The 288,358-nt window shown below is 44.3% G+C and overlaps 2 protein-coding genes across 3 annotated transcripts in view; both read left to right on the forward strand.

Annotated features, from left to right (window-relative positions):
- The first annotated feature begins 29,654 nt into the window (after nt 1–29,654).
- Nucleotides 29,655–215,442, forward strand: PRKAR2B (protein kinase cAMP-dependent type II regulatory subunit beta). Of its 2 annotated transcripts, XM_077472423.1 has the most exons (12): nt 29,655–30,336; nt 30,636–30,902; nt 117,390–117,425; nt 162,889–162,941; nt 170,487–170,570; nt 181,850–181,956; nt 184,134–184,287; nt 194,621–194,722; nt 195,814–195,888; nt 197,102–197,167; nt 206,996–207,134; nt 210,002–215,442. In XM_077472423.1, the coding sequence occupies exons 2-12, from the start codon at nt 30,638–30,640 to the stop codon at nt 210,133–210,135; spliced, it is 1,215 nt and encodes a 404-aa protein (XP_077328549.1). In that variant the 5' UTR covers nt 29,655–30,336; nt 30,636–30,637; the 3' UTR covers nt 210,136–215,442. The 2 variants fall into 2 exon arrangements, with proteins under 2 accessions (XP_077328549.1, XP_077328550.1); XM_077472424.1 differs by lacking the exons at nt 29,655–30,336; nt 30,636–30,902 and adding an exon at nt 80,276–80,397.
- A 60,884-nt stretch (nt 215,443–276,326) lies between these two features.
- The window catches only part of HBP1 (HMG-box transcription factor 1), a 57,158-nt gene continuing 45,126 nt past the window's right edge, over nt 276,327–288,358 (forward strand). The window contains exon 1 of the mRNA XM_077472434.1: nt 276,327–276,478. Within this exon, the coding sequence (XP_077328560.1) occupies nt 276,464–276,478 (15 nt within the window). The 5' untranslated portion in view covers nt 276,327–276,463. The remainder of the gene's footprint in view (nt 276,479–288,358) is intronic.

Consider the following 288,358-nt stretch of genomic DNA (forward strand, 5'->3'; position numbering starts at 1 on the left):
TTCGAGTCCCATAGACTTCAATGGGGTTCTAACGTTCGTACCGAACGCGGGGGTCGTTCGCAAGTTCTGGTGCGAACCGAACCGGGGGGTGTTCGGCTCATTCCTACTCCATAGCACTACCGTACTGACGGCGGTCACTCACTGGAGTCCCACGGTTATTTAATGTGGATTTCCATCACCTTTCCATATTTGATTTAATACCAGGTTACAATTTAGTCAATCCACTTCAACTCCAGTAGCTTCTGTGACACTAATACCACGATCAGAAAGTAGATCTACTAGTGACACTGCTGACACGGGGTGAAAGGGTTAACTGGTTGGTGATCAAGGGGTTAAACCTTTATTAGGGGGTTAATGGGGGGTACCCTAAAGCTACCTGGGCCTACTACTAACTGCCTTAATGTTGATTAGTGGTCACAAGTGACACGAATGCAGTGATCAGGGAAAAACCTGAAAACTGCAATTGGTAACAGTGACAGGGAGTGAAGGGATTACCGGGGGGGGGGGGGGCGATTGGGGATGGAAAGTGTGTATACGTGTACTGTGTCAGTGTAGTGTATGTGCAACTCACTTTTAGATGCCCTCTCTCCGCACTCTGGAACCGAAAAGGATTCCAGGAGGGGAGATGACATTACTTCCTCTGCCTGTGTCTACAATGCACAGGCATGGGAAGCATTTCATTCGCCAGAACCGATCAGCAGGTCCAGGCCATAAATCATAGCCTGGACCTGAAGACTGTTCAGTTCTGCAACTAATCCAATCACCGCGGGGACTGCGGGGGCGTGCGCGTGCCCCCTGCCTGCGGACGCGAGTGACATATGGGTGCTTCACTTTGCACAGCAGGGAGATTCTGCTGATGTATATTGGTGTGAGCCGGCTGGCAAATGGTTAAAAAGTTCTACAGGTAACCAGTTTTGAGTTACAGAGGAGCTCTAGTGCTAGAATTATTGCTCTTACTCTAACGATCGCGGCAATACCTCACATGTGTGGTTTGAAAACCATTTTCATATGTGGGGCGTGACTGACATATGCATTCGCTTCTGCGCCCGAGCTTGGCGGGACAGGGCGTTTTAATCAATTGCCTACTGGGCACTTAAACCCCCCTCCTGCCCAGACCAATTTTCAGCTTTCGGTGCTCTCACACTTTGAATGACAATTACTCAGTCATGTAACACTGTACCCAAATGAATTTTTGTCCTTTTTTTCATACAAACAGAGCTTTCGCTTGGTGGTATTTGATCACCTCTGGGTTGTTGTTTTTTTGCGCTATAAATGAAAAAAGACCGAAAATTTTGAAAAATAACACATTTTCTTTGTTTCTGTAATAATATTTTGCAAATTATAAATTTTAGCCACAATTTATACTGCTACATATCTTTGGTAAAAATAACCCAAATTAGTGGATATTATTTGGTCTTTGTGAAAGTTAGAGAATCTACAAGCTGTGGTGCAAATCATAAAAAATTGATCACATCTGATGTACTGGTGGTCTCATTTCTTGAAACCTGAACAAGCCAGGAAAGTACAAATCCCCCCCCCAAATGACCCCTTTTTGGAAATTAGACATTTCAAGGTATTTAGTAAGAGGCATCGTGATGTTTTTGGTGTTGTAATTTTTTCCCACAATTCTATGCAAAATTAAGATTTTTTTTTATTTTTTATTTTTTTTCCAACAAAATTTTTTATTGTAATAGGTTATTTCTCTCATATGGCAGGTGTATACCACAAATAACGCCCCAAAATACATTCTGCTACTCCTTCTGAGTATTACGATACGACGTGTGTGGGACTTTTTCACAGCCTGGCCACTTAGAGAGGCCCAACATGCAGGGAGCATAAATTACACATCTAACTTGTTGACTACCTATTACACTTTTGAAGGCCCTGAAGCACCAGGACAATGACACGTGACACTGACATGGCACTGATGGCAAATGGCACTAATGCCACATGATACTGATGTGACACTGATGACAGATGGCACTAATACGTGGCACTGATGATAGATGGCACTAATATGTGGCACTGATGACACCTGACACATGGCACTGATACGTGGCACTGATGACACGTGACACTTACAGGTGGCACTGATATGTGGCACTGATGACACGTGACAATGACAGGTGGCATTGGGGACAGGTGGCACATGGCACTGGGGACAGATGACACTGATAGGTGGCACTGGGGACAGGTGGCATTGATAGATGGCACTGGGGACACATGGCACTGACAGGTGGCACTGGGGACAGATGGCACTGATAGGTGGCACAGGGGACAAGTGGGCATGTGTGTGTGTGTGTTTCATTGTGTGTGTGTTTTACTGTGTGTGTTCTCACTGATGCTGCAGCTGCAGCCGTTCATCTCTCCCTCCTCACACGCTGTCTCTGTGTGAGGAGGGAGAGCCGGCGATGAGAGATGATCTCATATGTTTACATATGAGATCACCTCTCATTGGACAGGCCGATTGAGTGCTAAATGGCTGCTGTGATTGGCCATTTAGCACGATCTGTGATTGGCTGTGTCCAAGGGACACGGCCAATGCAGTACTTCCCCGATGCGTGCCCATGGCGGCTCTCAGAGGGGAAGTAAACAGGAGGACGTCCAGGGACGCCCTCCCAGCAGCTAGTGTCCGCGCTGTAGTCGTCTTTTGTCTATAGCGCGGGCGCAAAGTGGTTAAAAAAACATTTTCTTATTTATTTTACTTTTTATTTTGATATTTTACACTGTTCTTTTATAAAAAAAAAACTTTTATTTCTGTTACAAAGAATGTGAAATCCCTTGTAATAGTAAAATAGCATGACAGGACCTATGAGAACTGGCGTCAAAAACACCTCAGATCTCATTTACACAAAGATGCAAAAAACACAAAAATTCCCCCTTTAAGACCATTGGGTGGAAGTGACGTTTGACGTTGCTTCCGCCATCCAATGTTGTGGAGGCGAGCGGGGGCTATCTTTCCCTCACTCTGCATCCAGCCTCTGAGGGAAGAGGACCTGGTCATTTCCAACGCTACCGATGGCTCCGGTAAGTGCAAGAGATGACTGGTGCTCCAAATTTTTGGGAGGGCACAAATAAATGAAAAAATTCTGAAAAAAAATCAGTTGCAGCCTCACTGTGCCCATCAAACGCAGCCACTGTGCCATTAAATGCCACCACTGTACCCCATCAAATGCTGCCACTGTGCCCATCAAATGCTGCCACTGTGCCCATCAAATGCTGCCACTGTGCCCATCAAATGCTGCCACTGTGCCCATCAAATAGTGCCACTGTGCCCTTAAAAAGTTGCCACTGTAACCCCCTGCCTGCTCCCTGTCTACCCGGCACTTACCCTGTCTCTGTGGCTGGTCAGGCAGCGGGTAACGACGGCGAGTGGTGGGACCTTTCAGCGGGTCAGACAGCAACTTCTGTGTCCTCCATGCATCTCCTCCCCTTCTCCTGATAGGTGTCCGATCACAGCACCTGTCCTTTTAGCCAATCAGGTGAAGAGTAGCAGGCCTGCACACCTGATTGGCGGAGAGGCTGTTCAGTGTTAGGAAAGCGAATATTCATTTGCTTTTCTAACACACCTAGGTGAACTGCGAGCGCAATGCTTTGCGCTTGAAGTTCACCTTTTTTGAAGTCTATTAGAGCCTATGGCTCTAATCATGTGCTTCAAAAATACACCCCCCGTCGCTGGAATTCAGGTGCCCGGTGTCTGAAAAGTGGCCAGACACCTGAATAAGGGGTGGCAGCGGCCATGGATAGATTCATGATGTGATGCATGAATCTATCCATTTTACATAGAGGGGGGTGGCTGGAGAGAGGGGGCAGCGCCCATGCGCCCTTGATGGACGCACCGCCACCTCTTCTCTTCTAGTGGTTTACTCCACTTTTTTTTCTTAGGCCGCGTACACAAGGGCGGATTGTCTGGCCAACTAAGTCCGCTGAAACGTGTTTCAGCGGACAATCCTCTCGTGTGTACGCGGCCTTAGTTGTTCATATGCAAACTTTTTATTTTTGTTAATTTCCCTTTTTTGTTTTGTAGCATTGTACTAAACATACACATTGTAAATGCGGTTATTTTATTTGCAAATAACTACCATTGTTTTGTTCCAAGCATATAATTTACCGATTGTAATAAATGGGACAAATCGCACTGACAAATGCAGTTTTAAATGTACAACTAGTCAAAGATGGAAAAAGCATTCTATTTTTTACTTCTGTTAGAACTGAAAATAAAATATGTTTTTAAAGACAAAATTCCTCTATGCCCCATACACACTATCAGATTTTCTGCTGATTTTTTCCTTCAGGTTTACCAAAACCAAGACTTTTTTTCAGCTGGAACTTGATGGAACTCAGTTCCACCACCTCTGGCTCAGGCTCTCTGCTTCCTGTTCACCTCTTTTGCTTGTAAACCCAGAAGTCTGGCTTCTCTGTTTACAAGTGATAGTTTGTCTCCCAATGGCTCCCACTGAGTGCAAGATGGGGGCAAGGGAGATGCAGGTGCCCAGGGTACAGTGCAGAGGCCGACACCCCCACTGGATGATCCTGCCCCTTTACGACCCTCTCACTGTCAGTGGAATTTGACTACACACACACCCTCCAAACTGCATCACATTGTGGGTGTGGTCAAATTCCACTAACAGTGGTAGAGTTTTAAAGGGGCAGGATCATCCGGGGCGGGGGGGGGGGTGAGAGAGGGTTTTTGGGGGGGGTGTTTGAGTTTCTGTACCTACTTTTTGTGAAGAAAAATCCCTGAACCCATGTAGTGCAAGGGTCTGCCTGATTGCATACAAATTATAACGCCTAAGGTTTGACCTCATATTATATGTTTTGGTAAATCTGAAGGAATATCTGAGCAGAAAAACTGATAGTGTGTATGGGGCTTTACAGCGGAGCTGCCCTGCATGCCACATTTGAAGTGCTGAACAATATTTTATGAATGTACTGATGCTACTGTGCCATTAGGACTCATCCCTTTTTTATCAATGTATTATCATGGCAGATGGAAAGTGCCACTCAGCCACCTCAGATATATGGGGCATATACTTACTGGGCTGTGGTATCCTCTCGTCCTGTGTCTCCTCAAGAGTGCAGGCAGCAGCGGTGGCGGTGTCGTCCATTCCTCCAGCATGTGCCTCCTCTGAAAGTCTCCTCTTCCTAAGCGCTGGGCATCTAATAGGACCACTCGGTGCTTTGGCCAATCGGGAAACAGGCCTCACTGACCTGCCTCCTGGTTGTCACGGGTGTCACGCCTATAGCCGCACTTTCTGCAGACAGAATATTTTCATTGGGGGGGCTCGTTGGGTAGGGTTACTCGGGAGGACATAAGGAAAATGCCTCTTCAAATTTTTTTTTTCTAAAATGTTTTATTTTTTAATGATTTTTTTCAAAAAAAATAAAAAAAAATGTTTTTCCAAAAATTTAAAAAAAAAAAAAAATTTTAATTTTTTTTTATTATTTTTTTATTGATTATTTTTTACATTTTTTTTTTCAAAAATGTTTTTTTTTTTCTAAAATTCTTTTTTTTTATTATTCTTTTTTTCATTGGATGGTCATAATGTTTTGGCTGATCATGGGGTGGTCACAGTGATCTTCTCTCCTCGGCACAAAAATGAAAAAGATCAACACGAGGAGAGATTACATCACTACCGTTGCTCCTGTTTACATTACAGAATCTGAGGAAGCATTCTATTTGTATGATGATGTATGTCAGCAGAATGGCACGGGCAGGCATATTGGTGTACCTGTATGTCCATGCCTGCCCGCGGGTGGGGGGACCGATCGGGTACCCCCCCTCCCCGGTTCCTGCGGCGGTCAAAATACGTTTCAGGAGCAATCGGAGATGAGGGGGAGGTCAGTCATTCATGGGCAACCCCTCGCGATCGCTCCTGACAAATAGAATGCTTCCTCAGATCCTGTAATGTAAACAGGAGCAACGGTAGTGATGTAATCTCTCCTCATGTTGATCTTTTTCATTTTTGAGAGAAGATCACTGTGACCACCCCATGCTCAGCCAAAACATTATAACCACCCCATGAAAAAAAGAATAAAAAAAAAAAAACATTTTTGAAAAAAAAAAATGTAAAAAAAATCAATAAAAAAAATAATAAAAAAAATAAAAAAAATGTTAAAATTTTTTTTTTTTTTTTAATAATTTTTTTTAAAATTTTTTTTGAAAAAAATCATTAAAAAATAAAACATTTTTGAAAAAAAAACATTTTGAAAAGGCTTTTTACTTATGTCCTCCCGAGTAACCCTACCCAACGAGCCCCCCCAATGAAAATATTCTGTCTGCAGAAAGTGTGGCTATAGGCGTGACACCCGTTATTATTGTCCCCGCTGTCCTGACATTCCTGGTCTTTGCATTGGTGAATGTTTTAAACGCTAACAATCTTTCAAATTGAGAAATATTATGTAAGTTTACATTTAAATTGAGAAGAGGAGTGTAAAAAAATTAGATTTGGAGATATCTGAATATTTCTGATTGTGGAAGCTTATATAATTCACATAGATCTGTAAAAGATTTTATTGATGTAGTTGAAGTTAGATTATATAGACAAGTAATACCTGCCTTTTTTTTCACATTTGTGCGTGTCGGGAACGCATGCAAAATCACTTTCCTGACACCACAGAAACATGCTGCCCTTTTGCTTCCATTATTCCAGATGAAAAACAAGGTTTCCAGTTGGTTTTGACTTGGAATAAAGAATATGTATAGCTGTTTACTACAGTCGTTATTAGAAAGAATACACAATGCATATTCTTGCAAAATTAAATGAATGTTGCATTGTAAACATTTTGCTTATAGGGCTATTTTTCAAGCACTGTAAAATAATCTGTAAGTAGCTGCACCAGTGAGCAGGTTACGTGGGGTGGGGGGGGGGGGTCATCTAAGGATACGTTTCTAATGGTTTGTTCATATGATTAGGAGTATCTCAGTGCTGGGGAACTAATAGAGAGTTTTACATAACAGAAAGAATAGATAAAGATCTGTACATGTAAGCATGTGTAATCCAATCAGCTACTCGGTCATTCATCTGATTTTATTTTTACTCTTTTCCAGTGTTATATCCTATTATTGTAAACTTCAGTGCTGTAAAAACAGATATAAAATACTAAGGGATTATTGCAAAGCGTCTCTACATAAACAGTTTTTCTTTCAAGATATCCAGATGTGCGTATGTTCTAAGCCAGGGGTATGCAATTAGCGGACCTCCAGCTGTTGCAGAACTACAACTTCCATGAGGCATAGCAAGACTCTGAGAGCCACAAGCATGACACCCAGAGGCAGAGGCATGATGGGAATTGTAGTTTTGCAACAGCTGGAGGTCGACTAATTGCATATCCCTGTTCTAAGCCATTCGGATGCTTTTTTCTTATGTCTGTTTTTGTTTTTTCCTCTTCCTTGTCTTAATTGTACCCTAGCTTTTGAAAAAGGAGACATTTGAAAAATGGTACATATGTATATGATCTGTACATACAGTATATACGCAGACTCCACTAGCTTGGCTCCCACACTGGCCTGGACAAAATAGGCATTACAGCAGTACAAATGGGCAAATGACACCACCAGAAAGACTGCATGGTGCATCCTTCTACCAAGGGCAAAGCCTTCCTAAAATCTTTTTTGGTAATCATACATTAGTGGAAACTGGGTCAGTAAACCAGGTACATACTGTAGGGTGATGGACACTGGCAAACAAGGAGAGCTTAGTATAACCCCTCCCACTCCCATCATGCCCAGTATTTTACTAGTGTCCTAGGTTTCTTTGTTTTTCTGAATTTTATCAAAATTCTTTTTATCGTAGCAAGATTTTTTAGTTGTATAGAGCAAGTGGGGCTCATTTTGCAGCTCTCTGGCTCAGATAATCCTTGGCATAGCCTTGGAGTCCGTACCTAGATTCTGCTATAAGGAAGAAGCAGGCAAGCTTGTAATGTGTCCTAAGGGCACTCTGCAGAGGCACTCTCCTGGACACCTTTGGTGTAACAAGTAGGTTAGCTACAGCATGTTTTACAGGTCCAGGGATGTGGTGCACCTGTCTACTGGCACCCTGACCCTGAAAACTCCTTAGGGAGTATACCCACCAGGAGGGAAAGAGCTATCTGGATGGGGCATGTCTCATGATTCCTGCCTAACTGCCTCCAGCATGCTTTGCTTGGAGGGGATTGAATGGTGTCCTAGTACCACCACTCGGTAAGCCAGGGCTTTGCGTTTTATTTGTGGGAGCCTGGTGTATGTGTTACTGTTCCAGGAAGTCCCTTAAGGGGTCAAAGCCAGAGGTTTGTGGATACGCCTTGTGTGGAATCCCTCATTTTGCATACTTACATGGCAAGTCATAGGTGCAAAGGCAGAGGTCCTGCAGGCCTTGGCAGGTTATGATCCACTAATAGTACCAGGGGGACTTGCAGTGTACCTTCAAAAAAAATCAGACAGTGACAGCCCAGACCTCTGTGCCCTGCCTGACTCACAACACTCCACATTGTCCGCAAGAAAATTGAAACATTGTTTAGGGAATTCATTTGGAAGAAGGGAAAGGCTCGAATAGGCCTACAGACACTGCAATTACCAATAAAAGAGGGAGGAGCTGCAGTTCCACACCCCCGTAATCATTTCCTAGCTGCCCAACTACAGTATCTGAGGGGATGTAATATACTTGGCGTTGGGAATACAAATAACCAAATGATGCTGCAGGGAGCCCCCCATAGTAATTTGGTTGAAGCCTTGGAGGCAGACTCTCTCTTACCTGGCTCTCTTACATTAAAATTAATGTCCAAGGTATGGCAGGCAGCTAAAACAATAATGGGATACAATGGATTAACAGAGTACACCCCGATATGGGAGAATAAATATCTCCCAGACTTGATTCCTATGGGTAAAATAAAAGAGAGGGAAGTTTGTGGTATCAGAAAACTAGCAAAGGGAATATTTTGAAGTCATTTGCAGAGTTGAGGGGTGAGTACGGTATTCCAAATCACTCATTCTATAGGTACCTGCAAGTAAGGCACGCTTTGAATGCTCAGTTTAACCACTTGCAGACCGGACCATTTTGCTGGTCAAAGACCAGACCACTTTTTGCGATTCGGCACTGTGTCGCTTTAACTGACAATTGCGCGGTCGTGCGACGTGGCTCCCAAACAAAATTGACGTCCTTTTTTTCCCACAAATAGAGCTTTCTTTTGGTGGTATTTGATCACCCCTGCGGTTTTTATTTTTTGCGCTATAAACAAAAATAGAGCGACAATTTTGAAAAACACGCATTATTTTTTACTTTTTGTTATAATAAATATCCCCCAAAAATATATAAAAAAACATTTTTTTCCCTAAGTTTAGGCCGATACGTATTCTTCTACATATTTTTGGTAAAAAAAATCGCAATAAGCGATTATTGATTGGTTTGCGCAAAAGTTATAGCGTTTACAAAATAGGGATAGTTTTATAGCATTTTTATTAATAATTTTTTATTATTTTTTTTTTTACTAGTAATGGCGGCGATCAGCGATTTTTATTGTGACTGCGACATTGTGGGGGACCCATCGGACATTTTTGACACATTTTTGGGACCATTGTCATTTATTCAGTAATCACTGCTATATAAATGCAGTGATTCCTGTGTAAATGACACTGGCAGTGAAAGGGTTAACCAGTGGGTGGTAGTGTAGGGGTTAAGTGTTCCTAGGGGTGTGTTACTAACTGTGGGGGGGTTGGGCTTTCATTTAGTGAACACTGATCTCTGCTCCAATCACATGGAGCAGAGATCAGCGTCACTAGTTGCTAGGCAGAATGGAAAAATGCTGTTTACACAGCATTTGCTCCATTCGGCCGCTCCGTGAGATGATCGCGGGGATGCCCGCGGCGATCGAGTCTGCGGGTCCCGCGACCGGACTCACGGGGGTCCCGACCAGCGCGGGAGCGCGCCGCCGGCGGCGCGCTCCCGATGGCAGGGCGGCATTGAATATTGGACGTACCTGTACGCCAATATGCCTGCCCGTGCCATTCTGTCGACGTACATCGTCATGCGCTGGTCGGGAAGTGGTTAAAGTGGGGTGCACCTAAAAAATAAAAAATTAAAAGTCAGCAGCTACAAATACTGCAGGTGCTGACTTTTAATAATCGGACACTTACCTGTCACAAGGTCCAGCGATGCGGAGGAACGAAGCCCCCCCTCGTTCCCCGCTCTGCTCGTGGCGCCGTCATTCGTACTGTGGGTGGTGCAGGGTTCCATGATACACGTGATAGGTCCCAAATGACTGTGCGGCACGAGGGGAAGTGATGTCACCAGCCCCGGCAAGGAAGAAGACAGACTACGAGGGACCCCCTAGCAACAGGTATTTAGAGTTGAGTAAAACATTTTTTCCAATTATTTATTTATTTATTTTTTTAAGAATTTTAAACACTTTTTTATTTTTTGGTGGCAACACCACTTTAAAACACAATCAGTGGAATGGTATAGAGTCCCTCTTATACAAAAGATAGTTAACTCAGGATCTGACAAGGGTTTGATATCTGATATATATGAACAAATATGTGTAAAAGAATTCACAGGGAAAAACTGGCAAAAATTAAAAATAGATGGGAGGGAGACCTAGGGGAAAAAATAACAGAAGAACAGTGGAGAAAGATATTGGAAATAAGCCCTCAGGTGTCAGTCTCCCCTTCTCAGAGAACATCACAATTGTATTTATTACACGGAGTTTATTATACTCCAAATAAGCTTTTTAGGTATGGTTACAGAGTGGATGACAAATGCCCTAGGTGTCAAGGAGTTGGCGATCTGATCCACCTGGTGTGGAGGTGCCCAAAACTCTTTAGGTGCTGGAAGGAGATAATTCAGCATATTAACAGTACCCTTTAGACTAAACTGGAGATGGATGCCACATTATGCTTGCTGGGGAGAGCGGAGGAAAATAGTATATCTGCAACTACTAAAATGACAGTAATAAGATGTTTATTCCAAGCACAAAAGATAATTGCCCAAAACTGGCAATCTGCAAGGCCCCCTACATGTGAAGATTGGGTTAAGGCGATGGATGTTAATGTCTGGAGGGAAAAAGTGACATTTACAAGACGAAAGAATTTGGAGAAGTTCTTAAAAATGTGGAACCCCTGGTTAAATAAAATAGGATGTCCACCATAATGGGAATAGAGATTACACTCAGAGAAGGGAGAGAGGGATGAGAAGAGAGAGGGGTAGAGACGATGGCGGAGGGGGGGTAAGTGGGAGAGTAGAAAGAATTAAAACCCACATATTGTATCTAAAATAAAAGTAAAAGAAATAATGTGCACAGCGAGGATTGTTTAAAATGCACCGGTGAGAAGGGGAAGGGGGAGAGGGGAGTAGGATGGGTTGGGTATAAATGGTTTATAGGCACTAAACAGAGGGGATGGAATGGGGTTAAGGGGCCCACACAGATTTATTGTTTTTATCTTTCTTTTCTTTTGTATTTTGTCTTTTTTGATGAAGTGTGGTACACTGTGCCCCCTTCTGGACTCGCCTCTTTTACAGGGGGATGTGCAATTGAGAACGGTGTATAATAATGTATCGACAGTTACCCAGTCTGGTAAGGTCACCAGGCGAGTCTGATATGGCTGGAAAAATGGATCTTGAGATATAAGAGCCCTTTAAGAAACGGCCTATTTATATGTATTTGTGTGTAAAAGTATAAAAAAATAAAAGAGTTAAAAAAAACTCTGCCCACGGTAATAGGTCTGACCAGTTGTTATGATGGTCAGAAATATAGCAACATAGGAATTGCTCCAAGGACTGATTGGCTCATTCTGCAGCCCCATTAGACTGCGGGTGATGCGCAGAGGAGAAAGCAAGCTGAATTCCTAACTGTGTACAAAAGGCTCGCCAGAACCGGGACACAACTGACTACCTCTGTTTGAGACAATCACCTCGGGTAGCCCATGTAAGCGAAAGTTCTCCGGAGCAAAAATGGAAGCCAGTTCCTTAGAAGTGGGCAACTTCTTAAAGAGGGATTCCACCTACAAAAAAAATATTAAAAGCCAGCAGCTATAAATACTACAGCTGCTGACTTTTAATAAATGGACACTCACCTGTCCTGGGTTCCAGCGATGCTGGCAGCCGAGGCCGATCGATCGATCGGCTCTCGGCTGCTGCCGCCAAAATTCTAGGTGGCGAGTCGCGCAGCGCAATAGGAATTGTCCGCGCTGTCTCTGGGACCCGTATGTGTCCCAGCAGACAGCGCGGCAGGACAGGAAGAGGCATAGACTCCCACGGAAGTCTATGCCCGGAAGTGGGTGTAAATACCTATCTTTGACAGGTATCTCCACCCCCTCCCCCCTGAAAGGTGCCAATTGTGACACCGGAGGGGGGGAGGGTTCCGATCAGCGGAAGTTCCACTTTAGGGTGGAACCCCACTTTAAGTGGAATACAATGACACATCTTTGAGAACCGGTCAACCACCATAAGGATAGCTGTGGAGATATAGGAGCTGGCAATTAGATGCCAGCTGAGTGGCCAGCTCAGAGAAGGAAGGGCCGAGCCCAGCTCAGAGAATGACTTCCTCCTGAGGGAACAGTCAGACTTTGTTTGTCAATGCTTCATTGATTTATCACATATGAATTTACACAAATATCTATCTCTATGAATGAATATTGTTTATATTAGATTAATTAATGAGATTAATATCACTTTTGCTATGACCACCTCAGTAGGTGTTGGATATAAATAATATATAGAAATATAGTCACACTAGCACATTATTTATTATAGGCTAAATATACAACCTTTACCTTCCTTGTATAAGTGATCACGCGGAACAGGTATAAGTTACCCATCTGCATATTCACCTAGGAAGAGTGACTCACTTGTGGAGTCGCCCTTAAGCCCCATACACACTATCAGACTGTCTGATGATTTTTTCCTTCAGATTTACCAAAACCATGTAGTGCAAGGGCCTGCCTGATTGTATACTCATTGAAACTCCTAAGGTTTGACCTCATATTATAAGGTTTTGGTAAATCTGAATGAAAAAATCATCAGACAGTCTGATAGTGTGTATGGGGCTTTAAGGTGTCGGGTAATTCTTTCCTATAGTAATAAATCACGTATTTTTTGTACACTCACTTGGAAGAGGGAGTCTTCAGGTGACAGGCAGCGCCCTTTCCCCATACGCACATATACACTTTTCATATCGGAGCTTTTAACCAAAGCACCTTTGGGGAGGCAGCAGCCTTTCTTGAACCTAAGCACGGAATATAACAATTTAAATATGATTTTTTATGTGACACTTCTGTCAACAGGGAAAATAATAACAGTAGTTCATCAATCACATATTTCCACAATCCCCCCTGAAAAACTCTGCTTGTAAAATGAGTGTTATCAAAGCTTATAGGGGCTTATTATTCACAGTTCACATCTCCATGTCACCCAATTACATCAAACAAAGCTTAAATTAGTGGCATTGCCTGCATTGCATATTGTAAGTCATGCAGATCCATATTTTAATTCTTATGCGTTATATTTACTGTACATAAACAGGTAGAAAGTACTAAAAGAAAATCCATTAAAATAATGACACAGTGCACATTAAAATCTTATCGGGTGAGATTAAAGGATTTCAGCATGCATAATCCCGGTTCACTGATTCGTGGATGGATCATCATTCAAATTGTAATAAAATTAGTTAACCACTGAACTCCTATAAATAGTGAAAAATTGTTTCATATAGGGCATAAGTGGAATAAGACTTAAGTGATACTTTTATGTACACTCTCATTATATTTACATATGCTCGAGCTCATGGAGCCTCGTTTGTCTGATTTTTTTTATACAATATTATCACTCATTCCTCATTTAAGAGAGAAAAAAAGTCACAGCCTCTGGTATTTTTAGAAATATTTTTTAAGGAAAAGTATCAAGCCTTATATAATGCTTTCCTTGCAATTTTGACATTCGATTCACAAAGATTTTTCACTGTAAGAAAAAGACAATTTGAAATATTAAAAGAATAAATAAATGCCTATTGCATAAGCCTCCTTACCCCCCTTTATACATGTTGTACTGACCTTAGATGAAGCATTATCCTGGTTTACAGTTCTGTGGCATTAGCAAAAAACGTGTTACCTGTCTTAAATAGTTTTCTTACAACAGTGTTATAATACATGATTAATCAAGCCTACTAATGATGTTGGGTCCAGTGGAATACTTTATTAAACAATCACCTTGTGAAAATGTAGGTAATTGTTTCATTGTTTAAGAGAAAATTTCCAAATTGGGCCCAAAGTGTCAATATTTTGTGTGGCCACCATTATTTTCCAGCATTGCCTTAACCCTCTCGGGCATGGAGGTCGCCAGAGCTTCAAAGGTTGCTTTCTCTTCCACTCCAAGACAATATCACGAAGCTGGTGGGAGCTGCCTCATTTTATAGGCCAGCAGAAACTGTAATCTGGCCATGTATGCCATTTCCCCCTTATTGTTGGATGGAGACGTTGGTGAGGATACTTTCCCGATGACATCATAAAGGGCCTGCTAAGAATATAGAAAAACTCTTTACTTCTCTAAGTTAGAATCAAAAGCAGTATAGAAGTGGTTACTCCGTAAATAAACATTAAGTAAATAAGTATTAGAAACAATTAAAGTCATAAATATTATGGGTGGCACAAAACGTTGCTTCCTTTCAAAACTTCTCATTGAGGACTCATGCACATGTATGTCTGGAGACTTCAAAGTCCTCTAGCATAAAAAGGTTGGCAGCTAGAAGGTTGTAATGGTGTATAATGAAAACCTGTGGCTTTGTTTAACTAAAAGGCAGATTTTATCTACCCACTGGCTTGTATTTAATTTTGGGACAATTTTTAGGCATTTTGCCAAGGCACCCCTGGAGAAACCTCAAGGCACCCCAGAGTCCCTGGGCACCCTGGTTGAAAAAAGGCTGCCCTAAACAACAAATGTGCAAGAGGTCTAACGGGTAGATTTTACTAAAGCTGGCCATACATTATACACTTTTCTAATTTACATGCAAAAAATAGAAAAAAGTTGAAACTTTACAAGTGCTGAAACTTCCTCTCATAATAATTATTCATACTAAATCATACATTTAAAAAGTAAATTGTATTGTACATTCCATTAAAAATGTGTCTAATATTGGTGAAGTAGACCCCTTTAAAACATGAAAATACATCACAACTCATTGTAATACCAGAACCCTTCCCCCCCGAAGATAGTAAATACTCCCCAAGAAATTGTGTAACTGACACTCATATGAAAGATGAGATCACACTATTATGCAAAGAACATTACATATATTGCATAACATAACCTGACCTGTTTAGCCTTGTCGGCTTCTTCAGGGGCTTGGAGGGGGTGATAAAATGGAGTTGAGAGAGTGCACATTAACCTTAGAAGGGCCAAAAGGGAATTTCAAATTACTCCCAGAGCAGCCAATATTAGCACCCAGTGGTGTATGCCCGGATGGACACACAAACCAGAAAGAGCCCCGCCAGGTCTATAACTCGGTCTATAACATAGGAATTGACATCTCAGGCTATTGACTCCAGATATAAGAATAGAGCGCACTAAATTACTTGTTCAGAGTATAGAGGTTCTAGTGACAGAGATGACATACAAAATGTCTTAGTCTTATAATACCAAAAAAGATAGGCTTCACTGATGTTCTATTGCGGAGATCACAGAGTCCAAGCTAAACAAATGGCTGCTGCTCACCAAAAATGACCCACTTTTTGCATTTACTTTGGTGAGCAGCAACCATTTGTTCTGCTTGGACTCTGTGATATCTGCAATAGAACAGTAGTGGAGCTGCTTATTTGGTATTATTAGCTGATTGGCTACCATGCACTGCTCTCTCCAGCTTAAGTAAATCAACCCTAATATATTTTACCTTGCTGCTGTTACTCCCTCTGCAAAGATTTCTGTACTAGTGTAGTGTACCAAGATCCGTAATTAGCCAAATGAGGTAGTGTACCAAGATTCGTAATTAGCCAAATGATGAATCACTGAGTAGAAACTGACGTTGGCAAAGAGATATGCATACAATACACAACAGACAATGAGGAGATTGTATTAGCAGGGCTGCCTAGGGGCAGCTTCCCTTAATGGCCACTAGGTGGCAGCACAGTCTATGAGATACTTAGTAGAGATACAATGGCAACAAAACCTCTCTCACAGGAAGATGGGAAGTTTCTGGTAGTCCAGGTGAACAGCTGAAGGGATAACCAGGGTAGTGTCAGGAGGAGTCTCTGCTTTGGATACATAGCATAACATGTGCTTGCATAGGACCACCCCACTTTAGACTCAGTAGTCTGGACACAGCTGGCACAGTGCTCTATATAGTGACTGGGGTGTGGAATGAAGTTGCATGCTTTTGTATTAAAACTAGGCGGCCTGCATGACTAGATTTATGTAAGGGGATCAGTTACCTGGTGACAGCTCATGTGTCCGGTTGCTGCTGTCTCGTCAGGCCTGGTCTTTGGGGCAGGAGAAAGAGCAAAATTACACCCCCTGGGTGTGTCTAGGAGCCCCCCGAGAATTGTGTGAATCAGAGTTAAGGGCCGGTTTACACCAGGAATCACACAGGAACATGCTCCGCATGTAAGCAGTAAATGCTGGTTCAGTGAGTTAGCGGCTGGCCCAGGTGTAGGAGGGTGTAGCGCAGTGCAGGGGCAAGAACACACAGTTCGGGTGCAATGTAAAGAACTTGTTTTGAAGTAAAGTAAGACAGTTCACTACAAACCCAGTGGGAAGACAGCCCAACCGGGAACACTCACAAATTCAAACAGCGTGTAGAGATGCAGGTTTCAGCTGAAGTTAAAGCACCTGTTAGGAGGGGCAGAATGCGGCCTGGCTGCCTTGTACCCAAGCGGGAAGGAGTCTAGAGAAGTGCAAACCCTTCTCTTTTCCTCCCCATCTGGAACTCCTTCCTGCCACTAGTACTGTCCCTGACAGACAGGGTACCTGTACCTACACTACACAATTGTAAATGCATGCCAAAACATGGGGAGCAAGAACTTAAGAAGACTCTGATGACCCATGATGTCCACCAAGGGTCAGCTGGATGCAGCGCAGCCACAGCCAACCAGAGTGCTGTCTCCAGGAACGAAGAAACCATAGAGAAAACGAGTTTCCCCTGACTTTCTCTTCAGGCTGTGATACCACTCCGGTTGGGGGAAAGGGGTAAGTTATGCGTGCTCATTTCCTTAACTTTTTGGTCTCGGCCAGCCCATTCTTGTATAAAAATCGAGAAGGCTGAGGTCCAGGAGTCTTGGTCAGTTCTGTTCTCAATCTCAGCTTGAGGTACTGGGACTGCTGCGCCTTGCAACCAACTGAAGGCATCAAGGCTTTTCAGAGGGCATCCAAGTCATGAAGAATACCAGCATGAACTATGACCTCATGGAGGTATGACTGGGCAGCCAATCAGTATTAGTTAGGGTTAGGGATTCTATGAAAATGCAACTGTTCATTTTGGACTGTATTATGTACATATACTGTAAAGTTGCATCAACTGTTCTATGCCTGGTCTGAAGTTATTTAAAAGGTTGCATGTTGGTTCTGGCATATCTAAAGAACCAGGGTCACAAAAGGGTATGAAGCAACACCACCACAAAAGTTCAAGACACAAGCAGCCAGTCATTAAGTGTGGTACCTGGTAAAAGTGACAGGTCCTCCATTAGTGAGGGGATTGATGTCTGCCCTCCCCCAGCAGTTGGTATCCAGTAGCAACTGAACTCACTTTACAGAGATCCATGCCCTAGTCACAGGGAAGTGAAGGCGTTAATGACAGCATGCATTGGGTCTGCACTAGGTGCTCAGCAGAACCCCATTTTGTTACTGATAGTGAGGTAAGAGGTGTACGCTGGACTGGTGGAGTGGGTGCAGGCTCAGCATGTCCCTCCTAATGCAAACAAGTTACAGTGTGTGGTGACATGGGACGAGACACTTCATAGAGGAACTCTGTATGCTTTATTACTGCATGCATCTCTAAGTCTGGGAACTGCCTTAAAGTGATTGTAAAGGAAACATTTTTATAAAAAAAAAAATAACAAACATGTTATACTTACCTGCTCTGTAGAGTGCTGTGGAGGCACATGTGCGTGCTTGCTCCTGAGTCAGCTTTCTGCGTTCTTGGACACAGAGAGCACGGCTCAGCCCCTCCCCCCTTGCTCCCACTTCACTGGTTGTGAATGACAGCAGCGAGAGCCAATGGCTCCTGCTGCTGCTGCATCTCAGTCAATCCGGAAGGAGAGAGTCAGGAGAGCTTTGCATCTCATGCATATTGCTGGATTGAGATTGGGTTTAGGTAAGTATTAGGGCAGCTGAGGGGGGAGCTGTACACTGAAGGTTTTTTACCTTCATACATAGGATGATATGCATAGGTAAATAACATTCAGCCTTTACAACCACTTTAATGTTTGATGTCACACATGACCGCAATCTTCGTCTGGTCCCAGGCATTGGTGAGCACGCTCCACGGGAAAGGTACCCCTGCATGCAGGGCAAAGGTCACCCTGTGATTCACATGCAGTTCAGCGCAGTGTGAATTGAACCCATTCATTTTAAATAGGCTGCATCGCATCGCATCGCAAAAGCAGGGCATGCACTACTTAAAGAAGCGCAGAGCAACCAGATTGCATTGGTACTTCTGTCAAATGCAATTTGATGCAGGGAAATGCACTACATTTGCAATCTGATTTGGGGTGTCATTAACTTTACATTAACACCTGCTGCTGGTTACAACTGCAGTGCATTTTGAACGCGGTGCTGGAAACGTGCACGGAACGCAGGTTTCCCGCACTATTTTCCGGCGTGTACAGGGCTCTAAAGAAGCCCATGTCTGCCTCTGAACATGGTAAGTACGAGGCACTCAGAGGGTACACAGCTGCACCCAAAATGAATTTTTGCATTATACGGTAAAGCTAATCTGAATGCTGAAAGAAACACGTTGCTTAATCTATGTTCTGAACTATTGAATGTCCGATGATTTTTTTTTTTTAGATGAAGGATTCCTTTTAGGTATATGAAGTGATTATCTAACTGCAAATGTAATCTTTTCCAACAAAGGAATATTGTATTATATTTACACTCATCACTGCCTAATGACTTGTCCACAGGCAGAACAATTTATAATGCATTCCAATTGCTAAGTGGCCTTCAGGATTCATAATTGCATCATAAGCAGCTTGGGAAAAACATGAACATTATTTTCTATGTTAGAAAATTAAAGAATATATTTCTTCTAGCAAACAATGGAAAATATAAGAAAGCAACCATTTTTTTTAACATCCAAAATTATTATTGATTTCATCCATTAAGGACCAGTTCACACTTCCCTGCATACTAAACTGGAACGGAACGGTTTAGTTTGGGGGCAGCTGTCAGTTTCCTCTGCGGTGGGCCACGGTGCGCAGTGAGGGAGTGGTGTAATTCATGTTTTATCTCATCACCAAGTTCCCGTTTTTCCCCTCAACTTTATTTGTTAAAACTTCAACTTCATTCATAAAATGTGGTACCATTCAATGCACTGCAATAAAATGCAGCATGCCGGGCTGCCTTGCAGTATGAACAGGGTACAATGAAAACAGTTGTTTTCTATGTGCCCTAGCAGTGACTGGTGTTCTTCCCTAAGTAGGCCCTAAGTAAAGTTAGCTAAATGTTTATGTATAATATATCTGAGAATCAAATACACTTTTTGTGGGATAAAGCTTTAAAGTGATTGTAAATGCTAAAAGAAAGTATAAAAAAGGATGGGCTTTTGTGGTTCCCATAGGTATATTAAAGTATCTCACATAAATGCATGTTTTTATAAAGATATAAAAAGATTTTTATTAGTACATAAAATATATTAATAGGGCAACTATAAGCCCACATATTTAAAAGCACATATACTTGTCAAAAAATCATCAGACAAGATATCACATGGAGTCTCCCAACATGTTTCGCGGCACAGGGCGCTTCTTCAGGGCTTCATTATCTGTGTCTCAGTCAAAATATCTATAAAAATATATTGGATGTATTCGAGCTAGGGGAAGACTGTAATCAAACACTTTGCCTCAGGCTCAGGCAGGAACCAATCATCACATATAATATCTGCGTAAGGAAAGAAAAGCAAAGCACATATTCAAACACTAGGGAGTGAGGCTCAGAACGAAGTCCAAAATCTATATAAACCATCAATATTCAAAGAGAAAGCCACCTAATTTGGATGGCGTTCAACCAAGCGTCATCAGATCTGTTATACATGAAAGGTCAATGCAAATGCCATAAGTACCAGATATCTGCAGGGGATGTCTGGGTGAGCCCATTACTCCAGCTTGCAAACGCTATTTTTACATTTTATTTTGTATAACAAACAGGCTTATACTTACCTGCTGCCAAGAGAGGCCCTGATTCTTCTCTTCTCAGGTCCCCCACCGGCACTCCTGACTCCTCCTCTTCTCGGTGTGCCACCATAGGAAGCCACCTCCTATGGTGGCACACCTGCGGGCTCGATTTCGAGCCACGCTGCCTGTGTCTATAGACAGAGACAGTGTGGCTGGGCCCTACCCCCTGCTCCCCCAACCAAGCCTGCAAGAGCGGGGAGAAGGAAGAAAAGCTGCTGAAGACATGGACAGTGCTGGATCGAGTGAGGGCTCAGGTAACTATAAGACCCCTTTCACACTGAAGTGCTTTTCAGGTGTTTTAGCGCTAAAAATAGCACCTGAAAAGCACCTCTCATGTCTCCCAAGTGTGAAAGCCCGAGTGCTTTCACACTGGGGCGGTGTGCTTGCAGGACGTTCCGAAAAGTCCTGCAAGCAGCATCTTTGGGGCGGTTTTGGATCCCTGTATACACCGCTCTCAAAATGCCCTGCCCATTGAAATGAATGGGCAGCACTGACGAAGCGCCTGCAAAACGCTTCGACAGCGCCACAACCCAGGCGCTTTTAACTCTTTCTTTGGCCGCTAGTGGGGGTTTAAAGCGCCCCGCTGGTGGCCAAAAAGTGACACTTAAACAACGGTAAAGCGAAGTTAAAACTAGCGGCGCTTTACCGGTAACACGTGTGTGTATGCGTGTGAACATTTTACAAAGCTGCACAGTAATATAACGATATCTACTGGGACCCAGTGTCAGATGGTGTTTTTTCGTTGGGGGGGGTGGCGGCACCTCAAACCCCACCCCGCCCACTGTCATTTACCCCGGCGGTGAGGATCGGTGGGCACATTGGGGATCGGCAGGCACACAGCATTGAGGATCGGCAGGCACACATCGGTGGGCACATCGGGCAGGGGATCAGGCTGCAGCAGGCATCTGGCAGCATCTCCGGTGTCCTCTTCCGTCCTGAGATCATGGTGGTTTCCGCCGTGCGTCTCCTCCCCTCCTCCTGGGCATCCAATACGATCACCTGACCTTTCAGCCAATCGGGAAATGGGTATCAGAACTGCGCTTCCTGATTGGCGGAGAGGCGATTCAATGTTAGAAAAGCAAATGAATATTCGCTTTTGTAACACACCTGGGTGAGCTTCCGAGCGCAATGCTCTGCGCTCTGAGTCCACCCTATTTTGAAGCCTATTAGAGCCCATGGCTCTAATCAGGTGCTTCAAAAAAAAAAAAAACCCTGCATCTGTAATTATACACATCCACTACTTAATGGCCCTGTCATCTATTTTAATGAAATAGTTTCTGTGTTTTCTACCTTGTAATATCCTCTGTGAGATCTCAAACCTCTCAGTTTCTTCTTGCTTCTTTTTGTTTAACCCCTTGGAGCTGGTTTTTCATCAGATTAGGTGACCCGTTAGAATGTGTAACGGCTGTGACGTTCTGTCTGATCTTGCTATACTCCGCACTCCTCCACAGTAAAGATACACTGAGAAGGGGGAAAGCAGACATCTTGTTACACCCACTGGAGTTTTGCATTTTACACTTATTTTTAACAGTAAAGCTAGTTTATATAGTGAAATACAGCACTTAGAATGTTTAGAGGTTTAATTTTAAAAGCAGCAACCTTCTGTCAGATTAGCAAACCAATGAGATGCGCAGGCTTGCCGCTGCTTTTGAAATTCAACATCTAACCAGTCAGATGGAGTTCGAAGTACTGCATTTCACTATATAAACTCACTTTACTGTTAAAAATAAGTGTAAAATGCGAAACCCCAGTGGGTGTAACAAGATGCCCGCTTTCCCCCTTCTCAGTGTATTCTTACTGTGGAAGAGTGCGGGGTGTAGCAAGATGGCGGTGAGGAAAAGTCATTGTTACACATTCTGATGACACACCGACACTTCCTGGCCCTTTAAGGGTGTTTAGGATCCCTATAGGCGGGGTTTATGATCATATGACCGCCATGATTGTCACATAATGTGGGAAAGCTCCTGTTTGCAAGCATCTTTATGTTAGCCACCCACCTGTAACGGTGTCGGGAGCACGCAGGGCAGTGCACTCTCAGCACAACAGTTATTGCACTTATGCACACAAATATGTGGCCGCTCAGCGCCAAGGCCTACCCGCTGAGGCTGGCGCCAAGAGGTTAAAATGAGCAGTGCACATTGGTTGTGGTCATGCACTGCTCTGTGCACATTACACATCCTATAGTCCTTCTCTGGAAGGAGCAAGAAAAGATGGCTGTGCCCTTACTTAAGCCCCATATACACTATCAGATTTTCTGCTGATTTTTGTCTTCAGATTTACCAAAACCATGTAGTACAAAGGCCTGCCTGATTGCACACAAATTGAAACTCCTAAGGTTTGACCTCATATTATATGGTTTTGGTAAATCTGAAGGAAAAACTCAGCAGAAAATCTGATAGTGTGTATGGGGCTTTACAGTGGGACCATGAAGATGGAGGAGGTCCCCCCCACCCAGATCACAGTAGCAAAATAAATAAATAAATAGATGGATTTGGAATCTGAGAGCAACAGAAAGTCCTTTTCTGAATACATACTTGAATGAAATATATATATTTTTTAAATCAGAGTTTGTAATTCCCACAAAAACAGATGTGATATGACTGTGCCTCTCAGATCACCTCACAGCTCCAACACCTCAGGTGTTCCTGTCTCCTAGCTGCTCAACTGGGATGAAATGAGGGGACACAAATCCCAGGACAGAGTCTACTATCATTCCAGAATCACTGGGCAGAACCAGCTCTCCACACAAATGGAATCCTTCCTGTTCAGAACGCTGACAAATTAACTCATTACAGTAAGTATAATTCTATGTTTTCAAGGCCCCTTTCACACTGGGGCGTTTTTCAGGCGTTTTTTCGGGCGCTTTAGCGTTAAAAAAGTGCATGTAAAGTGCTTGAAAGAAGCCTCATCTGCAATCCCAATGTGAAAGCTCAAGTGCTTTAAGATCCCTTTCACACTGCCAGCGCCTGGTAAAGCGCCGCTTAAACTAGCGGCGCTTTACCAGCATTTTTCGAGCGCCAGCGGGGTGTTTATAACCCCCGCTAATGGCCAAATAAAGGGTTAAAAGCTGCCACAAAGCGCCGCTACCAATGCGCTTTGCAGGCGCTTTCCATTGATTTCAATGGGAAGAGGCGCTTTAGGAGCGGTGTATTTAAATTTCTGCAAAGAAGCTGCTTGTAGGACTTTTTTTTTTATGCTCCCTGCCAGTGCAGCGCCTCAGTGTGAAAGCACTCAGGCTTTCACATTGGGATTGCAGATGAGGCTTCTTTCATGCGCTTTACAGGCTCTTTTTTAAAAGTGCCTGAAAAACGCCCCAGTGTGAAAGGGGTCTAAGAGCTATTTCACACTGCTGCACTGTGGTTTAGCTTCAGCGTAGGCTTACCCACAGTTTCCCATAGACTTTCTATTAAAAAGGACCTCCACCCTCAAGTGGAAGTTCTGCTCATCGGAACACACCCCCCCCCCCCCCGGTGCCACAATTGTCACCTTTCAGGGGGGAGGGGGGTGCAGATACCTGTATAATCCAGGTATCTGCACCCACTTCCGGGAATAGCTAGCCGCAGATGCCCCCAAACACACACAGTTCCCAGGACGCAATGGGGACCAGTGGAGATGCGCAGCGTGGTTCACGCATGCGCAGTAGGGAACCGGGCAGTGAAGCCGCAACGCTTCACTTCCTGATTCCCTGACAGAGGATGGCGAGAGATGAGCGACTGCTCGTCATCTGCTGCCGACATCGCTGGACCCTGGAACAGGTAAGTGTCCATTCAGTGCTGGGACAAGATCATCCAGCGCCCAGGGCAAAGCCGCCAAACTGCACCCCCTTTCCCTTAGGTTTAGGGTCAGGGTGCCCCCTACCCCTGCAATTAACCATTGTGCCAGGGGCAGCCGACCCTCCTGCCCACACCTTGTCCCGGCCCTGTGTCCATTTATTAAAAGTCAGCAGCTGCAGTATTTGTAGCTGCTGACTTTTAATATTTTTTTTTTCAGGTGGCATGCCTCTTTTAGACCCCATTCACACCTGAGCGTTTTGTAGCTTGACGCCTGAAGCTATAAAACGCTGGAGGGGAAAAAATCCATTATTCTCAATGGAGATGGTTCACATCTCCACTCCAAGTCGCCTGAAGCCCTACGCCTGAAGCTCAAACAAGTTCCGGACCCTTTTTTTTTTTCGCGCGAATCGGGCTGATTTGGGCGTTTTTCTTCTTTTAACATTGGTGACCTTTTGCCCTGCACAAATTCGCGTCAAACCGCGGTAAAAAACGCCGCAAAAAACACTACGCTCAGGTGTGAAATAAGTCTAAAGGCCCATACACACGATCAGACTTTTTGACAACAAACATGCAAATTAGCTTTTTCCCGCATCGCATGCCTCCCGCCGGCAGTTCACACTGCCCTATGCGGACTGCTGGGAGTGTCAGTGAAATGTTAATGACACCCCCAGATCAGTTCGCATATCGCAGTGTGATCTGCAAAACTCGGACAGGAATCTGCTACGGACCAAAAAAAGGGTCCCGTGCGAGTTTGCGGCGGGTGCGACATGAATTCAGCCATACTATCTGTATGGCTGAACTCGCATCGCACAGAGATCGGATGTGATTTGCACTGCAGTGCGGTGCGAATCACATCCGGTTCTCGCTGCCGCAGCGGTGTGAACCCAGCCTAAGTCCCACGTTTTTTGAAAGTGCACCAAAAGTTCTGCATGCTGCATACTTTTAGAAAACACACCAAAAATGCAGACATCATAGAAAGCCTATGGGAAACCGCAGGTTAGGCTGGCCATACAGTATACAATTTTCTTCTATAGATTTACCAAAACCATATAATATGAGGTCAAACCTAAACATTATCAATTTGTGTGCAATCAGGCAGGCCCCTGTACTACACAGTTGAAGGTAAATCTAAAGGAAATTGAATAAGAAAATTGTATGGTGTATGGCCAGCTTTAGACGTACGTAATCCAGCAGCGTGAAACCGCTCTTTGCAGCTATAACAGGTTCAACTCTTCTGGGAAGGCTGTCCACAAGGTTTAGGAGTGTGTCTATGGGAATGTTTGACCATTCTTCCAGAAGTGCATTTGTGCGGTCAGGCACTGATGTTGGACGAGAAGGCCTGGCTCACAGTCTCCACTCAAATTCATCCCAAAGGTTTTCTATCGGGTTGAGGTCAGGACTCTGTACAGGCCAATCAAGTTCCTCTACCCTAAACTCGCTCATCCATGTCTCTGTGGACCTTTCTTTGTGCACTGGTCCAAATCATTTGGTGGAGAGGGGATTATGGTGTGTGGTTTTTCAGGGGTTGTGCTTCCAGTGAAGGGAACTATTAAGGCATCAGCACACCAAGACATTTTGGACAATTTCATGCTCCCAACTTGGTGGGAACAGTTTGGGGATGACCCCTTCCTGTTCCAATATGACTGCACACCAGTGTACAAAGCAAGGTCCATAAAGACATGGATGAGCGAGTTTGGGGTGGAGGAACTTGACTGACCTGCACAGAGTACTGAACTCAACCCCATAGAACACCTTTGGGATGAATTAGAGTGGAGACTGCGAGCCAGGCCTTCTAGTCTAACATCAGTGCCAGATCTCACAAATGCGCTTCTGGAAGAATGCTCAAACATTCCCATAGACACACTGCCATACCTTGTGGACAGCCTTCCCAGAAGACTTAAAGCTGGTATAGCTGCAAAGGGTGGACCAACTCAATATTGAATCCTACGGACCAGGGTCTCTAACTGGCTTGAAAAAGGTTGGGCCCAGGGTGCAGTGAACCTACCCACTTGTGACAATAGCAAATTAATATTCGCTATTGTCTTCTGGCTTCTCTTCCCGGCCAATCAGGACAGGAGGCAGATTGGGTTGGCCGAGAGGAGAAGCCGAAGAAGCCATGGAGGGGTGAGTGTGGGGGGAGACCGTCACCATGGAGAGGTGAGTGTGGGCAGACCGGGGAGATTGTTTGCCCCCTGCCCCCCGCCCCCCCCCCCCCCCCAAAAAGTTTAGCACCAGCCACCACTGCTATAGACGAAGACTGGGATGCTAATAAAGTTCATGTGTAAAGGCAGGCGTCCCGATACTTTTGGTAACATTTTGTATGTGAACGAAGCCTTCTACATCCTTAAAAATATCCTAATTTTCTTTAGACATCTTTCATGCTGAGCCGTGTTAGCGCTAAAGCGTAGCTCGTTTTTGTGGTGCTTTAGCGCTGTTTAAAGGGATTGTAAACACTGTCATACTTACCTCCACTGTGCAGCTTGTTTTGCACAGACACATAGTGGCCCCGAACATCCTCTTTTGGGTTTCCCTGGCGGCCCTCGCGGCTCCTCCCCACATCAGACAACCCCTCGAAGAATCGCTCAAGGAGGTTACCTTATGGGCGCGCTCCAGAGTCCAGCACATGCCAGACTCAGCCTCGCCCCCTCCCCCCGTGCTATTGGATTTGATTGATAGCAGTGGAAGCCAATGGCTGCGCTGCTATCAATCTATCCAATCAAGAGCCGGGACCCAGTGGAGAGAGGGAGAGTGTGTCCCCACCAAACAGATGAAGGGGCTCAGGTAAGTAAAACAGGGGGCTGGGGGGCCAGTCACTGCCAGGTGTTTTTTCACCATAGAATGCATTAAAGAGGGATTCCACCTACAAAAAAAATATTAGAGAGGAAGTAAACCCTGATGGGTTTACTTCCTCTTTCATTCCCTGCAAAGGCAAAGCATAATGGACTACTATGCATCGCATAGTAGCCCATTATGTGTCACTTACCTGACACAGGAGCCAGCGAAGTCACCGCTGTCCCCTGTAGTCCGGCGCATCCATCTTCTCGGTGGGTCTCGCAGCTCCGCCGCTGTCATTCGGCGAAGCCGCGATGACGTCACTCCCGCGCATGCGCACGGGAGCCGAGAAGCGCGGCATCTTCGTTATCGAGAATGCCACACTCAGTGCGCTCAGTGCGTCTGCGAACCGCTGTCTGACAGCGGTGCCCGTCTTCTGGCAAATATCTCCTAAACCGTATAGGTTTGGGAGATATTTCTTGGACCTACAGGTAAGCCTTAATCTAGGCTTACCTGTAGGTCAAAGTGGTTTGTAAGGGTTTACAACCACTTTAAAAGCCAGCAGCTATAATTACTACAGCTGCTGACTTTTAATAAATAGACACTCACCTGTCCCAGGATCCAGTGATGTCACCAGCAGAGACCGATCGATTGGGTCTCGGCTGCTGCCGCCGCCATTCTAGGTGAGGGAATCAGGAAGTGAAGTGTTGCGGCTTCACTTCCCGGTTCCCTACTGTGCATGCGCGAGTTGCGCAGCGCACTAGGAATGGTCTGCGCTGTCTCTGGGACCCGTGTGTGTCCCAGCAGACAGCGTGGCAGGACAGGAAACGGTATAGACTCCCGTGGGAGTCTATGCCCGGAAGTGGGTGCAAATACCTGTCTTAGACAGGTATCTGTACCCCCCTCCCCCCTGAAAGGTGCCAAATGTGACACCGGAGGGGGGGAGGGTTCCACTTTAGGGTGGAACCCCGCTTTAAGGTGAAAAAACACAAGGGTTTACAACCCCTTTAAGTGGAGCTACTAGCAAATGTATGTAGGCATAGGACACGCCCCCTGACACACACCCTTAACCACTTAAGGACCGTCTCACGCCAATGTACGTCGGCAGAATGGCGGCGCACTCGCGACCCGGTCCTGAGCTCTGTGACCGTGGCCGCGGGACCCACGGACCCGATCTCCGCCAGTGTCCCGCGATCGGGTCACAGAGCTGAAGAACGAGGAGAGGTAAGTGTAAACAAACCTCTCCCCGTGCTTCCTAGTGAGCCTGTCACTGATTGTCTGTTCCCTCTTATTGGGAAAGACGATCAGTGATGTCACATGCCAAGCCACACCTCCTACAGTAAAAAAAAACACACACACTCACACTTAACTCCTACACTTCCCCCTAGTGGTTAACCCCTTCACTGCCAGTGACATTTTTACAGTAATCAGTGCATTTTTAATTGCACTGATCGCTGTATTAATGCCAATGGTCCCAAAAATGTGTCAAAATTGTCCGGCGTGTCCACAGTCGCAATAAAAATCGCTGATCGCCGCCATTACTAGTAAAAAAATATTATTAATAAAAATGCCATAAAACTATCCCCTATTTTGTAGACGCTATAACTTTTGCGCAAACCAATCAATAAGCGCTTATTGTGATTTTTTTTACCAAAAATATGTAGAAGAATACGTATCGGCCTAAACTGAGGAAAAAAAATGTTTTTCATTTATTGTTTGGGGATATTTATTATGGCAAAAAGTAAAAAATATTGAATTTTTTTCAAAATTCTCGCTCTATTTTTGTTTATAGCGCAAAAAAGAAAAACCGCAGAGGTGATCAAATACCACCAAAAGAAAGCTCTATTTGTGGGAAAAAAAGGGCGCCAATTTTGGAGAATTAACAAAAAAAAGGTCAATTAAATCCACAAGTGCTTTTTTTAACCACTACTATTCATTTAGACCCCTTTCACACTGGGGTGCTTTGCAGGCGCTACAGCGCTAAAAATAGCACCTGCAAAGCACCCTGAAAGAGCTGCGCCTGTGTCTCCGATGTGAAAGCCCCGAGGGCCTTCACACTGGAGCGGTGCGCTGGCAGGATGTCCAAAAAAAGTACTGCTAGCCGCATCTTTGGAGCGGTGAAGGAATGGTGTATATGTATGTAAAATCAATGGGGCAGCGCGGCTATACCACCGGCATAGCGCTGCTGCAGCAGTGCTTTGTGATGATTTTAACCCTTTCTCGGTCACTAGTGGGGGGGTAAATGCCCTGCTATCGGCCAAATAGTGCTGCAAAATTGGCGTTAATGCGCCGCTAAATATAGCGGCATTTTACCACCGACGCACCCACCTCCCTAGTGTAAAAGGGGCCTTATACTGGCTTTTAAAATGTACAAAGCAGCCATTTATAAATCAGATGGAAGGTTTAACACTGGGAAACACTATTTGAAAGATAAAAAGTGTATTTTATATACAACTATATAGATCAGACCAACATGAGGAGGAATGAGGGACTAAATCAGGGACAGTCCCTCGAAATCAGGGACAGTTAGGAGGTTGGGAGTATCAGTTTTCACACCTTGTATATATATATATATATATATATATATATATATATATATATATATATATATATATATATATTAGGTATAGTACACTGCTATAGATGTTTGCACTATTCTCCAATGTGTTGTCCTTTGTGGAGACGTGCTCTCTCAGAGCTCCTGAGCATGCGCACAGGTACCCGCTCTGTCCAGCAGCGCGCACATGACATCTCTGCCCCCCTCTAGCGGCGGGCCAGGAAAGGAGGGCACCTCTGTAGGGATGCTGGGGCTGCACCCAGTAATGCCCCCCTCCCTTTGCATTGGCAGCAGTGTGGCAGGCAGCTGTGTAGACGCAATGACACATAGATAGGTGGTTGTCATGGTTTCCAGGGGTCACATGTGCGCTGGCAGCTCAGTCTTTGTGTCCCTAGCGCTGTGCCATGCAGATCCGGGATTAGAGGTGGTTGGTGGGGGCCCGGGGGGGGGGGGATGTATTTCGGTTTAGTAGTTGTAGCCCCCCACCGATTTCCTGTTGGGGAGTAGAGAAGCTGCGGCGTGGGAAGGTATTGTACATGACTGATGTAATTAAAGGGAGAGCTGATCTGGTGAGGAGTCCTGGATTAGTGTCTCCTCCTCCTCCTCCTTCTTCTTCTCCTGCCAGGCACTGGTGTGTGTCTCCTCTCTGGGAAGAAGGACCATTAAATCCTCAGGATTGTCTTCCCTCCTGCAGAGAAGCCGTCTGGATCCACTAACCTGGCATGCACCATGGACTGAGCAGCACTGCAGCTTCCTGTCTATTGTCCCTCACCCACCTGCATGTCAACCATACACACTTGTACCTACCTGTATGTGTCTCCTAATGAGCCCTTCTCCAGTATTGGTGTCTATTGAAGGACTATAATGAGCCCACCTTAGTAGTGAAGGTATTTTATTGATGCCATTGTCCCCTGTGTTGCAGTGGTTGTCTCCTCTCCTCCGCACCCCCTATGTGTCTGTTCCTTTCTCCAACCCTTACCTGGACAATCTGGATGTGGTTGCCCACACAGGAGCCTTGTCTACACATTGCAGATTGCTATAAATAAACACATACCTCCACCTACCTACTTTCATTTCTTTAGATCTTTATAAGTAAACAGCCCCCCCCCCCTTTTTATTTTTTATTTTATTTTTTTATTTTTTTTGTACTTGTTGCCTAAATCCCTAATTTGACCATTGGCCCCAGGAATGAGTATAGAAATCCCAGAGGGGCTGACGGAGCTGCTGCAGAGCTTTACAGTGGAGGTGCTGAGGAAGCAGCCTGAAGACTTGTTGGAATTCGCCCTGCAGTATTTCACCCAGCTGAAAGAGGCACAGAGCCAGGGGGCCACCCTAAGTCATGGCATGGACTTACCTTTCAGACACTCCAAAGGGGTCAACTTCGCCGATGAGCCCATGCAAACCGACAGCGAGAATGGCGATGAAGAAGACGACGATGAAGAGGAATTTGTAGGTTAGTGTCGTTTTTTAGAGGATTACCCCCTTTTTTTTTTTTTCTTCCTCGGTTTGAGATGACATTTTCATCAGGGCTTCATTGTGCTTCTCTAGTCTTTGTAACTGGGAATCTGCTGCTTGCATCCTCTTCTCTATAGACAATACAGACTATAATGAATAATCATTCCTGTTATATGTATATTGCCTTATACTCTATAGCTCATCAGAAGATTGAACTTGCTTTGTTCTGTTTGATGGTGGCACATACAATTGTGGAGGGTTGTAGACTGTGATGTAATCTACATGGAGGGTATGGAATATATATGTATACAATGGAATCATGTAACAATAAGTGTCATAAAACATAATAACCTTACGGCACTCCATTCCTGAAAACATATGATGGGGAAATCTATAGGAAATCTTTCCGGTGAAGGTATTTAGTGAGAGCTGATTTTCTATAATACGTGTCTGAGTGCCCTTCCCATGCATCATACACCTTACATAAAACACGATTGATGACAGGCAGCGGATTACTGACAATGGGCAGCCTTTCCGTATTGCACTGCAGTGTATGCATGTAGCATAGGAGGCTATGGAAAGATCTCAAAGTAGGTATTTTGGTAAATGGAAGGTTTATGTTTGATCAGCAGAAAGATCTCCCTCCGTATTCATTTACGCTATATTTGTATGTGTCTCGTTGTTCGTCTTTCCATATATATATATAAAATTACACCAGGTTGTTTCCTCTGTTTTATTTTTGTTGGATTATTGGCTTGTTATGAAATATGACATTTTATTAATGAACTGTAGGGGGGACAGCAGAGCTTCTGTTTTTTTTTTTTTTTCATATATTTGTAAAACTGTCTGGAGCGTTTCCCTCTCTCAGGTTGTGCGGAAGCCATCAGCCAATCACAGGCAGCGGCATCTCTCCGAATGAATGGAGGCCTGAGTGCAGCAGATGGGCAGGTCTTATCTGGATAGAAATCAAATCCAGTACACAATTATAAATATACATATAATAGCAGAAACATGTTTATTGGGGGATTTCCAGTAATGGTCTTATGAAAGGGACAGATGATGTTTATTTTATAGTACTATTTATTCATGTATTTAGAAAATATACATATGAAGATAACCCTATAGCACACAAGATGTAGGTGTTTTTGTTTTTTTTCTTTCTTTTATTACATAACTATGGGGCATATATACAATGCAGGTTTGTGATTAGGATGCCCTTACTGCAGGGCTGGTATTTTCAAGTGACCTTATGGCCTAGAGATCCCTGTCTACAGGCCAAACATTTGAATGAATTACCCAATAAAGGCAGTATTTTCTTGTTTCATTTTTAGTTTAGTTGGAACTTTACCCCCAAACTCAAACATACGTGGCGCATCTAGTACTGCATGTCCATCCATAAATGTCACCAGTGCCTTCCAGGGACATCTTGCCTGATCTCACGCATGCATCGTATTAAATCTGGGGCTTCTTTTTATAGTTCAGTAACAAGCCGCCCCAGATCACGTATAGTGCATGTGCCAGATTTTGTGCAGTACATGTGCCATACAATATCTGGGGTGGCGTGTTATTGAATGATGATAAACCACAGCAGATCTTGTACAATGGCATGTGCAAAATCATGTGGTATCATCAGTGGACATGATAAGGAAGAAGAAGCTGCCCACCAATGATGGCCTTTTTGAAAATAGTGGTGCAGGATACAAAGTGAAGGAAGAGTGGTGCATTATCAAAGAGAAGAAAGGGTACCACTCACCAACCCTGAGCATTAGTATGTAGATGAATGTGGCCTCAGCCAGCGTTCCTCCAGCCATTTCACCCTGATATGATTCGCCCTGCTCACCTCTTGGTCAAGCCCCGGTGAGCAGGGCGAAACATGTGAGGGGGCGTGGCTGGAGCAACACTGGTTGAGGCCACACTCATCTACATACTAATGGTCTGGGTTGGTGAGTGGCACCCTTTCTTCTCTATAATAATGCTCTCACACCTCTGAGTGGTGCTCTGACGCCAGCTATCTTCACTGCAACCAACATGGAGATCTTTGTCTCAGCTTAGAGCCGCACTGCAAGCTTCATTTGGAGCATTATCAAAGAGAAGAAAGGGTGCCACTTACCAACCCTGAGCATTAGTATGTAGATGAATGTGGCCTCAGCCAGCGTTCCTCCAGCCATTTCACCCTGATATGTTTCGCCCTGCTCACCTCTTGGTCAAGCCCCGGTGAGCAGGGCAAAACGTGAGGGGGTGTGGCTGGAGCAATGCTGGTTGAGGCCACACTCATCTACATACTAATGCTCTGGGTTGGTGAGTGGCACCCTTTCTTCTCTATAATAATATTCTTACACCTCTGAATGGTGCTCTGACGCCAGCTATCTTCACTTCAACCAACAGGAAGATCTTTGTCTCAGCTTAGAGCCGCACTGAAAGCTTCATTTGGATCACTAAGAGAGGTGTATTGGTGTGTGGCAACTCATAAAAGGTGGAGGCGATCAATTATTCTTAAATGTGTTTATTTAAAGTGGAACTAAGGGCCGATTCACACCAGGAAGTGAGCACATTTCTGTGCGATTTGAGTACAGTGCATTTTCAGACTATTAAAAATGTGAAGAGAGCCAGCAACACTGTAATCCTTTCAAGAGTACGTTATTGGTTACATCAGAATGACAATCAAATAGTAACACTGACGCGTTTCGGCAAAGAGCCTTAGTCATAGCTTTTTCAGACTATTTATTTGAATGGGCTGAAATTGCACTGCACTGCTCCAGAAGTAGTGCATGCACTACTTTGAAAACCACACTGCAACTGGATTGCAGGATATTTCTGTACCATGTAATCTGGTGCAAGCAAACGCACAGCATTTGCGACCTGCATGTGGGGTATTGTTAGAATTGCATTGACACCCACTGCAAATCCCAAGTGCAGTGTGTTTTGAATGGGGGGCGGAAAACACAAACAGAACGCAGGTTTCCCATGCTGTGTTCTGGTGTGAACAGGCCCTAAATGCAGAACAAAATTGCAAGCAGCCATAAGAGACATGCTTCTTCTGCAATTAAATAAACTCACCTACATGTTTGTAGCCCTCTGCAGATTGTACACTGAGCATGGTGCCAGTGTGCCAGGATGGATGAATCCTATGCATGCGCAGGAGTGACATCATCCTGTGCTGGCCAATCAAGATGCTAGAAAAACTGTACCCGAAAAAGGGTTTTGGACCACTGGAGCAGAGATAAGTATCTCAGCCTTTAGTTCCAATTTAAAGTGGTTGTAAACCCTTACAACCAACTTTGACCTACAGGTAAGCCTAGATTGAGGCCGCGTACACACGGGCGGACTGTTCGCCCAACTTTGTCCGCTGAACAGTGTTTGGGCGGACAGTCCGCTCGTGTGTGGGCTTTCAGCGGACAGTTTCAGCGGACAGTTTGACGAACAAGGTTTTTCGGAAATTCCGTAAAACTGTCCGCTGAAACCTTGTTTCAGCGAACAGTCCGCTCGTGTGTAGGCTTGTTCGTCAAACAAAGTTGCGCGCATGCTCAGAAAGGATTTTCACGCCGAAAGTTATAATGCAGTGTATAGGACGTCGTATTTTTCGTCCCGTCGTACGTGCCGTTCACGTCATCGCGCACGGTTTCAGCAAACTGTTCGTTCGTCGTGTGTGGCCATGTCCGTCCATGCTAATTTTGAGCGGACTGTTTGCCGAAACTGTTGGACGGACAAAGTTGGGCGAACAGTCCGCGCGTGTGTACGCGGCCTAAGGCTTACCTGTAGGTCCAAGAAATATCTCCTAAACCTACACGGTTTAGGAGATATTTGCCGAAAGACATGCACCGCTGTCTACGGCGCATGCACGGTCAGCGGCAAAATGCCGCGAGTGGCGGCTCCCGTGCTCATGCGCGGGAGTGACGTCATCGCGGCTTCGCCGAATGACAGCGGCGGAGCAGCGAGACCCACCGAGAAGATGGATGCGCCGGACTACAGGGGACAGCGGTGACATCGCTGGCTCCTGTGTCAGGTAAGTGATACATAATGGACTACTATGCGATGCATAGTAGTCCATTATGCTTTACCTTTGCACGGAATGAAAGAGGAAGTAAACCCATCAGGGTTTACTTCCTCTTTAAATACAGTATGTAGAGTGCAGTAACAGTGATTTTCTCACATGGGGAGGAGGGGAGGGGCATTTTAACAAATAAGGCAGAAGAAAGGCAGAAATAACTGTCCTCTGGTATGGCTACACTGAACTACTCAAATTTTTGGTGTTGATTATGGCAGGAGCAGGCCTCTGTTTTGTGGCACCCAAGCCAGCTTTATAGTTGGGATACATATGGCATGCTGCATTAGGCACTGGAACAAAAATTCAGAGAGAGACAATTAAAAGCTCAACTCCAGGCAGATGTAAAAGACATAAATCAATGCAGCTCCGTATTCATAAATAAATCATATAGTGCATTTGTTTTCAACCATTGTACATTCTTGAATTTGACTTGGTATCAGTCTCTTGCAATCTCTTAAACAGCAGTGCTCAGACTGAAAGAGAGAGGAGTAGGACTAGAGTCAATCTGGTGTTCTATACAAAGGTACTGAATAGACATGCTGATAGGAGAAAGGTGCATAATAAGCAGAGAGATGACCTCATCATTCTTCTGCTAATCATTTTTATGTCCATTTAGAAGGCTAGGGTTGGAGATTGGACACTACTGTACTTCTTAAAGTGGACCTTCAGTAATATTTTCAAATTTCCTTCTATTAAATCTCCTGCCCTTGTTTTAACTTTGGATAGTAACACATTTTTTTTTCTGCCAGTAAATACCTTATACAGCCCACTTCCTGTTTAGTCTGGTCATTAGCCTAGGCTAATGACATCCTGCACAGCGCTCTCTCTCTCTCTCTCTCTCTCTCTCTCTCTCTCTCTCTCTCTCTCTCTCTCTCTCTCTCTCTCTCTCTCTCTCTCTCCCTCTTGTGGGAGTTTTCCAGGAACGGAGGGGGGATGAATCATAAGAGGGCCAATAAAAGCTGCAGGGCTGCAGAGCTGGAGGTGTGCCTCTGTGTAAATCCAGGAAGTGAACAGGCAGCAGCTTCAGCTGCCCACAGTAAATGGAGATTTCTGCAGCATATTTGGCAAGTACAGAATCACCGTATATATAAAATAATATGCAAAGTAATTGGCGAGAAGCTTCAAATGGGAAAGATGTTTTTATTATAAATTATGTGAGCAGACTGCAGTTCCTCTTTAAATATAAGCTCTGCCATCCGCCTGATGGTGCCGTATGAGGGAGTTGTGTAAATCTCAGCAATAGATGGAAGTATATATAAGTCCTTTGTCTGGCAGAACAGCTCCCATTTGTGTATTTCATCCTTGTATTTAACTGGTTGCTTGTAAATAGAAAATTTGATTGTAACCTCAGTGCCAGTTCACACAGGGGCGACCTGTAAGGGGACATAGCCGCCTGACAAGTCGCGATCTATGCATTGCAATGGAACTTAAAGCGGAGGTCCACCCTAAAGTGGACCTTCCACTCATTGGAATCCTCCCCCCCTCCGGCGCCACAATTGGCACCTTTCAGGGGGGAGGGGGTGCAGGTACCTGTACAGTATAGGTATTTGCACCCACTTCCGGGATAGCTCTCTGCGGAAAGGGGCGTAGATTACGCCCCTTTCTGAAAGTCCCCCGCTGCCTGCTGGGAAACACACAGATCCCAGAGGCAGCGGGTCCATCCTTATTGCGCAGCGCGACTCGCGCATGCGCAGTAGGGAACCGGGAAATGAAGCCGAAAGGCTCCACTTCCTGATTCCTATACCCAAGATGGCGGCGGCAGCACCTGAGAGACGATCGAGAGATCGGCTTCGGGTGCCGACATCGCGGGCGCGCTGGACAGGTAAGTGTCACTATTTTAAAAGTCAGCAGCTGCAGTATTTGTAGCTGCTGGCTTTTAAAATAAAATAAAAACGCGGACTCCCGCTTTAAGTCGCTCCGACTTAGAAAAAGGTTCCTGTACTACTTTGGGGCAACTTCAGAGCGGCTTGCATTGACTTCTATACAGACGTCCTTTTGCAAGCCGTGCTGAAGTCGCGCTGTACAGGGCGGCTTCAGAGTCAGACAACTTTAAAGCCACTGCTGTGTGAACCGGCACTTAGACATACACCAACCAAAAATGAGGCGGTACATAATTTTTGAAAGTGGAACTCCAGGTACAGGAATCCATATCAGTTCTTTAAAAAAAAGTTACTTCTTGTCAGGTGTGGTAAATGTACAGATTGGTCTTGTTAAGAGCCGGTTCACACAGCGGGCGATGCGAGGCGACACGACTCGCCTCGCCTCGCTCTCGCAAGTCGCCCCCGTTCTGTACAATGGAACCGTTCTGAGAGGAGAGACTCGAGTCGCTCCGACTCAGAAAAAAGGTTCCTGTACTACTTTTGGGCGACCTCGGGGCGACTTGCATTGACTTCTATACAGAAGTCATCTGCAAGTTGCCGCTGAGGTCGCGGCAGGTCGCGGCGAGGCAAGTCGGAGTCGCCTCGCCTCGCCTGCAGTGTGAACCGGCCCTTACTGTATAATTAATTTCCTTGTCAGAAACTACATCCAGCTCTTTATTTCTAGATGCCTCACATATTCTGCTCATACACAGAAGAATTATTATCATTTGTCCACCTCTCCTCTTCCCTTGACTGTTCACAAAATGCCTTGTATTCTGTCAACCATTCACACAGGACAAGGTGTTCTGTTATGTAAGGTAAAAGTATTTGCAGTTGTTTGAAAAGAGAATCAGATTAGGGATATGAAATCCTAATAATACAGCAATCAGCACAAGGGATATTACTTAGATTGGTGTTATTTGTCCTTTCTGCTGCTGTCTCCTCCTTTAGTAGAAATCCTCCTCCTCTGACCCCCCCGCCCCCCACCTCAATAATCTTCCATTGCGGGCTGCAGAGACACCTTCAAGGTGTATGTGGCAAGACATGCATTCTCATTTCACCTTTAAAAGCTCAATGTAGTACTATAGGCAAAACTTTTTTCTAATTTTGGATAGAGCAAGGGAGGCAGTGTTGCCAAACATCAGTATTTTTACTGGCAACCTGTAAAAAGTGGGAACTTTTCTCCTGCCATTAAATGCCAGTGACAGGAAAAGGTTGCCAGTTAAAAATATGGCTGTGATGCCCATCCGAGTGCCTGCTACGGAATGTTCAGGTGGCACCAGCAAGGGACTCGTCTGGTGGGGCCTAAGCGTGTCGTGTGATGTCATGGTGCAAGGGAGCTAAGCAGAACTGTGTGGGCAGGGCCGTCTTTAACGCAGGGAAAATGGGGCAAGTGCTCTGGGCTCTGTCACTGTTGGGGGCCCGAAGCAGCTGCTGCCCCCTTATCCCACACTGGGCATACTTGCCGCCTGTGCCACCATGCTCTTGTCCCTGGCTGCATTACGGAAAGCAGAGCCGCGGCCTGTACAGCTTACACCCATTTCACTTGTTGCTTACGATTTGTGCTGTCTACTGTCTGCACATCTCCGCCCCTGCACCTCCTTCTACTTCACTCATCAGCAGTTTCCTTGCTGCTCTCCAGCAAGGCTAAGGACCATCCCAGAGGTGGAGCCTCCAGACTTCTGCTATTGAGTGGGTGGGATGAGCTGAGCTCCAAGATCGTGCCCGCCTGGAGAAGGGTGGTGTGACAGTAGCTGTGAGCAGAGAGTGCCGAGCGAGTGTGCCTGAAGGTAAAATCACCTAACGGCGCACAAAGAATTACCAAATTTTCTTAGTTTGCTGCAACCAATTTTTGGATGGTAAGGCACTGTAAGGTACTTTGATGCCAATGCAGGGGTGACCAACACGGGTAATAGGTTGGCTCTGCATTGACACTAACATAATATATTTTGAATATTGTTTGGATAAGTTTCAGCCCACATTGGGTATTTTTCTGGTGGTAGGGTTTTTTTTTTGTTATTTATAAAAAATCTTTTTCACAGGCAAGTAGGTGTTATAGTCTAGCACTTGAGTCTGGCATTTTAGATCAAATAAAAAGTAGAGTTAGCGCAACCCATGCTATATATATAAAATCACCTAACGGTTCATTGTGGCTTAGCTTGCAGGCACTTCTATGTTAAGTCTGCTGAGCTACTGCAGTATAACATAGAAGTCCTGGCTGAAAAATGGGAAGATTAATATTTCATGTAGCCTTAACTAAAGCATTGTCACTGCTCCCAGGTTTTCACTGTCCTGACCCCGCCCCCAGTGTGCGCCCTTCCAACCCCCCCCCCCGCCCCGGTGTGTGCCCTCCCTACCCCCCTCGGTGTGGGCCCTCCCGACCCCCTAGTGTGTGCCCTCACCACCCGCAGAGTGTTTGCCTTCCCAAACCCCTGATGCCACCCTCCCTGACCCCCCGGTTTGTGCCTTTCTGACCCCCCCGGTTTGTGCCTTTCTGACCCCCCCGGTGTGCAGCCTTCCTGACCCCCCCGGTGTGTGCCTTCCTGCAACCCCTGGTGTGTGTCCTTCCTACCCCCTGGTGTGTGCCCTCCCAACCCCCTGCTGTGTGCTTTCCTGATCTCCCCTGTGTGTGCCTTCCCAACCCCCCCGGTGTTTGCCCTCACTACCCCCCCAGTGTGTGCCCCTTGACCTTACCAGGGGGTCGGGAGGGCGCACACCAGGATGTGCCCTCCCAAACCCCCTAGTGTGTGCCCTCCTGATCCATGTACTGTGCCCTTCCGACCCCCCTGGTATGTGCCCTTCCTACCACCATGGTGTGTGCCCTCCTGATTTGTGTCCTGCCCCCGTACTTCCATCCCTGTAATGTGCACTCCTGACCCACCCTGGTGTGTGCCCTTCCAATCCCCATTTTTTGCCTTTCTAACCCCCTGGTGTGTGCCCTCCTGCCCCCCCCCCCCCATACTTTGCCCTCGCTCCCTGCACTGAGCCCTGTGCTCTTCTGACTCCTTTTACTGTACCATGCTGAGCCTCCTGTACTGTGCTCTCTCGATCCCCTGTTCTTTGCCCTACTGATCCCTGTACGCTGTCCTACACTCTAATAACCTCTGTACACTACCCTACAGACATGTTTATGGTGTGTCAGTATGATACTGACTCTGTATCTGGGGACATGTTTCTGGTGTCAGTATGGTACTGACTCTGTATCTGCGGACATATTTCTGATGTGTCAGTAACTGAGTTGGTGTTTATGGGCGTATTACTGGTGTGTAAGTTTGGTACCTATTTCATGTCTGCTGACATGTTTTTGGTGTGTAAATATGGTAAGTATTGTTATTCAACAGGCATGTGTTGTAAAAAAAAGATGATAAAAATTGATAAAAGGCTGTAACCCGCAGCAACCAATCAGTGAGTGGTAAGGATGTGAAGTAACTTCTAGCAACTAATCAGTGAGCGGTAATCATGTGGTATAACCTCTAGACACCAGTGAGTGCCAATGATAATTAGTAACTTAGCACCCAATCAGTGATTGGTAATCATGTGCAGTAACCTCTAGCAACCTATCAGTGAGCTGTAAGGATGTGCAGTAACCTTTAGCAATCAATCAGTGAGCAGTAGGGATGTGTAGGAACCTCTAGCAACCACTCAGTGAGTGTGAACCAGTTCTTTATGTTTACATTATTAAAGTTTTTGAGATAAGTCTATGTGCGTGTTTGTTTTTTGGGATGTTGGGGTGGAAAGCCAAATTGCATGGGGGGGGGGGGGGGCAAGAAAATGTTTGCCCAGGGTCTAATCAATATTAAAGATGGCCCTGTATGTGGGTCTGTGGGACAGGAGCAAGGCAAGCCTGGGGTTGGACTGTCATTGGAGTATCACCTGGCGTAGATAGGGACTGTCACTGTGACTCAGGAGGGGACATGCTGTGTCAGTGAGGTGTCATCAATCTGTACTGCTGTACACTGCTGTCAGGTTCTCTGTCGCCATCTGTGTCCCAGATCACTTCACTTCCTGTCCCATAGCCAAACAGGAAGTGAGAGAAAATACCAGAAAATTAAGGGAATCCTTTGGGGAACCCCAGGTCAGCAGAACTGATGTCCCCATTGGAAGATTTTATTACTTTTCTCAGGGCAACACAAAAATTGGGATTGTTTTTTTTAACTTTAATTTTCAATGATAATGGTAAACAGGACAAATAAGGTGGGTTAATCTCCCTAACGGGAGCACAGACAGCAATACAAACTGGCAGGGGTTCTAATCCTTCTCCACTATCCAAAACTAAAGAAAATGTTTTGCCTTTAGTTATACTTTAAGTTTACTAAAAAGCAAAATCAGCAAAAGGGATATTACTTAGAATCGATGATATGTGTCCCTTGTGCTGCTGTCTCCTCATTTAGTAGAAATCCTCCTCTGAATCCACTACTCTACACTGCCTTAATCTTTTAAGGCAGCAGGGGTTAGTGGACCCAACAGAACTGTGACAGGCACTCAGGAACAGTGCATGACTATGCTCATTCCTACCACCTTGCTCCTCAATTCATAGAAGCCATACAACAACTTCTGTGACTAAAACAGGATCTATGAATGTAGGAAGGGCAGACGATTGAAAGGTCCTCCCCTCCTTTCATAAATAAAGTTTCATTCATAGAAGCTGTAGTGTGGTTTCTGTGAATAGAGGCGCTGGGTGGAAGGGATGGGAATAGTTGGGCACTCTTCATGAGTGCCTGTCACAGCTCCATCAGCTCCATTAACCCCTGCTGCATCGAAAGATTATGGCAGTGGGAGAAGGGGAATGAGGAAACAGCAGCACAAGGGACACATAGCATTGATTGTAAGTAATATACATTTTCATAATTTTTTTTTGTAAACTTAAAGCAGAATTCCACCCAAAAGTGAAAAATACACTTTAAGGACCTCTTACCTCCTTACATGCCACATTTTTTTGGGGGAGGGGAGAGCGGGTACCTATTTTTGACAGGTACCCAGCTCCCACTCCTGCTCGGGCCACCTAGGAGACTCTAGCGGAAGTTCTCCATTCCCCCTCCCTCCCTGCAATCTTCTAGGACACGCACGGCTCCCAGAAGATTGACTGGCCATTAAAGAGACGCAGGCCGACTGGTGGGCCGCAAGCTGTCACACGCCAGGTGCCCACACTTGTGATGCCGCTGCCGGGGAGAGACGAGGGAGAGAAGCGAGGGTTTAGGTGGCCACATCACTGGACCATGGGCCAGGGGAGCGTGTGTTTATTAAAAGTCAGCAGCTACACTTTTTGTAGCTGCTGACTTTTAATAAACACAAAAACGGGTGGAACTCCACTTTAAGCTTTTAATGGTAACATAGGGAAATGAGACTGCATGTCTTGCCAAGTACACCTTGAAGGCAGACCAATAATCCTGTAGTCATGGCTTATAAAATAGAAGCGTCCACTGTGTTTGGGCCTCAGTTGCATTTTACTTTTGCTGGAAGCCAGTACATATTTAATGTTTTTTGTAATTGTGCAATCCCACTGAAATCTGTGGAAATTCTGTATCAACATTGATTCCCTTAAAAGGATCCCGTCAGAAAAAATATAGAGAATCATCCACTGATGACTTGTTCTTAAGAATGCATACTCCAGGTCTTAGTGAATCAGCAACCTAGAATAAACATGTCCTTTTTGTGTCTGTCTCCATTTGAGAGATTAAAATCCACTTTTAGTCACTGTACATCTTGTCATCTAGGAAATCTTTCTGGCAGCAACAAAATCATCAATAACAATACAGGTTCTGATTCTTCTGTACTCTTTTTAAAAACAAAGAACCTTGTTGTGCCAATGTTTCGTCACATATGGCGACCCATAACATTTGGCTACCTGCTGGACTGCGCATGTGCGAAGTCGCCCATATGCATTCCAACACTGTGGCGATCTGCGCTTGTGCAGAATTTTGTGGCCACACCTCTGAGTCCAGGTTCAAGCCCCACCATCCAAGTGGACATAGAGTTAGATTATAATTATGCTGAGCGAAGCGAGGCTGTGCCTGAAGTGTGGCAAACAAAGCGAGCCCACGAGGGGCCCTGTGGCAAAGTGATCTTACAACAGTGTTGGAACGCATATGGCAGTGTCGCGCATGCGCACTCCAGCAGGTAGCAAAATGTGATGGGTAGCTGAATGTGATGTGACACCCCCCCTCCTATTACAAAACATTGCAATCAATAAATAAGGGAAAACCCTGTAGGGAAGAAAGTTAGTTAATATACTTTACTCTTGGATTTCACCCACTGTTCCTAGGTGAGGATGGCATCACACTCCTCTTGGCAAGATCCCAGGGAATGCTAAGTAACCCCCTACTCCTGCACTGTGCCAACCACAATGGTGGATACAGTAGTGCCCCATCATGTGCCCTCTTATTGTCAACTGGTTGTTGGATTACTTTTTTTTTTCTAATAATGCCGAATTTTCAGAGATAGATTTGATTTATAGTTGCATATTTGTACATATAAAAAAAATTAAAGTGAATCTGTACTCATTTTAAATAAAAATTGTGCCTAAGATTGGACACCGCAAAGTGTCTGCTATGACCTTTACTTGCCACAAAAGCCTTTTTCTCCTCCCTTACCTTTTTTGACTTTGAGTCTTAAATGAGGTAGTATCAGATACCTAAAGCTTGACCTTAGTGGAAGTATTTACCAAATGACAAACAAGAACCATGGTTTAAGTACAACAGTTTCAGACACCCTAAAACAAGGGTATTCTATTATCACCATACATTTTGGGTAAAAATAGGGTTGAGACAAAAAACTAAAACGAAGAGAACAAAAGGGAAGGGGTTGCCTGGTCCGACCCGGCTCCCCCCAGACTCCGTGTTGCTTCATTTGGAATAAGGGACTGTAGTTATCTAATCCAGGGGTTCCATATTCAGTCTCAGCCTGGGTTTCATAAGAAATTCTTTGACATTCGCTTCATTGGAATCAGTTATTGGGGTATAAACTTGTATAACTGTAATAGTAAATGGCTGTATCCTAAATTTATTTGATATTAGATGATCATTCTTGCCCCATCAGCACAGACACCACTGACAGGGGAATGCCTCTTGTGGGAACCATTGTATTCTCCTGTAGAGGGAGCGGGCGGGGGAAGACAGTGATTATCACTATCGGCTATTGTAGCCGCTTGTGATAATCGGAAGGGAATCCGGCAGGCTGGTTGTACCTAAGTTGATCGATCAACTTGGTACATTCAGCCTGCCCTTTATCAACTTGGTACATTCAGCCTGCCCCTTAACAGTTCGGATATCGGCCGGATCTTGCTGAACTGGTCGAGATTTGAAAATTTGTATGGCCGGCATAACACTATCCATACTACATGCCAGATAAAAACAAAACCACCAGCAGTGTGACAAAAATTTTTGCAATTGATGATCGATGAGTATTGAATATAAGTCTCAAGTCTTTGGTAAGAACTGGAGCAAAGTCTTCTTCAGCTGTCTCTAATTACACCATGCATAAGGAAATGCGCTGGATCTGAGCAAAAGACAAGACAAAAACAGGGAAGTGCACATTTTGCACAGTTTAATGATCAAATCAGTAAAATCAACAATGGTTTACTCACATATTTTATGAACTAAAAGCACCTTAAATGCAGCCCCATCTTGCTGAAGCTGTAGAACCACTCACATTGTAGGCAGTTCTGTTCAGTGGTTACCGGTTACTCATCATGAATTCTGAATCTCTCACTGCAGGCTGACAGGCTGAAAAAAGCTTCAAACTAGACTTGGCTGCTCATCAGATCCTGCTGTTACTGGGCCCACACAGGTCTCTCCTACTGCCGGGTGGATGTGGCTATTATATCAAATTACAGTCTTGTTAATGTCTTTGCGAATTAAAGCCAGCCATAAACTGAGCGATTTTCAGTCAATGTGAATAGGGGAATCCCTCCTGTGGAGCCATTGTGTTCTCTTGACAGACGCAGTGATTATTGCTAGCAGCTTTAATAGCCGTAATCAATAATTGCATATAAAATCTGACAGGCTGGTTGTACCCAAGTTTATCGATCGATCAACTTGGGTACGTCCAGCCTGCTCATATTTGGTTCGAATTTCATTCAGTTCCTGCTGAACAGGCCATGATTCGAACTGGCCATAGATGGTGTGACTGTTCTTTCCTGCAACCATAGTGAGTGTTGAGGGAAGAATCCCACAGAGCTAATGTATTCTCCCAGCTGGGGGAGCCGTCCTGGCTGGGAGAACATGCAGTGATTATTGCTAGCGGCTATAGGGGTATCCCTCCTGTGGAGCCATTGTGTTTTCCTAGCACACGAAGTGATTATTGTTAGCAGCTTTAACAGCCGCTAGCAATAACTGCATGAAAAATCTGACAGGCTGGTTGTATCTAAGTTGATTGAGCGATCAACTTAGGTACAATCAGCCTGCCCATACATGGTTCCAATCTCAGCCGATCCCTACTGAACTGGCAGAGATTGGAACCGTCTATGGCTGACTTAAACCTTGCCATTTATTCTTTGCATTTCATGACCAGAATTGTATGGTCTTCTGACTGAAGTGTCCTAGGCCGGTCCATTTGAGCTTTCTAATCCATTAGACACTAATGTTTAACGTAAACAATAAATTTTTCTAGTTTAGTCTAATTCATGTTCCCCATATTCTAAATTGCACTGATGAATACATGTTACATCTGCAAACTTTCTTTACTTGTATGGCAACATCAGTGGCTGAATGATCAAAAGGTTTTGGTTTAGTCACGTCATTCATACCATCTTCCTTAGTAGTATGTTGAGAGTCCATCTTCTGGAACTATATCAACATTCCTTCTATTGTAGCTGTACATGCGATTGTATTGGTAAAGTACAGAAGTGGTTTACCTTTGTCTTCATCTTTGCAGTTTGAGTTGATGTGTTTGCTGTTGTCACCTCTGTGATCATCTGCAATTTTGTATTGTCCTGTATTACTGCTGCCCAATATAGGTGGTAGGTTTTATTCTGACATCTCTGTTAAACATTTGTGCCATGGTTAACCCTAGCGGCAATGGAAGGTCCAGACAGCATAGCTTTTAGCTTACCTGATGCAAGCAAACCACCTCATCTTGACAAGGCACTAGGGATGAGCCGAACACCCCCCAGTTCAGTTCGCATCAGAACTTTCGAACGGACCGCAAATTCGTATGAACTTTAGAACCCCATTGAAGTCTATGGAACTCGAACGTTCAAAATAAAAAGTGCTAATTTTAATGGCTAATATGCAAGATACTGTCCTAAAAAGGGTTTGGGGACCTGGCTCCTGCCCCAGGGGACATGGGTCAATGGCTAAAATGTTTTTAAAAATGGCCGTTTTGGCGGGTGACGATTAAAGTGAAAAAAAAGTGAAATATTCCTTTAAATATCGTGCCTGGGGGGTGTCTATAGTACACCTGTGAAGTGCCACGTGTTTCCCGTGTTTAGAATAGTCCCTGCACAAAATGACATTTAACGGAAAAAAAGTCATTTAAAACTGCTTGCGTTTTTAATGTAATATCTGGTTCCGACAATATGGATGAAAATCATTGAGAAAAATGGCATGGGTAGCCCCCCCCTGCCCATTACCAGCCCCTTTGGGTCTTGTACGGATATTAAGGGGAACCCCGTACCCATATTAAAAAAAGGAAAGACGTGGGGCCCCCAGGCCCTATATACTCAGAACAGCAGTATACAGGCGGTGCAAACAAGACAGGGACTGTGTAGGTTTGTTACTGTGTAGGTTTGTTGTGTTAAAGCGGGGTTCCACCCTAAAGTGGAACTTCCGCTGATCGGAACCCTCCCCCCCTCCGGTGTCACAATTGGCACCTTACAGGGGGGAGGAGGGTGGAGATACCTGTCAAAGACAGGTATTTACACCCACTTCCGGGTATAGACTCCCGTGGGAGTCTATGTCATTTCCTGCCCTGCGGCGCTGTCTGCTGGGACACACACGGGTCTCAGTGACAGCGCGGAGAATTCCTATTGCGCTGCGCGACTCGCGCATGCGCAGTAGGGAACCGGGAAGTGAAGCCGATTCGCTTCACTTCCTGATTCCCTCACCTAGAATGGTGACGGCAGCAGCCGAGAGCCAAGCGATCGATCGGCCTCGGCTGCCGGCATCGCTGGAACCCGGGACAGGTGAGTGTCCATTTATTAAAAGTCAGCAGCTGTAGTATTTATAGCTGCTGGCTTTTAATATTTTTTTTTTAGGTGGAATCCCTCTTTAAGTAGAATATGTTTGTAATTTTGAACTGGTACATTTTTAAAGTGTAGCTCCAGTCAAAAAATCTATTTTTAAGCTTTTTGGAAAACATATAATTAGTTTTGCCGTTCAAATTTTTCATCTCACTTCCTGTTGTCTCCTTCCGTTTGCAAGTAGGAGACGTTGGATGTTTGAAAGTAGGGGCCGTCCCTATATGCTCTGTAGAAATGGAGGAACAAGGTGTTGGTGTTGCCACAACATTTTAAGCCCTCCACGTGACTCTTGGTGGGCGCTGGAGCGCCCTGCTGTGAACGATTATATCAACAATTGTAATTACATGCCATTGTTGAACAGTGGTAGAAAAATTGGGCCTTTGGTGGTTGTGGTGCTGGTGCCACAACACTATAAGTCCTCACAGTTACTCTCGGTGGGCACAGGAACGGGCCCTGCTGTGAAATATTATATCAAGAATTGTAATTACATACCCCTGTTAAACAGGGGCTGAAAAATTGGGCCTTAGGCACTGGTGCTGGTGCCACGACACTGCAACCTCTCCCATATACTCTAGTTGTAGTGCAGGAATGAGCCCTGCTGCAAAGCATTGCATCAAAAATTTTAATTAAATGCCCCTGTTAAACGGGCTGAAAAATTGGGCTGGTGGCACTGGTGCTATGAAACTGCAACCTCTCCCATATACTCTAGTTGTAGTGCAGGAATGAGCCCTGCTGCAAAGCATTGCATCAAAAATTGTAATTAAACGCCCCTGTTAAACAGGGGCTGAAAAATTGGGCTGGTGGCACTGGTGCTGGTGCCACAACACTGAAACCTCTCCCATATACTCTAGTTGTAGTGCAGAAATGAGCCCTGCTGCAAAGCATTGCATCAAAAATTGTAATTAAACACCACTGTTAAACAGGGGCTGAAAAATTGGGCTGGTGGCATCACCCAGAACCAAAAATGTTCTTCCAACATATCAGCGGAGGAGGAAGAGGATAGACAATCAACATAAGAGAACAGTCACTCAGCATCAGTATAGGCAGTCTTGAAGGGATGTGATATTTAAAAAAAAAATTATTCGGTTACATCAGCTTCACGTGCTTGGTAGCTGTGGGTGATCCAAGACTGATTCATCTTTATGAAGGTCAGTCGATCAACCGAGTCAGTGGACAGGCGCACCCTGTGATCGGTAACAAAGCCACCAGCAGCACTGAAGGTGCGTTCCGAAAGAACGCTGGATGCAGGACAGGCCAGTAGCTCAATTGCGTACTGTGCAAGCTCTGGCCAGTAATCCATCCTCAAGACCCAGTAAGCCAGAGGATTTTCGGTGGGAAAGGTGTCCAAGTCTGACCTTGCCCCTAGGTATTCCTGCACCATGTAAATCAGATGCTGGCGATGGTTGCTGGAACCGATCATACCTTGGGGCTGCGCGCTAAAAAATTGTGTGAACGCATCGGTCAGACGGCCACCTTCTCCACCGCTCCTTCTGACCGATGCCTCAGCAACACGTTGTCCAGGACCAGGAGTTTGTAACCTCCCAGTCTCTGGGAACGCATTGCACAGACCTTTCTGCAAGGCCTCCCGGAGATGTCTCATCCTCTGCTCCCTTTGCGATGACAAGATAAGGTCGGCAACCTTACCCTTGTACCGTGGATTAACGAGAGTGCCAGCCAGTAATGATCCCTCTCCTTGATCCGAAGAATACGAGGATCCTTCCGCAGGCTTTGCAGGATCAGGGAGGCCATGCAGCATAGGTTAGCTGAGGCATTTGGTCTGGAGTCCTCTGGGTCACTAAGGACAACATGATCCGCAGCTACCTCCTCCCAACCACGTACAAGTCCAGGGGTTTCTTGGGACTGTAAATCATCCCTACAAGGCTGCTGCTGCTGATGCTGAGTGCCAGCCTCCACCTCCATGCTGACACAATCATCCTCCTCCTCCTCGTCCTCTTCCTGTGTGATGGGTGGGACAGCAGGAACACTGTCTGGATAAAGGGGGCCTTGAGAGGCAAGGAAGTCCTCCTCTTCCTGCCTCTGTTCTGCCTCAAGTGCCCTGTCCATTATTCCACGCAGCGTATGCTCCAACAGGTGGACAAGAGGTACAGTGTCACTGATGCATGCACTGTCACTGCTTACCATCCTTGTGGCCTCCTCAAACGGTGATGGGACAGTGCATGCATCCCTGATCATGCCCCACTGGCATGGTGAGAAAAAACCGAGCTCCTCTGACCCTATCCTGATGCCGTAGTCGCACAGGTACTCATTGATGGCCCTCTGCTGCGTGTGCAGCCGCTGCAGCATGGACAACGTTGAGTTCCACCTGGTGGGCATGTCACATATAAGGCAGTTCTTGGGCAGGTTCAACTCCTTTTGGAGCTCAGCCAGCCGAGCACAGGCATTAAATGATCAGCAGAAATGCACACAGACTTTCCTAGCCTGCTTCAGGACATCTTGTAAGCCCGGGTACCTGCCCAAGAACCGCTGCACCACCAGGTTAAGGACGTGGGCCACACAGGGCACATGGGTCAGTTGTCCCTGTCGGAGGGCGGAGAGGAGGTTGGTGCCATTGTCGCAGACCACCATTCCTGGCTTAAGCTGGCGTGGCGTCAACCACCTCTCGGCCTGCCCCTGCAGAGCTGACAAAATATCTGCCCCAGTGTGGCTCCTGTCCCCCAAACAAACCAGAGCAAGCACGGCATGGCATAATTTTGCCTGCGTACTTGAGTAGCCCCTTGAACGCCTACGGAGCACCGCTGGTTCTGAGGACAGAGCACTGGAAGTGGCCATGGAGGAAGAAGAAGAGGAGGGGGTGGAGGAGAGAGGTGTGTCACAACCAGTAGTAGCATTTTGGAGGCGTGGTGGCGGAACAACCTCCAACACTACTGCACCTTGTCCTGCATCCTTCCCAGCTGCCAGAAGAGTGACCCAATGGGCCGTGAAAGACAGGTAACGTCCCTGTCCATGCCTGCTGGACCATGAGTCAGCGGTAATATGCACCTTGCCTTCCACATGCCGGTAGAGAGCCGGAATCGCCTTCCGTGAGAAAAAGTGGCGTTTGGGGACCTGCCACTGAGGAACCGCACATTGTACAAACTCACGGAAGGGGGCAGAGTCTACCAACTGAAAAGGCAGCAGTTGAAATGCTAGCAATTTAGCCAAGCTAGCATTCAACCGCTGGGCATGTGGATGGCTGGGAGTGAACTTCTTTCAACGGTCCAGCAGCTGGGGCAGGGAAATTTGCCTGCTATAATCGGACGTGGGTGTACTACTAGCAGAGTGCCTGGAAGCACTTGGCTGTGACACACCTAATTCTACACCTTCATTCCTCTCAGAGCAGGTTTCAGAGAGGACTGAAGGTCTAGTGGGGTTGGAGATCCCAGCTGATGAGGAGCAAGGAGAGGTCCGCTTTGTTCTTTGGTGTGGGTCTTTGAGGTATGCTTGCCAACGAGCTGCATGGCAGGTCAACATATGTCTGGTAAAGCATGTGGTGCCCAAGCGGCTGATGTTTTGGCCACGCGAGATACGCTTGAGACATATGTTGCAAATAGCAGCGGTGCGATCTGATGCACCCGTCTCAAAAAATGCCCACACCAAAGAACTTTTAGAATAACGCGCAGAGGCAGTGCCCTGCACAGGCGGAGCTCTGCGGTGTGATTCAGTCAGTGTGCTGCCCCTAAGTTGGCCCCCGGAGGGCATCCTGCCTCGTTGGACATGTGCCTCCTCCTCCTCCTCTCTCCTACCAGGCACCCACGTGGAGTCAGTGCCCTCATCATCCCCTCCCTCTTCATCGCTGGAGCAAACCTGGCAGTATGCTGCAGCTTGTGGAACATGACTGCCAGATTGCTGTCCTTCTTGAGCATCCCCTCTCTCTGCGCTCACGCTACTGCCTTCTTCTAGCTGAGTATCATCATCAGAGCCTACAAAACACTGGGCATCCTCCTGGAGCATGTACCCAACACTGTGCTCAAAGAGTTCAGGGGACTCCTCAGGAGGACGTGGTGGGTCTAGGGAAGGAGTCACTGATAATGACATTGAGACGAGGGAAGACGATGCGTTGGCAGCTGCTTTGCTAGTACCCTGAGCCTGGGTGAGAGAGGATGAGGAGGATGAAGAGGGCTTGGTCATCCACTCTACCAAGTCTGTGGCATGATGCAGCTCAACACGTCCAGCTGCCGAAAAGAAGGACAAGCGTGTCCCATGGCCACGTGCTGATGATGACAATGCACCGCTTCCACGACCAGCACTGTTGTCTCTAGACACAGAGCCTGCTTGCCCTCTTTTATCGGCTTGCGCCTGTCTGCCTCTCCTTGTTGGCCTTCCAGACATGGTAATGGCCTGAAGGGAGATGGGAAAACCAGCAATTGGGTAGTGTATATTGTGCTGGAGGCACACACCACCCACTAACTCCTGCAGATGCCTTTATTATAGAACAGGAATTAAAGGGTAGATACTGGTGTATACTGTGCTGTGCTGGAGGCACACAACACCAACTAACTCCCGCAGATGGCAGATGGCTCAATTAGAGAAGAGCTATATAGGTGGATAATGGTGTATACTGTGGTCAGGGCACGCAGACAACACCCACAATCTCCTACAGCTGACTGCAAGCTCTATTACAGAAGAGCAATATAGCTAGCTATGTAGGTGGATATAATGGTGTATAGTGCGGTCAGAACACGCAGACAACACCCACAGTCTCCTACAACTGACTGCAAGCTCTATTACAGAAGAGCAATATAGCTAGCTATATAGGTGGATAATGGTGTATACTATGGTCAGGGCACGCAGACAACACCCACAATCTCCTACAGCTGACTGCAAGCTCTATTACAGAAGAGCAATATAGCTAGCTATGTAGGTGGATAATGGTGTATAGTGCGGTCAGGACACGCAGGCAACACCCACAGTCTCCTACAACTGACTGCAAGCTCTATTACAGAAGAGCAATATAGCTAGCTATATAGGTGGATATAATGGTGTATAGTGCGGTCAGGGCACGCAGACAACATGCACAATCTCCTACAACTGACTGCAAGCTCTATTACAGAAGAGCAATATAGCTAGCTATATAGGTGGATATAATAGTGTATAGTGCGGTCAGGGCACGCAGACAATACGCACAATCTCCTACAACTGACTGCAAGCTCTATTACAGAAGAGCAATATAGCTAGCTATATAGGTGAATATAATGGTGTATACTGCACTCAGGGCACGCAGACAACACCCACAAACTCCTGCAGATTGCTAAAAGCTTAATTACAGAAGAGCAAGAATGCAAAATCGGCCGCTAACTAACAGTGTATACTGTGTTGAAGGTACACAGAGAACACCCACTAACTCCTACAGACGCCAACACTACACAAGGCCGCCGCGCTGGCGGCCTTATATAGTGTGGGGCGTGTACTACACAGCCTGAGCTATGATTGGCCACAGACATCCTGCCTGTGGCCAATCATGGCTCTCCTCGCTGCCGGCGCTGTGATTAGCCAAGCATGTGGGGTCACAGTGCATGCTTGGCCAATCATGAGCCAGCAATGCACTGCGATGGCGCAGTGCATTGTGGGCCGTGAGCGCCACATGAATGTGGCGCAAACGGCCCATAAAGTTCGGTATTCGCCGAACGTGCGAACAGCCGATGTTCGAGTTGAGCGTATGTTTGACTCGAACATCAAGCTCATCCCTACAAGGCACCTTACAATGAGAAGGAATATTTACATACCAAAATTAAATACTTCTACTCCATACTCTGTCTAGAACAGAGTTCCACTAGGTACACTTTGCTTATAAAATGGGTACATAGTATAAGGGTCAGGATTGATTTTTTTTGGAAATAGGTTGCAGTTTTGAGTCAAGATTCATACTGGGTAAAATAGCCAAAACCAGTTTGTTCTGCACGCCTGTATCCCATTTTCAGACGACAGTGGGACCTGGTCCAGTCTTTGAAAGGATGGTACCACCAAATGGTCAGATTCCACCCAAAAGCCTGGACTGCCAGGTGGCTCATTCTCTCAGCGAGACGCTGAAAGAAGCGGATCCCACACCCTCCACAGCTAAGGGCTCCAGTGGAAGGACAGAGCACAGCACCGGTGACAGCTCTCTGCAGCCTGAAGACCGAATGCTGAGCAGTCAGTGGTGCTTGATTTGTCACTTCTTGGTCTTAGAGGCGACAGGGGACAGCTGCAGCTGTGATCGGTGCTGCAGCCATCTAGGTAAGTATGATTGTCTGTTTTTTTACATTCCAATACTTCTGCCACATTGTCACATGGGAATGTAGGCTGCACCTCTCCCCTCCCAAATACCTCAACGATAACACTTAATTAATTAAAGACACTCGACAACTTTGTTTGGCATATAATTGGCCATGGCAAGTTTATTGGTGTAATAATAAATTAATTAACATAATTTTTATAATTTTTATTAATTCATAAAAAATTCTCAACTTGCACATAATAAATACAAAACAACTCAGTCTTACAGGACTCAAGCAATACAAAATATCTTATAAACACAAGTCCCCAAACGTAGGGCTTGTATTAACAAGACCAACCTACCCCACAACCATGGCCAATTGAATGCTATTTTGTAAACTGACGTTAAAAATGTCTAAAGCTATGTCATATAGGTGAACTCCATCTGCCATATACAAACCCGCAAATCCTCCCTCCAGATCCCTATGTCTATAGGAAAAACCTGATAAGTGGCATACATTTTTCCAGATGTCTATTTAACCAACAAATTGGGCATCCTGCAGCCATAACAGCCTGAAACTATTTTGGAAAAAAATTATTGAGGTATTCGGGGAAACTAGTTTAAATAGATGAAGGTCACGCTTCATTGAGAAAAGCAGATCAAGTGTTTTCACTTTACCCATGTCATTACCCCCAAGGTGAACGATTAGCACATTCGGAACCAGCCACATTTCCAATAACCTGGAGAGATAAAAGCATAAATTAAACCATTGAAGGCCACAAATTCCTTTGTATAAAACTCGAAATTACTCATAATCCATTGATAGATTGAGTGTATAGCACCGCTTCCTGGCTCTTTTGTTAGCCCAAAAAATAAGAGTGACCCAGGATCCAAATGCATCTTCTACCACCTATAAAATTAAAGAGAGAGATCAGGTCTGACATACAATTGAAATCAGTGAGAATCCCACCTGCCCAGTTTTTTAATAATGACATCTTCCAGACCCATCCAACTTTGGTCGCTGCACCAAGGGAATGGGAGGTAAAATTAAGTAGATGTAGACCTAACTTCCTCAAGCATTTTTTTAGGAAACTGCTAAATTGGTATCTAGTGAGGGCGGAGTCATCTATATGAACAAAAAAGGTGCCCTCACTAAAAGGCCTTATCAACATGTAATTGTTTACGATCCGTAATGGAAAAATCTCCACATCTCCACAAATATAAAGGGAGATCCACACTCCTTTACCTGCTGAATCGGTTTTAGAACTAGGTATAAATATATTTATTCCTGATCTATAAACCTAACCAGGGTATTTTAATAGACCTGAACTTATTTTTTGGTAACAATTCTGAAATTCTCATTGCTCCGAAAAATGCTAACACAAATGCAATTTTAAATAAAATAGCCTCAAATTCAGAGAAACATATGGAATTGGTAACTCTACATATTTCTTTGCGCAATGGGATAGAAATGGGCCTCCTAGTATCCAAAAACAAATGATTCTTCATATAAACTTTAAGGGCCTGTTGAATTGAGAAGAATGAACAAGGAGGAAAGCCTAGAAACTTAAAGAAAAACGATACACCTGCTAATATTTTTGCAATGTGGCTATAAGTTCATTCTAACGGCATTAGGGTGCATAAAAATACTTGGATATCTTTTTCTGAAGGAAAATCAAACTGCCGACTAAATTCCTGATTCTGAGAATTTAATCCACCTGAACCATGCAGCTGAAAATTTAGACCATGTACTATCAGCCTCCGGATGCTTGATTGAATTCATCAGAATCTCTAAATTAGGTTCCATAGATGGTCTGGACATACTTGACCTTCCTCGTCTGCGTTGGGCAGTAGCTGACAGAATTTGCATATCTGTAACTGAGATAAGGCATCTGCCATTTCATTCTCCTTGCCTGGCACATGCTTTGCTTTAAGCCATATGTTAAAGTGTAAACATCGAAAAACTGGGTATCTAAGTAATTTTATAGCAAACATATATTTTGTTGATAAACAATTAACTGCATAAATGACTTCCTTATTGTCAGAGTTAAATAATATTCTTTTATCTTAAAATTTCTCACCCCATATCTCTAATGCTACTACTAATGGGAATATTTCCAATAGAACTATGCTCTTAGCCCTTGTACACACGGTCGGAGATTCCGACGGAATGTGTCCTATCGGACCGTTTTGTCGGATATTCCGACTGTGTGTGGTCTGCATCGGACTGTTTCCTTCAGAATATCCGATGGACCAAGTTTTCCAACTTGCCGGTAAAATTTTCCGACAAAATGCTCCTGTCGGACATACTCCGATCATGTGTAGCCTACTCCGACAGACAAAGTGCCACGCATGCTCAGATCAAATTCCTAGACCAAAGCTATTGGCTACTACCCTGAACGTAGTCCCATCGTAAGGAAATAACGCCATCACGTTATGTACAATCGGATTTTCCGACAATTTAGTCCAACCGTGTGTATGCAACATCACTGCCGGACTTCTTCTGGAATTAATCCATCGGAATTACTCCGACGGATTTGGTTGTCGGAATCTCCGACTGTGTGTACAAGGGCTTAGTGGCTTTAAGTTGTATCCATCTATCTGGCCATACACTGCAGCACCAGTGTGTATTCCTTATCTCAGAAAAACCACAAGACTCAGCTGCGTCTGTATAAAACTCCAGGTCAGATGAAAATACAAATTCCTCCTGAAAAAATGAATGGCCATTGTAAATGTCAAAGAATTTTATCCAAACCATAAGATCTTCCTCAATCTCTAATGATAATCTGATGTGGCAAAATGGACATTTCAGTCCAGACATCGATAAATATAGGCAACGGGAAAATATCCTGCCCACTGGCATGACTCTGGTCGCAAATGCCAAGAGTCCTATTAATGACTGAAGTTCTTTTAATAATATTTTTTTATGTCTTAGAAACCAGGACATCATGTCTTTGTTTTTTGTTTTTTTTTATTTTATCCAAGTTCTAATAACTCTGTATCTTTTTTCATCCCTAAAAATTTCATAGCTGTGGACGGGAACATGTTTCTTTTTCTGTGTCTAGTGGAACCCCAAATTTTTTTGTGATATCCCAATGAGCAAAACTGATGAACAAAAAATCATCAAGGTAATGCAAAATACCATTGTGACCTGATTCAAAAGAGACCACCCATTGCAGAAATGAAGAAAATTTCTCCAAGTACGCACATGAGACTGAACACCCCATAGGAAGACACATGTCGTAATAAAATTGATTCTCAAAAAACATACCTATTAAATTATATGAAGCTGGGTTAATTGACTGTAGTCTGAATACTGATTTAATATCTGCTTTAGCAGCTTTCCCAAATTTCCTAATATGATAGATGGCATCCTCAAAAGTGCAATAAGAGACAGATGATAGACATTCATCAATCTCATCATTTAATGATGAACCATTATAGAATGACAGATGATGGCTCAAACAGAATGAGATTGGCTCCTTTTTGGGAACAATCCCCAAGGGGGATATTCTGAAATTCAGAAATGGCGGGGTACTAAATGGCCCAGCTATTCTCCCTGCCCTAATTTCTCCATGCAATTTTTTCCCTGACAATACTTGCTTTCCCAGACTAGCCTCCCTCTGCTCTTTGGAGGGGAAGAGGATAATGTTCTTCTCCTCCTTTTTTTTCCCTAAGGCTGGTTCTTCTGTTTACCTCAGAAGTAGCCGTCTCTTTCAGTGGCGCCATACTGACTACTTCTACCCCCAGAGACCCCCTCAGTCGGCAGGCCACGCTGGTTCTGCTGGCGGGTCTGAGTGCTGCAAGTCACTGGCCTGCCTCTGCTTGGACGGCTGCTAGGTACCTCTTATGGCTTCCGAACGTCCTCTTCTTGTACTTGCCCTTGCTGTTCCGTTTCTCCCATTTCTTTTTTTTTTTTAACTACCTATGTAGGAAGGGGGGAGGCCACATGCCCATGCTGATGGGCTCAAATCATTAAGCCATTTCAATCCATTCTTTCGTAATGCATCAGGAAGCCATTCTAAAAGAATGTCAACACAATGTACAGCACAAGATGCTGTGCATTACAGTACTTTGCTGTAAAACACACATTTTGCAGTGTCAATTCTTAGGGGGTACATTGTTTTTTTATTTTAGATGTACCGTTTCATTTAGAGAATGTATCTGGAAATTCAGTTTTCAAATTCTTTTAGTTGTAACATTCTTATGTGGTCATGAAACTACAAGAAAGAGCAGTGTAGGAGTTAAAGAGATTAAGAGATGCTTCGGGAGAAATACTGAAATTTAAAACTAAAAATAGAATCTCCTTTTCTGCTTTGTGCTTTGCACCCATTTTTCTTTTGTCAATATGTAGGCCACAGGTTCTGTTTAAGCTACACATATGAACATTATTAATATAGGGAGTAATCAGTACAAACCATAATCACTGTAAAAAGTCAGCCTCTGACTGCCGAGATCACAGGAATACATTTTAATTTTTGACTCTGTGTGACCACACTTTCTTAGTGTAACCACTGCCACCCTGTGTTTGATAGACTGCACAGATAGCAACTCCAGACTTCTCTGTTTGCACATATCGATGCGTTTCAGTGTGTCGCATTTAGGACAGCCCATTCATTTCCGTAGGCTGCCCCATAAATTAGAAACGGGCAAAAAAAGTGCATGCACCATTTTATAAATCCAGCTGAACATTTTATAAATCTGCTGAACTTATACAGGACCCCCTCATCGCCTCTCCCAGTCCAGCTGACCTGGAGCACGGCAATCACCCGCGCTGACACTCTAGGTTGCCGTCTCACCGGTCCGGGGCTTAGAAATCCCCTCGGCTTAATCTCCAAAACGTACCTAGTTAGGAGGTAGGTTTAGGAGCATTCTAACTGTGCCCTGTACCTCTGAATGGGCAGCCAAAGGATAAAAACTGACTAATCAAGCACAGATTCTTCTGTGATTTGTGTGGTCAGTTTAAAAACAGGAAGAAAGGTGATTTAGAAGGATCAACCAGGTACTTTATATGAAAGAAGTACATGAGAATTATGGAGACTATGATTTATAAAATTCACATAGTGAATTCACATGTGAACACACATAGAAAAATAAATATTCAGAGTAACATATAGTTTAATTCTAAAATATTCTCAATGATTGCAGCAAAGACTGTCGAGTTTTGTTTAAGCAGAGTTCTGTCTCAGTAGATTTCTAACAGTTTAGTAACACCTGCTGATCTTTTACATTAGAGGATTGGCAGCCTCCCAACATCTGCTTTCTTTAGGAAAAGCTAAGATTTCAATAACAGCGTAAGCTTTGAAAATGTAGGCCTCCTGCACACTGCAGCTCAAAGAAGTTGCTTCTACAGGCATTTGAGTTTTTTTTTTTCTCTGCCTGTAAACCCCCCCCCCCATGTTTAGCTATGTGTCTATACCAGTGATGGCGAACCTTGGCACCCCAGATGTTTTGTAACTACACTGCAGAGTGCATGAGCATCATGGGAAATGTAGTTCCAAAACATCTGGGGTGCCAAGGTTCAATATTACTGGTCTATACACATTATAGGTGTTTTCAGGAGTTTTCTGGCAGGGGACAAACATCACTTGGGTGTTCAGGAGAGGAGCTTTTGAGCATAAAAGCACTCAAAAAGCTTCTTAACACGCTTTAACACTCAATAATGCAAGACACGTTCTTATGTTAATGCATTCTAATGGCCAGGATTCTGCCAATATAATGTATCAAAGTGGGAATGCACATTAACACCCATGCATTAAAGCGGAGGTCCACCCTAAAGTGGACCTTCCGCTCATTGGAATCCTCCCCCCCTCCGGCGCCACAATTGGCACCTTTCAGGGGGGAGGGGGGTGCAGGTACCTGTACAGTACAGGTATCTGCACCAACTTCCTGGATAGCTCTCTGCGGAAAGGGGCGTAGATTACGCCCCTTTCCGAAAGTCCCCCGCTGCCTGCTGGGAAACACACAGATCCCAGAGGCAGCGGGTCCATCCTCATTGCGCAGCGCGACTCACGCATGCACAGTAGGGAACCGGGAAATGAAGACGAAAGGCTCCACTTCCTGATTCCCATACCCAAGATGGCGGCGGCAGCACCCGGGAGACGATCGAGAGATCGGCTTCGGGTGCCGACATCGCGGGCGCGCTGGACAGGTAAGTGTCACTATTTTAAAAGTCAGCAGCTGCAGTATTTGTAGCTGCTGGCTTTTAAAAAAAAAAAATGCGCACTCCCGGCGGACTCCCGCTTAAAGTGTCTTTTTACCAGTTTTTGCTGCTGCTAAACTCCTGTAGGAGAAAAAATATGTCAGTAGAATACAGTGTACATGAGGCCTACATCTCTTCACAATACTTATAGTTACAGAGGTTGGTAAATGAGGGCTTGTTTCAGAATATGTTGCTAGCTTTTTGTGCATGATCTGAGCACAGATTTACTAACATTTAAACTCTGTCTGCACTGGGCTCAGTCCTAGATAACCAGAATCATTAGTTGTATTATAGCAATTCCTATTATCAACAGAACATGTGGTCTACATGGGAGATTCATGCCCTTTTTCTTAAGCAAACAAGTCCGATTTTACTTTAACCACTTCAATACAGGGCACTTTCGCCCCCTTCCTTCCCAGCCCAATTTTCAGCTTTCAGCGCTCTAGCGCTTTCAGTGACAATTGCGCGGTCATGCTACACTGTACCCAAATGAAATTTTTATCATTTTGTTCGCACAAATAGAGCTTTATTTTGGTGGTATTTATTCACGACTCCGTTTTTTATTTTTTGCGATATAAGCGCAAAAAAGCGGAAATTTGGAAAAAAAAAACTATTTTCTTTTTTCTACTTCAATAAAAATCCAATAAAATCAAATTTTGTCATAAATTTAAGCCAAAATGTATTCTGCTACATGTTTTTGGTAAAAAAAAATCCGTTAAGTGTATAATAATTGGTTTGTGTGATCACGGACATATGTACGCAAATGATCATGTACATATGTGTGCAGGTGATCACGTACATATGTGTGCAGATAATCATTGGGACATGTGATTTTAGTGGGACATATGTGGGGGACATGTTTTTATTATTAGGGACATGTGTTTTTATTATTTGGGGACATGTATGTTTTGGGGACATGTGTGGGGACATTGTGTTTATACTGTGTGATGTGTTTACTGTGTGGTGTGTTTACTGTGTACACTAGACTGGTGATCAGTGAGTAAAAAGCTGTAAAAAGCAGCTCATACTCACTGATCAGCAGCCGGCTGCAGCGATCTGCTCTCCTCTCCACAGCGATGACTTCTGTGTGAGGAGAGGAGGAGCCGATTGCCTAGCAACCGGCTGTTTGTTTACATCACATGACGGCCGTGATTGGACACGGCCGTCATGTGATCAGGAGGGCCAATCACAGAGCCCTCCTGCCGATCTGAGATGCGCCGTGTCCGGGTGACACGGGCGCATCGGGATCGTGCCGCTGCGCGGGCGCGCGCGCGCGCGATCCCGCTACTCCTGAATGACGTTCCTGAACGTCATATCAGGAGTAGGCGGCTCCCACCCGGCCGTATATGTGCATTGGCCGGGTGGGAAGTGGTTAACCACTTTCAGACCGGACCAATTTGCTGGTCAAAGACCAGACCACTTTTTGCGATTCGGCACTGCGTCGCTTTAACTGACAATTGCGCGGTCGTGCGACGTGGCTCCCAAACAAAATTGATGTCCTTTTTTTCCCACAAATAGAGCTTTCTTTTGGTGGTATTTAATCACCCCTGCGGTTTTTATTTTTTGCGCTATAAACAAAAATAGAGCGACAATTTTGAATAAAAAGCATTATTTTTTACTTTTTGTTATAATAAATATCCCCCAAAAATATATAAAAAAACATTTTTTCCCTCAGTTTAGGCCAATACGTATTCTTCTACATATTTTTGGTAAAAAAAATCGCAATAAGCGATTATTGATTGGTTTGCGCAAAAGTTATAGCGTTTACAAAATAGGGATAGTTTTATAGCATTTTTATTAATTATTTTTTATTATTTTTTTTTACTAGTAATGGCGGCGATCAGCGATTTTTATTGTGACTGCGACATTGTGGGGGACCCATCGGACATTTTTGACACATTTTTGGGACCATTGTCATTTATACAGTAATCACTGCTATATAAATGCAGTGATTCCTGTGTAAATGACACTGGCAGTGAAGGGGTTAACCAGTGGGTGGCAGTGTAGGGGTTAAGTGTTCCTAGGGGTGTGTTACTAACTGTGGGGGGGTTGGGCTTTCATTTAGTGAACACTGATCTCTGCTCCAATCACATGGAGCAGAGATCAGCGTCACTAGTTGCTAGGCAGAATGGAGAAATGTTTACTCGGCATTTCCTCCATTCGGCTGCTCCGTGAGACGATCGCGGGGATGCCCGCGGTGATCGAGTCCGCGGGTCCCGCGACCGGACTCACGGGGGTCCCGACCAGCGCGGGAGCGCGCCGCCGCCGGCGCGCTCCCGATGGCAGGGCGGCATTAAATATTGGACGTACCTGTACGCCAATATGCCTGCCCGTGCCATTCTGTCGACGTACATCGTCGTGCGCTGGTCGGGAAGTGGTTAAGTTGCTGTGGGCTATTGAAGCCATAGCTATACATCTGTCTGTTTGTGTTGAGCAATTAAGATGTTTTTTCTTAGATTTTCAAAATGCCCCAGAATGCAAAGACCATAATATTGCCAGTAGCTCCTGAGTAACTCAGTAGCATCTGAGCAGGCAGAATTCCTGCCTCAAGTTTGAAAATAAATTCAGAATCAGATACTCTACAGATCCCATATGTGATCCCATATGTGCTGAACTGTAATATACTTTAGCATTAACCGCTTAACCACTTAAGGACCGCCTCACGCCAATATACGTCGGCAGAATGGCACGGCTGGGCACAAGCATGTACCTGTACGTGGCTCTTTAAGTGCCCACACCAGCGGCGTGCTCCCGACCCGGTCCTGAGCTCCGTGATCATGGCCACGGGACCCGTTCGCCGCTGGTGTCCCGCGATCGGGTCACAGAGCTGAAGAACGAGGAGAGGTCTGTGCTTCCTAGTGTGGCTGTCACTGATCGTCTGTTCCCTTTTATAGGGAAAGACGACCAGTGACATCACGTGCCAGGGCACGCCCCCTACAATAAAAAAAACACATAACATCACACATAACCCCTACACTGCCCCCTAGTGGTTAACTCATTCACTGCCAGTGTCATTTACACAGGAATCAGTGCATTTAAATAACACTGATTGCTGTATAAATGACAATGGTCCCAAAAATGTCCGATGTGTCCGCCATAATGTTGCAGTCACAATAAAAATCGCTGATTGCCGCCATTATTAGTAAAAAAAAAAATTTTTTATAAAAATGCTATAAAACTATCCCCTATTTTGTAAACACTATAACTTTTGCGCAAACCAATCAATAGTCGCTAATTGCAATTTTTTTTACCAAAAATATGTAGAAGAATACGTGTCAGCCTAAACTGAGGAAAAAAACATTTTTTTATATATTTTTGGGGGATATTTATTATAGCAAAAAATAAAAAATATTGAATTTTTTTCGAAATACCACTAAAAGAAAGCTCTATTTGTGGGAAAAAAAGGACGCCAATTTTGTTTGGGAGCCACGTCCCACGACCGCGCAATTGTCAGTTAATAGGACACAGTGCCGAATCGCAAATAGGGGCCTGGTCCTTTGGCTGCAAATGGTCTGGGGCTTAAGTGGTTAAGGACCACCTCCTGCACATTTACGTCGGCAGATTGGCACGGCTGGGCACATCAACGTACAGGTACGTTGCTCTTTAAGTGCCCAGCCGTGAGTCCTGAGCTCCATGACCGTGGCCGCGGGACCCGCGGACCCGATCGTCGCTGGTGTCCCGCGATCGGGTCATAGAGCTGAAGAACGAGGAGAGGTCTGTGTAAACAAACCTCTCCCCATGCTTCCTAGTGTGGCTGTCACTGATCGTGTTCCCTGTTATAGGGAAAGACTATCAGTGACATCACATGCCAAGCCATGCCCCCCAACAGTAAAAAAACACTTAACCCCTCCCCGCCCCGTAGTAGTTAACCCTTTCACTGCCAGTGTCATTTACACAGGAATCAGTGCATTTAAATAGCACTGATTGCTGTATATATGACAATGGTCCCAAAAATGTGTAAAAAATGTCCGATGTGTCCGCCATAATGTAGCAGTCACAATAAAAATCGCTGATCGCCGCCATTACTAGTAAAAAATAATTTTTAATAGAAATGCTATAAAACTATCCCCTATTTTGTAAACGCTATAACTTTTGTGCAAACCAATCAATAATCGCTAATTGCGATTTTTTTTACCAAAAATATGTAGAAGAATACATATCGGTCTAAACTGAGGAAAAATATTTTTTTTAATATATTTTTGGGGATATTTATTATAGCAAAAAGTAAAAAAGAATGCGCTTTTTTCAAAATTGTCGCTCTTTTTTTGTTTATAGCGCAAAAAATTAAAACCACAGAGGTGATCAAATACCACCAAAGGAAAGCTCTATTTGTGGGGAAAAAAAGGACATCAATTTTGTTTGGGAGCCAATGTCGCACGACCTTGCAATTGCCAGTTAAAGCGACGCAGGGCCGAATCGCAAAAAGTGCTCTGGTCTTAAGCCAGCAAAATGGTCCGGTCTGAAAGTGGTTAAACATGATGTTCTGAGAGATAGTTTATTACACTGTATGACGAAAATATTGTGCCACTGACAAAGAGATTTCACTTTTACTGGTAGTCACGCACTGTAACTTAGACAAAAAGTAAGGGGCACTGTAATAAAAATCTACCAGAGATTCTAACCTTTCCACTTTAAAAGTACCCTGTTTGAATAGAGACCATATTTCTATCTTGATAAGTTCCATTTAAATACTTTTAGAACAGCTACCGCCTGCTTTTGCTTCCTGGTTTCTCCTGTGTTATATTAGAAATTGCCTGTATTGTCTGTAGGTTAAGTAGTACTTGCAGTATTAAATTGATTCTAATTGAAAATTTGAAATTTGAAACAACAAAAAAAATAAACGTAATTTTAACCTGCACAGAGGAGCCCTGATCCTTCTCTTCTGGGATCCACGACTAGCCCCCCCCACCCCCGAGTGACCCCATAGCAAGCCACTTGTTATGGGTGACACTTGTGCAGGCTCGCTCCTGAGCCACAGAGCGTGCCTCTATTGACACATAGAAGACGGCTTGGCCTCGCCTCTCACTCTCTCTCACTGGCTGTGATTGGCAACGCTGGATTGAAATCAGGCTCAGCTATGTATGGGGGGGGGGGGGGGGGTCCCCGCACGCGTGACACCATCTGAACCAAATAAGTTTTTCTTGGTATCATCAGACCACAGGACATGGTTCCAGTAATTCATGTCCTTAGTCTGCTTGTTTTCAGCAAACTGTTTGCGGGCTTTCTTGTGCATGATCTTTAGAAGAAGCTTCCTTCTGGGATGACAGCCATGCAGACCAATTTGATGCAGTGTGCAGCGTATGCTCTAAGCACTGACAGGCTGACCCCCACCCCTTTGACCTCTGCAGCAATAGTGGCAGCAGTCATACATCTATTTCGCAAAGGCAACCTCTGGATATGATGCTGGGCATGTGCACTTAACTTCTTTGGTCAACCATGGCGAGGCCTGTTCTGAGTGGAACCTGTTCTGTTAAACTGCTGTATGGTCTTGGCCACCATGCTGCAGCTCAGTTTCAGGGTCTTGGCAATCTTCTTATCACCTAGGACATCTTTATGTAGAGCGACAATTCTTTTTTTTAGATCCTCAGAGTTCTTTGCCATGAGGTGCCATGTTGAACTTCCAGTGACCGGTATGAGAGAATGATAACGATAACACACCTGCTCCCCATTCGTACCTGAGACCTTGTAACACTAACGAGTCACATGACACTGAGGAGGGAAAATGGCTAACTGGGCCCAATTTGGTCATTTTCACCTTAGGGGTGTACTCACTTTTGTTGCCAGCGGTTTAGACATTAGGTGTATAGGTGAATACTATTGAAAAAGACACAGAACAGCTTCACCATTCAAAATTATCTTAACCACTTTCAGACCGGACCATTTTGCTGGTAAATGACCAGAGGTCTTTTTACACTTTGGCACTGCGCTGCTTTAACTGGTAATTGCGCGGTCATGCAATGTTGTACCCAAACAAAATTTGCGTCCTTTTCTTCCCACAAATAGAGCTTTCTTTTGATGGTATTTGATTGCCTCTGCGATTTTTATTTTTTGCGATATAAACGTAAAAAGACCGCAAATTTTGAAAAAAAATGATATTTTCTACTTTTTGTTATTAGAAAAATCCAATAAACTCAATTTTAGTCATACATTTAGGCCAAAATGTATTCAGCCACATGTCTTTGGTAAAAAAAAAGTCAATAATTGTATATTTATTGGTTTGCGCAAAAGTTGTCACATCTACAAACTAAGGTACGTTTTCTGGAATTTACACAGCTTTTAGTTTACGACTGCCTATCTCATTTCTTGAGGTGCTAAAATGGCAGGGCAGTACAAAACCCCCCCAAATGACCCCATTTTGGAAAGTAGACCCCCTAAGGAAATTGATAAGAGGCATGTTGAGCCCATTGAATATTTTATTTTTTTGCCTCAAGCGATTGAATAATGACAAAAAAAAAATTTTTTTTTTTTTTTTACACAAAGTTGTCACTAAATGATATATTGCTCACACATGCTATGGGCGTATGTGAAATGACACCCCAAAATAAATTCTGCTGCTTCTCCTGAGTACGGGGATACCACATATGTGGGACTTTTTGGGAGCCTAGCCGCGTACGGGGCCCAGAAAACCAAGCACCGCCTTCAGGCTTTCTAAGGGCGTAAATTTTTGAGTTCACTTCTCACTACCTATTACAGTTTTGAAGGCCATAAAATGCCAAGATGGCACAAAACCCCCACAAATGACCCCATTTTAGAAAGTAGACACCCCAAGCTATTTGCTGAGAGGCATGTTGAGTTCATGGAATATTTTATATTTTGCCACAAGTTGCGGGAAAATTACAAACTTTTTTTTTTTTTTTTTTTTTTTAACAAAGTTGTCACTAAATGATATATTGCTCATGCATGCCATGGGCATATGTGAAATGACACCCCAAAATAAATTCTGCTGCTTCTCCTGAGTACGGGGATACCACATATGTGGGACTTTTTGGGAGCCTAGCCGCGTACGGGGCCCCGAAAACCAAGCACTGCCTTCAGGCTTTCTAAGGGCGTAAATTTTTGAGTTCACTTCTCACTACCTATTACAGTTTTGAAGGCCATAAAATGCCAAGATGGCACAAAACCCCCACAAATGACCCCATTTTAGAAAGTAGACACCCCAAGCTATTTGCTGAGAGGCATGTTGAGTCCATGGAATATTTTATATTTTGCCACAAGTTGCGGGAAAATTACAAACTTTTTTTTTTTTTTTCCACAAAGTTGTCACTAAATGATATATTGCTCACGCATGCCATGGGCATATGTGAAATGACACCCCAAAATAAATTCTGCTGCTTCTCCTGAGTACGGGGATACCACATATGTGGGACTTTTTGGGAGCCTAGCCGCGTACGGGGCCCCGAAAACCAAGCACCGCCTTCAGGCTTTCTAAGGGCGTTACAGTTTTGAAGGCCATAAAATGCCAAGATGGCACAAACCCCCCCCAAATGACCCCATTTTGGAAAGTAGACACCCCTAAATTTAGGGGTACACTAGTGAGACTAGGTAATAAATGGCGGGTGCCCTGAAACTATAAAAAAAAATAACTAACCAACCAGCGTCACCTGTAACAGTTATATGGTGATCACTGGTGAAAGGGTTAACTAGGGGGCAATCAGGGGGCTTTATGCGGTAGTATATGGGGGTCCCTGGCGCTATAAAAAGCTACAGCGAACCTAAATACCTACCTGCCTAACTAGCGTCACCTGTGACACTAATACAGCGATCAGAAAAACGATCGCTTATTAGGCTGGGTTCACACTGGAGCGATGCGGGAACACCACGAATGCGCGGCGGGTTCCCGCATCGCATGCCTCCCGGCGGCAGTTCACACTGCCCTATGCGAACTGCTGGGAGTGTCAGTGAAATGTTACTGACACCCCCAGATCAGTTCGCATATCGCAGTGCGATCTGCAAACTCGGATCGCATGGTGTGAACACCCATGCGATCCGATTCTGCTGCGGGCCAAAAAAAGGGTCCCGTGCGAATTTGCGGCGGGTGCGGCGAATGGCTGAACTCGAATCGCACAGAGATCGGATGTGATTTGCACTGCAGTGCGGTGCGAATCACATCCGTTCTCATAAACCGCTGCAATGTGAACCCAGCCTTAGTGACACTGGCGACGGGGGGTGATCACGGGGTTAAACCTTTATTGGGGGGGTTAGGGGGGTACCTTAGAACTAAAGGGGGCTAACCCTAACTGCCCTAACAGTTATTAGTCACAAATGACACCCGCCGGGTGATCAGGGGGTTAAACCTTTATTAGGTAATAAATGGCGGGTGCCCTGAAACTATAAAAAAATAACTAACCAACCAGCGTCACCTGTAACAGTTATATGGTGATCACTGGTGAAAGGGTTAACTAGGGGGCAATCAGGGGGCTTTATGCAGTAGTATATGGGGGTCCCTGGCGCTATAAAAAGCTGCGGCGAACCTAAATACCTACCTGCCTAACTAGCGTCACCTGTGACACTAATACGGCGATCAGAAAAATGATCGCTTATTAGGCTGGGTTCACACTGGAGCGATGCGGAAACGCCGCGAATCCACGGCGGGTTCCCGCATCGCATGCCTCCCGGCGGCAGTTCACACTGCCCTATGCGAACTGCTGGGAGTGTCAGTGAAATGTTACTGACACCCCCAGATCAGTTCGCATATCGCAGTGCGATCTGCAAACTCGGATCGCATGGTGTGAACACCCATGCGATCCGATTCTGCTGCGGGCCAAAAAAAGGGTCCCGTGCGAATTTGCGGCGGGTGCAGCGGGTGTGGCGGGTGCGGCGAATGGCTGAACTCGAATCGCACAGAGATCGGATGTGATTTGCACTGCAGTGCGGTGCGAATCACATTCGTTCTCATAAACCGCTGCAATGTGAACCCAGCCTTAGTGACACTGGCGACGGGGGGTGATCACGGGGTTAAACCTTTATTGGGGGGGTTAGGGGGGTACATTAGAACTAAAGGGGGCTAACCCTAACTTCCCTAACAGTTATTACAGTCACAAATGACACCAATGCAAAAAAAAAAAAAAAAAAAAAAAAAAATGACATTGGTGTCACTGTGACTGGGGGGCAGGGGTAATTGGGGGGGTGATCGGGGGGTAAAGGGGGGGTGTGAGTGTGCCTGGCATGTTCTACTGTGTGTGTAGAGTGTTGGTGCAACTCACCGATCCGCTCTCCTCCGTGTCGGAACGAAAAATACCGACACGGAGGAGAGAATACATCACTTCCTCTCCTGTGTTTACATTACAGGAGAGGAAGTGATGTCACCGGGGATTTCTATTCGTCGGGAGTGATCGCGAGGGGGTGGCCATGAATGAATGGCCGCCCCCTCGTCCCGGATCGCTCCCGGACGAAAACCGACCGCCGCAGGCACCGGGCGGGGGCCCGATCGGGCCCCCGACCCGCGGGAGGCAAGGGACGTACATGTATGTCCTTATGCCTGCCCGTGCCATTCTGCCGACGTACATCGGCGTGCGGCGGTCGGCAACTGGTTAAGCATTAAAGAATATAAAATTCTTGAGCAATGGTGCGCTTGGTCTATGTAGTGTACATAAAGTGAAATGTGAATAAATACATTTCCAACAATTGGTAATACAAAAAAAGTCAATATAAAAAATACAGTCAATATAAAAATGAGTATTAATAAAGTGCTCCTTCATAGAATATAATGGTTGATTTTGTGATTCGTGCCACCACTTCCATCACTGGGTGCAATGCCTGCTCACTTTAGGTCAAATAAAGATCTTAATATTATGTTCTAGGATGATCCAACCTGGAATAGCATCAATACAGCATCAATACATTCACAGCACCCTTCAATATAAAACTGTCTGTTTTCTGGAGTGTCTCGGGAAGAGAAGGAAAAAAACTTTCATTGTGCAACAATGTAAATGAATCAGGGCCGTGGATACAGGGCATACAACAATTTCCCACTCGCATGATCTATCGTCTTGTATATTACATAAAATATTAAATATGTAAGGCAAATCAGGGAGACACTGATCTTCTCCTTACCACTACAACCATGTAACTGAGACACTGGGTGTGATGTCACTGACTCCTGACACGTTGCGTCACCAATCATGTGACTTCTTCAAATTGTTATGGCTGTGTTGAGTTATTTTGAGGGGACAGCAAATGTACACTCTTATACAAGCTGTACACTCACTACTTTACATTGTAGAAGTGTCATTTATTTAGTGTCATCACATGAAAAGATATAAAAATATATTTACAAAAAAGTGAGGGGTGTACTCACTTTTGTGAGATACTGTATGCACACATAATTTATATGGTCACAAAATAGTAGCAAAGTACAGCGGGATGTATCATTGTGTCTTGTAGGATATCTGTAAAAATAAAAAAAGGAAAAGACTAAATTTACAGAAACAAAAATCATCTGTGTTTAGATCTGACTGTATAGTATACAGCCAATGAATGTACTCTTAGTACAAGATCAAATCAGGACTCAATAGCATGAAAGAAAATGTGTTTTTTTTGTCAGGTATGAAATGTTGCATTTTAAAGTGGTTCTAAGCCTGGGTTCACACAGTGAACCCCAGTGCCTGTTCCCGCATCACATCTCCCCTGAAGGCACTTCACACTGCCCTATTCAAACTGTTGCGGGTTTCAGTACAATGTTAATGACAACCCCAGATCAGTTCACAGATCGCAGTGTGAACTGGGAATTTGGACAGAAACCGGATTGCATGGGTGTGATCCAGCTCCAGTGTGGGAAAAAAAAGGTTCCTGCGCCTTTTTTGTGAGAATGTGAGTTCAGCCATACAACTGTATGTGATCGGCACAGCAATGCAGTGCGAATCACATGCAATGTCTGTGTTCGCATATGTGTGAACCTAGGCTAAAGCCTAAACATTTTTTACCCTAACGCATTCCCTGCATTAAAGTGATTGTAAAACGGAAAATTGATGTCAAAATACTTACCGTAATTTTCCTTTCCTGATGGACTCCATGGCCGGCAACGTGTGGGTTTAGTCCCGCCTCCATTACCCTATAGGACGATACTCCCATAAATCTTTGCTCCCTGCCAGATGCTGTGCTCGGTAACTATCCTACTCCAGCCATTTGGGAGGGAACTCCTGCTGCCATGGAGTCCATCAGGAAAGGAAAATTACGGTAAGTATTTTAACATATATTTTCCGTTTTCCTGACAGACTCCATGGCAGCCAATGTGTGGGAAATAACTCGCCAAAACACACCTGGGTGGGAAAAATGCTGAATAAACAAAACTTTAACACCAAAGTCAACTGAAGATAGTTCCGCCGGCTCAACACAATAATGAGTCATAAAGGTGTGAAGACCATGAAGCCGCCCTGCAGATAACGCCAGGAGCCACATGGCGAGAGGCCGCCCACGAGGTAGAAAGACTTCTGGTTGAATGCGCCATTACCGCCTGAGGAGGAGCCAAGCCCTTTTCTCTGTATGCCCACTGGATTGCTTGAACTATCCATGCCGCAATTGATCTGACTGACGCCCTGGTGCCCTTGTTCTTCCAACAGAACAAACAGGAAATCCGACTGACGAAATGGAGCTGTAGCTTCCAGGTATAGCTTTAATGAGCGACCAACATCAAGCGGATGAACATCCGAGGAACCCGAGGACCTGAATGTGGGAAGAGAGATCTCCTGATTCTCGTGAAAACCCGAGGTGACCTTAGGGTTTGACCTCAACATTGGAACTAGGATCACCCTGTCCGGTAAGAATGTTAGAAAAGGCTCTTTGACTCCTAGAACCTGGATCTTTGATACCCTCTTTGCCGAGGTGACCGCCACCAGAAAGGCAGTTTTCGGTTTTCAAAATGGGAAAAAAAGTCCAAAACTAGTGGTAGGTCCCATTTAGGGAACCTGGGTTTCCTCTGGGCTCTCAGTCTCACTGCGCCTTTGAAGAACTGTTGGATAAGGGCATGCTTGGCTCACGACATCCCTGTGAATGCGGAGATAGCAGAAACTTGAACATGAAGGGAACTAACAGACAAGGGTAGGTCCAGGCCTAATTGCAGAAAACCCAAAACATCTTGAACTGCGGGTGATGCATAGGAATTAGTTCTGAAGGACATATAGGCTACAAACTTAGCCCAGATCCGTTCATATACTTTATTAGTGCTTTGTCTCCTTGCACTTAAGAGAGTGGGCATGGCCTCCTTAGGACACCCTAGTGCTTCCAACCTTCCCCTCTCAAGAACCAGGCCCTCAACTGTAGGTGAGCCGGACATGGATGGAGAATCGAACCTTGGGAGAGCAGATCCCGTCTGGATGGGAGAGGAACCGGATCCCGGAAACTGAGGAAAGATAGGAGAGGAAACCAAGGCCTGTTGGGCCAATGCGGAATTATTGCTATTACCTCTACTACTTCCCATCTGAGTCTCCTCAGAAATTAAAAGACAATCGGGATTGGAGGGAAGGCGTATGCCTTGTGGAACCACCACTGCTCTGTTAGGGTATCTATCCTGTAGGCTTGCGGATCCTTGAGCCTCGAATAGAACTTTGTTAGCTTCCTGTTGTAACGGGAGGCGAAGAGATCCACTTCTGGAGAAATCCCCAAGGTTAGAACCCACTGAAAGACATCTTCGTGAAGAGCCCACTCGTTGTTGTCCAAGTGGACTCGTGAGAGAAAGTCCGCTTGGACGTTGAGGACTCCAGGCACATAGACTGCCGTTAAGTTGGCCAGATTCTTCTGGGCCCAACACATGATTGGATCTACTTTCCGCAGCAGAGACCGACTTCTGGTGCCCCCTTGTTTCCTTATGTAGGCTACCGCAGTCGTATTGTCCAGCCTGAGGACTACGGATGTTCCCATTATCAGATGCGGGAAGGCCAACAATGCTAGGAAGGCTACACGTAATTCTAGAACATTTGACACTATTCCCCGAGAGGGAAAGTCCCAAATGCCCTGGGCCACCTCCGTCAGACAATGCGCCCCCCAACCCTTGTTGCTGGCATCTGACATCACTGTGATCCATTTGATTGGAAGAAGGGAGTGGCAATTCAGCAGGTTCTCTCGACAAAGCCACCAGAGGAGGGAACCTCTCATGGCCTGAGTAATATCAATGGACGGGACTTTTTCTCCCGACCATTGGCGAAGGAAGCCCATCTAAAAGGGGCGCATCCTCCATTGTGCCCACTTCACCATCGGTATGGTGGACACCATGGTGCCTATGATCTTTAGGCAATGAAGAGCACTAAGATGAGAAGAGAGAGCCAGTCGAACCCTGTTCCGCACTACTGCAACCTTCTCCTCGGGCAGAGAGATGGTACCTCTTGCCGTGTCGAAAAGAGCTCCCAGGAACACGAGAGACTGTGCAGGAACTAACTGGCTTTTCTCCAAATTCAGGAGCCACCCGAATTCCTTGAGGGTTGCGATGACCTGATCCAAGAGACAATCTCTGTTCTGAGCCAGAAGAAGCAGATCGTCCAGGTAATGATGAATCCGGATTTTCCTGATTCTTAATAATGCTACGACTGCTAGCAGGACCTTCGAGAATGTACAAGGAGATGTTGACAGACCGAAGGGAAAGCATGTAAACTGCAAGTGAAGCTGGTCTATGGAGAAATGAAGAAATTGTTGGAACTCTGTTGCCACCGGGATGTGGAAATAGGAGTCTTTGAGATCTATTGAGACAAGCCAGTCCCCTGGCTGCACTGACTGTTGGATCGTGGACAGAGTTTCAATCTTGAACTTCTCCTTTCTTATGAAGCGATTTAGATGCGTTAAGTCTATTACAGGTCTCCATGCACCGTTCTTCTTCTGGACCAAGAAAAGAGGGGAATACATTCCCATGCCCCGTTGGTTGCTTGGAGCTGGAATATCGCCTTGATCCAACAAAGATTTTATGTAGGCTAAGAGAATTTGCCTTTTTTCTTCTGACATTGGAATGGATGTGGGGACACATTTAAGTTTGGGGACACTGCTGAACGTCCAAGTGTGCTCAAAAGAGACCGTCCTGACGGTCCAAAAATCCTGGATCGAGGCCACCCAGACGTGCCGAAAGTGGAACAAACGAGCTCCTACCCGGACCGTCTGGGCGGGCCCGATCTCAAAAGGACTTGGTAGGCTCCTTTTCCCCCATCGAACTGACCTTTGCAGATTTTTTTAAGAGATGTCTGTCTGGACCTCCAAGATCTGGAGAATTCCTGTCCAGGCCTGTAACTGCGTGCCTCCTTGGCACGGTCTTGACCCTGCTTTCTTGGAAACTATCTCCTTTGACTCTGCAGACGCCTGTCCTGGGGGAGAAACCCAGACTTACCCCCAGTGGCCCGAGTTATGGCACTATCCAGCTTATTGCCGAAAAGGGAAGAACCATCAAAGGGAATACGGCACCAGACCTGCTTAGAAGCGGGATCAGCTAGCCAAGGACGAAGCCACAGGGCACGCTTGGCTGTTACAGAGGAAAGCATAACTCGAGCCACCAGCCGGATAATATCAATTGAGGCCTTCCCCAAGAAAGCCAAAGCCGGCCTCAGTTCCTGAATGGGAGAACCCTTGGCAAGGTCTTCCGAGACGTTTCTAAGTGTCTCATCAACACTATCAGACCAAACTTCCATTGCTCTAGATAGAGCCGCTAAGGCCAGAGCTGGTTTACAGGCCATGCCAGCCGTAAGATAGATCCTCTTCAGGTCAGAATCAATTCTCCTATCCAGAGCGTCCTTGAAAGACTGTATCCTCTAGAGGAAGGGTCACGTATCTGACCAGTCTCATTACTGCTGCGTCCACCAGAGGGGAAGACTCCAAATGTTTAACTTCTTCCTCCTTAAAAGGCTAAAGCCTCTGAATTTTGTATAGAAGAGAATTATTTTTCTCTGCTTTGCTCCACTCATCCGAGATCCCTTCCCCCAACTCTGAGAGAAAGGGAAAGCTAATACGCTCCTTCTTTAGTTGTTTAAAAAATTTTCTTTGCTTTGCCGGAGCCACTACCGACTCTTCCCAGTTCAGCATTTCCTTGATGGCTTTGACCAAAGGAGGGAGCAAGGAAAAGTCAAAACCAGAACCAGTCTCTTCTTCCTCTGATTCACTATCGGAGAGGGCAGCAGACGGATGGCTAGGCAAAGTGGAATCCCACGTGTCCTGGGCCTGAACATCCCGCCCTGGAGACCTTGAAGACTCTATGGGAGACAAATGGGGGGCTTCAAATTTCTTTAAACTGTCCTTGACTAACTTCTCAACCAGAGACTTCAGTTGCTGGTCAGAGTCACTCCTTTCGCCCGTCACCTTGACATAGCAGGCATCACAAAGGGACTTGTCAGCAGGAACATGCGTCCTACACCCCCAACATAATCCTTCAGCTGCATGACTGGAGCAAGCCGGGGAAGGGCGGGATGGTTCGCGGCTATGGTGACTAGTTCTCACAGGAAAACCATGACGTCTGGATCTGGAAGAGGAACGCCGGCGGTGGGACTTAGACGAATCACTTCCTCAGTGAGAACTCCGGCGTTGGGTAGACCTAGAAGGGCTGAAAAGGAAAAAACCAACTGTGTTAGCGGAACATACACTAATGTTCCACTGCCCCCCCCCCCCCCTGGCAGGTAAGCCCAGGAACAAAATACCTGCTACGAGAGGGCTGGCCACTAGCAGGCGGCAAGGAATCCAAAATTCTGGAAGGGTCCATCAGGGCTGGAATAAAACAGCCCCAGTTAAACACAGAGAACAGCTAGGAAAAAAACAGATAGTATGTCCTTTTCCCCCCACAGACACATACCTATTGCTGAAGTAATCAGGACTCAGGAATGGCACTGCAGGCTTTACAAGCATCCCAGAAGCTCTGCAAGCTGTTCTCTGTTTTGTTTTTAAAACTGTCGCCTAAATGACGTCATCAATTACGCCATAAAAATGCTAGTGCGCATGCGTGAAGCCCGCAACGCGCTTGCGCGAACCAAGCCTCGTCCTCGTGCCGGTCCCGCGCATGCGCAGAACCACCGAGCGGCGAATGAGGAAGTAGCTGGGTGGCTGGAACGCAAGGAAACCAGCCGCCCAGCTTGCCAGACACACCGCACGAACGGTGCATGGGGAAAACACAGGGAAACAACAACAGGCACAGAACAACAGAGAACGGCTGCCATGGAAAGAGAAATAAAGCTCACCACTCCTGTACACGGACATCAGCCGAGGTAGGTCCCCAAACACATGCCGGGCTTCTGGGGGGGGGGGGGGGTGGTAGTCACCTGCTAGTAGCTAGGCTCACGACTCGAACGCAGTTTAACCTGTCAGTGACCAGGAATACACCTCTTCAGCGCCTCTTCCATATGCCCCTTTCCATACTCCGCTAGTAGCTAGAGCTTATTGGAAATATGCGACTCCAAGTCGCTCGGCCGGTCCGCATCGCAGGAAAATATGCAAGTCTTCAGGGTACAGAAAGACACATGCTAGGTCCTTTGGAGGAGGACAAAAAAAGAACACAGCCTCTGGCAGGGAGCAAAGATTTATGGGAGTATCGTCCTATAGGGTAATGGAGGCGACTAAACCCACACGTTGGCTGCCATGGAGTCTGTCAGGAAAGGAAAATTTGTTATTAACAAATAACAAACATGTCATACTTACCTGCTCTGTGCAGTGACTTTGCCTTGATTCTCCTCTTCTTGGGGGGGGCCCTGTGAGCGCTCTGGGCCCCTCCTCCTTGACGAATGCTGCCATAGCAAGCCGCTGTGGGGGCACTCATATGTGTTCACACCCAAGCCAGCTCTCTGCATCTGTAAGACATAGAGAGCACAACTTAGCCCCACCCCCTGCTCCCACCTCACCAGCTGTGATTGACAGCAGCGGGAGCCAATTTCATTCCCGCTGTCAGTGTGAACCTAGACATAGGAAAGGAAGCCGTACTGATTTTTTTGTGAATATTACAGCTAATTTTCTAGATCTATGTTGTCTGACCTGAAAAAAAAGATCTGTTGTCTTTGTGAGATCATTGGTTGGTTGGCGGTATATTGTTTTTTATATTTGATGTGAAGTATATGTTTTTTGTTTTGGCACCTCAAAAGTCCCATGTTTCTCATTTTGCTTGGTCGTATTCCTATATACTGTGTATGGCATGTGGTGGCCTTTGGCCTTCCTAACTCCCATTATCTTTATGTATTGTTGCAGACATTGTAGGGAGACACAACTTTAGTCCCTGCATGCAAGGAGTGCGCTGCTAGAGAATGGAGCCACCCTGAACCAGGAAACCTTGGACAGCGGTCATGGCACCAGCTTAACTGGAACATAGGCAAGGATTCAAAGATAAACAAGCTTCATACTCAGTAAGTCAGGGATGCCCAACCTTTTTAAGAGTGAGGGCCACTTAAGCAACTTGGTAACCAGTCACGGGCTACAATGAGTGGAGCGGGCGAATGACAGGTCACGGCTACTCTATAGGCCCTCCGATCTGATCCACCCAGATGGAAGGGGGCAAACTCCCTTCTATTTTTTTTATCACATTTTTAGGACCGGATTGGAGGCAGGCGGGAGTAAACAGACAAAAGTATGTTTACATCTGCCGCTCTGTAGAGGTGAATTGAGGGTCCGATTGGGTAGGGTTGATCATGTGAAAAGAGCCTAAACTGCATTTACACTGATGATTACCCACACAGCGGATGCAGGGTAGTGCTGTGGGTTAACTGAACTTTGCCATAGACTCTGCCTGTGGCAAAAGCCAGCGCTGTACAGGAAGCATCGGCTTATGGGCTCTGCTCTGCAGCTGTTTTCCTCCTCTACCACCAGCTTCATTCACAACACTGATGCTGTGGCATGACGGATCGGCAACCTGTGATCTGGGCTTGCTAACCCGCCATTCCAGAGCAGGAGGTCGCGGGCCACATCAAAGGGCTCCGTGGGCCACTGGTTGGCCACCCCTGTAGTAAGTGATTACGTCAGATGTTGAAAGTGCTTAAAAAAACAGGGTTTAATATCACTTTAAGACATCCACATGACAATTTCTTTTATACATAGACATCTTTGTATCAAAAAGCCCTTTCAATTGTTACTGCAAAGCCTTTAAGTTGGCATCAATAACAAAAATAAGGCTTCCCTTACCACTTTCATTAGTGATCATTGAGATACAAAATGCCCTGTTACATCGGTGGTCAGTGGGCAGATTGCTCTGTTACATTGAATATCCCTTACATTGTTGGGTCAGGGAAGTATGCCCCCTTACAGACTAAAATATAATTGGTGTCAAAGGTTACTTATCTGAGAGAAAAGAGAAGCTTAGTTGATCTGCTGCTGCTGGCTCAATCAAATGATGTTGATTGAAAAACTTTGCAGGAACCATGAGGCGGAAGGTGGATTTACCAATGTTCACTGCTCAGGAAAACTTTAAAGGAGAAGTATGGAATTAAAAAAAAAACAACACATATTAACCTCCATGCTACAGCATTGGTGTGATGCTGTTCCACATCATCTCTGAGAACTGATCGATCACATGAATGCTGATTTCTCAGCTCTCGGTTTGCTCAAAGCGAAGAGCAAAAACTGTCAGTCACCGCTCTCCTCTCTGCTCTTCCAGTGCTCACTGCAGTGCTGGACAGGGGAGGAGGCAGGCGCAGCTGGCTGGATCCTAACAATATTGGAGTGGTTCTGCCACATCAGCTGATAGAGGCCATTAGCCCACTATTAGCTTACTCTGTGTCACATATGACCCACTTGAGAAATATGGTCTAAAAAGCTTTGCCCCTTCTCTTTTAAGGAACGTTGAAAAAGATGGTCCGAGACATAGCTCCCACCTTTCTGTGTTGATGATGTACTCCTAGTACTGCTTCTCAACACAACTGAAGCATGTTGGGAGTGAGAGGGGTTATACCTGGCCATTGACTTTTTGTTTGCCAGTGTCCAAATCTCCTGTAGGCAGCTATATAGCAAAATGTTTTTTGAATAACAGAATCTATAGTCCTTAACCACTTCAGCTCAAGAAGGTTATACCCCCTTCATGATCAGGCCATTTTTTGCTGTTTTGCACTCTACTTTTAGGCCTGGTTCACACATATGAGAATTGGATGCGGGTTACATTGTATCCAATTTGAAGAACATTTGAAAATATGTTCTTTTCAATGGGTCTGGTTCACATATGTGCATTGCATCAACACTCTGCATTGCACAAAAATTGTGTGCGTTTTCTGGGCAGTATGGTGCGAATTGCAGGCACATAATCTTCAATGGGAATGCATCTGTGTTCCGTTCTGAACACAAATTCTCTCTTCCTCCTCCTACATCTCCACCCTCTCCCTGGTCAGCTGATCTGCAGGTAGAACAGAGAGGAACCGCTGAATGAATCATTTTTATCTTTGCAGGGAAACCAGAGCTGCATTTCGCACCGCACATGTGTGAACCCAGCCTTACTGGTAATTGCATGGTCATGCAGCTCTGTACCCAAATTTAATTTAGGTACCCTTTTCACACAAATGGAGCTTTCTTTTGGTGGTATTTGATTGCCACTGGGTTTTTCCTATTTTTTGAGATATTAACAAAAAAAAATAAAAAAATTGAAAAACTTTTTACAATATTTTTTCCTTTCTTCTATAAAACATATAATTTATTCATAAATTTTGACCAAAATGTATTCTACTACATGTCCCTGGTAAAAAAAATCCCAATAAGTGTATAATGATTGGTTTGCGTAAAAGTTATAGCAACTACAAACTATGGCATATATATTGTATTTTTTTTTTATGCTACGAATGGTGGTGATCAGCAATTTATAAAGGGACTGTGATAGTGCAGCAAGGCAATCTGACACTGGGAGGGGGGAACTGACTAACTGCTACTAACATCACCAGTTACACTAACACAGCGATCAGCTGCTAATTCTATACACTGCCACTGCACTAATGACACTGGCTGGGAAGGGGATAACATCTGGGGTGATCAAGGGGTTAAATGTGTGCCTAACAAATTTTAATGTGTGCTGATTTTTACTAAATGTCTTTGTTTCTTAACCCTGCTTGTACAGAGCCCTGTGTAGATTGTCAACACAGGGCTCTGGGCTGTGATTGGTCAAAGCCGATCAGCAGGTCTCGGCCATGAACCATTGGCTGGGACCTGCTGACAGATTCCTGCTGTGTACAATCCTAAACTCGAAAGCAGGAAGTAAAGTAATTATCTTATTGCTATGTTATCTTCCCGCAACCCAATGCACATAAAAAAAAAAATCTGATTGGGTGTGGCATTGCTAGTATAGCGAGTCAAATGGGCTTTACTGAATTGCACACAGCTGTTATCCTGACAAGCCTCCTGCACTGGGGAGCTGAAGGGGGAATGTGCAATGAGAATAATAGAAGGGGAAGGTAACTGGAGGCAATATTCAGATGTCATCCAGTTAGTAAGAAAGAGATGGGTAAGTGACTCTGGTCATTTTATCCTTTTTTTCCCCACTATCCCGGAGATCAGAGGCAGTTGCAAGTTGCAAATGTTTGGTTTGAGTCAATAAAAAGTCCATTATTTGCATACCTGCAGTCCGACATCTTTCTTGTTATTTGATATACAAACAATCCAACTACTGGAAAATGTTAATGAAGGCTAATGGGTCTGATTTTAAAAGACACAATGCTTACAGGATGCAGAGTGTCCAGGCAACACAAACGATCTATAAGCCTATGGTTATTGATGTGTAACTTGAGTTCTCCTTGACTAAAAATACACTTTGGAACAGAGAAACGCAGAGCAAGCCGCACAAATGACGGTTTCTGCTTTACAGTAAGACAGGCAGATTCTGCAGGCTTCAATTTGCATCCGACTTGTCATTCCACGGGGTATATAATTAATGAAAATCCTTGGCCTAGGATTGGCTGTGGAGTACGAGTCTGGTGGCTCTAGACACAGTTCTGTTTGGTTACGTCACACTCCAGGCTGGGCAAAACCTGACGCTGACATTGAAGAGGAAAAAAAAAAAGAGTGATGATCATGCCGGGGGAATCAATGCTTTTGTCCCTTTGCATTGTTGAAAATGACTGCTAAATCTGGAATTAACAATGTGAAAAAGGGAACGCCGTGTAGCAATGGTGAGTACTGTCATGCCATCTGAAACAGGTCAGAAGTCTGGTGTTACCCCAAACAATATATTATATAGTCATATACCAGTTTTCACTTTGTGCACAGTTTAGGTGATTTAGCTAGTAACACAGAATCATACACGTTATTGCTACATAAGCATTTCTTATGTTATTCATTTGCTTCAGTGCTTCACAAATTTTAGCAGAGCTGCAGGATTATTAGAGATGTCGTTTATTTCCTTATTTCTAATTATTAATGGAAAGCATGGCTGTTACTGAGCCTTGTTCTGCACCTCTTTTAGTCTGCGGACAAAGGTTATGATTACTTTATAACTGATGTGCACTTTTCTGCAAAAATAAGGTCATATTCGTAGGGTAGCATTTTATACTTTGTTTACTTCACTAAGTGATTTGCTAAAGGATTTATTTTCATTCTCGCCTGTGATTACTTCAGATAAGGCAGGTACAGGGCGACGAGTTTATTTGGGGTGAGCACAGACTAGGATGAAAATGACTACTTTAGTAAATCAGCATCAGTGCGTTATGCTTGTGTTTAATAAATAAGACAAAAACATTATAGAACAATATACAGAATTAAGTGAGATTGAATAGGTCTGTTTTATTCCATTTACTGCTGTATTGTTAAATTATTAAAAGCGTTAATAGTTCTTTAAGTATTAGTTACTATTATAGTTCAAAGGAGTGGATGCTACATTTAGGTTGCTGTTTCTTCTATTACTGCGGTCTTTTTGGTACTGTGGGCATTTCCTTAAAATAGATATAATTAGATGTGTTCAAAGAAAGGACTTCTAAGAAGTATCCCTTCTATGTTTTTTCTAGGACACCCATATTGGTGCCTTTACCTGGAAACCATTTACAGTTATTTAGTGTATCTTGTTAGTACAGATTGTGTTCCAATTGTACAGACAACATTCTACTCACATGGATACTACATATTACACATAATCAGACATATGGACACACAGTGCGCAAAGTTTTAAATGATATCTTCCATCCAACATAGATTATAGTTTTTATACTGTGTGCTTTAGCATAGCAAATATATTTTCTTTTACATTGTTTTGCGTTATAATTCACAATTTTACCTAGTCTTCAAAGCCTCACCTTTAACCACTTTCAGACCGGACCAATTTGCTGGTCAAAGACCAGACCACTTTTTTGCGATTCGGCACTGCGTCGCTTTAACTGACAATTGCGCGGTCGTGCGACGTGGCTCCCAAACAAAATTGACGTCCTTTTTTTCCCACAAATAGAGCTTTCTTCTGGTGGTATTTGATCACCCCTGCGGTTTTTATTTTTTGCGCTATAAACAAAAATAGAGCGACAATTTTGAAAAAAACGCATTATTTTTTACTTTTTGTTATAATAAATATCCCCCAAAAATATATAAAAAAATTTTTTTTCCCTCAGTTTAGGCCGATACGTATTCTTCTACATATTTTTGGTAAAAAAAATCGCAATAAGCGATTATTGATTGGTTTGCGCAAAAGTTATAGCGTTTACAAAATAGGGATAGTTTTATAGCATTTTTATTAATAATTTTTTATTATTTTTTTTTTTTACTAGTAATGGCGGCGATCAGCGATTTTTATTGTGACTGCGACATTATGGCAGACACATCGGACATTTTTGACACATTTTTGGGACCATTGTCATTTATACAGTAATCACTGCTATATAAATGCAGTGATTCCTGTGTAAATGACACTGGCAGTGAAGGGGTTACCCAGTGGGTGGCAGTGTAGGGGTTAAGTGTTCCTAGGGGAGTGTTACTAACTGTGGGGCGGTTGGGCTTTCATTTAGTGTACACTGATCTCTGCTCCAATCACATGGAGCAGAGATCAGCGTCACTAGTTGCTAGGCAGAATAGACAAATGTTGTTTACACAGCATTTGCTCTATTCGGCCGCTCCGTGAGACGAACCCGGTGGATGCCCGCGGCGATCGAGTCCGCGGGTCCCGCGACCGGACTCACGGGGGTCCCGACCAGCGCGGGAGCGCGCCGCCGGCGGCGTGCTCCCGATGGCAGGGGGGCATCGAATATTGGACGTACCTGTACGCCAATATGCCTGCCCGTGCCATTCTGTCGACGTACATCGTCGTGCGCTGGTCGGGAAGTGGTTAAGCTGGCCATACACCTATAGATTATCTGCAGATTTTCTAGGGTTAGATGGAAAAAGTGCAACAGATCTCTCCATGTATACTAAACTGTGTGGATGGAGGAATCTCCCACTTTTTCCAACTAACCATAGACAATCTGCAGATAATCTATAGGTATATGGCCAACTTTAGGCAGAGTTAGATTTCTGAATAGCCAACATAGGCAGGGTTGTCGGAGGTGGCACACTGCCATCTATACATCATGGGGTTTATTTACTAAAGGCAAATCCACTTTGCACTGCAAGTGCACTTGGAAGTAAAGTCACTGTAGATCCAAGGGGGATATGCAATAAAAAAAACTGCATTTTAGCTTGCACATGATTGGATGATAAAATCAGCAGAGCGACTGCACTTCCAAGTGCACTTTCAGTGCAAAGTAGATTTATCTTTCATAAATAACCCCCCATGTCTGTCTGTAACATAGTGCCATGGAGGTTATTTACTAAAGGCAAATCCATTTTGCACAACAAGTGCAAAGTGCACTTGGAAGTGCAATCGCTGTAGATCTGAGGAGAACATGCAAGGAAATTAAAATCAGCATTTTAACTTGCACATGATTGGATGATAAAATCAGCAGAGCTTCCCCTCATTTCAGATCTACCCCTCAGATTTACAGCGACTACACTTCCAAGTGCACTTTCAGTGCAATTTCAAGTGCACTTTGCACTTGTAGTTTGCACTTGTAGTACAAAGTGGATTTGTCTTTCATAAATAACCCCCCATGTGTGATTATAGTGATAGTAGCCATGTTAGGCAATTGTTTTTGTCCGATGTATGAGAAAAGTTTCCAGAATACTACCCAAGTTGCCAGTTTGATCCTCCTGGGTCCCTGTACAGTGTATGCTTGTTTGTTGCTGGAATAATGTGTTGTGTGACAGTTCCTCCATTCTGATACCTTTCATTTGGAAATAAACTGATAGCGGTAGGGTGGAAGTTTATCTAGTCATTGTAACTAGGTGTACTGATATGACCCCCCAGTTGACTGGCAAAAAGGGGGAACATTATTTTAGGTACATATATAGCACCATCAACTAATGCAGTGCTTTACATATGTATTATACATTTGCATTGTCCCTGCCCTCAAGGAGATTACAATCGAAGGTCCCTAACTCACATTCATACATACACATGCTAAAGTCAGTTTAGACAGGAGCCAATTAACCTACCAGCGTGTCTTTGGAGTGTAGGAGGAAGCCAAAGTACCCGGAGGAAACCAATACAGACACAGCAGGGAGAACATACAAACTCCATACAGGTAGTACACAAACCGATGACCCCAGTGCTGCCAGAACATAGCCCAAAACAGTGAACTAATAGAAGGAAAAAATCCACCCCTGTTCCTAAGGCACCAGATATGGATGGTAAGAAGAATCATCCAGGTTTTCATTGATACCAGAAGCAAAACGATTACGAGACATTATACTCACCCCCAATATACACATTTGTGGTCTTCTCACACTGCAAATTCTGAAGTGTCTACATGCCTTACAGACAAGTATTACTGTCTAAATTATAGGGAAATATTTTTTGTTTATTATTAGAAGTTATTAAGGCGAATAGTCTAAAACATATGTTGTTTAATAGGCTAAATTCAGAAACAATAATGGTGACTCATTGAGCTGTAGTGTAGCATAAGGCTCTAATTTTGCACAGGTTTAGTAAATGGGACAATATACTGAACAACTCTATGATGCAGTATTGTGGGTAGTGCAATATGTCAATATGTAACTCTTTACTGGAATTGATCTTTTGCATAAAGCAGATAAAGCAGCCAGATTGCTGTATTTGCCTAATTGCCTAATGTCTTTGGCCCCTAGAAAGCAGACTACTAGCAGTCATGCATCCCTTAAACGCTTCAGTTTATTAGCTGCCCTAAGAAATTTCATAACGTTTGGGATACATGGATTGCATCTACTACTACTGCTGCCTAATATCTCCCCTTGAGGATTAACCTACCCCATTACTTACCTACTATATCTAAACGTGTCACAGTTTTGGTAAAAAAGTTCTTAGTCCTGATTGCCGGGATGAGTGTTCCGTTGCCCATACTCTGCTATTCAGTCCTCCTTTAGGTGCTCCCCATGTTCTCCTGTGATGGGCCTGGATTCCCCTATGCTATTAATTCCTTCCTATGGATCTTACAGTTTCTGAGCATTTTTTGCACCCTATAGACAATCGTGTTGTGTTTTAGGTTTTGTGTTGGTTTGTTCTACACTGCTTATACAAGGTGAGCCGGGGTATGCCCCTAAAGGCTCGTACACAAGATGAGAATATGGGATGAATGATGGTCTTTTATTTTATTTTTTTGTATGCTAGTCTCATATTAAAAATTAAGAGGTTACTTGCTAAAATTCTCGTATGGCAGAATACAGCTTCAGAAGTGATGTATTGTATTGTAAGCGCAAATCGTTTATGAGCATGCGTAGTCTTGCTCTTCTGATTTTTTTCGGATAAAAACTGCACTGTTTAAATGAAAAATCATGCGATCTGGTGTGGTACGAGAAACATTGTCGTGTTTGCCCCTTTGGATAATTTCGGATGAATTGTAGTGATCGGCTCTTGAAATCTGGGGTTTTTCATCCAATTTTCTGATCGTGTGTACTAGGCTTTAGACTCTGTTTTGTAACTCGAATGCCCTGTACACACGATAGTATTTTCAGACAACAAATGTTGGATGTGAGCTTGTTGTCAGAAAGTCAGACTGTGTGTATGCTCCATAGAACATTTGTTGTTGTAATTTTCCCCAACAAATGTTTGAGAGCAGGTTCTCAAATTTTCCGACAACAAAACTTGTCGGAAATTCCAATCGTGTGTACATAATTCTGACGCACAAAAGTCCACGCATGCTCGGAATCAAGCATAAGAGCCGCACTGGCTATTGAATTGAATTTTTCTCGGCTCGTCATACGTGTTATACGTCATTGAGTACTTGACATTCTGAATTTCCGACAACATTTGTGTGACCGTGTGTATGCAAGACAAATTTGAGCCAACATCCTTCGGAAAAAAATACACGGTTTTGTTGTCAGAAAATCCTATCGTGTGTACAGGGCATTACAGGTAAAACTTCATAAAGAGAATTTTCAAAAAAAAAAACTCTTCAATTGATAGGATATGTGGATATAGGATTTATTCCATAGCGTAAGCTCTGAAAAGTAGTACAGAATGAGACTGGCCTTCTGATGACAAACATAACAAATATAACATCTGATCTTGACTTGTGATGATTCAATTATATACTACCGTATATACTCGAGTATAAGCCGAGATTTTCAGCCTCTTTTTTGAGGCTGAAAGTGCCCCCCTCGGCTTATACTCGAGTCATCGCTGTCTGCCTGCTCGATCAGCGTGTCGAGCAGACAGACAGCGGCCATTCTATAATTCAAAAGCCGCGCCTCCGGCTCCGCCTTCGCCTGTGATAGGCGGAACACTGAATTTCCCAGCAGCCTGTGTTCCGCCTATCACGGACATCGTCTCATCCTCGTACTACGGACGAGGATGAAAGGATGTCCGTGATAGGCGGAACACAGACTGCTGGGAAATTGTGTTCCGCCTATCACAGACAGGGAGGCGCGGCATTTGAACAGGGGAATGGGCGCCGACGAAGAGCGGTGATCCTGGGACGGGACCGGACGGAGGCTCGGCTCGGGACGGGACGGGACCGGACGGAGTCTCGGGACGGGACGGGACCGGACGGAGGCTCGGGACGGGACGGGACCGGACGGAGGCTCGGCTCGGGACGGGACGGGACCGGACGGACGCTCGGGACACAGGTAGGCTGGACACACAAGGCCACACACACACACACACACACACACACACACACACACATGGATGGACACACACACAGGGATGGATGGATGGACACACACACAGGGATGGATGGATGGATGGATGGACACACACACAGGGATGGATGGATGGATGGATGGATGGACACACACACAGGGATGGATGGATGGATGGATGGATGGACACACACACACACAGGGATGGATGGATGGATGGACACACACACACACAGGGATGGATGGACACACACACACACAGGGATGGATGGATGGACACACACACAGGGATGGACAGGCATATCTCACCCTCGGCTTATACACGAGTCAATAGGTTTCCCAGTTTTTTGGGGGTAAATTGGGGGCCTCGGCTTATACTCGGGTCGGCCTATACTCGAGTATATACGGTATATACAGTGAGTAAAATAACTATTAATATAATAAATAGCCTTGCACTATCTTCAAACAAAGTGCCAAGTGCCTAATAGAAAAAGATGTATGAAATTATCCAAATAATTGCATATATTCAATTACCCCAAAAAACCAAGGATTATGATAAACTTTCTATAATATAACCACACCAGCAAGGTGTCACGTGTTAAAACCAAAGTGCTAAAAAAAAGTGCATATTATAACCTTTTAAGTAAAGAAAAAAAAACACAAATGTCTCCTAGGATTACTCCAATCCTCGTGTGATCAACTAATGTTGAATAGTGCCAAAGTGCAAAAAAATAAATAAATATTATATATATATATACATATAGATATATATATATATATATATATATATATATATACACATATACACACACATATATATATATATATATATATATATATATATATATATATATACACACACACACATTAATTAAATAAAAAAATATAAATATATCTGCACCTAAAAAACTACCATGAATTAATTCTCCAAAATATAATACAAACTACAAAAGATAATAAATGATAACCCAAAAATGCGATATTAAAAAAATCACCAAGAGAATATTAAATGAATACTTAAATTAAAGATGGAAATTCAATTAATACTTAAATTAAAAATGGAACTGATGAAATTCCTTCAACAAGTGTACTAGATAGGTGTTCAATAAAAAATGAATGAATTAAATAATTGTGATAAATACTAATCATCCGGAAAGAAAAAGTTTCACATGAACATAAAGATGTTATATGCAAAAGTAAATCGGCTGTACTTATCCAAGGAGGTAGAATTTGAGGGAAGTAAATCCCATAGAAATCTTCAAAGTGATGATAAGGATATCCCGGGAGGATCTCCGCACTTAACCGGGAGGATCTCCGCACTTAACCAACCTCAAAATAGATAAGTCACCTAAGCGGGGGGGATATCTTACTGCTTCCTCCACTCCAGATAGGTTGTTCAGTTTAGAAAGGAAAGAAAACAAACATAGCGCAATATTGCTACAGAGTAAGGCACGGAATCAGCATAAAGAGCCACTCACATTTAGGGTAATGAGCGAGCGCATTGAATAGTCAGATCAACAGCCTGAGTCTGCAACCGCTGTGCTGCCAGACTCACTCGTGCGCTGTCACAGTCTCCTCTCCCTCACGCGTAGCATCACCGTCACGTGACTTTCTCAAAGGGAATGCGTGAGGGAGAGGAGACTGACAGCGCACGAGTGAGTCTGGCAGCACAGCGGTTGCAGACTCAGGCTGTTGATCTGACTATTCAATGCGCTCGCTCATTACCCTAAATGTGAGTGGCTGTTTATGCTAATTCCGTGCCTTACTCTGTAGCAATATTGCGCCATGTTTGTTTTCTTTCCCTTCTAAACAGAAGCCCGTGAAATACTGAGAGAATACAATGGTCAGATGAGACCATAAGTGAACTCTTTGGATGCCATAATTCACATCATGTTTGGAGGTCAAATGGCACGGCACATCACCCCAAAAACACCCCAATACCAACAGTGAAGTTTGGAGGTGGGAACATCATGGTGTGGGTGGGTCTGTTTTTCAGCACACGGTACTGGCAAACTTCATATCATTGAAGGAAGGATGAATGGAAAAATGTACCAGGACATTCTTAATAAAAACCTGCTGCCATCTACCAGGATGAAGAAGATGAAACTAAGGTGGACATTTCAGAAAGACAATGATCCCAAATGCAAAGCCAAGGAAACTCTCAATTGGTTTCAATGAAAGAAAATAAAGCTGCTAGAATGGTCCAGCCAATCACCTGACTTGAATCCAATAGAAAATCTGTGGAAAGAACTAAAGATCAGAGTTCATAGAAGAGGCCCACGGAACCTTCAAGATTTGAAGACTGTTTGTTTGGAAGAATGGGCTAAATCATACCTGAGCAATGCATGTGACTAGTTTCTCCATACAGGAGGCATCTTGAAGCTGTCATTACCAACAAAAGATTTTGTACGAAGTATTATATACATTTCAGTTAGCGTGTTCAATACTTGTTCCCCATGTCATTCCATTTTATTACACATAACTTAATTTCTGAACTTATTTGTTTTGGTTTCTTTGTATACATGGATCACATGGGTTATTACTGACATGTGGTGAAAATTTCATTTCAATAGCACCTATAGAAATATATTTGCCTAGAAGAATGGTGACATGCTCAATACATATTTTACCCACTGTATGTGTGTGTGTATACAGTACCTTGAAAAAGTATTCATACCCCTTGAAATTTTCCACATTTTGTCATGTTACAACCAAAAACATAAATGTATTTTATTGGGAATTTATGTGACAGACCAACACAAAGTGGCACAAAATTGTGAAGTGAAAGGAAAACTATAAATGGTTTTCAAATTTATTTTACAAATAAATATGTGAAAAGTGTGGCATGCATTTGTAATCAGCCCCCCGAGACAATACTTTGTAGAACCACCTTTTGCTGCAATTACAGCTGCAAGTCTTTCTGGGGATGTCTCTACCAGCTTTGCACATCTAGAGAGTGAAATTTTTGCCCATTATGCTTTTCAAAATAGCTCAAGCTCTGTCAGAATGGATGGAGAGCGTCTGTGAACAGAAATTTTCAAGTCTTGCCACAGATTCCCAATTGGATTTAGGTCTGGACTTTGAGTGGGCCATTCTAACACATGAATATGCTTTGATCTAATCCATTCCATTGTAGCTCTGGCTGTATGTTTAGGATCATTGTCCTGCTAGAAGGTGAACCTCCGCCCCAGTCTTAAGTCTTTTGCAGACTCTAATGCCGCGTACACACGACCGGTTTTTCCAGAATAAACTCTGACGGTCTTTCCGACCGAGTTCCGCTGAAACAGACTTGCCTACACACTATCACACCAAAGTTCTTTCGTTTAGAACTCAATGACGTACGACAGGACTAGAAAAAGGAAATTCAATAGCCAGTAGCCAATAGCTGCCCTTGCGTCGTTTTTGGTCTGTCGGAATAGCATATAGACAAACGGTTTTCCCAATAGGAATTGATTCCATCGGAAAGATTTAAAACATGTTCTATTTCTAGGTCCATCAGAATTTTTGAAAAAAAAAGTCAGATGAAGTCCACACACATTTCGACTATCCAATGAAATGATTCCATCTGAACTTTTTCTGCCAGTACGTCCGGTCGTGTGTACGCAACATAACAAGTTTTCTTCTGAGATTGCACTGTGTTTGGCTCCATCTATCTTCCCATCGACTCTGACCAACTTCCCTGTCCCTGCTGAAGAAAAGCATCCCCACAACATGATGCTGCCACCACCATGTTTCACAATGTGGATGGTGTTCAGGGTGATGTGCAGTGTTTGTTTTCTGCCAAACATATCGTTTTGCTTTTAGGCCAAAAAGTAAAATTTTGGTATCATCTGACCAGAGCACCTTCTTCCACATGTTTGCTGTGTCCCCAACATGGCTTCCCGCAAACAGAACTTCTTATGGCTTTCTTTCAACAATAGCTCTCTGCTTGCAACTCTTCCATAAAGGCCAGATTTGTGGAGTGCACAACTAAAAGTTCACCTGTGGACACATTCTCCCACCTGGGCTGTGGATTTCTGCAGCTCCTCCACAGTTACCATGGGCCTCTTGGCTGCTTCTCTGATAAATGCTCTCCTTGCTCGGCCTGTTAGTTTAGGTGGACGGCCATGTATTGGTAGGTTTGCAGTTGTGCCATACGCTTTCACTTTTTGGATGATGGATTGAACAGTGCTCCATGAGATGTTCAAAGCTTGGGACATTTTTTTTTATAACCTACCCCTGCTTTAAATCCATCCACAAATGTAATGTGTTTGGTGTGTTCCTTGGCCTTCATGATGCTCTTTGTTCACTAAGGTTCTCTAGCAAACCTCTGAGGGCTTCACAGAACAGATGCATTTTTACTGAGAATAAATTACATACAGAAGGACTCTATTTACTAATTAGGTGACTTCTGAAGGCAATTGACAGGAGGCTGAATACAAATGCATGCCACACTTTTCAGATATTTATCATTTTTCTTCCACTTCACTATTATGTGCCACTTTGTGTTGAACTATCACATAAAATCCCAATGAAATATATTTACCTATGTGGTTGTAACATGAGAAAATGTGGCACATTTCAATGGGTATGAATACTTTTTCACGGCAGTGTGTGTGTGTGTGTATATATATATATATATATATATATATATATATATATATATATATATATATATAAAATAAAACATAAAATAACATTTCCTTAAAACCATTTGGCTTGCTTCACACATTTGCATTGCAGTGCCACATGGTACCATAGCATGCATGCAGTAGTGTTTTTTTTGTGCCACCTATTCTGATTGGCATCCCAGCATACTAAGGCAACAGACCCACATTGCAGTTCACTGCAATGCATGATATTGCTCTACAGTAGGGCTGCAGCTAACGATTATTTTCATAATCGATTAGTTGGCCGATTATTGTTTCGATTAATAACCTTTAAAAAAAAAAAAGTGGGTCAAATTGACGTTCATTTTCAACCACAGTGACGGGAAAATTTGGATATAATAGAAAACTTCTTAATCAAAGGAATTTTCCAACAGTGTATGTGGTTTTCGTTCAGAAATTACATTCATTTTAAAGACAAGTGAAAATTTCAAACAAAATTCTTTCATTCAGCGAATGTACAAAGATTATTCGTCTGAATATTTTCATCTGAAAATTGATCCGTGTGGCCAGCATAAGGCTCGGTACACACCTATGCAGTTTGCTTTTGATCTGTTTCTGCAGTGCTTTTTGCTGTATGTTTTTGATTTTTGCGCAAGTGATTTTACTACAATTAGCATTTTTGCTATTTTTTTTGGGCAGACTGAAAAACACAAATTGCTGCAAAAATGCATTACATGCTTTTCTGCAGCTTCTCCATTGAAGTATATTGAACCAATAAAGCACCATTTTGTGTTAAAAGTCCCTGACCCTTTCAGATGTGAACGTGTCCCATAGGAAACCATGTAAATTAATTGTAGTGCATTTCTGCAAAAAGCACCAATAAACACACAGATGTGAACCAGGTCTAAGACGTTTAGTAACATAATGGGGTTAAAAAAAAAAAAAGAGCCCTTTATAGTAGAAAAAAGCAGATTTTTTACTGTAGAACGGTGAAAGTAATATTTACAGTAGCGATTATTTGCTCTTTTTTTACTATAAAGGGCTGATTTTTTATTTTTTTTTAACCTCATTATGTTACTGGCCCGATTAATCGATTATGAAAATAGTAATCGATTCATTTCATAATCGATTAGTTGTCGATTAATCGATTAGTTGTTTCAGCCCTACTCTACAGTGCATTGTAGTTCACTGAGAGAAGGAAGTCAGGTGCATTTTTTCTGCACTTGGATGTGTTGGCAGCCCATTCAAAACAGGGCTGTCTTAAAAAGTGGTTGTAAACCCTCAGATATACCCAGTGAAGTGACTGGTCTCAGGTGATACACAGATAAAACAAATCCTACTACATAAGTTGTACCTGTTTACCTGGAGTCGTCTCTCCTCTACATCAAAGTGCTGAATTTATAAAGCTTGTCCGAGAGTTCGGAAAAAAGGGGTGGAGAGATAAAATTACACCCCGCAGAACTCAGTGAGGAGAGCTGATTGGAAGGAAGGGACCCCCCCCCCCCCTTTCCTTCACACACACCACAGGAACAGAGCTGAGGCTGTCAATCTGCTGGAGCTCCTTTCCCGTCACCTTTTTTCTCTTGGTGTCAAGAAAATGTGTCAGAAGTGATTCATGCAGATAGCAGAGGAATGCAGCAGCAGACACAAATGACACTTATGCCTGGTAAACACAGTGAAATTATCGGACGATTGATCGTCCGTTTTTTTTGTTTGTTTTTTTTTTTTTTTTATGCTAAGCTCATCGAAAATGAAGAGTTTAGGAAAGTTACAAAAATTCTCGTACAACAGAATAAAAATTCGTAAGGCTCGGTTCACACAGGGGCGACTTGTCCAGGCGACTTTGCCGCCTGACAAGTCGCCCCCGTTCTGTACTACGGAACCGTTCTAATAGGAGCAACTCGAGTCACTCCGACTTAGAAAAAAGGTTCCTGTACTACTTTGGCGGCGACTTCGGGCGACTTGCATTGACTTCTATACAGAAGTCGTTTTGCAAGTCGCCGCTGAGGTCGCGGCAGGTCGCGGCGCTGCAAGTCGTGCCGCGTCCTGTGTGAACCGAGCCTAAGTGATGTGTTGTAGTATATTTGTATTGTATTTTCGGGCGACAGTTGTACTGAATAAACAAAAATCATACGATCTGGAATCATATGAGAAAAAATTGTGCTTGTTTGATCGGATTATATCGGATGAGCTGTCATGATCTGCTCTCGAAATCAGCTTTCCGTAGATCACTTAGAAATCGGTATTTTTCGTACGATTTTCTGATTGTGTATACGGGCCTTTAGTGCTATTAATTAAGACAAGTACACACTATAGAGGGATATGCTTTGTTCATATTTCATGTCTGAGGTTTACTACCACTTTAATGCAATGTACGTTAATGCATGGCATAATAGGCATTAACATTTATGTGCTAATGCAGCCCATCACAAATCTGTAAGGGGACCCATATGGTTTTAACTTTTCCAATTGCATTCGAATATTGGCAGCTAGCAGTGGATCGGTGAAAATGGCCACCGCAGATGTTTTCATTTCTAACACTTATGATACATGACACATTTTTGCATTTGCGCATACTAAAATCATTGTGAAAAAAAGATCGGCATGTTAGTGTACACTTAGGGTAATGAATTCTGAATGAATTATTTAGTTTCATCTTACATAGCTCCCATGTTATCTTGCCTCTTTCAGGATTTAGACACATATTATTTATGATGTCCATGTTTGCTAAATTAGTACCATTGACAACATTACCAGTAACACACATCATTTGCAATCAAAGGGAGTGCTGGCAAAATGCTATGCAGAGCCAACACAAGGTGATTTGCACAAAACTCCACGTAGTTGTACTTCAAAGACAGATTATCACACCGAGAGTCTTTATCTTGCTTGCTGGGTGAGCCTTTTTTAAATGGCACTAATTATTTTTATTTAACACAAGTCTACCTGCCTAATTTCACTAACAGTTAAAATAGTGTTAAATGTCAGCAAAAATAGACATTAGGACTGTAGCAAAGCACTCTTTGTGTATGAATTTCTTTCTCTGAAAATGTAAAAGTTATCTGTAAAATGGAAATGCTGGAATAAATGTCAGGAAGCAGGATAAAGCCAGAGATACATTTTTAATTCCGGATATAAACCCCTCTTGAGTTTTGGCAGACAGATCAAATTATGTGAATAGAAGCTTTTTCTTACTGATTGATAGTTTATTTATAAGAATATCATCATAGAATATCAATAATATCATGAATGTCATCATTCTTATTTTAAATGGAAACTAAGATATATATAGTTACTCGCCACCAGTTGCCCCTCTAACCCCTACCTTGCCCCGCCCCTAATCATACTTTCATAAATTATCTCATGAAATGACACTTAAATGTTTCATGCAGAAGTTACGTTACAAAAATAAATATTTTTGTAAAAGCAACATTATCAGTTCCCCTCAGCACAACCTCACCAGTGCCCATCAATGCAGGCTCACCTGTGCCCATCATTGCAGCGTGACCTGTGCCCATCATTGCAGCCTCACCGTGCCCACCATTGCAGCCTCACCATGCCCATCATTGCAGTGTGACCTGTGCCCATCATTGCAGCGTGACCTGTGCCCATCATTGCAGCCTCACCATGCCCACCATTGCAGCCTCACCATGCCCAACATTGCAGCCTCATTGTGTCCCCATTGCAGCCTCACTGTGCCAATATTGCAGCCTCACTGTGCCAATATTGCAGCCTCACTGTACCAATATTGCAGCCTCACTGTGCCCAACATTGCAGCCTCACTGTGCCCAACATTGCAGCCTCACTGTGCTCAACATTGCAGCCTTGCCAAAGCGGAGGAAGAGAGAGGGTGGCCAGATCATGACTGGAGGAAGAGGAGAGCCACGGGATTACAGAGTGCGAATAGCACGCTGTTACAGCATAAATGAAATTGCCTCTGCTCTGCTCGCCATCACACACAGCCCCGCCTCCTGAGCCCACGCCTATGATAGACAGAACACATCCCAGCATTGGACCCGCATTCTGTCTATCACAGGCGCGGGGGTTAGGAGGAGCTGGGGCTGTGTGTGACGGCGAGCGGAGGCAATTTCAATGTAATCTGTAACAGCAGGATATATCGCTCGGTGACCCTGTGGCTCTCCTCTTCCTCCATGCTCTCTTCCACCTGGGCGATCACTGGGAGAACGGCTCCTGATCAACCCCCCCGCCATTCCCCCCCCCCCTCCAGGCAGCCCAGCTCGCAAGCCCTAATTTTCCACTTGCAAAATGCGAGTAGGCGACTGGAAAATTTGAGGTGTGTGTGTGTGTGTGTATATGTATATATGTATATATGTGTGTGTGTATATATATATATATATATATATATATATATATATATATATATATAAAAAATATAATATAAACGAAATCTCTCTAAAACTGAGCTATTAATATTACCCCCTGCACATGCCCCCCCTCCAGGACTTTTCCATCAAAATCAACAATGCAATCATCAGGCCCTCCCCTGAGGCCAGGGTACTAGGTGTAATCCTAGACTCTGACTTGTCATTTCAGCCCCAAGTCCAATCGTTGGCAAAAGTTTGTAGAATTCACCTCTGTAACATCTCAAAAATTTGCCCCTTTTTAACAAATGAAACCACCAAGCTCCTCATTTACTCCCTCGTTATCTCTCACCTTGACTATTGCAACTTCCTTCTCATTGGCCTGCCTCTCCATAGGCTATCCCCTCTTCAGTCTATCATGAATGCTGTTGCCAGACTTATCCACCTTACCAACCGCTCAGTGTCTGCCAACCCTCTCCTCCAATCCCTACACTGGCTCCCAATCACCCAGCGAATTAAATTCAAAATACTAACCAAAACATACAAAGCCATTCACAACTCTGCCCCAAGCCACATCACCAATCTTGTCTCCAAATATTATCCAAATTGTCCCCTCCGCTCTTCCCAAGACCTCCTGCTCGCATGCTCGTCTCCAGGATTTCTCCAGAGCCTCTCCCATCCTCTGGAACTCACTACCTCCACTGGTCCGGCTATCCCCTACTCTTGCTACCTTCAGATGATCCCTGAAAACTCATCTCTTCAGGGAAGCCTATCATGTCTCCAACTAATCTCCTACCACTTCCATCAGCTCATTCCCCACAGCTTAACCTTTTGTAACACCTGCCCCACCCTATTAGATTGTAAACTCTTCTGAGCAGGGCCCTCTTAATCCTCTTGTATGTTATTGTATTGTAACTGTATTGTCTCCTTTTATATTGTAAATTGTTGGCGCTATATAAATCCTGAATGATAATAATAATAATTAATATTTAATATATATATATAGTTGTGCTCAAAAGTATGCATACCCTGACAAAAATTTTGAAATTCTGGCCTTGATATTGAAAATATGACTGACCAGAACAAAAAACTGTCTTCTCTTTAACCACTTCCCGACCAGCGCACGACGATGTACGTCGACAGAATGGCACGGGCAGGCATATTGGCGTATATGTACGTCCAATCTTCAATGCCGCCCTGCCATCGGGAGCGCGCCGCCGGCGGCGCGCTCCCGCACTGGTCGGGACCCCCGTGAGTCTGGTCGTGGGACCCGCGGACTCGATCGCCGCGGGCATCCCTGCGATCGTCTCACGGGACAGCTGAATGGAGGAAATGCCGTGTAAACAGCATTTCTCCATTCTGCCTAGCAACTAGTGACGCTGATCTCTGCTCCATTTGATTGGAGCAGAGATCAGTGTTCACTAAATGAAAGCCCAACCCCCCCACAGTTAGTAACACACCCCTAGGAACACTTAACCCCTACACTGCCACTCACTGGTTAACCCTTTCACTGCCAGTGTCATTTACACAGGAATCACTGCATTTATATAGCAGTGATTACTGTATAAATGACAATCGCCCCAAAAATGTGTCAAAAATGTCCGATGGGTCCCCCACAATGTCGCAGTCACAATAAAAATCGCTGATCGCCGCCATTACTAGTAAAAAAAAAAATAATAAAAAAATATTAATAAAAATGCTATAAAACTATCCCTATTTTGTAAACGCTATAACTTTTGGGAAAACCAATCAATAATCGCTTATTTGATTTTTTTTACCAAAAATATGTAGAAGAATACGTATGGGCCTAAACTGAGGGGAAAAAATGTTTTTTTTAGATATTTTTGGGGGATATTTATTATAACAAAAAGTAAAAAATAATGCTCTATTTTTGTTTATAGCGCAAAAAATAAAAACCGCAGGGGTGATCAAATACCACCAAAAGAAAGCTCTATTTGTGGAAAAAAAGGGACGTCAATTTTGTTTGGGAGCCACGTCGCACGACCGAGCAATTGTCAGTTAAAGCGACGCAGTGCCGAATCGCAAAAAGTGGTCTGGTCTTTGACCAGCAAAATGGTCCGGTCTGAAAGTGGTTAAGGATAGTGATTATACGAAGCCATTTATTATCACATAGTTGTTTGGCTCCTTTTTAAATCATAATGATATGAGAAATTACCCAAATGGCTCTGATGAAAAGTTTACATGCCCCGGAATGTTTTGCCTTGGTACAGACACACAAGGTGACACAGACGTGTTAGAATATCGATTAAAGGTTAATTTCCCACATCTGTGGCTTTTTAAATTGAAATTAGTGTCTGTGTATAAATAGACAGCGAGTTTGTTAGTTCTCAAGTGGATGCACTGAGCAAGCTAGATGGGGAGCAGAAAAGAACTGTCAAAAGCCCTGCGTAACAAGGTAGTGAAACTTTATAAAGAGGAAAAGGCTATAAAAAAATATTCAAAGCCTTGAATATGCCAGCCAATACTGTTTAATCACTTATTAAGAATTAGAAAATGTAGGGTAGATCAAGAAAGATTGCAGCCACAACTGCCAGAGGAATTGTTCAGAATACAAATAGAAAATGACAGGTAACCTCAGGAGAAATACAGGCTGCTGTGTGGTTGTTTTAAGGAGCACAATATGACAATACTTGAACAAAAATTAGCTATGTTTTTAGAAAGAAGCCGTTACTGCTTCCATGTAACAAAAAAGCACAATATGCCCGACAATACCTTGACATGCCTCACAGCTTCTGGCACACTGTAATCTGGAGTGACGAAACCAAAATAGAGCTTTATGGTCAAAACCATAAGTGCTATGTTTGGAGAGGGATCAAAAAGGTCTATAGTGACAAGAATACCATCCCCACTGTGAAGCATGATGGTGGCTCACTGATGTTTTGGGGGGGTGTGAGCTCTAAAGGCACATTGAATCTTGTCAAAATTGATAGGAAGATGAATGCAGCATGTTATCAGAAAATACTGGCAGACAATTTACATTCTTCTGCATGAAAGCTAGGCATGGGAAACTCCTGGACTCTCCAGTGGTTACAGCAGAAAAAGTTGAAGCTTCTGAAGTGGCCATCACAGTCTCCTGACCTTAATACCAACGAGGCACTCTGGGGAGATCTCAAACATATTGTTCATACAAGAGGACTAAAGACTTTGAATGACCTGAAGGTTTTTTGCCAAGACGAATGGGCAGCTATGCCACCTGCAAGAATTTGGGAATTCGGGGCCTCAGAGACATCTATTACAAAAGACTGCATGCTGTCATTGATGATAATACACAGTATTAAGAACTAAGGGCAATACACAGTATTAAGAACTATAAGAACTAAGGGTATGCAGACATTTGAACAGGGGTCATTTCATTTGTTTACTTGCCATGTTTTGTTTTATTATTGCGCTATTCTATTATGTCCTACAGTTTTGCTTGCTCACTCTTTAAAAATGTTACTGTATATTACTAATTCTTCAAGGGCAAACTTGAGCACAACTGTGTATGTATAAATATATATATTATATATATTATATTCTTGTAACGCAACTCATTATTATCTTTATTACCGGTACATACTTTTTTACATTAGTTCCCTTGTGCATTACTGACTTTAATTCACCTATCTACTCCCTACTTGACCTGAATAGTGTTAACTCTTTCAATATCTCCAGGAGTCCAAAAAAGCTAGTTAGAAGCTTCCCATTACCTTCTACCCAAACACTTCACAACCCTCTATATTATCTCCAACCATTGTTGCACAATAATATCATAGTAATCTAATACTCCCCAGTAATGATATTCTTTCTCTATTCCTCTCTCCAAACATCTAGGTTCACCTCTAAACTAAAATATATGGAGAAATAGGTGAAGTTGTGGGGAGAGGTTCACCAGCTCTCACCCAGTCCTTAAATTATCTTCTGCTCCAGCAAATATACGTTTCACGTTTAGGGCTGAAACAACTTACTGACATAATCGAAAATAGTTGTCAACTATTTTAACCACTACAATACAGGGCACTTTCGCCCCCTTCCTTCCCAGCCCAATTTTCAGCTTTCAGCGCTCTAGCGCTTTCAGTGACAATTGCGCGGTCATGCTACACTGTACCCAAATGAAATTGTTATCATTTTGTTCGCACAAATAGAGCTTTATTTTGGTGTTATTTATTCACGACTCCGTTTTTTTTTTTTGCGATATAAGCGCAAAAATAGCGGAAATTTGGAAAAAAAACAATATTTTCTTTTTTCTATTTGAAAAGAAATCCAATAAAATCAAATTTTGTCATAAATTTAAGCCAAAATGTATTCTGCTACATGTTTTTGGTAAAAAAAATTCCATTAAGTGTATAATAATTGGTTTGTGTGATCACGGACATATGTACGCAAATGATCATGTACATATGTGTGCAGGTGATCACGTACATATGTGTGCAGATAATCATTGGGACATGTGATTTTAGTGGGACATATGTGGGGGACATGTTTTTATTATTAGGGACATGTGTTTTTATTATTTGGGGACATGTATGTTTTGGGGACATGTGTGTTTTGGGGACATGTGTGGGGACTGTGTTTGTACTGTGTGGTGTGTTGTGTGTTTACACTACACTGATGATCAGTGAGTAAAAAGCTGTAAAAAGCAGCCCATACTCACTGATCATCAGCCGGCTGCAGCGTTCTGCTCTCCTCTCCTCAGCGGTGACTTCCGTGTGAGGAGAGGAGAGCCGATTGCCTAGCAACCGGCTGTTTGTTTACATCACATGACGGCCGTGATTGGACACGGCCGTCATGTGATCAGGAGGGCCAATCACAGAGCCCTCCTGCCGATCTGAGATGTGCCGTGTCCGGGTGACACGAGCACATCGGGATCGCGCCGCTGCGCGGGCGCGCGTGCGCGCGATCCCGCTACTCCTGAATGACGTTCCTGAACGTCCTATCAGGAGTAGACGGCTCCCACCCGGCCGTATATATGCATTGGCCGGGTGGGAAGTGGTTAATAATCGATTAGTTGGTCAGCCGATTAGTTGGCCTACATACGGAACACATTATTTGTTTACATATCAGATAAAACAGTGCAGCACACATACAGCTCAGTACACCGTTCATACATGTCAGTAAGTGGCTGAGAATTTGTGAATGTGTGAGGAGCAATCCCTCATGGGACATGTAGTCCTGGGCAGGAGAAGGGAGGGATTTAAAGTGATTCTAAAGGCAGAAGTTTTTTTTACCTTGCTACAGGGGCACTCTATACTATACTTTGTGGCTTGCTATATAGGCATTCTGAAGGCAGGAGGCACCAGATGCACTGGTGGGGGTCCCCAGAAGAGGAGAGTCACGGCTGCTCTGAGCAAAAACATTACGCAGAGCAGCTTTGTTGTTTAAAGAGGAGCTCCATCAGTTTTTGTGTTTAATAAATGTAAGCGGCTACAAAAAAGTGTAGTTGTTGACTTTCAATAAACAGGCACTCATCTGTCCCACGGTCCAGCGATGTGGCTGCCCAATCCCTCGGTTCTCTCCCTCTCCTCTCCCTGGCTCTGGCATTACAACTGTGGGCACCTGGGTGTGACAGCTCCACAGCCGGGTACGCATTGCACATGCGATCTGAGCTGAAGCGGGAGTGAGTATCTGTCAAAACTAGGTACCTGTCCCCCCCCCCAAATAAAAACGACATGCCAAATGTGGCATAGGAGGGGGGAGGAACACTTTAAGCAGAACTTCCCCTTTTGGGTGGAGCTTTTGTTTTAAGGGCTCTGTGCAGGGAAGATCAGCATCTGAACCCACAGAACTGGAGGCTGATAGACTGGAGGGTAATGTAAGGCATTACAATAACATTTAAAGTAAACATTTACCAGTCTAGTGCATTATATTTAAAATGATTATATCCATGAAAAAAACTTGCAGCCTTTACAACTACTTTACTATAAAATATTTGCATCCCCCCCCCCCCCACACACACACACACACACACACACACACTCTTCTGTAGCTTCATGTCTGTCTCTGTATGTCACTATAAATTAACCCCCTATAGTCATGATTTTTTACTGTTTTTGTACTATAAAGGGCTCTTTTTTTTTTTAACCCCTTCATGACAGGTAATAAAAAAGCATGCTTTTTTAAATGTCTGCCCAGCATGTGTGACAACAAGGGCAGGTAGCTTGTATCAAGCTACTTGCCTATGGCAAGGGAGTTTGTCATTCAAAATATTATATTACAGTTCTGTCTGAAAATCAGCAATACAGTGTTTTAGGTCATTGTTTAACATTTTTCTGTTTGTTATTGTGGATTAGATATTTTGTTCCTCTACCATATAGCTCGTTATTTATATCTACCACTCAATATTCAAGAATAATCTGTATTTCTTTTAAATTTGCATATTAACTAAATTATACACCAAACTTTTCTTTGAGGTTTCTATCCGATTAATCAAAACAATAATTGGCCGACTAATCGAATATGAAAATATACATTAGTCGCAGCCTGATTCACGTTCCATGCAGGTCTGGGGGTTGCCATGGCCTGTCTTAGATAAGATGCCTGACTGACTGCTAAAACTGGAGCAGACAGAATCTGGAGCAACTGTGCGTAGTAACCAATCCTATCTTATTCAGTTTACACCATTCTATGTCATGTGACTGCTGTGAATAACTTCCATATCGGCCTAATGATCAGGAGCCTACCTCCTGGCTCTCAGAAGCTGCGACCCAGAATTGCCAGTGACAATTCAGTCAATGTGCTGGGAGTACACATTGTGCGCTCTCTCAGGTGGCTGGGCATTAAAGCCCACTTTTCTGTCCACCCCATATATGCGTTATGTGATCAGCAAGAATTTAAACTTTACAAAAGAAAGATAGAAGCTGATTGGTTACTATGCAAAGTCTTAGATAATTCCCCTCAATGTGCTTTCAATTTCACATAAAATCAGAGAAAACAATGCCTTATTTTTGTGATACCTAAAAGAGAAGTACGTTTTTTTTGTTTGTTTTTTACCCTTTTATACTTACCTAGGTGGATTCAGCATGGAACCGATGCTGCATCTGTCCCCGGCATCTCTACACTGAGAACCGAGCCATCCAGCATCGCCGACGGCTCGGAGATTCCCGAGAGGAGGGCTGCTGACTGTCAATCAGCAGTTCTCCTCTCTGCTCCTCAACCCTCACTGGAGCGCTGAGCTGTGGAGGGGTGGGGAGCGGCTGTCTCAGTCTCTCAGAGGCTCGCCGAGAGCCTGAGACAGGCATCAGTCCAGGCATCTGGCGAATCCAGACTTTATTGTCATGATGATGCGGTGTGTAGACTGATTCCAGTGATGTCAGCAGAGAGCGGACTTCAGTCCACTCTTTGCTGAAAACAGGTCACAGTCGTGCAAAATTAATTGCACTCCTGTGACCCATAGGAGAAGCCCAGCCAAACAAGCTTAGTGTCATGTTTATGCAGTGATCTTCCTGTTTGCTTACCTCCCCTCATGTGTTCAGACTAAGAGGCCAGCCACTTCCACCTGGTGGTTTTTATAACCTCTCCTCTAAGCATGGCTCCACCCCAGGCCTTATCAGGGAACCTTTATTAACCTGTGCACTGCAAGCCAAGAGGGCTGATCAACCTTTGTGTGTTAGCTTCCTGTTACCTGCCGTGTGCTCTTCTGTTGTTCCGTTACCGACTTTGGCGTGTCCTTAACTATCCCTGTTTGCCTGTGATCCTGACCTTTTGGCGTGTCCCTGACTTTTCCCGTCTGCTTGTGGCCCTGACCTTGGCTTTGTCCCTCACTATCCCTATCCTCCTGTTGCCTACTGTGGGTGTGAGCTGGGGGACCCGGGGGATCGCGACCTGGAGCCAGTTGCAGTCAAGTCCATCCTCACCACTAGAGGCGCTGGTGAACACCTGCTGGCTCTTAGACTCCGTTCCCCAGGGAATCTTACGCTCTAACCCCAGTGGGATCTGTCCCCCGTCTGCAGCAGTCAGCCGTAGGGTCCACAACCTTGCGGTGCACTCCTGATCCCTACGGTGTGCATCTGTCACCTCGCCTCAAGGTGACCTGACACTTAGGCTGGACTTTCCTAATGTATCCCCTGTACCTTTCTGATATCTAATAAAATTTTTGTAAGCACATTTTTTACTTCTGTTTTAAAATGTACTGAATGACCATAGATTTATGTTACGTAGATTGCATGTTGTATCATGATGACTCATTAGTGTTAATGCCAACATCCAGGCTACATAATCTGGAAGGGCTTGGAAAGATGAAGGTGTTAAAGTAGGAGGATATGACTGATGTAATACACTTGATCATGCAGTTGTGCAGTAATCTCACTATATGTGGTTTCAGGAAGCCAGTAAGAGGTTACCTGGGATCTGATGGGATATGTGAGCTACACAGAGAAAGATGCCACTGCTTAAGTGAACACAATCTACTAGTGAACATACAACATACAAAATATAACACATACACGGAATGCGTCAGGGCTGTCCTCTATCACCTCTAATATTTCTCCTCTCCTTGGAACCCTTCCTGTGTACAGTAAAGTTAGACCTTGGAATCTTGGGCTACCGGAAAGCCTCTGGGGTGAATAAGGTGTCCGCTTTTGCGGACGATCTGATCTTCTTTTTGACTGACCCACTGGTGTCTCTGCCAAAGCTGTTACATTTGTTACAGACATATGGCAAACTGTCCAACTTTCAAATCAACCCGTCAAAGTTCTCTGCTCTTCCCATCTTGCTAGATCAGGCCAAGGTTGATAGTCTCCGTGCCTCCTTCCCTTTCTGTTGGGTGCCCGATGTTATCCGTTATTTGGGAGTTAACATTACCTCAGACCCGGCTGCCCTTTATTAAGCTAATTTTGATCCACTGCTTACACGAGTGAGAGCTGATCTATTACACTGGCACACGCTTACCCTGACATGGTTCGGTCGCTGTAATGCCCTTAAGATGACCTTACTACCTCATATCCTATATTTACTGCAGGCACTCCCTACCCTTCTGCCTCCCTCTTTTTTCAAGCGCAAAACCTCCCTATTTTGTGAGTTTGTTTGGTCCCATCGAAAACCATGCACCCAGCTCCAGCTCTTCCATCTTCCTAAAAATCAGGGTGGAGTGGGACTGCCTGATGTGAGGGCTTACTACAGGGCAACTCATCTCACAAGGTTGGTCGACTGGTACTGTAATGCAGAGGCTAAGCACTGTTGGCTATGGAATTGGAGGATTCAGGCAGTATGGCAAAAAGTTGGCCGTGGATCGCCTCGCCACTCCCAAGATCACTCAGTGACCACCCCATGTTGGGAAGCACCCTGCAAATATCTAGGGCAGCATTCCATAGGACCTCGATCTCTCCTCTGCCCTCCCCTATGATCCCTATCCTGGGCAATCCGGAGTTTGAGCCTGGTCTCTGGAACCCCCAATTTCTTTGGTTGATGTCTGGCAGCCGTGCTCATCTTTTTTTGATTTCTTGGGGGCAGATGGCAAACTTTCCCCAGCCACACTTGTCTGCGCAGCCGACCCTCCCTTAGACTTCTGGAGTGGTCTCCAGTTTCGACATTTTCTCCGTCAATGCTCTCACACTCCAGGTATCTCTTGGCAGCTCACCAAGCTGGAATGTCTGTGTCATAAGGGGGAACCAATTCGTCATGGCCTCTCTATCATTTACGCTGCCTTTACTCGGTCGGCGCCTGACTTCTCTCCTACATTCCTCTCACGCTGGGAGTCTGACCTTGATATACAATTTTCCTACTCGCAAAAGGAAAAAATCCTTCATTTTACACAGAAATCCTCCATAGCCACTAAGGTGCAAGAAACCAGCTATAAGATGCTGATGAGATGATATAGGGTACCTACGACCTTACACTGTATTTTCCCACAAGTACCTGACACATTCTAGAGATGCAATGCTGAGACAGGTACTATGTTGCACATCTTTTGGGACTGCCTAAAATTAAACCATTCTGGCAAGAGGTGGCCTGTACTCAAACATCTGACCAATGTTGGCCTAGCTGACAATCCCACGGCATACTTGCTGCACCTCACGCAACGGCCCATTTAGTTTTCACTGACACGTATCTGCAGGAGGGCTTGCAACACAGGTGATTATCTCTCTGGTTTTTGCAAGGCTCGGGGTGAGAGAATGGACACAGCCAAACAGTAGGTTTCAGCCAAAATCATTGGCTGAAATCTACTGCCAAACTTGTGCGGTGTCTAAACACAGCATGTTTGTGCGGTGTCTAAACACAGCATGGGTCAGCAGGGGGTGCACACACGCGCCAAAGCAAGCCAGCAATGTACATGTAGGTTGCTGTGCCTGCACCTGTCAACTGCTCGCAGTATATTTACTGTGAGTGGTTGGCAGAAGGTTAATCAACACATAGGGGGTATGTCCAGGTGCGGATCAGAGTGATCTCAAGAGATTTCAGCTGCACCAAACAGTAAGTCTCTTTTATTGGTTGAACTAGATGTACTTGTGTCTTTTTTTTTTTTTCAACCAGACTAACTGTGTAACTATGTGTTCAGCATTTTCTGCTGTAATAACGTTCATTCGTTTTTGTAATCATTAGTAGGGTCAAATCAATGTTCGTTTTCGACGGAAAAAACTGAAGGAGCAGGATGGATTTTTTTTCCTCGAATGTATGAGTTTTTAATAGTGTATACCGTTTTTGTTTGGTAGAGTCAATTCATTTGAAAGTTGAATGTTAAAGCGGAGGTCCACCCTAAAGTAGAGCTTCCGCTCATTGGAACCCTCCCCCCCTCCGGCACCACAATTGGCACCTTTCAGGGGGGAGGGGGGTGCAGGTACCTATACAGTACAGGTATCTGCATCCACTTCCGGCGTAGATTCTGCAGAAGCTACGCCCCTTTCCGCAGAATCTACGCCCCTTTCCGAAGGTCCCCCGCTGCCTGCTGGGAAACACACGGATCCCAGAGACAGCGGCGACCATCCTTATTGCGCAGTGCGACTCGCGCATGCGCAGTAGGGAACCGGGAAATGAAGCCGCAAGGCTCCACTTCCTGATTCCATACCTAAGATGGCGGCGGCAGCACCCGAGAGACGATCGAGAGATCGGCTTCGGGTGCCGACATCGCGGGCGCGCTGGGCGGGTAAGTTTCATTATTTTAAAAGTCAGCAGCTGCAGTATTTGTAGCTGCTGGCTTTAAAAAAAAAAAAAAAAACGGCGGACTCCCACTTTAAAGACTAAGTTCACCTTTAATTAAAAAATTATAAATGTACATATTTTTGCAGGTAAAAATTAGCATTTATAATTTTTTTTTAAAATAGGAGCCTACAAGTTATTACCCCCACGATCTGCTGATTGTGTGTGCAATGTCAGGCTCCTGCACACACTGCCTACTCTGTGCCCATACCTCTGTGCTGGTTGTCATTTTCGGAGCTGTAGACAGTGTGAATAAATACAGGTGTGCTGATCAGTGCACTCACAGTTCATTTAAATGATAAGTCTGGTGCAGTGGTAGATGGGTCTTGTAGTTTATTCATTCACAGATCTCTGTGAATGAATGATGTGGCTGTATGGGCACAATGGTGCCCTTATCAAATTGTGACATTGGGTGCAGGGAGAACCCCCACTTTCACACTGAGGGGAGGGGGGCAGACTAGAACATGTTACATGCTACACCCTAAATATGGGTATAATATGTAACATGTTCTAAATGCTGAACTTAGCCTTTTAACCACTTTCAGACCGGACCATTTTGCTGGTAAATGACCAGAGGTCTTTTTACACTTTGGCACTGCGCTGCTTTAACTGGTAATTGCGCGGTCATGCAATGTTGTACCCAAACAAAATTTGCGTCCTTTTCTTCCCACAAATAGAGCTTTCTTTTGATGGTATTTGATTGCCTCTGCGATTTTTATTTTTTGCGATATAAACGTAAAAAGACCGCAAATTTTGAAAAAAAATGATATTTTCTACTTTTTGTTATTAGAAAAATCCAATAAACTCAATTTTAGTCATACATTTAGGACAAAATGTATTCAGCCACATGTCTTTGGTAAAAAAAAAGTCAATAATTGTATATTTATTGGTTTGCGCAAAAGTTGTCACATCTACAAACTAAGGTACGTTTTCTGGAATTTACGCAGCTTTTAGTTTACGACTGCCTATCTCATTTCTTGAGGTGCTAAAATGACAGGGCAGTACAAAACCCCCCCAAATGACCCCATTTTGGAAAGTAGACCCCCTAAGGAAATTGATAAGAGGCATGTTGAGCCCATTGAATATTTTATTTTTTTGCCTCAAGCGATTGAATAATGACAAAAAAAAAATTTTTTTTTTTTTTTTACACAAAGTTGTCACTAAATGATATATTGCTCACACATGCTATGGGCGTATGTGAAATGACACCCCAAAATAAATTCTGCTGCTTCTCCTGAGTACGGGGATACCACATATGTGGGACTTTTTGGGAGCCTAGCCGCGTACAGGGCCCTGAAAACCAAGCACCGCCTTCAGGCTTTCTAAGGGCGTCAATTTTTGATTTCACGCCTCACTACCTATTACAGTTTTGAAGGCCATAAAATGCCAAGATGGCACAAAACCCCCACAAATGACCCCATTTTAGAAAGTAGACACCCCAAGCTATTTGCTGAGAGGCATGTTGAGTCCATGGAATATTTTATATTTTGCCACAAGTTGCGGGAAAATTACAAACTTTTTTTTTTTTTTTTTTTTTTCACAAAGTTGTCACTAAATGATATATTGCTCATGCATGCCATGGGCATATGTGAAATGACACCCCAAAATAAATTCTGCTGCTTCTCCTGAGTACGGGGATACCACATATGTGGGACTTTTTGGGAGCCTAGCCGCGTACGGGGCCCCGAAAACCAAGCACCGCCTTCAGGCTTTCTAAGGGCGTAATTTTTTGAGTTCACTTCTCACTACCTATTACAGTTTTGAAGGCCATAAAATGCCAAGATGGCACAAAACCCCCACAAATGACCCCATTTTAGAAAGTAGACACCCCAAGCTATTTGCTGAGAGGCATGTTGAGTCCATGGAATATTTTATATTTTGCCACAAGTTGCGGGAAAATTACAAACTTTTTTTTTTTTCACAAAGTTGTCACTAAATGATATATTGCTCACGCATGCCATGGGCATATGTGAAATGACACCCCAAAATAAATTCTGCTGCTTCTCCTGAGTACGGGGATACCACATATGTGGGACTTTTTGGGAGCCTAGCCGCGTACGGGGCCCCAAAAACCAAGCACCGCCTTCAGGCTTTCTAAGGGCGTTACAGTTTTGAAGGCCATAAAATGCCAAGATGGCACAAACCCCCCCCCCCCCAAATGACCCCATTTTAGAAAGTAGACACCCCTAAATTTAGGGGTACACTAGTGAGACTAGGTAATAAATGGCGGGTGCCCTGAAACTATAAAAAAATAACTAACCAACCAGCGTCACCTGTAACAGTTATATGGTGATCACTGGTGAAAGGGTTAACTAGGGGGCAATCAGGGGGCTTTATGCGGTAGTATATGGGGGTCCCTGGCGCTATAAAAAGCTGCGGCGAACCTAAATACCTACCTGCCTAACTAGCGTCACCTGTGACACTAATACAGCGATCAGAAAAACGATCGCTTATTAGGCTGGGTTCACACTGGAGCGATGCGGGAACGCCACGAATGCGCGGCGGGTTCCCGCATCGCATGCCTCCCGGCGGCAGTTCACACTGCCCTATGCGAACTGCTGGGAGTGTCAGTGAAATGTTAATGACACCCCCAGATCAGTTCGCATATCGCAGTGCGATCTGCAAACTTGGATCGCATGGTGTGAACACCCATGCGATCCGATTCTGCTGCGGACCAAAAAAAGGGTCCCGTGCGAGTTTGCGGCGGGTGCGACACGAATTCAGCCATACTATCTGTATAGCTGAACTCGAATCGCACAGAGATCGGATGTGATTTGCACTGCAGTGCGGTGCGAATCACATCCGTTCTCATAAACCGCTGCAATGTGAACCCAGCCTTAGTGACACTGGCGACGGGGGGTGATCACGGGGTTAAACCTTTATTGGGGGGGTTAGGGGGGTACCTTAGAACTAAAGGGGGCTAACCCTAACTGCCCTAACAGTTATTAGTCACAAATGACACCTGCCGGGTGATCAGGGGGTTAAACCTTTATTAGGTAATAAATGGCGGGTGCCCTGAAACTATAAAAAAATAACTAACCAACCAGCGTCACCTGTAACAGTTATATGGTGATCACTGGTGAAAGGGTTAACTAGGGGGCAATCAGGGGGCTTTATGCGGTAGTATATGGGGGTCCCTAGCGCTATAAAAAGCTGCGGCGAACCTAAATACCTACCTGCCTAACTAGCGTCACCTGTGACACTAATACGGCGATCAGAAAAATGATCGCTTATTAGGCTGGGTTCACACTGGAGCGATGCGGAAACGCCGCGAATCCGCGGCGGGTTCCCGCATCGCATGCCTCCCGGCGGCAGTTCACACTGCCCTATGCGAACTGCTGGGAGTGTCAGTGAAATGTTACTGACACCCCCAGATCAGTTCGCATATCGCAGTGCGATCTGCAAACTCGGATCGCATGGTGTGAACACCCATGCGATCCGATTCTGCTGCGGGCCAAAAAAAGGGTCCCGTGCGAATTTGCGGCGGGTGCGGCGGGTGTGGCGGGTGCGGCGGGTGCGGCGAATGGCTGAACTCGAATCGCACAGAGATCGGATGTGATTTGCACTGCAGTGCGGTGCGAATCACATTCGTTCTCATAAACCGCTGCAATGTGAACCCAGCCTTAGTGACACTGGCGACGGGGGGTGATCACGGGGTTAAACCTTTATTGGGGGGGTTAGGGGGGTACATTAGAACTAAAGGGGGCTAACCCTAACTGCCCTAACAGTTATTACAGTCACAAATGACACCAATGCAAAAAAAAAAAAAAAAAAAAAAAAAATGACATTGGTGTCACTGTGACTGGGGGGCAGGGGTAATTGGGGGGGTGATCGGGGGGTAAAGGGGGGGTGTGAGTGTGCCTGGCATGTTCTACTGTGTGTGGGATGTGTTGGTGCAACTCACTGATCCGCTCTCCTCCGTGTCGGAACGAAAAATACCGACACGGAGGAGAGAATACATCACTTCCTCTCCTGTGTTTACATTACAGGAGAGGAAGTGATGTCACCGGGGATTTCCATTCGTCGGGAGCGATCGCGAGGGGGTGGCCATGAATGAATGGCCGTCCCCTCGTCCGGGATCGCTCCCGAACGAAAACCGACCGCCGCAGGCACCGGGCGGGGGCCCGATCGGGCCCCCGACCCGCGGGAGGCAAAGGACGTACATATATGTGCTTATGCCTGCCCGTGCCATTCTGATGACGTACATCGGCGTGAGGCGGTCGGCAAGTGGTTAAAGCCAACTGAAATGAAATTTGAATTATTTGATTATTACATTTGTTAAATTAAATTATTAATTTAAATTATTAAATTTAAATTATTAATAATTACTACATTTATTATTAAATTTGATTATTTTTTTAAGAATTTTCTTTTAAAATGTTACTAGCATATACCCAGCTTATATTAACATCCTACTGAGTAAGATGGTTATCCCTGGCAAATTACAGTAGGGTGATTGGTTTGAAAAAAAATGTTGGTTTACCAACTATAATGTAATGTACCAACTATAATGTAACCATGGGTTTTATACAGGAAACTGTAAATAGTATCTTAAATGTCTGCCTTCTTATATATTTATGATGCACACAAAAATTAAGTTGAAGGAAAATTTTAGGCTTTTTTAGCAAACAAATGTTTGAATCCTCCTCCACGCTCAGCCACAATTAAAAGTTAAAAAAATCGAAATAAATGTGAATATACCAAAATAAATAAATCCATTTTTTTTTTTAAGGGTAAGAAATAAATTCCCCTAAAAAAAAATATAAACAAAGAATCAATCAGAATCCTCAATGCAGTGTGTCACCTTCGTAATCTAAAGATCTGTATATGTTGATGTCATTAAATACTGACATATTACAACTATCAAAAATTCTCCATGAACAATACTCCAAATTATCAGTCAAATATCAACCAAACATTATATGTAAATAAATAAAGTCCAGTGAAATTAGTCCATCCAGTGTCCAAACGAATAATAAAGTGAATATATTCTTAAAAAAACATGATATCCACCAAGTAATGTTCACAATTACTAATTAATGAATTAGCATGTCAGAGTGAGAGGAATAATTCTGGGGCCACCATTTATGATTAAATTTGAGTTCATAAGCTCCACATGATTTTCAAGCATCATCTGTGTACATTTAATGGCATCATAGCTTTATGCTGTCTTAGGCCGCGTACACACGGGCGGACTGTCTGACGGACTTGGTCCGCTGAAATGTGTTTCAGCGGACAATCCGCTTGTGTGTGGGCTTCAGCGGACAGTCTGGCGGACTAAGTCTTTCGGAATTTCCGTAATATTGTCCGTCCAAACTTGGTTTCAGCGGACAGTCCACTCGTGAGTAGGCTAGTTCGACGGACTAAGTATGGCGCATGCTCAGAAAGGATTTACACGGCCGAAGGTTGCATTGCAGTGTATTGGACGTCGTATTTCTAGTCCCGTCGTACATGCTGTACGCGTCATCACGCAAGCTTTCAGCGGACTGTCTGTTCATCGTGTGTGGTCAAGTCCGTTCATTCAAAAGTAGGACGGACTGTCTGTCGGATTGTCTGACGGACTTAGTTGGACGGATAGTCCGCCCGTGTGTACGCGGCCTTACATGTACACATAATTTTGAGGCTTAATATATATGATAGTTTTTCCTCATCTATTATATCTTACAAAAATAGACATTATGCTGTGCTAAAATTAATATTAGTGTATTTTACTGAAAATAAAGATTTAATAAACTTTTGTGCAAATATTGTGCAACATATAAAAATTTGCAAGTACCAAGCTTATCGTCTACTGGTTCACAAAGGAAGGATAAAGAATGCCAGGCTGGACTAAGAGCCCTTTCACACCGAGCCACTGGGGGCGTCAGTGGTAAAGCAGCGCTATTTTTAGCGCCGCTTTACCGTTGTTTTTGCAGCGCTATTTGGCCTCTAGCGGGGAGGTTTTAACAGCCCGCTAGCGGGCGAAAAGGTATTAAATCCGCCCACAAAAGGCCGCTGGTATTGCAGCGCTGCCCCATTGATTTCAATGGGAAGTAGCGGGGGAGCAGCGGTGGAGGAGCGGTGAGTTCACCGCTCCTTCATCATTCCAAAGAAGCTGCTGGCAGGACTTTTTGTGAAGCCCTGCCAGTGCACCACTCCAGTGTGAAAGCCCTCAGGCTTTCACACTGAAGTGAAAGGACCCACTTTTTTCAGGCCCTATACAGGCGCTATTTTTAGCAGGGTGTACGGGGCCTACCAGATGTGTGTGCTGACATGCAGCCCTCAGAGAAAGTAATACTGGCCATACACTATACGAAAAATCAGCTGAAATTCGGTCATTTCGGCAGTTTGTATGTTTTTGGCCAGTTGATGGGCACAAAATTGATAATCGTTGGGACGTTTTTGAAAAACAAAGGACCAAGTTTGGAAATTTTCTGCCGAACGAACGATAAATTGAAAGGTTAATGTGTTTCCCGTCCAAACTGTCTGCACTAGGTATATGTAAAAAAACAAACAAAAAAAAGATTGATTTATGTCCAATGAATGATTTATCGGTCATTACATGATGGCACTATAGTTTGCGCTCACAGCCGAATGTTCGTTTTTCAAAAATGGGTTTGGCCAATTTTTCCTATAGTGCATGGCCAGCATAAGGCTGCTTTCACACTGCAGGGCTTGTAAATGTGCTATTTGTTTTACAAAAACGTATAGTGCGTTTTAAATGCATTGTGTTAAAATTTAATGCAAAATATCTGAGGTGAATAGCAGGTTGTTAAGGACTCCATCGAGTTCTGGCTCCTTAACAACCAGCTGTTCATTGGTTGTTAAAGATCCTGGCAGATGCCAGCTTTTCACTGGTTGTTAAGCAGCTGACACCTACTGGCGTCCTTAACAACCAGTGATAACTACATTTATGCCTCCTCCCAGTACCTCCTTGGTGGTCAGTATGCTCCAGCTCCCCTTGTGTAGGATTGATGCTACCATGGGAGAAGCCGTAAAGACCGAACGGGACAGCCAGGAGCATCAGCTCTGATAATGTGAGGGCAGGAGAAGGAGGCTTCTGAATCGACTTCTTCACAGGAGCTGGATAATGGTGACCACCATGGGTGTGAGGGGGGGATGTGGGGGCATTGTTTGTATATATATCCACAGATTGTTAAGGGAGCTGGCATGTGCCAACTCCTTAACAATCAGATATTCCCTGGTTGTTAGGGATGTCGGCGGGTGCCTGCTTCTTAGCAACAGAATCTTTGTGCCACGTGACCCCAAAAATGCACCAAAAAATACACCCCGTGTGCGTTGTTGGTGCATTTGTGGTGTGATTGCCATTGACTTAAATGGAAGGTGCATCTTTGGTGCGCTTTTGAAAAGATGCAGCATGCAGGACTGTGAAAAGTCACATAGGATTTAAAGCAAAATAATTGTGATGCTCTTTTGTCACTCTGGAAATGTGCCTTCTGTATTTCCAACGTGACAAAGGACTTTTAAGTACTTTCAAAGTCAAAGAGTAGCATATTACTGTATGTGAAAAATGAAAAAGTGGCCCGAAAGAGAGGATTTAACCCCCTGCCACAAATTCTCACCGTTCCTTTGGACCCATTGTTGTAAATGTATTTATTTGACATAAATTATACACATGCCTCAAAATAAATGTTGTATAAAAGTTCTACCTCAAAATGAATGAGCATTACAAGGTCTCCTTAGATATGCACTTCTGGACATTATATGCTTTTGGTGAGCAGCTGCTGCAGCCTCTGGTGTATAACTGATATCTATATAGGAGAGAACCACAAGCAATGAGACATATTTAAATTCAGATATCATAGTCCATCCATGCTTATTCATCTAATTAAAATATTAGCACAGGCAGCTGTGTTTAACTGAAATCTTCTGGGATAATTAACAGACAGTAATACATTCAAATTCCTGGTCCTCTGAAATTTGTATTTGTAAAGAATGGATAAATGAGGACAGATGCTCTTTCCTATGAGTACATAGTGAAAGCATCAATAAGCATATAATATACAACTCCCCTTTACTACTGAGACCATTTATTTTAGCATTCATTTATATTTAAGGGGAGCAGTTTTGCACACAGACATTGCTGTTTTGCACTATTCTTATCTTGGCAGTCTGGTGATCCTAGAGCAGTGATGGCGAACCTTGGCACCCCAGATGTTTTGCAACTACATTTCCCATGATGCTCAACTACACTGCAGAGTGCATGAGCAGCATGGGAAATGTAGTTCCAAAACAGCTGGGGTGCCAAGGTTCGCCATCACTGTCCTAGAAGATGCCTGCTTATAATAATGGTACACACAGCACCCAGCAGATCTTACACATACGTGGAAACATTACTAAGAAGGTTATCATAACCACCAATCATACTGAACCTTAATTGGAAGTTTAAAAATGATATTTAATTCAGGAAGCAGAGAGAGAGAGAGAGAGAGAGAGAGAGGTATTTGAACAGTACAGACTACAGTAAGTACACTCAGGATTCTAGGCAAATGGCATTATACAAAATTCAGATTACAGTTAACAAGGTTAACTTTCAGATTTTAGCGCAGCGGTGGTGCTTACCTAACCAATTCGCCTCTGAAGCAACTTTTTCATTTTTTCCACACACATTAAAATCTTTGGCTAGAAAATATTATATATTTTCTGAAAGCAGAGGCCCAGTAGAAAAAAAAGAAAGTAGTTGCGATTGTTATTGTTGAACAATATCTGCACTATCAAATCTACAATATATTTTCAGTAAAAAAATACACTAAAATACATTTTAGTGCACACAAACACAATATAATCTCCAATTTTTATTAGTATTTTATATTCTACATTTGAGCCAGCAGGTGAGACTTTAGGCTCTTTTTCATGTTTGCATGCAGGGCTTTCTCGCTGCTGGAGTGGGTTTACGACAACCAGTAATCCACTGTTTATTGTGTGAATTTTGCTTCCTTACATTTTTTTATAATTACACCTCATAGTGTCTCTTTCTCTCGTTTGACCATTCTTCCAGAAGTGCATTTGTGAGGTCAGGCACTGATGTGGGGAGCGAGAAGGCCTGGATTGCAGTCTCCACTCTTAGCCCTTGTACACACGGTCGGACATTCTGATCCCAAAATCCGTCTGATTTTTTCAGACGAATTTTGTCCGAAACTGGTGTTGCATACACACGGTCGGACAAAGTTGTCAGAAAATCCAATCGTTAGGAACATGATGACGTTCATTTGTTATGATGGGACTACGTTCAGGCTAGTAGCCAATAGCTTTGGTCTCGTAATTTGAACTGAGCATGCGTGGCACTTTGTCTGATCGGAATTCTCTACAAATGGTTGGACAAAGTGCGATCGGATCATGTTGTCGGAAAATTTATATCCAGCTCTCAAACTTTGTTGGTCAGACATTCCGACGGAAAAAGTCAGATGGAGCCCACATACGGTCGGATTATCCAACAACACGGTCCGATCGTACATTTTCCGTCGGAATGTCCGACCGCGTGTACAGGGGCTAATTCATCCCAAAGGTGTTCTATAGGGTTGAGCTCAGGGCTCTGTGCAGGCCAGTCAAGTTCCTCCACCCCAAACTCGCTCATCCATGTCTTTATGGAGCTTGCTTTGGGCACTGGTCCTCAGTCATGTTGGAACAGGAAGGGGCCATCCCCAAACTGTTCCCACAAAGTTGGGAGCATGAAATTGTCCAAAATGCCTGAAAAACAACCCCACGCCATAACCCCCCCTCCACCAAATGATTTGGACCATTGCACAAAGCAAGGTCCATAAAGACATGGATGAGCGAGTTTGGGGTGGAGGAACTTGACTGGCCTGCATGGAGTCCTGATCTCAACCCGATAGAACACCTTTGGAATGAATTAGAGTGGAGACTGTGAGCCAGGCCTTCTCATTCACATCAGTGCCTGACCTCACAAATGCTCTTCTGGAAGAATGGTCAAACATTCCCATAGACACACTCCTAAACCTTGTGGGCAGCCTTCCCAGAAGAGGTGAAGCTGTTATAACTGCAAAGAGTGGGCCAAGTCAGTATTGAACCCTACGGACTAAGACTGGGATGCCATTAAAGTTCGTGTGTGTAAAGGCAGGTGTTCCAATACTTTTGGTAATATAGTGTGTGTGTATATATATATATATATATATATATATATCCCCTTATTTTAGTTGTTTATCTTCATCTGCAATGTATTGTGAACATTTTTTCTGAACATACTTTTGTCACCGGGACCAGCTAATCTGTTAAGATTTTTATGAGTGACATCTGGGTACATTTCCATTTTCATTTGTAAAGAATCTGATGTCAAGCCATATGCTACAAATTGACAGTTTGCATGTTAGATTTCTCTATGCTATGAACACTGTGGGATGTTAAAGCACCAGATTTCCTTGCAGTCCATTAAACTCTACATTCATTTCTACATTTCTGAAAGTAACTGAAACAAGACACAAGGCAGAATATGTGTTGTATTTGGCATATGAAAGTGCTTTATTTATTTTTACTTAGTAAAAAAAAAAAAAGTAAAAGTGCAGTAACCTGTAGGAATAAGTCAATAACAAGTAACCCATTTGCAGCAAGTTGAGCCAAATGCACATGCACACTTAGCAGCCTCTATGTGCTGAGCTGCGCATGCCGCATACAGCTGTAATACAAGGCAGTGGCTGTGTATGGGCATGGTCGGGTAAATGCTGCTGACTTCCATAGGGGAGAAGCAGCGTATGCACTTGCACGGGTGAACACCGATGCAGAAACCATCAACGTTTACCTGAACTTGGCTGCACACAGGAGCTGCTAAGAGTCCATGTGAATAAGGCATTGTCAATGATTAATCTCTCTTTAAGAAACGGGATTATTACATGTGGGTATATAAGGAAGCCCAGAATTTATACTAAATAGTCACATACAGTAATTTCTTAGGAAGTTTTTTATACTTTTTATTTATGTAATATGTCATTTTCTCTTTTCATTACAATTATTAACCACATCTTTTTTTACATCTTTCAGCTCCAGTAATAAGCAGATTCTCAAGACGCGCATCTGGTAAGGTCTGATTACATTTTAAATACTATTGTATGTATTCTTTTGTCACTAGGTATTTTTTATTATTTTTATACAAAGTAATGCTATTTAGTCCTGCATGTACAGTATGTAATTTGCCAGTAGTAGAAGCTCTTGGTGAGCTGGCAATACTTTAAAGTATATGTGAACCCTTACCTTGTACAACAACCCGTTCAGTTTTAAATTGAAATGAAAGGCAAAACGTGTATGTATGTGTAAATATATAAAAAAAATTTAAGTTATCACTTAATCTCTGTTCTCAGTTTCATAAGGGGCTTGGAGAGGTGGAGGGAAAAAAACAGCAATGCACTGATCTTTCCAGTGAAGACCTGTGCAGGGGGGCTTGTCAGCACATGTCTTGGCCATTGAAAAACAGGTAGGCTGTGCTGGGGCGGATGTGCTCCCATGTCTTGCATAGTCAGTTTTAAATAGGAAAACAGTAGAACTGGCAGGAACACAAGCACACGGTACAACATGCACACATAACGAACATGAAATGTTGGTAACATACTTTTTAAGCTAAACTGAAGAAAATACCCTGGAAGTGGGGCTTCCCCTGCACTGCAAGGGTTAAATGTTCATATTTTCAATAGAACCAGTAAAAAGCACATTTACTTATTTTATTCCTTGTTTCCATAGGCTCCCTATTCCATGTAGCACCCTCCAAGTTAGGGTATAGGCTCTCACGCAAATTTAGTTAACCTCCCTGTAACAAGTGGAGCAGTGATTGATTATTGTTAAACAGACATCTACAAGATGAATGGATAAATCAATTCACCCGTAGAAACAACAGCGCATAATACTCTATAGAAAAAAAGAAATTATATGTTATTTGTTCTAGTGCAAACTATTGTTCTACGGAAAACATGTATATCTTCCCAAATATAGTCATACAAAATAGATATTGTCCATGATAACTGTCCATATATCCAGATTATACTGAGTAATCAAGATGGTTTCAGGGAAAGAGGAACTGAAACAGAATATCTATTTCAGTCCATAAACAAAAATAAAAAGCAAAACTGAAACAAAGTGTCCTGGTACAGATCATAGGGAGTATACGATGCAATCCTTCCTTAACGTGATTAAACTTCCAACAGTGAAATGTAGTGTTCCCAAATTTGCTGGGGTGCAATCTCAAGCATGAGGTGACCCCCCTTAGTTATATTCTTACCAGATGTGCCTGGTTACACGGGCTCTCAGATATTACTCCTCATCGGCTGGATCTCATCCGCTTCATAAGTGCCGGGTAATACAAGATCAGATGTGCCTGGTTACACGGGCTCTCGGTTATTACTCCTCATCGGCTGGATCTCATCTGCTTCATGAATGCCGGGTAATTCAAGATCAGTCAGATCTCCCTATACAGCTTCTTCAGCAATCCCTTAAAGAGACGCACCCCCCCTCTCCCGAGACTTTAATAATTTCAGCTGTTGGAAACAGCGCAAACTAGCGGAACTCATGTGCTGCTAACAACTCCGCTAGTTTGCGCTGTTTCCAACAGCTGAAATGATTAAAGTCTCGGGAGAGGGGGGGTGCGTCTCTTTAAGGGATTGCTGAAGAAGCTGTATAGGGAGATCTGACTGATCTTGAATTACCCGGCATTCATGAAGCAGATGAGATCCAGCCGATGAGGAGTAATAACCGAGAGCCCGTGTAACCAGGCACATCTGATCTTGTATTACCCGGCACTTATGAAGCGGATGAGATCCAGCCGATGAGGAGTAATATCTGAGAGCCCGTGTAACCAGGCACATCTGGTAAGAATATAACTAAGGGGGGTCACCTCATGCTTGAGATTGCACCCCAGCAAATTTGGGAACACTACATTTCACTGTTGGAAGTTTAATCACGTTAAGGAAGGATTGCATTGTATACTCCCTATGATCTGTACCAGGACACTTTGTTTCAGTTTTGCTTTTTATTTTTGTTTATGGACTGAAATAGATATTCTGTTTCAGTTCCTCTTTCCCTGAAACCATCTTGATTACTCAGTATAATCTGGATATATGGACAGTTATCATGGACAATATCTATTTTGTATGACTATATTTGGGAAGATATACATGTTTTCCGTAGAACAATAGTTTGCACTAGAACAAATAACATATAATTTCTTTTTTTCTATAGAGTATTATGCGCTGTTGTTTCTACGGGTGAATTGATTTATCCATTCATCTTGTAGATGTCTGTTTAACGTTTTCTAGTGGTTTTATTTGATTTAATGCCTTTTAAAACAGCTGCTTAAATTCCACAGCTCCCAGGTAGAAAGCATATCATTTGATGCTGAGCGCCTTTTATTTGCGTGGCTAACGGGCGGAGGTTATCCTAAGCAAAGGTGCATATTTGTTCAGTGATTGATTATTGTAGCCTGCTCAGTGCTTCACATGCTGCTGGTCTGGATATCAGAAGGAGGCAACTGATGGTCCTGTGGCATTGTGAGTACTGACCTCCTAGTGACTGTGTGCAAATCTCTGTCCCCCAGGAGGGCAACTGTCAAGAGACTGGAGCACTGGACATTTTTTTTTGTGATATGCACATGGACTCAAGCCGGCCCTAGACAGATCAAAATTTTACCGGTTCAGCAGGAACCGCCTGATTTCGATCCATGTATTGGCAGGCTGGTTGTACTGAAGTCGAGCCATCGATCAACTTCAGTACAACCAGCCTGTAAATTTATTTTCATGCGATCACTAGTGCCGACTATAGCCGCAAACAGTGATCATTGTATTCTGATGGAGGGGAAACCTCCTGCTGTCAGAATGCAATAGCTTGTGGGAGGGATTCAGGGTTGATGGGGGAATTGAGCAATTTTCTTTCCTTCATCCTGTGGTTGAAAGAAAAAAAATGGGTAATGTATGGCCAGCCTTATGCATTTATTATTATTATTATTATCATACAGGATTTATATAGCGCCAACAGTTTATGCAGTGCTTTACAATATAAAAGGGAGACAATACAGTTATAATACAATAAAATACAAGAGGATTAAGAGGGCCCTGCTCATAAGAGCTTACAATCTAATACTTAGATAATGGAATTAAGTACAATTGATTTGCACTATTAATTTCACTAACTAGAGCACTGTGTTAATAGTATTTTTATATGATTACCTATTGATCATCAATTTTGTCTTAAATGAGGCCCTGGCCTCGTTCCAAAGACAGCCCCACAAAGCTCAGTGAACAAATAATTCCCCATATCTAGATGATATTGACATTTTCCCACATACAAAAAGTCCAAACAGTTTTAGATTCCATCTGAAAGGCCTCATTAACATCCAATTACAAAAAATGCACAATAGGCATGAGAAAAAAAAACAGTAATTGGGCTACAGCACGGGGGGGGGGGGGGGATTATATAGCTGCTTATGGACAAGACTGAAGCAATTAAAAGTTGACCCAGGCAATTTAGCATAAACAGGTTGGAGCCTTTCTAGGGATTGTAAGATACTATCAGTGGTTTGTGCCTAAATTTGCTACAATAGTAGCGCCACACTGATCTTCCCAAAGGGCCCAAGTCCACCTTTGTGAAATGGAATGAAGAAGCAGAGAAAGCTTTCCAAGTGATTAAAGCAGTATTGTGTAAGGGATCAGTGTTAACCACCCCCAACTCCAGTTGAGATGTTTCACAAATGGATGCCTCTGATGTTGGCCTGGGAGCATAATACATTAGCTAGAAACTTAACCCTGCAGAGAGGAACTGTTCAGTAGCAGAAGGGGAGTGTCTGGCCATAACGTGGGCACTAGAGTCATTGAGATTACTTTTTGGGTTGACAGTGCAGATTGCTAACAAACCATTCTTCACTATAGTGAATAGCTCAAAAAAAGGAAGAAAACAAGGACCTCATACTGGGTTTTGGCTGTGCACAAAATAGGCCATGGACCTAAGAAGGGAATTCTGGTGAACTGCCATGCATAATATATGACCACCAGCGGTAGATATGTGAGGCACTTGCTGGTGGGAATGTGGACAGTGTGTCACAATTATTATTATCTTTTTAACCTCCCTGGTGGTACGATTATTTCAGATTTTAGGTGCTGAAAGCAGTACCATTATTTTGCATGGAAATTTGACGTTTTATATTGTAGGCCTGTAATTCTTAGGAAAAACTCACTTAAATCTGTCCAAACCAGTCTAGTAGGCATCCCGGGTATGATAAAGTTTTAAAAATGAAATCATAAATTATAATATAATAAATAACTATAAATAATTATACCAAATAATAATATAACAATAATAAAAAATATTCAATAATGTAATCAAATTAAAAACACTGAAATGTACTCAGTTGCAGAATTGTCACTGTCATTACTTTTCAGTATTTGATGACGGATCTCCCCACAAATCACTATCGCTCAATTCCGTGAGTGATTCTAATTTATTGTCGTTGTTTTCTAGCTGGTCTAAAACCATTTTTGATGTAAAGATACAGTTTTGGTTGCTATGGACAATCTCCAGTTTCCTGGCATAAAGAACAGTTTTTATATTCTAAAACTGCATGCAGGACACTGGACAGAACACTAGCCACTTAAGGACCGCCTCCTGCGCATATACGTCGGCAGAATGGCATGGCTGGGCACAAGCATGTACCGGTACGTTGCTTTTTAAGTGCCCAGCCGTGGGTCGGGAGCGCGCCACCGGCTGCTTGCTCCCGACCCGGTCCTGAGCTCCGTGACCGTGAGCTCTGGATTGTAAACAATCCTATGTGACACTAATAGACAGTGACAAGTACTCTTTATGGAGAGATCTGGGGTCTATAAGACCGCAAATCCCTCCTTTGCACCTAAAAGCATTCAAAACGCAAAGTTTGTCTGTTTTGAATACTGACTCTTTTTAAATTTGGCGCCTTTATGTGTTCTGTAAACCGGAAGTGATGTCATGACATCGCTTCCGGGTTACTAGATCCAAGACCCGATCAAAGCCGATTTCGGCTTTGTTCAGGTCTCCAGCCAGGTGGCGGACATGCTGGCTGGTTGGTCGAGCCTCTCGGATGGGAAAATCCAGATGAACCGCTGGAGGCGGTGACATCCCCTTCCGCTGCTTAGGGGCATCGGTTGTTATCCCAAGAAAGCCAACCACTGGAAAGGGTTAAAATGTCCGTGGGCCAGGTGCATGTGAATTCATCACGTGCACTGATGGGCTGGATATTTAGTGGTGGCAGGCTGGGTGCTACCCACGGGCCGTAGGTTGCTGACCCCTGTTAGCAGGCATAACATTTGATTTTGCATCATTCACACAAAATTTACACACAGTTTCAATGAATGAACAGCTATGCCGTTTAAAAAAAATGCACCTCTTCCTCCTGTTTATATATAATCATTAGCCAGTGCCATGGCAAACACTACTGCAGGACACCTGAACATTGTCCCTTGTCCTAAATAATGTTTGGAGTAGCGCTTGCTGTTAATTGTGCATAGACACCAAGGGGCATATTTATAAAGGAGTGAGGCTGATATTGACCAAACATTCATTGCACGTGATTCAATCACTGTAACTTAAAACACATGCGTCGGGGAGATAAACTCAAAATATATGTTTGGTGAATGTCAAATTCATTGATTTATAAATTTACCCTCAAGTGTGTTTATTAACAGTATACTTACAGTTAGGGAAAAAAAGTATTTTATCCCCTGCTGATTTTGTACGTTTGCCCACTGACAAAGAAATGATCAGTTTATAATTTTAGTGGTAGGTTTGTTTTAACAGTGAGAGACAGAATACCAACAAAAACGTCCATAAAAACTCATTTAAAAAAGTTATACATTGAATTGCATTTTAATGAGTGAATAAGTATTTGATCTCCTATCAATCAGCAAGATTTTTGGCTCCCAGCTGTCTTCTATACAGGTAACAAACTGAAATTAGGAGCACTCCCTTATAGGGGAGTGCTCCTAATCTCAACTTGTTACCTATATAAAAGACACCTGTCCACAGAAGCAATCAATCAGATTCCAATCTCTCAATGGCCAAGACCAAAGAGCTGTCCAAGGATGTCAGGACAAGATTATAAACCTACACAAGGCTGGAATGAGCTACAAGATAATCGCCAAGCAGCTTGATGAGAGGGTGACAACAATTGGTGCTATTATTCACAATTGGAAGAAACACAAAATTACTGTCAATCTCCCTCGGTCTGGGGCTCCATGCAAGATCTCACCTCGTGAAGTTTCAATGATCATGAGAACGGTGAAGGATCAGCCCAGATCTACACGGGAGAATCTTGTCAATTATCTCAAGGCAGCTGGGACCATAGTCACCAAGAAAACAAATAGTAACACACTACGCCATGAAGGACTGAAAGCCTGCAGCACCCCCAAGGTCCCCCTGCTTAAGAAAGCACATGTGCAGGCCCATCTGAAGTTTGCTAATAAACATCTGAATGATTCAGAGGAGAACTGGGTGAAAGTGTTGTGGTCAGATGAGATCAAAATCAAGCTCTTTGGCATCAACTCAACTCGCTGTGTTTGGAGGAAGAGGAATGCTGCCTATGACCCCAAGAATACCACCCCCAGCATCAAACATGGAGCTGGAAACATTATGCTTTGGGGGTGTTTTTCTGCTAAGGGGACAGGACAACTTGACCGCATCAAAGGGACGATGGATGGGGCCATGTACTGTCAAATCTTGGGTGAGAACCTCCTTCCCTCAGCCAGGGCATTGAAAATGGGTTGTGGATGGGAATTCCAGCATGACAATGAACCAAAACACACTGCCAAGGCAACAAAGCAGTGGCTCAAGAAGAAGCAAATTAATGTCCTGAAGTGGCCTAGCCAGTCTCCAGACCTTAATCCAATAGAAAATATGTGGAGGGAGCTGAAGGTTTGAGTTACCAGTACTGGGTGGCCAATACAAGAAACACCTGACCTCTGCGATTGCCAGCAAGGGTTTTGCCACCAAGTACTAAGTCATGTTTTGCGAAGGGGTCATATATTTATTTCACTCATTAAAATGCAAATCAATTTATAACTTTTTTGAAATGCGTTTTTCTGGATATTTTTGTTGTTGTTCTGTCTCTTGCTGTTAAAATAAACTTACCGTTAAAATTATAGACTCATCATTTCTTTGTCAGTTGGCAAACGTACAAAATCAGCAGGGGATCAAATACTTTTTCCCCTCACTGTATGTATTTTATGCGCCCATTCACAGCAAAATTAATATACTGAGCACAGGTAAACACATATGCGTTGGCATGCAGGCTTGCATTTTAACATGCACTTTTCTTCTCATTTTCTGCAACATGCAATGGTAGATGTTCATTTTGCCAGGTGGGGAAGGGGTGACAAAATGCGCTGTTTCAGCACATCACACTGTTTACATTTTTTTAAACTTTATTGAGGGTGTACAAGTGTACACTCCTTTTAAGTCTTTGCACATCACTGTGTGCTTTGACCTGCAGTGCTGTCCGATGGGCTGTGGAAAATTGCAGCATTGTCTTGTGTTTTTCAGCACTGTACATCACTGCAGTGGGGACCTAGAGGTGACCTGAATTGTGCTGTGCAGAGAAACACACCACAAGTAGTGTGAACACCCCCTTGCTTATCAGAAATGTAAGCTATACCAAAGATTCAGAAACATTTTCACAAGCATTGCAAGCAAAGCTTTTACTTTATTTTCCTCTATCATCTATAGATTGTATAGGTAATATAAATATTACATACATAATATTATAAAGAAATAAGCATTGCTCCACAGACTCGGCTTACATAAAAGGCGAGTGAGGCAGGCTCAAAAACAGGAAGGCCCAATAAAAGGCTTTCTCAGGCATCTGCATCCTGTTCACATTTTGCAGCCATTAGAAGCTGTAATTCTGCACATTTAGTCATCATGTACAGGTGCTCATTTTATATATTCACTGATACCACAGGTAAGGTATTTCTTTTTTACTATCTGCTATTCATACTCCCCATAAATCTGTTCTTATGGATATTCGCAAACATTTTCATTGAGGTCCTGGACTAAATTCCAATCAGGTCCCAATCTGTACAAAGGGACTGTCTCTGAGACAAATAGGGACACTCACTGGACAGAGGTGGTAGGACCAATGGTTACCATACACATTACAATCTGAATATACAACCTTTGTACAATAAACTTTAGATTTACCCAAACCAATTATTATAAGGACCTACCTAAACTCATACCTACCAACTTTTTGAGATGGGAATGGGGGATACCTATCAGCAAAAGTATGCAGGCATAGGACACACACCCTTGCCATGGCCCTTAAAGGAGAATTATACAAAAACACAAGATTGATTAAACCCACAAGTGATTTTTACCCCTACTATTCCTTTATTATATTGGCTTTTGGAATGGAAGGGGGGGCACAATTAGGAGTCCACCGACTTGAGACTGTGGCCACCCACCTATTATTGTGATAGGAAACGTTAGTTAGTAGCTATTGTGCAGGTTAGATAGGTTACTGTCTCTTTAGGAAATAGGTTTTAAGATTCCAGGATCCAATGGGAATCTTTATGGAGAACCAGGATAGGTTATTTAAGGACTGCTGCTGTGAAGCTTATTCCTTTTCCCCCAGGACCAGAGCAGCAGCACAAGAGCTCCCTCCCTCCCTCCTCAGTCGCAGGCACTTTTTATGTGGTTGGGACACCCTGCATTTCTAAGGGGGACGTTTTTGTATATGGTACAATGTTGATACCTTGCTGCTCAAGTTCTAATAACTGGGCAGTTAATAAGGTTTGTTTTCATTAAAGTGATGCTGAAATTTTATTATTTAAGATAAAATTGTATTATATTGAAATATGTCAACCAATAAAGGTGCCATATTCAATCTTGTTTGTTTATTTAATTGGTGGTGTCTGGGGACAAGGTTAATTGGAGGTGAGTGTGGCCTTCAGTCTCATTTACAAATGCAGAAATTTAGAAATCAGATGAAAGGTTTAGCACTGCAAAACACTATTTGAAAGATAAAATGTGCATTTTTATAGATCAGACCAAAATGAGGGACAAATGAGGAGGAATCGGGACAGAGGGACTTTGCTCCAAATCAGGGACAGTGCCTTGAAATCGGGGACAGTTGGAAGGCATGCTAAACTGTTCAATCGATTTCTTTCCTAGCAGACAGGCTCTTGCACTAGATAGTTGTTGGTGGATCTAAAGTTTGTACAATCATATTGTAATGTGCGTAGTTACAAAATGATGCTCAATCAGGCAGGGCCACAGAAGAGGCTGTTCTGGCTATTAGCAGCATCTATTTTAGTGTACATGTTCACTTTAAGATGATCAGTTAGTAAACAGAATTTCACTCTTGACCTTCTGCAAAGAAAAATACAAATATTTTGAATGGTTATTTCAGTTTTGCATTTCAAAACAGCCAATTCCCTTCCAATAGAGCATGTTTTACTAATCAAGCCATCTGCACATTGCTTTTGTTCCAAGCAAGTACGTTTGTGTGCATGCGTCCTCCCTAAATAAGACAGTTCTATACAGCCATGTAAGTGATATGCATGTTGTGCTAAAATATGGAAGAATGCAGTCATCTTCCTGGAATATATCGCTGTAAAATAATACAGGAGCAGACGGAAGGTGCAGGCTCGTTTTTCACATATGCCTTAATCTGAGCTCAGAAATTTGAAAACATTAAAGGCTGAAAAGAGGCCCTGTAATGTATTCTATTTAGACATAAGTGAGCACACATACAGTGTTTTTTGCCATCTATTCTATGTGAAGCGCATTCTACAAGTGAGGCACTATGGATATTACTCTTATTTTCCAGTGTATATTCTGTTATTGCATCATTCATTTTTGGCACGATAGTTGTGGAGGATTAACTTAATTTAAACACTTTATCCATACAGCTTCAAATTACTTAAAGTGCATGTCCTGCAGTGTTCCCCCAATTTGTTTTACCCCCAGTGAACTGTTTTGCGCATTTCAAATAAATAAAACAAACAAAAAAAAGAAAGTGCTGTTCATGTAGTGGAGGTGGGGGAGGAGGGGTGGATTGGAGAGAAGTTCCCTCAGAGGGTGAAGATCTGCTTTAAAGGGTTGGTTCACTTTTACCAAAACACTGCCTATGCAAGTAAGGCTCGGTTCACACAGGGGAGACTTGTCCAGGCGACTTCGCCGCCTGACAAGTCGCGCTCCGTTCTGTACTACGGAACCGTTCTAATAGGATCGACTCAAGTCGCTCCGACTTAGAAAAAAGGTTCCTGTACTACTTTTGCGGCGACTTCGGGCGACTTGCATTGACTTCTATACAGAAGTCGTTTTGCAAGTCGCCACTGATCGTGTGCAGGTCGCGGCGCTGCAAGTCGTGCCGCCCGCTGTGTGAACCGAGCCTAAGAGGCATCTGTAAACAAAAACAAACTGTGCAGCTCTGACTAGCTGAACAATGCCCTTGGTATAGGTTTAGGACATTTTCGTACCTCATGAAGCCTGACTGGAATACTCCCAGGACATTGCTAGGACATTAACATACCTCCCAACTTTTTGAGATGGGAATGAGGGACACCTATTTGTAAAATGATATAGGCATAGGATACACCTCCTAAAGGAGAATTATACAGAAAAAAAATGATTAGTTGAAGCCACAAGTGCTTTTTTTTTACCACTGGTTTGTCCCTGTCAAGACTGACAAGAACCAAAAGACCACATGAGTGTCACAGCGTACAATGTGAAGAGCAGATTGGAAAATCGGCAGATTGTCTGCATCGTGGGATCCCTGGACAGGTAAGTGCCCTAATATTAAAAGTCAGCAGCTACAGTATTTGCAGCTGCTGACTTAAAATTTTTGCAGGGGGTGGGAGGGGGCTGGAGCCTGTCAGCGGAGTGGCCTCTTCAAATTGAGCAGTGCCTAAAAATGGAGAGCAACTCAGCTGGGCAGAGCAGAATTAGACAGTGTATTACTGGTAGAAATAAGTTGGTCCACACTATCCCAGAAACACATTACTATTATAGGTACCTCATCCCCTAATAATTCTGCAAATATTGTATCCAAAGGTAGGAAAAAAGGGGAGCAGGGGATTTTTATACGGTACACTTTATAAAGAGACAGAGATTTCTTATAAAAGAATTCATAGCTTTAATATTTAGAAATATATTAAAAATATTTTGTAAAGACAAAAATAGCAAAAATAGCAAATACACTCATTATACAAAACAGTACATGACATAAAGCATAGGGGATCCTGAAAATGTTAGTTGCTGAGACTGATCGTATTTCCTCCCGACATGTTTCGCGTTTTTGCTTCTTCAGGGGAGTATGCAACTAACATGAACATAAACACAAAGAAAGGGTTTACAGTACAGAATGTACATCTATGCCGTACAATTAGATACATATAAAATTCAGGACATTTAATATGAAATTAGTCTCAATGTGCTTAGTCCAAGGAGGTACAATGCTTACCCAGGTATAGTCATTCCCAACATCGCAATACACAAGCCAATAGATGGTGGAATAGGTGGCAGGAGTTATGGGACAGGATCAAGTGCTAAAAACACCCCAGCCCCATGCAGGGCATAGATGGAGGTAGACAAGCGCTACAAAGATCAAAAACAGAATCCAGAGATAAGTGCTGAGTTTACAAATCCAGTACAGACATTGAAAAGTGTTACTTTGTAGCAGAGAGAGTAAACAATATCATTCCCTCAATTATAGGAGGGAATTGGGGCTAAAGAAAATGCCTCCATATTGAGACAAGAAATACTGATTATCAGAAGAGTGCAACAATTGATTGTAATTATAATTAGGGTTACGCCTAATTAATATATAGGTTGTAAATGGTAACTGTTTGGGATATATAAGTAGTATACTGTTAGAGAGAATAAAAAGGAATAAAAATTATTTTTACCTGCAGTTATAATCAAAGATGAAAGAATTAGTTCCATGTGATAATATTGATGCAATACAGGTGCAACAGATCACAATGAGAAAATCAATCGATTCATTGTAGTGTTTTATAAGTTACAGAGTGCAGCGCTATGCTGCCACTCAAAGCTTGCTGAACCTACAAGCAAATAAGAGGAAGGATGAATAGGTATAGGTATATATGGGTAGGAGAAGATGTTACAGCAGTATAGAGTTCAACTAAGAAAATATATTTACCAAACAGAAAGAGTCAGCGTGGCGGCAATGTCTGTGCTGAACCTGCACTGCAGGTGAAATGACAGCGCTGCCTTTTAAATCCCCCATCCATCGAGCCGGCGTCTGACGTCACCGGCTCGATGCGGACAGCCATAGGTGGAAGCAGTGAGCATGTGCAAAGCCTATCGAATCGGCATTTGAACTACCAACCCCATAATGCCTCAGTGCTGACACGAGGTTTGTTTGGATAAATGCTGATGGAGATGGGGCTGCGCTGGCTCTCCGCCCTTAAAGGGGCGGGAAAACAAAGGCCAGCATAAGGGGCAGATAAAGCGACGATTGTCATGGCTTCTACCCCAAAAGGGGATTACATGCCCCTGTCCACCTCAAGTCGGGAGCCGCCTTGGGAAATAGCCCAGCGGCGCCCTTGGGTGTCCATATGCCCTTACATACTTGGAGCCAGGGGAGAAAGAAACAAAGGATCCAGTCCCAAACCACAGAATAGTAAGGCTTAGGAATGCGGTGTAGGGAAGAAGGGAGAGAGCAAAGCTCCTCAATGTGGATGGGACTCATAGAGAGCAACAGAGATCCCTAAGTGTGCAAACCATGATACCCATCTTGGGCCAAGCAAAGCGAGACATCAAGAAGCATGTAGTGCATGTAAAACAATAACAGTAATTAGAAATGACATTTGTTGATGTACAAAAATATTTTTAAATATGACATAGACATGGCAATAAAGAAAATAGATATAATAATGGAAAAATAATAATAACACAAAATAAATTAAGAATAGGGTAAGGGAAGGGGACAGAAAGGGGAAGGGGGAGGGGGAAGGATGGACAAAAAGGGAAAAAGGATATCACTTCTCTCTCTCTATGCCAGGCTCCACGGGGGCTCACAGCTGAGGCAGGAGGGTCCATGAAACAGACAAACAAAAGTTAGCTATAAAAAAGATCTGTAGCTTATATTTTCATTGAAACCAGGATATTTTGTGGCTTTTAGGGTAAAGATCCACTTGGCTTCAGTTTGTAAAAGAAGCTTATCCACTGAGCCACCTCTTGAGTTTAGAGGTATATGGGCCAGGGCTGTGAATTGGATCCAGTTGGGGTCGAAGGCATGATGAATGCCAATATGCCTGCTTATGGCTGTAATTATTTTTTTGTTGAGAATAGGTTTGATGTGGTCTTTTATGCGGATAGAGAATAGTCTTTTAGTTTTACCAACGTAAAATCCTCCACAACGGCATTGGGCTAAATATACAACGCCTGGAGTGGAGCATGTGACGTGGAATTTCGGAACAAACAGACTGCCATTTGGTAGTCTGATCTTTCGAGAATTGTATATATAGGGACACATGTCACATTGCCCGCATGAATAAGTACCAGGCTGTTTAAGTTTGGTTTCCCCTGAAGAGTCCTGAAAGTGACTTCTAACTAAGCTGTCCTTGAGTGATTGAGGTCTCATATAGGTGATTGATGGTACATCATTTATATACTGGTTGACAATGGGGTCAGCTTTTAGAAGAGGCCAAAACTTTTGAATTATAGCACGGAAAGAATGATGTTGGTTAGAGTATTTTGTAATGATACGTACTTTATTATCCAAATTTTTTTGATTATTGGAGAAGAGAAGGGAAGTCCTATCTTTATTTTTTACTCTATCATATGATTTTTTCAAAGATACATGACTGTATCCACGTGCTCTAAGTCTTTTATATAGGTCATTGGCTGCGATCTTGAAGTCCGAGTCAGTACTACAATTGCGTTTGGCCCTTAAATATTGGCTATAAGGGATGCTCTTAAGGAGAGGTTTTGGATGAAAGCTTGTCGCATGCAAGACCGTGTTGCCGGCAGTGGGTTTTCTGTATAAGGCAGAATGTAAATGTCCAGTGGCATCGATTTTAATAGTTAAAATCTCTCCTTAAGAGCATCCCTTATAGCCAATATTTAAGGGCCAAACGCAATTGTAGTACTGACTCGGACTTCAAGATCGCAGCCAATGACCTATATAAAAGACTTAGAGCACGTGGATACAGTCATGTATCTTTGAAAAAATCATATAATAGAGTAAAAAATAAAGATAGGACTTCCCTTCTCTTCTCCAATAATCAAAAAAATTTGGATAATAAAGTACGTATCATTACAAAATACTCTAACCAACATCATTCTTTCCGTGCTATAATTCAAAAGTTTTGGCCTCTTCTAAAAGCTGACCCCATTGTCAACCAGTATATAAATGATGTACCATCAATCACCTATATGAGACCTCAATCACTCAAGGACAGCTTAGTTAGAAGTCACTTTCAGGACTCTTCAGGGGAAACCAAACTTAAACAGCCTGGTACTTATTCATGCGGGCAATGTGACATGTGTCCCTATATATACAATTCTCGAAAGATCAGACTACCAAATGGCAGTCTGTTTGTTCCGAAATTCCACGTCACATGCTCCACTCCAGGCGTTGTATATTTAGCCCAATGCCGTTGTGGAGGATTTTACGTTGGTAAAACTAAAAGACTATTCTCTATCCGCATAAAAGACCACATCAAACCTATTCTCAACAAAAAAATAATTACAGCCATAAGCAGGCATATTGGCATTCATCATGCCTTCGACCCCAACTGGATCCAATTCACAGCCCTGGCCCATATACCTCTAAACTCAAGAGGTGGCTCAGTGGATAAGCTTCTTTTACAAACTGAAGCCAAGTGGATCTTTACCCTAAAAGCCACAAAATATCCTGGTTTCAATGAAAATATAAGCTACAGATCTTTTTTATAGCTAACTTTTGTTTGTCTGTTTCATGGACCCTCCTGCCTCAGCTGTGAGCCCCCGTGGAGCCTGGCATAGAGAGAGAGAAGTGATATCCTTTTTCCCTTTTTGTCCATCCTTCCCCCTCCCCCTTCCCCTTTCTGTCCCCTTCCCTTACCCTATTCTTAATTTATTTTGTGTTATTATTATTTTTCCATTATTATATCTATTTTCTTTATTGCCATGTCTATGTCATATTTAAAAATATTTTTGTACATCAACAAATGTCATTTCTAATTACTGTTATTGTTTTACATGCACTACATGCTTCTTGATGTCTCGCTTTGCTTGGCCCAAGATGGGTATCATGGTTTGCACACTTAGGGATCTCTGTTGCTCTCTATGAGTCCCATCCACATTGAGGAGCTTTGCTCTCTCCCTTCTTCCCTACACCGCATTCCTAAGCCTTACTATTCTGTGGTTTGGGACTGGATCCTTTGTTTCTTTCTCCCCTGGCTCCAAGTATGTAAGGGCATATGGACACCCAAGGGCGCCGCTGGGTTATTTCCCCAGGCGGCTCCCGACTTGAGGTGGACAGGGGCATGTAATCCCCTTTTGGGGTAGAAGCCATGACAATCGTCGCTTTATCTGCCCCTTATGCTGGCCTTTGTTTTCCCGCCCCTTTAAGGGCGGAGAGCCAGCGCAGCCCCATCTCCATCAGCATTTATCCAAACAAACCTCGTGTCAGCACTGAGGCATTATGGGGTTGGTAGTTCAAATGCCGATTCGATAGGCTTTGCACATGCTCACTGCTTCCACCTATGGCTGTCCGCATCGAGCCGGTGACGTCAGACGCCGGCTCGATGGATGGGGGATTTAAAAGGCAGCGCTGTCATTTCACCTGCAGTGCAGGTTCAGCACAGACATTGCCGCCACGCTGACTCTTTCTGTTTGGTAAATATATTTTCTTAGTTGAACTCTATACTGCTGTAACATCTTCTCCTACCCATATATACCTATACCTATTCATCCTTCCTCTTATTTGCTTGTAGGTTCAGCAAGCTTTGAGTGGCAGCATAGCGCTGCACTCTGTAACTTATAAAACACTACAATGAATCGATTGATTTTCTCATTGTGATCTGTTGCACCTGTATTGCATCAATATTATCACATGGAACTAATTCTTTCATCTTTGATTATAACTGCAGGTAAAAATAATTTTTATTCCTTTTTATTCTCTCTAACAGTATACTACTTATATATCCCAAACAGTTACCATTTACAACCTATATATTAATTAGGCGTAACCCTAATTATATTTACAATCAATTGTTGCACTCTTCTGATAATCAGTATTTCTTGTCTCAATATGGAGGCATTTTCTTTAGCCCCAATTCCCTCCTATAATTGAGGGAATGATATTGTTTACTCTCTCTGCTACAAAGTAACACTTTTCAATGTCTGTACTGGATTTGTAAACTCAGCACTTATCTCTGGATTCTGTTTTTGATCTTTGTAGCGCTTGTCTACCTCCATCTATGCCCTGCATGGGGCTGGGGTGTTTTTAGCACTTGATCCTGTCCCATAACTCCTGCCACCTATTCCACCATCTATTGGCTTGTGTATTGCGATGTTGGGAATGACTATACCTGGGTAAGCATTGTACCTCCTTGGACTAAGCACATTGAGACTAATTTCATATTAAATGTCCTGAATTTTATATGTATCTAATTGTACGGCATAGATGTACATTCTGTACTCTTAAACCCTTTCTTTGTGTTTATGTTCATGTTAGTTGCATACTCCCCTGAAGAAGCAAAAACGCGAAACATGTCGGGAGGAAATACGATCAGTCTCAGCAACTAACATTTTCAGGATCCCCTATGCTTTATGTCATGTACTGTTTTGTATAATGAGTGTATTTGCTATTTTTGCTATTTTTGTCTTTACAAAATATTTTTAATATATTTCTAAATATTAAAGCTATGAATTCTTTTATAAGAAATCTCTGTCTCTTTATAAAGTGTACCGTATAAAAATCCCCTGCTCCCCTTTTTTCCTACCTTTGGATACAATATTTGCAGTGTATTACTGGTGTTTAAACAGTATAGGCACTTATTTTAAAGCGGGAGTCCACCGGGACTCCGCGTTTTTTTTTTTTTAAAAGCCAGCAGCTACAAATACTGCAGCTGCTGACTTTTAAAATAGTGACACTTACCTGTCCAGCGCGCCCGCGATGTCGGCACCCGAAGCCGATCTGTAGATCGTTTTTTGGGTCCTGCCGCCGCCATCTTGGGTATGGGAATCAGGAAATGGAGCCTTTCGGCTTCATTTCCCGGTTCCCTACTGCGCATGCGCGAATCGTGCTGCGCAATAAGGACGCTCCCCGCTGCCTCTGGGATCTGTGTGTTTCCCAGCAGGCAGCGGGGCACTTGCGGGAAGGGGCGGGCACTTGCGGAAAGGGGCGTAAGTTACGCCCCTTTCCGCAGAGAGCTATCCCGGAAGTGGGTGCAGTTACCTGGATTATCCAGGTAACTGCACCCCCCTCCCCCCCGAAAGGTGCCGATTGTGGCACCGGAGGGGGGGAGGGTTCCGATGAGCGGAAGGTCCACTTTAGGGTGGACCTCCGCTTTAATGTTTTACCAGAGGAGTGGGCAGGGGGTGGGCACACCCTAATCTCTACGTGAGGTGCCAATTACCCCTACTGCCTGGGCTCCCCCCTCCCCGTTTTGCACCTACCCCCTAACCCGGGAGTAGTTTCAGGTTGGAGAGCGGGGGAAGGGGCTATTCAATATGTAATTTACCAGCGCCTACTTTTTCTAAATGAACACAGTGAACACACTCGCTCACTAATTTATTCATAACTAAAGCATAGTAAACTATGTTTACTATACTTTAATTTGTGAATGAACAGGAAGCCACACAACACTTCCCATTTATTCACTGTCCAGTGCAGCTGCAGAAAAAGGCATGTGTGTTTTAGCTTTGGGGTGCACAACCTAATGCAATAGGCTACGCACAACTATGTGTTCTACTGTTTACTCACAAAAGGGGCCAGCCTGAAGTGATCTAGTAGGACTTAAAGTGGTCGTAAACCCTTACAAACTACTTTGACCAACAGGTAAGCCTAGATTAAGGCTTACCTGTAGGTCTAAGGCCGCGTACACACGCGCGGACTGTTGGCCCAACCTTGTCCGCTGAACAGTGTTTGGGCGGACAGTCCGCTCGTGTGTGGGCTTTCAGCGGACAGTTTCAGCGGACAGTTGGACGGACAAGGTTTTACGGAAATTCCGAAAAACTGTCCGCTGAAACCTTGTTTCAACGAACAGTCCGCCCGTGTGTAGGCTTGTTCGTCAAACTAAGTTCCGCGCATGCTCAGAAAGGATTTTCAAGCCGAAAGTTATAATGCAGTGTATAGGACGTCGTATTTTGCGTCCCGTCATACGTGCCGTTCACGTCATCGCGCACGGTTTCAGCAAACTGTTCGTTCGTCGTGTGTGGCCATGTCCGTCCATGCTAAGTTTGAGCGGACTGTTCGCTCAAACTGTTGGACGGACAAAGTTGGGCCAACAGTCCGCGCGTGTGTACGCGGCCTGAGAATTAGCTCGTAAACCTATACGGTTTAGGAGATATTTACAAAAAGACAGGCACCGCTGTCTACGGCGCATGCGCCGTAGACAACGGCGCACAGGCACACTGAGCACGCCGCAGATCACAGCGATATGCCGCTCATATCGGCTCCCGTGCGCATGCGCGGGAGTGATGTCATTGCGGCTCCGTCGAATCACATCGCCGGAGCAGCGAGACCCGGAAGTCACTCCGGGATACATGGCAGCGGTGAAGATAAAGGAGGAGGTTCTCAGGCAAGTTATTCATAATGAGCTAGTATGCTATGCATACTAGCTCATTATGCCTTTGACTTGCAGGTTGCATTTTTTTTTTAAAGTGCCTTTACTTCCTCTTTAATTTTCTGATTAAATTCCTCTTTAACTAAACCTATAGGTTAAACTATTAGCCCTTGTACACACGGTCGGACATTCCGACGGAAAATGTCCAATCGGACCGCGTTGTCAGATAATCCAGCGGTGTATGGGCTCCATCAGACTTTTTTCGTCAGAATGTCCGACCAACAAAGTTTGAGAGCTGGATATAAAATTTTCCGACAACATGATCCAATCGAATTTTGTCCGATCGTTTGTAGAGAATTCCGATCAAAGTGCCACGCATGTTCAGATCAAATTACGAGACCAAAGCTATTAGCTACTAGCCTGAACATAGTCCCGTTGTAATGAATGAACGTCATCACGTTCCAAACGATCGGATTTTCCGACAACTTTGTCCGACTGTGTGTATGCAACACCAGTTTCGGACAAAATCCGTCAGAAAAAATCTGATGGATTTTATTGTCGGAATGTCCGACCGTGTGTACAAGGGCTTACACAAAACAGATTAGACTTAAAGTGGATGTAAACCCTCACATATACCCAGTGAAATGAACCGCTTCAGGTGATACACATTTATATACTGTTTAGAAAGTGAACATCCTGTTAGAATTTTCACTTCCTAATTCCCCTGTAGGAGTGGATTATTGCTAGACACTGCGAGATAGCTGATTGGAGGAAAGGCACACACCCTCTCCCCACAAATGCAGAGCTTGCCTCTGAATTATGCAGCAGTCTGCTAATCTATTTATAGCAACCTCCTCCGACACACAGGTCTATCTTCAGGCCTTGGAGAGCTTTTCAAATGTTATTAGGCTGATAACAGAGGAATGGAGCAGAACAGAGCTACCAGATAAAGTGCTTTGAAGAGAGATAAGAAAACACTGCAGATAGATGTGTGGTGTCGTAAATGATCATATGCAGCACCATGGAAACTGCAGATCATACAGAGGCTAAGATGGCAGCTTCCTTTCTTAGACTACAGACAGAGGATATGCATTAATCTGTGCAATGCCATGCCTCATGTTTCAAACAAACAGAAATGACACCATGAAATGACATGATCAATGCGCATCTTATGCAGATGAATAAAATCAAGGTACATTGAAGATCCACTGTTGGTGTATAAATGGAATAATACTGAGCATATTATTATTTGTGGTAAATGGTCACAGCTGGAGTACACTATTGAGCATACTATTGTTGGTACACAAATGGAACATCATATTGAGCAGCTGTTTTGCAACAAGAGACTGATGTATATATATATATATATATATATATATATATATATATATATATATATATATATATCAACAGATTATGCACTTGTATTGACATTTTGTATTTATGTATTGCACGTAAACATTAAAGAGGGAGTCCACCTAAAAAAAAAATTATTAAAAGCCAGCAGCTACAAATACTGCAGCTGCTGACTTTTAATAAATGGACACTTACCTTTCCTGGAGTCCAGCGACGTCGGCAGCCGAAGCCGAGCAATCGCTCGGCTCTCGGCTGCTGCCGGCGCCATTCTCGTTGAGGGAATAAGGAAGTGAAGCATTGCGGCTTCACTTACCAGTTCCCTGCTGCGCATGCGCGAGTCCTGCAGCGCAATGAGATTGGTCCAAGGTGTCTCTGGGACCCGTGTGTGTCCCAGCAGACAGTGCGGCGGGACAGGAAGAGGCATAGAGGACTGCAAGCCAGTCCTTCTCGTCCACATCAGTGCCTGACCTCACAAATGCGCTTCTGGAAGAATGGTCAAACATAGACACACTCCTAAACCTTGTTGACAGCCTTGCTAAAAAAGTTGAAGCTGTTATAGCTGCAAAGGGTAGGCCAACTCAATATTGAACCCTACGGACTAAGACTGGGATGCCATTAAAGTTCATGTGCGTGTAAAGGCAGGTGTCCCAATACTTTTGGTAATATAGTGTGTCTCTGAGATTCTGAGAGGGTCAGTGCTCTTGTCCGGTTTCCTGCATAGGTATTCCATAGACGTCATTGTTGTTAAGTCTGAATGAAGGCATTTGCAAAATGTACAATTTGGGTATTGCAATAAAGCTTCTATCGGGTAATTACATTTTTTCCTACAGTATTTGTCTCAACAAGCTACCTTGGTCATAGAAGCATTTTTGTTTTTGTTCACCAAGCAAAAATCTTGGGGGTAAGACCCAGAGTGGAAGCTGAGTTATTGCATAGGGACTCTAGGGGACTATGAAGGGATTTGAATGTGTGGATTGCACATATATCCTGTCCTATAAGCTTAAAGAGGGATTCCACCAAAAAAAAAAATATTAAAAGCCACCAGCTATAAATACTACAGCTGCTGACTTTTAATAAATGGACACTCACCTGTCCCGGGTTCCAGCGATGCCGAGGCTGATCGATCGCTCGGCCCTCGGCTGCTGCCGCCACCATTCTAGGTGAGGGAATCAGGAAGTGAAGCGAATCGGCTTCACTTCCCGGTTCCCTACTGCGAATGCGCGAGTCGCGCAGCGCAATAGGAATTCTCTGCGCTGTCACTGGGACCCGTGTGTGTCCCAGCAGACAGCGCGGCAAGACAGGAAATGGCGTAGACTCCCACGGGAGTCTATGCCCGGAAGTGGGTGTAAATACCTGTCTTTGACAGGTATCTCCACCCCCCTCCCCCCTGAAAGGTGCCAATTGTGACACCGGAAGGGGGGAGGGATCCGATCAGCGGAGGTTCCACTTTAGGGTGGAACCGCGCTTTAAAGAAAAGGATAGGGTAGGCCACAAAATAGTGGGTCCATCCTTAGGTAATAGCCACCTTAAATGATTTATTGGTCATTGGTCCTCATCCAAAAGAGTTTTGAATGTGGTATCTAATCAAAGACACCAGTTGTGCTGCACAGAGCACTTCCCATTCATTTACTGTCTGGTGCAGCTGAGGCTGCAGAGAAAGTGACTGGAGAACCTCTGTTCTCAGTCCCTTTCTCTGCCTCAAAAGTGAGACATCAGGGATCTGTTTAGACCAGTGATGGCCATCACTGGTTTAGACCCTTGGTATTTCACCATTGTTGTCAAAAAAAATTTAAGTTTTAAAAATAAGGTGACCAGATTTTTTAAATTAAATCTGGGGACATATTTTTTTTTACTAGTAATGGCGGCAATTACCGACTCTCTGCTCATCACCGCCCGCCTCACAGCTTGTCAAGTCTCACTCTCTGGGCCTACTGGGTGAGGAGTGGAGGAAGATCACTCCGCCAGGGAAGGCAAGGAGATGGGCAGGTGGCTGGTGACATGAGCCAAGGCAGAAGAACAATGTGATCAAAAAGTCCTGCAAGCAGCTTCTTTGCAGCGCTGCAAAGCAGCTGCTTGCAGGACTTTTTTTGACGCCCTGCCAGCACAGCGTCTCAGTGTGAAAGCACTTGGGCTTTCACATAGGGACTGCAGATGAGGCTCCTTTCAGGCGCTTTACAGGCACTTTTTTTTAACGCTAAAGCACCTGAAAAACGCCCCAGTGTGAAAGGGATCCAAGAGTAAAACTAAAAAGAAAATTCTACATTTTGGGCTGTCACTGTAGGAGGAATATAGGAGAAATCTTTCAATGGGGACATGAGTTCTGGTGACAACAATTCCATAACTTTGGAGGGATTTCCTCTGATTTCTTGGCTATGGGACAAAAATTGAAGTTGGATATAGATGACAAAAAAAAAAACTGACAGTAGCTATAACCCTTACTTCATTGAAAATTAAAAACCGTTTTGTCTTTAGTTCTACTTTATATATAATTTTTCCTAAAGAAAATGCTGCTTCCAGCCCTAGCTGTGTTACTGACTGCCTGTTACTGATAGCACTGGGTAAAAACTGGTGTCTTTGAACTGCAGAGTGATGTTTAGACACCATGTACAGCTACTGCAACAGAAAAGTGGAAATAAAACTAGTAGACAGGAGGTTGTTAAAATAAAGTATGGCTGCATATCTATTTCCATGAAATGGACTTTAATTTTACCACTTTATAAATTGTCTCCAAGCCTTCTCCTGACTTTGCAGCAGACTCGACATGGGTTGTAGGGATGAGCCCGGTGTTCGACACGAACGCATGTTCGACTCGAACACGGGCCATTCGCCTGTTTGACGAATTCAGAACTTTGTGGACCATTCGCACCAAATTTGTGTGACACGAACGGCCCACAATTCACTACGCCATCGCAGTGCATTGCTGGCTTATGATTGGCCAAGCATGCGCTGTGACCCCGCATGCTTGGCCAATCACAGCGCTGGCAGTGAGGAGAGCCATAATTGGCCACAGGGAGGATGCCTGTGGCCAATTATAGCTCAGGGGGTTTAGTACACGCCCCACACTAAAAAAGGCCGCCAACGGCCTTGTGTAGTGTGTTCCGGCGTGCAGGGAAAGAGCTAGATAGGCAGGAACAGTGTGTTCTTTTCTCAGGCATCTGCAGGAGTTAAAGTGGGTGTTGTGTGCCTCCAGCACAGTATACACCTGTAGCTACCCTTTTTTGCTGGTTTTCTCTAATACAGGCATCTGCAGGAGTTAGTGGGTGTTGTATGCCTCCAGCACAGTATACACCTGTATCTACCCTTTTTTGCTGGTTTTCTCTAATACAGGCATCTGCAGGAGTTAGTGGGTGTTGTATGCCTCCAGCACAGTATACACCTGTATCTACCCTTTTTTGCTGGTGTTCTCTAATACAGGCATCTGCAGGAGTTAGTGGGTGTTGTATGCCTCCAGCACAGTATACACCTGTATCTACCCTTTTTTGCTGGTGTTCTCTAATACAGGCATCTGGAGGAGTTAGTGGGTGTTGTGTGCCTCCAACACAGTATACACCTGTATCTACCCTTTTTTGCTGGTGTTCTCTAATACAGGCATCTGCAGGAGTTAAAGTGGGTGCTGTGTGCCTCCAGCACAGTATACACCTGAAGATACCCCTTATTGCTGGTGTTGTCTGTTGCATATCTTGCATATTAGCCTTTAAAATTAGTACTTTTGATTTCGAAGGTTTGAGTCCCATAGACTTTAATAGGGTTCTAAAGTTCATACGAATTTGTGGTCCGTTCGAAGGTTCTGGTGCGATCCAAACCGGGGGGTGTTCGGCTCATCCCTAATGGGTTGTAAAGATAGTTGCATAATGATAACATTTGTATGTTACAAACATTGCAATCAACAATCTGGAAGTTAAACATTTGGGGAATTAAATTCCTAGTGTTAAAAGTACCCATAAGGAATCAAACTGCCACAACCATGAATACTGTTTCTAAATAATCTAATAATGTATTTGCTTGTAATCTGGTTGCTGGTTTGGGTGAAGGACTGCAGACAAACACTTTGCCTGGGATTACTGCACACTCTGATAGACAGACCACTCTCATTGCCATAATAGAGTTCTTTTGTATGTGAGAAAGGAAAGTTTCAGAACTACATAAAAATATGGAACCAAAGTGGGGTTCGAAAGCACATATATTATGTTCAATTACAAGAAGATCGTCAATAATTCAGGACTTCAGTTATTTATATTAATCTGAAAGCTACTTTACCCTTTCTTAATCATTATATATTTTATATTCACACTGTAATGGTGCAATAATGGTTAGCTAACCTATTGCTGTCCAGAGGAAGTACAGTATTTATTTGATATTTGTTATATTTAAAGTGGGGTACCCCCTAAAAAAAATAAAATAAAAGTCAGCAGCTACAAATACTGCAGCTGCTGGCTTTTAATAATCGAACACTTACCTGCCCCAGGGTCCAGCGATGCGGAGGAACTAAGCCCCCCCCTCGCTCCCCGCTCCGCTCGCGGCGCCGTCATGCATACTGTGGGCACCCGGCTGTGGCTTCACATCCGGGCACCCACTGCGCATGCGCGAGCGGCGCAGGGCGCCGTGATACGCCGTACAGTCACCTGGGACATATGACAGGTCCCAGGTGAATGTGCGGCACGAGGGGAAGTGATGTCACCAGCCCGGGCAATGAAGAAGGCAGATTACGAGGGACCCCCTAGCAACCGGTATTTAGAGGTGAGTAAAAATTTATTTTTTTGCTAATTATTTTTATTATTTTTTTTACGAATTTTAAGCAGCTTTTAATTTTTTGGTGGCAACACCACTTTAAAGAGCAAACTGATAAATGTAAATTTCTGATTACAGAACTGGCAAAGTGGGGGTTCCATTAAAATATGTGGGGTGTGTTTACAATATAAAACGTTTTTGTGTAATATATTGTTCTTTTTTTTGCACGGTATGATATAAGCATTAAACTACAGCTACAGTGGTGTGAAAAAGTGTTTGCCCCCTTCCTCATTTCCTGTTCCTTTGTATGTTTGTCACACTTAAGTGTTTCGGAACATCAAACCAATTTAAACAATAGTCAAGGACAACACAAGTAAACACAAAATGCAATTTGTAAATGAAGGTGTTTATTATTAAAGGTGAAAAAAAATCCAAACCATCATGGCCCTGTGTGAAAAAGTGATTGCCCCCTAAACCTAATAACTGGTTGGGCCACCCTTAGCAGCAACAACTGCAACCAAGCGTTTGCGATAACGTGCAATGAGGCTTTTACAGCATCCTGGAGGAATTTTGGCCCACTCATCTTTGCAGAATTGTCCTAATTCAGTTACATTAGAGGGTTTTCGAGCATGAACGGCCTTTTTAAGGTCATACCACAACATCTCAATAGGATTCAGGTTAGGACTTTGGCTAGGCCACTCCAAAGTCTTCATTTTGTTTTTCTTCAGCCATTTGGTGGTGGACTTGCTGGTGTATTTAGGATCATTGTCCTGCTGCAGAACCCAAGTTAGTTTCAGCTTGAGTACACGAACAGATGGTCGGACATTCTCCTTCAGGATCTCTTGGTAGACAGCAGAATTCATAGTTCCTTTTATCACGGCAAGTCTTCCAGGTCCTGAAGCAGCAAAACAGCCCCAGACCATCACACTACCACCACCATATTTTACTGTTGGTATAATGTTCTTTTTATGAAATGCAGTGTTCCTTCTACGCCAGATATACTTGGACACACACCTTCCAAAGAGTTCCACTTTTGTCTCATCGGTCCACAGAATGTTGTCCCAAAAGTCTTGGGGATCATCAAGATGTGTTGTGTAGAAATTGAGACGAGCTTTGATGTTCTTTTTGCTCAGCAGTGGTTTTCTCCTTGGAACTCTGCCATGCAGGCCATTTTTGCCCAGTCTTTTCCTGATGGTGGAGGCATGAACGCTGACCTTAACTGAGGCAAGTGAGGCCTGCAGTTCCTTGGACGTTGTTGTGGGGTCTTTTGTGACCTCTTGGATGAGTCGTCGCTGCGCTCTTGGGGTAATTTTGGGCGGCCGGCCACTCCTGGGAAGGTTCACCACTGTTCCATGTCTTCGCCATTTGTGGATAATGGCTCTCACTGTGGTTCGCTGGATTCCCAAAGCTTTGGAAATGGCTTTATAACCCTTTCCAGACTGATAGATCTCAATTACTTTCTTTCTCAATTGTTCCTGAATTTCTTTGGGTCTCGGCATGATGTGTAGCTTTTAAGGATCTTCTGGTGGACCTTACTGTGTCAAGCAGCTCCTATTTAAGTGATGCCTTGATTGTGAACAGGTGTGGCAATAATCAGGCCTGGGTGTGGCTATAGAAATTGAACTCAGGTGTGGACAACCACAGTTATAGTATGTTTTAACAAGGGGGAATTAGGACAATTCTGCAAAGATGAGTGGGCCAAAATTCCTCCAGGATGCTGTAAAAGCCTCATTGCACGTTATCGCAAACGCTTGGTTGCAGTTGTTGCTGCTAAGGGTGGCCCAACCAGTTATTAGGTTTAGGGGGCAATCACTTTTTCACACAGGGCCATGATGGTTTGGATTTTTTTTCACCTTTAATAATAAACACCTTCATTTACAAATTGCATTTTGTGTTTACTTGTGTTGTCCTTGACTATTGTTTAAATTGGTTTGATGTTCCGAAACACTTAAGTGTGACAAACATGCAAAGGAACAGGAAATGAGGAAGGGGGCAAACACTTTTTCACACCACTGTATATGCATCCAAGTCCAAGAGATTCTTTCAGTTGCATAAAATAAATCTTTTCCAACCTGTTTTCTCTAGGTTATTTTTTCCAAACTTTAACAAGTCTGGTTGCTACAATTGTTTGAAGTGTGTTTGTTGTACAATGACATTGGTTTTGTTCAGAACTTTTTTCCTTTTGTACAATGCTGAGGTTACCTATATGCATATGTAATTGAGACACTATTTTGGAATATTCTGGAAAATGTCTGGGCCTTGAATTATTGCACCAAAGATGCAGAATGGTGTAGCACCCTGATGTTTAGGCATGGTTGCTAGTAAATTTACCTGCCAGGTATAGTTGCCTTGGCCATTTGATAGGAGATCAATGGATTCTACCCTAATTCTGAATTTGCTGCACTTCTCTCTTCTGTCACTAGATGGTTGGGTATCTGGTGGAATTTGGTAAGACAAGGGCATTGCAAGGAAAGATTACTAATAGATGGGGTATCTCAGCCACTGGGCAGGGATCTTCCTGGGTCCCTTGGCCTGCTGGGAGAGCATATTTATTTGGGTGAGGTCAGGTGATTGGGGTTCTGTGCCACCTGGGCGGCTGTCTGGGTGGACATGGGTTGTGCTGCCCCGGGCTGCTAGGCCAAAGGCTGAGGCCTATCCCATGGGAAATCTGGCTGCTAGGCTGTCTAAGGGCCTATACAGAAGCAAGAGAGCAGCGTAGGGTTGGGACTGCAGCTTGCAGTCCAACCAGAAGTGATGGTTCTGCCAGCTGGAGAACCTGTCGTGGTTGGAGGTAGAGGGGAAGCTGTTAACACTAAGGGACCATCCACCTTGTTACCAGGGACCACCATGAGTAGCTGAAGCAAGTGCCAGAGCAGTATTCTCACCAACCAGGGACAGTGAAGAATTGGGAAACTTCAGCAGGTCTGCCAAGCCAGGGACCCAGCCAGCAGAGGTGTCACGTACCTGGTATAGGAGCCCAGAATGCAGGAAGCAGCCTCTCGTAAGCCTCTGGCTCGAGAATCCCTGGAGGTGGGAACAGGAGTTCTAGAGTTCAGAGGGCACAAGTGCCGAGCTGGTGAAGGACAGGTCCGGACCTTGAGTAGTGAAGGAACCACAGAAGGGCTGGAAATGTAGACACCCGGTAGACTGGTCAGACAGCAGCAGGCACAGGCGGTCAGGTTGGAACGGCAGGTAGCAGACAGCAGACAACGGCAGGCACAGGCGGTCAGGCTGGAACAGCTGGTAGCAGACAGCAGACGACAGCAGGCACAGGTGGTCAGGCTGGAACGGCTGATAGTGGACAGCAGACGACAGCAGGCACAGGCAGTCTGGCTGGAACAGCAGGTGGCAGAAGCAAGGTCAAAGTACAAGCCGGGTTGGTAACAGGCGGGCAGCAACGGTACACAGGAAGAGACAGAAGCGTGGTCAGACAGGCAGGAGGTCAGAGGCTGGCAGCAAGCAGACGTCGTCAGGAACAAGCCGGGTAACAAGAATCAGGGACAATCAGGTAGCAGAAGGCAGAATAACCGGACACGCTGTAGACTGGACAGCACAGAGGCACAGTAACAGGTTCCTTAAGTAGCCCTTTGGGCATCAAGAATGGTCACACGGCGTGTCTGCGCGCGCCCGTGTGAAACCGTGCACCCGTTCATGACCCTGCGCACGCACCAACACGCACCCGCGTGCGTCCGTTCGCGCCAACGCGTGCCCATGGATACTGGTTAGTTCTCAACGTGGGGATTCCGTGAGCAGGCCTTCCATATGCCACTGGATTCCGGGGATGACCATGACAAGAGGTGACTCTTGCAGAGCAGTCTTGTGTGCCAAGCCAGGGACCGAGCAGGGACGAGGGGGTGACACTTGAGGAAGATACCGAGAGAAGAGGTTAGAAGAGCACAGGAGATCCAGTGGCAGTGGATCAGCAAGTCTAGTGAGAGAGACTGGGTGCTCAGTTGAGTGAAGATCTACACTTGAAGATTGTAGAGGAAGTAAAAGTGTCCGTTGTAACTTTTGTTAGAAACTGTTCAAGATTGTTGCCATAGGTGTCTACACAGTCAGATGTGGTATCTGGCTGGGTGCCTTTCCCTGCATGGCTGTCTACTTATAGAAGTCTTGGAGTCTGTCAATTAACATTGCAACCACTAAAAGGTGTCCTGGCCCTAAACCCTTTCTCCCACAGTTCTGTTAAGAGAAAATAAATCTCTTTGCATTGAAGAAGTGTCTGGCGCCCATGAATCTACCTTACATGACACAAACCATGCCTTGTAACCCACCCTACATAGAAGGATGTCAGCTGTCCCTGACTCTGGAGGTCACCATTAGGCTTCTGGGGGCCCGGACCTTGCTACAGTGGTATACTGTATGTCCTAATTTTTTGTTGGAAATCTGCAGACACTGCTGGTTGAGGATCATATGGGAAAGGAAGGAAACACCATTTCCTCCCTCCCACCCGCGTGCGCTCGTTCGCAACATCGCGCACCCGCGTGCGCCCGTTCGTACCAACACGCACCCGCGTGCGTCCGTTCGCGCCAACGCGCGCCCATGGATACTGGTTAGTTCTCAACGTGGGGATTCCGTGAGCAGGCCTTCCATATGCCACTGGATTCCGGGGACGACCATGACATTGCCCCCCCCCCAAGGGGCAGCCTCCGGATGCCCAAATGTGCCATCTTACCCGGATGAGACCTCTCAAAGGCAAGTATCAATCTCCTGGCATGGATATTGGACTCAGGCTCCCAGGAATTTTCTTCAGGTCCGTACCCCTTCCATTTTACCAAAAATTGGATTTGATTGTGTCTTCGCCTGCAGTCCAGGATGGATTCTACCTCGTATTCGACTTCACCGTCGACGACCACGGGTTCAGGGGGAGCAACCTTTCGGCTGTCAAAGGGATCTGGAACAGCTGGCTTGAGTAAGGCCACGTGAAAGACAGAATGGATCCGAAACGATTCTGGCAACTTCAGTTCATATGCCACGTCATTCACCTTCCTTACAACTGGAAAGGGACCCACAAATCTTGGACCCAACTTCTTGGATGGGCAGGCCATTTTCAAGTTCAGAGTGGATAACCAAACCTGATCCCCGACCTTGAGATTAAGTTCCCCCCTTCTCCTCTTGTCGAACACCTCTTTATTATAGTTCTGAGTCTTCGTCATGGTCTCCTGCAGAAGCCTGTTGTTGGATCTGAAAAAAAGTCGAGGTTTTCCTGAACCGCTGGTACCAGACATTCTGGAAGATCGTTGGACAATAACAGAGGGTGGAAACCGTAGTTTGCGAAAAAGGGGGATTGTTTCGTGGCTGAGTGGACAGAGTTATTATACTCGAACTCGGCAAGAGGTAAAAGAGGAGCCCAATCATCCTGGGAGAACGAAGAGAAACAGCGCAAGTACTGTTCCAACGTCTGGTTTGTTCTTTCAGTTTGCCCATTGGTTTGAGGGTGATAAGCAGAGGAGAAACAGAGATCAATCTTCAGGACCCCACAAAGTGCCCTCCAGAACTTTGACGTGAACTGTACTCCCCGATCCGACGTGATATTCGCAGGAATGCCATGGAGTCTCACGATTTCCTTAATGAACATCTTGGCTGTTTCTGCGGCGGAGGGAGTGCCCTTCATTGGTAAAAAGTGGACCATTTTGGATAATCTATTCACTACCACAAAGATCGTGGAACAACCTTCCGAAAGTGGTAGCTCAACAATGAAGTCCATGGAGATCATCCGCCAGGGTCTTTCTGGGACGGATAGTGGTTTTAACAGACCCCAAGCCCTGGACTTACTGCCCTTGTTCCGGATGCAGGTAACACATGCCTCCACATATTTCTTACAGTCCTTCTTCAACTGTGGCCACCAGAATGTTCGTTGAAGCAGCTCGGAGGTCTTATGAACCCCAAAATGGCCAGCCAGCAAGTGGTCATGACAAGAGCTGAGAACCGGAACTCGCACTTGCTGAGGAACGAAAATCTTGTCCTTGTACCAGAAGAGTTCATCCTTGGCCAGAAGAGTGATGTCAGGTGGAAGAACAGTACTAGCGGATGCTTGCTTGATCTGGGACAGCAAATCCCCTTGGAGCAGAAGAAAATTCCCAGAGGGCAGAATGGTGTCCGGATGCGAGGAGGTTTCAGGTTCACTGTACATGCGAGACAAAGCGCCAGGCTTGGTATTCTTTGCCCCCGGGCGGTAAGTTATATGAAAAGAGAATCTGGAGAAAAAGAGTGCCCATCTGGCCTGACGTGGTCTCAGTCTCTTGGCAGACTTCAGGTACTCCAGATTCTTATGGTCAGTGTAAATAAGGATCGGATGGGCTGCTCCTTCCAGCAGATAGCGCCATTCTTCGAGAGCCGGCTTGATTGCCAATAGTTCCCGATCTCCAACATCATAATTACTTTCTGCCTCAGATAGTTTGCGAGAAAAGAACGCGACTGGGTGCAGAAGAGATCTTGGTCCTTGTCTCTGAGAGAGTACTGCCCTAACCGCTATCTCGGAGGCATCGACCTCCAGAATGTATGGCAAAGTTGGATCGGGATGCTTTAGGATAGAAGCCGAAATGAACAAGTCCTTCAGAGTAGTAAAGGCCGCTTGAGCTTCGGGAGTCCACTGGAATTTCAGGCCCTGTTTGGTTAGTCCTGTGATGGGAGAAATGATGGTGGAAAATCCCCTAATAAACTTTCTATAGAAGTTTGCGAAACCTACAAACCATTGGACCCCTTTCTTGTCCGTAGGAGCAGGCCAATTCCGGATGGCAGAAACCTTCTGGGGGTCCATTTCAATGCCTTCTACTGAAATGATCAGGCCAAGGAACTGAATACTTCATTGCTCGAAGATGCATTTTTCCGGCTTGGCATATAATCCATGAAGGCGGAGTCGTGATAGAACGTTCCTGGCGTGTTCCCGATGTTTGGCCAGGGAGGAGGAGAAGATCAGGATTTCATCTAAATAGATGATAACAAATAGATCCAGATAGTCTTTAAAAATGTCGTTCACAAAATGCTGAAATGTGGCAGGGGCATTGCACAGACCGAAAGGCATGACCAAATATTCAAAATGCCCGAAGCGAATGCGGAAAGCAGTCTTCCACTCGTCTCCACTCTGAATGCGAACAAGATTATAGGCACCCCGAAGATCCAGCTTGGAAAATACTGCTGCTGACCCCAGTCTTTGAAACAGTTCGGGCACAAGCGGCAAAGGATAACGGTTTTTGATGGTGATTTTGTTGAGTGCCCGATAATCAACACAGGGACGTAAGGATTGGTCCTTCTTCTCTATACGAAGAAGATTCCTGCGCCTGCCGGGGAGGTAGAGGGACAGATAAATCCCTTCCTTAAGTTGTCATTCAGATAAGTCTTCAGGGCTCCCAATTCCATTTCCGATAGTGGGAAAATTCTTCCAAAAGGAATCTCTGCACCCGGAAGCAGTTCTATCGGGCAATCGTATGGCCTGTGAGGAGGTAGAGTCTCAGCGCCCTTTTTGCTAAAAACGTCCAGGAAGCTGTGGTAAACTTGGGGCACGGCTTGACGAGTTTCTGCGTCTATTTCCAGGCAGAGCAAAGAGGAGGGGGCTTCACCGATTCCCGACAAACAATGTTGGAGGCAGTAGGGTGAGAGGAATTCCATCTTCCCAGAAGTCCAGTCAATTTGGGGATTATGGGCTCTCAGCCAGGGCATGCCTAATATGATAGGAAATAAAGGGGACTTGATGACGTCCAAACACAATAACTCCTGGTGAGTCCTGGCAATGGTGGCAAACAAAGGCAAAGTCTCTTGAGTTACTGGACCAGATTTGAGGGTTGAACCATCGGCCAGATGCACAGAAAGTCCCTTTGCCCTAGACCGAAGGGGAATGTTATATTTTGAGGCAAAGGACAAGTCTATGAAGCCACTGCAAGCCCCCGAATCAATAATTGCGCTGGTTCGGATATTCCCTTCTGGGAGCTGCAAAAGAATGGGTACAGTCAGATGGGAGATACTATTCGGCAAGTCAGGAGTAAGGGCAGGAGACATGGAAAAGCACTTACGAAGCTTTGCAGGGCTTTGCAGGGCAAGTGCGCACGAAGTGTCCCGGTTCTCCACAGTACAGACAAAGGTTTCCTGCCCGACGGCGCTGACGTTCTTCAGGTGTCAGGGAAGGTCTAAGTAAACCCAGCTGCATAGCTTCAGGAGGGTCCTGGATTGCTGCGGTGGAATTAGAAGAGGCCGGATGAGGGGAGTTAGGTACCCGAGGTAACATCCACACTGGAGGAGAGGTTGCTGTGGAATGTTCCAAACGACGCTCTCTTAAGCGTCTGTCTATTTGGATTGACAGATCCACAAGGGCTTCCAAAGTCTCAGGAGTGCCCACTCGGGCTAGTTCGTCTTTCAGGGGTTCCGAAAGACCCATACGGAATTGATAACGAAGAGCCGCATTATTCCAGTTCGTGTCAGCACTCCAATGTCTAAACTCCGACACGTAGTCTTCCACGGGTCTGCGGCCTTGCTGCAGCGTATGCAAAGCTGCCTCTGCGGTAGCAGTTAATTGTGGATCCTCATATAGCTGGGACATGGCCTGAAAAAAAGAAGGCGTTCAGGGTATCAAGAGAAGGATCCTTCTTCTCCAGAAGACGATGAGCCCAGGGGTTCGCCTGTCAGCAGGGAATTAACAAATCCCACTTTGGTGGATTCGAGGGAAAAGGTCCTTGGTTGTAAGGCGAAGAAAAGTTCGCAGGAGTTGCGGAATGCCCTGAATCTTCCCCGGTGGCCTGAGAATCTTGCGGCAACATCACCACCGAAGGTGCAGCAGAAGTCCCGGAAACAGCTGGTGTGGATGCAGACAGGGCCTGGACACGTTCCTCCAACTGGCTATAGCCTTCCTGTAGGTTCTTCACCGCTTGGGTAAGTCCAGCAAGATGGCGGCAGAGCTCGTCCATTGGAGAGGCTCCCTGCGTGGGCTGGGACATGGCTGTCCAGTACTGTCACGTACCTGGTATAGGAGCCCAGAATGCAGGAAGCGGCCTCTCGTAAGCCTCTGGCTCGAGAATCCCTGGAGGTGGGAACAGGAGTTCTAGAGTTCAGAGGGCACAAGTGCCGAGCTGGTGAAGGACAGGTCCGGACCTTGAGTAGTGGAGGAACCACAGAAGGGCTGGAAATGTAGACACCCGGTAGACTGGTCAGACAGCAGCAGGCACAGGCGGTCAGGCTGGAACGGCAGGTAGCAGACAGCAGACAACGGCAGGCACAGGCAGTCTGGCTGGAACAGCAGGTGGCAGAAGCAAGGTCAAAGTACAAGCCGAGTTGGTAACAGGCGGGCAGCAACGGTACACAGGAAGAGACAGAAGCGTGGTCAGACAGGCTGGAGGTCAGAGGCTGGCAGCAAGCAGACGTCGTCAGGAACAAGCCGGGTAACAAGAATCAGGGACAATCAGGTAGCAGAAGGCAGAATAACCGGACACGCTGTAGACTGGACAGCACAGAGGCACAGTAACAGGTTCCTTAAGTAGCCCTTTGGGCGCCAAGAACGGTCGCACGGCGTGTCTGCGCGCGCCCGCGTGAAACCGTGCACCCGTTCGTGACCCCGCGCACCCCCGTTCCTACCATTGCGCACCCGCGTGCGCCCATTCGTTCCATCGCGCACCCGCGTGCGCTCGTTCGCAACATCGCGCACCCATGGATACTGGTTAGTTCTCAACGTGGGGATTCCATGAGCAGGCCTTCCATATGCCACTGGATTCCGGGGACGACCATGACAAGAGGTGACTCTTGCAGAGCAGTCTTGTGTGCCAAGCCAGGGACCGAGCAGGGACGAGGGGGTGACGCTTGAGGAAGATACCGAGAGAAGAGGTTAGAAGAGCACAGGAGATCCAGTGGCAGTGGATCAACAAGTCTAGTGAGAGAGACTGGGTGCTCAGTTGAGTGAAGATCTACACTTGGAGATTGTAGAGGAAGTGAAAGTGTCCGTTGTAACTTTTGTTAGAAACTGTTCAAGATTGTTGCCATAGGAGACAGTGTGTCTACACAGTCAGATGTGGTATCTGGCTGGGTGCCTTTCCCTGCATGGCTGTCTACTTATAGAAGTCTTGGAGTCTGTCAATTAACATTGCAACCACTAAAATGTGTCCTGGCCCTAAACCCTTTCTCTCACAGTTCTGTTAAGAGAAAATAAATCTCTTTGCATTGAAGATGTGTCTGGCACCCATGAATCTACCTTACATGACACAAACCATGTTTTGTAACCCACCCTACATAGAAGGATGTCAGCTGTCCCTGACTCTGGAGGTCACCATTAGGCTTCTGGGGGCCCGGACCTTGCTACAGTGGTATACTGTATGTCCTAATTTTTTGTTGGAAATCTGCAGACACTGCTGGTTGAGGATCATATGGGAAAGGAAGGAAACACCATTTGTTCTTCCTTATTTTCCTCCTTGTAAACCAAAGAGGAGGTGTCTGCATAATCCTTCCCACTCTATTGACTTTATATTAAAGTGTTACTAAACCCAGGACCGTGCATTCACCATATCTGGTCTCCCACAGTACACAGAAAATGCAATTATTTTAGTAAATATAAACTGCTAAATACCTTTTCTCATAAGCAGTATATAGCAGTCTTGTGACGTTTATCAGTGTCCAGCGAAGCACTGGTTAAAGCTTTTAGGAGACATTTCACTCTCCTCTAACTTTCCTATGAGGCTGCATGACTCCTGTGTCTCTGGCTGGACAGTGCTGATTTGCTCTATGCCGATTACATGCACCCTCCCAAAAAAATAAAAAAATCTCTAGCAATACGCACCAAGCTGCCCCCAAGGCTCTGTAGTAGCAGAAGATGGATTGGGGACCAAGCAGGATCAAACAGCCTTTAAGTGCCATACAATAGGTTTAGGGATTTTTATGTCTCAATAGTGGCTTTACATCAAACTGCTCTGTTTCGTATTGATACAGCAGAGGTTAGCCAGTGACCCCTGATTGAACACCCCAGGGTGTTCAGTCAATACAAACAACAGTAAAATTGGGATTTTAAAGTTGGGTGAAGAAACATCCATTCTGTCATGGTAAAATATTTATGCATAGTGCTTGAAATGATGGTAACATTTGCATTTTGGATAATACATCCAAGGCCAGTATGTCAGTAGATGAAATCTACTGGTTTGTAGCATGGATTGCTCTCTTGAACTGGCAACCATTGCACATTTAAAGGTGGTTAGTCTGGAACTGGCTACCTAACAGCTGATATTCTCTTGTGCCGTTTGATAGAATTAAAAATTGCACAACCAGAGGTGAATTATTGAATAGCCTGCTGACAGGAAAAAATATCATGTATTATTCAGCTATTTGACTCGCCCCCCGTGCTGTGACTGTGCCTCTGCTTTGTATTTTAGACTGTGCAGATTTTTTTTTGTGTAAACGGAAATCCAATAATATATTATGCTGCAGTGTCCATCGTGCCACTGAATATAGTATTGAAATTGCATTTATATTGAATGTCTTATAATCATGTAGATAACAAATATCTTGTGCAAAGCCATCTGAAAAAAATAAATTGGGTGTAAGTAGAGAGAAAAAGTTACCCAATGTAATATATATTGACAGCTGTGTAGTTATCGGGGAAACATAATAATATTAAGTATAGAAACACACTAGCCAGAAAGCCTAAATCTATTTAAACTGTACCAAGCTGCCATCTAACCAGGATAGCCGTTTTCAATTAATTAAAAGAATACAAATCAATAATATCAAGAAATACTTAAATTTTTAGAGATGTGATCTATAACTTAATCAGTGGTGTATCCTCCATGGGTGCAAGGTGTTCACTGCACACGGGCCTCCGAGGTGAGGGGGCCCACTGTGACCCACCCTGCACACATGGTTGACTGTCTGTTGGTTCACAGCCGGGGGTGATCGGTGCGGCGGGAGGGATAGCTGTAAACATCGATCTCCCTGCATGACAGCCACTTCTCCTCTTTTCCCTCCTGCGGCTATCAGTGCTTACAGCTGTCCCTCCCACCGCACCGATCCTCCTGGGCTGTTCTCCATGTCCTCCTCCTCCTCCCGTTCTACTCCTCCGCTCCTGGTGTTCTCTCCCAGCCCGCTGTGTCCTCCTTCTCTATTCCCCCATTCTCCTCCTCCTTCGCCCTCCGTTCTCCTCCGGCCCGCTGTGTCCTCCTCCGCTCTCCGTTCTCCTCCGGCCCGCTGTGTCCTGCTCCGCTCTCCGTTCTCCTCCGGCCTGCTGTGTCCTCCTCTGCCATTCGTTCTCTTTTGGCCCGCTGTGTCCTCTTCCTCCATCTTCAGTTCTCCTCCGGCCCGCTGTGTCCTCCTCCACCCTTTGTTCTCCTCCGGCCCACTGTGTCCTCCTCCTCCAACATCCTCAGTTCTCCTTCGGCCCGCTGTGTCCTCCTCCGTTCTCCTCCGGCACGCTGTGTCCTCCTCCGCCCTCCGTTCTCCGGCCAGCTGTGCCCTCCTCCGGCCTGCTGTGTCCTCCTCCTCCTCCATCTTAAGTTCTCCTCTGGCCCGCTGTGTCATCCTCCACCCTTTGTTCTCCTCCAGCCCGCTGTGTCCTCCTCCTCCAACGTCCTCAGTTCTCCTCCGGCCCGCTGTGTCCTCCTCCTCTGTCCTCAGTTCTCATCTGGCCCGCTGTGTCCTCCTCCTCCCCCATCCTCCATTCGCCTCTGGCCCACTGTGTCCTCCTCCTCCCCCATCCCCAGTTCTCCTCTGGCCCACTGTGTCCTCCTCCTCCCCCGTCCTCCGTTCTCCTTCGACCGCTGTGTCCTCCACCCTCAGCCAGCTTCCCTCCTTTTCTCTCCCACAGGCTATGGGTCCTCCTCCCCCTTTGTTCTCCTCTGGCCCGCTATGTCCTGCTTCTCCTCCATCCTTCGTTCTCCTCTGGCCCACTGTGTCCTCCTCCTCCCCAGTCCTCCGTTCTCCTCCAACCTGCTGTGTTCTCCACCCTCAGCCAGCTTCCCTCCTTTCCCCTCCGGTAGGCTTTGGGGGGATGTGTTAGGATGGAGAGTGGAGGAAGGGAGCGGGTAAATATGTAATTTACTGGCCTCTTCCTTTTCTGAATTGGACATAGTGATCATTATTGAACACTCTATGTCCTGTAATAACTGAACTGAGTAACCTGTGTGTTACTCTGTTTCAGTTTATGAATAGACGGGAGCCGCTGTCTCCTGTCCATTCATCTTCAATGCTGAGAAAGGGACTGGGCAATCTGTGTCTCTGTGTCCCTTTCTCTGTATCAAAGGGGAGATGTCAGGGGTCTGATATCTCACCAAAGACCACTGACAAGGCTGATAATATATATATATATATATATATATATATATATATATATTATCAGCCTTGTGTGTATATATATATATTGCAAAAAGTATTAAAAAATAAAATTCTAAAGAAATTCTAAAAAATATAATTCTAAAAAAATAAAATAGAAAAACTACTGACACCCCCTCCCTCCCTGCCTACAGTGCCCACTGCAACAACTCCCCCCACCCCAAAAAAAACAAATGAAATTGTAAAAAAAAAATACATAAAATAAAAAAACTGGCACCATCCACTTCTCTACTGACACCAACATCTGCCCTACTGTCACCGTCCACTCCCTTCCTAGCAAACTCTCACGAGAGTGAGAGAGAGAGCTGTGCATGATGTCATAAGCCTAGGCTAATGACCAGCCAAGAAAGAGGAAGTGGGCTGTATAAGGCATTTACAGGCAGAAAAATCCAAAGTTAAAACGACAAGGGCAGAAGATTTAATAGATGGAAAGATGAAAAATTACTCAAGGTCTGCTTTAACTTTGTACCTGTCTGATGACAAAAACTTTACAAAGGTGCTGACAAGTAGCTAATCCAGGGTTTCCAAATTTTGTCAAATATGGCTCGTTCGCCAAGTAAGGTTGCCGAGAGGCATTCATTAACCATGATCCTTGACAGCTTGGTTTTCAACAAGTCGAAGGGGACCACGAAAGACCTCCGGGAACCTGGCTATAGCAATCCTAGCTGCTGTAAAATTAAACTAATTAAATACTAATCCAAAATCGTTTTAACTTTTGGACACGACTACCAATTATGTAATACTGTTCCCTCCATGCCACAACCTGGAAAGCAAGAGGAGGAAGCCCCTGGGACGTACGCCCCCAGTCTCACCGGTACCGTGTACCATCTCATTAAAACTTTGTAATTTGCTTCAATCAGTTAGGTATTTATGTATGATTTCGGGTCACACTGTGTCATCTCGAGCCACTCATCTAATTCAAATGTCTCCCCCAAGTCTTGTTCCCACTTAACCATATAAAACAATTTTTCCGACTTGGAAGTAAAAATATTATAAACATTGGAGGCGCGACCAGTACATTTATCAAAGAACTTACACAAATACTCCAATGAGGTAGAGGTGGAGAGATCTGACGTGCGCTGTAGAGTCTTCAGGAATTGTACAATCTGAATATGATGAAAGATCTGAATTTGGGAGTTGGTGTTTTTCTCAAAGAGTTTGTTTGGATAAGATACCTCTGTTATCATAAAGATCGGCAATACGTAGTTCACCTTTGTTTGTCCACCAGGCAAAAGCGTGGGGGCTGAGACCTGGAGTGAAGTTTGGGTTGCCCACCAAGACAGCCATAGGAGTGTGTGGAGACTTAAATTCATATGACTTTGTCAATCTATTCCATAGATTCAAGGAAAAGAACAGTGTAGGGCACATCATAGTCGGTCTATCCTTGGATCTCAGCCACATTAAGTGGCTAATCAGTTTCATGGGATACAAAGATTACTCAATTGTCATCCAAAGGGGTTGAGGTGACAATAAATGGTAGCAGATAATCTGTGCCAGCCACGCAGCATAGAAATATTTGGCGAAATCCGACACTCCCAGACCGTCCCTCAATTTGGGTGTATATAAAGTGTGCTTATTCACCCGATGGCCCCTTATTCCCCCGTATGAATCTCAATACCCTGCATTGAAACTGTTGTAAATCCAGATTGATATGGGGAGTGTTCTAAACAAATATAGTAATTGTGGCAAATAATTAGTCTTTATTGTATACAGTCTACCGAACCATGACGTGCGGTTGTTATCCCATCGTTGTAGGTCTGCTGTCATCTTCCTATATAGGGGTCTTAATTTGCCTGATATAGAGTATTTAAATTGTGAGTTAGGAAAATTCCTAAGTATGAGAGAGCCTCCATTGGGGAAGAAATTCTGTATCAGTTTAACCGTGTCCGATTCCAGTGTCAGATTTAGGGCCAAAACTTTAGTCAATAGTTTGAAGTCCACATTAATGAGTGAGATTGGGCGATAATTAGCGCAATCTCCGTGATCTTTCCCAGGCTTAGGAATGACATGGATAAAGGCAGCATTTTTATGCATGGCTAAAGCAAATCCTATTTTCAGATCCTTGAAAAATGAACATAGGTGTTAAAAACTCAGACTACTTCCCATAATAATAACCTAAAAAGTCATCCGAGCTCGGTGCTTTTGATGGATGCAGACCCTTGATAGCTGCCCTAATTTCCCCCTCTGTAAAGTCACCTTCAATCAATTCTATGTGGTCTTTTGTTACCTGATGTAAAGGGATGTTTCGAAAAAACGCATCTGCTTGAACCGTGGGAAAGGTATTCGGTGCAGCGTATAATTTGGAGTAGAAGTCAAAAACTTTGTAAACAATTAGTTGTGGGTTTTGGGTCAGTTTTCTATTCCACAGCCGTAGTTTTCAGAAGGGCAGGGTTGGGTGGATGAGGGGTGAATTTTGTGCCTAGTCCACATGAGGGTTCGTCTTTTGTTCAAGCATAATTTTCCGCAACTCCTCCACTTGTTGTTGTATCACTTGTGTGTAGATGCGTTTAGTCCTGGACGCGATTTGAAACAACTTGCCCCGAATTGTTGCTTTGTTTGCTGCCCAATTAATGTTTGGGGAGGTGTCTGTGGCTTGGTTTTCATAAAAAAATTGGCGTATAGTTGTTTCTATTTCAGTATGGATAATTGGATCATTACGTAAGGTGGTGTTGGGACGCCATGCAGCGGGCATCAATTTGACCCAAAGGTCTCATAGTAAAATTTGAACTGGCGAGTGGTCAGACCACGATGCCTTCATTATTTTGGCCGAATTAATAAGAGGGAGCAATGATGGCAGCGTTAACAGATGACCTAGTTGAGAATAAGATTTATGAACCTCTGAGTATTGGGTATAGTCTCTGGTTGTTGGATTTAGATCCCTCCAGGTATCTGAGGTCATAAGAATTTAATATCAGTGCCAATTTACAGCCCTGTTTCGGGCTATGTTTCAGTATTGGTTTATGTGGATTAGATCTATCAAGAGCTTGATCCAGGAACGGGTTACTTTCTCCACCTATTACTACATGGCCCGCTATGTGAGGCATCAGAGCCTCCAGCATTGTGTCAAAAAATTTCCCTAGAAAACTAGGGTGATGTCTTGTTCATTAATTTTCCCAACCACCATGATGTACCTCCCTTCTTTGTCTTTAATTACCGTGTCAGGGGTGAACTTAATATTTTTAGCTATACAGGTCGCTACACCTCCCTTCTCTGGGCCATTAGATAAGTGCAAGGTAGGGAAGCGGGCATTTAGATATACAAGTTTCCTGGAGTAGCAAGATATTTGCTCTTCATTTGTGATATTGTTGGAAAGCCATCGCGTGCTTGGTTGGGGAATTCAGACCCTGTACCTTGTGAGTTAAAACGAAACATTTAGCTGATAGAGTGCTCAATATAATGGTTCGATAGACTGTAGATGCCTGTTATTGGTCCCCATCTTTTCATCCGGTGTTCCACAACACCGTATGGGAACCTCTGGTATTAGGAGAAAGGATGCACTCGAATGAAAGGAAAGTAAAGATGAAAGAGGGAATGAGAAATTAGTGTTAGAATTCAACACACCGAGCAGGTTTATATCGGTGAACATAAAACTATTTAATAGTTTACTCTCATGAGATAGAGAAATGTGCCCTGGGCCCTTTCCATGCAAATGATAATTAGAGAAGAGGGGTAACCGACAGGCCAGACTAATTTACTTGTATATTTATACTGGCCTGGCGTATAAGTAAAACAACAACTACAAGGCAGGCGTAATCTGCACTCTCAAAACAATATCAAGTCAATTAACAAGGCAAACTCCTGTAATAAGGCAGGGCAGAAGTGATCATGTTCATCGAAATCAGAATTGAGAACAGTGTAGAATCTAGAAACAGCAGATTTTTAGTAAATCTGACTAATGTCAGCTAGTCGCTGATTCTGATTAGGAGTAGCAGGGTCCTCCATATGGTTCTGCAGCTGGGGAAGATCTCTTAGGTGGAGATCCACCTCGTTGGGACCACAGAGGCGAGATTGGTTGTTCTCTGGCTTGCCGGGTGCTGGGAGATTGAGAGTCCCTGGAGATCAGACCAAGATTTTGCAGGACGTCCTCACCTTCTTGGAAGATGACAAAAGGAATGCAAATTGTCCTTATAAGTAAAAGACAGGCGAAAAGGAAATAACCACCGGTACTTTATTTGTCAATAACTGTTTCAACGAATGTCTCTTCTGGCCGCCGACATGACTTTTTCCTTGATCTTATAAAAGTGAGGTTTAAAGCGGAGTTCCACCCAAAAATGGAACTTCCGCTGTCCAGATCCCCCCCCTTCGGTGTCACATTTGGCAGCTTTCTGGGGGGCAGATACCTGTCTAATACAGGTATTTGCTCCCACTTCCAGCGAAAGCTACGCTATGTCTGGCCCCCTCGTCCTTCCCCCCCCCGCTGTCTTCTGGGAGACACACAATTCCCTGAAGACAGCGAGGACTACTCAGAAAGTGCAGCGCAACTCACGCAAGCACAGTAGGGAACCAGGCTCTGAAGCCGCAAGGCTTCACTTCCTGATTCCCTTACTAGCAATGCCATCACCTCCACCTGGAGCTGAGGGACATCGTGGGTGCCCTGGACAGGTAAGTGTCCTTATTTTAAAAATTCGGCAGCTGCAGTATTTGTAGTTGCTGACTTTAAAATTTTTTTTTTTAGGCGGAACTCCATTTTAACTATCACCTCTCTGGGTAGACCATCCGACCTCAGAGCCGTTAGAGCACGATGCACCCTATCAATCTCCAAATGATGACGAGAGATGTCTGGAATCAAGTCCTGCATCAGAATATGTACTGTATCCCCCAGGTCCACAACCGATTTTGGCAGTCCGCGTATCCTAAAATTATACTGCCTGGACCTACTTTACAAATCTTCTATTTTAGCGTTAGCATGGTCCAGTTACTCTTGTAAGGAAGAAATCATGGTGGAAGTCTGGTTGACATTACTCACCAATATTATGAAGATCGCCCTTCAGTTCTGCTGTGATTATTGTGTTTGCCTTGGATAACTCCTGCTGGAGTAAAGCGGAGAAACAGGCTAACAATGCAGCATCCCCTGAATAGGGGGCTGGTGATGAGGGTGGAGGTTGTTCCTGAATGGAACTAGTCTGACTCAAGGCTATCGCAGCCAGATCTGCCATATGTATGTCCCTGGATGAGGCAGGAGACACTGCATAATCCAAGCCACCCCCTTGAGAGGCTGAGGCAGAACAAAATTGGGGGAGCTCACCTCTTGGTAGTGGTGTCACCTCATCCTGTGACTGAGATAAGAATGGGTCTGGCATCTGGCTTGTCTTTAAGGCTGCGCAGAGTGATGAGAGGTCAAGCAGTGTGTTGACTGAGCCACGTGCATGGCTCTCTTTTGACCCAATGCCATCTTGGAAGGAAGAGACTGGTGTTGGTTTGGAGCCAGGCGTCCTGATCGGACAGTACTGGAAGATTGCGGCTGCTTCTTTTTGTTCACTCCCGTTGTCCTTCGCTGCATGGTGCGCTTCCCAGGCTGGAGGGGGTAATAGTGTCACCCCTCTTGCTGATTGTAGCTCGGAAAGGCCATTGCCGCTCGGTCAGACCAAGTCCTCTCCCACTTTGATCTCTTTTTACAGTTTTAATGAACCAGTTACTCTGCTGTTTAATTTGATAATTTTGTAGGAAAAATATATGTTTTGATTTGGAAAAAAAATCTATTAACAGTAATTTAACATAAAAAGAAGAAATAGCTCCTTAACCTACATAGCTAAACTAAGCCCTTGTACACACGGTCGGACATTCCGACAACCAAATCCGTCGGATTTTGTCCGTCGGATTTTGTCCGACGGATCTTGTCCGAAACTGTTGCATACACACGGTCGGACAAAGTTGTCGGAAAATCCGATCTTTCAGAACGTGATGACGTAATTTTGTTACGATGGGACTACGTTCAGGCTAGTAGCCAATAGCTTTGATTTAGGAATTTGATCTGAGCATGCGTGGCACTTTGTCCGATCAGAATTCTCTACACATGATCGGAGTATGTCCGATCAGAGCACTTTGTCGGACAATATTTCCAGCAAGTTGGAAAATTTGGTCTGACGGATATTCCGACGGAAACAGTCCGATGCATACCACACACAGTCGGAATATCCGACAAACCGCTCCGATCGGACACATTCCGACGGAATCTCCGACCGTGTGTACAAGGGCTTAAAATGTTTGCTACCCCAGCATTTCAAATTTCTGATATGTGTATATCTGTTGTACCATATACTTGTGTATATGTGTATATCTGTTGTACCATGTACTTGTATGAAAAAGTGTCCTGTTCACTTTGTATTGTTTCCTGTATTTGAAATTCCTGTTGTTCCTGCCATTCCCTCTGTTTCCCTCTTAGAAACTGACCATACTAAGCAGGAGAGCACATCGTGGTCCGTTCCCTAGCTATGCTGGGAACTCAGCCTGCTCTCCTATAATTAGACTTGTCCTGACACCCCCCCCCCCCCCCCCCCCCCGCGCACAGCCATTTACTGGGAAGCTCAGTGTGCTGTTTCTTCTTCTCCCCGGTTCTTATGCAGCTGAGAGTGGAGGCAACAGAGGGAATAGGATCACTTATAAAACAGAGTATTTATAATGTGTTTCTTTTTATATCTATACACAAATGTTTTGCCTTTCATTTCAATTTTGAACTGAATGGGTTATTTTACAAGGTGGTCGTTTACAATCAGTTTATTAGCTGCCTATTGCAAGAGAGGAACTTTAGGGCAAATTACACTTATCTTTAAGAGAACTGACATAAAGCAAAAAAACTGTGTAATAAGACCCTGAGAGGTGCAGCCATTTTCTGAATGTATTTGGTGCATAAGTCACAGAATAGCAGCTTCCATATCAGTCTACTCATGCAAGTCTTCTGTTTAGTGACACAACCACACTTACATTTTTTTTTTTTAAATGGTATTAAAAATTAACAATGGACTATTGAGTTTACACTGCATTCTTATAGGCTCCGTTCACACTAGTGCGATTTCATATGCAAGTTGCACAGAATGGCATCACAAGTTGTACTACATAATTACATTGAAAGTCGGATCAAAATCAGATTGCAGTAAACCTAGTCCTATTACTATGTAGTAACGTAGCCCAGAGTACTACTGTTACCGTACTGTATATGCTGTTCTATTTCAGGTGTATTATTTATGTTACTGGGCTTCATATGAAGGCCATATTGTCCTAAACACACACTGTGTAAGTTGTTGGCAAAATGTGAGCACCAAAGATTTTCAAAAGGAGAAAGGTGTTCTACACAAATGTGCACATTTCTCCGAATTGTCTGTAATCACCCGACTTGCGCTTAATAGTCCAGTAAATTTCTCATTTTACAAAGGATATTTGTGCTATAAATTGCAATGCGTTTAACTCTGTTCTCTGTTTTGCAGTATGTGCTGAAGCATTTAATCCAGATGAAGAAGATGATGAGACAGAAAAAAGGGTATGTAAAGCTGACATGTGAAGAAGTACTAAGTGAATGAAATTACATGTTAGTTTATGTTATTTTGTTACAAATCATACAACATCTGGGGCACAATGTATTGGAATGCATTTTTGCACATATCCTTATGTGAATGATCTGGTTACATGAATGCTAGTTTAGGCACTTGAAAGTACAAAGTGTCCCTGCAGATTAGGGTATTGGCAGCTGTGAGGAAAATACTGTTTTCTTAAATGACCATCAAGGGACAAAGGAACAGTAGAATTCTGGAACCTTAGGTTATACTACTCATTTTGGGAGGAATTGGACACTGGTAGACAAAAAAAGGTAATTGACCCGCAAATTATAGACCCACCCATTCCCATGATGCTTCAGCTTTTTGCTAGTGTCCTAGGAGGATGGACATCTTTTCTATTTAGAGAAAAGTATACCCATTTGTATCAGCTGGTCCTCTGCACAGTTTTGGAGGGTGTACCTGGACCTAGCTGGATTTAAGGATTCGTCACTCTTCTATGTCTTAGGTTTACTTCGATTTGTCCTTGCTGCCACCTAATAGTGACTTAGTCACAAGCGGCTCTGCAGTTGATTATGAGTGCTGTGGGTGTTTGTTTATTGCTTTGTCTTGTTTATACCATAGTATGACACACCTTAAGCACAAAGGCACTCCAGTTTCCAAATTTTTCTTGGATCGCAGGATTTTATAACCAAAATCTCTGGCATGATTAATAATCCACTCTACAGCCTCTTGTTCAGAGGAGTTTCTCTAATATTTAGGAAGCTGTTGCAACAGCAACATAGTCATCTATGGATGAGGCCGAGTCTCACTATTCCTTTTTGGAGTTTTAGAGTTTTGCAGTTTGTGCCTGAGGAGCCTCAGATGGCTGACATACCTCCTAGTCTTAAAGATAGTATTTCTGTTATTGACATATCATATACATATGTAAAACTGGAACAACCTGCTTCTGAAACCACTCCTGTTACCAGTCTGGGCTCCCTTACAGGTTCCAAAACTGTCAAGCCCTTTTATCTACATTTGGTATTAAAACCTATTTTGTATAGGGATTGGAAAACTGCTGACAAATCATTTTTTTCCCCAAAATGCTTTGCAAAAACCCATGGAAGAAGAGTTTACTAAAAAGTGGGCCATTTCCATTGTGGACCCAGCCTTTTCTTGTCTAAATGGAATTATGACTGCTCCTATTGAGGATATTTCGATATTTAAAGGCCGAGTTGACAAGCATCTTGAAACTCTTTTAAAATTATTATTTTCCTTAGCAAGTTCTGCCCTGATGCTTGCTATTGCTGTCATAGCAATCTGGCAGACCCTAAATGTGTAGTTCAATGACATAGCTAAGGACCACGGAGCCACTCTTACTGATCATTCAGATATGAAATGATTGCAGCTTAGGCCTGCTGTACTGCACTTATGTTTTGATTGTTTAATGGACATTGTCTGTCTATTTCACAAAATTTGCCTCCTGTCTATTAATATGCAGAGGGCCTTCTGGCTAAAATACTGGTCTGCAGAACAACAATGGTAAAAGAGATTACTCCACATGGCCTTTGATGGTGAATGCCTCTTTGGGGCTTCCCTCCATAACTTTATCAAAGGAGTCACTGGCAGTAAAAGGACCTTTTTATCACAACGAAAGTAATATAAGCCCCCAACTGCACAACTTATTCCACCTCTGAAGGCAAAAGCGTTCATTTAATTTCTCCCAGGCCTCAGGCCAAAACTTATGATCTGGGTAGTTCTTAAATCCTGGTCTTCCATGTCCTCCACACAGGCAAAAACTTGCAGTTAGGAAACCGCCACACTTTCCAAAGTGAGGGGATGTTGATTAGTCTTTGCTGACATCTGGACAATCAGCATTTCCAATGTGGTGTTCAGGGAGTTCAAACTGGAGGTCCAATCTCTCTCTCCACCAATTTCCTTTTATCAAATCTACCAACCTCTCCACAAAGGCTTACAGATCTCTGTGCTGCCTTGGCAGAACTCCTGAGTCAAGAGGTCATTGCCATTGTTTCTCAAGCGGAAAGGTTTTAAGGTTTTTACTTGAACCTGTTCACTATTCCCAAAGCCAAAGGGGCTTCTGCCATATCCTGGATCTCAAGGCACTCAATGCCTTTATTCAAGAGCATAACTTTCACATAGAATCCAACAGATCAGTCATTGCCTCCCGCTGTCTGGGGAATTATCTGGCTTCTGTGGACATCAAGGATGCATGCTTGCATGTCCTCATCTTTCCAGTAAATCAGCACAAAACAAGCTGTTTCCCTTCCTTTTGGTCTGTTTTCTGCAACTTTAGGGTTCCCCAAGGTCCTTGCTCTGGTGTTACATCATGGTATTATTTTCACAGGGCGATCTCGCTGTGGGATACCTAGACGATCTCTTTTTGAACTATCAGAAGTTATTGCTGTAACCAACTGATCACTTGGATTATCTGCATTTGATCTTGGAAATGACCTTTGCTGACCACACATGTAAAGATTTTCAGACAAGAATATTTGTACGAATATTTGCACAAAAATGTTTTCTACATTGGGTGAATGGATGATTGTCATTTTGAAAATTTCACTTGCTTTTAATGTTTTATTTTAATGTTTTATTTTGTAATTTCTGAACAAAAAACACATACACTGTCTGAAAATTTGCTGAATTGTGTAAAGTTTTCTTTTCGAATCCCTTGAATTTTCCCGTTACTGTGGTCAAAAACTAACGTTGATTTGACCTCACTAAACTAAAATTTGTACGTGTATGGCCAGCATAAGTGCAGAGTTTTCCTTTCTCAAGAAAAACCCCTTGTTCCAGTTCTAGACTTTACAGTCCAAGAGCTGTCCACTTTTGCATAAGAATTCTGGGTCTGCTGGTAACTTCCTTCTAGGAAGCCCCACTCCAGTTCCACCTCAGACCACCACTGCAACTCAACATTCTGACTACGTGGGACAAGAAAGTACAGTCATTGAACCTACCAGTGCACCTAACTCTTGCCTGTTGGCTCACCAACCCAGCTCCAGAATCAGGCAAATCCTTTCTTCCACTCACTTCAAAGATCCTTAATACAAATGGCAGCTTGCCAGGCTGGGAAGGCTTTCTGAAAACCCTGCGAATGCGGGGAACTTAGATACCAGCAGAAGCTCATCTCCCTATCTACATTCTGGAGCTTCGAATTACTCATCTGTCCCTTTAATGCTGGACTCCTCGACTGCACAGCCATCTGCTATGCATTCGGTCAGAAACCAGGAACCAAAAATCTTGTTCTAGAAGGAAAAGCAGGAATTATTTTGGCTTGGGCAGAACTTCACATCCCAGTCTTGTCCACTGTCCACATATTAAGGGTGGACAATTGGTAAGGGAATACGTCAGATATCAGTTCCTGCACTTGGGAGAATGGTCTGTTCACCCGGAAGTTCCAGGGTGTTTATTTCAGGTGGGGTGCTCCAGATATGGACCTTCTAGCCTCCAGGTTCAGCAAAAAACTGGACAGGTTTGTCTCAAGGTGCAAGTATTATTTGGAAGAAGCAGTGGATGCTCTGGTGGCTTTGCGGGATTAATACAACCTGATAAATTCCTTTTCTCCTCTGAAGCTCCTTATTGTCTGTTCTACAGGAGTGAAATGGAGGACATTCTGATGAGTCTCATAGCACTGAACTGGCTCAGGAAGACGTAGTACTCTGATCTCATCAATCTTCTAGCAGACATCCTGTGGGCCCATCCAGATCGTCTGGCTATTCTGCCTTAAATGTCAGCTTACTGCAATGCTTCACGGTCCCTAGCATTGAAGGCATGGCTTTTGAAACCAAAAGAACTAGGGCTCTTTCTGACTGGATCATGGTCATTTGCATGCTAGGAAAGCTAGGATGACTATATAATTCTTATGCCCTGTACACACGGTTGGACTTTCCGACAAAAAAATGTGCAATCGGATCGTGTTGTCGGAAAATCCGATTGTGTGTGGGCTCCATCGGACTTTTTCCGTCGGAATTTCCGACACACGAAGTTTGAGAGCTGGATCTAAAATTTTACAACAACAAAATCCAATTGTTTAAATTCTGATCGTGTGTAGACAGTTCTGACAGACAAAGTGCCACGCATGCTCAGAATAAATTACGAGACGAAAGCTATTGGCTACTGGCCCATTTATAGTCCCGTCGTACGTGTTCTATGTCACGGCGTTTAGAACTATCGGATTTTCCGACAACTTTGTGCAACCGTGTGTATGCTAGAAAAGTTTGGGCCAAAGTCCGTCTGAAAAAATCAGACAGATTTTGTCGTCGGAAATTCCGACCGTGTGTACAGGGCAAGTCACTCTAAAGCCCCATACACACTATCAGTTTTTCTGATGAGTTTTTCCTTCAGGTTTACCAAAACCATGTAGTGCAAGGGCCTGCCTGATTGCATACACATTGAAACTTTTGAGGTTTGACCTCATATTATATGGTTTTGGTAAATCTGAAGGAAAAACTTGCAGAAAAAACTGATAGTGTGTATGGGGCTATAGTCTTCCATCATACTGTATGTAGAAATCTTACTTTGCTTGGTGCAGGGGGAAAATATTTCATTCTATGGACTACTCAGTGGGACAAATCCTGACCTTTCTACAACCTGGACTGTATCAATACTTGACTTGGAGCACCACCAATGGACAAACTTAAGGTCTTGAGATCTTGTTTCAAAGACCAATTGCTTTGGTTTCCCCCATCAAGGCTATTTTCCAAGGTGTAGCTCACATAATCGTGCTTGTGCAATCTTGAATGACTCAGTGGAATCTCAATCTGGCTCTCTCTGCTTCTTAAAGACCTCCTTTTGAACCAGTCAGAGATTGCCCTGTGTGAATTCTATCTTAAATTGGCTTTCCTCATTACCATCACCTATCTTGTAAAGATTCCTTTTGGTTTATTTACAAGGATAAGATTGTTTTAAAGCCTATAGCCTAGTCTTTTTTCTTTTTCTAAGATGGTCTCTTTCTTCTACCTTGACTACGACAATGTTTTTCCATGTCTTTGTCCTACTCTGGTTCATCCTAAGGCGATACCCCTCCATTGCTTGTATGTGCTTCGCTTTCGGCTGTATTTTATTGCAGACAAACTGGCTTGACTGTTTGTCATTCTGGGGTCCCCACAAAGGACAACCTGCTTCCAATTCCACTATTTCTTGTCACTGGTCATTTGTTCAAGCCTACCAATGCAAGGATAAGGTTTGACTCTTTCCAGTCAAAGCTTACTCTACCAGATCTGTGAGTGCATCCTGGACTTATAGGCATCGAGCATCTGTTTCCCATATTAGCAAGTCCACCACTTGGTCTTCTGTTTGCACATTTTCTAAGTTTTATACCAGGTGAATGTTCAGGCACCTTCAGAAGCAAGCCTCAGACATTAGGTCCAACAGACAGCTCATTAAGCTGCAGACATCTCCCATTATTTTTGTTTTAATGTTTTTTTTTTTTTTGATTTGTTAGTGTTATACAAGGCTGGCCTTTTTGTTTGCTGGTGTCAAATTCCTCTTAAAGACAGCAGTATAACTCAATGTTCCTAAATTTCACTGTTCCTGTGTCCCTTGGGAAACAACAAGAAAAGGATTTTACATTGACTACAAAAATCCTGTTATTTGCATGTATAAATCAGACTTGATGTTTGAAGAGGTTGAAATTAAATAGCAGCCAATAAATGTATGTGTTTTTAGCTTTCTTTAATGCAATTACCTCAATTATTGGCACACTTTCCTCCAAAACTCATTCCATATCTTTCTAATGTCTTCTTTTTCTTCTCTGTTATAACTTAAAACTGAGCTCTGAGCAGATACAATACATAAAGATTAATGTGGCTCTGTAATCATTAATACATCATTACATTTATTTTGTTTTTAAATGCAACGGTGTAAGTACTTGAATTGGATCAGGTATGAGCCTCTTGTAGCCCCTCTACAGCAGGGCTGAAGTGTGAAAGGGTGAAGCAGCCAGTCAGTTTATGTGCTGACAACGAGCATAGGGGAAGAAAGCAGACTGACAGAAAGATGAGCTCATCCCCGTGCTGCTTCTCCTTTCACTGTCCAGTAACAGGCTGGAGTAGGTCCAGGACAGTCTGGGCACAGAGAAAGTTGGTAGAATGATGCTGGACATCCGCCTGAAGGCATCTTGTAGTGAAAAGAAGTACTGTGTGGAAGAGCTCTGGATTGAAAGTGTACATTGCAGCAAAAGCAGCTTTTCTATTTTATCTTTGAATGGGCCATTCATTTTTATCTTGGTATTTTTGTCTGGAGTTTTGCTTTATTTATCAACAGTTTTGATTATTTTTGTATATTTTTTATGAATACAGTAGATTGTGTGCTGCTCCTAATTTTCAGAACTTTGAGGAAACAGTAAATGTCTCCACAGTATTCTCACTTTTGCGTGTGATGTATAGATCTGTAGAAGTAATTATTCTATTTAGGGCTAAACTTAAGCCCTAAAAAATGTAATATCTTGCAGTCCTTGAAGTGATTATAAATGATCACCTTGTAAAGCAACCCATTCAGTTTGACATAAAAATGAAAGGCAAAACATTTGTGTACAAATAAAAACAAATCACATCCTGTTTGTTCTCAGCTGCATAAGAGCTGGGGGGACGGGGACAGCAGCACACTAATCTCCTCAGTGAAAGGCCATGCAGAGGGTGTGTGTCAGGACAAGTCTAATCATTGGAGGAGAGCAGGCTGAGCTCCTGACACATCTTAAGAACTGGCCACGGTGTGTTCTCCTGCTTAGTGTAGTCAGTTTTTAATAGGAAAGCAGAGGGCCTGTCAGGAACACCAGGGATTTCACACAAGGGAAACCATACAAAGAGAACAAGATACTTTTTTTCATACAAGTACAGCAGGCACATATCAGGAATATGGAATGTTAGGTTTACAAATGTTTAAAGGTTCACCTTTACCAACATGTTACACCTGTATTTAGGTAATCACCAGCCCCCTCACCCCCAGAGCCCCTACCCCTGTGACAGTGGGCAGAGGTTCTTCTCCCCACAGCCACTGTCACATTTAAAACTGGCACTGCTGTGTGGAGCCCCTCCCGCACAGCTGCATCATTCGTTCACAGCTACAGTGCCTTGAAAAAGTATTCATACCCCTTGAAATTTTACACATTTTGTCATGTTATAACTAAAAACTTTTTTATGATAGACCAGACAAAGTGGCACATAATTGAATCTGAATAAACTACTACTTGTAGTTCTCAAAAATGTTCTTAGCCTGAAATAAGAATGCTAATGTCGCCATCATATCTACGGACTGGTATGCTGCAATATATTACATTTTTTTGTTGAATTTATACAGTATATTCTTTAACAAAAGTGTTATGTACATGTACCTGTACATGTAAAAGAGTTTGTTGTAAAAAAGCAAACCGTGTCATTGTTTTTAAAACAAAAAGCTGTGAATTATTTAAGAAAAATTCAGTAAATTACTGCACTAGGGTGAAAGAGAAAAAAATGATAGATTTGTCTCTAGTTCCTGATTTCATTTGTGACTTTATTATGACATATTTTTTTCTTCCTAATTTGGATAAGATTATCAATCCAAAAACAGATGATCAGCGACAAAGACTGCAAGAAGCTTGCAAAGATATCCTTCTGTTCAAGAGCTTAGATCAAGTAAGTATTTTACATTTAGTTTTTTAACCACTTCAGCCCCAGAAGGATTTACCCCCTCCCCCTCCCTGACCAGAGCGTTTTTTTGCGATACGGCACTGTGTCAAGTTAACTGACAATTGCGCAGTCGAGCGACGTTGCACCCAAGCAAAAAAATTTTTACACAAATAGAGCTTTCTTTTGATGGTATTTGATCACCTCTGCGGTTTTTATTTTTTTGCGCTGTAAACAAAAAGTGAGTGACAATTTTTGAAAAAAAAAAAAACAATATTTTTTTACTTTCTGCTATAATAAATACTCCCAAAATAATATAAAAAAATAATTTCTTCCTCAATTTAGGCCGATATGTATTCTTCTGCATATTTTTGGTAATAAAAATCGCAATAAGGCGTATATAGATTGGTTTGCGCAAAAGTTATAGCGTCAAAATAGGGGATAGATTTATGGCATTTTTATTATAATTTTTTTTATTAGTAATGGCAGCGATCTGCGTTTTGTTTATCGTGACTGCGACATTGCGGCGGACAGATCGGACACTTTTGACACTATTTTGGGATCAGTGACATTTAAACAGGGAACAGTGCTATAAAATGCACAAATTACTGTGTAAATGTCACTGGCAGAGAAAAGGTTAAACACTAGAGGGCGATCAAGGGGTTAAATGTGTTCCCTCAGTGTTTTCTAACCGTAGGGGGAGGAACTCACTACAACATGACAGAGATCCCTGCTTCCAATGCTAGGCAGAAAAGGGAATTGCCTTGTTTACATAGGGATCTCCCCGTTCTGCCGCCCGCAGTTTAAAGGGGACGTACAGGTACGCCCATCAATAGGTTTGTATAAATAATCAATGAGCCATTAACAAGATTCGGTATTGACAAAGTTATCCGCTATAATACAGTTTTCAGAATACGCGATAAGCTGTTACTCGGTAGTATAATGATTCTTATTATACATAGTTCCATAGTTTAGATAATAACATGTTGACTCATATAAGTCAGAGATGTAAGAGTTTGAATTTTGTCTTTAGATAACTATACAGAAGCAAGGCACCGATAGGTCAGTATTTGGATAGAGAGAAGAAATAGGGACAAAAAGAGAGGGGGAGGAAATGGAAGGGGGGGGGGGGAGGTTAAATGGTTACTGTAAAACTGGAGCATAAATTGAGAACTAAATCAAAACAAATCAAACATATACACCATTTGTTTTGTATGTCGCTTTAACGACACTGACACTGATATTTTTTTTTTTTTTTACATACTTGTTTATTTACATCTTCCTCTCCTGGAAGGACTTGTGTGATAAAATAATCCTGACATTTAGGGCACTTTCATACTGAGCAGCGTCGGTCGGCGGTGGTAAAGCACCGCTATTTTTAGTTTTGGCTGCACTTTTCGGCCACTAGCGGGGCACTTTTAACTCACGCTAATGGCCGAAAAAGGGCTAAAAGCAGCGCTTTGCCAGCACTTCTACGGCGCTGCCCATTGATTTCAATGGGCAGGGGCACTTTAGGAGCAGTGTATACACCACTCCTGCAGCGCCTCAAAGATGCTGCTTGCAGGACTTTTTTGAGCGTCCTGCCAGCACACCGCTCCAGTTTAAAATCCCTCCAGCTTTCACATTGGAGTGAATGGAGAGGCACTTGCTCTTCTTGTGCAACACTGAGTGTGAAGTCTGGGCAAACAGCCAAGACAGATGATTGGAGGAAAGGCACGCACCCACTCCACATAGGCAAAGGAAGGAAGGAATGTGCAGAGCTCTGCTCTAACAAGTCAAGCTGTCTGCTAATCGATTTATAGCAACCTCCCACACACAAGTTTCAGGGTGCTTTTATCTCCTGTGTCAGAGAACTTGGCAGAGGTTATCATGATGATAACAGAGCTACTGAGCAGGAGAAAGCCATGGGACTCAGTGCTTTGAAGAGAGATAAGAAAACACTACTGATAGATGTGCCTAGCTCAAATTTCATGAATCTGGTTTACATCCACTTTAACTACAAAGTGAGAACAAGGGAGAGGTGAGTATAAATTAAACTTGGCACAGGGTCAGTAATCTTTTTAACCCACTGTCTGAAGATTTCAGTCTTTGTGACTTCTTAAAAGCAGTATGTTAATTGTCAGATTCCATTGTAAAATCCCATTATTCATGTCTTGTGTAGATAGAGTAGGAAAATATTTTTGGAACTGTTATCAGTCCTGTTTCTTTTTCTGTATATGTGTTACGTCAGCCAAATGGGGACAAAGGTTACTTCAAGTCCAGGCATACGACTTAATACTAAATCTAGTGCACAGTCATCCACCTATTTTTTTAATATGTGATTTAGAAAGTATTAAAGGCAACTAATATGATATGCATATTATCATAATCATTTGACACCCCAATTAGATTTTTGCAATTTTTTGCAAGTTCTTTCAATTTCAATCAAACTGTTTGATGGATCAGGTTAGTCCAACTCTTTAATTATAACTGGTTCAAGCTCTCACTTATATTTTACACATTAAGTAATTGGTACATATTCATTTGTATTGCAGCAGCAACAAAAAAGGTATATAAATATCTTAACATGTGTTGAATAATTGTTGACAGTGTGGGGGGTGTGCTTTCATTGGGTGCAGTATTTTAATTGCTCTCCCTACAATTTTTGTACAGATTTTGAGGATTGCCTACTCTACTCTCCTTAATTTTTGACAAAATGTTTTTCCTTAATTACTTAGGTCACACCTACATGGGCATTGTGTCACACCCTTATGCCGCATACACACGACCGGACTTTTCAACGTGCTAGGTCCGACGGTCTTCCCGACGGACTTTCGGCCTAGTTCTGACGGCCTTTCCGAATGAGCGGACATGGCCACACACAAGCACACCAAAGTCCGACGGATTTGAACGTGATGACGTACGACCAGACTAGAATAAGGAAGTTCATAGCCAGTAGCCAATAGCTACCCTAGCGTCGGTTTTCGTCCTTCGGACTAGCATACAGACGAGCAGATTTCTCGATAGGAACTGGGTCCGGCGGAAAAATTTGAAACGTTCTATTTCTAAAGTCCGTCTGATTTATGGACAGCAAAGGTCCGATGAAGCCCACACACGATCGAATTGTCCGGCGGATTCGTTCTGTTGGACCTTTGCTGTCGAAAAGTCCGGTCGTGTGTACGCGACATTATTGATGTTATATATATTTTGCTATTAGGTCACGCTAAGTGTTGTACTGTGAGGTTTATAATACTTCCATAACTATGGAATTTTCGAATACCTGCAACAATGGAATTTCACATAAACGTAAACTTGGAAAGCAGACTTGACAACAGCTCCTTATAATTCTTTCAAAAAATTTTTTTAACTTCTCCTGCAACATTTATTGTAGAAAGGTAGAAAAATGAAATGGTGATGTTGGGGTTATATGCCACATCTTTATATTGTGCTAAGTAACAGCCTGGAGTGACAGGTTTGTAATAGAAAAGAAAATTATAAAAATGTATTTCATTTCACATTATATGTATATTTATCTGTACTCTTTCAATAATATGTCATTTCCATTCTGTCCAAACTAGTTTTTGTAAGGCATGTATCTGTTCTGTAATTAACAAATTGAAAATATAAAGTTATCTAGCAAAACAACATGAAAGAGCAGCTCTAGAATAAAATGTGTTACATTAGGATCTAATTATTTTCTCAAGAGAATATCACTTGTGATCAGATGAGAGTGTTGCATGGCATAATTTGGAGACACTTGCTTTGACAGTATCAAAGAGACAAAGAATCAACATCGAAGGAAGAAAAATATTTAATTTAATCTATTCAGTGTATGTTGGAAATCATTCTCATTTCACTGAGCGCAAGAAAGCCCTGCTGAGCAGGAGAAGGATACTAATTACTTATGTGGGTGGCCATACAGCAGGAAGCCACTGTGGCGCACAGTACAATATGAGATTAAAGAAGGACTCCTGCATAAATTCTTTGAATCTAGAGTCAACAAAAAAAATGCCTTCAATCTGCAAATAACATCTATACATAAATGTTAAACTATAATTATTGGCCTCAATGATGGACTCATAATTGTATATTATGCTGTATTTTTTTTGCATATATACCGGAGTTGGACAAAAATATGGAAACCAGGTAAAAGAACTAAATCATTGCCTAATATGGTGATGGACCACCTTTGGTATCTAAGATTGCCTGCATTCTCCTGGGAATTGACAAATATAAGTCTTGAATGGTGGATAATGGAATCTGATACCACTCTTCATGTAAAAATGTTCCCAGAGATAAAAAACTAGCCTGAACCTTGTTCTCCACAATTGACCATAGTGGCTCTATGATATTGAGGTCCGGCAACTGCAGCACCCAGGGAAGATGCGAGACTTTGTCTGCATGCTCATCAAACCATGATTGGACAACACCAGCTGTGTGTATCTGAGGATTTTCGTCTTGATAAAGGCCACTGTCTTCTGGGAAATTATGTGTGCACATGGTCGACTAAAATGTGTACATAGTTGCTGGCAGTGACTCTACCTTTCAATGTGATGATGGGGTCTGCAGAATACCAAAATATGGCTGCCCAAATCATGATCATGCTTTATACTTGGCACAAGTCCTGGTTTGGGATGGTGTTCGACACACGTATAGTGGTTGGGAACACTGTGAAGCTTGATTCATCTTCATTGTACCATATTACAGTCTTCTACCAATCGATAGGCCATGATTTATGGGTGTTGCACCACTCTTTCCTCTTCTGAGCATTAATATTGGTCCCTAGTGGTTTGGCAATTGCAGCTCGCCCATGAATGGTTTGTTTATGGAGTTCCCTCTGCATGGGCTTTGGAAGACTGAGATTGAGCTCTGCAGCAGTTGTTTTCTTCTTCAGGGTCACAATCCTTGTCCTTGTATCTTTTTCGGTCAGTTGACCATGTCGACCGTTCTTATGCTTATCAGATGATGTTGTCCCAGAAACTGTATATGCCAGCATAACCTTTGATACTGTACCTTACGACACCGCAAATAAATTGGCAACTCCAGTCACACAGGCACAGCACCCACAATTTTCCCTCTTTGAAACTCAGTGAGCTCTGACATGACTCCCTATTACTAGCAGCACATGCAGTAAATGACAAAAGTGAGGCTTCTTACCTGTTAGCTAGGTGTTTCATCATGCAGTGGAAGCAAAAGAATGTTACATCACTTCCACTTTCAACATGAAATATGTCACTTTCACGCCTTCAAATCATGTAGTGTTTCAATATTTTTGTCAAACCCCTTAACTTAACTTAACATTTTTCAGAAGTCATAAGCCTGATCAGGTGGGTGCTCTTGCTCTGTAGTCTCCTCTCAGCAGTGGCTGGTCCTGAAGATACAGAGAGCAGTGCTGACGTAATGATGTTTACTTGGATAAATGACTATGGACATCATTCAGCATGCAAGACTGAAGATATCTTTTGGCCAAAAAAGATGTACTGCAGGGGACAGCTTCTGATTAAACATCATCATTTTTTTTCGTTTGTGAACCATATGAAGATAACATAAATGAGCCCAAAGTTGGACTTTAAACTCTGTTTGTATCCCTATTGTCACCTGGACAGAAAGTAAGGGGAAATTTCTGTAATTGTTACACAGGCAGCAATATCATTCTGACAGAGATTCTACATATTTCTCCTACTATTAGAAAATGTGCTTTTATTTATGGTCACATTAAATATTTACCTTCATTTCTTGTTCTGTCTGAAACCTGTCTCAGGACTCCATGTTTGTGTGAGAACAATTGTAACGAGTGTGGATATTACGCTTTAATGTCAGCATACAGTAATTGTGTTTGAGGGCAAGAAGTGCATTTACAATAAGATTAAAAACAGGATGTTTTACTTACCTGTGTGATGAGTTTCTTGGAATACAGTACAGGACTCATAGGCATATGTTTATGCAGCTACATTCATATGATTGTACATTGGCAAGGTAGAGCTGTGAGGGCCCCCATATAACCCCTCCAATTCCGAGCAATCCTCAGTTTTTAAGCAAGCAAACTGAGAGCCAGAGGGGTGGGTCCTGTATTGTACTCCAAGAAACAGATTTTGCAGGTAATTCAAAAATCCTGTCTTGTTTCTTGTACAGGACATAGGCATAGTCTTGAAGAGCTTGCAGGTCCAAAAGCAATACAAAAACAAGGAGCGAGCAAGGCAGTGAACAAACTCCAACTGGCTCAGTTAACAAAAGGTCAAGGACCTGAACTTATACAGCAAATTTGAGCACTTTGCTTTGAGGAACCCAGACAGAAGTACCAAGTGGCAGCCTTGCAAATCTGCAAAGCAGATGTGTGATGTTGATAAGATCCAGGAGGCAATGACAGATCTAGTGGAGTGTGCCGTAACATAAAATGGGGGACCTTATCCTGCAGAGAATAGGCTTGAACTATACTCTGTCTAATCCACCTGGCATGGTGGAACAAGAAGCAGGCAGTCCCTGTGAGAGCGCTCAGAAGGAACAAAAATGCAATCTAATTTCAAGAAGGACGCTATTTCTTAAAGATAAACTTATAAACACAGACCATCTCCAACGGTTGGGAGGTGACCACCTTCAGATTTTTAGGGGTTGGAGAAAAGGACAGCAGGACAATGTCCTAGTTACTGTAAGGTGAAAAGAGACCACCTTGGGCCTCAAAAAAACCCTTTTCTTGTTTAACAACAAAAATGGTTCTCTGCATGAAAAGGCAGCCATCTCTGACACCTAAAGAGCAAAGGTAATTGCAAAAAGGAAAAACAATTTTCGTTGTGAAGTTGACCAAGGGAATATCACTGATAGGCTCAAAAGGAGGCTTTAGAGGGCTAACAAGACCAGGTTGAAATCCTACAGTGCCATTGGATAATGTCTGAAGAGAGTGATGTGAGCGAACCCGTAAACAAGGGCTTTCGCCAGAAAGTGAGAGGCCAGCAGGCGCTGGAAGAGGACAGTCTGCCGTTGGCTACACTCCATGCCTACTCCATTAGGGGAGGAGAGAACAGTGGCTACAGGGAACACCCAGGAGGAATTTAAAGTGCTAGACTCAACTTACCACCTATTCCAATAGCTGCCTTCACAGAGGGGTCAACATAGCTCCCACACTTCACCTGCTTTAGAAAGGACTACCCCTGACTGGGCCACCCCTTGTGGGTTTCTATTGTCCTGGATCTTTATAACACCCTGCAGCTAACTACACATTTCACACAATGTGCTAATAAGGAGCACTGAGCCCAAGAGCCCAGTGTCTGAAACACGGTATAGGTCAGCCCTGCATCTGATCTCTGAAGCAGGAGGTCTCAATTGCGTGTCTAGTATAGTGATCTAGAAGCTGTGCCATTAGCCTGTGTGGATGGGGCACAACTGAATACTTGGAGCAGGATTCCAGATAGGAATCTTCCAGAAGAAGCCAGAATTCTCATCCAGGAGAGAGAGGAGACATTCAGCACCTAAGGACACTAGAAAAAAATTGACCTGATCAAACAGCCTTTTTATGAAAGGGCCCTAATCTAGACATTCGTCTAAATTGCCCTTGCCTTTAAAGCCCAAGAGGCTACTGACTGGCAGTGAGGGAGTGATGCGATGCCTCCTCACCACCTGTTTCAATCCCATTTTTGCCAACAAATGTGCCGCAACCGCATGCCACCCGGGGATGCATGCCCCCCCCCCCCAACCGTAAGTCTAAACAAAGCCTAAGGCCTTGTTCACGTAGGGCATACCACTACAGGGCTGTGTTTAGCTGTAGAGGACGGCACAGGTGTTCCATGCATCCCCATGCAAGCAGTCACATTGATGTCAATTGGGACACAGCAGCTCCACAGGAATACACAGGTGTTCCATGCATTCCTGTGCAGGCAGTCCCATTCATTTCAATTGAGATGCAGCAGCTGCAAGGACACAGCCACTGCTCCAAACTTGACATCCACATGGGTGCATGTCCCTGAACTCACCCTGTCTGAGTTTGGGTCCATGCATCTACACCCGCATGGATGTCAGATCTGTCCTTGCAGCTGCTGTGTCCCATTTGACATGAATAGGACTGCCTGCACAGGAATGCACAGAATACCTGTGTATCCCCATGCAGGTTAACACGGCCCTCCATGGGCATATGCTTTAGCACACCCCCACTAAACGAGGCCTTAGTAGGAATTTAGCAGGAATTACGTAAGTTGTATTAAGTTTATGTGTGCAAATAAGGATTTTAGTGTTTTATTTAGTTAAAATAGTGATTTGATACACGTTTGCCTTAATGGGCTTTAAAAATCAGTAGCACCTTCTTTTTATTCTACTGGTCATGTGCTTTCAGAAAATATATGGTTTGGGGGTCTTTCACAAATTCTGAATGCTGTAAGCGAAAAATTAAAACCTTTAGATTATTAGAAAAATGTGGATATTTAAATTTTTGCATACGTTCGATTTTAACCATTTTGCAAAAAGGCGCAATGTAAAAATTACAAATATTTGTTATTTATTAACTCCATACAGGTTAAGATTTTATATTTAGTTGGAAAATAGGAATTTTGTAAAATTAGCTGTGTTTTTATCTGCTAATAATGGTTTTAGTGTATTTTAACGAAAATATTGTTTTGATAAACATTTGAGACAATACCGAGGGGCCTAAAATTTTTGTAGCATCCTCTTTTTATTCCAGAGTTTATATGCTTTCAGAAAATATATGGTTTGGGGGGTCCTTTAAGAACTTTGGGTACGTCCGATTTTCACCATTTTGCAAAAAGGCGGAAAATTTAAAATTAAAATTTACAAATATTTGTTATTTATTAACTCAACACAGGAAAATCTTTCATATTTAGCAGGAATTTTGTAAAATTATGTTTTTATCTGCTAAAAACTAAAACACTAATAATGGTTTTAGTGTATTTTTAGCGACAATATTGTTTTGATAAACATTTGTGCAAATAACGCGGGGCACCTTCTTTTTATTCTAGAGGTCATATGCTTTCAGAAAATATATGGCTTTGGGGGTCTTTCACAAATTCTGAAAGGGAAAATTAAAACCTTCAGATTTTTAGAGAAATTTGGATTTTTACATTTTTGAGTATGTTCAATTTTCACCATTTTGCAAAAAGGCACAATGCAAAAAATTTTTAATTTATTTATTTATTAACTCCATACAGGTCAATCTTTTATATTTAGTAGGGATTTAGCAGAAATGTTGTCAAATTAGCTGTGTTTGTATCTGCTAATAATGTTTTTTGTGTATTTTTTACGAAGATATAGTTTTGATAAAACATTTGCGCAAATAGAGCGGGGTCTAAAAAATGAGTAGCACCTTATTTTTATTCCAGAGATCATATGTTTTCAGAAATGATATGGTTTTGTTGGTCTTTCACAAATTCTGAAAGCTGTAAGGGAAAAATTAAAACCTTCAGATTTCTTTGAGAAATTTGGATATTTACATTTTTGCATACGTTTGATTTTCACCATTTTGCAAAAATTTTATTTTTTTATTATTTATTAACTCCATACAGGTTAAACTTTTATATTTAGTCAGGATTTAGCAGGAATTTTGTCAAATTAGCTGTGTTTTTATTTGCTAATAACGGTTTTGGTGTATTTTTTGCGAATATATAGTTTTGATAAACATTTGCGCAAATACCGCATGATCTAAAAAATAAGTAGTACTTTCTTTTTATTCTACAGGTCATGTGTTTTCAGAAAATGGTTTTGTGGGTATTTTACAAATTCTTAAAGCTGTAAGGGAACAATGAAAACCTTCAGATTTTTAGAGAAATTTGGATATTTACACTTTTGCGTCTGTTCGATTTTCAAAGGCGCAATTTAAAAGTTACAAGTATTTGTTATTTATTAACTCAATACAGACTAAGGTTTTATATTTAGTAGAAATTTTGTAAAATGTGTTGTGTTTTTATTTGCGATTAATAATTTTAGTGGATTTTTAGCAAAAATATTGTTTTGATAAACATTTGTGCAAATACCGTGGAACTTTAAAAATCAGTAGCACCTTCTTTTTATTCTACTGGTCATGTGCTTTCAGAAAATTTATGGTTTGGGGGGGTCTTTTACAAACTCTGAAAGCTATAAGTGAAAAATTGCAAAAATGGTCTGGCCACCTGAGTGTAAAAATGGAGCACAGGGCCTGGCAGCGAAAGTATTGATAAAACAGACATAAAAATAAAAAAAACCCCTAACCCTTAACCTTAAAAGTGTAACTGATGGCAAAATTAAAAAAATAACATATATGAAGCAAACTGTCATTAGTATTATTGCATCAGTCTCTGTACAAAGACCCCTTAAAAACATAGTTTTATAACCTGTTGATCCTGCCCAGTAGATCCATTATTTTTGCACTAACTGTAAGGCCGCGTACACACGCCGGGACTGTTCGCCCAACTTTGTCCGTTAAACAGTTTCGGCAAACAGTCTGCTCAAAATTAGCATGGACGGACATGGCCACACACGACGGACGAACAGTTTGCTGAAACCGTGCGCGATGACGTGAACGGCACGTACGACGGGACGAAAAATACGACGTCCTATACACTGCATTATAACTTTCGGCGTGTAAATCCTTTCTGAGCATGCGCGGAACTTAGTTTGACGAACAAGCCTACACACGAGGGGACTGTTCGCTGACACAAGGTTTCAGCAGACAGTTTTTCGGAATTTCCGAAAAACCTTGTTCAGCGGACTGTTCGCTGAAACTGTCCGCTGAAAGCCCACACACGAGCGGACTGTTTGCCGAAACACTGTTCAGCGGACAAAGTTGGGCGAACAGTCCCCGCGTGTGTACGCGGCCTAACAGGGCAAGCTGTCCAACAAAAGGGGAATTTACATTTATAGGAAGCTCATGTCACAGCTGCTAAATGGACAGTGTGTCTGCCAATCAACCAGCAGGGGGTATTGACTACAGCAGATTGGATGAAATCGTAGGGAGATTACAGTCCTGCAGAACTGGGAGCTGGTGTTCACCCTATTAAATAAGGGCTTCAGTCAATAGAGAGAGAGAGAGAGCAGAAACTGTCAGGAGGCATTGGGGGCCTTGGCGGTAAAGCGCCGCTATTTTCACACTGGAGTGAGAGGAGCGGCTCTTTACAGGCGCTATGCAGGAGTATTTTTAGCGCTGTAGCGCCTGTAACACCCGCCAGTGTGAAGGCAGCCTAACATTTATGAAACATTTACACACTCCACACAAAGCAAAAAGGGAGCTATTTACACAACTTTAGCACATACTTTATCAGGCATTATCAATTTTGAAACAAATACAACTAACTGATTTGAGTCCAAATGATTGTTATGTCTTTCTTGTTTTGCAGGAACAAATGTCTCAAGTACTAGATGCCATGTTTGAAAAACAGGTCCGATGCGGAGACCACATAATTGATCAAGGGGATGACGGGGACAACTTTTATGTTATTGACAGGTACAGCTCCCCTAACACTTTAGTAGAGGGTTTACATAACCACATAAAATAAGATAAGAGCAAATGTCTGAAAAGTTTAATCAGTTGCAGTTTGTTAAAACTTCAAAAAATGTGCAAACCTTTTAAATTAAACATTTCAGAACCAAAAGTCTTATTAAAGTTAATGGAAAATTGAACCAAGCTCTATAAAAGTGTGTTACAGGACAGCAAAGGATAAAAAAAATTGCAAAATGTTGGGACGCTCCGGACGGCCCTACCTGACAAGATGATGGGGCCAAAAAACAGCCACATCCTGTAAAAATTCCACCAGGAATACCAAGATAGAAGGGTGGGACCTGGTGGCACTTGCTGTAAAGTTAATGGTGCCCAGGCAACGTTAAAGCAGATATAAAGCAGAAAAATCCTTTGAAGTAATCTTTGGTCTCTTTGCCCCAGAAGTATTTTAGAAATCTGATCCACGTACATGTCCCAGGAGGAACAGCAGGGAAACTGCATGTCATTTGCCTAGATGAGTGATGTGCACGGGAGGGGCAGGGCAAAGATTTCTCATAAAAAAAAGCCTGGGTTATACAGTGGGGGGGGGGGGGGGGGTAGAGGGGAGAAAACAACCAAGGGTGAAGTCCTGCTTTAAGTTACCTTCATGAAAATGTGTTTGCATAGCATGTTAATTAAAACATTTGAAAAAATAAAAAAGCAGCTCAAATTTTTTTTAATCCCCTCTCTTTAAACCCACATATGTATAAAAATGCATACATACCAGGTGTAACTACGTACAAACACAATGATTGCGCAACACATATAAAGTATTGCCGTACACACTGGGGTGAGGGCAATAATTCTAAAGGCCAACCATACATGATTCAAATCTCAATCGCTTCAGCAGGAACCGGCCTAGATTCAAACCATTAATGGGCAGGCTGAATGTACCAAATTGATCGATCGACCAACTTGGGTCCAACCAGCCTGTCGGATTCACTTGTGATAATCGTAGGTGGCTGCTATAGCCGCTAGCAATAATCACTGTCTACCCCTGCCCCCCCCCCCCCTTCCCAGGAGAAGACAATTCTCAGCAGGAGGGATTCCCCTGTCAACACTATCTGTGTTGATGGGGCAATTGTGCAAATTTCTTTCCTGGAAAGAAATTCACACTGACTATGGCCTGCGTAAGGCCATCATTCACAGTTAACTGTAAACTGATAATCTGATAAACTGATGACCTGTATAAAATACATTTTTGAGTACCAAACTTTGTCACCATTTTACGGGCATAATAATTTTAAAGTGGTAGTAAACTCACTATGTTTATTTTTACCTACAGGTAAGCTTACAATAAGCTTACCTGTAGGTAAAATGAATAGCGCACAGTGCAGGGAGTGTTTTTTTTTATTTGTTTAACTTTACTACTGCTTTACATTTTGACATTGTAAGTAAATATTTACTTAGAAAGCTATCCAAACACATGGGTAATATAATTTGTTTGTGTGCACTACATTTAACTTTAGTGTATTTTTGCTCAACATATATAAACATATATAAACATTGCTAAACATATATGTTTAAGCAGTTGTGCTAATATTGGGTGATATAAAAATCTGCAAGTGTTTAACATTCAGGCCTGCATTTTAAAGGATATGTTCACCTTTAGTAACATGATTATTACCTATATTTAGGGTGTAACATGTTACTAAATCACCTGCCGCCACCTTGACCCGAACTTCACTGTATTTACTAAGCTCTGAGGAAAATGTGTGCAACTGCACTTGCAAAGTGCTGTCTATTTGCCTTTAGTATCAGAGATAAAACCAGACAGCTCTACTGACAGTCTGTGGGGGCCTGGCATTGCACCCACAAACTGCTGATCGAGGGCACAATGCTTTACAGGCTCCTAAGAAAAAAAAATATTTACCTGCAAAAAATGTGCTTTTATTTTATTTTTTTAAGGTGAAATTAGCCTTTAACGTGTGCAGAAACATCTCTACCAGTGAAAGGTTTAATGTTTTTTTTTATAAACATTTTCAATCAAGAATCATATTTTTAAATTGTATTTAACTGGAAAATGTGTGAATTGTGTGTGAAATTTGTGTGAATTGTGTGTGAAACATTTATAAATAGACCCCTACGTGTGGTGCCATTATATGACATTTGACAGTGAGTAATTCCCTTTTTTTATACAACAGGGGAACATATGACATTTATGTGAAGATAGATGGCGAGGAAAAATGCGTTGGTGGCTACGATAACCGAGGAAGCTTTGGGGAGTTGGCTTTAATGTACAACACACCAAGAGCTGCTACAATTGCTGCCACATCTGCTGGAACAATATGGTGCCTGGTAAGTGTAGTCTGTAAATGAGTGTAAAGTATCAAAACATTACAATTATAATATATTATAATATAATATATATATATAAAACATGCACAGGACCCAACCTGCAGTTCTACACCAACTCTCACAGCCCTCTTTTTGATTGAAGACTACCCCATGCGGCTCCAGTGAGACAAAACATTTTTAAAACAACTGTGTTGCCAGCTTACTAAAAAGAATAACAGGTTAAGGACCGGCTCACACTGCCACAAGTTACGTGACTTTGAAGCAGACATCCCAGCATGACTTCAGCACGACTTGGATATGACTTCTTTAACAGAAGTCAATGCCAGTAGTGCCGAAGTCAGACCAAAAATAGTGCAGGAACCTTTTTCTAAGTCGGAGCAACTCAAGTAGCTCCTATTAGAATGGTTACATTGCACTAAATGGGGCACGACTTCTCATGCAACATGTGCTCTCAAAGTCAGAGCCCAGTGTGGACCGGGGGCTAAAGAAGTGTATTAATATATAGTTACATAGTCAGATTTAAAAAAGACACATCCATTGAGTTCAACCGAAAGAAATGTACTTACCTGTTCAACTGCCCCACCACTGTTCTTCTTCATATTCCTGAGAAATCACTAGCTGAAGATTCTTCAACAAATGTAAAGGCCTACATTTATAGGGAACTTTTTTACTTTTATATAGAGGTGGCAGGGTCTCTTAAAAATCGAAAAAAAAAAAATCTACAGTGGAAAAATACTGTTAGATTGGTGAATGGGAACCTGGGGAATCAGATCAGGTTAATCTTTGGCATAGTGGATAATGGGGTTGATTGGCAATTAGAGTGTGCACTATGCAAGTGCAATTGCACTAATTTTTCCCAGAGCTTAGTGAATGTGGTATAGATTAAATTGTAAAGGATCAGGTTCTAGGAAAATGTAATTGAATGGTGGAAATCAGCAGAACTTCACCACATTTACTAAGCTCTACAGAAAGTTAGTGCAACTGCATTTGCAAAATGTACAGTCTTTTTGACTTTAGTAAATCACCTCAAATTTGAATTTTGGTTATCTCCTATTGTACAAACTTTCATGGCTTTTTCTGAGACCGGATAAGCTGGATTCCTCCCCTGTTAGGTAGCATTAACACAAAAGATAATACTAGCCGGAACTTATTTGCATTTTGCATTCATGCATGTAGTCTTCTCGGCCTAGTCTGAGCTCTATGCTAATGCTTAATATTGTTGGCCTAATATAGGAATGCAGCCTGAATGCCAGTTGTGGGGAATATACTGTTCATAGATTATATTAAACATGAAACAACAGAAAGCTGAAAGGTGTGCATGGAAACACACAGACACTGTGAACTGGAGCATAAAAACACAGGAGACAACCAGGAGTGAGTAGTAACACAATGAGTAACAAATAGGAATCTCTAAAAACAAGTAGCAGTGCACCAGGGTCACCAGGAATATCAGGGTCACAAGGAGCTCACAGGAAGTTAGGGACAAGAGGAAACACTGGGGGTATGCTAGGAATCTTTTTGGAAATCACTGGGGGACCTGGTGCTAGGAAAACTATCTGTTCCTTAGGAAATGCCTGAGGCAGTGAGTGAAGCCTAACTACTCTGCCACAGTACATTTAAATGGAATGAGTTGGCCTGGCTGGGCTGGGCGTGTAGCTAATTCAATCAACAGCAGGTGATTAATCGTTCTTGAACACTGAAGTCTTGTGGGATAACAGGTAACAGTAGAATCTTGCAGTTTAATGCTAATCAATGGGAATATAGGAGACAGATCTTCAGCAAACAAATCTTATGAGAAGGGTATACAAAGGTATAAATGGCTAAAGGCGTGGTGATAAAATGTAGGAGTTATATGGAAATTTCTACTATAAGGAAGGGCAGGAAGAATAAATATGGTGTTTCAGAACAGGACAACTAGGGGAGCTTGTTAACTGAAAGGGTAATGCATCTCAACAGTAAAGTGTAAGAAAAACCAGCAACCACCATAAGGAGAGAACAACCTACCTCACAACTTTCTGAGCTGAGAAAGAGGGGCAACTTAAAGCACAAAGTATGTGCCCCTAGCTTACTTTACATTGTAGCAGTGTCATTTCTTTAGTGTTGTCACACAAAAAGATATAATAAAGTATTTACAAAAATGTGAGGGGTGTACTGACTTTTTTGAGATACTGTAGGTAAAGAACATGCCCCCTGCCACAAAGCTAGTTGTGTAGACCAGTGTTTCTTAACTCCAGTCCTCAAGGCGCCCCAACTGGTCATGTTTTACCACGGCTGTGGTAATTACTAAGGCAGTGAAACTGATCAATTTACCTGTGCAAATTAATGGAAAGCCTGAAAACATGACCTGTTGGGGCGCCTTGAGGACTGGAGTTGAGAAACACTGGTGTAAACCACAGAGGATAAATACGCAGAGAAATCATTGGTTAATCCCACAAATTTTTTTTTTTAAACATTACCTTTACTTTATACTACCTTTTAAAAAACAAAGTGCATAAAATGTAAATATTCTATGAAAGGTATAGTGTAGTAGGAAACTTGTAGATAAATAATACAACAAGAATGTTAGTAAAGCCTCATACACACGATCGGACTTTGTACAAACTTTCCCGTGGACTTTTGTACAAAGGGCGTCGGCCGTGAACTTGTATTGCATACACACAGCAGGACTTTTTCAGCCAACTTTCACCAAATCATATGGTTTTTCTGCTCTTTACCGCCACCTTTGGTCAACTTCTGTATTGTTGTCTAATCTTTTGCATTGGTTCTGAGCATGCATGTTTGTACTTTGTACAAAAGTCCTATGGTTTTATGTACCCACGATCGGACTTTGCTCCATCGGACTTTTGTTGCTGGAAAGTCAAACTGATGAAAACCGAAAAAGTTTGTCCGATGGAGCGTACACACGGTCGGATGTTGCTCCAAAACAGCTAATTTGCATGTTTGTCGTCAAAAAGTCTGATCGTGTGTACAGGCCTTAACCTCCCTGGCGGTATGATTCAGTCTGGTTTTAGGTGCTGAAAGCGGTACAATTATTTTGCATGGAAATTTGGCATCTTATATTGTAGTCCTGTAATTCTTAGGAATAACTCTCTTAAATCTGTTCAAACCAGAGTCTAGCAGACATCCCGGGTATGATAAAGTTTATAATATAATAAATAATAATTATTTAATAATGTCATCAAATCCTAAAACACTGAAAAAGGGACACTTTTTGGTTGCTATGGACAATCTCCAAATTTCAGGCAGAAAAAACTGTATTTATAATATAAAAGTGCATGTAGGGCATTGCACAGACCACTAAGGACAAAGGGGTGTGTAATTTTTAATACAGTACTGTAATCTGTAAGATTACAGTACTGTGTGTGTTTTGTGTCTTTTTACTTTTTTGAATTTGCCGCCGCTCTCCGCTCCCGTGCGCCGTAACGTCACAGGGAACGGAGCACGGCGGCATTCGGCACTGTGAATCGAGCGTAGGACAACTCGATCACACAGCGCGGAGGACATCGCTGGATCCAGGGGACAAGGTAAGTAACTCTCCCTGTGTCCTCCCCTGCATCCAGCGATGCAATCCCGAGTCTGGCTCGGGTTTACCGCTCCTGTTAGTAAAATCCTAACCCGAGCCAGACTCGGGATTACCGCTAGGGGGGTTAATGAGAGGCTGAAGCCCCAGAAGGCTCAGAATACCTAATCCTTGAATTTAGATAAGAATTTTGGACAGACGAAGCATTTTTCGACCAAGGTTCAATCAGTGAACAGTTGAGGGTTGAAGCAGAATACCCGTAACCCTTGAATGCAGGGGAAAGTAGTTTCAAAATAAAATAGCTCTCTTAAGAGTGATATAAAGGGAGGGAAAGAGACCAAGTGAAACGAAGAAGGGTGAAGTTACAAAGCCTATTTAAAGCATGGGTGGAAAGATCTACTTACTCATATAAAATGGAAGGCTAAAGCAAGTCAAAGATGATGCGATTTTCTTTCCTGCAACCACAGTTGCAGGAAAGAAAATTGCTTGTTTCCCTCATCAACACAGTCAGTGTTGATGGGGGAATCAGTGTTGATAGGGGAATCTTGCCGCTTGCAATAATCGCATGCTAGAAATCTGACATGCTGGTTATACCCAAGTCGATCGCTGGATCAACTTTGGTACAAACAGCCTTCTCATACATGGATGGAATCTCAACCAGTCCCTGCTGAACTGGCCAAGATTCGAACCATCTATGGTTGGCTTAAAGGATAAGTTCACCTTTTGTAATATGTTACACCCATATTCAGGGTGTAACTCGTAACATGTTACTGTTGCAGCAGCTCCCATGCCCCCGCAATTCCCCATTGTAAAATCAAATGGGGGATCTTCTCTTCGAACTCACTGTTACAATTTTTTAAAAACATGGTCATGCAAGGTTCTGTCTACCTGACTGCATCATTCATTCATTCAGAGTTCTGTGAATGTGAGAACTACAAGTACTGACAGCCTTTGCGGCTGCTGGCTTGTAGTTCTCAGTGAACTATGAAGGGCGCTGTTGCGTGCTCTAGGTACAGTAGTTCATCCATGCTTCCTGGCATTGCGTAACTGTCTGCTTGTTCGAGGTGCGAGCAGACAGCTTACACAGACAATCTGCAAGAGCCCTGCATTACACATACAATCTTGCCAATCGCAGGTGCAATGCTTTGCAGGCTTCTAATAAAACAAATGTAAAAATGCACATTTTTTTTACCTGCAAAAATATGTGCATTTTTTTTTTAAAGGTAAGCTTATCCTTTAAGATGGGATACACAATAGCGCAATAAATGTACAGGGACCTCAGAGCAAAGGAATGAGGAGACCATGCAATTCACACCGATGCCGAGCCGACACAGAGGTATATACAGTATACAGTATATGAGAAAATGCCCATCCTATCCAGAAACCAGCATAAGAAAATTAGATCTTTTGGATAGCGTAGTCCAAAATATAAAGTCTGCAACTCAAGATAAGGAACACTAAGGAACAGTATGAAAACGAAGTACAGTATGTGAATGAAGTTTCGTTAACTTTTACAATCCCTTAGGGGGGAAATGATTTGTGTTGGTGTGAGAATATAATTAAGTTTGCTAGTGTCCACCTCTTGAGAGCAGCTGCATATAACTCTTATGTCTGTGTTGTACTATAAACCCTCAATGGACAAATACAAGAAATAGTATTTTTGTATTAATTGTAAAAATCCTTTTTTTGGAGTTCATTGAAAGATACAGGCTCAACCTCTTTGTGTCTATAATCTTGCTCTCATAACTGATTTGTTATAAAACTGGGGCATGCTGGGAATTGGAGGGGTTATGACTGTTTTTGTTGTTTGCCAGTGTCCAAATCCTGTTGTAGGCAATATAACCCAATTGCCCACCAATACTGAGTCTCACAATGAACTCCAAAATAAGGTTTGTACGGCAAGTATAAAAACACAGTTATTAAGCACATGTTGGCAAAATGCCTTGCATACATTTACATTTGCAAATACTTTAATGAACCCTATGTGAGAGGATGTAAAGGAGATTATTTAAATGTGACAAAAGAAGAGGTTTGGAATTCCGCTATGCGGATTAAGGATATCCCACTGATAAAAGGAAGTGTGATTTTTTTGCAGTATAGGGCAGAATAAAAAATTGATGATGTGTTTTGTTTGGCTCATCAGGGAGTCTCTAAGGGCTCCTCTCCATGCCCACATTCAAGACACTCAGACATGCCATTTTAACTCTTTATAGATGGCATGAAATGAGAATATGGTTGCATGGGCAATCATTTGCTGGGACAATGTTACATAGTTGAACAGCAGATCTCTACCTATTGTCTGGACATGGAATTATATTTATAAATGTGTATGTCGGTGTTGGGGGTTTGCTGCAGTGCTAAATGTGAAGGATTAGGGTCTAATGAAGATTTCCATACACAGGCATACCCCACTTTTAAGTACACAATGGGGTTTATTTGCTAAAACTGGAAAGTGCAGAATCAGGCTGATTTCTGCATAGAAACCAATGAGCTTCCAGGTTTTATTAGCAAAGCTTAATTGAACAGGCCAAGGTTAGAAGCTCATTGGTTTCTATGCAGAAGTGAGCCTGATTTTGCACTATCTAGCTTTACTAAATAAACCCCATTGTGCACTTAAAAGTGGAGTATGTCTGTATGCAGCCTTGATGGCTCTTCGGACCTGAAGTGCAAATATTTCTTGGCCTACTTCCCAAACCCAAAGGCTATCAGAATCTGCACTGCATACTCCCCCATTTGTGAATTTATCTAAAGTACTACTTTAAAATGTCAGTAGCAACAGTTTTCTGCTTAACATGGTTAATACTATTTACTTGCACTAAAGAAAGAAATGTAAAATTTGTCAGAACATTGACGCAAATGATCAGTGGGTTTAAAGGCCCATTCATCACAAATAATCATAGAGCAAAAACAGGGCAATCTCATGCAAACTGAATGATGACTGCGCCTCTGCAAATGTTTAACTTTGCAACAAAATTGACATTCAAAGTAACTAAAAAAAAATGACAGAAACTAGAATGATTTTCTTGGCAGGCTTTAAAAATGGAACTTAATCAGCACCCCCTGGTGGTGGATTTAAATGTTTGTAAAGTTGAAGTATATTATGGTTGATTCAGAAAAGATCATTTCAATTTATATGACCTTTGTCTTAAAAATTAATCGAGAAATCATCCACCCCTGTAATGGAGCTGTTATATTTGCATGCAAATTGCAAGACCACATCTGATGTATTATGGATGAGAGAGATAAATAAAGATATTTTGCAGATAAAATAAATAGGAAATCTTTATAGCTCATCATCGCTATTCATCTGACCAGGTACTCAGGCTTATGAAATGGGAAATAGATTTACTTTCATAAAGCAATAAACTTACTAGACATAGTCTTAAAGCAGACATTTGAAGAGAGCAGGGCTGAGTATCTGCATAGCCAACCCAGGCAGTGACCTAGGTCAACAGAGAGGTATATACCCATCCACACTGCATGCTGCATGCTATTCCTTCATATAATAAACCTGTGTTGGTTGGCTTTTGTTTGCTTCAAGTGGATTTTGCATTGCCATACAAGTTTATAGGAATGCAAAACCCACTTAAAGCAAGTGAAATGCAGGTCAGAAGGAGGTCAACTAAGAGTGGAATGCAACATGTCAATGAATTCTAAATCATCTCAGAAGCATGTCACACGGATGCTAACAATACTAGCCCAAAGCTCAATGACACAGACCATTAGGGTTCGAGACTGCTGCCCTTCTTGTCAGTGTAATACAACTCAATCATTCAGTGTCAATTGTCAGGGCAATCCAAATCAATTGTCCCTGCCTTTGGACACCTTATGCATTTTGTTAGTAAAATATTGCATTCTGTACAACTCCTCCACCTAAACAAATCAGCTAACAGAGTATGTTAACAGTTTGCCCTGCTGTCCTAGTCATAGCTTATAGGTATACTGTAAAACCAACAAACTGTTTTGCTTTTGTGTTACTAAATCTATCCATCTGACTAATGCAGGAGGAAGGCACTTCATAAGGCAGTTGCCATGGGGGGGCAACCCAAAATCCTTCCAAAAGCGCACAAAAGAGACAATGGGGGTTATTTACAAAAGGTAACTCCACTTTGCACTGCAAGTTCACTTGGAAGTGCAGTCTCTCTAAATCTAAGGGGTAGATCTGAAATGAGGGGAAGCTCTGCTGATTTTATCATTCAGTCATGTGCAAGCTAAAATCCTGTTTTTTGTTTTCCTTGCATATCCCCCTCGGATCTACAGTGATTTTACTCTCAAGTGCACTTGCAGTGCAAAGTGGATTTGCCTTTAGTAAATAACCCCCAATGTGTTTTCAGGTATTTGTTGTATTTTCTACCTGCTGGTCAAATCTGGTATTGCTGCAAATCGACAACTGGATAAAAAACATTTTCTTTACTGGTCATATTCCAGGGTGGGGATTCTGCTGCTGTTTCAAAATATGACCCTGGGGGTCTTGGGACCTGGGAGCAGGGATTTATGTTGACTGATGGCACCTGTATGTGGAGCCAGGAGTATCAACTGATTAGTTCTGCTACTCTGCATATTAGTTGTGGGGGGCATTGGTAAAATTGGTTGAAAAGTGTGTACACTTTAGTAACAGTTTTTATCCAGGAAAATACAAAACAGACAGTTGGTGTTACAATTATAGAGCAGCAATGGCAAAATATGATGTGTCATTTAACAACATTTGTAACCAAGCTAGCTGCACTAATTAATGTTTCCAGTCTGGGTTATTATGATTTAAAAAATACAAAGAATTTCTGCACTCAACCCTAAGCCAACCCTCAAACCAAGCTGCTGTATAAATATCAAGAAAATATTAAAGGGGCATTATATACAGTATACAGTGCTACCTAAACATTCATAAATAAAAACCTAATAGTTTCTATAATGCAAATAAATCATACAGTGCATATAAATAACTGTGCATAATTAATACATTAACAATGCTTTAAATAAATAATGCAATGAATAGTACACAATGTCCAAAATTAATCCAAATTTATGTTAATTAAATGAAACCAGTTCTATACACCTTGCAGTGTTTAAATAAATATCTTTAACACTGCTAAAATGTGACAAAGAATCTTCACACTACATGTTGTAAAATGGTCAAACAGCACAAGCTAACAGTGCTCAAATACAAAGGGATCCCTAACAATTCAGCAGTACTGGCAAGAGCTCAGCCCTGCACTAAGGATCTGACATGTAAAAGATGAAATCTGCAGTGACGTAACTTGTTGGACATGGCTTGAGTACTGTGATGTCAGCACACTCAGAGAAGGCCATTTGCAGTTTCGGAAGTGCTCTCTGTGTGGCACTCGCTTTATCTCTTAACAGTCAGATTCTCAGTGCTGGGCTGAGGCATTTTTTTGTAAATACCATTAGATTGTTTTTGATGTAACTTTTTAATAACGCAGCCATTTAGAGTATAACTAAAGGCAAAACTTTTACTTTAGTTTAGGATAGAGTTTAGAAGTGCAGAGGGAATATAGCCCCTGTCAGTTTGTATTGCTATCTGTGCCCCAATTAGGGAGATTCATACTCTCTTTTGTCCTGATTACCATTAGACCCCTTTCACACTGGGGCACTTTGCAGGTGCTACAGCGCTAAAAATAGTGCCTGCAAAGCGCCCTGAAAGAGCCGATGCTGTATCTGGTGGTGCGCTGGCAGGACAGTAAAAAAAAAGTCCTGCAAGCAGCATCTTTGGAGCGGTGAAGGAGCGGTGTATACACCGCTCCTGCCCATTGAAATCAATGGGGCAGCACGGCTATACCACCGGCAAAGCGTTGCTGCAGCAGCGCTTTTTGGTGGTTTTAACGGTTTCTCGGCTGCTAGCAGAGGGATAACCCCCCCCCCCCCCGCTAGCGGCCGAATACCACCACTAAAACAGCGATAAAGCGCCGCTAAAAATAGCCTTGTTTTATCGTCGACGCCACTCCCATCCCAGTGTGAAAGAGGCCTTAGCAATGAAAGTGAAAGTAAAAAAATCCCAGAACAGTAATAGAGCGGAACTCTTCCAATGTGGACACTAGTTTTGGTGACTTTGGGTCCCCAAGTAATTCCCTTAATTTGCAGGGATTTCCACTCACTTCCTGTTTTTGCTATAGGACAGGAAGTGAAGGGAAATTTCCCTAATAGGGCACAGATGGCACTAAATAAACCAAAAGGAGTATTACTTTCACGTGCTCTATCCAAAATGGAAAAACTGTTTTGCCTTTAGTTCTACTTTTAAGTCATTTTCACCTTTTCCTTTAAATGTGACCTTCTTTTTGTGAGCATGTATTAGGAACCAGGGAATTTCTGTGCATTTGAGCATTGTTGCCCTGCGCTGTTTGGCGATTTTGCAACAAATGGTCAAATAAATCTGTGAGTAAAAACTACCACTGGGGTGCATCATAAAGGTGTGTGAAGCACAGGCACTTTACCACATTGGATGGGACAACATAATTTATCATTTTGTGGAAAATAATTGTTTAAACACTACATAGTATATGGACTCATAATTAGTTTATTTAATCAATATATATTTGGATTAATTTTGAATAATTTGTGTATTTTTCATTGAATATTTTTGTTTGATGTATTGATTATGCACAGTCATTCATTTGCAATGTAAATTTGATTTGCATTATACAATGTAGGAATTAATAGGTTTTCGATTTATTAGTATTTGGGTAGCACTATATGTTGTATATAATGAGTTATCATGATACTTCTATTTTTTCAAATAAGTGTAAAATAGTGTACTCTGGGAACATGATGATTAACGCTTTGTTTTTGTTTGATCTAAAGGATAGAGCAACTTTCCGGAGAATAATTGTTAAAAACAATGCCAAAAAGAGAAGAATGTATGAAAATTTTATAGAGTCTCTACCATTCTTAAAGTCTTTAGATGTAAGTATTACTAACACCACAGAAATCACAGGTCCCAATAGTACATAATCCCTAAGAATCCTTACCCACTCCTACATGTTATTGTAATATGAAAAATAACAGTTCACTCAGTAATTTTGCTAACTGTATTTACATACCTTTTCATCTCATCTCTGTAAGAGAACAAAGAGTTAAGCCTTGTTGTCGGGTAAAGAGTTATACAATCTCATTTGGATGACCTAATGATCAGACTGCCTAAAACATCATCAGCCCAAGACCTGCATATCCTTTCATTAGCTGTCTGTCAAACTTGCCTGTAATTTACCAGTTGTCTTGTTTTACATATCAAGTCTGACACTGAGAGCAGTCTTCTCTGCATAGCAAGCAATATCATTTCCGGATAGCTGTCCCCATTCCAAAAACTGTATACCCTGACTTCCTATAGGAGTGATGTCTATACTGCCCTGATGGCTGCCTTGTAGCCATGCAGTGGAAAAAGCAAATCGAATTCTAGGACGGATCACTAGAGGGATTACCAACAGAAGGAAGGCGGTCCCCTATATAGATCTTTAGTGAGACCTCAATACTGTGTCCAGTTCTGGAGATCTCACATACAAAAAGACATTGATAAGACAGAATAAGTCCAGGAAAGACTTCAGGAAGTTGGTATGGAGGAAAAAAGGGAAAGGGAAGACACGATTGAAATGTTGAACTACATCAAGTGGGTGACTAAATTTAAGGAGGGCAGTATTTCCAAAATTTAAAGCCAAGATCAAGAACACGGGGACATGACCTCAATCTAGCAGCAGGAAAGTTCAAAACTAATCTTGGAAAATATTATTTTACCAAACCAGTAGTCAATGTTTGGAATAGACTTCCAGCAGAGTCAACAGTAAGTGGATTCAAACTGCTTGGGACAAACATAGAAAACTCATACAAACATACATACATAGAAAATTCATACAAACAGAAAACTCATACAAAAAAGTAAAAAAAATCATTTATAACTAAGAAAAGCAATGGAACGGACTTGATGCACCACTTGGTCTTATTTCTGCCGTCATTTTGTTTCTATGTATCTATTTGCAAAATCGTGTTTAATTTCTCTGAAGGTATCAGAACGCTTAAAGGTGGTGGATGTCATTGACACCAAAAACTACAGTGATGGAGAACAAATCATTGCTCAGGTACTTTTTTTTTTTTAAATATTACATTTTATATTTGTAAAATCACTCCAGTAAAATCAAATTTTTAATTTCCAATAAATAGGCGACAAATTACGTCTTCAGATTACAGGACAGCAAAATAATCAGCTTTGTCATTCAGTATTTGCCTGTATTGTTGTTTTTTGCTTGTGGAATTTTTTATAGAGGTAATTTTACTAATTCAGGGAAAAGTGACAGGTTCCCTTGATAGAGCACCTCTCCCTCCTATTTGTTGATGTCTGCTGTTTTGATTATCTTTCAGAGAGCCCTTGGAAATACCTGGTACTTCTGAGCATGGGGGAGCATGTGGCCATTCTTTTGGGCCAAATTCACACTTACGAATAGGCTCGACAACGAATACATGCGAGAACCCCAGCAGGGGTTCCTGGCAATTAGCTATGGGAGGCAGCCCCATTGAAAGCAATGGTAGGCTGTTCAGCTCCTGCAACTGATCGCAAGTCACTCACATGTAATCGCTCATGCAATGATCACTTCCGAGTGGTTTGCCCTAGACTGTGCATGTAATCAGTGTTGAGCCCATTTCGAAACTCTGAATGTGGCCTTAGCAGTTAGTCGCAAGACTTGAGCACTTTCACATGGGGGAAGGACATAAGGCTATTTACTCTGTGTAAGCTTCAGCACAGGCTTTTGCAGAGCTTACACAGGGATTACATTTGGCTCTTCTACAGACAAGCAGAGCTGCAGGGGAAGGTCAGTGGATGGGTACATACAAATGTTATGAAGGTTTTAAATGTATGTACCTTTTTTAAACTGTAGCACAGTTTTGTCTTTCATTTAGAAAAAGGCCTTTTTTGAATGATATGACATTAGCATGGGTCAATGTATTTTACTGAAATACTAAAAGAGTGCTAGTAGTGCTGCTGTTACAAAGCAGAAATTCAGTGTGTAGTTGTGGGTCCATTTTAAATAACATTTCTCCACGGGTTCTTCTTATTTTTCAATACAGTCCAGCTTGACCTTGTAAAATGTTCATAGGGATATTTGGGCCTGTACAATGGGCATACTTTTTACCTATTTGATACACTGTTATTGCTTGTTTGCATTTTTGCTTCATATCACATGGTAGCTGTTATAGTTTTTACTATGTGCTTTAGTGTAATATCTTTTTATTGTATTTCATTTGTGTGTGCTTCTTTCAGCATCCCTCAATGATATAATATGTTTCCTATGACAGGGAGATGGAGCAGATAGTTTTTTTATTGTAGAATCTGGAGAAGTCAGAATAACCATGAAAAGCAAGGTATGGTTTTGGTTATATAGACTTTCTTTACATGAATCCCTTTAAACTCCCTGTTCTTTATGGTAGAACAGTGACTTCTTAGTGTGTCAGTCCTGAAAGCCATTTGTCCAATGGGTGTTTTAGAATTCTAAGAGCTATGACTATTTTAATTATTTTGATGCAGAAATTAGGGGAGTAGCTTGACTTTTACAATCTGGTAAAGAAGAATACATTGTAACAGTACTGAAAGTAGTGAAAGCATTGGATCCACTCTGCTGTGCCACCTAAGATAACGCTAAAATCCCATCACTGGCCTCCATCTTTCTTCAGTGATACAGAATAGAAAATCCCATATTTATATTTAAGTTGGGGGTAAAAGAAGATATACAGCATTTACTGTTACTTAACTACTCACTGTATTTTTTATACAAATCTCAGCTATAGAGCTCTTCCCCTATTTCCTCGTGTATAGAAAGTCATAACATGACCTATGACATAATGATGCATTTGAGCATTCCAATAATAGAGAAGAATTCTTCCAAAGCAGTAGCACACTTGAAATCCTCTATAATGTTTAATCAAATTCATTTTATTTAATCTATTAAAGCAAATGGCAGCCATAAATCTTCATCCCTGTCTGAAGATCATAGAGACACTAATGCACCTAAGTATTAACCAGCCCGGTGGGGCGTGTCCAAGATGGCGACCGGAGTGGAAGCATAGTGCGGGAGCTCCGTGATCTGCGCTGCTAATTATCCTGTTTCCCTGCGGATAACAATACCATCGGGGTCCCTGGAACCCAGATACTGATCCCCTGGAGTGGTATGCCCAGCAAAAAGAAGTCCGGGACCCCACTGAAAGCTGCTACGCCGCGTATCCAGCCTCGTGGTGGAGGACCTCGGCCCTGCATGCTCTCAGATATGGCGTCGCAAGCCGCTGACACAGATCCTGCTGACCCTGCACTCCGGGACCAGGATAAGTTTTCGGCTCTTATGCAGGCCATCAGTACGTGCCAAACCACGCTGACGGCAAAAATAGATACCATTCAGCTTGAGATGGGACTGATCAGGAAGGATATGGACAAGTTTCGCTCTAGGGTAACGGAGGTTGAAAACCGCATGGGGACTGTGGAGGATACCCTGGCAGAGCATACCGCCTCCCTCCATTCTCTCACTACTAAAGTTCGGGCATTGGAGTACCGTGCGGAAGACGCCGAGAACCGCAATAGGAGAAACAATCTCCGGGTCATTGGCTTACCGGAGGGATCCGAAGGCTCCAACCCTGCTGCCTATATGGAACGCCTGTTTCGTCAACTATTCCCCCAGGCGGCCTTCTCGCCGTTTTTCGCGGTCGAAAGAGCGCACAGAATGCCGACGGCTAGGGGACCTCCTGGAGCCCCCCTCGTACACTTATTCTACGCCTCCTCAATTACAGAGACCGGGACTTGGTGTTGAGAGAGAGCAGGAATGTGGAAGACCTCCGTTTTGAGGGAGCCCGACTCATGATATTCCCGGACTTCTCGGTGGAAACACAAAAGCAGCGGAAGCTGTTCGACCATGTGAAGATGGCCCTGCGGCAGAAGGGCCTGAAGTATAGCATGCTCTTCCCAGTGCGCCTTCGAGTACAGGATGGGGAGACCTATCGATTTTTCACCTCGCCCGAAGATGCATCTAACTGGTTGGAGTCCCTGCCACGACGTTAACTGGTGAGGCCGGTCCTTGCTCCCTTCTATCTGGTTCTTGCTACCTCTGATGGTTCCTTCCTGCAGCCGTTGCTGCCTTGGCCTACGATGTTCTTTTTACCCTGTTTTAAAGGGCTGTCCTGCTACTGATTTTGGGTTCCCCTGACCCTATCTGTGGTCCCCCTCTTTTTACCTTTTTACCTTTCCCTTTCCTCATCCCTTTTTGATCAGTTTGTGGGACTTGGAACACTGTCTGTGGTTGGCTATGCACTCACTCCCTGTCCTTGGTGCTGGAGTGGGGGGACTGTACTGCTTTGCTGTCTGTGGGTTTACTTAAGCGTACGATCGGTGAGATGATAGACTGCTCCTCTTTATCCCACGTCTCAGCAATCTCAAGAACTGTGCCCCCGGACCTGTCTGTCCGGGCGACTCCCTATCCGCAGGGAGGTTGATACTATAAACTGTTTATCCGCCTGACTATGCGGTGGCGGATTGATCGTGGGTGACTTTTACTGTGCCTTCTAGGCGCTCTCTTGGTACACTGCTCCCAAGGGACTGAGACTTATGTGTTTTTTTGGGTTACAAACGCACCCAAGTTGGGGGGGGTAGCGTGGGGAGGGGGGTGGGGGGTTTGGTTGGTTTTAATGGGTTTACTACTTGGTCCTATGTTTTGGGTAGATTGTATGCACTTTTCTCGCTGCACCGTAACATGCAGGAGCCCTCCAGCTCCAGGTTTAGAGTTCTGCTTCTCCATTCCAGTCTTGGGCTGTGGGGGAGGGGAGGGGGTGATGGGGTTGGGACGGCAACATTTTTGTTTTCTCTATTATGGCTCCCCTAAGGTTGATCTCCTGGAACGTGCGGGGGATGAACTCCAAGATTAAACGATCCCTGGTTTTTACTTACCTGAAGAAGTTTCTCCCGCACATCTGTATCTTACAGGAGACACACCTTACGGGTTCTCGTATCCTCTCGCTTAAAAAGCCCTGGGTGGGTTCTTACTACCACTCCACTTTCTCCTCTCACTCTAGAGGGGTTAGTGTTTTGGTACATAAGGCGCTCCCTTTTCAACTGTTGAACTTGCACTTAGACCCTGATGGGCAATATGTTATTCTACATGCACTGTGTGATGGGGTGGAAATGGTGGTGGTTGGACTTTATGTGCCACCGCCGGCGGACCTCTCGATACTCCGGAAGATCCTTGCCGTAGTGGCTAGCTACCCAGTGACTAACATAGTTCTCGCTGGGGATTTCAACATGCCCCCGGATCCGAGTGTCGACAGGCTCGCAGCTGGGAGGGTGGTGGATCTGGGTCTGGCCAGATGGGCTGCAACATTCGGATTACATGATCTGTGGAGGTGGAAACACCCCGTAGCCAAACAATTCACGTGCCACTTGGCTACGCATGCAACTCTGTCACGCATAGACTTGATATATGCGAGCACTCCTCTGTTGCAGAGGGTCTCCGAGGTCTCCATCCTGCCACGTGGTATCTCTGATCATGCTCCGGTGATGCTGACTCTCCGGACAGACTCGGTGGCGGGGATGGGGCTTTGGAGACTTTCCAGGTATTGGATCACGGATGAACAGGTAGCCACGCTGATGTTGTCAGAGCTGGGAGAGTATTGGACTCATAACGCTGGCTCAGCCTCGCCGGCCTCAGTCTGGGATGCATTTAAAGCATATGCCAGGGGCAGGTACCAGTTTAATATTGCTCAGATCCGAAAGGCCTCGCGATTGACGCTATCGGAAGCAGAGCGTAAAGCAATAACCCTGGAAGACCGATACGCCAGCTCCCCGAGCCCGAGTTCCCATGGGGACATGCTCACCGCATATAGGGAGCTGGAGTGGACGGGAAGCCCCTGCATAGCTAACATTAGAGGGACTGATGGTACTCTCCTTTCTGACCCCACTCAAATTAACGCTAGGTTTGAGCAGTATTATACTCACCTCTATGAATCTAAGGCTACGTATTCCCAGGGGGAATTGACCTCCTTTCTAGACCGGGTGGCTTTCCCTGCCCTGACTCGAGAGGCTGCGTTGGCCCTGGAGAGCCCTATTACCTTACTTGAGGTTCAGAGGGCAATTAAGTCCCTTCAGGCGGGGAAGACTCCAGGTCCTGATGGACTCCCGTCGGAGTTCTACAGAACCAATATGGAAGTGGTGGCCCCTTATTATCATGCTAGCCTCACCAAGGCCTTGGAGATGAATGCCCTTCCCGACTCCTTCTCAGAGGCTGTCATAGTGTTAATACCAAAGCCAGGGAAAGACTCGGAACTATGCTCATCTTACAGGCCGATATCTTTGTTAAACGTTGATGCTAAGATACTGGCGAAGATACTGGCTAGTAGGCTGAACACGGTAATACTTGCTTTAATTAATGGGGATCAAACTGGTTTCATGCCTGGGAAAGGCACCGATATTAATTTGCGACGCCTTCTCACGAATATAGCGTGGGTGGGGAGGGGGGAGGGTGCGGGAGCGGTGGCCTCTCTGGACGCGGAGAAGGCCTTCGACTCCGTGGAGTGGGGCTTTCTCTGGCAGGTCCTTGACCGCTTTGGGTTTGGTCCTAAATTTGTGGCCTGGATACAACAACTGTATGCCTCCCCTAGGGCCCGCATACACACGGGTGGTGTAATTTCTTCCCCTATTCGCCTCTGTAGAGGCACTAGGCAGGGCTGCCCCCTGTCTCCGGGGCTCTTCGCCCTGGCCATTGAGCCCATGGCGATTCTCCTACGTTCTGCGGAGGGGGTGGGGGGGCTGAGGGTGGGCCCCTTGGTGGAGCGGGTTTCGCTATATGCGGATGACGCATTATTGTACCTCGGGGATGCCTCGGACTCCCTTACGTCGGCCTTATCCATAATTGACGAATACGGTAGATTCTCGGGGGTCCGGATTAACTGGGGTAAGTCCAGCTTGTTTTTGCTCTCTGATTCTACACCCCCCCCGCCCTCCTCGTCCCCACTGCAGAGGGTCTCCCGTTTCCGATACTTGGGGATTGAGATCTCCAGAGACCTCTCCCAATTTCTGGCGGATAATTTATACCCAGTCCTGAGCGCTTTAATGGCGAAATGTCAAATCTGGAAGACGCTGCCCTTGACACCGGTGGGACGGGTTAATTTACTTAAAATAACGTTTCTCCCTAAATTTTTGTACGTGTTCCGTAATACTCCCGTCCCGATCCCTGCCACATTCTTCCGCAAGTTGGATGGGGTGGTCTCCTCATTTGTATGGGGCGGTAGGGTTCCGAGGATCTCTAGGGCCAAGCTGCAGATGCCACTGTCCTTGGGAGGACTGTCGCTGCCCTGTTTCCGGCGGTACTATTGGGCGGCGGTGTTGGTCACAGTTCGCTGGTGGTTCACTCAGCCTAAATCTAACCCGGCGGTTATGTTGGAGGCGGCGATCCTGGGCTCATACGCAGATCTGGCGGGGTTGGTCTACCGGGGAGCCAAGTCCAGTCCACATGTAACGATCCTGATGCGAACTACCATCCAAGTTTGGGACAGAGTCGCTGCCACTGTTAAGGCGGCTGACTCCGTCTCCCCTCATATCCCGCTATGGGGCAACCCCAAACTTCGGCATTTTAGCTCTATTCCGGACCCTGGCCTATGGTCCAGGTTTGGAATCACTAACCTTGCACATATCATGCCCAACGGGATTCTCATTCCCTTCCCAGACATCAGAGAAGCCTATGGTCTTCCCTCCTGAATGCTGTTTCGGTTCCTACAGCTGAAACATGCCTCGCAGGCCCAATTCCCCGGGAGGGTCCTGGTTGAGCCTCATGGGGTGGAGAGGTTTCTCGCCTCCCGTGGGGTGGACAGGATTCTCTCTTCCATATATTTACGTCTCACCTGTGAGCGCCCGGGGGGGATTCGCCCTTATTTCTGGTCTGGAGGGGTGACATCCCATCCCTCTCTGAGGAGGAGTGGGACTCCGCCATTCAAAACTACCTTCCTAGGGTAATCTCTGCAAGAGATAGGTTCATTCAGCTAAAATTTTTACACAGAGCCTACTACACCCCTCAACGTTTGGCCAGGATCTACCCCACCCAGTCTGAACTTTGCCCTAAGTGTCAGTGGGCAGTTGGTACCTTCTACCACGTCACCTGGGAGTGCTCAATCATTCAGGGTTATTGGCAACAAGTACTGGTAGATATTAACGCTGTCACTGGTCTTTCAGTGTCCATGGATCCTAAGGTGCTTCTCCTGGGAATCACGGATACTGTGGTTCAGACTACTTATAAGAGTCTTCTGCTGTTCTATCTTTGTTTTTATGCCAGAAAGGTACTACTGCAGATGTGGAAGCAGTCGTCTCCCCCTAAAGTTTCCCAGTGGCACTCGATGGTGGACTCAGTGCTGCCACTTTATAAGCTTACATATATGGGGCGGAAATGTCCCAAGAAGTTTGGCGGTATCTGGGATCCATGGTTGAGTGCTCGCTCTCTTAGGGCCGGTTCACACTGCAGGCGCGGCGAGGCGTCTCCGACTTGCCTCGCCGCGACCTGCGGCGACCTCAGCGGCAACTTGCAGAGGACTTCTGTATAGAAGTCAATGCAAGTCGCCCCCGAAGTCGCCCAGAAGTAGTACAGGAACCTTTTTTCTGAGTCGGAGCGACTCGAGTCGCTCCTCTCAGAACGGTTCCATTGTACAGAACGGGGGCGACTTGCGGGAGCGAGGCGAGGCGAGTCGTGTCGCCTCGCATCGCCCGCTGTGTGAACCGGCCCTTAATGTCTAATATGTAATACCTTCCCTGTCCCCTCATTTGTGGTAAACTAGGATTGAGGTTTGAACTTTGTAAACTATGATTGTATCGAGAACTGTGCATAAATTGTAATGATGCTTTGCTTTAATCAATAAAAACGTTTCTGTCAAAAAAAAAAAAAGTATTAACCAGCCCTCCCATTCCTCTTGGCAATGCGATAAGTGGCTTTCAGCGTACACCTGTGTGAAAAGAAATTAATACATTTCATGCATTTTGAAAGAAATGTAAACAACTAATATCTGCATACACGTTACAGCACTGTGAACAGAAACTATACATAATAAATAAAACATAAATGAAGCACTGTACTGTATTTAATATAAGATAACCCTTTCAGTACATGTAACATAACATTATGTACTGGAGCTGAAAACAACACTATGGGGAATCGGAAGAATGCATTCAAAAAGTACTGCTTGCAAGAAGCATTGTATAAAACACAAAAAACACACACACCTATTAGTGGCAGTAGGCTAATATTTAATCCTAATTATATATTAAATGGAAAAATGAAAAGCCAAACAAAAATTATAATATTTTTGAGTTGGTGTGTTAGGTAAACAAATGAATACCGCAAACAAATCAAAGAGGGGCTAGCTTAAAGTGTTACTAAACCCAGAACAGTAAAATCAGTCTGTATATGCAGTAAGGCATTCTTGTTATACTCACTGTGGAACGTGAGACGTTAATCCTCTGCATTGTGTTTTATTCTGTCTACTTTGATCCTCCCCTCCTTCCACTGTCCCCTAAAAATTACCTGATAACACAGAGTCTATTGAGTCAGGCTGCACATTCTCAGTTTGGTGTGTATTGCTACAGAGGTTTTTTTTTTTTGGGGGGGGGGGGGGGGTGCATGTGATCAGCACAGGGTCCATCAGCACTGTCCTGACAGAGGGTCAGGGGTCTTGCAGTCTCATAGGACAGCCAGAAATCTCCTCCTACAAGCTTTAACCAGTGCTTGGCTGGACACTGATAGAGCTCAGAAGACGGCTCTAATTGCTGATGAGAAAAGGTATTTAGCAGTTTATATTTAAACATGATTACATTTCCATGTTCTGTGTACTGTGGGAGACAGGATATAGTGAATGCAGGGTCCTGGTTTTAGTAACACTTTAATTAAAACAATCACAAGGAATATAAGGCTAGGGTTACATTTGAAATTAAAGGATTAATACCACTTAGAAAGCAAAATGATGGGAAGTTTAAAGGGTAGGCACCTACAGATGGCTGCACATAAGTGCAGCAACTCTCATTACAAGTAATTCTGTACAGTCTCAGAGCTTGCCCATCCCTATTAACTGAGTTAACAGAATTAACAGAGCTTTGCCTCTTCAGAGTGGCCCAGGATACAGCCATAGCAGTTGACAATATAAGCTGCAGCTGGTATGTACAGGCACCCCTAGCTATCTGCACTTTATACCTACTAGCAACTTTCTTTATTTTAAAGTGATAGAGTCTTTTTAAATCTAATTGCTACTAATAATGCACACTACAGCCAAAATTTTAAAAAAGCAACCTTCAGATGTATATCGGGAACACAGCCCACTTGTTCACTACTTGAGTTTTTCATCCTGGCATTGTTAATAATATACCAGTTCACCCAAGTTTCTTTTGCTTGCAGTCTGGTGAGGATAAAATCTACTGGCTTGCAGCGCTAAAGCTCCATCCTTGCTGCCTCACATAGAGTAAGGGTTTGTTTACACCAGCCAACATACTATATTGTGCACACGCTGCTGTTTATTGTCTAGGGGCAATGAGGGGTGGTGCAATGCTTTGTTAAAATGCATCACACTGTATATCTATTTCTTTTTGTAAAAATGATTGAAGTGCCACAAAATGAAACTAAAATCTATGCAACATCTCATGTTGTGATGCATTGTGGTGCAGTGATATGTGGTGAGGTGAGGTATAGCGCACTGCTTAAAATGCAGACATGTTGCATTTTTATGCAGGACACTGCAACATATCTGTATGATGTAAACATGGCACATAAAAAACAAATGTTTTCTATGTTCACTGATCTATGCAGCTCAATAGACATGGGGGTTATTTACAAAAGGCAAATCCACTTTGCACTACAAGTGCAAAGTGCACTTGAAATTGCACTGAAAGTGCACTTGGAAGTAAAGTCGCTGTAGATCCGAGGGGGACATGCAAGGAAAATAAAAAACAGCATTTTAGCTTGCACATGATTGGATGATAAAATCAGTAGAGCTTCCACTAATTTCAGATCTACCCCTCAGATGTACAGCAACTGCACTTTCAGTGCAATTTCAAGTGCACTTTGCACTTGTAGTTTGCACTTGAAATGCAAAGTGGATTTGCCTTTCGTAAATAACCCCCATAGTGTGAATGAAATCCAAAGGCTGTAAAAAATAGTACTACAATATTTCCCTTAGCCACAATCAAATTCAGATCAGTACTGAATGTTGAAATGTGTTTGGTGATGCAGAGAACTTCAGATATGGAGGCACAATGGGACCCCTTAAGGACTAGCCAGAATGCTCAAACACAATGCTTATACCTATTGATGCCAGAGGAGGATCATGATCAGATATCACCATTGCTGGTTTATCATAGGTGATGACAGTAACTGCTGGCTGAAATTTTCCAACATGGATGATTTTTATTTCATCGCAGATGCTATATTGCACATTTTGTTCATGGCTATAAATACGGCAATTTTGGCCTGATCTGTAGAGATAACACTTTATTGCTGACACCTTTATGCCTTGTACACATGGTCGGACATTCTGACCACAAAATCCATTGGATTTTTCCCGATGGATTTTTTCCGAAACTGGTGTTGCATACAAAGGGTCGGACAAAGTTGTCGGAAAATTTGATCGTTCGGAACATGGTGACGTTCTTTGCGTACGAAGGGACTACGTAGAGGCTAGTAGCCAATAGCTTTGGTCTCGTAATTTGATCTGAGCATGCGTGGCACATTGTCCAATCGCAGTTCTCTACAAATGATCAGAAAAAGTCAGATCAGATTTTCTTGTCCGAAAATTTTAAATCCTGCCCTCAAATTTTTTTCCGTTGGAATTTCCCGCACATGATCGGATTTTCTGACGATATAATCCAATCGGACCTTTTCTGTCGCAATTTCTGACCGTGTGTACAAGGCATAAGAAGCCTCAGATGTAAGCTGCTAAATCCTGGGATGCATACTATCTCTGGAATAATATCACAAGCAAGAAAGCTCAGTAGATGTATAGTACATTGACTGTTCCAAAACTAGTGTACAGCAAAAAAAAAATCAAAGAATGACATTTTACAATTTTTTTTTGTTTGCAAAGTGAAAATATTGATTTTCTTTTTTCAGTTACTCCCAAATTACCTGTTTAGTGTATTTATACATTAATAAAGCTTTCATTTCACAATGGAATATCTTTTTGTTTTCTTAGAGTAAAGCAGATTCTGAAGACAATGAAGCAGTTGAAATCGCTCGTTACTCCAGAGGGCAGTATTTCGGAGAACTTGCCTTGGTGACCAACAAACCCAGAGCTGCCTCAGCATATGCTGTTGGTAGTGTAAAGTGTTTAGGTACGTCACATTGTGCTCATTTTCATAGCTGAATATGGGGTTAGTTCTCTAAGCTGCCATTTCAACTGCACTTTTTGTTCTTATGTATTATGTTTTATCAAAATGGTCAGTTCACAAAAAATAAATAACATAGTAGAGGAATCTATATTTCTTTTAATTATGTAGAAACTGTTGGGCTATACAGCCACCTTCAGGAGTTTGGAACACTGGCAAACAAAACACATTAAGCTAGCCCCATATAACCCAACTCTAACCGTCATGCAAAGTTTTCTGTCGTAGAAGGTAAAATTTCTTTCTCAGCTCAACTGAGAAAAAAACGGACTACATTTTTGCTAGACTTTTTATTTTTATATTTATTTTTCTTCAGTTAAGATTAAAGATGGGAAGGCCTGGAAAAAAATGTAAAAATTGGGGGAAAAAATGTTTCAGTTTTTTTTTTTTAAAGCTGTTTTTTGTTTTGTTTTTTACCAGAAAAAAAAGTAGTGTGGAATATGTTCTTTTACAATGATAAATAATATATCTATGACATGGTATTCAAACTATGTAACATGAAGACCTTAAAGTGATTGTAAACCCTTACAAATCACTTTGACCTACAAGTAAGCCTAGATTAAGGCTTACCTGTAAGTCCAAGAAATATCTCCTAAACCTACACGGTTTAGGAGATATTTACTAAAAGACAGTCACCGCTGTCTACGGCGCATGCGCCGTAGACAGCGGCGAGCAGGCGCACTATCGCCGTTAGCAGCATGTGATGCATAGTAGCCCATTATGCTTTACCTTTGCAGGGAGACAAAGAGGAAGTAAACCCATCAGGGTTTACTTCCTCTTTAAAGCGGACCTTCAGTCATTTTTTAAATCTTTCCATCTATTAAATCTTCTGCCCTTGTTGTTTTAATTTTGGATAGTAAAACATTTTTTTTTCTGCCAGTAAATACCTTATATAGCCCACTTCCTGTTTCTTTTCTGGAAAAAAGCCTAGGCTTATGACATCATGCACAGCTCTCTCTCACTCTCCTGAGAGTTTGCCGGGAGGGGGGATGAGACATAAGAGGGTCAATGAGAGCTGCAGAGCTGGAGGTGTGCCTCAGTGTGTCTGTGTAAATCCAGGAAGTGAACAGGCAGCAGTTTCAGCTGCCCACAGTTAAAATGGTTGCAGCCAGACTCGGTGGAGGGAGATTTCTGCAGCAGATTTTGCAAGTACAGCATCACAGTATATAGAAAATAATATGCAAAGTGGTTGGAGGGAAGCTTCGGAATGGCAATAATGTTTTTATTACAAATTTATTACAATTATGTGAGTTCCTCTTTAATGAAAGATTTCTGAGACTTTATGTGAAGTCCAAATTGTTGCAAGTTTTCTCAGGCTCAGCTGAAGACAAGCAAATACTGCAGTTCTCAAACAAGAAACACTTGCATTCCTGCCACTGGAGGCACTGCAGGGGAAAGGCTCCAGTTTAGTTTTCCTACAGTTGGGTGATTGTTGGGATACAGTAGATGATAGTTTCTATTCTCTCAGGCCTTAATTGATAGGTGAAAGGGGAAATATGTCTGACAAAATAGTTTATCTTTATAGCCTTTAAATGATTCCTATTAGCGTTCTCCACCATCACAGCTTTTTTTTTTTTATAGTCTGGTCAGTTAATAGTTTTTAGGGAAATGAGCCATTGTGATATGGTTTCAATACCTTGCTCAGTGCACTCCCTCCTTCCTTGGCCACTACACCCATCACACTAACAGGTGCATGGCCGAGGAGTTTTGTACTAGGGTTGGGTTAAGTCTGATTGGGAACTGCTAGATTAGTTCCCCATCACATCCGCCTGGCTGTTGAGTGGAAATGCACATCAGTGGGCGGATCCATATGGCAGACCTGACGGAGAAGTAGTATAAAGATGACAAGTCTTTTCCCAAATATGGCCATTGCCATATCTGGGTAATGACATCACCACTCTTTCTGGCTTTTTTTTTTACATTTAGCTTTTGGCTAGAGAATCTTCTGGCCAACAGCATAATAGGGCTGAGGATACATTACTGTACGGGAAGCTGTCATATTATCTGACAACTTTGCAGCATAGACATGCCTACTCTTAGTTACTTACTTGAATATTTGCATACCTCTGTATGCCATCTTATTGCTGGTCCTAATTATTGCCAGTTTCCTAATCTAAGAAATGATGGTAACTCTTTAAGAAACTGTTGCTGCCACAGTGACAGGTTCTTAAAGTGGCGGTAGTTAGAACTACCTGAATTTGCTGCACATGATCGTATTAATGACATGGCACAAATGCTTGCTTGATTTAGGTGCAGGTAGTACTTAAAACGGAGTTCCACTCAAAAGTGGAAGCTCAACTTGTTTGCTTCCTCTCCCCCTCTGGTGCCACATTTGGCACCTTTTGGGGGGGAGAAGGGAATGGTTACCTGTTTTTGCCAGGTACCCGTCCCCACTTCTGGGAGACCTGGCTGCGGCGAGGTCCCCTGGAAGTTCAGCCCCCCTCCTTCCCCCGGCACCGGGCCAGTTAGAAAGCGCAGCATGCTTTGTGCATGTGCAGTAGGGAACCGGCAGTGAAGCCAAAAGGCTTCGCTTCAATGTCGGTTTCCCTTACAACGAATGGTGACGGCAGCACCCAAGCGCTGATCGGAAAATCGGCTAGAGTGCCGACATCGTGGGATTCCCTGGACAGGTAAGTGTCCTAATATTAAAAGTCAGTCGCTACAGTATTTGTAGCAGCTGACTTTAATTTTTTTAGTGGGGGGGGGGGGGGGGACTGGAGCTCCGCTTTATAGAGATTACTGCCAGAAATGTGTATTGTAATTATAACTTCATTGAGTTCTCACTATTGAGTATTTTGTCTCCTTCTTTCTCATAGCTATGGATGTTCAAGCCTTTGAAAGGCTTTTGGGACCCTGTATGGAAATTATGAAAAGAAACATTGCAAATTATGAAGAACAGCTGGTTGCACTATTTGGAACAAATATGGACATTTCTGATTCAAGTTCATGAGTGGAAGAAGATGCCAATGTGGAAGACTGGACAAAAATAGAAACCATAGCACAGTAGTGGTTAGTCCACTAAGAATGTGTCAGTTTTTGTGTAGATGCCAAGCATTATCTGTGATTTTTTTATTTTCTCTTTTTTTTAATAGCTCCTTTAGTGGCTGAAAAGCTTGCAGTCCTTAACTGCTTTGCAACAGCTTGCTGATTACACTGAAGGTTTTAAAACTTTTATTTTATTTTTTGTATTGTTATCTATTATTTACAGGTATGCCGGTAAAGAACATTGTGATTTTATAGACTTGATTTGCAATATTTCCTAAGCATTTAGGGTCTAGAAACTCAGATCTAATTTAGATGACTCCACATCTTTCCAATACAACATAGTTGTACATCTACTAGATTAAATACTGTACATGTGCTGTTTTAGGACAGTCAGATGTAATGGCTTACCCCCAAGTACAGAACTCTGCAATTCTATTACTCAGATAGGCTTAGCATGTTGTATTTTTTGCATTGGCCCTTTAAGACTAAAACTGAATACAGAATGAGCCAGTAAGCATGCCAGTACCATTTCACTCAAATGTGTAATGTGTGTTTTTATATTGTGTCACTTTTTAATAATAGCTTTATTTCATGCAGTTTTTTTAAATAAGGTACAGCAAAAGCATTTCTTACAACCGCAGTTGGAAACAATATACCATGGACTGCTCAAACTGATTACAGGGTCAGTTTAATTTCACAATATTGGCCTTATTTAGTTGGTGCTAAGTATAGTAACTCATAACAATCAATCGTAAATCAGCATTGATCTATATTTAAATTGATTGTTCTGAGTTACCACACTTTGCATACTATCACTACTCTTCGTGCTGCCTTAGATTTCTTATTGGCAAATACCAGGTCCATTGCTCTTTTCTGATGACCCCAATGGAGCATACTTGTAAGGTTTTCAAAAAGCAACAGCGGCCACAGCCTAAAAAGCTGCACGTCAGCCTTTAGTGACAGAAATAGACAAACATTCTAAAATGTAACCGACACTGCAAATAGAATCTACAAATTCGATTTAACACATAATCTCTTTTTTACTGCACTGTAACTTGATAATCGATGTATACATTTGTAATTTAATACAATTTATGTGCTACTCCTTGCAATACCCAAAGAATGAAAAATGTTCTGGGCATGTTTGTATATAAATAATAGTGTTTTAGAGCATAACACTACCTTTATGTTTAAAATGATTCCTTTGCGGCAACTGTTTAAAAACATCCCAGATAAATTAGGAGATAGTCCTGTGGCAATAGCGTGCAGAAAGGTATTAGTGACCATTTGAGCATATTGACCTTTTAAGAATCAAATGGCATGCGTTCTGTCCATATTTTTACATAGGCTAATGTGTTCTGTGCATATTGCCATTATGACACTTCTGTCATTTTCTAGAGATGCGGTGCACCTGAGAATTTTTCTTAATTGATGTGGGATCAAAAATTTAGCAAACCCTGTGGGCACTTAATACTCAGCCCCCTCCTTCCCCCATGCTCTTAGGCTTCACTCACATTTAGGAGCTTTTGGCTTTTTTTTTTTTTTTTTTTTTTGCCAAAGCCCTAGAAGTCCCCTTCAATGCGTTGGAGTCCGCTTGCTCAACAAGGAATCGGTCCGTTGATCCCCGCTGATCAGGGCGATGGCTGGTCCGGGGGCCACTCCCCTTATGCAGAGAGGACACAGCCATCTTTTCTCTATGTCCGTTTACACCTGACGGCCATCTGACCTGATCCACCAGACAGATGGTGAATGGATCCACATCTCTCTGTTTTTATTGGACAGGATTGGATCAAATGTCAGCGGGTGTCAATGGACACGTGTCCTTTGGCACCCGCCGCTCCGTAGAGGGGACTGGAGGATCGGGTCCAGCTGAAAAACTGACAGGTGAACCCGAACAGTCCATGTGAAAGGGCCCTAACGCAACTCAATAAAAGCCTATGTGTCCATGCACACGTAGGCTTTTACCAGAGTTTAGGAGCAGCAGACTTTAGAGGCAGTGAAAAGCTCCTCTCCTGAACGCAGAAGAATTGCGTTCAGTAGAGGAACTTTTGGGCATAAAAAACGCCAAATGCTGCTAAATGCGCCTAAACACTGGGTGCATTTAGCACTTCGGCATTTATTTCTTTTAATGGCCAGAATAAATAAAAATGAAATGAATAAACGTCCAAACACCAAATGCTGTTAAACTCGCCTAAGCTGGTTTGAGAAAAAACACAGGTTAGGTGAGTTTTTAGCACTGATTCTTTCCTGTCAGGAGGAACAGCATTTACAATAAACCAGCGTGTATGAGGCCTTAGGGTCCTTTTACATGGGCGCTCTGTCTGTTAGTTTTTCATTCATTGAGGGAGGAAAAACGGGCAAAAGGATGTAAACGGATGATCATCTATTTACATCCGTTGGCCCATAGGAATGCATTGCTGTCCATTTTTCATCTGTAAATGGATGGATGAAAAACATACAGACAGAAGACCCGTGTGAAAGGACCCCTAGTGTGATAGTCATATTCTTTTCCAGCAGTCTGAGAGCTAAAAGCCCAGGATTTCACTAATATGTCTTCTAAATCCCTACTGGATTTTAAACAACACTTGCATTTATCTTATGTATCTGTGACAATGGCATCTAATACAGATACGCTTCTTGCAAAAGTATATTTGTGAATTACACAATTAGTGTAGCCAGTAGCACAAGTCCAGGCTTCTCATATACAATATGATTATTTCAGAAGATATGAGAGTACTGTTTATGCTAGTTTTTGTCTCTCTTCCCATCTCATTTGATAAATGACCTAGTTCTGTCTTCACAGCGTACCAGTATTCTAACATCTGCTTTGTGTCTTAGTGTTATGGTGAAATGAATGTGTTCTGTTCATGTTAATTACACACTGTGCAGAATTTATTAAACCACATGTCTCAAAGTGAGATTTGATAGGATAGTAATAACTTATACTGAACCAAGGCTGATCACTCTATTTAGTGTCATTGTGCAACAGCATACATAGAATATATCCTGACAGCCATAGGACTGTTTTTTTTGTAACATCGGTCATCTTAGATTAAAAGTAAAGTAAGAAAATCTTGCCCACAGATCTTCATGTATTTTTTCCCAAGAGCAGTCTGGGAAATAAAACCATACCCTTGACTGGTTGCTTTTCTCAACACCTCTGCTTTTCCTTACTGTGTTTTAAATAAGACCCATTCCCATATGTAATATACGTAATCATTTTGTACTAGACAGAGAAAAACACAGACACTGTGATATGGTTTATTGCTTATACTCTTTTTCTTGTTCACACGAGTCCTAGTTGAGAACACTGGTCCTGCTGGCTCACAGATTTACTGTATGTCAAAGAGCTCTGGCGGAGATTCCCAGTTCCCACAGAAGAAAACATGCAATACAAATAAAATATTATATTGTTAATTTCAATGTTTAAAAAAATCCCTAAATTTATTGACATCTAGTGTAATTGCAAAGACTGGTTTTGGTGTTCGATTGAGCTCGTCTAGGCTCCTATGTAGAATTGTCTCAGTAAGAATCTTTCATAATCATAGGCAAACAACTTTGTTTAATTGTGCACATGTAGATATAAATGATTTATTCATCGGTGTGCCACTTTCACTTCACTACCACTATTTTAACCATGGGCGTAATAATGATTAATGTACTGCTCACAAACTGGAGATGCCACTTTCATTTAATCTGAAAAGAACGACCCTCTCCATCCCAGCAAATATAGGTATTGTCTAGTAGTTGCTCAGAAAAGTATAGAACTAAATGTAGAGCTGTATGTTCAACACTAAAAAATAATTCAACACACTTTTGCTGAGATGTTAGTGTCAAAGAAGTCAAAGATTTGTATCAAAGTGTTAACTTCACCAACAGGTTCATTGGCTGGAAGACCCAGGATGTCCTATATGATGCTGACATTTATAGCCCCCAAGTCACAGCATTCAGACATATGGGGCCTACTGCAAATAGTTCTGTGTTGTACTGGTCTTTGGCACGTGTCTTGGTGCTGACTGCAGAAATAGAAACTAATGAAAAGCAAATGCCACTGTAACCATGTTGTTTCTATGGTGGACTCATCTAGACTGTAACCAATCCCTTCATATTACTTAAAAGAGAAGTATGGCCAAAGCTTTTTTGTTCATACTTCTCTTCTGGGTTAGAGGGGTGCACTTAGTTGTGCTCTTGTGTGACCCAGAATCAGCCAACAGCGGACACTACAGAGCTGGTGCAGGCTCTGGAAGGATTCCAACAATAATGTTGGGTTCCACTCAGATGGCTGACTGCCTGCTGGCTCAGCCTCTCTTCTGGTGAGAGCCAGAGCCAGCCGCTCCTGCCCCCTCCCCAGCCAGGCGTTGAAGTGAGCACTGGAGGAGCAGAGCACAGAGTGGCGACTGTCAGTCACTGCTCTCTGCTCAAAGCAGGCCTGAGAACTAAGCAATCAGTGGTCATATGATCACTCAGTTCTCAGGCTTAGAGCCAGTGGAGGACAGCTGCAGCATCGAACTTATGCTGCAGCATGCAGGTAGGTATGCCTGTTTATTTTTTTACTATGCCCACACTTCTCCTTTAAAAACCTGTACATGAACAACTGTTAAGAGATTAATTACAAATCTAACTTGGCTAGTTTACTGTAAACAGTTGTACTTTGCATACTCATTTTTTATTGCATTCATGAATATGCGGCAAAAACATGGATATTTACTCACTGAGCACCATTTCATAGCATTAGGTGAAATTTCACTCCTATATTCAAATAAAACCGTACTTCAGAATGGCTACGTTTTCATTGAAGAAGGTCTTCAGTAGAAAAATAAACTTTTCTCAGACACTAGATGTCTCCAATTCTTTAAAAAAAAAACAAAAAAAAAAACAATGCAACCAACCATTTCTTTTTTTACTATAAAGTCTCTATATTTTCCCTTATTTTCTTTGTTGCTTTTTTTGTAGATGAGTTGTATTGGAAGCTAAAATAAAACATCTCGTTCTAAAGAAGCAACTGAGCACTTTCAGAATTGCTAGTGTTGGTGTACCAGGTAACAAGTAGTGGCAGAATGAAATGTAATAAAGTTTTTTTCATTGATTCGTATGAATCTTGTAAATTACAGCACTAGTTTTATGTTACTTTTATTTCATCAATGTATTAAATAGCTGTAATAATGGATAACTTTGGCAAATAACGCTTGTCACAATATTTTCAGTATAAGTTATTTTAGTTTTTCATTATCAATGAATATTATAAATAAACAGCACTTTTTATTACATAAAATGTGATGTTATTGATGTTTTTGACTTCGCACCATGTATTTTTATTTTTGTTTTCCAATTTAGCTGGGTTTAAAAGAGAAATATGGGTTTGGGCTTTTTTTTAGATTAATACTTACCTAGGTGGATGCAGCAAGATTCTGCCTCTGCACTGAGAACCGAGCGATCGAACATCGCAGATCGCTCGGTTCTGACAGCTCCCCAAGCAGAGAGTTGTAGACTGTCAGTCACAGCTCTCTGCTCTAATCCCTCCTCACTTATTGGAGTGCTGGGCTGTGGAGGGGGTAGGGGGCCGACCCAGTCTCTCAGCGGCTCAATGAGAGGCTGAGCTGGGTGTCGGTCCAGGCACCCTGAGGATCCAGACTCCATTGGCACGATGACACGATGTCTGAACCAAATTCTGTGACGTCCGTAGAGAGAGGACTTTAGCCTGCTCTCTGCTGAAAATGGGTCTCAAAATGAATTGCACTCCTGTGATCCATAGAAGTACAGCCAAACAAGCTTTGCCTATACTTCTCCTTTCAAAAGAATGGGACTTTGCATCCACAACAATAAAAAATGAATTAAAAAAATATTTCTTTATTCAATATAGATTAAAACCAGCAACTTTAAAGGAGAATTATAGCCAAAGCTTGTTTGGCTGTACTTCTCCTATGGATCACAGGAGTGCAGTTCGTACCGTTTTTTTTTTTATCAGATTTTAGACATTATAGTGAATGTAGACCCAGTTCATGAAATTTGAGCTGGACACATATATCTGCAGTGTTTTTTTTATCTCTCTTCAAAGCATGACCCCTGGCTTTCTCCTGCTGTTCTCCATCAACTGTGATAAAACCAGTCTGATATTTTGTGTCATGGGATGTTGCTATGAATAAATTAGCAGAGAGCTGAACTATTCAAGAAACAGCTCTGCAAGTCTCTGCCTATGTGGAGTGGAGGGCGTATGCCTTTCCTCCAATCAGCTGTCTTGGCTGTATGCCCAGTCTTCACTTCCACTGCTGAACAGGAAGAGAAAATCTGTAACACAGTCTGTACTTTCTAAAGAATATATAAAGCTGAAGACAGCAGATATGCATGTAAAACTTATGAAGGGAGATTTGTTTCATCTCTGTGTATCACCTGAAGCTGTTCACTTCACTGGGTATATGTGAGGGTTTACATCCACTTTTATTTTAAGTATGAGGTACAATACAAGTACAAGTAATACCAACAGCAACTGAACAGCAAACAACACTGTTTGTGCTCCACCCCTATAACACCAGGGGGTTCATTTACTAAAGGCAAATCAACTTTGCACTACAAGTGCACATGGAAGTGCAGTCGCTGTAGATGAGGGGGACATGCAAGGGAAATAAAAAAACGCATTTTTGCTTGTACATGATTGGGTGATAAAATCAGCAGAGCTTCCCCTCGCTTCAGAGCGTACCCTCAGATCTAAAGTGACTGCACTTCCAAGTGCACTTGTAGTGCAAAGTGGATTTGCCTTTAGTAAATCAACCCCTATATATTAAAAGCATTTCCACAGATGAGATACAAATATCTAAAGCCAGAGGAACACATGCACATGTCATGGCTCCCAGGCATTGTGTACATACAGTGGGGAAAATAATTATAGCTATGAGGAAGGCTTTTGCCGAAACATGTTAGCGTTTTCATGTCACACTGCTTTCTGTACTCAATAAAAATTTAAGAAGAAAAAATCCAGCTGCCGGCATTCTTTTTGCAATTTTGATGTATGAGACACAATGGCCTAAACACCTTCATTCAGCTCATCATCTTATAAATATGCAGTAGAGCTTTGGTGAGTCTTTGTCTACTTTTCTATTATATTATATCATTTTTTTCTATTCTATTCTAATCTATTATTTTCCCTGTTTTTTCTATTCTATTTTATTCTAGTCTTATTTTTTAATTTGATTTGATTTTCAAACTCAATTTGAATTTCAGACAAAATTTCATTTCGTTAGCTCGGATTCATTTAAATTCATTACTATTTAAATTTAGAAAGTCGGATATTTCCGAATCCCTGAATAATGAAAAATTTGTCTGAATACCGATTGAGGACAAAACAAACTGCACATGTTTAATAGCCGCATAGAAGCAAAAATACTTATGCCACGTACACGCGATCGGAATTTTGGTTGGAAAAAGCTCTGATGGTTTTCCCGACAGAATTCCGAAGGGATTTCGCTCAAGCTGTCTTGCATACACACGGTCACACCAAATTCCGACCGTCAAGAACGCGGTGGCATACAACACGTACAACGAGACTAGAAAAGGGAAGTTCAATAGCCAGTAGCCAACAGCTTCCATCTCGTAGTTGAATCTGAGCTTGCTGGAGTTTTTGCGCTTCGGAATTGCATACACACAAACGCATTTTCGAATAGGAAAATTTTTCCGACCGAAAAATTGAGAACATGCTCTCAATCTTTTGCTGGCCGAAATTTGGCCAGCAAAAGTCTGATGGAGCATACACATGATTGCATTTTCCGACCAAAAGCTCTCATTGGTCTTTTGCTGAACCTGTGTACGCGGCATGAGAAGGAACTCACATAAGTTTTGAGACTGTATCTGAATTTTCTACCCAGGGAGACCAAATTTTATCAAATTTAGTGGAGCATCCCCTGCTGTTGTAGGTAGCTTTATACAATGGGAGAATAGAATTTATAAGTGTTTTCCACTTAGTAAGTTGAGTGGGGCTGAGGATTTCCAAATCAGCACAATCATCTTTCTAGCATAAAGAGCAGCAGACCAAGTAATGTTTTGGTAGCTTTTTTGTGGGCCAAGGTTCAACAAGACCCAATAGACATAAATCTAGGGGTATCTAAATGTTAGTGGCAGCTGCTTCTTTTCTGTGCAGGCCCTTTGTTTTTTGTTAGCAGGCTGCCCAGGGGCTAGACAAGGGTTAACAGTTGTCAGCTCTTAGGAACTCAAAATAAATACTATGGGCACATGGTCTCCCCTTTGTGCGTACCCAGATAGGGTACCAGAAGTGCATCACCTTAAATTTACTTTGTTCGAGGGACTTTGAAATTACACTTAAGTATGAACTGGGCAGCTTGAGTTAGGAGGAGCTGGGAGTTACATCTGTAAGAATCCTGAGAAACTGTCCTATGTGTCTGTAAACTTGCACAACTTTCAGTACAATTTCTAGTTTTATTCAAGAGAGTGCCTGGTCTGAAGTTCTTGGGACAAAAAAAAATAATGTACTGAGTGGGAGAAGTCGTAGTACAGTTCAGAAAGTGTGAATCACTGGGGAGTGCATCGTACACAGGAATTAATTGAGCTAGTTGTTTGCTCACTGGGGTACCACCTTGATGCTGAGTTCACATGATTACGGTCTCCACCTGCCCGTGCAGGCATTACAGGGATTAGCGAGTGATGTTTACCAAGTCCCCAATTGGGTGTGTTAAACTCTGCCCCCAAGCTGCAATGAACTGCGATATCTGAGCCCAATAATGACTTATCACAGGGTAAGTCCAGAAGTTATGAAATTTGCACGCAAACTGTTCCATTTCCAGCATGCGGTGGAGTGGTCATCTGAAAACCTCCCCACTCTCCCTGGTGTAAGGTAATACCAATTGTAATTTTAAATTGTATAAGTCTATCTCTGGTGAAAATCAATATTACCAGAAATAGTCCCAATTATAATTGTCAAGGTGGGGGGGGGGGTGGTCAGCAGTCCACTTTTCTCTGCACTTGGGCTGTTGCAAGGCCTTATAAAAAGTCAAATGGGCCTTAGGCAAGGACTCAGCTCACAGAATAGATTCTAAATTTGATGTGTATAAACTAATAGGAACTAAAGCAAACTGAGATACACAGGCATGACGAAGTTGAATGTACCAGAAAAAGTACTAATTGGGGAGAGAATATTTTGATTGTAGCACTCTGAAAGAAGGAAGTTTATTATCAATAAACAAATCTCCCTGAACTTTAACTCTCCTCCGTACCTAAATAGCTGCCTTCAGCAACTGAAAAAGATGGTGAAGGTTCAGATTGTTCCACAGAGACACATATGGTGACCACCGACCAGAGACATCTGTAGGAAGTACGCCAAACCTATTCAAAGCTTTAATAGTTGTTCTAATGGTGTGGGTGGGGGAATAGGAGAGACTGCAATGCCGCATACGGTTCAAGAATGGCAGCTTCTACAACTGTACCATTATTCAGGTTAACAGTAGAGTTAGGTGAATGGTTCGGGCTGAGCAAAAGTTCGGCCCAAACATTGCCTGTTCACATGTTCGGCAAGCATCCAAATTTGCGGGGTCGCTCGGCCACTGGTCAGGTGCAAGGCTTTGCCAATTAGGGCACACAGCACTGTCAGAGCTCTGATTGGAGAACGTGATGATGACTTTCTCCAATCACAGCTCAGTGCTCATAGTCCCACCCTACACTATAAAAGGTTTCTTCCTACAGGAAGCTTTTGCAGTGTGTTGTTGGAGTGGACATAGAGCAGGGCTCAGTTTGCTACTAGAGTGTAAGCCCTTGTCCACACGATCAGAGATTCCGATGGAATGTGTCCGATCGGAGCGTTTTGTCGGATATTCCGACTGTGTGTGGTATGCATCGGACTGTTTCCGTCTGAATATCCGTCTGACCAAATTTTTCAACTTGCCGGAAATATTTTCCGACAAAATGCTCTGATTAGACATACTCCGATCATGTGTAGAGAATTCCGATCGGACAAAGTGCCACAAATGCTTAGATCAAATTCCTACATCAAAGCTATTGACTACTAGCCTGAACATAGTCCCGTCGTAACGAAATAACGTCATCACGTCGGATTTTAAGACAACTTCGTCCGACCGTGTGTATAAAACAGTTTCGGACAAAATCCGACGGACAAAATCCGACGGATTTGGTTGTCGGAATCTCTGACCGTGTGTACAAGGGCTTAGTGTGTTCACTTATTGTGACCAGAGCAGAGTGTTAGTATAGTGTGAGTATAGTGTAATGTCAGTGTATTGCATTAGTGTAGTGCAGTGTTTAACACAGCATTACATAACATTTAGTGCTGTATACCCATTTTTATTTATTTTTTTGGTTGCTGAGTGTTTTTTTTTGTCTTTTTTTTTGTCTCCTGCCTGTCCCAACAAGGAGTGATAAACATTCTCATGGACTGGCTTACTAAATCATCCTCATCCCCTGTGACCCACCCACCCTGACACTAGCGCACAGTCCACCACAGCTGCCAGCGTCAGCCACTTGCTTCTTGAGAATGCACAGATATTACTTGATTCTGATGTTGGTTCTGAGGTAGAGGAATGGAGTAACATGAGCCTACTGAGAGGGGAGAACACTGATAAACAACAAATTGGCAGTCATGCTCCCCCAGCCACAGCATATTGCCAAGTTGGCTCCACTGATATTAAGGATGGAGGGGATGGTGATGATGAGGTCACTGACTCGACTCAGGTGCCGGATAGAGCATAGGAGGAAAGCGAGGGAGAAGCACAACCCCAACTAGGCAGGATGTCCTCCAGAGGCAGCTATCATGGAAGAGTAGAGAGCAGCCACTCTAGTTCATAAGATGTGGAGCTGTTATCTCCAGGCCACTTCCCACAGCTCAGCTGTGTGCAACATGTCTGCCAGCAGCAGCAATGAGCGATCCCAGGCCAAATCTGGTATGAGGTCAAGTGGGAGAATTTGTGACTTTTCCCCAATTTATTTCAAGCTCAGAAAAGACAGAGTACTTGTTCAATGTCTGTAAGGTGAAGTGCAAAGACAAGTCTGGGTCCTGTAGAAAAATAACATATCATTGGTGTACAACACCATTTTTTCCTCAGTTGCATGACACAAGAGACCCTTCACCTGGAAATGTTTGCTGTAGTCTCCATCATCAGAGCAAATAAAGTGGGCGATAGAGAGCATCCTTGACGACCCACATAAAAAAGAGCAGATTCCCTTTTTTAAAGGATGCCTGAGGATGATTATATAAAGTATAAAATGTCTATCCATTTCACGAACATGGGACCAAAACCCATTATCTCCAACACTCCGCACATATAGCTTCAGTCTATGAAATCAAACAATTTTTCAATGTCAAGTGCCACTACAACCCTACTACCGCTGTTTCTGTGAGAAGCCTCAATATTGGTATAGAGCCTCCTTATATTAATATCAGTGGACTTATGTAGAATGAAACCCGTTTAGTCAGAATGCACCAAACTACCAACCACCATGGACAGGTGAGTCACCAGAATCTTGGTGAGAATATTTAAAGTGGTTGTAACCTCTCACATATACCCAGTGAAGTGACTAGCCTCAAGTGATACACAGAGATTAAACAAATCCTCCAACATACGTTGTACCTGTTTATCTGCAGTCTTCTTTTCTTTACATCCGATCAAAGTCCAGAATTTATACAACTTGTCTGAAAGTTAAACTCTGCAGAGCTCAGGGAGGAGAGCTCTGAGAGCTGATTGGAGCGAAGAGACACCCCCCCCCCCCCCCCGCTCCCCCCCAGCTCACAAGATCAGAGCTGAGGCTTACAATCAGCTAGAGGTCTCCCCTATGTCACCGTTTTTCTCTTGGTGTCAGGAAAACTTGTCAGAAGTGACTCATGCAGATAGCAGAGGAAGGAAACAGCAGACAGAACTTACACTTAGTGCTCTTAATTGAGACAAGTACACATTATTGAGGGATATGATTTGTTCATATTTCATGTCTGTGGTTTACAACCACTTTAAATCCACCAAAAAAATCAGCCTATACAAGCTACAACATAGGGGGGCTTTATCCAGCTTTTTATTAAGAACTATATGCACCCGATTCATGTGCATAAAGATTACAGAGAGTAGGGGCGAGATCTCACTATATAATTTATACCACTCAGGGCAATGCCATCTAGACCAGGGTTTTGCCATTGGCTTTCTTTCTTACCCGAAAGAATGTTTCTCAATGAAGGATGAGGGCAGAGGCAGGCGAAACTTGTCGGGAACTTTTTCACAGCACCTTCACTGGAGACCCAATACTCTTGCAGTGCAGAAAGATCATCAGCAGGAGGAGGATGGGGCATCCCTGCATTGAAGATTTCTCCAGGATCTAACAGGCTGCATGAAATGGGACATCCTTCATTACTGGAAAGTTAGCTTACTAAAGTTATAGAGGCTTTAGCTTTAATCTTGGCTGCAATTGCTAGTCTGAGCAACTCTATCATCAACCCCTGAGGTCATTATCAGTGAACATGCTAGTATTTGTCTGTTATGCTGATCAGGAGTTCTGACTGCTCTTTGACTTTCTGGATCTAGATGCTTCTTCTAGCCAGTGACTAAAAAAAGTTAATCGAAACCTGTACTTAGAGAAATATGTAGGCTGCCTTTGTTTCTCTAACTCTAGTTGCATGGCTGTCATGCTAATACAAAAGTTATAATAATCTCTGAGATACTGATCTGAAACAAGTATGAAGAGCAGGAGGTCGGGCATCTCTTTGGCACATCCTGTAATAACAGAGCTCACTGTAGCATTAAAGGTAAATGCTGTAAATGCTGATATCAGAAAACCTATTGTTTTGTCATGGACAGGCAAAGCACAGGTTTGTTTAAGGTTTGCTTTATGCCTGAAGAAGTTTTTGTTTTCTTTCCACTCCTGCACAATTCCATTTAGGACTGGGAGCTAAGGGAAATACCCAGCAATTCCAACTATGGAGAAACATGTGACTCACTCAACTGAGACCACAAATATGTGTATGTGCATCTGTGTAGGTCTGCATAAAATAAACCTATTTCTTTTCTCTACCTGAGCAAAGCAAATTCAATTTAACTACTTATGTACCACTGTACTTTTTTGAATGGTGTAGTAGACAGGTATTTCTGCAGCATTATTTATAATCATCGCTGCAAAAATAGCTGTTGGGTGGCTCACTTCACCGACAGAGTGTACAGAGGTGACTGAAGCTGCTCTGTACCTAGTGATTGCTGTGATGACCAATTACAGCGATCATAAATGTAAATGTACTACTCTTTAGTTGAAGACCCCTCCCCTTTATTTTAAGGAAAAGGGGATCAAAAGTAATTAAGGGAAGGAATCAAAGTAATTTATAAATGGAGAAAAAATTAATGGAGCAATAGCTGTTGATCCATACATTCATTCTGAGGCCGCGTACACACGCGGGGACTGTTCGCCCAACTTTGTCCGCTGAACAGTGTTTCGGCGGACAGTCCGCCCGTGTGTGGGCTTTCAGCGGACAGTTTCAGCGAACAGTCTGCTGAACAAAGTTTTTCGGAAATTCCGAAAAACTGTCCGCTGAAACTTGGTTTCAGCGAACAGTCCCCTCGTGTGTAGGCTTGTTCGTCAAACTAAGTTCCGCGCATACTCAGAAAGAATTTACAGGGCGGAAGCGCTCGGTCTTGTAAAACTAGTGTTCGTATTGAAGCTAGCATATTCGTCATGCTGCTAATTTTGTGGTTTTTTAATATAGCCCGTTCTTTCCTTCTTCGTAATGCAAGAAAAGTGAAGTAGCTTTGCTGCTTATATTCACACAGAGTTATACTACATGTTTTTATTCATCCTCATCCTATGATTAATCTTCCAATTATAGAAAAAATATATTCCAAATTTAAAAAAAAACAAACAAACAAAAAAAACTATGAAAAAAAAAAAAAAAAAAAAAAAAATATATATATATATATATATATATATATATATATATATATTTATTTCAGAAAAAAAAATAGAATTTATCTATTACTATATATTTTTGGAACTACTACTGTCATTTTTTTTTTTTTTTTTTTTTTTTTTGGTGGGGGGTTTGAAACAAGATGGACTTGCATTTTTTTGGGCCAAGCAGGACTATGCAAGTAGAGATAGATAGATAGATAGATAGATAGATAGATAGATAGATAGATAGATGGATAGATAGATACCCAAACCAGCATTTTAGCTTACACATGATTGCATGTTCAAAATCAGCAGAGCTTCCCCTCATTTCAAATGTTAAGCCTCACATTTACAGCGACTGCACTTCCAAGTGCACTTGCAGTGCTTTAAAATTTGCACTTGAAGTTAGCATATTTACATGAACGTGTGTTTTGTAAATAACCCCCAGAGTCTTTTGACATGTATCTGCCTACTCACAAATAAACTTTGTTTTTTAAGCCAAAATTATACAAAAATATTGAAAAAATAAAAATAAAAAATAAAAAAACATACAAGATTTTTTGGAAATAATAAATTTTTATTTTCCCTCAGAACCAAAAAAAAACAAGAGGGAGGCAACACTGGAGACAATTTTGACGTTTGTGAAGCCTTTTGTCCCCCAGGCACACATCAAGTGAGTGGACACCAAAATTCCGAACCTGCGTAGCATGTACATAGGGAGCACAACCAGGTCCTAGAATCCCAAAGACCAGGAACAGCAGCAGATGAGATCTATGTCCCCAGACTGTGGTACTACAACAGCCTGCGTCTTCTTTCAGAGCAGACTGAAGCCAGGCAGTCACCTGCGACTCTTCCGTCTAGCCTTCCCTCCACGCGTCGCTGGAGGCTGTGCCTCTGGTGGTGGAGTTGTGGTAGGAGGAGGAGGAGGAGGAGGAGCAGTAGGGTCTGAGTTGTAAAGCTTGGTGGTGGGTGTGAGCTCACCCTTCAGACCCCGTTGTATGGCATCAAAAAAGATTGCCTCACACAAGTTTCTTTGTGGCTTGTCCATTTCTTGGAGCTTGCTAGCCAGATAAGTGGCATAGGCCTCCTCCGGATTGGGGGGTTTGGACAAAATCTGTGTGGCTTGCCGTATCAGCACCAAGGACTCCTCCTCTGTACGGCCCATCCTCCTGGGCCTTTTGCTGGCTAGGCGGAGGGGAGGGACCTGGCTTTCAGTCCGGCTCCTGCTGGGCCCAGCTAGCTCTTGTGTGTGGCTGGTCCCGGCCTCCTCCTCCATACCACTGGTCCCGGCCTCCTCCTGGGTGAGCTCATCCTGTGTAAAAAAACAAAACAATCACTAACTAAAATATGTCTATATTTAGAAATCAGCAATCACTAACAATTTTACAGTTCTCACTTGCAAATACATTTGTCTTGAAATACAAAAGGCTATCATTTTGACACCATCATTTTTCCATCAGTTCACCAAGATTTGAGCCACATTTGTGTAAACTACTGTATCCTTCTATCTAATTTAATTTGTGATGAAATCCTAGATTTGGAAGCAATTCAAACATTGAACTTTACATCATTAATATTTGAGCAATCCTAACTTTAGAAACTTAAATATACCTGGCTCCAGCTGGGCGCATCAACCTCGTCCAGCAAGGAAGGGTCTGGATCTTCCAGGGATGGCTCACCTGAGGCGGAGGGAAGGGTGGAGGGACGGGTAGACGGAAGAGTCGAAAGTGACGGCCTGGCTTCTGACGTGTCATCCAGAAAACGCAGCCTGTCATAATACCACAGCTTAGGTACATAGACCTGACCTGCTGCTGATCCTGATGTTTGGGACTCTAGGATCTTTCTTTGCTCCCGCCTATACACGCTACGCAGGTTCTTAATTTTGTTGTTCACAAAGTCAGTGTCTGCCTGGGGGACTCGGGTTTTCACAAACGCCAAAACTGTCTCCAGTGTCTTCTTCCGGGCAGCACGGATTGGATATTGGGGGTGTTTTGTATCCCACAGATTGCTGTGCGACTCCACTAAATCAAGAAAGGTTGAAAGGAAGGCCTCCTCCTTAAAGGGGTCTGCAGTATACTTTTGCATTTTCTGAAAACAAAAAAACAACAAAAAAAAACAAAAAAAAAAAGTCAGACCAAATGCACACTATATTGTGACAATGTAGGCGAGACACACACTACTACACACGCTACCCCACACACACACACACACACTACCCCCCCCCCCCCACACACACACACACACACAGTACCCCCCCACACACACACACACACACACTACCCCTCCCACATACACACTACCCCTCCCACACACACAAACACTCCCCCCCCACACACACACTCTACACACACTACTGCCCCATACACACACACACACACACACACACACACACTACCCCTCCCACACACACAAACACTCCCCCCCCCACACACACACACTCTACACACACTACTGCCCCATACACACACACACACACACACACACACACACACACACACACACTACCCCTCCCACACACACAAACACACACACACACACATACACACACACACTACCCCTCCCACACACACAAACACTCCCCCCCCACACACACACTCTACACACACTACTGCCCCATACACACACACACACTACCCCTCCCACACACACAAACACACACACACACACACACACACACAAACACTCCCCCCCCCAAACACACACACACACACACACTAGCCCCACCCCCCTATACACCCACCCCCACACTACCACACAAAACACCAAGCCCACTCAACCACCAACCCACATAGAAATCAATTAAACATCAATAAGAATAAAATTCAATATGCATATCCCTAACGCAGGCTTTAAATTAACCGAAAATAAAATGATAACTATCTTACCGTTGCGTGTAGCACTCGCTGCTCCCGTTCGGACAAGCGTACGACCTCGCGGTAACGCTTTATATACGGCGCATGCGCTCAGGCTCCGCCTGCGTCGCCCGCCCCTGACGTTCCTTGCGACCGTGTTTCCCCGCCCCTTTTACCCTCCTTACGCTGTGGGTGTATGAGAGTAGAAAATGGCGGACGCAAATTCTAGGAGCAGCGTGAGCAGCGCGGAGGAAAGCCATGGGCCCCATGCTTCAGGAGCAAGGAGGAGATATAAGGCCACCAATATGGCCTTCGAAGAGATGGTGGAGATGGTGGCTATCTTAAAAAGGGAGGATTATGATGGGGAACATGGCCCTTACCCAAAACCTAATGTCCGGAAAAGCGCCATCTTGGACGAGGTAGTCACAGCCCTGGAGACAAAATTTGGGGTACGAAGAGGAAAGGACCAGCTGCGGAAACGATGGTCGGACATCAAGTCCAGGGAGCCGGACCAATATTACCGCATCAAAAAGGTCCTGAAAAAAAGTGAGTAAACTCTGCGTTTCTCGTGACTGTCGGACATAATCGTTTGATTTGATCGTAATCGTTCGTGTAGATAGTGTATGTAAATCTGGCGGATTTGATCGTAGGCGTTCGTGTAGATAGTGTATGTAAATCTGGCGGATTTGATCGTAGGCGTTCGTGTAGATAGTGTATGTAAATCTGGCGGATTTGATCGTAGGCGTTCGTGTAGATAGTGTATGTAAATCTGGCGGATTTGATCGTAGGCGTTCGTGTAGATAGTGTATGTAAAACTTGCGGATTTGAGCGTAATCGTTCGTGTAGATAGTGACTGTAGATCTGGCGGATTTTATATTAATCGTTCGTGTAGGTAGTTTATGAAAATATGGCGCATATGGTTGTTCGTATATGTGGGCGTAAATAGCATGAATTTGTGTATGGTGTAAATTTATCTGGTGTTGGATTAGATTTTAATTAGTTATTATTTTTTTTGTATTGTTCATGATAAACTGAATTGTCACGCTCAGTTTATAGGATATAAATTTTTACTAAAGTTTCATAAATTTATTCAGTGCAATGTAGACTCAATTAAAAAAATGAGATAGATAGATAGATAAAATGCTGGTTCAACATCTGGACTAGGAAATTTTTATAAGTGTAGTTTGGGCCTTCATAGAACATTTTTGACATAATCACACACAGGTACTCCAGGCGTTGATTCGAGTGTGTCCGTCTGTGAAACTTGGACAAAAGATATACAGTATCACAGTTTGGTTAAAGGCTAGGTTCACATTGCTGCAATGTACGAGATCAAATGTGATTTGCACCGCACTGCAGTGCAAATCACATGTGATCTCTGTGTGATGCGATTTCAGCCATGCATATAGTATGGCTGAATTTACATCGCATCCGGACCAAACTTGTACATGGCCCTTTTTTTAGTCCACAGCCGAATCGGATCACATGGGTGTTCACACCATGTGGTCCGATTCCTGTCCGAGTTTAAAGATTGCACTGTGAAATGAGAACTAATTTGGAGGTGTCAATAAAACTTTACACTGATACTCCCAGCAGGTCACATAGGGCAGTGCGAACTGCGCATGCGATGCGTGAAACCACAGTAGATTTGCAGCGTTCACACATCGCAGCAGTCTGAACACAGCCTAACTAAAAAAAAGTCATTTTAAGGATGTATTAAACTAGGATCTTGTAATAACCAGCTAATAATTTTACACCACTTCAAACCAATGTTTCATATTCAAATTTCTGAACTCAAATATCACTATGCTTAAAAGTATTTTTTTTTTTTTTTTTTTTTCATTCTCATAGGGAAACAAAGACTCAGACAAGAGGCGGAGCAGCCCAGGACCCCCCGACCTCGCCAGCCTGATTGGGCAATTAGCCCCAGCCCCAGCCCCGTGTCGGTGATGGAGCCATCCAGCCCCGCATCAGTATTAGAGCTGCCCAGCCCAGTGTCCTCGAGGGAGCAGCCAAGCTCGGTATCCTCCGCTGGACCAAGCTCCGTAGCTCCACTGGATGAGCCCAGCCCAGGGCTAGATGTGGAGGAGGAAGAGCAGGTGGAGTTACACACCCCACAAAGTGAAAGTGAGTGTCTGACAACCCAGCTTAAGGTAAACAATTAATGGCTGTATATTTTAACCAATTTTTTATCTACACATGTTTTTAGGTGATGATCTGGTTGTGGTTGGAGAAGCCGCGGAGCCATTTTCAGCGGACAGTGCCCAGAGGCTAATTGGTGACATCATGGCCTGGAATGGGCAGATTGACCGGATGGAGAACCAGATTCTCAATATTCAAAGAGAACTGGTCACTATGAGGCAGGGAATGAAGAACATGATCGATGTTTTAGGGAGAATCTAAGCCCCTTTTCCCTAAAACCCAATTGATCATGTTCTTCATTCCCTTGTAAAAACGTTTTTAATGTTTTAAAAACAGAGTTTTTAGAGGCCAAATTTTGAAGATGCACACGGTGTGTCAACATGTGCTATGTGCCATCAGAGGATCGCAATGGACGCATTTGGTGTTTGCAAACCCTTCTAGTATGTGAGAGGAAGGGATTGCACACACCAAACACGTCCATTGATCACTCATGATGGTACATAGCACATGTTGACATTACCAATTTTTGGTGTGCATCTTCAAAATTTGGCTTTACCCCTTGTTTTATGTAAATAGTTAAAAATCTGATTTTATTTTTTTTATTTTTGTGATAATTGCATTTTTGATATATTTATATATTTCTATGTTTACCAAAAAAAAAAAAATAAATAAAATAAAAAAATAATAATTTATAAAAACAAAAAAAAATATAAAAAATAAAAAATTTAAAAAACAATTTCCCCAAAAAAAAAAAAATAAAGAATAAAAAAAAAAAAAAAACAAAAAAAAAATAAAAGATCTAAATAAAAGGCACTGGTTGGAATGTGCACTATTAAAAAATCAAAAAAAAAAAAAATGTGTGTGTCTACTTCTTTCAATACTCAATACCAGTTTGGGAAGTCATTTTGTGTTTTCTGTCACAAAGGGCCTTATTTCCTATTGTCAAAAACCACTTTGCTATACAAATGCACTAGGACAGGAATATGCAATTAGTGGAAATCCAGCTGTTGCAGAACTACAAGTCCCATGAAGCATAGCAAGACTGACAGCCACAAGCATGAGACCCAGAGGCATGATTGACTTGTAGTTTTGCACCAGCCGGAGGTTGGCCAATTGCATATCCCTGAATTAGGACAATGTAGGATACAAGCAACGTGAAAAGCAAACAAGAACCAAACTACAAAATTTGAACAGACAAGACATATTTCAAGAAAAAGATTTTTTTTTTTTTTTTTTCTCAAATATAAATTTTATTAATTTTCAAACAATGCCCAACATAGGCATGGACATGTAATACAACATAGAAGTGGGATACAAACAAAAAAGGGGAGGGAGGAAAAGGGAGACTTACATCAAACATATTGCCGAGATCACGGGAGAGACAGGATCCTAGAAAACATTGTACATGGCCCATCCATAACACCTCCAATGCCGAAGCGTGTTCGGGAGCCTAGATCCCTTCAGTTCCCCCAGCTCCGGCTCTCATCAGAACCTCGATACCCCGGTAAAAACCCAGTATCAAGGCAGAGACCATTAAGGGTGGGGGAAGGGACACTGACAGGGAAGACTGAGAGGGGAAGGAGAGGGGGGTGAGGTGAGGGGGGGGGGAAGGAGAGGGGGGGGTGAGGTGAGGGGGGGAGGGGGGGGGATTTCTGGTTGATTCAGGACTGCCCTACCCCCCATGCAGTATATATCGCCGATCATATTACAAGGTCCTCAGAGATACCCCTTCGGGCGAGAAGATAAATTGGTGCCAGAGTGCCCATGTTTTCCTAAATCTTTCCTGCTGTTGCCTCCCCGTAAGCACCAGGTCCTCCAGTCTACTAATTTCCTCCACCCTACGAACCCAGGACGCCACCGATGGAGGGGCCTGGCTTTTCCAGTGGAGCGGTATACATGCTCTTGCGGCATTCACCAGAGGACATAGAATGGATTTTTTGTACTTTTTAGTGGACATGGCATTCACGTGCAGGAGGAAGAAGGCCGGGTCATTGGGGACATTATACTCCGTAAATTTTTGAATAACGGTCCTAACAGTGGACCAAAAGTGAGACAACTTCGAACATGACCAAAACACATGCAACAAAGTGCCCTGTTCCAGTCCGCATCTCCAACAAAGCGCAGAGGTGGTCGGATAGAAAGAATGCAAAGCCTGGGGAGTTAAGTACCATCTCGTCAGAATTTTATAGTTTGTTTCCTGTATGGTCGTACAGATGGTAGATTTCAGGGCCAATGCTACAATGTTTTGAGTCTGGCTCGGAGTAAACGTACAGTTCAAGTCCCTCTCCCATTTTGTCAGGAAGGTCAAATGAGCATCATCCCCGGGTGTGATAAGGAGATTGTACATTGTGGACAGCGTACTTGGAAGAACCCCGTTGCCAGAGCAACATTCCTCAAAGGCAGTCAACGGTCCGTCAAATCGGAGGGGGGATGGGAGGGCTCGAAAAAAGTGTCTAAGTTGGACAGCAGTCCAAAAGGCTAATTTATAGGGTCCCGATGAATTACAGAGCGCCTCTATAGACGGCCAGTCCCCACCTGTCCGGAAACATCGTGCTTGTGTGCACCCGCTACTGGACATAGCCTGCAGAAGATGGGGGTCCATACCAGGGGAGAATTGTGGGTTCCCCATAATAGGAAATAGCGGGGAGTTAGGCATGGATAGCGACCCCTTTGAGCAAATCTGTGACCCCACCCGTAGCGTCGTCCCTATCAGGGGATGCCTCTTCATGTGGGCCGGGAGGTGTCTATAACACCAGGCAGCCCCTGATAACGGCACCCGGACCTGGGCCTGCTCCAACCGGATCCACAGCTTCAGATCCCGGTGCCGGCACCAGTCTACAATTCTACCGAGGTGTACCGCCTGATAGTATTTCTTTACATCCGGAACGGCAAGGCCGCCGAAGAGTTTGGGCATGGAGAGTAAATTCCGAGCCAATCTCTGCTTCCTATATGCCCAGATAAAGCCAGTAAACAGACCGTGAACCTGTCAAAAATATGACGTGGGTACCGAAATAGGGAGTGCCTGCAGCAGATATAAAAATTTGGGCAGGATGCACATCTTAAGCAGGTTACACCTGCCAAACCATGAATGAAGGCCTTTATTCCAGGATTCCAGAAGAGTCCTGGTTCTGGTCAGCAGGGGAGGGAAATTGAGTTTAAAGACGTGATTTAGATTTGCCGGGACAAAAGTCCCCAGGTACGACAGCGCCGTGGACGTCCATTTAAAATTAAAGCTGGACCGAAGCCCCTGCATGGTCGCTTGCGACAGTGCCACTCCCATGGCTTCCGATTTAGTGTAGTTAATCTTTAGATTAGAGACTTGCCCATATTCCTCGAATTCCCGGAGGAGATTCGGGAGGGATATCACTGGATTGGAGAGGGAGAACAGCAAGTCATCCGCATACGCAGAGACCTTGAAGTGAGCATCACCCGCAACTATGCCTTGGATATCGGGGTTACTCCTAACTCTACATAGAAAGGGCTCTAAGGAAAGGGCAAAAAGAAGTGGCGACAACGGGCAGCCCTGCCTGGTTCCATTTTTAATCAGCAGGGGCTCCGACAGTATCCCATTCACCTTAATTTGTGCCGTCGGGGTAGCGTATAATTGGGCTATCCACCTAAGCATTTTCTCACCTAAGCCTATGTGGTGGAGGACAGAGGACATATACTCCCAGTTAACCCTGTCAAAGGCTTTTTCAGCGTCTGTATTAAGGAAAACGGAAGGAGTGGGGCCCTGGTTCGCAACGTGGATCAGATTCAATACCTTGGTTGTGCTGTCTCTGGCTTCCCTCGTGGGAATGAAGCCCACCTGATCCTGATGGACTAGGGACTGCACATGTCTGGCCAATCGCGTTGCTAATATCTTGGTGAATAATTTAAGATCCGTATTTAACAATGAGATTGGTCTGTAGCTACTACAGGCCAAGGGGTCTTTGCCTTCTTTGGGGATGACCGTGATATGGGCCCGAGTGGTGTCAGTGACGAAGGTGGCCGTGTTCCCTATGTCATTAAAAAAGGTCACCATATGAGGGCTAAGGATGGGGAATAACGTCTTATAATACGGGAGGGTGAAGCCATCCGGTCCAGGCGCCCTCCCAGGTTTAGCCGTGTTAAGCGCCGACTCCAACTCCTCAGGAGTTATCGGGGCCTCCAATTCAGCTACACTGTCAGGTGATAATGTAGGGATCTGACTAGAACTCACATACGCCTCCATCAGAGGTCGTCCTCCCGGAGGGGGTGGTAGATTGTAGAGGGTATTGTAAAAGTTTTTGAACGCAGCCGCTATCTGATGCGGGAGGCCGACATCCACATTCGCTTCCGACCTAATTCGAGGGACGTAGGTCTGTGTCTTAATGTCTCGGACCGCCCGCGCCAGAATACGCCCGCACTTATTACCCGATTCATAGGCCACGAGTCTGCATTTTTGTAACGCCGCCTTGGCTTTATAGCCAAGGAGGTCATTGACCTGGCTTCGAAGAGAGGAAAGTTCAGCCTCCACGGATGGATCCAGGGAGGCCTTGTGTTTCGACTCCAGAACCTGGAGTTTGGCTAGAAGCGAGTCCAATTGTTTCCCAGTCTCTTTTTTGATGCGCGAGCCGTGTTTAATCAGGACACCCCGAATAACCGTTTTGTGTGCTTCCCATACCGCCCCCGGGGAGGAGTCAGCCGTCGTGTTCGTCTGAAAGTAAAGAGTAAGCTCCCTAGTCACCTCTTCCAGTATCTCAGGTCGCTGTAGCAAGCTGTCATTGAGACGCCAAAAACGTGTCCGCCGGGAAGGAGTGGCAGACAGCTTGTAAGTCAGCATAATGGGGGCATGATCCGACCATGTCTTTTGACCTATAGAGGAGGCCCTGACCGCATGTAATTGGCTATGGGGTATAAGAAAGTAATCAATTCTTGTGTAAATTTTGTGTGGAGGAGAGTAGAAGGTATAGTCCCTGTCACCCGGGTGCTGTAAGCGCCAGATATCAACTAGTTGTGACTCATGGAGACACGCTACGATACGCTTACGGGCACTAATAGGTAAGGAGGACGAGCCCGCCGAAGTATCCACGTGGGGGGCCAGAGGTACATTCCAGTCTCCGCCCAGAATCAGTTGGCCCTCCTGGAAGGCAGTCAACTTGGTCAGAAGACGCCGCACAAACGCGTCCTGGCCCTCGTTAGGGGCGTAGACATTCGCTAGTGTCAACCGTACACCTCCCACCAGTCCTTTGAGAAAGACATAACGCCCTCCCGGGTCTATCTCGGAATCCGTGAGAGTCCAAGGTACATTACAGGAAATGAGGATAGAGGCACCTCGAGATTTAGTTTTATTAGTGGAGTGGTACGTCAGGGGAAAGAATCTGTTCTTAAGGACCGGCAACCGATCCTCTTTAAAGTGAGTTTCCTGGATATAGGCTATATCAATTTTCGCCCTTTTTAGGTCATGCATCAACATACGGCGTTTCTCCGGGGTGTTAAGCCCTTTCGCGTTTAAGGAGTACAGTGACAGGCTGTCCATCCTCAACCAGAAGGGGAGAGAGACAGGGAAGAGAGAGAGAGAAGGAAAAGGGGGGGGGAAGGGGGGGAAAAAGAAGAGAAGGGGGGGTTAAGAGTGGGAGAAGGAAAGATGAAGACACGTCGGGGTAAAGGGAAGGGGGGAAGGGGTCAAAAGGAAGCCACCAACGGGGGCTCTCACTATCCTCACAGCAGGGTATCCCTTAAGTCCAAAGACAAAAACAAAAAATGCTGCCAGGAGAGGTATAGGAAGGTAGGGACGGGGCAATAGGGGACAAGGGGAGGGTAAAAAAAAACTAAGGACAAGCAAAATGCTTGCGTGGCACGTCCCTACCAAAAGTGGCCGAGAGCGTGCCGGCCTATGTGGGGAAGCGACCTGGAACAGCCAAGGAGTGGGAGCCCCCGACTCCCCCCGACCCCACGGAACCCAAGGAGCTGTACGAGCATGGGTCGTCAGCAGCCGCACGCTCCCCCCATCCCGCCCCCCCGACCCCAAGAGGGGCCGACGGGGGGGGGGGGCACACACCAGGAGCCGCCGCGAAGTCCACGCCCCAGAAACAACCAACCCTGTCCCCTAAAAAAAGGGGGGGCACGTGGCCCCGGGGCTAATCGCTTCAGGGCCAACCGAGGCAGCGTCACCGGGCAAAGAAAGGATCCCAGCAGGTCCCCCACCGCCCGCTCCCCTAAGAAAACATCCCACCCCAGCAACCGAGAGGTCCCCTCTCGGTCCCCTAGCGGCTAGGGGAGGTAGGCAGCGTGTAGCGGCGTGGCGGGTATCAGGCACAGAGCACCCTTATGTACACCCGCCACTCCGCCCAATGGGGCATATGGCCCGGCGACAATTCCCCCCAGTCATATAAATCGCAGCATACAGCATGCCCCGAGTGTGTATACATATATAACCAGAGCCCAGCAGAAACTCATGCAAGCAGAATTAAAACAAAAAGAACAAACATAACATAATAACAGGAGGAATGCAACCCTAACAGCCAGGCGACCATGGTAGCATCAGCAGCAAAACATCCGCGACCCCCACCAGCCGGGGGGGGGCCACTACCCCAGCCAGAACAAGGGGGAGGAGAGCATGGGTGACCCTCTCCCCACCACCCCAGGAGGGCAGCATCCCCACCCCGGGTACCCCACACAAACAGGGAAAAAAGTCAAGGCGACCCCTCAGTGGAATCGCAAAACCAGCATCCGGAGCGGCACCTCAGTCACATGTAGTCCGGCAGACCCCCTAAGCGCTGGAGGCGGGGGGACAACATCTCACAGTCAGGGGGGGCCCCGTAGGGCAATCCCCGGGGCCGAAAGAAAAAAGGAAAAAAGGAAACACACAGTAAAATAAAATAACATGAAAAGGGGGGGGGGGGTGGGCAGGAAGGGAAACCAACCCACCCTCCCGGGAAGCCACTCCAAGTCAGCAGGCACCATATATCGGAGTATTTATAAATCCCCCATCAGATTCCCCAGGACTCCCCGGGCAGGCAAACCAAAAATAAAAATACATTAGCCCACCCCACCACCCCATAGCGGTCCGCCACCATTACCAGTCTAGGGAGCAGTCAAGGAGGGTCGCCTCTCCGGACATCAACATGCGGGGCCCAGAGGGGTAGAACAAAACCGGGTAGAAAGCATCAGGAGCATACCAGAAGTCAGGATGATAAAGTGCTGGAGGCCCATCTCACAATTCACGCGCCCCCTCCGGCGTGGGTGCTCGGGATCCGCGGCGGCGTCTCTGAGGCCTCGGCGGGGCCGATCTCCATGAGGACTGCAGTCCGGACCTTCCCCCCGTTGGAGGGAGAAACATCAGCCAGTTCGGGAGAGGAACAGGGTCAGCGTCCAGGAAGGTAAATAGAGCCGGGAGATCGCCTGGGGAACGGAGGTGGAATGACCGCTGATCTCTCCTGAAGATCACCGCTAGGGGGTACCCCCAGCGGTAAGTGGCCCCCCTCCGGCGGGCAGCCTCCAACACAGGGCGGAGCATGGCTCTTCTCTGTAGGGTAGCTCTGGAGACATCCGGTAGAATCTTAACGGGCGCCCCATCAAAATCCACATCACCCGCCTCCCACGCTCTACGCAAGATCAGTTCCTTGTGGGAGTAATGGTGGAGGCGGCAGATAACATCTCGCGGTCTATTAATGTCCTGCGACCTTGGCCCCAGGGCCCTATGTATCCTGTCAAATTCCAGGGTCTGTGGCAGCGGAGAGCCAGGCAGCATGCGAAAGATGGCGGTGGCCGTAACGGCCAGGTCCTCAGATCCGGTCGCCTCCGGGAGACCTCGCAGACGGAGATTATTTCGCCTACACCTGTCTTCAATTTCTTCCTGATGGAGCTGAAGCAGGGTAGCGGCATCAATGTGGGCGTCCTGCAATCTCTCCAGCGCACTAACTCTGGATTCCAAGTCCGCCGCTGAGTTTTCCCCCGCCACCAGGCGCTCCGTGATGGAGCTCAGTTCACCCCTCACCTCCTGCAGCTCCTTGCGGTGCTGTGTCTCCAGGCGGCCGATAAGAGCTTCGATGTCCGTCCGGGTAGGGAGTGCTCTAAGAAGCGCCCACAACTCCGCATTTCCCTCGGTACCCGCCGCAGACACTAGCGGGGGTGTAGTACACGATCGCAGGGCAGGCGGGACATCAGAGAGCGAGTCCGCACCGAGCGAGGCAGCCGGCGATGACGGGCCACTCTCCAGGGCTTCCTCTCCCTCCGCACGTGCGGCCGCCATCTTAGGGGTAGCGTGAGGCAGCCGGGGCTGTGTCAGGAATTGAGTAATCGGCCCGCCGGACTCCCGCGGTCTAGCCTGGCTGGACTTCCCCTTCGTCTTCTGCTTCCTTGCAGGCATATCACGGTCAGGCGGTGGGCGAGGAGATCAACGTAGGCTCCGATAGCCGGGAGGAGAACGGGAGCTCGGATAACACACAACCTCACTCCGCCATGTCCAGGCCACGCCCCCGAAAAAGATTTTTTTATTGGTCAGCTGGCATTGGAATAGCCCCCCTACCATTAAAATAGCTGACATAGCGGTCACGCACCTCACGTGCTGTTTGGGGGGCTAAGCCAGGAAGGGCATGATCCAGCCCTGTCAGTTCTGGAAGCCTGAGTCCGGCCTCAGGCCCAATAGGCTGCAGGTACTGGTTACCAGAAAATTTCCGTAGAAAATTGTGAAGAATGCAGCAGCACAGAATAACATAGTTGAGTTTATATTCTGCCAGGTTGATGGCTGTCAGTAACAGACGGAACCGGCTGGCCATAATGCCAAAGGCACTCTCCACAACCCTTCTTGCTCTGGCCAGCCGGTAATTAAAAATCCTCCTCTCCGGGGTGAGGGTCCTTTGGGGGAAGGGTCTCATGAGATGTTCACTCAGACCGAACGCTTCATCAGCCAGAAACACAAACGGGAGCCCCTCCACATTTTCGGCATCTGGTGGCAAGTCCAGGCCACCAGTGGTAAGACGGTGGCAGAACTCGGTCTGCCTAAAGACTCCTCCGTCAGACATCCGGCCGTTCTTCCCCACATCCACATAAAGGAAGTCACATTGTGCCGACACCACCGCCATTAGCACCACACTATGGAACCCCTTATAATTCCAATAGTAGGACCCCGAATGGGGTGGGGGCACAATCCTCACATGTTTCCCGTCGATGGCCCCTCCGCAGTTGGGGAAGTCCCAACGGGCAGCGAACTGGGAAGCCACAGTCTGCCATTCCTGTGGCGTTGAAGGAAGCTGGGGAGTCAAACACATGAAACAAAAAAAAAAAAAAATTAGTCATTAAATAAAAACAATTCATAACAAATAAAATTCAAAAACATTTTGGAACAACAGCTAAACAGAAATCTTGCAAATTTGTTTTCTGCCAAGAAAAAAAAAAAAAAAGTAGGCGGACCAATTCACAGATTAATCAGCCCTCTGATGGACCAGGGGACATAAATTAGGTGGGTAAGTGGGGTGGGGGGGGGGGGGGACTAATTACTAAGTATACAACACATGAAACAAATTTGAGTGGGGTGGGGACTAATTACTAAGTATACAACACATGAAACAAATTTGAGTGGGGTGGGGACTAATTACTAAGTATACAACACATGAAACAAATTTGAGTGGGGTGGGGACTAATTACTAAGTATACAACACATGAAACAAATTTGAGTGGGGTGGGGACTAATTACTAAGTATACAACACATGAAACAAATTTGAGTGGGGTGGGGACTAATTACTAAGTATACAACACATGAAACAAATTTGAGTGGGGGGAATAATTAATGAGTTGACAATCCATATCTCTCTCTATATATCTCTCTCTATATATCTCTCTCTATATATATCTCTCTATATATCTCTCTCTATATCTCTCTCTCTCTCTCCACACAGGGTGTATACACAAAAAAGGTAAAAAGCTAAAAAAAAAATGACACAAAAAAAAAAACATTTAAAGAAAAAAAAAATTACACAAAAAAAAAAAAATTTAAGAAAAAAAAAAAGACACAAAAAAAAAAAAAAAAAAGTAGGCGGACCAATTCACAGATTAATCAGCCCTCTGATGGACATGGGGACATAAATTAGGTGGGTAAGTGGGGTGGGGGGGGGGGGGGGACTAAGTATACAACACATGAAACAAATTTGAGTGGGGTGGGGACTAATTACTAAGTATACAACACATGAAACAAATTTGAGTGGGGTGGGGACTAATTACTAAGTATACAACACATGAAACAAATTTGAGTGGGGTGGGGACTAATTACTAAGTATACAACACATGAAACAAATTTGAGTGGGGTGGGGACTAATTACTAAGTATACAACACATGAAACAAATTTGAGTGGGGGGAATAATTAATGAGTTGACAATCCATATCTCTCTCTATATATCTCTCTCTATATATCTCTCTCTATATATCTCTCTCTATATATCTCTCTCTCTCTCCACACAGGGTGTATACACAAAAAAGGTAAAAAGCTAAAAAAAAATGACACACAAAAAAAAAAAAACATTTAAAGAAAAAAAAAATGACACAAAAAAAAAAAAAATTTAAGAAAAAAAAAAAGACACAAAAAAAAAAAAAAAAAACAAAGTAGGCGGACCAATTCACAGATTAATCAGCCCTCTGATGGACCAGGGGACATAAATTAGGTGGGTAAGTGGGGTGGGGGGGGGGACTAAGTATACAACACATGAAACAAATTTGAGTGGGGGGAATAATTAATGAGTTGACAATCCATATCTCTATCTATATATCTATATATCTATATATCTATATCTATATATATCTATATCTGTATATATATATATATATATATATATATATCTATATCTATATATATCTATATCTATATATCTATCTCTCTCTATATATCTATATCTATATATCTATCTCTCTCTATATATCTATATCTATATATCTATATCTATATATCTCTCTCTATATATCTCTCTCTATATATCTATATATCTCTCTCTCTATATCTCTCTCTCTATATCTCTCTCTCTATATCTCTCTCTATATCTCTCTCTCTCTCTCTCTCTCTCTCTCTCCCCACACACAGGGTGTATACACAAAAAAGGTAAAAAGCTAAAAAAAATGACACAAAAAAAAAAAAACATTTAAAGAAAAAAAAAAAAAAAAAACATTTAAAGAAAAAAAATGACACCAAAAAAAAAAAAAAATTTGCATGCATTCATATAAAGGGGACATTCACATCATATTCCTGTCATGGATATTAAAAGTCATGATGAAATTAATACAAACATACAATGCAATATTAAAAGAACAAACTTACCTTCATATATTCCTTCTGCAGGACCCGAATAATGGCAGAACAAGTCTCTGGAATAATGATCCCCAGAGCCTGGGGGGAGATGCCTGTCGAGAACTTGAGGTCCTGAAGGCTTCTCCCTGTCGCCAAGTAGCGCAACGTGGCGACGAGCCTCTGCTCCGGAGTGATGGCTTGCCGCATGCAGGTATCCTGCCTGCTGATATAAGGGGTCAGCAAAGCCAGCAGACGGTGAAAAACGGGGTCCGTCATCCTGAGATAATTCCTGAAATCATCAGGATTATTCTCACGGATCTCACGGAGTAAAGACATATGCGAGAATTGGTCACGCTGGCGCAACCAATTCTTTGTCCATGAACTCCTCCTCACCCTGTTCACAGACTGGGCTCGGGTCAAAGTATTAACCCCAACACCAAGCCCCCATATAGCACGAACTCGTTCCCGAGTACGTCCACACTCCATGGCTTTGAAACGGTCGGCTGGACAGACAAGCTCAACTGAACGCACTGAAGAACAGCCAGACCTATGAAGAACGACCTGAAACCCAGAAACGAGCGGACCAGAAGCGCCTAATAACAGGTACAACTGATCCACGCGTACCGAAAGACAGATACAAACCTCACAGGTAGACTGCGCCGCAGTGAACGGACAAATTAAGCTGAAGTCTGAAAAGCGCGAATCGTCTCTAACCAAACTTCTACTAACGCAAAGTCAGCAGAAGGAGCCCAAAGGGTGCTTTGCTGTGCCTTGGACCTCCTATTTCTAGTCCCGTCGTACGTGACATACGTCATCGCGCACGGTTTCAGCGAACTGTTCGTTCGTCGTGTGTGGCCATGTCCGTCCATGCTAATTTTGAGCGGACTGTTTGCTGAAACTGTTTGACGGACAAAGTTGGGCGAACAGTCCCCGCGTGTGTACGCGGCCTGAGTGTTAGATATTTCTTTCTTTGACTCTTTGATTCCCCCCTTCCCTACACATCTGATCTCTACCCTGTCTCTGTATGTGACCTGCATATTAACCCTTCTCCCCCCTTATTCTGCAAATCTGTATATTAATTCCTTTTCTTCTTCATCCTCCGCTGTATGTGGCCTGTACAATAAACCCTTCAACTCCTCATCCCTCTCTGTATGAGCTATACATTAATGTAGCAATAAAATAAATAAGATTGCGCTATGGACAAATTCTACCTATTCACTACACGGGTCAAGAAAAAAACTATAAAATCAAGTGAAATCAAGTAAAATTCAATTAAACTAATAATGGTGAGATGAACTCCAGAGGTTGAAGCTGCCTGTGCTTGAAACCTGCCCCTAAATATAGGAGTAGGCCAGAAATCTGAAATGTAAATTAAGCTTTGGCGCTAAAACCTTTTTTAACGTGCACTGTGGGTGCCAAAATTATGTATATGTGTGTGGTGATCTATTATCTCTGCTGATGATCTAAATAATTGATGTGAACTAATGTGGAAATCTCATAAAATCCACTATATACGTGATATCTACCAAAATACGTGTTGGTATATCTAAGTAGATATTAAAATAAAATTGAGAAAGGAAAAAAAGGAAAAATAAAGAAAAATGTGTGTCTGTTGACTTGCAACTCAGAAATGCACATGTGTTGCAAGAAAATAGTGAATAAATCGCATGAAAATAAATAATTAAAATTAATACATATGTGCTTAGTAAAGAAATCATATGCAAACCATAAACCAATATCTATAAATTATGCTCTATGTTCAGAATCCTCAAAAGTGACAGTCCAAAGCGTTTGTAAAAATACCAAGAAAAAATAACAAAAAAATCTTTCAATGTCCAACAGAAATTTTTTCAAAGTCGCATCATTCAGTTGCTGAAAAACGCATGGAATTTTTGTCAAGTGAGGGGGATAGAGCAAGGTGACTAGTGCAGAAGGGTTAAAGTCATTCCTCTCCGGTGCGCCACTCTGTGTTAGGAAAAAGATATATATATGCGCTCACCAGACCAAAAACCCTCAATGGGTTAACCGAGCAGTCACAGTATGAGCCACTGTGCAGCTTTCCTTGGGCTCTGCTTCTGCTATGCTGGGGGAATGCTTTGCACTTTTCCTTCCACAAATACTCCGTTTAGCAAATACACATAGGAGGAAACAGAAGTACAACCATAGTGCAATACTGTTTTTGAACGATTTATTTGTTTAAAAGTCAGGTTACTCACAATATCCAGTAAAAACAGATCTCCTTAATAGTAACTGCGCCAGCGTTGCTGCTTGTATACCAATATGAGGTGCACGTCCTAGGCCACGCCCTACGCGTTTCGTCAGAGCGTTTGCAGATGACGTCGCTCTGACGAAACGCGTAGGGCGTGGCCTAGGACGTGCACCTCATATTGGTATACAAGCAGCAACGCTGGCGCAGTTACTATTAAGGCGATCTGTTTTTACTGGATATTGTGAGTAACCTGACTTTTAAACAAATAAATCGTTCAAAAACAGTATTGCACTATGGTTGTACTTCTGTTTCCTCCTATGTGTATTTGCTAAACGGACTATTTGTGGAAGGAAAAGTGCAAAGCATTCCCCCAGCATAGCAGAAGCAGAGCCCAAGGAAAGCTGCACAGTGGCTCATACTGTGACTGCTCGGTTAACCCATTGAGGGTTTTTGGTCTGGTGAGCGCATATATATATCTTTTTCCTAACACAGAGTGGCGCACCGGAGAGGAATGACTTTAACCCTTCTGCACTAGTCACCTTGCTCTATCCCCCTCACTTGACAAAAATTCCATGCGTTTTTCAGCAACTGAATGATGCGACTTTGAAAAAATTTCCGTTGGACATTGAAAGATTTTTTTGTTATTTTTTCTTGGTATTTTTACAAACGCTTTGGACTGTCACTTTTGAGGATTCTGAACATAGAGCATAATTTATAGATATTGGTTTATGGTTTGCATATGATTTCTTTACTAAGCACATATGTATTAATTTTAATTATTTATTTTCATGCGATTTATTCACTATTTTCTTGCAACACATGTGCATTTCTGAGTTGCAAGTCAACAGACACACATTTTTCTTTATTTTTCCTTTTTTTCCTTTCTCAATTATATTTTAATATCTAACTTAGATATACCAACACGTATTTTGGTAGATATCACGTATATAGTGGATTTTATGAGATTTCCACATTAGTTCACATCAATTATTTAGATCATCAGCAGAGATAATAGATCACCACACACATATACATAATTTTGGCACCCACAGTGCACGTTAAAAAAGGTTTTAGCGCCAAAGCTTATACATTAATGTACATAATGCACCATTACCAGACTCCATACTTTAGCACCCTCAATGCCAGCTTATGATCTTACAGGAAGGGTCAAGAATACAGTGGCAAAGACAAAGGGAAAGGTTTTTTTTTACCCCTAACGAAGCGAGCTATGTCTCGCGAAACACGTCAGTTAACTTTGATGCATGTGTCTACTGTATGATATCTGTGGATTTGACCTATCTGTCCTGGATCCCTTTCCCCCAGGCCTCTGAGAATTGCAGAAGCCTTCCCCCCAGGGTGAGGGGTAATAGGGCAGTAGAGGAGAGCACCATGATGGACACCCACGGTGCTGCCTGCCTCCCAAACAACGGGAAGCCTGGAAAACAAGCATTCCTGAATGTCATAAAACACTGGGTATGTGAATAATACACCACTACCCTCTAGTGGTTATACACAGGCAAAGTGATACTAAAAGGATTGTTTTTTTTTTTCAAATAACAAACATGTAATACTTACCCCCACTGTGCAGCTTGTTTTGCACAGAGTGGCCCCAAACACCCATTTCTGGGGTCCCTCGGCGACTCCTCCCCGCATTAGATAAACCCCTTGGAGAACCACTCTCCTGAGGGGGTTACCTAGTGGCCGCGCTCCTGATAATGCATAGGATGCATTAAGGTGAAAAAAACGCTTACCTTTACAACCCCTTTAAAGTGAGCCATATGTGTTACTTTTGGGGGGGTTTCAAAATTACCATTCTCGCCGCAGGATACTGCTGAAATACTCAGCTAGATCCAATCTTCACCCATCACGGCGGGTCAGGTCTTTTGTGGGCCTTCAAGAACCGGGTCCCCCTTGCACTTTGGGGTCCACACCCTTGGACCTGTACAGCACCCTGCCAGGACAACCTTTGGCTTCTTGTATGTCCAAGGGTCCAGCACCCCAAAGAGGCGCATTACAGGCAAAACCTCACTTCTTCTTCCTCAAGGTTTGGGTACCATCTATCTTGGCCTTCTTTGCCACCTAAGATGTATCCGAATGCACCAGGATCCATCCGGACCAATTATAGAATAGAGCACTAATTCACCATGACCATCACCTTGAAGACACTGGCAAAAAAAAACTGAGGTACTTCCTTTATGGGAGGGGTTATATAGAGGGGGACTTCCTGTCTTTTGGGTGTACCAGTGTCCATTCACCTATAGGTGGCGTATAACCCAGATAGTAATTACTATAGCTGTCTTGTGTCCCGTGATGTACGATAAAGAAATTATACTCAGCAATCTCTACATCCTGTGTTGTTGCTAGGACTCAAAAACAGCGGGTTTTCACTCCCGTAATTCTGACAGTGACTTCCAACGTTTTTCACATCCTAGCAACAAAGCAAGACTTGGGGATTGCTAGATGGGAGTATTTCTGCCAGGCTTTCCGTAGGGCCCAACTGACCTACAGGTAGGACAATAAAAATTAATGAACGTTTCACAAAGCTGCAGTTTTCTAATATCTACAGGGGCTCTTGACTACATAGATAATGTAGCGCTGATATCCTTGTCTTCTGATGTGTATTAGCATTATAATGAAAGTCTATGGACGGTTCTATAGCTTAGTGTTTGGCGCCATCTAGCAGCAAAATACTGAACGTGAACTTAAATGATATTTGGCTTTCAAGCATTGAACTATTTACAGGAAGTGACTGTTATTTACATTGGAGATTTGACCCCTTTACCCAGGATGGTGAGTGACCTACCCATGGACACCCTCTCTTGCATTGCATGCTGGGTAGGAGATAAAGGGACCCTGAGCGGCCATTTTAGGTCTCTTGGAAACACATGGCCTGTCTGTGAGGACTTGTGGAGAGGCCTCCTGGAGGAAGTGACCTATTGCCTATGCGGAGCACAACCCTTCTCTGTTGTATGAGTGAGCTGAAGTGGCAGCGACTCAGAGATCAGATTGAGAGGATCCAGAGACACTCGTTTGAGCATCGGAAGGCCAGGTCCACCTGTCGGAATGGGACGGAGTGACAGAGCCGGCTGACGCAAAAGCAAGCGGCAACTACCGGACCAAAGTTACCATACCAAGGTTCCGGTCCAGTTAGTGAATGGGTTGCTTCCCACCGTTTTCTATACCATTGCACCTAGTTAGACTTATATACAGACCTCGCTGAGATACCTAGTCCCACTGAGAAGGAGTATAGCAACTGATGCTAGGCAGGCATAAGGCCTACTTACTATCATACTTCAAGCACTGTATTATATTTGTGGAAGCAATTCTAGGAACATCCTTAATTCAATTGTAACTGCTTTAACCTTGGATCACAAATTTATATGGAGTTACCCTTGCTAGCGAAGATCCAAAGATAAAGACTGAGTACTTTAAGTGAGATCTCACTCATAGCTACAAAAGTAAGGGGAGCTCCCATATATATATATACACATTGTTTGTAACTGTTTTACCAAAGTTCATTGTCCTGTCAATCTATGGATGACAGTACAATTGATATTATATGTATATATATATATATATATATATATATATATATATATATATATATATATATATATATATATTAAAATATACTTTGGTTAAGTATCTTGTTGTGTGGAGTATTGTTTTCTCTCAGCAGGTGGAGCCAGTGGATCCTGTGAGGCAATACAGGTATATTGTGATATATTATATTGTACTGTATTGTATTGCACCACAGCTGTGTCAAGGGGACTGAGGCAAGTTAGTGGGGTTTTGTCACTAGAGTGCAGGCCCAATCAAATCAGCCGCTCCTTCGGGAGTCTGTCACTCTGAAAAACAAGCCCACCCCAGCAGTTCCAGTATGGACCCCCTCACAGTGGTCCAGTGGTGCGAAGCGGAAAGCACACGCTCAGAAGCGAGCGTCGCCATTGAACTCCCAGGAGAGGACTGGGGAGAAAAACAAGTTAAAGAGATTGTGCAGGCATTGTCCCCAGACAGGAAGGCCTATGTGGTCGCAGTAAGACTAGACCATGGGACCGATCGCACTTACACGCTACTAGAGTGGAGGGAAGGCGTCCCGAAGAATTTCCAAGGTACCAGCGTGAAACTGTCTGACAGAACCAAATTCTGCCTGACGGTCCTGTCAGCTCCAACCAGGAGAAGTCAATCAAAGCAAAAGTTCCCTCCCGGTCACACCCTACCACGATTGAGCCAGAGTTTCTTACAGCCCTAGGAGACTTTGTTGCGAGAAGGGAAACCCTGCATACCCTGGAAATTCCTACCAGAAGCTCAGTGTTTTCTCAGGAAGGCAACCCATACCCCCGGAGGAATGGTTGGAGCAGACCACACAAGCCCTGGATGAGTGGAACATCCCTGACACACACAAAAAACAAAGGTTTGCAGAGAGCCTAAGAGGACCTGCTTCAGAAGCTATCCGAAATCTCAAGCTCATCAACAGAACTGCATGGCTCAGGACTACTTAGATATCCTACAGGGTGTGTTCGGATGGACAGAGAAGGTCTCTGACCTCATATACCAATTGGAGCACATCTATCAACAAACGGGAGAAAAGCTGTCACATTACATAGGACAATTGGACAAAGTCCTGCATCATATCTTGTTGAAGAAAGGACTAGATCCCAGGGAAGTGGATGAAACAAGGGCAAAGCAAGTCCTGAAGGGTGCCCAACCATTAGACCCCATCATGCTCCAATTAAAAGCCCGTCAAAACAGTGACATTCTAAAGTACCCAGATCTGATCCAGACTGTGCGGGAAGAGGAGGCCATTCTTGAGTGGAAAGAAGAAAAACTGCAAGGGCCAAAATCAGTGGTTGAAATCAGGGCGGCTGGTGCCACCAGTGGCGACCCTCAAACAGAACTTCTCCAGACACAGGTGGCACAGTTGATGGAAATGGTGGCTCTGTTGACTGCCCGGCACACGGAGTTCAAGCACCCAAAGAACTGACAAGTCTCACAGTGGTGGTAGAAGAACCCATGACCTGTTTCAACTGTGGAGGAATCGGACATCTCAGGCGAGTGTGCCCAAGCCCAAGAAAGTGGACAAAATCCCAAAAGTCAGCTTTAAACTTCAAAGGGCCCCAGTGAAGGAGTCAACTGGGTGCCCAGTTATCAAAAGTAACTCCAATCCAACCCGTACGCACCAGACCCCTGAGACTGCAGTAAAGTCAAGGTGGAAGAAGGAGAGGCCACAAAAGCCAATTGCCAAGGTACAAGCCACTAAGCAGGCCAAAAGTGCCACCTCCCGTGGGCTCCCTCCCAAGTTAGTGGGCCCTCTCCAATTGTCCCCATACAGATAGAGGGAATATACACCAAAGCCCTGCTGGACACTGGAGAACAGGTGACATTGCTCTACAGGGACTTCTATGATAAGCATCTCAAGCACCTGCCTTTACAAAAGCTGGAGGAGCTGGAGATATGGGGATTAAAGGGTTTGTAAAGTTAAATTTCTTTTTTTTTTAAATAACAAACGTTATACTTACCTCCACTGTGCAGCTTGTTTTGCACAGAGTGGCCCCGAACCTGCTCTTCTGGGGTCCCTCGGCGGCTGTCTCTGCTTCCTCCCGCAGGTACTTCTCACATTCATGCGAGCTCCCTCACATAGTGAGAAGCATCTGCGGGCGCGCTCCTGTGATACAGCCGGCGGCTATAGCCGCTCGCTGTATCACACGGCCCCGCCCCCCGGCGCTCTACGTCAGTGGATATGATTGACAGCAGTGCGAGCCAATGGCTGTGCTGCTTTCCATCCATCCACTCCAGCCAATCAGCGGCCAGAGTTTCTTAAGGTGAAAAAATATTTACCTTTACACCCCCTTTAAGGACCCAGAACTTCCCATATGATGGTTACCTGCCGGTCAAGCTCACTTTCGACCCGAGTACAGCAGGGAAGGTGGAAACCTTTGACGCTTTGGCAGTGGTGTGCCCTCGCCCTCCAGGAGCTGAAATAAGTTCCCTCATCATTGGAACAAACACTGACTTGGTGAGAAGACTACCTGCACCGCTTGTACAGCAGGAAAGGACTCTCCCCACAAAAATACACCCAATGTTAGCCCAGGTGTACCCGAGACCTTAAACATGAAGAGAAGGCCCCAGAAGAGGGAGTGGGAAAAATCTGGCTTCTAGACAAGAAAGAGAGACTGGTCCAACCAGGTGAAGTAGTTTGCCTGAGAGCTTCCATCAAGTTAAGCTGGAAAATACCGGGCCCTTTCATTGTTCTTAAGACTTCAAACCAGGAAGAACACAGGGGGTTAGAACTTATCCCTGAAGTATTGCCAACCAAGGCATTGAAGAGTAATCATGGCAAGATTTCAGTCAGTGTCGGCAACACAGCAGCTGTGCCAGTGAGGGTGCCAGCCAGAAGACTGTTGGGACAGGCCAGCCCAGCAACTCCAGTCTCTGTGTGGCTCAATGGGAGAACAGTCCGGAGGGACTCCCCAAGAAGAATTCTCCCTGAAGAACGCACCTCTTACTCCAGCGTGGATGGAGAGAGCTAAAGCCCAACTCCTGAGATGGAAGTCAACTTTCTCTACAAGTGAGTTTGATGTGGGGCTGGCGAAGAGTGCGACTCACCGGATTTGTCTGGAAGAAGACAAGCCCTTTTGGGAAAGAGTCAGATGAATCCCACTGGGGGATCTCGAAGATTTGAGAGAACAGCTGGCTGAACTCAAAAGGACGGGCATTATTAGAGAGTCCCGGTGTCCTTACGCCTCCCCAATAGTGGTGGTAAGGAAGAAGAACGGGTCCCTATGGCTGTGCATTGATTATAGGACCCTGAACGGAGAGCCATTCCTGACCAGTACACCACACCTCGGATAGAAGATGCCTTGCAGAGCCTGGCGGGGTGAAGTGGTTCAGTGTGCTGGACCTAAAAAGCGGGTATTATCAGATCCCCATGTGCTCTGAAGATAGGGAAAAGACCCCTTATATCACTCCTGTGGGTTTCTTCGAATTCAATAGGCCTGTCTAGAGCTCCAGCAACCTTCCAGAGACTAATGGAGAAGTATCAGGGCTGGCTTAGCCCTTCCTTCTCTGGGCTGGCTGCTCAGCTGTCGGCTAATTGCCAGCTCTCATCTCTCTCCACAGTTGCCAGCTGTTCCTGATCATGCTTGTCTGACCTGCCTACTTTAAGCTGTCCAGCTCACTTCACCTCTGCCTTCGCCTTTGTCACATCACAAGAAACCATCTCCTGTAGTTCTGTTTTAAGAATGGCTTGCTGACATCCCTTCTGGCATCTTATCCTGCTTGATATTGCTCTACTTGGATCCCTGACTTCTGGCCTGGCTGATTACCCGATCTGGTTACTGAACTCTGGCCTGGCTGACTACTCGATCCAGTTACATCACTCTGGCTATGCTTTGACTACGCTTTTTCTATTTACCTTTTTATTTTTATTTAATAAACAAGTGTGATTTAATTGTACTTCTGTCTCGGTCTGATTCATGGTTTCTGACAAGAAGTGGGCGACATGAACCTGATTGAAGTGCTGATATACCTGGACGATATCATAGTGTTACGGAGAACGTTAGAAGAGCATGAAGAATGCCTGGAGAAAGTCCCGAAGAGGCTTCATGACGAAAGCCTGAAGCTCTCCATGGAAAAATGCCAATTTTACAACCTTCAGTGAACTGCCTAGGACACATTGCATCTGAAGAGGGAGTAGCAACAGATCCTGAGAAATTGGAAGCCGTTACTTCTTGGCCCAGGCCTACAAATGTGACCGAACTCAGGTCGTTCCTAGGGTTCTGCTCGTACTACAGGAGGTTCGTGGAAGGGTTTGCCAAAATAACCCACCCACTCACTGAGCATATGAAGAACCAGGAAGAAGCTGGTGCAAACTCAGATCAGTCTGGGAAGCCAAAGGAAGGGCCCAGGAAGAAGAAAGAATCCATACAGGATCAGTGGACTCCAGAATGTGAGGAAGCCTTCAGGCAGTTGAAGTGGAGCCTTACCACTGGTCCGGTCCTGGCCTATGCAGACCCCGCCAAACCATATGAGCTACATGTGGATGCCAGCCGAGAAGGGCTAGGAGGAGTGCTCTATCAGGAATATGACGGACGTCTGCGGCCCATTGCCTATGTGAGCCAAAGTTGTCTTCCTGCGGAAAGAAACTATCCTACTCACAAGCTCGAATTTCTGCCTCTGAAGTGGGCAGTGGTACACAAGTTGAAGGATTACCTTTACGGGGCAGAGTTTGTAGTCAAGACAGACAACAACCCCCTCACATACTTACTCACCACTGCGAACCTGGACGACACCAGCCACAGGTGGCTGGCTGCTCTCTCTGCGTTTACCTTCAGCTTGAAGTACAGACCAGGAGTTGGTAACTGAGATGCGGACGCACTGTCAAGAAGGCCCCATGACTCCCAAAACCCCTCAGAAGACTGGACTCAACTTACCCCTGAAGCAGTAAGAGCTTTCTGTGAAGGGACAAGCCAGCAAGGGAAAGGTGGGGACAGAGCTGAAGAAGTGGGAGTGACCTCAGTGGGGCTACCCAGGTGTTATTGTAACGTCTCCCAGATTATGCAAGAGGGTCTTCCCAGGCTATCAAAAAGGATCTCAGGAGAGATCAGGAGGAAGATTCACTCTGTGGGTTAGTGCTGAAGGCAATGGAGAACAAACAGCCTGATCTGCTGCAGAAGAGCCCCCGGCTACTACTGAAAGCGTGGGATCGGTTGCAGTTACAACAAGGGGTGGTCTACCGAAGGGGCCCCTCTGAAGATCCCGAAGAGAAGTGGCAATTGCTTCTGCCGGAAAAGCACAGAGAGAGGGTGCTGATCACTCCGCACGACCACCATGGTCATTTAGGAACCGAGAGGACTCTTCAATTCATAAGGGACAGATTTTACTGGCCTCACATGAGGACCGAAGTGGAGAGCTATTGTCATTCCTGCCTCAGGTGCATACAACAGAAGACTTTGCCTCAGAGGGCTGCCCCAATGGGCCACTTAGAGAGCCAAGGGCCAATGGATCTAGTCTGCATAGATTTTCTGTGCCTGTGTCATGGTCGACCTGGTGATCCGATCGCACATAGGAGACCTGCCCGCAGGATTCCTTTGCTGAGAACTTGTCGGTATCCTTGGGCGCACGCGGGTGCACGTAGACACGAACGGGCGCATGCGGGTGCGCGACGGCACGAACGGGCGCACGACGGTGCTAATGGGCGCACGCGGGTGCGCGGGGTCACGAACGGGCGCACGGTTACCCGCGGGGGCACGCAGACTCGCCGTGCGACCGTTCTTGGCGCCCAAAGGGCTACTTAAGGAATCTGCCTCTGTTCCTCCTTGCTGTCCAGTCTACAGCGTGTCCGGTGATTCTGCTATCTGCTTTCTGCTGTTCCTGATTCCCGTTACCCGGCCTGTTCCTGACTTCGTTTGTTTGCTGCCTGCCTCCGACCTCCTGCCTGTCTGACTACATCTCCGTCTCTTCCCGTGTACCGCTGCTGCCCGCCTGCTACCGACCCGGCTTGTTCCCGACTCTGCTGTCTGCCGCCTGTTGTTCCAGCCTGACCGCCAGTGCCTGCTGTTACCCACGGACTGCCACCAGCTGTTCCAGTCATCCACCTGTGCCTACTGTTTGACCACATTCCTACCTGCCTGCTGGGTGTCTACCAACCAGCGCCTCTGTGGATCTCTTGCTGCTGCGGGTCCGAACCTACCTTACTCCAGCTTGGCACTTGTGCCCTCTGAACTCTTGAATTCCTGTTTCCACCTTCAGGGGTTCTCGAGCCGGAGGCTTACGAGGAGCCGCTCCCTGCATTCTGGGCTCTCATACCAGGTACGTGACAGCCTGGAACCCGACCTGAGTAGGCAAGGGGACATCTTAGTGGTTACAGATCATTTCACCCGCTATGCCCAGGCGTTCCCTTCTAGAGACCAGCAAGCAGCCACAGTAGCAAAGACTCTCGTGGAAAAGTTCTTCATCCATTATGGTCTACCTCAACGAATAAATTCGGACCAAAGTAGAGACTTTGAGAGCAGGCTGATAAAAAGACTGTTGGAGCTATTAGGCATACAAAAGTCCAGGACTACTCCCTACCACCCACAAGGTGACCCTCAACCAGAAAGGTTCAACAGAACCCTCCTGAACATGTTGGGGACTTTGACTGCAGAGCAGAAACCCCATTGGAGTAGGCACATTACTGCATTGGTGCATGCCTATAACAGTACCAAGAATGACGCTACTGGATACTCACCTCATAGGCTAATGTTCAGGCGTGAAGCCAGGCTGCCAGTGGACTTAGCTTTTGGAACCTCCTTGGACCACACATCAGAGACCTCTCATCCAGGGTATGTGGACAGACTGCGGAGGAACCTGAAAATAACTTATGAGCAAGCTCAAGCAAACTCAGATATCAGAGAAAATAGGAATAAGAGGAACTTTGATCCAAAAGTAAGAGTTCAGGATCTCCAACCAGGTGATCGCATCCTACTAATGAATATGGGCATCCCAGGCAAACATAAGTTGGCTGATCGCTGGAGATCACAGCCATATGTTGTGTGTAGGAAGCTCCCAGTGTATGAAATCAAGGAAACACTGGGCCAGTGAAAACCTGGCATCAAAATCATCTCTTGCCCCTCACGGAAGCAGTCAGGATAAGTCCAGAAGTGGATCTCCCCTCCACATCCACTGCTGTGCGCAGACCAGTAATTAGATCTCAGCCTGCCCCCGCTGGAGATAAGGATGAGGGAATGGAGATGAGTTGGTTGTGGACACCTGAGACAACAGAGACTGAATTTGATGTTTCCCCAAAGACAAGAGAAGACATTAATGGGACTCTTAGGGCAGAGGCCCCAGAATTTGTGCCAATGACACAGCAAGTGAAAGATCAAAATACTCCTGTTTATTCTCCATCACCTGCATCTGAAGTGAGGAATGGGGATATTTGTTCAAGAATAGTGGATATACCAAAAAGGCAAAGATAAAAGAGAGACATTTGCCCACCAAAGAGACTGACTTACGATACACTGAGTGAATGCCACTACTTTTGATTCAGTGAGGGACAACCCCAACTCACCCCTTGACACATCTGTACTGGACACTATGGTGTCAGCTTTGAGTGCACAGGACAGCTCCCCATCACATGTGACCTGGTGGGAAGCACCCCTGTCTGTACTGTGTAACCGTATAGAGACAAGAATACAGGATAGAGTCAAGAGTTTGAACTTCTTTGGGAACCAAAGAGACAAAGTAGGGGGAGTGTGTAGCGCTGATATCCTTGTCTTCTGATGTGTATTAGCATTATATTGAAAGTCTATGGACGGTTCTATAGCTTAGTGTTTGACGCCTTGTAGCGGCAAAATACTGAAAGTGAACTTAAATGATATTTGGCTTTCAAGCATTGAACTATTTACAGGAGGTGACTGTTATTTACATTGGAGAGTTGAACCCCTTTACCCAGGATGCTAAGTGACCTACCCATGGACACCCTCTCTTGCATTGCATGCTGGGTAGGAGATAAAAGGACCCTGGGTGGCCATTTTAGGTCTCTTGGGAATGCATGGCCTGTCTGTGAGGACTTGTGGAGAGGCCTCCTGGAGGAAGTGACCTATTGTCATGGTCGACCTGGTGATCCGATCGCACATAGGAGACCTGCCCGTAGGATTCCTTTGCTGAGAACTTGTCGGTATCCTTGGGCGCGCGTTGGCGCGAACGGGTGCACGCGGGTGCGCGATGGCGCGAACGGGCGCACGCGGGTGCCCGATGGCGCGAACGGGCGCACGCGGGTGCGCGGGGTCACGAACGGGCGCACGGTTACCCGCGGGGGCACGCAGACTCGCCGTGCGACCGTTCTTGGCGCCCAAAGGGCTACTTAAGGAATCTGCCTCTGTTCCTCCTTGCTGTCCTGTCTACAGCGTGTCCGGTGAATCTGCTATCTGCTTTCTGTTGTTCCTGATACCCGTTACCCGGCCTGTTCCTGACTTCGTTGCTTGCTGCCTGCCACCGACCTCCTGCCTGTCTGACTACGTCTCCGTCTCTTCCCGTGTACCGCTGCTGCCCGCCTGCTACCGACCCGGCTTGTTCCCGACTCTGCTGTCTGCCGCCTGTTGTTCCAGCCTGATTGCTAGTGCCTGCTGAAGCCTGCTGACTGCCACCTACTGTTCCAGCCTGACCGCCAGTGCCTGCTGTTACCCACGGACTGCCACCAGCTGTTCCAGTCATCCACCTGTGCCTACTGTTTAACCTCATCCCTACCTGCCTACCGGGTGTCTACTATCCAGTGCCCCTGTGGATCTCTTGCTGCTGCGGGTCCGAACCTCCCTTACTCCAGCTTGGCACTTGTGCCCTCTGAACTCTTGAAACCCTGTTCGCACCTCCAGGGGTTCTCGAGCCGGAGGCTTACGAGGAGCCGCTCCCTGCATTCTGGGCTCTCATACCAGGTACGTGACAGTACAGGACAGCCATGTCCGAGCCCACGCAGGGAGCCTCCCCTATGGACGAGCTCTGCCGCCACTTAGCTGGTCTTACCCAGGCGGTGAAGAACCTGCAGGAAGGTTACGGCCGACTGGAGGAACAGGTCCAGGCCCTATCTGCTTCTACACCAGCCGTCTCCGGATCCTCTGCTCCACCTTCGGTGGTGATGATGCCGCCCGAACCTAGGGTCCCTACTCCGGAACGATTCTCTGGCAACCGGAATAAATTCAGAGCCTTTCGTAATTCCTGCGAACTCTTTTTTGCTTTACAGCCTAGGACTTTCTCTCTCGAGGCAACCAAAGTGGGGTTTGTCACTTCACTACTGACAGACGAACCCCAGGCCTGGGCCCACCGTCTCCTGGAACGAAAGGACCCCTCTCTGGATACCCTGCATGCCTTCTTCCTAGCAATGTCCCGGCTGTATGAGGACCCTCAGCTTGCTGCCACCGCAGAGGCAGCTCTGCATGCGCTCCAACAAGGTCGTAGGCCCGTGGAGGATTATGTGTCTGAGTTCAGACGTTGGAGCTCCGACACGGACTGGAATGACTCAGCTTTACGATACCAGTTTCGTATGGGCCTTTCAGAATCGTTGAAAGACGAACTAGCTCGAGTGAGTATCTCTGAGACCCTAGACTCATAGACCTCTCTGTTCAGATTGACAGACGCCTAAGAGAACGTCGCCTGGAGCGTTCTTCTAAACTTCTCGCCCCGTCTGGATGATGCCACGCGTCCCAAGTTCCACCCATTCGGTCCCTCCTGCTCCTGCTATGCCCACTCCGGATTCTTCAGAACCCATGCAGCTGGGGTTACTCCGACCATCTTTGACGCCTGAGGAACGCTAACGCCGCCAGACCGGCAACCTTTGTCTCTACTGCGGAGAACCGGGACATTTCGTTCGCACTTGCCCTGCCAAAATCATAAAGTGCCTTCTCATCCCTCCTGTTTCATCTCCCATCTTGTTAAATAACACCTCTCATTTGGCTGTACCTCTTCTTTTGCAGCTCCCAGGAAGGACTATCAAAACCAGCGCAATTATTGATTCTGGGGCTTGCAGTGGCTTTGTGGATTTGTCCTTCGCCCTAAGTAATAACATCCCTCTTCGGCCTATGGTGAAAGGACTTTCAATATATCTGGCCGATGGTTCTACCCTTAAGTCTGGACCAGTGACCCAGGAGACTTCTCCACTGTTTGCCATCATTGCTGGGACTCACCAAGAACTTTTGTGCCTGGATGTCATTAAGTCTCCTTTATTCCCTGTTATACTAGGCATGCCTTGGTTGAAGGCTCACAACCCACACATCGATTGGTCCACAGGAAGGATTGAGTTCCCTTCAGCCTACTGTCTTCAGCACTGTTTCCCGGTTGACAACAAGGACTCTTCTTCCCTACTCTGTTTAGAAACGGACGCTGAGGTCCGACAGGCGGTACCCAAGGACTATCATAACTTTTTGGATGTATTTAGTAAGAAGGGCGCAGAAACCTTACCCCCTCATAGGCCATATGACTGCCCTATAGAACTGCTTCCTGGGGCAGAGATTCCTTTCGGGAAGAATTTTTCCTTTATCTGAAACAGAATTGGGGACCCTAAGAACCTATTTGGATGACAACCTGGAGAAGGGATTCATCCGACCTTCCACCTCCCCGGCAGGCGCGGGGATCTTCTTCATTGAAAAAAAAGACCATTCCCTACGCCCATGTGTGGACTATCGGGCACTTAACAAGGTCACTATAAAAAACCGTTACCCCCTACCATTAGTACCCGAACTATTCCAGAGACTGGGATCAGCCGAAATATTTTCCAAGCTGGATTTGCGGGGTGCCTACAACCTTGTCCGCATTCGGAAGGGTGATGAATGGAAAACTGCCTTCCGTACTCGTTTCGGGCACTTTGAATATTTAGTTATGCCTTTTGGTCTGTGCAACGCCCCTGCCACATTCCAACACTTCGTAAACGATATCTTTAGAGACTACCTTGATTTGTTTGTAATAATCTATCTAGATGATATCTTTAATTTTTCCTCCTCTTTAGCTGAACACCGGGAGCATGTGAAGAATGTCTTAGCTCGACTCCGTCTCCATGGTCTGTATGCCAAGCCCGAAAAGTGCGTTTTCGAGCAACGAAGCATCCAATTCCTCGGTCTGATCATCTCAGTGAAGGGGATTGAGATGGACCCTCAGAAAATTTCAGCTATCCTGGATTGGCCCACCCCTTCTGATAAGAAGGGGGTCCAGCGATTCGTAGGGTTTGCCAATTTCTACAGGAAATTCATTAAGGGGTTCTCTTCCATCATTTCCCCCATCACCGGACTGACCAAACAGGGTCAGAAGTTCCAATGGACTTCCAAGGCGCAGGAGGCTTTCAAAACCCTGAAAGACTTGTTTGTATCAGCCTCAATCCTAAAGCACCCCGACTCAACTCTGCCATATATCCTGGAAGTGGATGCCTCAGAAATAGCGGTCGGGGCGGTGCTTTCCCAGAGACAGGGGCTTAAATCTCTTCTGCATCCGGTCGCCTTCTTCTCCCGCAAATTATCTGAGGCAGAAAGAAACTATGATGTTGGAGACCGTGAACTACTGGCAATTAAGGCGGCACTCGAGGAATGGCGCTACCTTCTCGAGGGCACCACCCACCCGATCCTGGTCTATACTGACCATAAAAATCTAGAATATCTTAAGACTGCTAAGAGGCTGAAACCAAGACAGGCCAGGTGGGCACTCTTCTTCTCTAGGTTCTCGTTCCACATCACTTACCGTCCAGGATCTAAGAACGTCAAGCCCGACGCCCTGTCCTGCATGTACAGTGAACCGGAGGGTCCCTCATCTCCAGATACCATCCTCTCTTCAGGGAACTTCCTTTTGCTCCAGGGAGACCTACTGTCTCAAATTAAGCAGGCCTCCATCGGTACGGTCCTCCCACCTGACACTCCACTATCATCCAGAGACGGTCTCCTTTAGTACAAGGACAGGATCTATATTCCTCAAGAAGTGCGAGTCTCGGCTCTCAGCTCCTGTCACGACCATTTGCTGGCCGGCCATTTTGGGGTACTTAAAACCATGGAGTTGCTTCAACGTACATTCTGGTGGCCACAGATGAAGAAAGATTGCAGGGAATATGTGGAGGCTAGGGATGAGCCGAACACCCCCCGGTTCGGTTCGCACCAGAACTTTCGAACGGACCCCAAATTCGTACGAAAGTTAGAACCCCATTGAAGTCTATGGGACTCGAACGTTCGAAATGAAAAGTGCTAATTTTAACGGCTAATATGCAAGATACTGTCCTAAAAAGGGTTTGGGGACCTGGCTCCTGCCCCAGGGGACATGGGTCAATGCCTAAAATGTTTTTAAAAATGTCCGTTTTGGCGGGAGCACTGATTTTAATGACGATTAAAGTGAAAAAAAAAAGTGAAATATTCCTTTAAATATGGTGCCTGGGGGGTGTCTGTAGTATGCCTGTGAAGTGCCACGTGTTTCCCGTGTTTAGAACAGTCCCTGCACAAAATGACATTAAACGGAAATAACACCATTTAAAACTGCGTGCGGTTTTAATGTTATATCTGGTTCCTGCAATATGGTTGAAAATCATTGAGAAAAATGGCATGGGTAGCCCTCCCTGCCCATTACCAGCCTATTTGGGTCTTGTATAGTGATGGACGAACTTCCGACGGGACGTTTCGCGAACGCGAAATGCGAACGGACCCAAACGTTCGCGAAACCGAACGTTCGCCGCGGGCCCCATTGACTTCAATGGGAGGCGAACTTTGCAAACCTTCATGTCGAATTTGCGGCCACGTGGTAATTATTAGGGGGTAAAACGTAGTCCCACCATCTGGACAATGACATAATACATGTATGAGGTGAATTTGGGATCGATAACTACAAGCATTTTTATTTTATTTGGGAAATTGTTCTAACAATTCAGGACTATGGAGCTAATGAAGGCAATGGAGGAGAGGGAAGGTCAGGGACCAGGGTAGGCAAAGAAGAGGGTGCAGGAGATGATCACCAGCAGCGTGACATACCGGAATGACACATGCACCGTGATAGAGGCATCTGACAGCAGCACCGTGACATACAGCGCTGACAGCAGCACCGTGACATACAGCGCTGACAGCAGCACCGTGACATACAGCGCTGACAGCAGCACCGTGACATACAGCGCTGACAGCAGCACCGTGACATACAGCGCTGACAGCAGCACCGTGACATACAGCGCTGACAGCAGCACCGTGACATACAGCGCTGACAGCAGCACCGTGACATACAGCGCTGACAGCAGCACCGTGACATACAGCGCTGACAGCAGCACCGTGACATACAGCGCTGACAGCAGCACCGTGACATACAGCACTGACAGCAGCACCTTAAGCAGCCCCAGGAGGAAGTCAGCACAGCACAGGGATGGTGTGATCCCCTCATAATAAGAACCCCCAGGAGGAAGTCAGCACAGCACAGGGATAGTGTGATCCCTTCATAATAAGAACCCCCAGGAGGAAGTCAGCACAGCACAGGGATATCATAAGCAGCCCCAGTAGAAATATGACACCGCTCAACCTCTTCAAAGAGGAGGGTAGGGGCATATAGTACGGTGTGCTTTTTTGGGTCAAGGAAGTGAGCCAAATGAATTAAGAAGGTCTGTGTGCTTGATTAAAAAAATAGTTTATAGACATATACATGGTCTACTGGTCACATGTGTTGAATTCCTCCGAGATCCATGCCTCATTCATTTTTAGAAATGTGAGGTAGTTAACACTGTGGTGAGCTAGGCGAGTACGCTTATCGGTCACAATCCCCCCTGCTGCGCTGAACGTCCTTTCGGACAGGACACTGGATGAGGGGCAAGCCAACAGTTCGATTGCAAATTGGGCAAGCTCTGGCCAGAGGTCAAGCCTGCCCACCCAGTAGTCTAGGGGTTCATCACTCCTCAGAGCGTCCACATCGGCCGTTAACCCAATGTAGTCGGACACCTGACGGTCTAGGCGTTCCCTGATGCTGGATCCGGATGACACCTGTCGATGGGTCGGCTGAAAGAATGACCTCATATCCGAAGTCACCAACACATCTTCAAACCGGCCTCTTCTTGCAGGCGCTGTTGGATTGGTACCCGCAAATCCTTCTCTGGGAGTGGGAATTGCTCCTCTGCCAGCGCACGCAAAAGCAGAATGCAGCATTTCTCGAAGCAAGGCCTGGAAGTGCTGCATTCTGACAGCCCTCTGCGACGGCGGTAACATTTCCGCCATTTTGTGTTTGTACCGGGGGGTCTAAGTACGTTGCCACCCAGTACTGGTCCTTGACCCTCATGCTTTTTATACGGGGGTCCCTATTAAAACACTGGAGCATGAAGGCCCCCATTTGCACTAAAGTGGAAGCGGTGTGGTGGCCTGGCTCCTGCTCATCATCCAGGATAATGTCGTCCTCTTCATTCTCCTCTCCCCATCCTCGCACAACAGGGATCCCAGAAAGGTTTAAAGCATGCTCTTCTTGCTCCTGCTCATCCGCCCCGGCACCATCCTCCTCTGACTCCTCATCAGACTCCTGTTGTTGACTTGTCTCAGATAGAGTAGCCCCCCCTGGGAATTCATCCAGAATTGCGACTTCCTCATCTTCCCGCTCCTGCTCCTCCACAGCCTGATCAATGACACGACGCAATGCACGCTCCAGAAAGAAGGCATAAGGTACCATGTCACTGATGGCGCCATGGCTGCGACTGACCAGTTTGGTGATCTCCTCAAATGGCCGCAGAAGTCTGCATGTGTCGCGCATGAGCAGCCACTGGCGCGGTGAAAAAAAACCCAGCTCCCCAGAACCGTTTCTTTCGCAGAGTTCATACAGGTAGACGTTAACTGCACGTTTCTGCTGGAGCAGCCTATCAAGCATATAGAAGGTTGAGTTCCATCGCGTCGGGCAATCGCAAATAAGACGTCTGACCGGCAGATGGTGTCGCCGCTGAATGTCAGCAAGGCGAGCCATGGCCGTGTAAGATCTTCTGAAATGGGCCGAGATTTTCCTTGCCTGCCGCAAGATGTCCTGGACCCCAGGGTATTTGACAAGGAATCGCTGCACGACCAAGTTTAAGACGTGTGCCATGCACGGCACGTGCGTGATTTTGCCCTGTTTCAATGCGCTAAGCAGATTGGCACCGTTGTCACACACCACTTTACCAACTGTCAAATTGAGCGGTGTTAGCCACTCATCTGCCTGTGAACGCAAAGCTGAAAGGAGTGCCGGGCCAGTGTGGCTCTTTGCTTCCAGGCACAACAGACGCAGCACGGCATGGCAACGTCTCACCTGGCATGTGGAATAGGTTCTGGGGAGCTTGGGCGGTGCAGTGGAAGAGACGCTAGCAGCGGAAAAGGAGGAGGCAGCTGAGGAGGAGAGGGAGGAGGATGGAGTAGGAGGAGGAGAAGAAGAGTCAGGCCTGCATGCAATCCGTGGCGGTAAAACCAAATCTACACGGGTGCCACGGGTTACATGCTTGACGGCCGTCAGAAGGTTCACCCAGTGGGCAGTAAAACTGATATACCTTCCCTGCCCGTGTTTGCTAGACCACGTGTCTGTGGTCAGATGTATCTTGGCACCGACACTGTGTGCCAGAGATACATTCACTTGCCGCTGAACATGGCCATATAGCTCTGGGATGCCCTTCTCTGAGAAATACTTCCTTCCTGGGACCTTCCATTGTGGTGTTCCAATGGCCACAAATTTGCGAAAGGCCTCCGAGTCCACCAGTTTATATGGCAGTAGTTGGCGGGCTATGAGTTCTGACAAGCCAGCCGCCAACCGTTGGGCAAGAGGGTTATCCGGCGTCATCATTTTTTTACGCTCAAACATTAGGCCCACGGAAGCCTGCCTTTTTGCAGAAAAATGTGAGCTTGGCGTGATGGAAGGTGGAGTGGAGGACAATTGTGAGGAGAGAGGAGAAGGAGAAGTAGAAGACGAGGCTGGACGGTGAGAGCCTGCAGTGTGGCTTTGTGTGTTCCGTTGCTCCCACTGGGCTCGGTGATGGCTGCTCATGTGCCTTCTTAAGGCGGTCGTCCCTAGGTGAGTATTGGGCTTACCGCGACTAACGCGTTGACTGCAAAGATTGCAGATGGCAACGCTATTGTCAGCAGCGGACACGTTAAAAAAAGCCCACACTGCGGAGCCATGTGCCGGTGTCCTGGGAGCGCCAGATGTGACCGTACATGGTCGATGACTCGCTCCTGATACATTTGCAGTCTGCTTTGTCCCTGCTGTGCAATGTAAGTCATTGCTGCTTCTCCTCCCTATCTGCTGGTCCATATCTCCCTCTGAACTCCCCTCCTCTTCCTCTCTTGTGGGCACCCACGTGACATCACTAGACACGTCATCATCAACGTCACCTTCCCCACCGCTATAAGTAGAGATCTCGGAGTAGGCAGCAACACCGGGGACCAACCTCCTCCTTGGGCTGATCTGGGTACTGGCGTCAGACTGCTGAGTAGCGCTTGTTGCTACCTCCTCTTCCTGATCCAATACCAAGAGTGGCTGCGCATCAGAAATGTCCTCTTGATATGGATCGGAAAATAATTCCAGTGACTCAAGCGGAAGGTATGTGGTGGTGGTGGTGGTGGTCGTGTTGTTGGTGGTAGTGTCTTTGGGGGTGCACATAGCAGAGAGTGAAGAAGAGGGTGCAGATCGAGAGGATGAGGAGGGTGCAGAAGAGTAAGGCTGAGCGAGCCACTCAACCAAGTCTGGTGCATCCTTTAAAGTAATTGAACGCACCTTCTGCAACTTCCCACTTTGGCTCAAGCCTGTTGCTCCTGCCCTACCCCTACCACCCCTGCGGAAGGGCCTGCCTCTTCCTCTGCCTGTCATTTTTTAAATGACCCTGTGACAAAACTCTTAGTCCCTATACCGATGAAGGACTGCTGCAGTATAGGGCAGCGGTCAGCAGTGGTGCACGTCAACCCTATCTATTGTGGACCTATAGCGGTCCTTACAGAACAGCAGACTGTACCGCACTCAAGCCTATGTACCGTAGCACCCTATACCAAGTTACCAGTCCTTATAAGAACTTTTGTGGACCAAGCAGGTTGTGTATTAGTGTTTAGCAGACTGTACGTCAGTCCCTATACCGCTGAAGGACTGCTGCAGTATAGGGCAGCGGTCAGCAGTGGTGCACGTCAACCCTATCTATTGTGGACCGATAGCGGTCCTTACAGAACAGCAGACTGTACCGCACTCAAGCCTATGTACCGTAGCACCCTATACCAAGTTACCAGTCCTTATAAGAACTTTTGTGGAACAAGCAGGTTGTGTGTTAGTGATTAGCAGACTGTACGTCAGTCCCTATACCGCTGAAGGACTGCTGCAGTATAGGTGAGCGGTCAGCAGTGGTGCACGTCAACCCTATCTATTGTGGACCGATAGCGGTCCTTACAGAACAGCAGACTGTACCGCACTCAAGCCTATGTACCGTAGCACCCTATACCAAGTTACCAGTCCTTATAAGAACTTTTGTGGACCAAGCAGGTTGTGTATTAGTGTTTAGCAGACTGTACGTCAGTCCCTATACCGCTGAAGGACTGCTGCAGTATAGGGCAGCGGTCAGCAGTGGTGCACGTCAACCCTATCTATTGTGGACCGATAGCGGTCCTTACAGAACAGCAGACTGTACCGCACTCAAGCCTATGTACCGTAGCACCCTATACCAAGTTACCAGTCCTTATAAGAACTTTTGTGGACCAAGCAGGTTGTGTATTAGTGTTTAGCAGACTGTACGTCAGTCCCTATACCGCTGAAGGACTGCTGCAGTATAGGGCAGCGGTCAGCAGTGGTGCACGTCAACCCTATCTATTGTGGACCGATAGCGGTCCTTACAGAACAGCAGACTGTACCGCACTCAAGCCTATGTACCGTAGCACCCTATACCAAGTTACCAGTCCTTATAAGAACTTTTGTGGAACAAGCAGGTTGTGTGTTAGTGATTAGCAGACTGTACGTCAGTCCCTATACCGCTGAAGGACTGCTGCAGTATAGGTGAGCGGTCAGCAGTGGTGCACGTCAACCCTATCTATTGTGGACCGATAGCGGTCCTTACAGAACAGCAGACTGTACCGCACTCAAGCCTATGTACCGTAGCACCCTATACCAAGTTACCAGTCCTTATAAGAACTTTTGTGGACCAAGCAGGTTGTGTATTAGTGTTTAGCAGACTGTACGTCAGTCCCTATACCGCTGAAGGACTGCTGCAGTATAGGGCAGCGGTCAGCAGTGGTGCACGTCAACCCTATCTATTGTGGACCGATAGCGGTCCTTACAGAACAGCAGACTGTACCGCACTCAAGCCTATGTACCGTAGCACCCTATACCAAGTTACCAGTCCTTATAAGAACTTTTGTGGAACAAGCAGGTTGTGTGTTAGTGATTAGCAGACTGTACGTCAGTCCCTATACCGCTGAAGGACTGCTGCAGTATAGGTGAGCGGTCAGCAGTGGTGCACGTCAACCCTATCTATTGTGGACCGATAGCGGTCCTTACAGAACAGCAGACTGTACCGCACTCAAGCCTATGTACCGTAGCACCCTATACCAAGTTACCAGTCCTTATAAGAACTTTTGTGGACCAAGCAGGTTGTGTATTAGTGTTTAGCAGACTGTACGTCAGTCCCTATACCGCTGAAGGACTGCTGCAGTATAGGGCAGCGGTCAGCAGTGGTGCACGTCAACCCTATCTATTGTGGACCGATAGCGGTCCTTACAGAACAGCAGACTGTACCGCACTCAAGCCTATGTACCGTAGCACCCTATACCAAGTTACCAGTCCTTATAAGAACTTTTGTGGAACAAGCAGGTTGTGTGTTAGTGATTAGCAGACTGTACGTCAGTCCCTATACCGCTGAAGGACTGCTGCAGTATAGGTGAGCGGTCAGCAGTGGTGCACGTCAACCCTATCTATTGTGGACCGATAGCGGTCCTTACAGAACAGCAGACTGTACCGCACTCAAGCCTATGTACCGTAGCACCCTATACCAAGTTACCAGTCCTTATAAGAACTTTTGTGGACCAAGCAGGTTGTGTATTAGTGTTTAGCAGACTGTACGTCAGTCCCTATACCGCTGAAGGACTGCTGCAGTATAGGGCAGCGGTCAGCAGTGGTGCACGTCAACCCTATCTATTGTGGACCGATAGCGGTCCTTACAGAACAGCAGACTGTACCGCACTCAAGCCTATGTACCGTAGCACCCTATACCAAGTTACCAGTCCTTATAAGAACTTTTGTGGAACAAGCAGGTTGTGTGTTAGTGATTAGCAGACTGTACGTCAGTCCCTATACCGCTGAAGGACTGCTGCAGTATAGGTGAGCGGTCAGCAGTGGTGCACGTCAACCCTATCTATTGTGGACCGATAGCGGTCCTTACAGAACAGCAGACTGTACCGCACTCAAGCCTATGTACCGTAGCACCCTATACCAAGTTACCAGTCCTTATAAGAACTTTTGTGGACCAAGCAGGTTGTGTATTAGTGTTTAGCAGACTGTACGTCAGTCCCTATACCGCTGAAGGACTGCTGCAGTATAGGGCAGCGGTCAGCAGTGGTGCACGTCAACCCTATCTATTGTGGACCGATAGCGGTCCTTACAGAACAGCAGACTGTACCGCACTCAAGCCTATGTACCGTAGCACCCTATACCAAGTTACCAGTCCTTATAAGAACTTTTGTGGAACAAGCAGGTTGTGTGTTAGTGATTAGCAGACTGTACGTCAGTCCCTATACCGCTGAAGGACTGCTGCAGTATAGGGCAGCGGTCAGCAGTGGTGCACGTCAACCCTATCTATTGTGGACCGATAGCGGTCCTTACAGAACAGCAGACTGTACCGCACTCAAGCCTATGTACCGTAGCACCCTATACCAAGTTACCAGTCCTTATAAGAACTTTTGTGGAACAAGTGAGTTGTGAATGTTTAGCAGACTGCAGCAGAAGGGCAGCAGTCAAGTATAATATCCTTTCTATATTTGGAAGAAAGAATATTATACATGTACAAGCCTATTACTGTACCACTGATACCAGTCCTGAAAAGAACCTTTGTGGAACTAATAATAACAGCAAGTCTTTAAAATTACCCTCACTGCCTGACAACACTGCTTCCTTCCTGTCCCTATACAAATTGGCAAAAAAAGAGAACGATTAGTGGTTACTGGAACAGCTCTTTTGTGGACCTTGATAGTAACAGCTAATGATGATGATGATGATGATGATGATGAAAGACTAATCTGGCTGTCCCTGTAGCATACACCGTCCTTTCCCTTTCTCTAAACTAACAAAAGACACTCAGGCTGCTGCAAGAATCAGCAGCACAGCAAACCTATCAACACCTAACACCTATACCAGTCCTGAAAAGAACTTTTGTGTACCAAATAGCTAGTGGTTTATCTCTCCCTACTCCACACAGGAACCTGTCCCTATCGTAACAGAAGAAAGAATGTAAAATGGCCACCGGATCGGGTGTATTTATAGGTTAGGGGGAATGTACAAGTGTCCATGTGCTGTCATGTCTCAATTGGCTGTCCTGTATCACATGATAAACGTGTCACCAAAGGTTAAAGTTCTTGTATACATTAAACACGTAAGTCCGCCGCGGCGAACGACGGAAAAAGGCGTTCGAACGTGCGGACCGCGAATGTCGGAAATTCGCCGCGAAACGACCGCCGGGCGAACCGTTCGGCCATCACTAGTCTTGTACGCATATTAAGGGGAACCCTGTACCCATATTAAAAAAAGGAAATGTGTGTGGCCCCCAGGCCCTATATACTCAGAACAGCAGTATACAGGCGGTGCAAACAAGACAGGGACTGTGTAGGTTTGTTGTGTTAAGTTGAATCTGTTTGTAATTTTCAACTGGTACATTTTTAAAGTGTAGCTCCAGTCAAAAAAACTATTTTTAAGCTTTTTGGAAAACATAGGGAAGGGTTATCACCCCTGTATAATTTGTTTTGTCGTCCATCTTTTTTCATCTCACTTGCTGTTGTCTCCTTCCGTTTGCAAGTAGGAGATGTTTGTAAATTGGATGTTTGAAAGTAGGGGCTTGCCCTATATGCTCTGCAGAAATGGCGGAACAAGGTGTTGGTTTTGCCACAACATTGTAAGCCCTCAAAGTGACTCTTGGTGGGCGCTGGAGCGCCCTGCTGTGAACGATTATATCAAGAATTGTAATTACATGCCATTGTTGAACAGTGGTAGAAAAATTGACCTTTGGTGGTTGTGGTGCTGGTGCCACAACACTATAAGTCCTCACCGTTACTCTGGGCGGGCACGGGAAGGGGCCCTCCTGTGAAATATTATATCAAGAATTGTAATTACATGTCCCTGTTAAACAGGGGCAGAAAAATTGGGCCTTAGGCACTGGTGCTGGTGCCACCACACTGCAACCTCTGCCATATACTCTAGTTTTATTGCAGGAATTAGCCCTGCTGCAAAGCATTGCATCAAAAATTGTAATTAAACGCCCCTGTTAAACAGGGGCAAAAATATTGGGCCTTAGGCACTGGTGCTGGTGCCACCACACTGCAACCTCTGCCATATACTCTAGTTTTAATGCAGGAATTAGCCCTGCTGCAAAGCATTGCATCAAAAATTGTACTTAAACGCCCCTGTTAAACAGGGGCAGAAAAATTGGGCTGATGGCATCAACCAGAACCAGAAATGTTCTTCCAACATATCAGCGGAGGAGGAAGAGGATAGACAATCAACATAACAGGATAGTCACTCAGCATCAGCATAGGCAGTCTTGAAGGGATGTGATATTTCAAAAAAAATTATTCTGTTACATCAGCTTCAGGTGCTTGGTAGCTGTGGGTGATCCAAGACTGATTCATCTTGATGAAGGTCAGTCGATCAACTGATTTGGTGGACAGGCGCACCCTGTGATCGGTAACAAAGCCACCAGCAGCACTGAAGGTGCGTTCCGAAAGAACGCTGGATGCAGGACAGGCCAGTAGCTCAATTGCATACTGTGCAAGCTCTGGCCAGTGATCCATCCTCAAGACCCAGTAAGCCAGAGGATTTTCGGTGGGAAAGGTGTCCAAGTCTGACCTTGCCCCTAGGTATTCCTGCACCATGTAAATCAGACGCTGGCGATGGGTGCTGGAACCGATCATACCTTGGGGCTGCGGACTAAAAAATTGTCTGAAAGCATCAGTCAGACGGCCACCTTCTCCACCGCTCCTTCTGACCGATGCCTCAGCAACACGTTGTCCAGGACCAGGAGTTTGTAACCTCCCAGTCTCTTGCACAGACCTTTCTGCAAGGCCTCCCGGAGATGTCTCATCCTCTGCTCCCTCTGCGATGGCAAGATAAGGTCGGCAACCTTACCCTTGTACCGTGGATCAAGGAGAGTGGCCAGCCAGTAATGGTCCCTCTCCTTGATCTGAAGAATACGAGGATCCTTCCGCAGGCTTTGCAGGATCAGGGAGGCCATGCAGCGTAGGTTAGCTGAGGCATTCGGTCCGGAGTCCTCTGGGTCACTAAGGACAACATGATCCGCAGCTACCTCCTCCCAGCCACGTACAAGTCCACGTGTTTCTTGGGACTGTAAATCATCCCTACAAGACTGCTGCTGCTGCTGATGCTGAGTGCCAGCCTCCACCTCCATGCTGACACAATCATCCTCCTCCTCCTCTTCCTCCTCCTCATCCTCTTCCTGTGAGATGGGTGGCACAGCAGGAACACTGTCTGGATAAAGGGGGTCTTGAGAGGCAAGGAAGTCCTCCTCTTCCTGCCTCTGTTCTGCCTCAAGTGCCCTGTCCATTATTCCACGCAGCGTATGCTCCAAGAGATGGACAAGAGGTACAGTGTCACTGATGCATGCACTGTCACTGCTCACCATCCTTGTGGCCTCCTCAAACGGTGACAGGACAGTGCATGCATCCCTGATCATGCCCCACTGGCGTGGTGAGAAAAAACCGAGCTCCCCTGACCCTGTCCTGGTGCCGTAGTCGCACAGGTACTCATTGATGGCCCTCTGCTGCGTGTGCAGCCGCTGCAGCATGGCCAATGTTGAGTTCCATCTGGTGGGCATGTCACATATAAGGCAGTTCTTGGGCAGGTTCAACTCCTTTTGGAGCTCAGCCAGCCGAGCACAGGCATTAAATGATCGGCGGAAATGCACACAGACTTTCCTGGCCTGCTTCAGGACATCCTGTAAGCCGGGGTACCTGCCCAAGAACCGCTGCACCACCAGGTTAAGGACGTGAGCTACACAGGGCACATGGGTCAGTTGTCCCTGTCGGAGGGCGGAGAGGAGGTTGGTGCCATTGTCGCAAACCACCATTCCTGGCTTAAGCTGGCGTGGAGTCAACCACCTCTCGGCCTGTCCCTGCAGAGCTGACAAAACATCCGCCCCAGTGTGGCTCCTGTCCCCCAAACAAACCAGCGCAAGCACGGCATGGCATCGTTTTGCCTGCGTACTTGCGTAGCCCCTGGAACGCCTACGGAGCACCGCTGGTTCTGAGGACAGAGCACTGGAAGAGGCCATGGAGGAACAAGAAGAGGAGGGGGTGGAGGAGAGAGGTGTGTCACAACCAATAGTAGCATTTTGGAGGCGTGGTGGCGGAATAACCTCCAACACTACTGCACCTTGTCCTGCATCCTTGCCAGCTGCCAGAAGAGTGACCCAATGGGCCGTGAAAGACAGGTAACGTCCCTGTCAATGCCTGCTGGACCATGAGTCAGCGGTAATATGCACTTACCGCTGACCGCCCTGTCCAGCGAGGCAAGGACATTGCTTTCCACATGCCGGTAGAGAGCCGGAATCGCCTTCCGTGAGAAAAAGTGGCGTTTGGGGACCTGCCACTGAGGAACCGCACATTGTACAAACTCACGGAAGGGGGCCGAGTCTACCAACTGAAAAGGCAGCAGTTGAAGTGCTAGCAATTTAGCCAAGCTAGCATTCAACCGCTGGGCATGTGGATGGCTGGGAGTGAACTTCTTCCGCCGGTCCAGCAGCTGGGGCAGGGACATTTGCCTGCTATAATCGGACGTGGGTGTACCGCTAGCAGAGTTCCCAGAAGCACTTGGCTGTGACACACCTAATTCTACACCTTCATTCCTCTCAGAGCAGGTTTCAGAGAGGACTGAAGGTCTAGTGGGGTTGGAGATGCCAGCTGATGAGGAGCAAGGAGAGGTCCGCTTTGTTCTTTGGTGTGGGTCTTTGAGGTACACTTGCCAACGAGCTGCATGACAGGTCAACATATGTCTGGTCAAGCATGTGGTGCCCAAGCAGCTGATGTTTTGGCCACGTGAGATACGCTTGAGACATATGTTGCAAATAGCAGCAGTACGATCTGATGCACTCGTCTAAAGAAAGGCCCGCACCAAAGAACTTTTAGAATAATGCGCAGAGGCAGCGCTCTGCACAGGCGGAGCTCTGCGGTGTGATTCAGTCGGTGTGCTGCCCCTAAGCTGGCCCCCGGAGGGCATCCTGCCTCGTTGGACATGTGCCTCCTCCTCCTCCCTCCTTCCAGGCACCCACGTGGAGTCAGTGCCCTCATCATCCCCTCCCTCTTCATCGCTGTAGCAAACCTGGCAGTATGCTGCAGCTTGTGGAACATGACTGCCAGATTGCTGTCCTTCTTGAGCATCCCCTCTCTCTGTGCTCACGCTACTGCCTTCCTCTAGCTGAGTGTCATCATCAGAGCCCACAAAACACTGGGCATCCTCCTGGAGCATGTACCCAACACTGTGCTCAAAGAGTTCAGGAGACTCCTCAGGAGGACGTGGTGGGTCTAGGGAAGGAGTCACTGATGATGACATTGAGAGGAGGGAAGACGATGCATTGGCAGCTGCTTTGCTAGTACCCTGAGACTGGGTGAGAGAGGATGAGGAGGATGAAGAGGGCTTGGTCATCCACTCTACCAAGTCGTTGGCATGTTGCGGTTCAACATGTCCAGCTGCCGAAAAGAAGGACAAGCGTGTCCCATGGCCACGTGCTGATGACAATGCACCGCGTCCAGGACCAGCACTGTTGTCTCTAGTCACAGAGTCTGCTTGCCCCCTTTTATCGGCTCGCGCCTGTCTGCCTCTCCTTGCTGGCCTTCCAGAAATGGTAATGGCCTGAAGGGAGTTGGGTAAAAAAGCAGTTGGGTAGTATATATTGTGCTAGAGGCACACAACACCCACTAACTCCTGCAGATGCCTTTATTATAGAACACCAGAGATAAAGGGGTATATACAGATGTATACTGTGCTGTGCTGGAGGCACACACAACTTCCAATAACTCCTGCAGATGGCAAGTGGGCTCAAATAGAGAACAGCTATGTAGGTGGATATAGCGGTATGTACTGGGTACAGAGCACACAGACAGCACGCACTATCTCCTAACACTACTGGGTACAGAGCACGCAGACAGCACGCACTATCTCCTAACACTACTGACTGCAAGCTCTATTATAAAAGATAGATCACTAGCTATATAGGTGAGGTGAATATAGCGGTGTATACTGCGGTCAGGGCACGCAGACAATAACCAGAGAACACCAGAGATAAAGGGGTATATACAGATGTATACTGTGCTGTGCTGGAGGCACACACAACTTCCAATAACTCCTGCAGATGGCAAGTGGTCTCAAATAGAGAACAGCTATGTAGGTGGATATAGCGGTATGTACTGGGTACAGAGCACGCAGACAGCACGCACTATCTCCTAACACTACTGACTGCAAGCTCTATTATAAAAGATAGATCACTAGCTATATAGGTGAGGTGAATATAGCGGTGTATACTGCGGTCAGGGCACGCAGACAATAACCAGAGAACACCAGAGATAAATGGGTATATACAGATGTATACTGTGCTGTGCTGGAGGCACACACAACTTCCAATAACTCCTGCAGATGGCAAGTGGTCTCAAATAGAGAACAGCTATGTAGGTGGATATAGCGGTATGTACTGGGTACAGAGCACGCAGACAGCACGCACTATCTCCTAACACTACTGACTGCAAGCTCTATTATAAAAGATAGATCACTAGCTATATAGGTGAGGTGAATATAGCGGTGTATACTGCGGTCAGGGCACGCAGACAATAACCACTACACAACAGCAAGATCGAAAATCGGCCGAAAACGATCGGTGTGTACTGTGTTGAAGGTACACAGAACACCCACTGCTTCAGACGCCAACACACTACAGGAGGCCGCCGCGCTGGCGGCCTTATATAGTGTGGGGCGTGCACTACACAGCCTGAGCTATGATTGGCCACAGGCATCCTGCCTGTGGCCAATCATGGCTCTCCTCGCTGCTGGCGCTGCGATTGGCCAAGCATGCGGGGTCACAGTGCATGCTTGGCCAATCATGAGCCAGCAATGCACTGCGCCATCGCAGTGCATTGTGGGCCATGAGCGCCACACGAATTTGACGCGAACGGACCAAAATGTTCGGACTTCGCCGAACGGACGAACAGCCAACACGAAGCTCATCCCTAGTGGAGGCATGTACCACGTGTATTCGGAACAAAGGCAGTAAATCAAGAGCTTGGGGTCTGCTGAAGCCACTACCCGTCCCGGATAGATCATGGAGGATGATCTCCATGGACTTTATCGTTGAGTTGCCACCTTCTGAGGATTATTCCACAATCCTCGTGGTGGTGGATAGGCTCTCCAAAATGGCTCACTTTTTGCCTATGAAGGGCACTCCTTCGGCCGCAGAGACGGCCAAGACTTTCATTAGGGAGATTGTGAGGCTTCACGGCATCCCCGCTAACATCACATCAGATAGGGGGGTGCAGTTCACGTCTAGGTTCTGGAGAGCGCTCTGCGGGGCCCTGAAAATTGAACTCTGTTTCTCCTCGGCCTACCATCCCCAGACCAATGGCCAGACTGAAAGAACAAATCAAACGCTGGAGCAATATCTGCGTTGCTTTTCTTCATTTTCCCAAGATGACTGGGCATCGCTTCTACCATTAGCTGAGTTTGCATACAACAACTCTATTCATTCCGCCACCAAGCAATCTCCGTTTTTTGCAAATTTTGGCTTTCACCCGCTTTTCCTATCTAATAATCTCCCCGAATGTTCAGTACCGGCTGTACAGGAAGACCTCAATTTCTTCAAAACTAACAATAAACTTCTACAGGAGACTTTGACCAAGACACAGAAATACAACAAGGAGGTCTTTGATAAGAAGAGAAGGAGGGAACTTGATCTCAAGGTCAGGGATCAGGTTTTGCTGTCCACTCTAAACCTAAAGCTGGTCTGCCCGTCTAAGAAGCTGGGTCCAAAGTTTGTGGGTCCTTTTCCAATTGTGAGGAAGTTGAACGATGTGGCTTTTGAATTGAAGCTTCCAGAGTCATTTCGGATCCATCCGGTCTTTCATGTATCTCTACTTAAGCCTGCAGTCCTGGATTCTTTTGCCAATCGAAACGCCAGCCCTCCGGAACCTGTGGTAATCGACGGAGAAATCGAATACGAGGTCGAATCCATTTTAGACTGCAGGAAGAGACGGAATCAGACTCAATTTCTGGTTAAATGGAAGGGGTATGGCCCTGAGGAAAATTCCTGGGAACCGGAACCCAACATCCATGCAAAAAGATTAATCCTTGCCTTTAAAAGATCTCATCAGGATAAGATGGCACAGTTGGGCATCCGGAGGCTGCCCCTTGGAGGGGGGCAATGTCATGGTCGACCTGGTGATCCGATCGCACATAGGAGACCTGCCCGTAGGATTCCTTTGCTGAGAACTTGTCGGTATCCTTGGGCGCGCGTTGGCGCGAACTGACGCACGCGGGTGCACGTAGATACGAACGGGCGCACGCGATGGCGCGAACGGGCGCACGGGGTCATGAACGGGCGCACGGTTACCCGCGGGGGCACGCAGATTCGCCGTGCGACCGTTCTTGGCGCCCAAAGGGCTACTTAAGGAATCTGCCTCTGTTCCTCCTTGCTGTCCTGTCTACAGCGTGTCCGGTGAATCTGCTATCTGCTTTCTGTTGTTCCTGATACCCGTTACCCGGCCTGTTCCTGACTTCGTTGCTTGCTGCCTGCCACCGACCTCCTGCCTGTCTGACTACGTCTCCGTCTCTTCCCGTGTACCGCTGCTGCCCGCCTGCTACCGACCCGGCTTGTTCCCGACTCTGCTGTCTGCCGCCTGTTGTTCCAGCCTGATTGCTAGTGCCTGCTGAAGCCTGCTGACTGCCACCTACTGTTCCAGCCTGACCGCCAGTGCCTGCTGTTACCCACGGACTGCCACCAGCTGTTCCAGTCATCCACCTGTGCCTACTGTTTAACCTCATCCCTACCTGCCTACCGGGTGTCTACTATCCAGTGCCCCTGTGGATCTCTTGCTGCTGCGGGTCCGAACCTACCTTACTCCAGCTTGGCACTTGTGCCCTCTGAACTCTTGAAACCCTGTTCCCACCTCCAGGGGTTCTCGAGCCGGAGGCTTACGAGGAGCCGCTCCCTGCATTCTGGGCTCTCATACCAGGTACGTGACACCTATTGCCTGTGCGGAGAGCAACCCTGCTCGGTTGTGTGAGTGACCTTAAGTGCCAGCGGCTCAGAGATCGGATTGAGAGGATCCAGAGACACTCGTTTGAGCATCGGAAGGCCAGGTCCACCTGTCGGAAATGGGACAGAGTGACAGAGCTGGCTGACGCAGAAGCAAGCAGCAACTACTGTAGGGGAGCTCCCATATATATATATATATATATATATATATATATATATATATATATATACATTGTTTGTAACTGTTTTACCAAAGTTCATTGTCCTGTCAATCTATGTTGGATGACAGTACAATTGTTTTAATCACCTATTTATATATATATATATATATATATATATATATATATATATATATATATATATATATATAGTAAAATATAATTTGGTTAGGTGTCTTGTTGTGTGGAGTATTGTTTTCTCTCAGCAGGTGGAGCCAGTGGATCCTGAGAGGACAATACAGGTATACTGCGATATATTATATTGTACTGTATTGCACCACAGCTGTATCAAGGGGACTGAGGCAAGTTAGCGGGGTTTTGTGATTAGAGTGCAGGCCCAAATCAAATCAGCCGCTCCTTCGGGAGTCAGTGCTACAATAATTTGCTGGCATATGTGAACTTAAGGGTCTCACACATAGCCTGGCTGACCCCTTTTATTGTACTTGCCGAAGTATTTCCTTCACTCAGGCACTATTATATTTTTTGTAATTTTTCATTCTGTGCATATTTCTGGATGCTGTACTTGTATAATAGCACTGCCATATACACAATTACAGCAGTGCACAGCCATTCCTGCCAATGACAGGCTGTACACTGTACCTGGACTGCATGAGCAAAAACACTGGTAGTTATGCTGAACTGGCTCTGCTGACCTGTACACAGGAGTCCCTAAAGTGTCACTAAACTCAGGACCCTGCATTCACAATATCTGGTCTCTCACAGTGCATGTTAGTAAATATAAACTGCTAAATACCTTTTCTCATCAGCAGTATATAGCAGTCGTGGGACTTCTATTAGTTTCTGTTAAAACTTGTAGGAGGAGTTTTCATTCTCCTCTGCCTGTCCTACCAGGCTGCAGAACCCCTGACCCTCTGTCTGGAGATTGGTCCTGTGCTGATCACATGCACCCTCCCAAGAAAAAAAAAAAAGCTCTCTAGCAATACACACCAAATTGAGCATGTGCAGATTGACTCCAAGGCCCTGTCTGATCAGGAGATGGATTGGGGACACTGGAAGAAGGGGAGGATCAGACAGGATCAAACAGCATTTTTTACACAATGCAGAAGATTAACCCCTTAGGTTCCATGGTGAGTATAGCAAGCATGCTTTACTACATATACAGATTGATTTTACTGTTGTGCAATTAACTGCAGGTGGTAAAGTTCCACTTTTAGCCATGCTTTTTTTTACAAGCTGTTTACATAAAGTACCTGACATCCTACAATCAGGCCTGTTTTATCCAGATGTTGTCAGTACTAAATCTGGTTACACCAGAAAACCCAAATCACATCCATTGTGGACACACCAAGCCAGTGCTGTCAACAATTCACGGATTGAGGCCGTAGCCTGGCCAGCCTAGCAGCTGTTATTATTGCAGAGCTTGACAATGGAAAATGTGAAGAGTGTACACGCAGCGCCCTCTCTCATTTCACTCTCGGTATCATAACTAGCACAATACGATACACGTGTCCCAGTGACTCTTGTTTACAATCAGTAGCCTACAGCGCAGGGAATTCTGGGAAGTGTAGTCTCCTGTCCCCAGCCGGTGGTTGACAGGAACAAGGAGTTAAAGATCTGAGAACTACATTTCCCGTCAGCGCGGGCGTCTAGAATCTCCGATCAACGTTGACAAAACATTCCAGAGTTAGCCAATCACGGGGGGAATATACACTAGATTGTCAGACAGCCTCACCAATAGACGGACGAGAATGTTTTCAGGAGACTAGCGAATAGCGGCCAGCTACAACTTTTCCCCAATAGCAAGAAAGATAAAGTTGACGGACGGGGAGGTTGACCAATGGGGGCTCGAGCTGTCTCGTTTCACCTGCCCCCAAGGCATTTTATGGGGTAGAGATTAGGTAATGGCGACTGGCTTGGTAAGTGGATAAAGAAAGTTTGTTTGGGGAAGTGGTGCGGGAAGGATGGCAGCGCCCGGCGGGGGCCGAGGTCGTCTGTGCAGGTGGCCGCGGACCCCCAGGGCCATCCAGGCGGGGCGGTGTTGGCTCGGTGCTCAGCGCTGGGGGACGGCTTGTGACGTTCATTGTTTTTGTCCGTGTTGTTGTTGAGTCAGCCGGACGGCTCGTTCATTCATTTCCGGGCGATGCCGGGTGTACGGAGAGGACGGGGCCCGGTGTGCTCCCAGCTACGCCATCTCCGCACAGCTGTCAGCCCCGGCTCATTCATACACCGCACGGCGCAGCTGACAGCTGAGCCTGGCACCCGGCCTGACCACTGGGACAGCCGATCGGACGGTACAAGCACCGATCACACGGGCGATCACTGATCATGTCCTGACAGCGGACCGTGCCCGGGATCCGCACATATCAGTCCTGACATGTCCCCCTCTCCTCACATACGGTGACAGCTCCGAGCACACCGCCCGCAGGAGGGTGGTGATCCCCGAGCACACAACAACCAGTCATAGATCATCTTTATACTGCACACAGCATTACACGTCATGAATTTCCCTGCGAGGACCGTGCCCGGTCTCCCCCCGCCGTCCCGGTGCTCTGATGACACACACCGGTCATTGTGTCCCTGAGCCGGGACGGCGATCCCTACAAAGATCGCTCTATAAAGTGTCAGGGAATGAATGGGGGAGAGCAGTGCGCATGCGTGCACAGTTTATAAACAGGATGGTCACGTGACGCGCGCTGCTGGCCTCGGCTGTTCACTTTGGTTTCAGTTTCCTGAATAATAATGAGGGCCCCCTCAGGAACCCCCACCCTGTTTGTGTCTGGGGACCCATGGAGAACCCCCAGGAACTATCATGGGGCACAAAGCAAGTATCCTGGACAGAGCAGTCAATTTCTGAGGGTTGTTGGCCCTGGAGTGTCATAACAAATCTAGAAACTTTCTGTATGTGACCCAGCTGGTCACCGTTGTCACCGCTCCGGTTGCCGTTGCTGGTCACCGTTGTCACCGCTCCGGTTGCCGTTGCTGGTCACCGTTGTCACCGCTCCGGTTGCCGTTGCTGGTCATCGTTGTCACCGCTCCGGTTGCTGTTGCTGGTCATCGTTGTCACTGCTCCGGTTGTCGTTGCTGGTCACTGTTGTCGCCCTGGCTGGTCACTGGTGTCACCCCTTTAGTTGAATGGTTACCATTGTCACCTTGTGGACATCCAGCTACCTCAGATCCATCACATTTAGGTCTGGAAAATTACTATACGTTCCTTTTTATTTTTTCCCCTGGCCCTGACACGGTGGAAGGTAGGTGGGTCTACATGCACACAAGTCAGTTTACATCTGACTTTCCATAGAGCATCCCATCATCTCCACCTGAAAAACAGACACTAGCACAAGGGACACCTTTCATTCATTTAACTAAGTACAATCCCTTGATTCCATTTTTTACCTAAGCATAGGCTTTAATGGCGAGCCAGCACACATGTGAGTTCATGGCGGTAGGAGGTTGTGTGCTGATATGGTGCTCATAGCACACTGACCAAGCAGTCAGGCAAGCTCCCTATCATGTGACTGCTGTGAGAGCCAATCACAGGGGTCACACAATATAAAAGCCACCTCCCAGGGACTAAAGCCCACGTAAATGGCCACTGAGAGGCAGAGTTAAAGGTACGTAAATCAGCATGAATGTGTAACAATTAGGCACAGCATAGTCTCAAATATATATTGATGGGAAAAATTGGTCCCAAGCACCACAACAGGTGTAAATGATTCTGCACAGTAGTATACCGTAATGTACAGTCCTGTGCAAGAGCACTTAGGCTGACCGCGCACCTTTACTTTTTTGCTTGATGCAAAATGCTCTTGCTGCACATGTTGATGTGTCATAATGCACATAAACACACTGATGCCTGTGGTCAAATAAAATGATGCAATGCACAGTAACGCCAGTTGATGCATTTTGGTGAACTTCTATTGATTTCAGTGGAAAACTGCATAGGTGTGAACCCAGCCTCAGTGATGTGAAGTCAGGAATAGAGGACAGCTGTCTAATGGTGGGCACTCAATGTCTGGACACATTTAAAGTGGTTCAGTTTTTTTTTTTCTTTTAAAATACACCATACCCAATCTTCCTCTACCACTGCTGGTACTTCTGGCCCCTCCCCTTTGCCGAGTGCCCCCAGAGCAATCTGCTTGTGCTGGGTGAACTCATGCATGCTCGCTCCCAAGTGCCTCTGTGGCTCAGTTCTGCTCCCTCCTCACTGGCTGTGATTGACAGCAGTGGGAGAGAGACCTGGGACACCACAATCCCATGTTCCATTCGCACTTGTTCCTCGGATAAGCTCTTAAGGTATTGGGTGCTGCAGCAGCTGCAATCTGGATACTAGAAGCTATACAATATGTAGATATTCGCCAGCACACCAAGGATCATCAATTTCGTCCAAATGTTTTTTTTCTTCAAGAAAGAGAACGTCACAAAATGGTGTAGTGCAACGTTTTGGAGCCACGCAGGACCCCTTTGTCAGGCATGTGATCATCACATGCCGGACGAAGGGGTCCTGTATGGCTCTGAAACGCACTGCACAGTTTTGTGATGTGATTGATCTTTAATAAAAGAAAACGACAAAATTGATGATCCTTGGTGTGCTGGCGAATATCTACATACAGAAATCTGGGAGAGCCGCTGCACTTGTGAACATCGCTGGATCGAGATTTAGCTCAGATAAGTATTGGGGGGGGGGGCCTGGACATGGTAGGTGGTTTAGAATAGGATGCATGAAGCTTAAAAACCTTCACCCTTTACAACCACTGTAATAAGTGTGGGCGACTTGCAGAAACTCATATGCAAGTCTCTTGCAGGCAATGCTACCTCTCTGCACATGTGAAAGGTTTCAGTGTTTAAACGACAACAGACGACACACTAGTTGTGTTATTATTCTGACCTTTTGTTCTATTGCTGCACAGACAATGTCTATTTATTGTATGTATCGAGATCTCTTCTGTTCATATGTCTTTCATTCTGCGCTCTTCACTTTGTCTTCAGTAAATAAAGAAGATTCAAAACAATGAAAAACACATACCAAAAATGTTTTTAAAGCCCCCACATACAGTGCATCCGGAAAGATTTCACAGCGCTTCACTATTTCCACATTTTGTTATGTTACAGCCTTATTCCAAAATGGATTAAGTTTATTATTTTCCTCAAAAACCTACAAACAAAAAGAAGTTTTGTTTGAAATCTTTGCAAATTTATAAAAAAACAAACAAACAAAACAAACAAAAAAATCACAGCCTTTACCATGATACTCAAAATTGAGCTCAAGGACATGCTGTTTCCACATGATTGGAGTCCACCTGTGGTAAATTCAATTGATTGGACATGATTTGGAAAGGCACACCTGTCTATATAAGGTCCCACAGTTACCAGTGCATGTCAGCACATTCCAAGCCATGAAGTCCAAGAAATTGTCTGTAGACCTCCAAAACAAGATTGCATCGGGGCACAGATCTGGGGAAGGGTACAGAAAAGTTTCTGCAGCATTGAAGGTCCCAATGAGCACAGTGGCCTCCATCATCCGCCAGCTGAATACCAAACCATGATCAGGGGAGAAGGGCCTTAGAGAGGTGACCAAGAACCCGATGGTCACTTTCACAGAGCTCCAGTGTTATTCTGTGGAGAGAGAGAACCTTCCAGAAGAACAAACATCTCTGCAGCACTCCACCAATCAGGTCTGTATGGTAGATTGGCCAGATGGAAGCCACTCCTCAGTAAAAGGCACATGACAGCCCACCTGGAGGTTGCCAAAAGGCACCTGAAGGACTCATGTCTGGAGGAAACCAGGCACTGCTGGACAATACCACCCCTACAGTGAAGTATGGTGGTGGCAGCATCATGCTGTGGGGATGTTTTTCAGCGTCAGGGACCTGGAGATTAGTCAGAATCTAGGGAAAGATGAATGCAGCAATGTACAGAGACATCCTTGATGAAAACCTGCTCCAGAGAGCTTTGGACTGCTCAGACTGGGGTGACTGTTTATCTTCCAACAGGGCAACGACCCTAAGTACACAGCCAAGATAACAAAGGAGTGGCTATGGGACAACTCTGTGCATGTCCCTGAGTGGGCCAGACTTGAACCCAATTAAACATCTCTGGAAAGATCCAAAAATGGCTGTGCACCAACACTCCCATCCAACCTGATGGAATTTAAGAGGTCCTGCAAATAATGGGAGAGACTGCCCAAAAATAGGTGTCCCAAGCTTGTGGCAAGCAGCATACTCGAAAAAGTCTTGATACTGTAATTGGTGCCAAAAGTGCTTCAACAAAGTATTGTGCAAAGGCTGTGAATACTTATGTAGGTGGGATTTTTTTTGTTTTTTATTTTTAATAAATTTGCAAAGATTTCAAACAAACCTCTTTCACGTTGTCATTAATAGGGTATTGTGTGTAGAATTTTGAAGAAAATAATTTAATCAAATTTGGAGTAAGGCTGTAACATAACTAAATGTGGAAACAGTAAAGCTCTGTGAATACTTTACAGATGCACTGTAATGCACATTTGAAGGCAAATTCATGCGTCCAGTGCGCATGTATACAGGAATAACAATTGCAACACCCGTATTGGGTATTCCCATGTATGCTGGAATGAGAGCAATATTTCATGGGCCATCATTTGTTAACTCTAAATTGGGGAGCTAGCTCTGAGGTTCGAATCACATCTATGTATTTTGCTTTTGAGCATTTCTGCACTGCTTTCTGCGTTTTTGATGCATTTTGCTTTTATGCTTTATTTGGCCAATTTCTTGTTGGGCAGATTAAATAATGCAAAATGCATCAAAAACGCACTACATGCTTTTCTTCAGCGTCTCCAATGAAGTCTATTGAAGCAAAAAAAAGCAGCGCTTTGCATTTAAAAAAGTCCCTGCATTGGTGTGAATGGAGCCTAAAGGCTTTTACAGCATTTTGTATGTACAATTTGAGGTAGTGTAGTTTTTTGGAATTTGAAAGGTGCGGTGCACACAATCTTGACATATTTGCTATTTATTTACTTCATGCAACCTCATCTTTTACAACTCCAATCCAAAAAAAAAAAAAAAGTTGGGACGCTGTGTAAAATTTACATAAAAAAATGTAATGATTTGCAAATCTCGTAAACCCATTTTTTATTCACAATTTAAGGTAATTTTGGAATTGATGGCAGCACCACGTCTTAAAGTTGGGACAGGACCATGTTTACCATGGTGTAGCATCTCCTCTTCTTTTAACAACACTCTGTAAATATCTGGGAACTGAGGAGACAAGTTGCTGGAGTTTTGGGAGAAGAATGTTGTCCCATTCATGCCTGGTGTAGGATTCTAATTGCTCAAAAGTCCTGGGTCGTCTTTGTCATATTTTTCTGGCTGGGGTGCCGTTATTTTGGGCTTCCTGGACAGGTAAGTGTCCATATATTAAAAGTCAGCAACTGCAGTGTTTGTAGCTGCTGACTTTTAATTTTCCATGGGGGGGGGACGACCTCCTCTGTAGCCTCCCTGGCGGTATTCCCGAGCCAGACTCTGGACCGCATCGCTGGATCCATGGAGGGGTTTACTTACCTTGTCCCCTGGATCCAGCGATGTCCCCCCGCTGTACGAGCGAGCTGCCATGTCTTGCTCGATCTGTCACATCGCTGCGCTCCGTTCCCTGCAAGCTTTGCGATGCACGGGTTGACGGAGTTTGGCACCAAATTCAAAGAGTAAAATACACACTATACATACAGTATACTGTAATCTTACAGATTACAGTACTGTATCAAATAATTACACATCCCCTTTGTCCCTTGTGGTTTCTCCAGTGCCCTGCATACAGTTTTATATTATAAATGCTGTTCTTTATGCCAGGAAACGAGATTGCCCATAGCAACCAAAAAGTGTCAGTTTACATCAAAAGTGGTTATAGACCAGCTAGAAAATAGCGATAATAAATTAGAATTACTCGCAGAATTGAGCGATAGCGATTTGTGGGGAAATTCATCATCAAACACTAAAAGTAATGACAGTGACAATTCTGCAACTCGGCATATTTCAGTGTTTTTGATTTGATTACATTATTGAATAATTTTTTATTATTATATTATTTGTTATTATTTATAGTTATTTATTTTATTATATATTTTATGATTTCATATTTCAATTTTTATCATACCCGGGATGTCTATTAGACTCTTGTTTGGACAGATTTAAGTGAATTATTTCTAAGAATTACAGGCATATATAATTTGTACTGCTTTCAGCACCTAAAATCTGAAATAATCATACCTCCAGGGAGGTTAAAGTAAATTTCTCCAGTGGGACACAGGCGAAAAAAACTGATGGGTTTTAAAAATGACCTACTCTACAGGTGCGTAATTAATGATCATGGGCCCCAAAGTAAACTTTGTAATTGCAGTGTTTTCTCATAACCGTTACTGCTTCTGTACAGGATAAGGCAGATTTATGAAATGATTTCAGAATGATCACACAATAAATTGTGTAAATGTTCACTTCAGTTATCAAATCATGTGCAGATGAAGTTGATAAACATGGATTTGCTTTTCACATGATTGTATAATTGAAGTGAATATTCAGTGTACTGTTTGAACATTCTAATTCTCTTCAGTAAATTAGCCTTGACTACTCAATTTTCCTAATGCAAAGCCTTTTGAAGTTATTTTTTTTGCAAAACTACAAACCTCGTCTTACCTGTTTATAACAGAGGCGACACACTGGGATCACTGACTGCATTAGACACTCTGGGCTCGTTTCTGTCTGGTGGGCTGCAGTAGAAGTTCTCAGGGTAATACATCCACTCTAAGACAGCTGAATAAATGCTCCTAACTGTACAGAGCATGATCATGATAATTCTTCCAGTTTGCCTTAACAGTGTCTCTAATGGGACCCCCTTCCCACCCAGGCCCCATAGCAGCTGTATGAGCTGCTATGGCTGTAGTTATGCTGCTGATACTCTAAAGTGAGGTGCACACAATGAAAAAATTGGAAGAAAAATTCCTATACGAGGAATGATCGTTTGTTCAATTTTTGTAAAGTGTGTAAGCAACTTTCGACATCAGTTTCAGACTTTCCAAATTAAAAAATTTCCGAAGGGACAAACCCCAAATTTGTCTCGTACATGAACAGAGCTAAAGCTTTTTGGCTTTTGTATACTGTTTGCATATGGTTTTTGAGGAAAAACTAGATACAAAAGACTGCACATGACCAGAAACCATACAATTAGTACTATTCTCGGTTTTGTCCTGCCGTGAAACATTGAAGGAAAACCATATTTTTGTTTGATTTTCCTATTGTGTTCTGGGCTTTTGGGTGCATCGACTCACACTAGCACTTTGAACGGATCCCAGGCATGGTTCAGCCCCTTGGGCCAGTTTTTGTAGTGCAGGGGTCTCCAAACTGTGGCCCTTTTCTTGTCTTTCTCTGACTGATAGGGCACTGTTCCACTGATGCCAATCAATGGGGCACTGTTCCTCCTCCTGACACCTGTAATGAAACGTCCCACACTCCGCTTGAGTGCTTTTGTCATATACCGCTTCCTCCAGTCTGGACCATCAGATATTACAGGCCATATATTGTAACTAAGAACCAGACGAGAATAGCTCAGTTACACAGCTTGAACATGAACTCTTTATTGAAGCACAGGTACACTGAGATATTTAAACTTCTCATCAGTAGACTGTTCCAATCAGCAGGGAGAGAGCTGTTGGAGGAATTCGCTCTCCCCTCTCACAGCTGATCTACATACACATCCCATAATACCCAAGGCAGACAGACAAAGTAGAACAATGGAATATATCCACACCCCAAACGACCCAGCAAAGAGTCCCCAACAGTATGAGACAATATAAAAAAAGAATACAAAATATATACATACAACATTCCAGTGTGGTTGTACAGTGATTCCGATTACTACTGATCAGACTGGGGTTCTCGGTCACCCTGTTCCCCTAATGCACACAGGGTTACTTAGACATAGGAGGTGCATAGGTCCATTTGGAAGAGGTGGTCCCGGGTGCGGTTTACCTAAGGTCCGGTACTGTTTGCTTCAGTGTAAATGCAAGTTCTGCCAGAGCACAGCAGTCTTCATAGAGGACAATGTATTGAAGCATGGATCACTGGTTAGCAAAGGAGCTCTCTGCCTGCTCCCGGTCTTTTGTAGAATGTATACTGAGTGGCACATGTGTGGTTCAGTTTACATTTTACACAGTGTGCCTTTGTGCCAGGATGACTGCAGTAGTCTAATTCCTAGTACGCAGGATGAAAATATCAGACCAAAAATACAGCTTTAACAATAATCGGATAGTTTGCACATGGCTTTCGAGAGCTGATCACGACATTTCATGCAAAATTATTCAAAGGAATAAGCACGGAAATTTTTCTTGTCAATACCAAAACTAATGATTTTTGTTTAGTACAGTATTTGTCCGTAAAAAAACAAGTAACCAAGACCACGCATGCTCAGAAATGAGAGAATACATTACAATACAACACATTGCATCATCATGGGAAGTGTATTCTGTCTTACGAGAATTTTCATAACAGACGATCATTCATCCGATATTCTCATTGTGCGTAAGAGGCTCAACACTACCCGACAATGCTGCTGTCCAAATGTGTCTGCTTTACTACTTCATCCAGAATGCCGACACTCTAAGCCCCCTTTCACACATGCGGACCGTTTAGGTCCGCTTGTCAGTTTTTTTGGCGGACCTGAACGGACGCCCCATACAGTTCTATGAAGCGACGGATGTCAGCGGTGTCATGTCCGCTTACATTCACTCCACTCTGCTAAATTCACACCGATGGAAACCCTATTTTCCATCCGTCGATTGGATGAAAACTGACAGGCGGATCCACTTTCGTCCAATTTTTCCCCCATAGAGGAGAGCAGAGATCTGATGGGTCCATCTCTGCACAGTGAGCAGCGACGGACTTGTCATCCGCCGGCTAGGTGGGGATCACCAGAGCGATCCCTGCTGAGCAAACAGAGTCTGTCAAAAACTGACATTATGTGTGAAAAGGGCCAAAGGTTTAAAGTACTATTGAACCCAAAAGAAAACATTTATTGTATTGCAGCTTGCCAATTCTTAGATGATGTCTGTAATAGTTTTTATTTATTTATTTATTTATTTTTTTAGACCTTGTCCTTTATTTTAATTTGGTGATCTATCCAGTAAGTCTGTTTTTTCAAAAAAAAAAAAAAAACTCTCTTGCCGAATGTATCACTTACAGGGATGAGACAAACCATTTAAAACTTAAAGGGGTGCTTACAATGATCGGCTTTTTGTTTATGTAAAACCTTTATCCCAGTAAGAAAAACAACTGTTGTAACGGATTTATAAAGTGTGAGCTGGAGTTTGGCTTTAACTTGTTAGTGTATTTAAATCTGCTAGTCCATCTAACACTCCCCTTCCCCCAGACTGACAATGCTGCTATCCAAAGGTTCCCCTGTGCTCATTTATCCAGTATGGGGGCACTCTAATACAGGAAGTGTGTTACTGACCAGATTACCAGGTGAAAACAGAGGAAAAAGGCCTTAAAGTGGATGTAAACACAATGTCACCCTTTCTAAACTACTGCCATAGGGGTTATCTATAAGGATATACATGCCTCCTGCATGTATCTTTAACTGTGAAATGTCTCCCCTCTGTCTGCTATGAGACCCGAAAAACTGCAGATTCTGTGGGTGGGTCTGTTATGCGGAGCTCGGTGGGTGGAGTCGTGATGTCAGTAGACTCCCCTCCCACCTCTACACTCCCCTTCTCAATAGGCATTTTCTCCTGTGTATTTCTTACACTGAACTTCTGCTATGATCTCTAACATCCAGTGAAAAGACAGGAAAGTAACCACATGACTTCAGCATGCCTAATCATGCTGAGGTGGGGAACATCCAATCCTGGCAGAGCAGCAGAAGAAAGGAGTGGGAGGGAATGAAAAAATAATACATGTCTCTTAGGCTAGTGCACGAGATATGTAAATGACCTGTCACTCACAGCAAGGGGGAGGATTTGACAAAGTTTTTCTCTGTCAAGATTTATCTCACTGAACAATAAGAGGATTGCTCAGAGCTGGATTAACTCTTTGTGGCAAGACTGGGCTCAAATGATAGGAAATCGTATACTCTACATTTATGACATAAAAAAAATAAAAATAATTTTTTTTTCGGTTTACATCCACTTTAAAAAAAAAAAATAGACCGCCACCTCATCTAATGATTGGTAAGCTGAAATATATTACATTTTTGGTTTTGGGTTTAATACAACTTTAAAATTACATAGGGGAAAGCTTGACAGCTGGTTTAACCACTTCCCACCCGGCCAATGCATATATACGGCCGGGTGGGAGCCGTCTAATCCTGATAGGACGTTCAGGAACGTCATTCAGGAGTAGCGGGATCGCGCGCGCCCGCGCAGCGGCGCGTTCCCGATGTGCTCGTGTCACCCGGACACGGCACATCTCAGATCGGCAGGAGGGCTCTGTGATTGGCCCTCCTGATCACATGACGGCCGTGTCCAATCACGGCCGTCATGTGATGTAAACAAACAGCCGGTTGCTAGGCAGTCGGCTCTCCTCTCCTCACACGGAAGTCACCGAGGAGAGGAGAGCAGAACGCTGCAGCCGGCTGATGATCAGTGAGTATGGGCTGCTTTTTACAGCTTTTTACTCACTGATCATCAGTGTAGTGTAAACACACAACACACCACACAGTACAAACACAGTCCCCACATATGTCCCCAAAACACACATGTCCCCAAAACATACATGTCCCCAAATAATAAAAACACATGTCCCTAATAATAAAAACATGTCCCCCACATATGTCCCACTAAAATCACATGTCCCAATGATTATCTGCACACATATGTACGTGATCACCTGCACACATATGTACATGATCATTTGCGTACATATGTCCGTGATCACACAAACCAATTATTATACACTTAACGGAATTTTTTTTACCAAAAACATGTAGCAGAATACATTTTGGCTTAAATTTATGACAAAATTTGATTTTATTGGATTTCTTTTCAAATAGAAAAAAGAAAATATTGTTTTTTTCCCAAATTTCCGCTTTTTTTGCGCTTATATCGCAAAAAAAAAAAAACGGAGTCGTGAATAAATACCACCAAAATAAAGCTCTATTTGTGCGAACAAAATGATAACAATTTCATTTGGGTACAGTGTAGCATGACCGCGCAATTGTCACTGAAAGCGCTAGAGCGCTGAAAGCTGAAAATTGGGCTGGGAAGGAAGGGGGTGAAAGTGCCCTGTATTGAAGTGGTTAAGCAAGTAAAAATAAAATTAGCAATATTTTGCTCTGAATGGGAAGAAAAAGTGTTCTCCCAATATGGCTGCAAAAGTGGAAATACATTTTAAGCCCTCGTACACACGGTCGGAGATTCCGACAACCAAATCCGTCGGATTTTGTCCGAAACTGTTGCATACAAACGGTCGGACAAAGTTGTCGGAAAATCCGATCTTTCAGAACGTGTTGATGTTATTTCGTTACGACAGGACTACGTTCAGGCTAGTAGCCAATAGCTTTGATGTAGGAATTTGATCTGAGCATGCGTGGCACTTTGTCCGATCGGAATTCTCTACACATGATCGGAGTATGTCCGATCGGAGCATTTTGTCGGAAAATATTTCCGGCAAGTTGGAAAATTTGGTCCGACGGAAACAGTCCGATGCAGACCGCACACAGTCGGAATATCCGACAAAACGCTCCGATCGGACACATTCCGTCGGAATCTCCGATCGTGTGTACAAGGGCTAAGAGTAAAAGTAGCTATTGCTTGTTTAACACAAGAGGGCAGTATTGTCTAA

The sequence above is a fragment of the Lithobates pipiens genome, unplaced genomic scaffold, assembly GCF_037356315.1.
Source record: "Lithobates pipiens isolate NorthernLeopardFrog02 unplaced genomic scaffold, aLitPip1_a1.2 Scaffold_8, whole genome shotgun sequence".
In the NCBI taxonomy this organism is placed as follows: domain Eukaryota; kingdom Metazoa; phylum Chordata; class Amphibia; order Anura; family Ranidae; genus Lithobates; species Lithobates pipiens.

Bases quoted from the DNA above. Each gene is read 5' to 3' on its own strand.
- PRKAR2B (XM_077472423.1), top strand. From the start codon at position 30,638: ATGAGTATAGAAATCCCAGAGGGGCTGACGGAGCTGCTGCAGAGCTTT. The intron at 117,426-162,888 runs GTAAGGTCTGAT...TCTGTTTTGCAG, and splicing joins ATTCTCAAGACGCGCATCTG to TATGTGCTGAAGCATTTAAT. The intron at 207,135-210,001 runs GTACGTCACATT...TCTTTCTCATAG, and splicing joins TGGTAGTGTAAAGTGTTTAG to CTATGGATGTTCAAGCCTTT.